Here is a 288,358-nt window from a genome sequence, read left to right on the forward strand (position 1 = left end):
GGACACTGGCGACAGTCCTCCTATCCGACACCGGCCGTACCGAGTACCAGATCGGGTACGCACCTGCATCCAAGAAGAAGTCTCCAAGATGCTCGCACTCGGAGTCATCGAACCCTCGGATAGCCCCTGGGCCAGCCCGGTTGTACTGGTCCCCAAGGCTGCGGCCCCGGGCACCACACCCGAGCTCCGGTTCTGCGTCGACTATCGGGGTCTGAACGCTGTCACCCGAACCGACGCTCACCCCATCCCCCGAGCCGACGAACTAGTTGACCGCATGGGGGCGGCCCGCTACCTAAGCATCTTCGACCTAACGGCGGGCTACTGGCAGACCGGCCTCACCCCCAAGGCACAAGAACGATCCGCTTTCTCCACCCCGGATGGACACTACCATTTCAGAGTGATGCCATTCGGCATGAAAAACGCTCCAGCCACGTTTCAACGACTTGTGAACCAGGTATTGGCGGGCCTCGAAGAGTTCAGCGCCGCATACCTGGAGGACAGCCGCCACTGGTCAGACCACCTCCGCCACCTCCGAGGGGTCCTGCAGGCCCTCCAACAGGCCGGCCTCACAATCAAGGCCAGCAAGTGCCAAATCGGCCAAGGGTCCGTGACCTACCTCGGACACCAAGTGGGGAGTGGTCTGGTGGCCCCCCTCCAGCTCAAGATCGCTGTCATCCAGTCCTGGCGCCCCCCCGTAACCCAAACCGAGGTCCGAGCCTTCTTGGGGCTCACCGGATACTATCGGCGGTTCGTAAAGGACTATGGCAGCATTGTGGGGCCCCTCACGGAACTCACATCCAAGACCGACCCAAAAACAGTCAACTGGACTCCCGACTGTCAAGCGGCCTTCGAGAAGCTGAAGGCCGCCATGTGCACCGCTCCTGTGCTCCAGGCCCCCGACTACAGCAGTGAGTTCATCGTCCAGACTGATGCCTCAGACCATGGCATTGGGGCCGTCCTCTCCCAACTGAACCCCGAGGGAGTCGACCAACCAGTGGCCTTCATCAGCAGACGCCTCCTGGCCCGAGAACAGCGCTGGAGCACCATTGAGCGAGAGGCCTTCGCAGTAGTATGGGCCCTCAAGAAGCTCTGGCCTTACCTCTTCGGAACCCACTTCCGGGTACAAACAGATCATCGGCCCCTGCAATGGCTAATGCAAATGCGGGGGGAGAACCCCAAACTATTGCGATGGTCCATCTCCCTGCAGGGGATGGACTTCACTGTGGAGCATCGCCCTGGCCAAGACCACGCCAACGCGGATGGCCTGTCCCGCTTTTTCCGCCTCGACGAGGAGAGTCCCCAAGAGGATGGGTGACTCTCCCCGCCTTCAGCTGGGGGGGACGCATGTTGGACAGGCCCCACGAAGGGCTCGCTTCCTCCCCGCATGACAGGGACCAGACACCGGCTCTCCGGGGGCTACCCGCAGAAGCAACCCGCAACCCGTCCCCTCCGGGACGCCTGCTCCCGGATATCTCTGTGTCACGGGCCCGGGCCCCCGTCAGCCCCATTGCCCGGCCCAGCCGCCATCTTGGACACTGCACCACGCGGCCGCGTGGCCTCAGCTCGACCCCAACCCTGGGCCTGGCCAGGCCCCGCCACCCCGGCACCACCATCCATCCAGGAGGTGAACGGACCACTTGGCAGGCTAATGGGAGAAAGAAGTGTCGATGGCTCTCCCCCGCCAGGTGCCGATCGCCCCCAGCCTCCCCGGGTGCTGGCTCCACCCCCTGCTGGGTGTCTGGACTCCCTCATCCCGGACCTCCCGACCTCCCAGTGCAAGGGTCCGGACATCAAAGGGCGCCAGACCTATAACTGAGGCAGCCCCAGAGCAGGAAGGCAGTTGTATCCTGGAGTCGAGAGACACCGAGAAGAACTCATCCTTGACGGACTGCTGGCGCTGCCGCAGCCCTGCCTTGTGAACCATCGTCCTGCCTGCTGGCGCTGCCGCGGCCTTCTGCAACCTTCATCCTCGTGGGACCTGCTGGCGCTGCCGCGGCCCGTTGTAACTTCCATCCTCGTGGGACCTGCTGGCGCTGCCGCGGCCCGGTGTAACCGTCATCCTCGTTGGGACCTGCTGGCGCTGCCGCGGCCCGTTGCCACCTACGACCTCTTCGGGACCTGCTGGCGCTGCCGCGGTCCGACCCGTCCGACCACCGAGCTCGAGGATTGTGAGCTACCGCCGTTTCACCTCAGTACCCGTAGGTACCAAGACTGTCCCGCTACCCCCTTTCCCTACTAGAGACTAGAATTGAGAGGATCATCGTGTCCTGATCTCCTTGTATCGTACTACCTTACTTCAAGAACTGCCTATAAAAGGTGTTAATCTGATCTTCGTGTGGTGTCCATCTGTGGGGGGGAAGTTACTTGTCTGTACGATCGCTGGAGACGGCCCTCACCGGAGGCCTCTCCCCTTGTGCTCGGCCGACCCTCCAGGTCCCCGTCTAACAGTACTGTTAGTGAAAACACCTTGTATCTTTCAGCAATAGTCTTCCTCCGACAGTCCTGTGAATAATCTCTTCACAGGGGTTGAGGAATGCTGCACAAGAACCTCCCAGACACAAGAAGCAGAAATGTGCCCCTGAAGCGCACTAACCACAAGAAAACAAAACGTTAGCAGTTTAGATAGCGCAGCCGCGCTATCTCCACAATAATCAATGATAATCCTACCACCACAGCGGGAAAGAAAGCGTCCGCGCTACCAGCTTCCCCATCCGGCATCCGCGATGACGAGCTGCGAACGAGAAGCCGGAATCCAAAAAGCGGGAAAGAAAGCGTCCGCGCTGTTGGTGTACTGCAGGGAGAGAGAGGCGAAGGTAGTCTGGTTCAACAAGGTGCGGAGGAAACAGGCGTCCAAATGCGGGAAGGAAAGCGTCCGCGCTGTCCTGAGGAAATGCACTCAAAGGGTAGGCAAGGCTTCTTCGGATCCGGAAACGTCCAGGAACGATTGACAAGCACCTTCCTATTCAAAGGGAGGTGCTTATATCGGAGTTACGGGAGGCCATTTTCTTTTGCCGGACCACCGAATCCCATGGCATTATGGGAGTTGTAGTGCGGTAGTTCCCGGTTTTCATACAACAATGTCCATGCACACAGGAGTTTCTATAGGGGCATGTACTCTTCCTCAGAATCGCTACAATTCAGGGGTGCAACAGGGTGTCAAAGTGACACCCTGGCACCCTTGAATGTTTCCCCCATTTTACCGAATCGGTATTTACCGATTCAGTAATTGCCGATAATTACTATGGGCCTCCAGGTACCGATTCGGTCATTTTTACCGAACATTTATCTACATCCCATTTACGTATTCCTAAATACCGAATCGGTAAAATTCGGTATTTAAGAATAGGTGAATTGGGATTACCTACATCTGGCCCCAAATCTGAAGTCTAACAATTTCAGAGTCATCTTGGCGATGCAGGGTGTAGCCCTTGCATGACCACAGGGCGTGAGTACTTTGACCAGGGGCTTGTGGTCTGTCTTAAGCTGGAACCTTGTGCCCCATATGAATTGGCGGAATTTCCTCATGGCCCATACCACTGCCAGCATCTCTTTTTCTATCACACTGAATTTCTGTTCTGTTGCTAATAGAGACCTGGACGCAAAGCTGATGGCCGCCATCTCTCCATTCTTCCTTTCTTGCATGAGGACTGCCCATAGTCCTTTTTCGCTCGCATCAGTGGTCAATATGGACTGTCCCTGTGGATCATATCCTTGAAGGGGGGTGGCTTTGCTGATGTCTTCCTTGATTCTCTGGAATTCTCCTTGTGCCTCTTCTGTCCATTCAAAGGCTATTTTGTCTTGTATGAGCAGCCGCAGGTGGTGTGTCTTGGTGGCAAAATGCTGCACGAACTTACTGTAGTATTTGGCCATCCCTAAGCATGACCTCACTTCCTCCTTGTTCTTCGGTGCGGGTGCTTCACATATCACTTTGACGTTGGCTTGGTTAGGTGTAATGCCTTGCTCACTGATCTCATGATCTAGGTAGGTGACTGACGCCATTCCAAATCGCCAATTTTCCCATTCCGCCGTCAGGCCATTTCTTTTCAAGACACGCAACACCATTGCCAGCTTTTTGTCATGGTCGGTTTGATCCTTGCCATTCACCAAGATGTCATCTTGGAAGTATTGTACTCCCTCTATGTCTTTGAACAGTTTGTTCATCAGTTTTTGGAACACCGCCACTGCTGACACCAGGCCGAATGGCATCAGGCGGAACTGGTAGCATCCGAAGGGTGTTATGAAGGATGTCAGTTTTCGGCTCGTGTGGTGCAGGGCTATCTGGTGGGAGGCTGAAGTGAGATCAATGGTGGAAAACCATCTTATCCCCTTTGTTTTCGCCAGCATTTCCTCTATCCTTGGTAATGGGAATTTCTCCACTATTATGCACTTGTTCAGTTCACGTAAGTCCACGCATAAACGGACCTTGCCATTGGGTTTCATCGCCACCACCAATGGGGCCAGCCATTCTGAACAGTTTATCGGTTCCATAATCCCGTTGTCTTCCAATCTCTGCAGCTCCTGTTGTACTGCCTCTCTGACTGCTATAGGTATATACCTCACCTTGTGGGACACTGGTGTGGCGTTCTCATTGAGATCAATTCTGTGCGTGAATTTCGTTAGTTTTCCCACGCTTCCTCCAAATACTGTGGCGAATTCGCCTTCCATTTTTTTGAAGGTTGGCTGATGCTCTGTGCTGGTCATCAGGACTTACGTGTCCCCTCCTGGGTTCAATTGTATGCCCAAGTCACCTTGATCCATCCATCCTAGAACAGAGGGACCCTTTTCAGCCATATATAGTTTGCACTCTGCACTGAGATCCTTGAACTCGAACTTCAGGACTCGATACCCGACCATTGGAATGGGTTCTCCCGTAAACGTGACAGGACTTATGTCAGGGGGTTCAAGGTGCGATCCCAGGCTGGGTTTGAAGCTTTCGCTCAACACTGTCCATTGTACGATGGTGTGCGGAGAGCCAGAGTCCGCTACCATCTTGACCGGTACACCTCCTATAACCATGTCACATTGTGGTTTCTTGGAGCGTCTGTAGTCAATGCCCAGTACTTGTTCTTCAACGCACAGTACATTGTCTTCTTCGTCTTCTCCTCCTTCTTCTTCAACTTCCGTGTCTTTTGTTACGTACTTCACTGTTGGCCTCTTCAACTTGTGGCGGCACACTTTTTCAAAGTGTCATACGATCCCACAATACATGCATTTCGCTCGGAATGTAGGACAACGTTTGTCGTATGCCGCATGGGATGGGCTTCCGTATCTGTAGCACGTGTTTGTGCCCTCTTTGTTCGGTTTCTTTGGCTGTGTGGGTCGTGGAGTCCATTTGGTTTGCACCTTCCCTTCCGCCGCTGTTGTTTTGCCTCTCTCTGGTGGTTCTGCTTCGGCGACTCTTCGCTGCGTCTGCACATCTTTTGGGTAGTTCGGCTTTTTTCACCATGGCTATGACTTCCTTCAGGGTAGCGTCTCCGTTCACCCATAGTTTGTCTTGGATTGCTGTGTTTGTCGGGTGCATGACTATTTGGTCTTTAATAAACTCGTCATGCAAGGCACCATATTTGCACATGGTCGCTAGTTTCTTTAACTGCGACATATTCGTCTATGGACTCACCCGTTGCTTGTTTCGTCTGCTGGAAGTTGTATCTGTCTATGGACGTGCACACTGCTGGTCTATAATGGTTGTTTAGGTCTTCTATTGCGTGCCGAAACACGTCATCATCCGCGGCCTGTCGTTGTGTGGGGACCAGATTCTGGAAGACCCTGATTCCTTCTGGGCCTAAGTTGTGAAGTAATATTCTCTTTCTCCTCTTGCTGGAAAATGCTTCTCCACTTTCATCCTCCAGGGCTTCTAAGTAGTTCATAAAGTATTCTCTCCAATCCTCCCATTTCATCAAGAGCTCACCCGGTTTGGGTAGGAATGGAATTGGAGTCGTGAGTGAAGACGCATGCGCACACATTTCGGCGCGTCTTTCTGGTGCTGCCTCCTCTCCCCTGGGGCTGCCCGGTGCGCTTGCACTTCTGTGGTGCGTTTGGTCCTGTTGGGGCTCCAAGGCACCCTCCTCTCCGTGCTGCGCTTGTTCCGCCAGGGCCCTGGATATCCAGTTGGTGCTTTAGTGGGTGACGTTGCGCCTAGTGGGACGTAGTTTCTCTCTACTTCTCTCCTTTCTCCCCGTAGTGGGTAGTCTCACTCTGTGGATTGCCTCCCTATTTGGCGCCCTTCTTTGGTACTCAGTCGTGCATGTGTTGGCCTCTTTCTTCCCTGGGGGGTTCTAATTCTGCCCTGCTGTGGGGTAGGGCTGCCACCCCTTCCTCTTTGTTATATGAGCTGTACAAGCCCCCCTTAGTCTTGGTTGCTTCCACTCTGGGTGCTTGCCTGTAGTAGGGTTGTCCTCTGCCACGCTCTCCTGCTGCTTGCACTGCCCACCCCGGGTCACTGTTCTTTCCTCGCTTTGCTCTCTGGTGGATCGTGGTGTCGCCTTTCCTTCGGATCCCACCCTCGTCGCCACTGTAAAGCTGCAGTTACCCCCCAATTGAGATAAGTACACTGTGGAGGGTAGTAAGTACTTTATTTAATTGGTGCAGGAGAGCGCCGGGAAACGTGTCCGGACTGCTCGACTATAATAATAATAATAATAATATCCACATTTGTAAAGCGCACAGTCACCCGTTAGGGTCTCTAGGCGCTGGGGGCCGTCGGGAAGATTAAGCGAGCTATTGCCCAGAGTCACATGGTGCTGGGCTAACCTGCCGCCGGAGCCGGGGATCGAACCCTGATCCGCAGATTCCGGAGTCAGTCGCCCTGGCCGCGGCGCCACACCTCTTCCTCTATCTGCGCTCAATGCGCCTCCAAAATGGCGGCTGCGCTCTACGTCATCACGCTTTCGCGTAACGACTAGAGCGCGACACTACAGTTTCCCCTGCCACAGTGTGATATCGGCTCCTGACCGGGTGACCGTGTGATGGGAGTGGATATGGTGTGTCACGCGGTGGCACCGTGTGAGATGGCAGGGAGTTCCGTGACCCTAGAGGGGTGGGGCTAAAGGGGGCTCCTCCCATTCTAGGGTCAGGGAGCTCCCACGTGACTTCATGTAGGGCTGATGGTGATAGCCCGTGTGACACACGGCAACACGTCCCGCTGCCTCTTGCTGTGTTAACATGCATGTCCATGAGATGTGTGTACATTCACATTAGGCGCCGCCGTGTGAATAAACACGTCTCCGGCATCGTTTCATTTTTGGAAACCCTGCTTTTATCAGTGTGACGTCAGTAACATTCATCCGAGGAAGCTCTGCGAGGAGCTGTAATATCCAGGGACAGTGAAGAGTGCAGAGCATCACCAGGTTTGTAATATCCAGGGACAGTGAAGAGTGCAGAGCATCACCAGGGCTGTAATATCCAGGGATGGTGAAGAGTGCAGAGAATCACCAGGTTTGTAATATCCAGGGACAGTGAAGAGTGCAGAGCATCACCAGGGCTGTAATATCCAGGGACAGTGAAGAGTGCAGAGAGCCACCAGGTTTGTAATATCCAGGGACAGTGAAGAGTGCAGAGCATCACCAGGGCTGTAATATCCAGGGACAGTGAAGAGTGCAGAGAGCCACCAGGTTTGTAATATCCAGGGACAGTGAAGAGTGCAGAGCATCAGCAGGGCTGTAATATCCAGGGACAGTGAAGAGTGCAGAGCATCACCAGGGCTGTAATATCCAGGGACAGTGAAGGGTGCAGAGCATCACCAGGGCTGTAATATCCAGGGACAGTGAAGAGTGCAGAGAAGCACCAGGGCTGTAATATCCAGGGACAGTGAAGAGTGCAGAGAGTCACCAGGTTTGTAATATCCAGGGACAGTTAAGAGTGCAGAGCATCAGCAGGGCTGTAATATCCAGGGACAGTGAAGAGTGCAGAGAGTCACCAGGTTTGTAATATCCAGGGACAGTTAAGAGTGCAGAGCATCAGCAGGGCTGTAATATCCAGGGACAGTGAAGAGTGCAGAGCATCACCAGGGCTGTAATATCCAGGGACAGTGAAGAGTGCAGAGCATCACCAGGGCTGTAATATCCAGGGACAGTGAAGAGTGCAGAGAGCCACCAGGTTTGTAATATCCAGGGACAGTGAAGAGTGCAGAGCATCACCAGGGCTGTAATATCCAGGGACAGTGAAGAGTGCAGAGAGCCACCAGGTTTGTAATATCCAGGGACAGTGAAGAGTGCAGAGCATCAGCAGGGCTGTAATATCCAGGGACAGTGAAGAGTGCAGAGCATCACCAGGGCTGTAATATCCAGGGACAGTGAAGGGTGCAGAGCATCACCAGGGCTGTAATATCCAGGGACAGTGAAGAGTGCAGAGAAGCACCAGGGCTGTAATATCCAGGGACAGTGAAGAGTGCAGAGAGTCACCAGGTTTGTAATATCCAGGGACAGTTAAGAGTGCAGAGCATCAGCAGGGCTGTAATATCCAGGGACAGTGAAGAGTGCAGAGAGTCACCAGGTTTGTAATATCCAGGGACAGTTAAGAGTGCAGAGCATCAGCAGGGCTGTAATATCCAGGGACAGTGAAGAGTGCAGAGCATCACCAGGGCTGTAATATCCAGGGACAGTGAAGAGTGCAGAGCATCACCAGGGCTGTAATATCCAGGGACAGTGAAGAGTGCAGAGAGTCACCAGGTTTGTAATATCCAGGGACAGTTAAGAGTGCAGAGCATCAGCAGGGCTGTAATATCCAGGGACAGTGAAGAGTGCAGAGAGTCACCAGGTTTGTAATATCCAGGGACAGTCATGAGTGCAGAGAAGCACCAGAGCTGTAATATCCAGGGATGGTGAAGAGTGCAGAGAAGCACCAGGGCTGTAATATCCAGGGACAGTGAAGAGTGCAGAAAAGCACCAGAGCTGTAATATCCAGGGATGGTGAAGAGTGCAGAGAAGCACCAGAGCTGTAATATCCAGGGACAGTGAAGGGTGCAGAGCATCACCAGGGCTGTAATATCCAGGGACAGTGAAGAGTGCAGAGAAGCACCAGGGCTGTAATATCCAGGGACAGTGAAGAGTGCAGAGAGTCACCAGGTTTGTAATATCCAGGGACAGTTAAGAGTGCAGAGCATCAGCAGGGCTGTAATATCCAGGGACAGTGAAGAGTGCAGAGAGTCACCAGGTTTGTAATATCCAGGGACAGTTAAGAGTGCAGAGCATCAGCAGGGCTGTAATATCCAGGGACAGTGAAGAGTGCAGAGCATCACCAGGGCTGTAATATCCAGGGACAGTGAAGAGTGCAGAGCATCACCAGGGCTGTAATATCCAGGGACAGTGAAGAGTGCAGAGAGTCACCAGGTTTGTAATATCCAGGGACAGTTAAGAGTGCAGAGCATCAGCAGGGCTGTAATATCCAGGGACAGTGAAGAGTGCAGAGAGTCACCAGGTTTGTAATATCCAGGGACAGTCATGAGTGCAGAGAAGCACCAGAGCTGTAATATCCAGGGATGGTGAAGAGTGCAGAGAAGCACCAGGGCTGTAATATCCAGGGACAGTGAAGAGTGCAGAAAAGCACCAGAGCTGTAATATCCAGGGATGGTGAAGAGTGCAGAGAAGCACCAGGGCTGTAATATCCAGGGACAGTGAAGAGTGCAGAGAATCACCAGAGCTGTAATATCCAGGGACAGTGAAGAGTGCAGAGAAGCACCAGAGCTGTAATATCCAGGGACAGTGAAGAGTGCAGAGAAGCACCAGAGCCGTAATATCCAGGGACAGTGAAGAGTGCAGAGAGTCACCAGGTTTGTAATATCCAGGGACAGTTAAGAGTGCAGAGCATCAGCAGGGCTGTAATATCCAGGGACAGTGAAGAGTGCAGAGCATCACCAGGGCTGTAATATCCAGGGACAGTGAAGGGTGCAGAGCATCACCAGGGCTGTAATATCCATGGACAGTGAAGAGTGCAGAGAAGCACCAGGGCTGTAATATCCAGGGACAGTGAAGAGTGCAGAGAGTCACCAGGTTTGTAATATCCAGGGACAGTTAAGAGTGCAGAGCATCAGCAGGGCTGTAATATCCAGGGACAGTGAAGAGTGCAGAGAGTCACCAGGTTTGTAATATCCAGGGACAGTTAAGAGTGCAGAGCATCAGCAGGGCTGTAATATCCAGGGACAGTGAAGAGTGCAGAGCATCACCAGGGCTGTAATATCCAGGGACAGTGAAGAGTGCAGAGCATCACCAGGGCTGTAATATCCAGGGACAGTGAAGAGTGCAGAGAGTCACCAGGTTTGTAATATCCAGGGACAGTTAAGAGTGCAGAGCATCAGCAGGGCTGTAATATCCAGGGACAGTGAAGAGTGCAGAGAGTCACCAGGTTTGTAATATCCAGGGACAGTCATGAGTGCAGAGAAGCACCAGAGCTGTAATATCCAGGGATGGTGAAGAGTGCAGAGAAGCACCAGGGCTGTAATATCCAGGGACAGTGAAGAGTGCAGAAAAGCACCAGAGCTGTAATATCCAGGGATGGTGAAGAGTGCAGAGAAGCACCAGGGCTGTAATATCCAGGGACAGTGAAGAGTGCAGAGAATCACCAGAGCTGTAATATCCAGGGACAGTGAAGAGTGCAGAGAGTCACCAGGTTTGTAATATCCAGGGACAGTCATGAGTGCAGAGAAGCACCAGAGCTGTAATATCCAGGGATGGTGAAGAGTGCAGAGAAGCACCAGGGCTGTAATATCCAGGGACAGTGAAGAGTGCAGAAAAGCACCAGAGCTGTAATATCCAGGGATGGTGAAGAGTGCAGAGAAGCACCAGGGCTGTAATATCCAGGGACAGTGAAGAGTGCAGAGAATCACCAGAGCTGTAATATCCAGGGACAGTGAAGAGTGCAGAGAAGCACCAGAGCTGTAATATCCAGGGACAGTGAAGAGTGCAGAGAAGCACCAGAGCTGTAATATCCAGGGACAGTGAAGAGTGCAGAGAGTCACCAGGTTTGTAATATCCAGGGACAGTTAAGAGTGCAGAGCATCAGCAGGGCTGTAATATCCAGGGACAGTGAAGAGTGCAGAGCATCACCAGGGCTGTAATATCCAGGGACAGTGAAGGGTGCAGAGCATCACCAGGGCTGTAATATCCAGGGACAGTGAAGAGTGCAGAGAAGCACCAGGGCTGTAATATCCAGGGACAGTGAAGAGTGCAGAGAGTCACCAGGTTTGTAATATCCAGGGACAGTTAAGAGTGCAGAGCATCAGCAGGGCTGTAATATCCAGGGACAGTGAAGAGTGCAGAGAGTCACCAGGTTTGTAATATCCAGGGACAGTTAAGAGTGCAGAGCATCAGCAGGGCTGTAATATCCAGGGACAGTGAAGAGTGCAGAGCATCACCAGGGCTGTAATATCCAGGGACAGTGAAGAGTGCAGAGCATCACCAGGGCTGTAATATCCAGGGACAGTGAAGAGTGCAGAGAGTCACCAGGTTTGTAATATCCAGGGACAGTTAAGAGTGCAGAGCATCAGCAGGGCTGTAATATCCAGGGACAGTGAAGAGTGCAGAGAGTCACCAGGTTTGTAATATCCAGGGACAGTCATGAGTGCAGAGAAGCACCAGAGCTGTAATATCCAGGGATGGTGAAGAGTGCAGAGAAGCACCAGGGCTGTAATATCCAGGGACAGTGAAGAGTGCAGAAAAGCACCAGAGCTGTAATATCCAGGGATGGTGAAGAGTGCAGAGAAGCACCAGGGCTGTAATATCCAGGGACAGTGAAGAGTGCAGAGAATCACCAGAGCTGTAATATCCAGGGACAGTGAAGAGTGCAGAGAAGCACCAGAGCTGTAATATCCAGGGACAGTGAAGAGTGCAGAGAAGCACCAGAGCTGTAATATCTAAGGACAGTGAAGAGTGCAGAGAATCACCAGGTTTGTAATATCCAGGGACAGTGAAGAGTGCAGAGCATCAGCAGGGCTGTAATATCCAGGGACAGTGAAGAGTGCAGAGCATCACCAGGTTTGTAATATCCAGGGACAGTGAAGAGTGCAGAGCATCAGCAGGGCTGTAATATCCAGGGACAGTGAAGAGTGCAGAGAAGCACCAGGGCTGTAATATCCAGGGACAGTGAAGAGTGCAGAGAAGCACCAGAGCTGTTATATCCAGGGACAGTGAAGAGTGCAGAGCATCACCAGGGCTGTAATATCCAGGGACAGTGAAGAGTGCAGAGCATCACCAGGGCTGTAATATCCAGGGACAGTGAAGAGTGCAGAGCATCAGCAGGGCTGTAATATCCAGGGACAGTGAAGAGTGCAGAGCATCACCAGGTTTGTAATATCCAGGGACAGTGAAGAGTGCAGAGCATCACCAGGGCTGTAATATCCAGGGACAGTTAAGAGTGCAGAGCATCAGCAGGGCTGTAATATCCAGGGATGGTGAAGAGTGCAGAGAGTCACCAGGGCTGTAATATCCAGGGACAGTTAAGAGTGCAGAGCATCAGCAGGGCTGTAATATCCAGGGATGGTGAAGAGTGCAGAGAGTCACCAGGGCTGTAATATCCAGGGACAGTGAAGAGTGCAGAGCATCACCAGGGCTGTAATATCCAGGGACAGTTAAGAGTGCAGAGCATCAGCAGGGCTGTAATATCCAGGGACAGTGAAGAGTGCAGAGCATCAGCAGGGCTGTAATATCCAAGGATGGTGAAGAGTGCAGAGAGTCACCAGGGCTGTAATATCCAGGGACAGTGAAGAGTGCAGAGAATCACCGGAGCTGTAATATCCAGGGAGAGTGAAGAGTGCAGAGAAGCACCAGAGCTGTTATATCCAGGGACAGTGAAGAGTGCAGAGAATCACCAGAGCTGTAATATCCAGGGACAGTGAAGAGTGCAGAGAGTCACCAGGGCTGTAATATCCAGGGACAGTGAAGAGTGCAGAGAGTCACCAGGGCTGTAATATCCAGGGACAGTGAAGAGTGCAGAGCATCACCAGGGCTGTAATATCCAGGGACAGTTAAGAGTGCAGAGCATCAGCAGGGCTGTAATATCCAGGGACAGTGAAGAGTGCAGAGCATCAGCAGGGCTGTAATATCCAGGGATGGTGAAGAGTGCAGAGAGTCACCAGGGCTGTAATATCCAGGGACAGTGAAGAGTGCAGAGAATCACCGGAGCTGTAATATCCAGGGAGAGTGAAGAGTGCAGAGAAGCACCAGAGCTGTTATATCCAGGGACAGTGAAGAGTGCAGAGAATCACCAGAGCTGTAATATCCAGGGACAGTGAAGAGTGCAGAGAGTCACCAGGGCTGTAATATCCAGGGACAGTGAAGAGTGCAGAGAGTCACCAGGGCTGTAATATCCAGGGACAGTGAAGAGTGCAGAGCATCACCAGGGCTGTAATATCCAGGGACAGTTAAGAGTGCAGAGCATCACCAGGGCTGTAATATCTAGGGACAGTGAAGAGTGCAGAGCATCAGCAGGGCTGTAATATCTAGGGACAGTGAAGAGTGCAGAGCATCACCAGGGCTGTAATATCTAGGGACAGTGAAGAGTGCAGAGCATCACCTGGGCTGTAATATCTAGGGACAGGGAAGAGTGCAGAGAGTCACCAGGTTTGTAATATCCAGGGACAGTGAAGAGTGCAGAGAGTCACCAGAGCTGTAATATCCAGGGACAGTGAAGAGTGCAGAGAGTCACCAGAACTGTAATATCCAGGGACAGTGAAGAGTGCAGAGAGTCACCAGGTTTGTAATATCCAGGGACAGTCATGAGTGCAGAGAAGCACCAGAGCTGTAATATCCAGGGATGGTGAAGAGTGCAGAGAAGCACCAGGGCTGTAATATCCAGGGACAGTGAAGAGTGCAGAAAAGCACCAGAGCTGTAATATCCAGGGATGGTGAAGAGTGCAGAGAAGCACCAGGGCTGTAATATCCAGGGACAGTGAAGAGTGCAGAGAATCACCAGAGCTGTAATATCCAGGGACAGTGAAGAGTGCAGAGAAGCACCAGAGCTGTAATATCCAGGGACAGTGAAGAGTGCAGAGAAGCACCAGAGCTGTAATATCCAGGGACAGTGAAGAGTGCAGAGAGTCACCAGGTTTGTAATATCCAGGGACAGTTAAGAGTGCAGAGCATCAGCAGGGCTGTAATATCCAGGGACAGTGAAGAGTGCAGAGCATCACCAGGGCTGTAATATCCAGGGACAGTGAAGGGTGCAGAGCATCACCAGGGCTGTAATATCCAGGGACAGTGAAGAGTGCAGAGAAGCACCAGGGCTGTAATATCCAGGGACAGTGAAGAGTGCAGAGAGTCACCAGGTTTGTAATATCCAGGGACAGTTAAGAGTGCAGAGCATCAGCAGGGCTGTAATATCCAGGGACAGTGAAGAGTGCAGAGAGTCACCAGGTTTGTAATATCCAGGGACAGTTAAGAGTGCAGAGCATCAGCAGGGCTGTAATATCCAGGGACAGTGAAGAGTGCAGAGCATCACCAGGGCTGTAATATCCAGGGACAGTGAAGAGTGCAGAGCATCACCAGGGCTGTAATATCCAGGGACAGTGAAGAGTGCAGAGAGTCACCAGGTTTGTAATATCCAGGGACAGTTAAGAGTGCAGAGCATCAGCAGGGCTGTAATATCCAGGGACAGTGAAGAGTGCAGAGAGTCACCAGGTTTGTAATATCCAGGGACAGTCATGAGTGCAGAGAAGCACCAGAGCTGTAATATCCAGGGATGGTGAAGAGTGCAGAGAAGCACCAGGGCTGTAATATCCAGGGACAGTGAAGAGTGCAGAAAAGCACCAGAGCTGTAATATCCAGGGATGGTGAAGAGTGCAGAGAAGCACCAGGGCTGTAATATCCAGGGACAGTGAAGAGTGCAGAGAATCACCAGAGCTGTAATATCCAGGGACAGTGAAGAGTGCAGAGAAGCACCAGAGCTGTAATATCCAGGGACAGTGAAGAGTGCAGAGAAGCACCAGAGCTGTAATATCTAAGGACAGTGAAGAGTGCAGAGAATCACCAGGTTTGTAATATCCAGGGACAGTGAAGAGTGCAGAGCATCAGCAGGGCTGTAATATCCAGGGACAGTGAAGAGTGCAGAGCATCACCAGGTTTGTAATATCCAGGGACAGTGAAGAGTGCAGAGCATCAGCAGGGCTGTAATATCCAGGGACAGTGAAGAGTGCAGAGAAGCACCAGGGCTGTAATATCCAGGGACAGTGAAGAGTGCAGAGAAGCACCAGAGCTGTTATATCAAGGGACAGTGAAGAGTGCAGAGCATCACCAGGGCTGTAATATCCAGGGACAGTGAAGAGTGCAGAGCATCACCAGGGCTGTAATATCCAGGGACAGTGAAGAGTGCAGAGCATCAGCAGGGCTGTAATATCCAGGGACAGTGAAGAGTGCAGAGCATCACCAGGTTTGTAATATCCAGGGACAGTGAAGAGTGCAGAGCATCACCAGGGCTGTAATATCCAGGGACAGTTAAGAGTGCAGAGCATCAGCAGGGCTGTAATATCCAGGGATGGTGAAGAGTGCAGAGAGTCACCAGGGCTGTAATATCCAGGGACAGTTAAGAGTGCAGAGCATCAGCAGGGCTGTAATATCCAGGGATGGTGAAGAGTGCAGAGAGTCACCAGGGCTGTAATATCCAGGGACAGTGAAGAGTGCAGAGCATCACCAGGGCTGTAATATCCAGGGACAGTTAAGAGTGCAGAGCATCAGCAGGGCTGTAATATCCAGGGACAGTGAAGAGTGCAGAGCATCAGCAGGGCTGTAATATCCAGGGATGGTGAAGAGTGCAGAGAGTCACCAGGGCTGTAATATCCAGGGACAGTGAAGAGTGCAGAGAATCACCGGAGCTGTAATATCCAGGGAGAGTGAAGAGTGCAGAGAAGCACCAGAGCTGTTATATCCAGGGACAGTGAAGAGTGCAGAGAATCACCAGAGCTGTAATATCCAGGGACAGTGAAGAGTGCAGAGAGTCACCAGGGCTGTAATATCCAGGGACAGTGAAGAGTGCAGAGAGTCACCAGGGCTGTAATATCCAGGGACAGTGAAGAGTGCAGAGCATCACCAGGGCTGTAATATCCAGGGACAGTTAAGAGTGCAGAGCATCAGCAGGGCTGTAATATCCAGGGACAGTGAAGAGTGCAGAGCATCAGCAGGGCTGTAATATCCAGGGATGGTGAAGAGTGCAGAGAGTCACCAGGGCTGTAATATCCAGGGACAGTGAAGAGTGCAGAGAATCACCGGAGCTGTAATATCCAGGGAGAGTGAAGAGTGCAGAGAAGCACCAGAGCTGTTATATCCAGGGACAGTGAAGAGTGCAGAGAATCACCAGAGCTGTAATATCCAGGGACAGTGAAGAGTGCAGAGAGTCACCAGGGCTGTAATATCCAGGGACAGTGAAGAGTGCAGAGAGTCACCAGGGCTGTAATATCCAGGGACAGTGAAGAGTGCAGAGCATCACCAGGGCTGTAATATCCAGGGACAGTTAAGAGTGCAGAGCATCACCAGGGCTGTAATATCTAGGGACAGTGAAGAGTGCAGAGCATCAGCAGGGCTGTAATATCTAGGGACAGTGAAGAGTGCAGAGCATCACCAGGGCTGTAATATCTAGGGACAGTGAAGAGTGCAGAGCATCACCTGGGCTGTAATATCTAGGGACAGGGAAGAGTGCAGAGAGTCACCAGGTTTGTAATATCCAGGGACAGTGAAGAGTGCAGAGAGTCACCAGAGCTGTAATATCCAGGGACAGTGAAGAGTGCAGAGAGTCACCAGAACTGTAATATCCAGGGACAGTGAAGAGTGCAGAGAGTCACCAGAGCTGTAATATCCAGGGACAGTGAAGCGTGCAGAGAATCACCAGAGCTGTAATATCCAAGGACAGTGAAGAGTGCAGAGAATCACCAGGTTTGTAATATCCAGGGACAGTGAAGAGTGCAGAGCATCACCAGGTTTGTAATATCCAGGGACAGTGAAGAGTGCAGAGAGTCACCAGGGCTGTAATATCCAGGGACAGTGAAGAGTGCAGAGAGTCAGCAGGGCTGTAATATCCAGGGACAGTGAAGAGTGCAGAGAGTCACCAGAGCTGTAATATCCAGGGACAGTGAAGAGTGCAGAGAAGCACCAGTGCTGTAATATCCAGGGACAGTGAAGAGTGCAGAGCATCAGCAGGGCTGTAATATCCAGGGATGGTGAAGAGTGCAGAGAGTCACCAGGTTTGTAATATCCAGGGACAGTGAAGAGTGCAGAGCATCAGCAGGGCTGTAATATCCAGGGACAGTGAAGAGTGCAGAGAAGCACCATGGCTGTAATATCCAGGGACAGTGAAGAGTGCAGAGAAGCACCAGGTTTGTAATATCCAGGGACAGGGAAGAGTGCAGAGAGTCACCGGGTTTGTAATATCCAGGGACAGTGAAGAGTGCAGAGAAGCACCAGGGCTGTAATATCCAGGGACAGTGAAGAGTGCAGAGAAGCACCAGGGCTGTAATATCCAGGGACAGGGAAGAGTGCAGAGAGTCACCAGAGCTGTAATATCCAGGGACAGTGAAGAGTGCAGAGAATCACCAGAGCTGTAATATCCAGGGACAGTGAAGAGTGCAGAGCATCAGCAGGGCTGTAATATCCAGGGACAGTGAAGAGTGTAGAGAAGCACCAGGGCTGTAATATCCAGGGACAGTGAAGAGTGCAGAGAAGCACCAGGGCTGTAATATCCAGGGACAGTGAAGAGTGCAGAGAAGCACCAGGGCTGTAATATCCAGGGACAGTGAAGAGTGCAGAGAAGCACCAGAGCTGTAATATCCAGGGACAGTGAAGAGTGCAGAGAGTCACCAGGTTTGTAATATCCAGGGACAGTGAAGAGTGCAGAGAAGCACCAGGGCTGTAATATCCAGGGACAGTGAAGAGTGCAGAGAGTCACCAGGTTTGTAATATCCAGGGACAGTTAAGAGTGCAGAGCATCAGCAGGGCTGTAATATCCAGGGATGGTGAAGAGTGCAGAGAAGCACCAGAGCTGTAATATCCAGGGACAGCGAAGAGTGCAGAGAGTCACCAGGGCTGTAATATCCAGGGACAGTGAAGAGTGCAGAGAATCAGCAGAGCTGTAATATCCAGGGACAGTGAAGAGTGCAGAGCATCACCAGGGCTGTAATATCCAGGGACAGTGAAGAGTGCAGAGCATCACCAGGGCTGTAATATCTAGGGACAGTGAAGAGTGCAGAGCATCACCAGGGCTGTAATATCCAGGGACAGTGAAGAGTGCAGAGAGTCACCAGGTTTGTAATATCCAGGGACAGTTAAGAGTGCAGAGCATCAGCAGGGCTGTAATATCCAGGGATGGTGAAGAGTGCAGAGAGTCACCAGGGCTGTAATATCCAGGGACAGTGAAGAGTGCAGAGAATCAGCAGAGCTGTAATATCCAGGGACAGTGAAGCGTGCAGAGAATCACCAGAGCTGTAATATCCAAGGACAGTGAAGAGTGCAGAGAATCACCAGGTTTGTAATATCCAGGGACAGTGAAGAGTGCAGAGCATCAGCAGGGCTGTAATATCCAGGGACAGTGAAGAGTGCAGAGAGTCACCAGGGTTGTAATATCCAGGGACAGTGAAGAGTGCAGAGCATCACCAGGTTTGTAATATCCAGGGACAGTTAAGAGTGCAGAGCATCAGCAGGGCTGTAATATCCAGGGACAGTGAAGAGTGCAGAGCATCACCAGGGCTGTAATATCCAGGGACAGTGAAGGGTGCAGAGCATCACCAGGGCTGTAATATCCAGGGACAGTGAAGAGTGCAGAGAAGCACCAGGGCTGTAATATCCAGGGACAGTGAAGAGTGCAGAGAGTCACCAGGTTTGTAATATCCAGGGACAGTTAAGAGTGCAGAGCATCAGCAGGGCTGTAATATCCAGGGATGGTGAAGAGTGCAGAGAAGCACCAGAGCTGTAATATCCAGGGACAGTGAAGAGTGCAGAGAATCACCAGAGCTGTAATATCCAGGGACAGTGAAGAGTGCAGAGAATCACCAGAGCTGTAATATCCAGGGACAGCGAAGAGTGCAGAGAGTCACCAGGGCTGTAATATCCAGGGACAGTGAAGAGTGCAGAGAATCAGCAGAGCTGTAATATCCAGGGACAGTGAAGAGTGCAGAGCATCACCAGGGCTGTAATATCCAGGGACAGTGAAGAGTGCAGAGCATCACCAGGGCTGTAATATCTAGGGACAGTGAAGAGTGCAGAGCATCACCAGGGCTGTAATATCCAGGGACAGTGAAGAGTGCAGAGCATCACCAGGGCTGTAATATCCAGGGACAGTTAAGAGTGCAGAGCATCAGCAGGGCTGTAATATCCAGGGACAGTGAAGAGTGCAGAGCATCAGCAGGGCTGTAATATCCAGGGATGGTGAAGAGTGCAGAGAGTCACCAGGGCTGTAATATCCAGGGACAGTGAAGAGTGCAGAGAATCACCGGAGCTGTAATATCCAGGGAGAGTGAAGAGTGCAGAGAAGCACCAGAGCTGTTATATCCAGGGACAGTGAAGAGTGCAGAGAATCACCAGAGCTGTAATATCCAGGGACAGTGAAGAGTGCAGAGAGTCACCAGGGCTGTAATATCCAGGGACAGTGAAGAGTGCAGAGAGTCACCAGGGCTGTAATATCCAGGGACAGTGAAGAGTGCAGAGCATCACCAGGGCTGTAATATCCAGGGACAGTTAAGAGTGCAGAGCATCACCAGGGCTGTAATATCTAGGGACAGTGAAGAGTGCAGAGCATCAGCAGGGCTGTAATATCTAGGGACAGTGAAGAGTGCAGAGCATCACCAGGGCTGTAATATCTAGGGACAGTGAAGAGTGCAGAGCATCACCTGGGCTGTAATATCTAGGGACAGGGAAGAGTGCAGAGAGTCACCAGGTTTGTAATATCCAGGGACAGTGAAGAGTGCAGAGAGTCACCAGAGCTGTAATATCCAGGGACAGTGAAGAGTGCAGAGAGTCACCAGAACTGTAATATCCAGGGACAGTGAAGAGTGCAGAGAGTCACCAGAGCTGTAATATCCAGGGACAGTGAAGCGTGCAGAGAATCACCAGAGCTGTAATATCCAAGGACAGTGAAGAGTGCAGAGAATCACCAGGTTTGTAATATCCAGGGACAGTGAAGAGTGCAGAGCATCACCAGGTTTGTAATATCCAGGGACAGTGAAGAGTGCAGAGAGTCACCAGGGCTGTAATATCCAGGGACAGTGAAGAGTGCAGAGAGTCACCAGGGCTGTAATATCCAGGGACAGTGAAGAGTGCAGAGAGTCACCAGAGCTGTAATATCCAGGGACAGTGAAGAGTGCAGAGAAGCACCAGGGCTGTAATATCCAGGGACAGTGAAGAGTGCAGAGCATCAGCAGGGCTGTAATATCCAGGGATGGTGAAGAGTGCAGAGAGTCACCAGGTTTGTAATATCCAGGGACAGTGAAGAGTGCAGAGCATCAGCAGGGCTGTAATATCCAGGGACAGTGAAGAGTGCAGAGAAGCACCATGGCTGTAATATCCAGGGACAGTGAAGAGTGCAGAGAAGCACCAGGTTTGTAATATCCAGGGACAGGGAAGAGTGCAGAGAGTCACCGGGTTTGTAATATCCAGGGACAGTGAAGAGTGCAGAGAAGCACCAGGGCTGTAATATCCAGGGACAGTGAAGAGTGCAGAGAAGCACCAGGGCTGTAATATCCAGGTACAGGGAAGAGTGCAGAGAGTCACCAGAGCTGTAATATCCAGGGACAGTGAAGAGTGCAGAGAATCACCAGAGCTGTAATATCCAGGGACAGTGAAGAGTGCAGAGCATCAGCAGGGCTGTAATATCCAGGGACAGTGAAGAGTGTAGAGAAGCACCAGGGCTGTAATATCCAGGGACAGTGAAGAGTGCAGAGAAGCACCAGGGCTGTAATATCCAGGGACAGTGAAGAGTGCAGAGAAGCACCAGGGCTGTAATATCCAGGGACAGTGAAGAGTGCAGAGAAGCACCAGAGCTGTAATATCCAGGGACAGTGAAGAGTGCAGAGAGTCACCAGGTTTGTAATATCCAGGGACAGTGAAGAGTGCAGAGAAGCACCAGGGCTGTAATATCCAGGGACAGTGAAGAGTGCAGAGAGTCACCAGGTTTGTAATATCCAGGGACAGTTAAGAGTGCAGAGCATCAGCAGGGCTGTAATATCCAGGGATGGTGAAGAGTGCAGAGAAGCACCAGAGCTGTAATATCCAGGGACAGCGAAGAGTGCAGAGAGTCACCAGGGCTGTAATATCCAGGGACAGTGAAGAGTGCAGAGAATCAGCAGAGCTGTAATATCCAGGGACAGTGAAGAGTGCAGAGCATCACCAGGGCTGTAATATCCAGGGACAGTGAAGAGTGCAGAGCATCACCAGGGCTGTAATATCCAGGGACAGTGAAGAGTGCAGAGAGTCACCAGGTTTGTAATATCCAGGGACAGTTAAGAGTGCAGAGCATCAGCAGGGCTGTAATATCCAGGGATGGTGAAGAGTGCAGAGAGTCACCAGGGCTGTAATATCCAGGGACAGTGAAGAGTGCAGAGAATCAGCAGAGCTGTAATATCCAGGGACAGTGAAGCGTGCAGAGAATCACCAGAGCTGTAATATCCAAGGACAGTGAAGAGTGCAGAGAATCACCAGGTTTGTAATATCCAGGGACAGTGAAGAGTGCAGAGCATCAGCAGGGCTGTAATATCCAGGGACAGTGAAGAGTGCAGAGAGTCACCAGGGTTGTAATATCCAGGGACAGTGAAGAGTGCAGAGCATCACCAGGTTTGTAATATCCAGGGACAGTTAAGAGTGCAGAGCATCAGCAGGGCTGTAATATCCAGGGACAGTGAAGAGTGCAGAGCATCACCAGGGCTGTAATATCCAGGGACAGTGAAGGGTGCAGAGCATCACCAGGGCTGTAATATCCAGGGACAGTGAAGAGTGCAGAGAAGCACCAGGGCTGTAATATCCAGGGACAGTGAAGAGTGCAGAGAGTCACCAGGTTTGTAATATCCAGGGACAGTTAAGAGTGCAGAGCATCAGCAGGGCTGTAATATCCAGGGATGGTGAAGAGTGCAGAGAAGCACCAGAGCTGTAATATCCAGGGACAGTGAAGAGTGCAGAGAATCACCAGAGCTGTAATATCCAGGGACAGTGAAGAGTGCAGAGAATCACCAGAGCTGTAATATCCAGGGACAGCGAAGAGTGCAGAGAGTCACCAGGGCTGTAATATCCAGGGACAGTGAAGAGTGCAGAGAATCAGCAGAGCTGTAATATCCAGGGACAGTGAAGAGTGCAGAGCATCACCAGGGCTGTAATATCCAGGGACAGTGAAGAGTGCAGAGCATCACCAGGGCTGTAATATCTAGGGACAGTGAAGAGTGCAGAGCATCACCAGGGCTGTAATATCCAGGGACAGTGAAGAGTGCAGAGAGTCACCAGGTTTGTAATATCCAGGGACAGTTAAGAGTGCAGAGCATCAGCAGGGCTGTAATATCCAGGGATGGTGAAGAGTGCAGAGAGTCACCAGGGCTGTAATATCCAGGGACAGTGAAGAGTGCAGAGAATCAGCAGAGCTGTAATATCCAGGGACAGTGAAGCGTGCAGAGAATCACCAGAGCTGTAATATCCAGGGACAGTCATGAGTGCAGAGAAGCACCAGAGCTGTAATATCCAGGGATGGTGAAGAGTGCAGAGAAGCATCAGGTTTGTAATATCCAGGGATGGTGAAGAGTGCAGAGAAGCACCAGGTTTGTAATATCCAGGGACAGTGAAGAGTGCAGAGAAGCACCAGAGCTGTAATATCCAGGGACAGTTAAGAGTGCAGAGCATCAGCAGGGCTGTAATATCCAGGGACAGTGAAGCGTGCAGAGAATCACCAGAGCTGTAATATCCAGGGACAGTCATGAGTGCAGAGAAGCACCAGAGCTGTAATATCCAGGGATGGTGAAGAGTGCAGAGAAGCACCAGGTTTGTAATATCCAGGGATGGTGAAGAGTGCAGAGAAGCACCAGGTTTGTAATATCCAGGGACAGTGAAGAGTGCAGAGAAGCACCAGAGCTGTAATATCCAGGGACAGTTAAGAGTGCAGAGCATCAGCAGGGCTGTAATATCCAGGGACAGTGAAGCGTGCAGAGAATCACCAGAGCTGTAATATCCAGGGACAGTCATGAGTGCAGAGAAGCACCAGAGCTGTAATATCCAGGGATGGTGAAGAGTGCAGAGAAGCACCAGGTTTGTAATATCCAGGGATGGTGAAGAGTGCAGAGAAGCACCAGGTTTGTAATATCCAGGGACAGTGAAGAGTGCAGAGAAGCACCAGAGCTGTAATATCCAGGGACAGTTAAGAGTGCAGAGCATCAGCAGGGCTGTAATATCCAGGGACAGTGAAGCGTGCAGAGAATCACCAGAGCTGTAATATCCAGGGACAGTCATGAGTGCAGAGAAGCACCAGAGCTGTAATATCCAGGGATGGTGAAGAGTGCAGAGAAGCACCAGGTTTGTAATATCCAGGGATGGTGAAGAGTGCAGAGAAGCACCAGGTTTGTAATATCCAGGGACAGTGAAGAGTGCAGAGAAGCACCAGAGCTGTAATATCCAGGGACAGTTAAGAGTGCAGAGCATCAGCAGGGCTGTAATGCTGCGCCGCCTGCTGGCACGGTGACGTCACAACTCAAATGTAACCAGCTAGTAATGCCAAGAGCGCAGTCACTGTTGTATTACAAATGACGTCACAGCCAGACTGTAACAGGCTGTTCCAGTCGCTATCGCATTACAGGTGACGTCACAGCCAGTCTGACAAGGACGGATCGCGGGTCCACGTAGATGACCCCCCCCCCCCCCGCGCTGTAATGACTCCATTACAGGCGGTAGTGCAGCGCCCACGGGGGTGAGGGGGGGGGGGGGGTGCTCTGGGCGCCTCCAGGCCCGCAGTGGGCGGGGGGGCGTGGGCGGGGCTTGCAGTGCAGGCCCCTCCCTCGGGGGGGCGGGGGCTGAACAAGGAAGTGCAGAGCAGGGAGGGGACGGACCGGGAGCAGCGAGCTCGAGGCACCGACCCCCCCGGACCGAAGCTGCCCCCCCTCCCGGCTCACCCCCCCGACGCCCCCGTGACCCTCGGCAGACGGCAGCGGATCCGCAGCCCCCCCCGGAGCAGGTGAGGCCTACAGGAGGAGGGGGGCCACAGTAGCCGGTGTGGGGTGTCTGCATGGTGCTGGGGGACTACAGGAGCCGGTGTGGGGGTGTCAGCATAGTGCTGGGGGCCACAGGAGCCGGTGTGGGGGTGTCAGCATGGAGCTGGGGGCCTACAGGAGCCGGTGTGGGGGTGTCAGCATGGTGCTCGTGGGGGGCCTACAGGAGCCGGTGTGGGGGTGTCAGCATGGAGCTCATGGGGGGCCTACAGGAGCTGGTGTGGGGGTGTCAGCAGGGTGCTGGGGGGCGACAGGAGCCGGTGTTGGGGTGTCAGCATGGAGCTGGGGGCCTACAGGAGCCGGTGTGGGGTGTCAGCATGGTGCTGGGGGGCTACAGGGGCCGGTGTGGGGGTGTCAGCATGGTGCTGGGGGGGCCTACAGGAGCCAGTGTGGGGTGTCAGCATGGAGCTCATGGGGGGCCTACAGGAGCCGGTGTGGGGATGTCAGCATAGTGCTGGGGGCCACAGGAGCCGGTGTGGGGGTGTCAGCATGGAGCTGGGGGCCTACAGGAGCCGGTGTGGGGGTGTCAGCATGGAGCTGGGGGCCTACAGGAGCCGGTGTGGGGGTGTCAGCATGGAGCTGGGGGCCTACAGGAGCCGGTGTGGGGGTGTCAGCATGGTGCTGGGGGGCCTACAGGAGCCGGTGTGGGGGTGTCAGCATGGTGCTGGGGGGCCTACAGGAGCCGGTGTGGGGGTGTCAGCATGGTGCTCGTGGGGGGCCTACAGGAGCCGGTGTGGGGGTGTCAGCATGGAGCTCATGGGGGGCCACAGGAGCCGGTGTGGGGGTGTCAGCATGGTGCTCTTGGGTCTACAGGAGCCGGTATGGGGGTGTCAGCATGGTGCAGGGGGGGCCTACAGGAGCCGGTATGGGGGTGTCAGCATGGTGCTCTTGGGAGGCTACAGGAGCCGGTGTGGGGGTGTCAGCATGGTGCTGGGGGGCCTACAGGAGCCGGTGTGGGGGTGTCAGCATGGTGCTGGGGGGCCTACAGGAGCTGGTGTAGGGGTGTCAGCATGGTGCTGGGGGGCCTACAGGAGCCGGTGTGGGGGTTTCAGCATGGTGCTGGGGGGCCTACAGGAGCTGGTGTGGGGGTGTCAGCAGGGTGCTGGGGGGCGACAGGAGCTGGTGTTGGGGTGTCAGCATGGTGCTGGGGGGCCTACAGGAGCCGGTGTGGGGGTGTCAGCATGGTGCTCTTGGGGGGCCTACAGGAGCCGGTGTGGGGGTGTCAGCATAGTGCTGGGGGCCACAGGAGCCGGTGTGGGGGTGTCAGCATAGTGCTGGGGGGGCCACAGGAGCCGGTGTGGGGGTGTCAGCATGGTGCTCTTGGGGCTACAGGAGCCGGTGTGGGGTGTCAGCATGGTGCTCTTGGGTCTACAGGAGCCGGTGTGGGGGTGTCAGCATGGTGCTCTTGGGTCTACAGGAGCCGGTGTGGGGGTGTCAGCATGGTGCTCATGGGGGGCCTACAGGAGCCGGTGTGGGGGTGTCAGCATAGTGCTGGGGGCCACAGGAGCCGGTGTGGGGGTGTCAGCATGGAGCTGGGGGCCTACAGGAGCCGGTGTGGAGGTGTCAGCATGGTGCTGGGGGGGCCTACAGGAGCCGGTGTGGGGGTGTCAGCATGGTGCTGGGGGGCCTACAGGAGCTGGTGTGGGGGTGTCAGCATGGTGCTCTTGGGTCTACAGGAGCCGGTGTGGAGGTGTCAGCATGGAGCTGGGGAGGCCTACAGGAGCTGGTGTGGGGGTGTCAGCATGGAGCTGGGGGCCTACAGGAGCCAGTGTTGGGGTGTCAGCATAGTGCTGGGGGCCACAGGAGCCGGTGTGGGGTGTCCGCATGGTGCTGGGGGCCTACAAAAGCCGGTGTGGGGGTGTCAGCATGGTGCTGGGGGGCCTACAGGAGCCGGTGTGGGGGTGTCAGCATGGTGCCGGGGGCCACAGGAGCCGGTGTAGGGGTGTCAGCATGGTGCTGGGGGACTACAGGAGCCGGTGTGGGGGTGTCAGCATGGTGCTGGGGGCCACAGGAGCCGGTGTGGGGGTGTCAGCATGGTGCTGGGGGACTACAGGAGCCGGTGTGGGGGTGTCAGCATGGTGCTGGGGGGCCTACAGGAGCCAGTGTGGGGGTGTCAGCATGGTGCAGGGGGGCCTACAGGAGCCGGTGTGGTGGTGTCAGCAGGGGGGCCTACAGGAGCTGGTGTGGGGGTGTCAGCATGGTGCTCATGGGGGGCTACAGGAGCCGGTGTGGGGGTGTCAGCATGGTGCTGGGGGGGGCCTACAGGAGCCGGTGTGGGGGTGTCAGCATGGTGCTCTTGGGTCTACAGGAGCCGGTGTGGGGGTGTCAGCATGGTGCTGGGGGAGTCTACAGGAGCGGGGAGGGGTTGTCAGCATGGTGCTCTTGGGGGGCCTACAGGAGCCGGTGTGGGGGTGTCAGCATGGTGCTGGGGGCCACAGGAGCCGGTGTGGGGGTGTCAGCATGGTGCTGGGGGACTACAGGAGCCGGTGTGGGGGCTGTTATTGTTCTTCAAATTAATGTCTCTTCATTTTGCTTTTATGGATTGGTCAGCTGAGTTGTTTTTTTCCTCATGTTAAATTGATGCATTTGCAATAAACGAGCCATTGTACGAAGCTCAGAAATAAGGAACAGTATTAATCCAGAGCATTAATGGTTTATTCGAAGAGAACCAGGATAAATTGGTTACTATGGGGGACAAATCCCACTTTTCGCAGTGCGACAGTGAGGAACGTGAGAAGTGCCCTGTTTTGAACACTTTCTAAAAGTGGCATTACTAAAACTGTAATGCAAAATCTAACTACAGCAGTAAGCAGGATTTATCACCACTATTCCAAACATAACAAACATGGCAACGCTACTCCTTTCTGATCAGGAATTACAACTTAAAGGTATATAAGGGAATCCCCAATGCTAGCCTATGAGAAGAGTAGGCCTCCCAGCAGTGAAAACAAAATGGGCTGTTTATCATTACCAGGACATGCCACACATGTAAAGTCACATGTCCTACCTTTTATTTACACAGCACCCTTCCTCTAGGGAAGCCTAGGGCTTACCTTAGGGGTGATCTATGTGTGTAATGAAAGGGTTTTTTAAGGCTTAGCTAATAGTTTTAAATTCGAAGTGAAAGTGGCAGTGAACTGAGCAGACAGGCCCTGCGGTGGCAGTAAACTGAGCAGACAGGCCCTGCGGTGGCAGTAAACTGAGCACACAGGCCCTGCGGTGGCAGTAAACTGAGCACACAGGCCCTGCGGTGGCAGTAAACTGAGCACACAGGCCCTGCGGTGGCAGTAAACTGAGCACACAGGCCCTGCGGTGGCAGTAAACTGAGCACACAGGCCCTGCGGTGGCAGTAAACTGAGCACACAGGACCTGCGGTGGCAGTACACTGAGCACACAGGACCTGCGGTGGCAGTACACTGAGCACACAGGCCCTGCGGTGGCAGTACACTGAGCACACAGGCCCTGCGGTGGCAGTACACTGAGCACACAGGCCCTGCGGTGGCAGTACACTGAGCACACAGGCCCTGCGGTGGCAGTACACTGAGCACACAGGCCCTGCGGTGGCAGTAAACTGAGCACACAGGACCTGCGGTGGCAGTACACTGAGCACACAGGCCCTGCGGTGGCAGTACACTGAGCACACAGGCCCTGCGGTGGCAGTAAACTGAGCACACAGGCCCTGCGGTGGCAGTAAACGGAGCACACAGGCCCTGCGGTGGCAGTAAACGGAGCACACCGGCCCTGCGGTGGCAGTAAACGGAGCACACCGGCCCTGCGGTGGCAGTAAACGGAGCACACAGACCCTGCGGTGGCAGTACACTGAGCACACAGGCCCTGCGGTGGCAGTACACTGAGCACACAGGACCTGCGGTGGCAGTACACTGAGCACACAGGACCTGCGGTGGCAGTACACTGAGCACACAGGCCCTGCGGTGGCAGTACACTGAGCACACAGGCCTGCGGTGGCAGTAAACTGAGCACACAGGCCTGCGGTGGCAGTAAACGGAGCACACAGGCCCTGCGGTGGCAGTAAACGGAGCACACAGACCCTGCGGTGGCAGTAAACTGAGCACACAGGCCCTGCGGTGGCAGTAAACTGAGCACACAGACCCTGCGGTGGCAGTAAACTGAGCACACAGGCCCTGCGGTGGCAGTAAACTGAGCACACAGGCCCTGCGGTGGCAGTAAACGGAGCACACAGACCCTGCGGTGGCAGGCCTGTCTGAGGGTGGCACAAGCAGTGCTGTAGTCCCACTAGTCGCATTTAATAAACATGCCCTGGCTCTATGGGATACCACTGTAGAGGGGACTTGCAGATAAATTAAATAGGCCAAACGGGTGTAACCCAATCCTACCATGTTTAGAGGAGAGAGCACGTGTACCTTAGCTCTGGTTAGGGGTTTGCAGAGGTTAATGACCCATAGTCCTAAAGCAATATAAATGTCCGAAGAAAAGGCGTAGGAAGGCAAACTGTTTGGGATAACCCTGCAACAAAGGGCAGGTGCAACAGACTTTACAGAGGGAGCTGCGTTTAGGTGTCCGTTGCTTTGTCTCTATGGAGCTGTATTTAGGCCCACCATGGCTGTGTCTACAGGGAGCTGTCTTCAGGTGTCTGCCGGTTGTGGCTGTATAGAGCTGTCTAGGTGTCATTTTGATGTGTCTGTTTGGAGTTGTGTTTAGGCGTCTGCTGGCTGCGTCTATAGGGCACTGTCTTTACTTGTCTGCTGGCTGTGTCTGTTTGGAGCTGTGTGTAGGTGTCTGCTGGCTGTGTCTGTATGGAGCTGTGTTTAGGCGTCTGCTGGCTGTGTCTGTATGGAGCTGTGTTTAGGCGTCTGCTGGCTGTGTCTGTATGGAGCTGTGTGTAGGTGTCTGCTGGCTGTGTCTGTATGGAGCTGTGTTTAGGCGTCTGCTGGCTGTGTCTGTATGGAGCTGTGTGTAGGTGTCTGCTGGCTGTGTCTGTATGGAGCTGTGTTTAGGCGTCTGCTGGCTGTGTCTGTATGGAGCTGTGTTTAGGCGTCTGCTGGCTGTGTCTGTATGGAGCTGTGTGTAGGTGTCTGCTGGCTGTGTCTGTATGGAGCTGTGTGTAGGTGTCTGCTGGCTGTGTCTGTATGGAGCTGTGTTTAGGTGTCTGTTGGCTGTGTCTGTATGGAGCTGTGTGTAGGTGTCTGTTGGCTGTGTCTGTATGGAGCTGTGTGTAGGTGTCTGCTGGCTGTGTCTGTATGGAGCTGTGTGTAGGTGTCTGTTGGCTGTGTCTGTATGGAGCTGTGTGTAGGTGTCTGCTGGCTGTGTCTGTATGGAGCTGTGTTTAGGTGTCTGCTGGCTGTGTCTGTATGGAGCTGTGTTTAGGTGTCTGCTGGCTGTGTCTGTTTGGAGCTGTGTGTAGGTGTCTGCTGGCTGTGTCTGTATGGAGCTGTGTGTAGGTGTCTGCTGGCTGTGTCTGTATGGAGCTGTGTTTAGGCGTCTGCTGGCTGTGTCTGTATGGAGCTGTGTTTAGGCGTCTGCTGGCTGTGTCTGTATGGAGCTGTGTTTAGGCGTCTGTTGGCTGTGTCTGTAAGGAGCTGTGTTTAGGTGTCTGCTGGCTGAGTCTGTATGGAGCTGTGTTTAGGTGTCTGCTGGCTGAGTCTGTATGGAGCTGTGTTTAGGTGTCTGCTGGCTGTGTCTGTATGGAGCTGTGTTTAGGCGTCTGCTGGCTGTGTCTGTTTGGAGCTGTGTTTAGGCGTCTGCTGGCTGTGTCTGTATGGAGCTGTGTTTAGGCGTCTGCTGGCTGTGTCTGTATGGAGCTGTGTTTAGGTGTCTGCTGGCTGTGTCTGTATGGAGCTGTGTTTAGGCGTCTGCTGGCTGTGTCTGTATGGAGCTGTGTGTAGGTGTCTGCTGGCTGTGTCTGTATGGAGCTGTGTGTAGGTGTCTGTTGGCTGTGTCTGTATGGAGCTGTGTTTAGGTGTCTGCTGGCTGTGTCTGTTTGGAGCTGTGTGTAGGTGTCTGCTGGCTGTGTCTGTATGGAGCTGTGTTTAGGTGTCTGCTGGCTGTGTCTGTATGGAGCTGTGTGTAGGTGTCTGCTGGCTGTGTCTGTATGGAGCTGTGTGTAGGTGTCTGCTGGCTGTGTCTGTATGGAGCTGTGTTTAGGTGTCTGTTGGCTGTGTCTGTATGGAGCTGTGTTTAGGTGTCTGCTGGCTGAGTCTGTATGGAGCTGTGTTTAGGTGTCTGCGGGCTGTGTCTGTATGGAGCTGTCTTTAGGTGTCTTTTTGATGTGTCTATATCCAGGTGTGTGGAATTTCACAATAAATCTACTTGTCCTGTAACAAAATCCACTTGTCCCTTTGGTGCCCTGTAGAGGAGCCACAAATTTCGGCAGCAGTCTCATTATATACGAGCTCTGAAGTAGCCTCTCTGATTATGCCAGGGCTCCTTCCATAGTAGTGTTTGAATGCTTGCAATCACCTTATATTGACACGTTTCCACAGATCTACAGACTGGGACTGAAGATGGTGGTAAGCAGTAGTTCCAGGGGTAGATTGCCATTTTGAGTCTGTGCAAACCTACTAACTTGCACGTTTTAAGGGTTTTCACCAACTGTTCTCTAATCTTTTTCCATACTGGGGAATGTTGGAAATTTACTCCTGACCGTGGCAGACGTAAACCTTCTTTCTGAGTTGTGGAAAAAGTGCTTGGGGGGAAGTGAACTTGCAAACACTCAGATTTTCGCATGAGCAAATCTACACCTGCAGATTTGCTCATGCGAAAATGCAGTTCCAAATATTTTCTAGGAGTACAATTTCTTGGCCTACTTCTGTAAATTCTTGGGAATTCACAATAGCTATATAGCTGCAATGACGTGCACACAGGTGGTAGTGAGGCACAACTGCCGTGGCTGTGCACCACACCTGTCCTTTGAGGCTCCACTTAAGTGCACACAAGTGTCAGTCAGTCAAAATACTTTATTTCGATAAACCAATATAAAAAAAAAGGCGCGGTACAATATATATACAGTATCAATAATTCATACAATACAAAACACACATTCAAGATTTAAAATATACTTCAGTAGTTTTTTTTTAAAAAAGACAACCATGTTAAAAGCAAGCAAAGGAGTCAAATTTTAAAAATACATCACTAATTTCATAAAATCAACATTTATCACAATATAAATTGATCTCTCCTCCGTTGTCCTCACTTCCAATACACGGTATCCTTTGTATAACAAGATGCAAACGTCATAGGGATATAGTCAATCTCGCGTTTCCCATGAGCCTGTTCTTTGAACGCATGGAAGATGACACTAGGGTTGTTTAGTAGCTGCAGGTAAAGGAGTGCTGGCCTAACTTGCAAGAACCCTGCCTTTTTAAGAACAGGCACAAGAAACTTTCTCCTCTCCTCTACGAAATGACCACAAAACATCATGAAGTGCATAGTGTCCTGCGAAGAAAAATTACCGCAGGAACAAGGTAGTGATTGTTCAGACTTACACCATGTTGGATATTGACCTAATATCAAATGTATAATGTTTAAACGGAAGCGAGTTAAAAGGAACCTATGAAAGTGGTGGAGACGGATGCCAGCTCTGTGCACCACACCAGTCCAGGATGTCTGACCGGTGTGGTGCTCAGCCAGCCCAGAAGTGGTTGCTGTGCCAGTGTGGGCAGCGGTGCCCTGCTCTGTTTCTTCTCAGGTGCTTCTTGTCAGAGCTGACTGCTGTTCCTTCTCCCGCAGGAGTATGCTGCGCCTGGCTTGCTGCACCGCCCTCCTGGTGCTCCTGCGGCTCATCCTCGGTCTGCCCTGGCTGCAGGTGGTCCCGGCCCTCCTCATCTTCTACCTGGGCTCTGGAGGATGGAGGTTCCTGAGGATTGTCTACAGAACGCTTGGCAGAGACCTCAGGTGAGTGCGCCTTGGAGATCTCCCACCCAGACACAGCTCTTTTGCGTACCATAAACCACTGTGTGTTAAACCACGCGTACCATAACCCACTGGGCCTTAAACCTTGCATACCATAAACCACTGGGCCTTAAACCTTGCATACCATAAACCACTGGGCCTTAAACCATGCGTACCATAAACCACTGGGCCTTAAACCATGCGTACCATAAACCACTGGGCCTTAAACCATGCGTACCATAAACCACTGGGCCTTAAACCATGCGTACCATAAACCACTGGGCCTTAAACCATGCGTACCATAAACCACTGGGCCTTAAACCATGCGTACCATAAACCACTGGGCCTTAAACCATGCGTACCATAAACCACTGGGCCTTAAGCCTTACGTACCATAAACCACTGGGCCTTAAACCTTGCATACCATAACCCACTGGGCCTTAAACCTTACGTACCATAAACCACTGGGCCTTAAACCTTGCGTACCATAAACCACTGGGCCTTAAACTATGGGTGCCATAAACCACTGGGCCTTAAACCATGCGTACCATAAACCACTGGACCTTAAACCATGCGTACCATAAACCACTGGGCCTCAAACCATGCGTACCATAAACCACTGGGCCTTAAACCATGCGTACCATAAACCACTGGGCCTTAAACCTTACGTACCATAAACCACTGGGCCTTAAACCTTGCATACCATAACCCACTGGGCCTTAAACCGTGCATACCATAAACCACTGGGCCTTAAACCTTGCATACCATAAACCACTGGGCCTTAAACCAGGCGTACCATAAACCACTAGGCCTTAAACCATGCGTACCATAAACCACTGGGCCTTAAACCTTACGTACCATAAACGACTGGGCCTTAAACCTTATGTACCATAAACCACTGGGCCTTAAACCATGCATGTCATAAACCACTGGGCCTTAAACCTTACGTACCATAAACCACTGGGCCTTAAACCATGCGTACCATAACCCACTGGGCCTTAAACCATGCATGTCATAAACCACTGGGCCTTAAACCATGCGTACCATAAACCACTGGGCCTTAAACCTTGCGTACCATAAACCATTGGGCCTTAAACCTTGCGTACCATAAACCATTGGGCCTTAAACCATGCGTACCATAAACCACTGGGCCTTAAACCATGCGTACCATAAACCACTGGGCCTTAAACCTTACGTACCATAAACCACTGGGCCTTAAACCATGCGTACCATAAACCACTGGGCCTTAAACCATGCATGTCATAAACCACTGGGCCTTAAACCTTGCGTACCATAAACCATTGGGCCTTAAACCTTGCGTACCATAAACCATTGGGCCTTAAACCTTGCGTACCATAAACCATTGGGCCTTAAACCTTGCGTACCATAAACCATTGGGCCTTAAACCATGCATGTCATAAACCACTGGGCCTTAAACCTTGCGTACCATAAACCATTGGGCCTTAAACCTTGCGTACCATAAACCATTGGGCCTTAAACCATGCGTACCATAAACCACTGGGCCTTAAACCATGCGTACCATAAACCACTGGGCCTTAAACCTTACGTACCATAAACCACTGGGCCTTAAACCTTGCGTACCATAAACCACTGGGCCTTAAACCATGCGTACCATAAACCATTGGGCCTTAAACCTTGCGTACCATAAACCATTGGGCCTTAAACCATGCGTACCATAAACCACTGGGCCTTAAACCATGCGTACCATAAACCACTGGGCCTTAAACCTTACGTACCATAAACCACTGGGCCTTAAACCTTGCGTACCATAAACCACTGGGCCTTAAACCATGCGTACCATAAACCACTGGGCCTTAAACCATGCGTACCATAAACCACTGGGCCGTAAACCTTATGTACCATAAACCACTGGGCCTTAAACCATGCGTACCATAAACCACTGGGCCTTAAACCATGCGTACCATAAACCACTGGGCCTTAAACCATGCGTACCATAAACCACTGGGCCTTAAACCATGCGTACCATAAACCACTGGGCCTTAAACCTTACGTACCATAAACCACTGGGCCTTAAACCTTGCATACCATAACCCACTGGGCCTTAAACCTTGCATACCATAAACCACTGGGCCTTAAACCTTGCATACCATAAACCACTGGGCCTTAAACCATGCGTACCATAAACCACTAGGCCTTAAACCATGCGTACCATAAACCACTGGGCCTTAAACCTTACGTACCATAAACGACTGGGCCTTAAACCTTACGTACCATAAACCACTGGGCCTTAAACCATGCATGTCATAAACCACTGGGCCTTAAACCTTACGTACCATAAACCACTGGGCCTTAAACCATGCGTACCATAACCCACTGGGCCTTAAACCATGCATGTCATAAACCACTGGGCCTTAAACCTTGCGTACCATAAACCATTGGGCCTTAAACCTTGCGTACCATAAACCACTGGGCCTTAAACCTTGCGTACTATAAACCATTGGGCATTAAACCTTACGTACCATAAACCACTGGGCCTTAAACCTTGCGTACCATAAACCATTTGGCCTTAAACCTTGCGTACCATAAACCGCTGGGCCTTAAACCATGCGTACCATAAACCACTGGGCCTTAAACCATGCATGTCATAAACCACTGGGCCTTAAACCTTGCGTACCATAAACCATTGGGCCTTAAACCTTGCGTACCATAAACCATTGGGCCTTAAACCATGCATGTCATAAACCAATGGGCCTTAAACCTTACGTACCATAAACCACTGGGCCTTAAACCATGCGTACCATAACCCACTGGGCCTTAAACCATGCATGTCATAAACCACTGGGCCTTAAACCTTGCGTACCATAAACCATTGGGCCTTAAACCTTGCGTACCATAAACCACTGGGCCTTAAACCTTGCGTACTATAAACCATTGGGCATTAAACCTTGTGTACCATAAACCACTGGGCCTTAAACCTTGCGTACCATAAACCATTTGGCCTTAAACCTTGCGTACCATAAACCACTGGGCCTTAAACCATGCGTACCATAAACCACTGGGCCTTAAACCATGCATGTCATAAACCACTGGGCCTTAAACCTTGCGTACCATAAACCATTGGGCCTTAAACCTTGCGTACCATAAACCACTGGGCCTTAAACCATGCATGTCATAAACCACTGGGCCTTAAACCTTACGTACCATAAACCACTGGGCCTTAAACCATGCGTACCATAACCCACTGGGCCTTAAACCATGCATGTCATAAACCACTGGGCCTTAAACCTTGCGTACCATAAACCATTGGGCATTAAACCTTGCGTACCATAAACCACTGGGCCTTAAACCTTGCGTACTATAAACCATTGGGCATTAAACCTTGCGTACCATAAACCACTGGGCCTTAAACCTTGCGTACCATAAACCATTTGGCCTTAAACCTTGCGTACCATAAACCATTGGGCCTTAAACCATGCGTACCATAAACCACTGGGCCTTAAACCATGCGTACCATAAACCACTGGGCCTTAAACCTTACGTACCATAAACCACTGGGCCTTAAACCATGCGTACCATAAACCACTGGGCCTTAAACCATGCATGTCATAAACCACTGGGCCTTAAACCTTGCGTACCATAAACCATTGGGCCTTAAACCTTGCGTACCATAAACCATTGGGCCTTAAACCTTGCGTACCATAAACCACTGGGCCTTAAACCATGCGTACCATAAACCACTGGGCCTTAAACCATGCGTACCATAAACCACTGGGCCTTAAACCTTACGTACCATAAACCACTGGGCCTTAAACCATGCGTACCATAAACCACTGGGCCTTAAACCATGCGTACCATAAACCACTGGGCCTTAAACCATGCGTACCATAAACCACTGGGCCTTAAACCATGCGTACCATAAACCACTGGGCCTTAAACCATGCGTACCATAAACCACTGGGCCTTAAACCTTACGTACCATAAACCACTGGGCCTTAAACCATGCGTACCATAAACCACTGGGCCGTAAACCTTACGTACCATAAACCACTGGGCCTTAAACCATGCGAACCATAAACCACTGGGCCCTAAACCATGCATGTCATAAACCACTGGGCCTTAAACCTTACGTACCATAAACCACTGGGCCTTAAACCATGCGTACCATAACCCACTGGGCCTTAAACCATGCATGTCATAAACCACTGGGCCTTAAACCATGCATGTCATAAACCACTGGGCCTTATACCTTGCGTACCATAAACCATTGGGCCTTATACCTTGCGTACCATAAACCATTGGGCCTTAAACCTTGCGTACCATAAACCATTGGGCCTTAAACCTTGCGTACCATAAACCATTGGGCCTTAAACCTTGCGTACCATAAACCACTGGGCCTTAAACTTTGTGTACCATAAACCATTGGGCCTTAAACCTTGCGTACCATAAACCATTGGGCCTTAAACCATGCGTACCATAAACCACTGGGCCTTAAACCATGCGTACCATAAACCACTGGGCCTTAAACCTTACGTACCATAAACCACTGGGCCTTAAACCTTACGTACCATAAACCACTGGGCCTTAAACCATGCGTACCATAAACCACTGGGCCTTAAACCATGCATGTCATAAACCACTGGGCCTTAAACCTTGCGTACCATAAACCATTGGGCCTTAAACCTTGCGTACCATAAACCACTGGGCCTTAAACCATGCATGTCATAAACCACTTGTAGGAAGGGGGAGTCTCTGGTTGGCGCAGTGCAACACTGGCGACAAGCAGGGCCTCTCTCTTCCTCGTCAGGGCTGAGGGTTACCTTCAAGACAACCTCTGCTTACCCTCTAGGTAGTGTGGCTTAAGCAGTCTTAGGCTAATCTCTGGGGCATGTAGGGTTAAACATTTGCAATATTACACCATCACAACCAACCCACCACACAATGACACCAAACTGTATTTGTGAAAATATATCTCTTTATATAAATCTCAAGCAGGCTTGTAAATACAGTCTTGGTTACTTTTTAAAAGCAGGTTCCAGTTACTCTTTTATCAATGTCACAGTTCTTTCTCATTCAGGAAAGGGGTTCAGGCTCTTCAATGTACTTTCTCTGTCCGTGGGCCTCTCTGCGCCCCTGGGCTCCTCCGCGTAGGAAAAGCGGGCCCGGTCTGCCCACTCTCACGCTTCTGGCGGGAGCGGCGGCCGGGGAGTCAGCGTCCGCCTCTCTCTGCTAGCTGCACGGCTGTGTGCGGCTGGCGGGGGAGAGAGCGGGGGCTCAGGGAGCGCTCTCCACGCGGCTCCGAGGGCTGGGCGAGGCAGAGGGCGGTGCGAGCGAGGATGGCAAGGACTCGCACCGCGGGGCAGGAAACAGTACCTTTTCGTTGAAGCAGCTGGGCGTCTGTCAGCGCGGCGATCCGCGTCGCGGTGTCTTCCTTCCGACGGTAGAGCGAGCGGCGGCTCGGCTCTGGCTCGGGGGTTGGCGTTGCGGCGCGGGCCGGGTCAGGCTGATGAAAACGCCTCGGGGTTTCCTCACAGAAGGGGGGGCACACGCAGAGGGCAGTGATCCTCAGCGCAAGCCTCTGTCAATCCAGGCGACGCTCAGGCACCCCACGCAGCAGCTGTTTCTCAGACAGCGGCGGCGCGTTTAGGGGCACAAGACACGAAGGGGGGCAAGCAGGCACCGGGCACGGCCTCCTCTTCACGATGCGAGCTGCAGCTCGGGGCCAGTCACGGTGTTAGGATCAGCTGGGCTGGTCGTCACGTTGCTTCTGGGCCAGGCAGGCGGCAGTCACTTTGTTTAGAGCGAGGGCAGCTCCCAGAGTGGTGCTAGAAAGCGCGATTGTCAGAGCGCGCTCTGCTTTTCCTGGAGAGGCTCGCAAAAGGAAATCAGCGTCTTGCAGTGGTTCCTCTGTCAGGGGGTAGCGCTCACTGTTCCTGGAGCGCTGGTCAGGGGGCAAGTTCACAGGCAAGCCCTTGGAGATCTTTCAGCAGAGTTTGGCACAAAGTTCAAATAAGCAAAAGTCTTTGGTAGTCTTTTCTTTCCTCTCCTTTGGCAGCAAGGCACCAGACACAGGCCAGAGACAGCACTCCTCCTTGTCCTTCCAGGTCCTTCTCTTCGGGCAGAGTTTCTTCTGTAGCACAAACAGGATCTAATTTACAAGGAGCAGGGCTCCTACTTTTATACCCAGTTTCTTTTGTTCTAGCAAGCCAGGGGGGCCTCTGCATAACTGCTCCAGTCTCTGAGTACTTGTTGTGGGTACTTATGACTTCTGCATTCAGTGTGAGGGCAGGCACATCAGCCGCTCCCCAGGGGGGCGGAGCCGGCATTGAGAGGGCAGGAGTGGCCTGAGCACTTTGTTTACAAGCTTCGGTCCTTCCTGGGCCAGGTGCAGGCTGAGTCATCAGTCGCTCCCCAGGAGGGCGGAGCCAGCATTGTGGTGGCAGGGGCACAGCCTGATGCATCATTCAGGGGAAACTCCCACCACCCATTAAGGGGTCCTCCTGCTAATCACTACCTGTCAACTCCCAGCCCTGTCACTCACACACACCAGACAGTCAGATCCACATCCAAGCAGAGGCGGGCTGAAATGGTTAGGCCAGCAAATGCTAACTTTCTAAAAGTAGCATTTGCAAACACAGGATATTAAAATAAACTTTACTAAAAGAAGTATTTTATTATTCTGAGTTCAGGCATACTAAACATTAATTTCTACCATGTTCCCTGAGCCTGCTGGGATTATAGAGTGTAATAATTCCAGCAGCCCATCTGGCCTAAAGGGAACTGGTAGCCTTACAATAGTGAAAAACGAATTTGGCAGTAATTCACTATTAGAACATGCCACACACATCAGGGCATGTTCTACCTTACACTTACAATGCACCCTGCCCTCTGGCCTACCATAGGGGTGACTAACATGAAGGTTAAGGGAAGGTTTAGGGGCTGGCAAGTGTGTGCACTTGCCCAGCCAGGGTGACAGTACCAGACTGCACGCAGGTTCTGCAATGGCAGACCCTAGACACATTTTAAGGCTGCTTCTGTGGGTGGCGCAACCAGCGCTGCAGGCCCACTAGCAGTATTGGCATTCACAAGCCCTGGCACTCCTGGTGCACTTTACTAGGGACTAACAGTAAATCCAATGAACCAATCATGGACATCAATCATATGTACACTTTACAGTAGGGAGCACTTGCACTGCGGCACGGGTTGGCCGTGGCGCAGTGCCCTGAGTAGCAGACACCATCAAAACATTGGAGGCACAACAGCAAAAAGTGGAAGGGAAACTCACGCCAAGGTGCCAGGTCTAACACGTGTCCCCTCCAGCTGAAATGTGGGGAGAACTACCCTTCCCCAGGGAGTTCCTCATCACTAAGGCGGAAAAATCTGGACAGACCATCAGCGTTGGCGTGATCTGTGCCAGGGCGGTGTTCCACCGTGAAGTCCATACCCTGTAGGGAGATGGACCACCTCAACAGTTTTGGGTTCTCACCCCTCATTTGCATCAACCATCTGAGGGGCCTGTGGTCCGTCTGAACCCGGAAGTGAGACCCAAACAAGTAGGGTCTTAGCTTCTTCAGCGCCCAGACCACAGCAAATGCTTCTCGCTCTATTGCACTCCACCTACTTTCCCGTGGAAGTAACCTCCTACTGATGAAGGCTACGGGTTGGTCCCAGCCCTCCTCAGTCATCTGTGAGAGAACAGCCCCTACACCATGCTCTGAAGCGTCTGTTTGCACTATGAATTCCTTGGAGAAATCAGGAGCCAGGAGCACGGGCGCCGTGCACATGGCAGTCTTCAGGGTGTCAAAAGCCTTCTGACAGGTGTCAGTCCAAATCACATTCCTGGGCTGCTTCTTAGAAGTCAGTTCTGTCAAGGGGGTCACAATAGTGCCATAGCCCTTGACAAACCTCCTGTAATACCCAGTGAGCCCCAGGAAGGCTCTCACTGCAGTCTGGGTCTTGGGGGGTTCCCAAGCCAGGATGGTCTCAATTTTGGGTTGCAAGGGTGCCACCTTGCCGCTCCCCACTTGGTGTCCCAAGTACACCACTGAACCCTGCCCAATCTGGCACTTGCTTGCCTTGATTGTGAGGCCTGCCTTGCGCAGCGCCATCAACACTTCCCAGAGGTGCCGCAGGTGTTCTGGCCAGGTGCCACTGAACACTGCGATGTCATCCAGGTAGGCGGCACTGAACTCATCCAGCCCGACCAACACCTGGTTGACCAACCTCTGAAAGGTGGCAGGGGCATTCTTCATCCCAAATGGCATAACCCGGAACTGGAAATGCCCATCTGGTGTGGAGAATGCTGACCTCTCCTTTGCCCCATCGGTCAAGGCGATCTGCCAGTACCCAGACGTTAAATCAAACGTGCTGAGGAACCGGGCAGCCCCTAGCCGATCAATGAGCTCATCAGCTCTGGGGATAGGGTGCGCGTCAGTCTTGGTGACTGAATTGAGTCCTCTGTAGTCCACACAGAACCGGAGTTCAGGTGTGGCTCCCGGCGCAGCAGCCTTTGGGACCAAGACCACGGGGCTGGACCAAGGACTGCTGGAAGACTCAACCACCCTAAGAGCAAGCATCTTGGAGACCTCCTCCTTGATGCAGGCCCGGACCCTGTCAGTTACCCTGTAAGCCTTATGCTTCACAGGTAAGCTGTCTCCTGTGTCCACATCATGGACGCACCAATCTGTGACACTAGGAACCAGGGAGAACAGGTCTGGAAACTGCCCCAGCAACTGGCGGCAGTCTTCCTGTTGCTCAGGGGTCAGGGTGGGTGAGAGGTTAACTCCATCCACTGACCCATCTTTCTCACAGGCCACTAAGAGGTCAGGAAGAGGCTCAGACTCCTCTTCCATTCCATCATCAGTGGCCAACAGCATGCCCACTTCGGACCTTTTCAAGTGGGGCTTGAGGCGGTTGACATGTAAGACCCTTAAAGGATTCCTGGGCGTCTTCATGTCCACCAAGTATGTCACTGAGCTCTTGCGCTCCACAACCTCAAATGGGCCTGTCCACTTATCCTGAAGTGCACAGGGTTCCACTGGGGCCAAGACATACACCTCCTGTCCAGGCTGAAGCTCTACCAGAGTGGCATTCTGGTCGTACCACCGCTTCATCTCCTCCTGGCTTGCTTCCAGATTTGCCTCAGCAAGTTGTCTGAAGCGCCTGGTTTGGTTTCTGAAGGCCAGCATGTAGCTATATACATTCTGGGGAGGTTTCCTGGGAGATTGCTCCCAGCCTTCCTTTACCAAACTCAGTGGTCCTCTCACGGGGTGGCCATACAGCAGCTCAAAGGGGCTGAACCCTAGAGACTTCTGTGGCACCTCGCGGTATGCAAAGAGCAGGCATGGTAAGAGGACGTCCCACTTACGCCTCATTGGACCTTCCAGGCCCATGATCATGCCCTTCAGGGTTCGGTTGAATCTTTCAACCAACCCATTTCCTTGGGGATGGTAAGGTGTGGTGAACTTGTAGGTTACACCACACTCTTGCCAAAGGGACTTCATATACTTGGATATAAAGTTGGTCCCCCTGTCGCTCACCACCTCTAGAGGGAACCCCACTCTGGAGAAAATTCCCATTAGTGCACGCCCCACCACGGGGGCCGTCACTGTCCTCAGAGGGATGGCTTCAGGGTACCGGGTGGCATGATCCACCAAGACCAGGATGAACCTGTTGCCCATGGCTGTCTTGGGGTCCAGAGGCCCAACAATATCAATACCCACTCGTTGGAATGGCGTACTGACCACAGGGAAGGGTTGGAGGGGAGCCTTGTTCTTCCCTCCGCTCTTCCCACTTGCCTGGCAAGTTGGACAGGTCCTACAATGAGCATCTGAGCTCTTGTGCATTTGGGGCCAGTAGAAGTGGGTGACAAGCCTGTCATAGGTCTTGTCCATCCCCAAATGTCCTGCTAAAGGCACATCATGAGCCAGTCCCAGTAGGAAGGCTCTGAACTTCTGGGGTACCACCAGCACACGGGCTGACCCAGGTTCAGCAGCCTTAGGCTCTGAGTACAGGAGGTCATTCTCCCAGTACACATAATGTGTTTTGGCCTGAACACCATTGGCCTGGTCTGCAGCCTGCTGCCGCATACCCACGAGAGAAGGGCATTCTTTCTGCTCCCTGCAGAATTCCTCCCTGGAGGGGCCTCCTTCTTGCTGCCAATGGGTCAGCTCAGGCAGGTCCCCCAGTTCGGCAATCTGTTCCCCAGTAGGCTCCAGGGCATCCCCCTCAAGGTCTGCTTCCTCCTGGACCGTGGGAACTTCAGGGGCCGGTTTCCCGCGCGCCCTGCGCCTTCTCCCTAAGGCCGGTTCCTGGGCCTCTCCGTCAGGCCCCAGGACCTCTTGATCACCCCTACTGGCTGCCATTGACCGGGTGGTCACGCACGCCCAGTCAGGTAGACCCACCATCTTCAGGTGAGTCGTTTTCTCCACCTTTTCCCAAGGGGAGTCCTCCAAGTCATTCCCTAGCAAACAGTCAACAGGCATGGCTTTCCTCACACAGACCTGTAGAGTACCAGAGACCCCCCCCCACTCGAAGGGAACTTGAGCCATCGGACACTGACTCTCTGAATTGTCAGCGTTGACAACCCTACAGTAGGCATGGGGTACAACCTGCTCCTGAGACACCAGGTGATGCCTCACTGCAGTCACACTGGCTCCTGTGTCTCGAAGAGCCTCAGCTTTCTTACCATTGATGGTAACCACCTGCCCATATTTTTTAGTGTTAGAGGGCAGGTAGCTTGTAGGGACCATCTCACTGTCTCCTAGTGAGACTAGGGTCATCTGAACAGGATCTCCACCCCCCGGGACCATCACTTCTTCTCCTAAGTGAACACTGGTCACTTGTCGGGGCGGAGCACCAGTGGGTGCTGGTTTTCCAAACAGGCGACACTTGGGGTCACTGGCTATGTGCCCCGGGTCACCACATTTGTAACAATTGAAGGGCCCCTTTGGAACAGGTCGACCTGTCGGGGCCCCATTCTGCTTAGGGGGTGGGGGAGGCTGAGAACCTTTCTGCTGGTCCCCTTGGGGATTACTTTGGGGGCCTTTTTGGAACCCTTTCTGTTTTCCCTTGTCCCCCCCACTCTTCTGCTGGGGACCCTGCCCACCCTTGGCGGAGTCTCCCACTGGACCCTTGTGGACCCTGGTGCTGAGCCAGCGGTCCGCCTCCTCAGCAAGTTTCCTCGGGTTGGACAACTTGCTATCAATCAGGTGCTGGCGTAACTCAGGAAAACATTGATCAGACAAGTGCTCCCATGCAATTAAATCAAAGAGACCTTGAAAATCATTCACTTTGTTACCCTTCACCCAACCATCCAGTGCTCTGCAAAAAAAAGTCACAAACTCCACATACGTATTCCCAGGCCGCTTATTACACCCCCTAAACTTCTGCCTATACATTTCAGGGGTAAGCCCATACCTGGTCATTAAAGCTTCTTTCATATGGGGATAGGATCTCTGGTCTTCAGTGGGCAAATCTAGCAGGGTGTCCCTTCCTTCGCTAAGGAACCTTCCCCATAACCCCGCTCCCCAATCCTTCTCAGGGACCCGGTGGGAAAGCATGGCTACCTCATATGCCCTAAACCATTGTCCTATGTCATCCCCCTTAAAGAACTCTTTAACTACATCTTTGGGGATGTGCACTCTTGACTCTACCTGCACCGGCGTTGTGCTGCCACCAGAGGGAGGATGATCCAAGGCTTTCTCTTTTAGACTCATCTCCCTCATTTTCATATCATACTCAAACTGGAGTTTTCTTTCTTCCAGAGCCATTTTTTTGCTTTCAAGCTCCATTTGGCCCTTCAAATTCAATTCTGCCATCTTGATCTCATGATCCCTGGTTGCCTGTCTGTCTGCCAGCTCCTCTGGCGACAGGCCTCTGCCAAAGCTAAGAACGCTGTCTGGTTTTTCCAGACCCACAGGATCCACAGGTGCATTCTGATCCTCAGGTGCCTTCCTAGATTCAATCCAGGCTCTCATGGCCTTGTAGAACTCAGGTTTGTTTCTGCATCCTGCGTGTGGAACCTTGAGTTTCCTGCAAAAATAACTCAACTGCTTCTTTGTGTAGTCATCCAGCTTTGATGCGTCCCATTCTAGCCCCTGCGCACTAGAGGCTATGGACTCTCCTCCATCAATGCTGTTTGTGCCAGGCATGTTTGCAACACTAGGGATCTTCTTCTTTAGCAAAATTAAAAAATCAAAAAGTCTGTGGCTAAGTTACTGGACTGTAATCACTATGCAATGGTCAGTAGCTAAGGTAAAACACTGCAAATGTAAATTCGCGAATCCCACCGCTGCCACCAATGTAGGAAGGGGGAGTCTCTGGTTGGCGCAGTGCAACACTGGCGACAAGCAGGGCCTCTCTCTTCCTCGTCAGGGCTGAGGGTTACCTTCAAGACAACCTCTGCTTACCCTCTAGGTAGTGTGGCTTAAGCAGTCTTAGGCTAATCTCTGGGGCATGTAGGGTTAAACATTTGCAATATTACACCATCACAACCAACCCACCACACAATGACACCAAACTGTATTTGTGAAAATATATCTCTTTATATAAATCTCAAGCAGGCTTGTAAATACAGTCTTGGTTACTTTTTAAAAGCAGGTTCCAGTTACTCTTTTATCAATGTCACAGTTCTTTCTCATTCAGGAAAGGGGTTCAGGCTCTTCAATGTACTTTCTCTGTCCGTGGGCCTCTCTGCGCCCCTGGGCTCCTCCGCGTAGGAAAAGCGGGCCCGGTCTGCCCACTCTCACGCTTCTGGCGGGAGCGGCGGCCGGGGAGTCAGCGTCCGCCTCTCTCTGCTAGCTGCACGGCTGTGTGCGGCTGGCGGGGGAGAGAGCGGGGGCTCAGGGAGCGCTCTCCACGCGGCTCCGAGGGCTGGGCGAGGCAGAGGGCGGTGCGAGCGAGGATGGCAAGGACTCGCACCGCGGGGCAGGAAACAGTACCTTTTCGTTGAAGCAGCTGGGCGTCTGTCAGCGCGGCGATCCGCGTCGCGGTGTCTTCCTTCCGACGGTAGAGCGAGCGGCGGCTCGGCTCTGGCTCGGGGGTTGGCGTTGCGGCGCGGGCCGGGTCAGGCTGATGAAAACGCCTCGGGGTTTCCTCACAGAAGGGGGGGCACACGCAGAGGGCAGTGATCCTCAGCGCAAGCCTCTGTCAATCCAGGCGACGCTCAGGCACCCCACGCAGCAGCTGTTTCTCAGACAGCGGCGGCGCGTTTAGGGGCACAAGACACGAAGGGGGGCAAGCAGGCACCGGGCACGGCCTCCTCTTCACGATGCGAGCTGCAGCTCGGGGCCAGTCACGGTGTTAGGATCAGCTGGGCTGGTCGTCACGTTGCTTCTGGGCCAGGCAGGCGGCAGTCACTTTGTTTAGAGCGAGGGCAGCTCCCAGAGTGGTGCTAGAAAGCGCGATTGTCAGAGCGCGCTCTGCTTTTCCTGGAGAGGCTCGCAAAAGGAAATCAGCGTCTTGCAGTGGTTCCTCTGTCAGGGGGTAGCGCTCACTGTTCCTGGAGCGCTGGTCAGGGGGCAAGTTCACAGGCAAGCCCTTGGAGATCTTTCAGCAGAGTTTGGCACAAAGTTCAAATAAGCAAAAGTCTTTGGTAGTCTTTTCTTTCCTCTCCTTTGGCAGCAAGGCACCAGACACAGGCCAGAGACAGCACTCCTCCTTGTCCTTCCAGGTCCTTCTCTTCGGGCAGAGTTTCTTCTGTAGCACAAACAGGATCTAATTTACAAGGAGCAGGGCTCCTACTTTTATACCCAGTTTCTTTTGTTCTAGCAAGCCAGGGGGGCCTCTGCATAACTGCTCCAGTCTCTGAGTACTTGTTGTGGGTACTTATGACTTCTGCATTCAGTGTGAGGGCAGGCACATCAGCCGCTCCCCAGGGGGGCGGAGCCGGCATTGAGAGGGCAGGAGTGGCCTGAGCACTTTGTTTACAAGCTTCGGTCCTTCCTGGGCCAGGTGCAGGCTGAGTCATCAGTCGCTCCCCAGGAGGGCGGAGCCAGCATTGTGGTGGCAGGGGCACAGCCTGATGCATCATTCAGGGGAAACTCCCACCACCCATTAAGGGGTCCTCCTGCTAATCACTACCTGTCAACTCCCAGCCCTGTCACTCACACACACCAGACAGTCAGATCCACATCCAAGCAGAGGCGGGCTGAAATGGTTAGGCCAGCAAATGCTAACTTTCTAAAAGTAGCATTTGCAAACACAGGATATTAAAATAAACTTTACTAAAAGAAGTATTTTATTATTCTGAGTTCAGGCATACTAAACATTAATTTCTACCATGTTCCCTGAGCCTGCTGGGATTATAGAGTGTAATAATTCCAGCAGCCCATCTGGCCTAAAGGGAACTGGTAGCCTTACAATAGTGAAAAACGAATTTGGCAGTAATTCACTATTAGAACATGCCACACACATCAGGGCATGTTCTACCTTACACTTACAATGCACCCTGCCCTCTGGCCTACCATAGGGGTGACTAACATGAAGGTTAAGGGAAGGTTTAGGGGCTGGCAAGTGTGTGCACTTGCCCAGCCAGGGTGACAGTACCAGACTGCACGCAGGTTCTGCAATGGCAGACCCTAGACACATTTTAAGGCTGCTTCTGTGGGTGGCGCAACCAGCGCTGCAGGCCCACTAGCAGTATTGGCATTCACAAGCCCTGGCACTCCTGGTGCACTTTACTAGGGACTAACAGTAAATCCAATGAACCAATCATGGACATCAATCATATGTACACTTTACAGTAGGGAGCACTTGCACTGCGGCACGGGTTGGCCGTGGCGCAGTGCCCTGAGTAGCAGACACCATCAAAACATTGGAGGCACAACAGCAAAAAGTGGAAGGGAAACTCACGCCAAGGTGCCAGGTCTAACACCACTGGGCCTTAAACCTTGCGTACCATAAACCATTGGGCCTTAAACTGTCCTTGGACGCTGGTGCTTCATGTGGCACCGGTGGGGCCCTCCCTCTATAATGTACAGCGCGCTCTTGGGTCCAGGTGGCACCGGTGGGACCCTCCTCTATAATGTACAGCGCGGTCTTGGGTCCAGGTGGCACCGGAGGGGCCCTCCCTCTATAATGTACAGCGCGCTCTTGGGTCCAGGTGGCACCGGTCCGTGGACGCTGGCTCTTTAGGTGGCACCGGTGGGGCCCTCCCTCTATAATGTACAGCGCGCTCTTGGGTTCAGGTGGCACCGGTGGGGCCCTCCCTCTATCATGTACAGCGCGCTCTTGGGTCCAGGTGGCACCGGTCCTTGGACGCTGGCTCTTCAGGGGGCACCGGTGGGGCCCTCCCTCTATAATGTACAGCGCGCTCTTGGGTCCAGGTGGCACCGGAGGGGCCCTCCTCTATAATGTACAGCGCGCTCTTGGGTCCAGGTGGCACCGGTGGGGCCCTCCTCTATAATGTACAGCGCGCTCTTGGGTCCAGGTGGCACCGGTGGGGCCCTCCCTCTATAATGTACAGCGCGCTCTTGGGTCCAGGTGGCACCGGTGGGGCCCTCCCTCTATAATGTACAGCGCGCTCTCGGGTCCAGGTGGCACCGGTGGGGCCCCTCCCTCTATAATGTACAGCGCGCTCTTGGGTCCAGGTGGCACCGGTGCTTGGACGCTGGCTCTTCAGGGGGCACCGGTGGGGCCCTCCCTCTATAATGTACAGCGCGCTCTTGCGTCCAGGTGGCACCGGTGGGACCCTCCTCTATAATGTACAGCGCGCTCTTGGGTCCAGGTGGCACCTGTCCTTGGACTTTGGCGCTTCAGGTGGCACCGGTGGGGCCCTCCCTCTATAATGTACAGCGCGCTCTTGGGTCCAGGTGGCACCGGTGGGGCCCTCCCTCTATAATGTACAGCGCGCTCTTGGGTCCAGGTGGCACCGGTGGGGCCCTCCTCTATAATGTACAGCGCGCTCTTGCGTCCAGGTGGCACCGGTGGGACCCTCCTCTATAATGTACAGCGCGCTCTTGGGTCCAGGTGGCACCGGTGCTTGGACGCTGGCTCATCAGGGGGCACCGGTGGGGCCCTCCCTCTATAATGTACAGCGCGCTCTTGGGTCCAGGTGACGCACCTGTCCTTGGACTCTGGCTCTCAGGTGGCACCGGTCCGTGGACACTGGCTCTTCAAGTGGCACAGGTGGGGTCATGCCTCTATAATGTACAGCGCGCTCTTGGGTCCAGGTGACGCACCTGCCCGTGGACGATGGCTCTTCAGGTGGGGCCGTCCCTCTAGGCCTCGCTAATGTACAGCGCGCTCTTGGGTCCAGGTGACGCACCTGTCCTTGGACTCTGGCTCTCAGGTGGCACCGGTGGGTTCATCCCTCTGGGCCTTGGGCAGCTGCCTAGAGATAAGCGGGGACGTCTCCTCGGCACTATGACCTTTAGTCGCGTCAGGGCGTGGAGCTTTCCCCGCCCTTTGACAGTGCTTGAGATTATACACGGTTTCCTCTCCTACCCCTTGGTGAACTCTCCCTTTACTGGTGTCCATGTTTTCTGTGGCACTTGGGGTGGGGCGCTGGTTCTAGTTAGAGGACCAGTGTGGGTGGCCCCCCGTACCTGCGGGGCTGCTGGTTGTGGCAGGAAGGCGTGCTCCACCTTGCTCCACTTACCTCGTGGCCTCTAGAGGTCCGACATGTCCTTCCCACCAATCTACGGCACCTTGGCAGGTTTGGGGGGTGCGCTGAATGCCCGCGCCCTTGAGTTCACCTCTCTCTGTCTTCTAAAGAAAGTCAAACCGTTTCTTCCAGAAAGCAACTTCAGAACCGCTGTTCAAGCCCTCGTACTCTGGCATTGAAATTGAAATTGAATAGTATTTATATAGCGCATGGCTACCCGGAGGCCTCCCAGCGCTTATGAGAGAAACCGAGGCAGATGATCAGAACACGTTAAGGGAACAGCAGAGCTTTGAGGGATCTACGAAAGGAAAAATGGTTGGGTTCGGCGCGAAGGTAGGACGGGAGGGTATTCCAGAGTTTAGCGGCGAGCAGGGAAAACTGACGAGCACCACTTCTGTTTCTTTTGACTTTGGGAATGGACGCCAGATGAAGGGATTTGGAACGGAGGGCTCGGTGGGGCTGCTAGTGCTGGGTGACGTTTCTGAGGATGGGGGGGGGGGTCCAAGGTTGTAAAATGCTTTATGAGCAATGCAGAGTGATTTAAATGTAATTCTCTCCTCAACAGGGAGCCTGTGAAGGGATTTCAGCGCTGGTCTTGCGGACTGCGTCTTGGGTGTATCAAGCAGTAATCTCGCAGCCCGATTCTGGACAATCTGGAGCCTCGAGATAGCAGCCGTAGGGGTACCCAGATAGAGCGCGTTTGCGTAGTCCAATCTGGACAAGACAAGGGCCTGTACCATGATGTTTTTGCCCCAAATGGCAGTAGGAGTAGGATTTTACGGGAGAATTGGAGGAGACCATAGCAGGTGGCGGCATCTGGACGGTTGTAATGCCCTTCTCCATGGCGGCCCCCCTTGAGGGCACGTACATCCCTCAGTACGTCACCTCTATCCTGATGGAAGTCCATTGGCTGCGGTGCCTTCCCGCCATCATGACCAGCAGCACAGTTCATGCTGCAGACAAGCCCCCCAACTCTGGTGGTCTCCGCCAGGACACCATCAGACTGCGGGCTAAGAAGTGATATCAACAAGCATTTACAATGCAATCGGTCTCACAACTGCTAGTTTTGGAACTATTGGCGTTGTAAATGGCAATGCTTTAAAAAAATGAAAAGAAACATTAAAAGGCTTTGTCATTTACAATACCAAAAGCAACACCTATTGCATTGTGGAGCGCGGTGTCCGTGAAGACGGCGCCGCGCTCATTAAAGGAAAAATCAAAAAAGAAAGGGGAGAAAAGTGTGGTGGCCCTGAAGCTAGCGCTGTGCTCATGACTAAAGTTGATTAAAAAAGCATATTTCAAGTGCTTCAATGCCTTGTGAGGGTAGGAGTGTGTATATGTATGTGTGTGTATATATATATATGTGTGTATGTATGTGTGTGTATATATATATATATAATACATGGCGAATTGGACCTGAGGTCAGGATTGCAGCAGCGCTTTGCTGCAGCCCACGCGCGCTCTATCAGCGCTACTCTGGATTTTAAACATCCCGTTTTTTATTTTCTTTAATTTTACTTTTTTATTCCCCTGGTTTTAATATCAGGGTCTCTGGCCACTCACCCGCACTCTAATCGTTTGGATACCCACCGCTGTTTGGCGGGTCCGGTTCCGGGGAGGCAGAGGGCGGGGAGCGCCATCTTGTAGTGGTGTGTTTCTCTGAGCGCCATCTTTGAGCGTCCTCACGCTCGTGGACTGGGGGAGCTGCCTATTTAAAGCTCGCCTGATGGCGCGCAGCGGTGACGCGCAGCGGGCGTGCCTTCTCTGTGCCTGAGTCGTGCCAGAGTCCTGCCCGTCTGCGCTCGTCAGCGTCTCGGAGGGCGGCGAGGCGGCGTGGTAGGCTTTTTAGCTTTTTAGCTTGTTCGGTGTTTTTAGATATTGTGAGTTATGTTGTGTTATTCAGCTAGCGAGTTATCTGCACTAAGGCATTCTGCGCCTGCATGCCATCATGTCTTCCCGGGCGGGCGGTCGCTGAGGAAGGGCTGTTCGGGGTGTGGTTGGAATCTTTTCCCTAAGGAGGATGGTGCTGCCGGATGTAACTCACCCCAGTACCCCTGTTATCTGCTCAACACCAGATCACTCAGCAAGCATTCCACAGACATCTGGAATTTGCTAACAGACTCTAAAATCATGTGTCTGTTTCTCACCGAGACATGGCTGAGTGATAGCTCCGCCCCCGATGTTGCCGCTGCTATACCTCCAAATTATACCATCTTTAGGAGAGATAGAGATAACGGCAGAGGTGGTGGAGTAGCGATTATAGTGGATAACAGCATCCCCTGCCGGACTTTCGCGGTGGAGACCATTGCTGGCTGCGAGGCCCTTGGTTTCACCCTTAAATTGTCCCCTTGTCAAACCTGTTCTGGGATCATTATCTACAGGGCTCCTGGTCCGCTGGGCACCTTCTTCGATGACCTGCAGGCCGCTCTTTCTGTGCCGTGTCTCAGATCTGAGCACTGTATCCTTCTGGGAGATTTTAATCTACACATGGATAAACCCTTAGACGCTGATACCATCAAGCTTTCTGACATGGTGTGTCCATTTGGGATGTCCCCTTATGTGGTCAGTCCTACGCATGTTAAAGGCCATGTGTTGGATCAGATCTTTTCCACCAGGACTATAGAGGCGTCTTCTCCTATGCCAGTCCTGTGGACCGACCATTATCTGATCAGATTCTGCATCTTAGCTACAGTCTCATCTGGTTTTAGAGGGGTGACTGACGCAACAAGACGGTCCCGACCTTTCCACCGAGTCACGGCGGACATGCTAGCCGACGCTCTTGTTCGTTATCCCTGTCAGCTTACAGGTTTCCTGGAACAGGACCTGGAACTGTTTCAGAAATGGCTGTCCTTGAGATTGGAGGAGTTCGCCCCAGGCAGGCCGAGTAAGGCTGCGGGTCAACAGATATCGGCCCCTTGGTTTACTCCACTCTTGGCCTCAATGCGTCAAGACTGTAAGAGGGCAGAAAGGGCTTGGAGACGAAGATATGATCCCGAAGATAAGAGCAAATATAAGGAGCTTATCTATGTCTATCATAAGCACATCTTTGAGGCAAAAAAGGTGTACTTAGAGCGTAGAATTGATGCCGCCGAATGCATGAGCAAGGAAATTTTTAAAGTTGTACGGGAATTTGTGTCACCTGTATCCGGCACACCTACTCATGCTCATAGCGCAGTCTGGATCAGCCAACTTGGTGAATTTTTTACCAATAAAATTAAACTCATTCAGGGCTCTTTTCCGGCACCTTTTCCCCTGGCTGACCCCCCAGTATCTGGGCTTTCTGCCGCAGTGGCGGCGGGTCCTCTGCTCTGGATTTTTCCGTCTATCTCCCTTGCTTCCTCTCTGAATCTGCTCTCGCGGCTCAAATCGGGCTCGCCGCTTGACCCCTGCCCTGCTAAGTGCTTGGGGAAAATTGCACCGGCAGTCAACACTCTGATCAATCCTATGCTCAATGCCTCCCTGTCTTCCGGAGAGGTACCTGATTCTTGGAAGCATGCCCTTATCCTCCCGCTGCTGAAGAAACCATCTTTAGACCCTCTTGCACATGCGAACTATAGACCAATCTCCCTCCTCCCCTCGCTGGCTAAAGTGATCGAGAAGCACGTGCACCTCTCTATTTCCACCTTTTTAGAGAGTAATAACATTCTGCACGACTCTGTCGGGCTTCCGTGCTAATTTTAGCACGGAGACGGCTCTTCTTGAGATCACTGATGCTATCCGCGAGATATTGGATGGAGGGGGAAAAGCCATCTTGGTCATGCTGGACTTGTCGGCGGCTTTCGACACCGTGCCCCACGCCGGTCTCCTATTAAGACTCTGGGAGATAGGCTTTCGTGGGACGGTGTTGGATTGGTTTAAGTCGTTCCTGACCAACCGCCGGCAAGTGGTCTGGGCACCGCCGTTCTCCGCCGAAATGCCGCCGCTCGAGGTGGGGGTTCCTCAGGGGTCCATCCTGAGCCCCACCCTTTTTAATATCTATATGGCCCCTCTTGCGGCGGTGGCGGAGTCTTTTGGTGCCCAGATCATCTCCTACGCGGATGATACGCAGCTTCTTTTTTCATGTGGCAAGGGGGAGGATTTCGACGGCGGGCGGATTCGGGAATGCCTGGAAGACGTTTTTGAGTGGTTTCAGGGACATAGTCTGAAGTGCAACTCAGACAAATCCGAGTTGCTCTTCTTTGGCTGCTCCCCCGACCCGGCTTGGAAGTCATGGTGGCCGTGTGATATGTCCCCTCCTTCCACGGTTGCAGTAAAGGCGAAGAATCTTGGCTTCTTGTGCGATGTCGACCTTTCCCTGAGACCTCAGATCATTGGGCTGACGGGGAAATGTTTCGGCATCCTCAGGATGCTACGAAAATTTCTCCCTTTGCTGTCCTTTCACCATAAAAGAATAACGGTGCAGGCCTTGATAGGATCACGCCTCGACTATGTGAACGCGCTTTACTTGGGCCTTCCTAAATATTTGATGGCCCGTCTGCAGGTGGTGCAGAACTCAGCGGCCAGAGCCATCTTTGGACTTCCCCGGAGGGCGCGGGCCTCGGAGCTTTTGGAGCAACTCCATTGGCTTCCGATGGCCAAGAGAGTCACGTTTAAAACCTTGACTCTGGCTTTTAAGGCGCTCCACGGAATTGGTCCTCACTATCTCCGTAAGCGGATAGCCTTCTATGCCCCCAGAAGAGCTCTCAGGTCTGCCTTTGAGGCCAAAGCGGTGGTTCCTTCCATCAGGCGCTCTCGAATCGGAGGTCGCTCTTTTCGGTACCTTGCGCCTCGGTGCTGGAACGATCTCCCTCGATTCTTAAGACTGATGACCAATCTGTTAGCCTTCAGAAAGGAGCTAAAGACCTGGCTTTTCACTCTGTAATCTGTGTCTTTTCTGGATCACTGTTATGCTGTACCTAACCTTGTTTCACTCTTCGCCAAAGCGCCGGGACACTCCTCCGAGTAGCCGTGCGCTATAGAAGAGCTAATTTAACATAACATAACATAACATACACACACACATGTCACCCCAAAAATATTATGTGTACATTAAGGGAACAGATGCATAAAACAAGGACGAGATGTGCTCTAGGGCTCAGCTTGATCTCAAAGAATAAATACTCTGCAGAAATAATGTACTATTCCGCCTCGACACGCCTAGATATTTGGTCATTTGGCGCGCGGTGTTAAGCGATGCCAATGATTTCACTAATATTCACAGGCATAGAAATGAAGGTGTTAACAAGTAGCATTGCTACAGAAGTGCCAGCGGCATTTTCAAATATTCCGTTCAGTTACATGAACGTGGAAAGTGCTTTGAAGCAACTATTACATGCAACTATAACATCTGTTTAACACAGTAAACTGTAAGGCATCTATTTTTCTATGATTATAAGAAAGGTCCTACGATAGTAAAATAAGTATTTTTTCATGTTCTATGTCTCAGTGCGCTTTAAAAAATATGAACCTGGTACTAATATCACTTGTTTATGTATGTTAATCACCCTCTTATCTAAGGGCATTAAACCATATTCCGGAAATCCTATGCAACGCAGAAAAGTGACATTCTGGTTTCAGTTGGGCTTGAAGTTCGTGCTCCCAGCTGCTGCAGGACACATGTTCTGTTGTTTTGTTTAGCGCACTATTCACCCGTGTGGGTATGCAGGCGCTTGCTGGACATACACAGGTTAACACAGTCATGTGTGAAATTGAGATTTGACCCTGGTCTGTGCCACCTTCACTGTGTAGCATGTGTGGACGTGCTGTTTACACGGACAAACCTTCACTGTGTATGAATGCATGTGTGGACGTGCTGTTTACACGGACAAACCTTCAGTGTGCATGAATGCATGTGTGGACGTGCTGTTTACACGGACAAACCTTCACTGTGTATGAATGCATGTGTGGACGTGCTGTTTACACGGACAAACCTTCAGTGTGTATGAATGCATGTGTGGACGTGCTGTTTACACGGACAAACCTTCAGTGTGTACGAATGCATGTGTGGACGTGCTGTTTACACGGACAAACCTTCAGTGTGTATGAATGCATGTGTGGACGTGCTGTTTACATGGACAAACCTTCATTGTGCATGAATGCATGTGTGGATGTGCTGTTTACACGGACAAACCTTCACTGTGTATGAATGCATGTGTGGACGTGCTGTTTACACGGACAAACCTTCAGTGTGTATAAATGCATGTGTGGACCTGCTGTTTAAACGGACAAACCTTCACTGTGTATGAATGCATGTGTGGACGTGCTGTTTACACGGACAAACCTTCAGTGTGTATGAATGCATGTGTGGACGTGCTGTGTACACGGACAATCCTTCACTGTGTATAAATGCATGTGTGGACGTGCTGTTTACACGGACAAACCTTCACTGTGTATGAATGCATGTGTGGACGTGCTGTTTACACGGTCAAACCTTCACTGTGTATGAATGCATGTGTGGACTTGCTGTTTACATGGACAAACCTTCACTGTGTATAAATGCATGTGTGGACGTGCTGTTTACACGGACAAACCTTCACTGTGTATGAATGCATGTGTGGACGTGCTGTTTACACGGACAAACCTTTAGTGTGTATAAATGCATGTGTGGACGTGCTCTTTACAAGGACAAACCTTCACTGTGTATGAATGCATGTGTGGACGTGCTGTTTACACGGACAAACCTTCACTGTGTATGAATGCATGTGTGGACATGCTGTTTACACGGACAAACCTTCAGTGTGTATAAATGCATGTGTGGACGTGCTGTTTACATGGACAAACCTTCAGTGTGTATAAATGCATGTGTGGACGTGCTGTTTACACGGACAAACCTTCACTGTGTATAAATGCATGTGTGGACGTGCTGTTTACACGGACAAACCTTCAGTGTGTATAAATGCATGTGTGGACGTGCTGTTTACACGGACAAACCTTCACTGTGTATGAATGCATGTGTGGACGTGCTGTTTACACGGACAAACCTTCACTGTGTATGAATGCATGTGTGGACGTGCTGTTTACACGGACAAACCTTCAGTGTGTATGAATGCATGTGTGGACGTGCTGTTTACACGGACAAACCTTCACTGTGTATGAATGCATGTGTGGACATGCTCTTTACAAGGACAAACCTTCACTGTGTATGAATGCATGTGTGGACGTGCTGTTTACACGGACAAACCTTCATTGTGTATGAATGCATGTGTGGACGTGCTGTTTACACGGACAAACCTTCAGTGTGTATGAATGCATGTGTGGACGTGCTCTTTACACGGACAAACCTTCAGTGTGTATGAGTGCATGTGTGGACGTGCTGTTTACACGGACAAACCTTCAGTGTGTATGAATGCATGTGTGGACGTGCTGTTTACAAGCACAAACCTTCAGTGTGTATGAATGCATGTGTGGACGTGCTGTTTACACGGACAAACCTTCACTGTGTATGAATGCATGTGTGGACATGCCCTTTACAAGGACAAACCTTCACTGTGTATGAATGCATGTGTGGACGTGCTGTTTACACGGACAAACCTTTAGTGTGTATAAATGCATGTGTGGACGTGCTGTTTACACGGACAAACCTTCAGTGTGTATAAATGCATGTGTGGACCTGCTGTTTACACGGACAAACCTTCACTGTGTATGAATGCATGTGTGGACGTGCTGTTTACACAGACAAACCTTCAGTGTGTATGAATGCATGTGTGGACGTGCTGTTTACACGGTCAAACCTTCACTGTGTATGAATGCATGTGTGGACGTGCTGTTTACACGGACAAACCTTCACTGTGTATGAATGCATGTGTGGACGTGCTGTTTACACAGACAAACCTTCAGTGTGTATAAATGCATGTGTGGACGTGCTGTTTACACGGGCAAACCTTCACTGTGTATGAATGCATGTGTGGACGTGCTGTTTACATGTGCGAACCTTCACTGTGTATGAATACATGTGTGGAGCGTACTGACGTTTGGTGGTTGTTGACGTTTAGTTCTTATGCGACTGACACTTGTGTAATGCTTTGTAACATTATTAGGGCTCTATGGCACATTTTGAATATCCCATCACAATTTAGGCAATGAAGGGAAAGAGCCCTCTCCCTATGCCGTAAAGGCCATTTTGAAGATCAACACATCTGGCCCCCTTTCCCTTACTCTGATAACATCTGTAAGTGGTTTAGGTACATCGACAACATCTTGGTCATTTGGAAGGGAGACAAGTCCTCTTTGAAAAACTTTCTCATTTGGATAAATCCTCTAAACTTTACCATGACCGCCAACAGTGAGATGGTCTCCTTCCTAGATGTGAATCTGATCGCCAGTGGTGGTGCCCTGATCAGTTCATTATACACCAAGCCCACAGACAGAAATAATCTGTTGCACTTTGATAGTGCCTATCTCCGTGCCTTGAGGTAGAACTTACCAGCGGGCCAGTTCCTCCGGGTCCGAAGAAATTACAAAAACTAACAAGACTATAAGAAGGAAGCAGCCTCCTTACCACTAAATTACAACTGAAGGCCTACCTACAAAAAATCATTAAAAGAATCAATAAAAGATATTGTAACACCCTGAGCGGGGTCCTACTGGAAACCCATAAGAGACCGGTAAAGGAAATGTCAATATGTGTCACTACCTATAACTCCTCGTCTAATGACATTAAACAAATCATAAAGAAGAAATGGCCGTATTAACATCAAACAAGCTTACGTTTCAAAAAACAATGTTCTTGTTTAAGAGGAAAAAAAGTCTAAGAGACACACTGATACATACCAACATACACAAACCCAAGACGCAGAATCAGCTGACACTTTGGAACAATCCACAAGTTTCAAGTCACTACCCCTGCGGGTCATGTGTGGTGTGCCCCCTCATAGAACACACCAAACAAATCGATCTTGGTATGGCGTTTCCGTGGGAACAGCGCTCGCATACTAATTGCAATAGCGACACCGTTATATATATCATCAGGTGCCCATGCCAACATCTATATGTAAAGCGGTACAAAAGGGGATGATGGACGGAGCGTTTGAGCAAATCTAACACTCCCTCCCACCCCTCCCACCCCCAGTCAACTGATCTGGGTTTAATCCATCACCATTCTTTAGCCCACTCTGCCACCCCAGTTCAGACATGGCTATATGCAAATCAGTCTGACCCTGTGCCTCATGGGAACAGTCCAGCCCGAACTGCCAAGCCATGTCTTCCCTGGACCGGAAACAAGCTTCCGAGGACCGGTTTCTGGCATTACAGCCGTCTTCAGCCCGGCTTGCTTGAATCCAGTGGCAAAGTGAGCAAGGGACTCGCGTCTGAGCATACCCTGCCACACTTATGGCGGCCAAAAGCGGTACAAAAGGGGGTGGTGATGGACGGAGCATCTGAATCAATCAAACACTCACACCCAGTCAAAAGATCTGGGTTTAATCCATCACCGTTCTTTAGCCCACTCTGCCACCCCAGTTCAGACATGGCTATATGCAAATCAGTCTGACCCTGTGCCTCATGGGAACAGTCCAGCCCGAACTGCCAAGCCATGCCTTTCCTGGACCGGAAACAAGCTTCCCAGGACCGGTTTCTGGCATTTCAGCCGTCATCAGCCTGAGCATACCTTGCCATAAGTGTGGCAGGGTATGCTCAGACGTGAGTCCCTTGCTCACTTTGCCACTGGATTCAAGCAAGCCGGGCTGAAGACGGCTGTAATGCCAGAAACCGGTCCTCGGAAGCTTGTTTCCGGTCCAGGGAAGGCATGGCTTGGCAGTTCGGGCTGGACTGTTCCCATGAGGCACAGGGTCAGACTGATTTGCATATGGCCATGTCTGAACTGGGGTGGCAGAGTGGGCTAAAGAACGGTGATGGATTAAACCCAGATCTTTTGACTGGGTGTGAGTGTTTGATTTGTTCAGATGCTCCGTCCATCACCACCCCTTTTTGTACAACATCTATATGTAGGCATGACTAGCAGAAAAATAAAAACGCGAATAGGTGAGCACAGAAGCACGATTAGGAGGGCAATCACAGCTACCAGGCTTACTGCTCACTATCTCAAGCACAGTGACACGGATATAAAATGGGCAGTTATTGAGAAAGTAAGTGGCGAAGGCAACCTTAACAATAGACGGCTGGAACGTGAACAACGATGGGTTTATCGTTTGAAAGCCCATTTGTTTGGCCTTATTGATTCTATTCCGTGGAACCAAACGCATAGAAGGTGACACTAGAGTATCCTTGGTCATGTAGATTGAGCATCCTCCCAATACCAAAATGGTTTCCACTTAGAATATAGGGCGTTTCTTACTTGTCCTTTCAACAGCAGTAACTCACTGGGACTAGCAACAGGAGTGTTATCTCAATAAATTTTTTGTTGTTAAAAATTGGGCTAACGTATAACATTGTATGCAACTTGCACCTCTGCTGATAACAAAGTTAGCAGAGATCTTTAACATGTCACTAGATCAAGCGATGGCGCCCAAAAGGTGGAAAGCAGCCCAAGTTAGGCCTATCTTGAAAAAGCCATCTTTAGATCTTAGTGAGCCAGGTAATTACCGTCCCATCTCGCTACTGCCTTATTTTGGGAAGGTGCTCAGGATTTCGGGCAGCACACCGTACCGTAACGGCAGTAGTAGAGATAGTGGATAACATCCGGTTAGCTCTAGATAAAAGAGAATCGGCTATGCTGGTTCTTCTGGACCTGTCCGCTGCTTTCGACACCGTCTCCCATGACATTTTATAACAACGGCTCTGGGAGATGGGAGTCCGAGGGAAAGCTCTAGGCTGGTTTAAAAATTATTTAAAAGACCGATCCAATACTGTACATATAGATAGCATGGTAGCTTGTAGCAGACCAGTAAGCATCGGAGTTCCTCAGGGTTCCATCCTGCGCCCAATGCCTTTTAATCTTTTTATAACTCCCCTGGCCAGGATAATCCGGTCACACGGGTTTGAGGCCGTGTCATATGCCGATGACACTCAGCTGCTGATCACTTTTGGTCCCGACCCTGCCGACACAATGGTCCGGCTTAAAAACTGCCTGACTCATATCAATAACTGGATGGGCTCAAACAAACTGCAGCTGAATAGCAGTAAAACTGAGATCATTCTGTTTGACAGGGCCGAGGAGTATTGGTCTAGCAGCTGTTGGCCTCTGGCCTTAGGCCCCTGCCCGTTCCTTAATGAAGTAGTCTGCAATTTAGGAATAATAATTGATAACAAGTTATCGATGAAAAATCATGTTAATATTGTGCTGGGCACTTGTTACGGGTTTTTGAGGAAGCTGCATAAAATTTTTAAATGACTACCTATCGAAGCTAGGAAGCCACTGATCCAAGGCTTAATTGTGAGCCGTATGGATTATGGGAATGCCTTATTGGCTTCCCTAGACGAAGACCTCTTCTCCAAATTGCAAATTTTGCAAAATACGGCGGCTAGATTGATTTTAAATCTTCCATCTAGATCTCCCTCTGCTCCAAGTCTGTGGTCTCTTCACTGGCTTCCAGTTAGGAAGAGAGGTCATTTTAAAATCTTGTGCCTCACCCATAAAAGTATATATGGTACTGGTCCCGGCTATCTAGTGACAAAACTTTAAAAGTATCAGCCGAACAGAACACTAAGATCTAGTGCAAAATCTTTGCTCCCGCCCTTTCGTGCCCGTACGTCACGTAGTGGAGGTCGATCGTTTTCCTTCCTTGCTCCCAACCTTTGGAACAAGCTACCATCCCACCTCCGTTCTATGGCGGACCACCAGGGTTTTCGTAAAGAACTGAAGGCCGGGCTGTTTGACCAATAATTATGTAATCAGGACCTGGTCTCGGCTGCCGGAGCCTCTGCAAGCGCCATGAGACCTAGCGGTGATTTGTGCGTTATACAAGAGTCTCGGACTTGACTTGGACAGGACTCGTCCCCTAAAAAATACCCTGGCTAAGAATATATGGTTTAATATTCTCCTTAGGTGTCTCTCCCTATGTTTTTTTAATATTCCTACAATAATTGCCGGGTACTATAATACGCAGTTTGTTAACAATACGGCTTTTGCATTCTTAAACCATATTTTTGGGCAAAAAATACAATTTCCAGAATTCCATCTCAAGGTATGAAGCTGCATGACGGTGTCTGATCTATGATGCGCGTACATGGTCACCCCCCCAAAAATATGACTCTCTACGTTCCTCAAAGATAATTTGGCAACAAAAAAAAAACACCATTCCCAGCATCCCTTCCCACGGTATGCGCGACGGCGTCTGACCTATGACGCGCACACATGATCATACGAGCGTTTTCAGTACTCGTATCCATTGCTCACAGGCTCTGTTGCTTTCATTTGTTTGGGTGCTCGACTGCTTGCAACACGCAGTGTTTGACTACAGGGCTACCCCTTATATGGCAGGGTCCCCGGAGAAGAGTTCCCTCGCCCATGACTGGGTAAGGGTATAAGTGTGAGTGTTGTGTATGAGAGACTAAAAACACGGCGATTGATAGCAGCCTAGCGCCGTACAGTGAGAGTAACACGGGTGGATACACTTAGAGAGCACAAGCACGTGGATACTGGTAGAATGCGACAAGGATCGCCACTACACCACATTTTGCCACCTATGTGAGCGTTATTTACAACAAGGGGTGGTGATGGACAGAGTCTCTGAATTAAGCAGAATACTCTCACCCAGTCAAGAGATCAGGGCTAGACCCAACACCGTTTTTTAGCTCATTGCACCATCCCAGTTTCAGAACCTGGCTGTATGCAAATTAGTCTGTCCCTGGCCCAGTGCATCATGGGAACAGGGCAGACCAGACTACAAAAGCCAATTCTTACACTGGGAAGGAAACAAGCTTCCGGGGACCGGTTTCTGCCATTTCAGGCGTCTTCGGCCCGGCTTGCTTGAATCCTGATGGTGCAATGAGCAAGGGACTCACATCTGAGTATACCCTTCCACGCTTAGGGTGGACAAAATTATTTACAACAAGGGGTGGTGATGGACAGAGTCTCTGAATTAAGCAGAGTACTCTCACCCAGTCAAGAGATCAGGGCTAGATCCAACACCGTTTTTTAGCTCATTGCACCATCCCAGTTTCAGAACCTGGCTGTATGCAAATTAGTCTGTCCCTGGCCCAGTGCATCATGGGAACAGGGCAGACCAGACTACAAAAGCCAATTCTTACACTGGGAAGGAAACAAGCTTCCGGGGACCGGTTTCTGCCATTTCAGGCGTCTTCGGCCCGGCTTGCTTGAATCCTGATGGTGCAATGAGCAAGGGACTCACATCTGAGTATACCCTTCCACGCTTAGGGTGGACAAAATTATTTACAACAAGGGGTGGTGATGGACAGAGTCTCTGAATTAAGCAGAGTACTCTCACCCAGTCAAGAGATCAGGGCTAGATCCAACACCGTTTTTTCGCTCATTGCACCATCCCAGTTTCAGAACCTGGCTGTATGCAAATTAGTCTGTCCCTGGCCCAGTGCATCATGGGAACAGGGCAGACCAGACTACAAAAGCCAATTCTTACACTGGGAAGGAAACAAGCTTCCGGGGACCGGTTTCTGCCATTTCAGGCGTCTTCGGCCCGGCTTGCTTGAATCCTGATGGTGCAATGAGCAAGGGACTCACATCTGAGTATACCCTTCCACGCTTAGGGTGGACAAAATTATTTACAACAAGGGGTGGTGATGGACAGAGTCTCTGAATTAAGCAGAGTACTCTCACCCAGTCAAGAGATCAGGGCTAGATCCAACACCGTTTTTTAGCTCATTGCACCATCCCAGTTTCAGAACCTGGCTGTATGCAAATTAGTCTGTCCCTGGCCCAGTGCATCATGGGAACAGGGCAGACCAGACTACAAAAGCCAATTCTTACACTGGGAAGGAAACAAGCTTCCGGGGACCGGTTTCTGCCATTTCAGGCGTCTTCGGCCCGGCTTGCTTGAATCCTGATGGTGCAATGAGCAAGGGACTCACATCTGAGTATACCCTTCCACGCTTAGGGTGGACAAAATTATTTACAACAGGGGTGGTGATGGACCTATGTGAGCGTGGTAAAAATAAAAGTTTGTCATAACCACATATCAATGTGGTTATAAGAGATAATGTGTTTGACACCATGTTAACTACACAGGTGTACTGGCCAGCACATCACAATTGGGAAGCATTTTAATGTACTCTATGAGTAATACACGTTGTTGTCTTTGTTTGTTTTTACAGATGGTGCGATAACAGGATCAAGGAGATAAATTATCTTCTATTTAACTAAGGAGCAGCTATCTTTCCTTAGATAAATGGCAGTGTAGGGAATTTTCCTTCTGCGTTTTCCAGGGAGGTTGTGTTGTTGCCCTGAAGAAAGTCCGGGACCTTTATGGCCCTAGCAGGACTGAAACATGTTGGCATTAGGGTCATAGGACCATTAACACTCCTATTCTGACCTGTATTTACACCTTTTATTAACCCTAACAAATCCAAGATCAAAGGGATACTGGGATTTCCTAGAGTTTTTTTAATCTTTAATTCCCCCCGGTCATATTATCACTAAGAGCGCCCTGAAAAATGGTCGAGCCTACCCTGACTTTTAGACGTCCGGGTGACCCGATGATGAAGCATGACCCCACTAGGGTGTGTTAGGGTAATTAAAACAAAAGGAATTGCTTCCTTCCCCACTCCTTACTGGGCCCCTTCATCCTAGGACTTCCTATCTGTACCCTACCAGGGTCTATTATAGAAAAGACGTGGGTATCACCCATGCATCGAAGGAGTACTTATTGTGATACAGACATCTAGGAGTGCAGGCTGTGAATGTCAACTTGTTGTTGTTTGGTTGTGTGAGGTGATTAGCCAGTGTTTTCATGCTTTATGTTAGATGTGAGCCCTAACATGTATGCGGAGAGCCTTACAGTAAACCAATGTAATGAGCTAAACACTGCTTTTACTCTATGGAGCAGACCCTGCCTTGGGTCGTACCTGTGCCCTCTGTCTCTGCTCACAAGTGCTTGACCCGGTGTATGCTTGCTCCTCAGGGCTGCGAGAACTCTCCTGACCGTGAAGATGAGCGTCAACCACCACGTGAGGGAGCGAAACACCATCCCGAAGATCTTCAGCCAGTGCGTGCAGAAGCACCCGGACAAGCCAGCTCTGGTCTTCCAAGGCACAGACACCATCTGGACCTTCCGCCAGCTGGACGAGTTCTCCAACGCGGTGGCCAACTATCTGTATGAGCAGGGCTTCCGGGAGGGCGACGTGGTGTCCCTCTTCATGGAAAATCGTAATGAGTATGTCGGCTTCTGGCTGGGGATGGCCAAGATTGGCGTAGAGGCGGCGCTGATCAACTTCAACCTGAGGCTGGAGGCCTTGCAGCATTGCTTCAGCATCTCCAACTCCAAGGCGGTGGTGTTCGGGGCAGAGATGGCGCAAGGTGGGTACTTCCTGTCTCAGATCTTTTTAGTATGCCCAAGTGAAGGCACTGCTGTGTGGGGCAGAGATGGCACAATGTGGGTCCTCTCTGTCTCAGGCCCCTTCAGCATCTCCAGGTTCAAGGTGGTGGTGTTTGGGGCAGGGATGGCACAAGGTAGGTATTCCCTGTCTAAGGCCTTTTCAGTATTCCCAATTCAAGGCACTGCTGTGTGTGGCCGAGGTGGGTCCTCCCTGTCTAAGGCCTCCTTAAGCATCCCCAGGTTCAAGATGGTGGTGTTTGGGTGTCATATCCAGTGTGTCATCCTTTGCTTTGTTGCGTCCAGTGTGACATCCTTTGCTTTGTCACGTCCAGTGTGTAATCCTTTGCTTCGTCACGCACAGTGTGTAATCCTTTGCTTCATCACGCAGTGTGTAATCCTTTGCTTCGTCATGTCCAGTGTGTAATCCTTTGCTTCGTCTCGTCCAGTGTGTAATCCTTTGCTTCATCTTGTCCAGTGTCCAATCCTTTGCTTTGTTGCATCCAGTGTGTCATCCTTTGCTTTGTTGCGTCCAGTGTGTAATCCTTTGCTTCGTCATGTCCAGTGTGTAATCCTTTGCTTCATCTTGTCCAGTGTGTAATCCTTTGCTTCGTCTCATCCAGTGTGTAATCCTTTGCTTCGTCTCGTCCAGTGTGTCATCCTTTGCTTTCTCGCGTCCAATCCTTTGCTTTGTCGCGTCCAGTGTGTCATCCTTTGCTTTGTCGCACCCAGTGTGTAATCCTTTGCTTCATCTTGTCCAGTGTGTAATCATTGCTTTGTCACGACCAGTGTGTAATCCTTTGCTTTGTCGTGTCCAGTGTGTAACCCTTTGCTTCGTCACGTCCAGTGTGTCATCCTTTGCTTTGTCGCATCCAGTGTGTCATCCTTTGCTTTGTCATGTCCAGTGTGTAATCCTTTGCTTCGTCTCGTCCAGTGTGTCATCCTTTGCCTCGTCCAATCCTTTGCTTTGTTGCGTCCAGTGTGTCATCCTTTGCTTTGTCGCATCCAGTGTGTAATCCTTTGCCTCATCTTGTCCAGTGTGTAATCATTGCTTTGTCACGTCCAGTGCGTAATCCTTTGCTTTGTCACGTCCAGTGCGTAATCCTTTGCTTCGTCACGTCCAGTGTGTCATCCTTTGCTTTGTCGCATCCAGTGTGTCATCCTTTGCTTTGTCATGTCCAGTGTGTCATCCTTTGCTTCGTCTCGTCCAGTGTGTCATCCTTTGCCTCGTCCAATCCTTTGCTTTGTCGCGTCCAGTGTGTCATCCTTTGCTTTGTCGCATCCAGTGTGTAATCCTTTGCCTCATCTTGTCCAGTGTGTAATCATTGCTTTGTCACGTCCAGTGCGTAATCCTTTGCTTTGTCGCGTCCAGTGTGTAATCCTTTGCTTTGTCGCGTCCAGTGTGTAACCCTTTGCTTCGTCACGTCCAGTGTGTCATCCTTTGCTTTGTCGCATCCAGTGTGTCATCCTTTGCTTTGTCGCGTCCAGTGTGTCATCCTTGTAATCCTTTGCTTCGTCATGTCCAGTATGTAATCCTTTGCTTCGTCACGTCCAGTGTGTCATCCTTTGCTTTGTAACGTCCAGTGTGTAATCCTTTGCTTCGTCGCATTCTGTGTGTAATCCTTTGCTTCGTCTCGTCCAGTGTGTAATCCTTTGCTTCGCCATGTCCAGTGTGTCATCCTTTGCTTTGTCTCGTCCAGTGTGTCATCCTTTGCTTCGCCATGTCTAGTGTGTAATCCTTTGCTTCCTCATGTCCAGTGTGTAATCCTTTGCTTTGTCGTGTCTAGTGTGTAATCCTTTGCCTTATCATGTCCAGTGTGTCATCCTTTGCTTTGTTGCGTCCAGTGTGTAATCCTTTGCTTCGTCATGTCCAGTGTGTAATCCTTTGCTTCATCTTGTCCAGTGTGTAATCCTTTGCTTCGTCTCGTCCAGTGTGTAATCCTTTGCTTCGTCTCGTCCAGTGTGTCATCCTTTGCTTTCTCGCGTCCAATCCTTTGCTTTGTCGCGTCCAGTGTGTCATCCTTTGCTTTGTCGCACCCAGTGTGTAATCCTTGGCTTCATCTTGTCCAGTGTGTAATCATTGCTTTGTCACGTCCAGTGCGTAATCCTTTGCTTTGTCGCGCCCAGTGTGTAATCCTTTGCTTTGTCGCGCCCAGTGTGTAATCCTTTGCTTTGTCGCGTCCAGTTTGTAATCCTTTGCTTTGTCACGACCAGTGTGTAATCCTTTGCTTTGTCGTGTCCAGTGTGTAACCCTTTGCTTCGTCACGTCCAGTGTGTCATCCTTTGCTTTGTCGCATCCAGTGTGTCATCCTTTGCTTTGTCATGTCCAGTGTGTAATCCTTTGCTTCGTCTCGTCCAGTGTGTCATCCTTTGCCTCGTCCAATCCTTTGCTTTGTCGCGTCCAGTGTGTCATCCTTTGCTTTGTCGCATCCAGTGTGTCATCCTTTGCTTTTTCACATCCAGTGTGTCATCCTTTGCTTTGTCGCGTCCAGTGTGTCATCCTTGTAATCCTTTGCTTCGTCATGTCCAGTATGTAATCCTTTGCTTCGTCACGTCCAGTGTGTCATCCTTTGCTTTGTAACGTCCAGTGTGTAATCCTTTGCTTCGTCGCATCCAGTGTGTAATCCTTTGCTTCGTCTCGTCCAGTGTGTAATCCTTTGTTTCGCCATGTCCAGTGTGTCATCCTTTACTTTGTCTCGTCCAGTGTGTCATCCTTTGCTTCGCCATGTCTAGTGTGTAATCCTTTGCTTCCTCATGTCCAATGTGTCATCCTTTGCTTTGTCGTGTCTAGTGTGTAATCCTTTGCTTCGTCATGCCCAGTGTGTCATCCTCTGGTTCGTCATGTCCAGTGTGCAATGGTTTGTCTTGTCCAGTGTGGTCCAGTGTGTAATCCATTGCTTCCTCCTATCCAGTGTGTAATCCCTTGGTTTCATCATGTCCTGTGTGTAATCCTTTGCTTTGCCATGTCCAGTGTGTCATCCTTTGCTTTGTCGCATCCAGTGTGTAATCCTTTGCCTCATCTTGTCCAGTGTGTAATCCTTTGCTTTGTCACGTCCAGTGCGTAATCCTTTGCTTTGTCGCGTCCAGTGTGTAATCCTTTGCTTTGTCGCGTCCAGTGTGTAACCCTTTGCTTCGTCACGTCCAGTGTGTCATCCTTTGCTTTGTCGCGTCCAGTGTGTCATCCTTTGCTTTGTCGCGTCCAGTGTGTCATCCTTTGCTTCGTCACGTCCAGTGTGTCATCCTTTGCTTTGTCGCGTCCAGTGTGTAATCCTTTGCTTCGTCATGTCCAGTATGTAATCCTTTGCTTCGTCACGTCCAGTGTGTAATCATTGCTTTGTCACGTCCAGTGCGTAATCCTTTGCTTTGTCGCGTCCAGTGTGTCATCCTTTGCTTCCTCGTGTCCAGTATGTAATCCTTTGCTTCGTCTCGTCCAGTGTGTTTTCCTTTAGTTTGTCATGTCAAGTGTGTAATCCTTGGGGTTGTCATGTCCAGTGTGTAATCCTTTGCTTCGTCTCGTCCAGTGTGTAATCATTTGGTTTGTCATGTCCAATGTGTAATCCCTTGGTTTCATCATGTCCTGTGTGTTTTCGTTTGGTTCCTCATATCCAGTGTCTTTCTAGTGAAATTGCTGCTTGTGTAGTCTTTGAAGCTGAGCACCGACACGTTTCAGCTCTTGAGACTGCATCAGTACATGTAACGCTCACAGGTATCATCTTCATGACAGTGACTGCTCCATCATGAACACAGCTGCATTGTTAAGCGTTTAGAGTAGATGGTCATCTCCAGAAGTCTAGACAATAGGCTGTGTCAGGGACATTGAATTCCAGGCTTTGAGCAAGACGGACCTAAGGAGGATCTAGTACATTATTAACTTTGATATAAGAAATCAAGTTGGACCTTGAATTCATACTTGTAGGTGGTTCTTTATTGAAGCGTTCGAGTGCCTCATGCTGCAGCATTCTACAGACCCTCAATAAGATCTCCTCGGGTCACACGCTTACGGGGTAGGTAGAGGTGGAGTTTAAGTAAGACGTCTCACACTGTCCTCTCTCCACAGCCATGAAAGATGTTCATCCGATGATTGGGAAGTCCGTCCGGCTTTTCTGCTCTGGCGATTGTGGTCAGGCGTCCCTGCCCCCTGGCACAGAGTGTCTGAATCCATTGCTGGAGAGCGCGTCCAGGCACCCTCCTACCCCGGCCAACAAGGGATTCTCAGGTGAGAGTATGTGCGGGTCCACTCAGCCGTTCCTCCTTCTGAGGTCGATAAAATGAGTATCATTATTTGGCAGCAAGATCCTCTTGGGCGAACCTGCGCTTTACAAATACACGTTATGTTATTGTTGTAAACTAGGTAAAGTACTTGCAGCCAGGTAATCCAGGAGCCAGTAGTGTAAGTTATAAGAAGAGGTTTATTAAGACTCGGTTACTTAGTCCGTTCCAGGTAACCGGTAAGATGGTAAGTAAGCCCCATCACGAGCAGCATCTTTGTTGCTCAGCCCACTCACTCCAACTGTTTACTTATCCAAACACAACTTCTCTCCGCATTCATCCAATCACAAACACTCTCCGCACTCATCCAATCACAAACACACTCCGCATTCATCCAATCACAAACACTCCGGCATTCACCCAATCACAAACACTCTCCACATTCATCCAATCACAAACACTCCGGCATTCACCCAATCACAAACACTCTGCGCACTCATCCAATCACAAACACTTTCCGCATTCATCCAATCACAAACACTCTCCGCACTCATCCAATCACAAACCCTCTCCAAAATCATCCAATCACAAACACTCTCCGCACTCATCCAATCTCAAACCCTCTCCAAAATCATCCAATCACAAACACTCTCCACACTCATCCAATCACAAACACTCTACGCACTCATCCAATCACAAACACTCTCCGCATTCATCCAATCACAAACACTCTCCGCACTCATCCAATCACAAACACTCTCCGCATTCACCCAATCACAAACACTCTCCGCATTCACCCAATCACAAACACTCTCCGCATTCACCCAATCACAAACACTCTCCGCATTCACCCAATCACAAACACTCTCCGCATTCACCCAATCACAAACACTCTCCGCATTCACCCAATCACAAACACTCTGGCATTCACCCAATCACAAACACTCTGGCATTCACCCAATCACAAACACTCTGGCATTCACCCAATCACAAACACTCTGGCATTCACCCAATCACAAACACTCTGGCATTCACCCAATCACAAACACTCTGGCATTCACCCAATCACAAACACTCTGGCATTCACCCAATCACAAACACTCTGGCATTCACCCAATCACAAACACTCTGGCATTCACCCAATCACAAACACTCCGGCATTCACCCAATCACAAACACTCTGGCATTCACCCAATCACAAACACTCTGGCATTCACCCAATCACAAACACTCTGGCATTCACCCAATCACAAACACTCTGGCATTCACCCAATCACAAACACTCCGGCATTCACCCAATCACAAACACTCTCCGCACTCATCCAATCACAAACACTCTCCGCACTCATCCAATCACAAACACTCTCCGCACTCATCCAATCACAAACACTCTCCGCACTCATCCAATCACAAACACTCTCCGCACTCATCCAATCACAAATACTCTCCGCACTCACCCAATCACAAACACTCTCCGCACTCATCCAATCACAAATACTCTCCGCACTCATCCGATCACAAACACTCTCCGCACTCATCCAATCACAAATACTCTCCGCACTCACCCAATCACAAACACTCTCCGCACTCATCCAATCACAAATACTCTCCGCACTCATCCAATCACAAATACTCTCCGCACTCATCCGATCACAAACACTCTCCGCACTCATCCAATCACAAATACTCTCCGCACTCACCCAATCACAAACACTCTCCGCACTCATCCAATCACAAACACTCTCCGCACTCATCCAATCACAAACACTCTCCGCACTCATCCAATCACAAACACTCTCCGCACTCATCCAATCACAAATACTCTCCGCACTCATCCGATCACAAACTCTCTCAGCAGTCTAATGACCTCACACACTGGCTGAGCAGCAAGGAGCAGAGCACCAGGGAAGAATGCATTGCAGAATACACAGGATACAACATTTGTGTTTATGCTGAAGTGAAATCCACGAAAGGCAACATCAGAAGGGTCACTTGGAACACAAATGTGACACGTACAGAGCTCAAGAGGTATACAGGGTACATAAAAAGGCTCATTGAGGTACACAGGGCACATTAAAGGTTTGAGGTAGACAGGATATCTAGGGAACTGTGGTGTAAACTGGATACCCTCAAATCCATGAGGTACACAGGGCACATAAAAAGGCTTGTTGAGGTACACAGGGCACATAAGGCTTGTTGAGGTACACAGGGCACATAAAAAGTTTGAGGTACACAGGGCACATTAAGGGTTTGAGGTACACAGGATATCTAGAGCACTGTGGGGTAAATCGGGTACCCTCAGATCAATGTGGTACACAGGGCCCATAAAAGGCTCGTTGAGGTACACGGAGCACATAAAAGGCTCGTTGAGGTACACAGGGCACATAAAAGGCTCATTGAGGTGCACAGGGCACATAAAAGGCGTGTTGGGTTACACAGGGCACATAATAGACTCGCTGAAATACACAGAATGTCTAGAGCACCCTGGGGTGAACCGGGTACCCTGAGATCCATGAGGTACACAGATGTGTTTGTATTTAGTTTGCGTATTTCTCCTTCTACCAGGTGTGCTGAACATACTTTTATCACTTGGTACAAGAGTAGACGCCTCAATCAGATGATCGTGTTTGTTGTTGTGTGAATGTGGGGTGCCACGCCCAAGGCGGGGGGACACAGTGGTTTATGTCTGAACCCAGGGACACAGGGGAGAGCCTCAGAAGGCAACACATTGGACACCGTGTCAGGGGGAGGCCAGGATCTGAACGCAGTGAGACAGCATTTCCTCTAGATATACACAATATGTAGATATTTACAGTGGACTGGTGTGGCTCACTGGTTAGAGGCGGCAGACCCCGAAGCAGAGAACGGCCCGGGACCAGGGTTCAATTCCCGACGCGGCAGGGTCGTGGACCAGGGTCAGCGGACTCGATAATTCTCGCCTCGGTGCCTAATCTAACCAGGGATCACACTCGGCAACTCTGGGCATTAGCTTGCCTCATCTCCACAACGGCCCACCACATACGCCGGGGATGCCTGGTTTCACCTTAGAGATACCCAGCAGGGACCATCCCACAGGGAAAGCCAGGACGGGTTCCCCAGCGGTCTACAGCGCGGAGATACCGCATGTGGGGTGATTCAGGCGCTTTACAAGACACCATTACATTACATTACAGTGACACCATGGCCATAATTAAATGTGTGTATATCTTATATATGCACAGATTTGAAGGGTGCATTAACCTTTTTTACTATTAAGTTTGGGAGTGGCCATGACTCACAAGAGACAAAGTCTCTCGCTAGTCGTGACACCTCTTCCCCTCCGTCAACAATGGTTATAAATAGCACATTACAATGTGCGCATCTGTGTGTATGTTTTATGCATATGTTATCCAAAACCAGACTGGACGTGTTCCATCTGTGCAGTGATGTAAAATCACATCGAAGACGCCTTGTGACTATTGAGAGTTGTTTCCACATACAAAGTCATCAAGGTACTAAGGCCGTACGTCCCAAACATTTATGAACCACGACCCAACTATTAGAACGAAAATGTTTTGTGACCCACTTAGATGAAGCGGGCGATATTGAATGTAACTAAAGCGTGGTGTGGTAGCGTACTGTCATTTACAGACAACCTGCTAGATCCCTTCCGATCAGGATTCAGAGCCAACTACAATACTGAGATGCCGTGATCAGCGCTACAGATGGCATCCGCGTCGTACTCGACAAAGGTGAATCGGCCACCCTGATCCTTCTCCACTCCTCCGCAGCCTTCGATGCCGTCTCCCACCGCACTCTCATCATCCGACTGCACCAGATCGGAATCAAAGACGATGCTCTGAGAAGAATGGCATTTTTCCTTACGGCACCCAGACAATCTGTCTCCCACCCTTCACCTCACAGCCCAAAAGCACCATCTGCAGCACCCCGCAACATTCATCCCTCAGTCCCAATCTTCAACATTTACATGACAACGCTAGCAGACGTCAACGGAACCCATGACATCAACTTCATTTCCTACACCGATGACACCCAGCTCTTCCTCTCACTCTCAGCGGACCCCACCACATAGAAAATCAATTTACACAACTGCATGAAGAATGTCTCAAGCACAACATGAACAAGACCAAAGTGCTGATTTTCAACACCCATTCCTCCCTCTGGAACGACTCCTGGTGGCCAGCGGAACACGGACCTACCCCCCACTCCAAAAGACCACGCATGTAACCTCGGCACCATCTTGGACAGTGAACTCTCAATGAAACGACAGGTCAACGCCGTCTCCTCTGCCTTTCTGCGTGCTCCGCAGAATCTTTAAATCACTTCCCATCACCACCAGCAAAACAGCGACGCAGGCCCTCCTCACCAGCCGCCTGGAGTATGGCAACGCAGTCTATGTTTGCACCACCAGCGAACTCTTGAAGACTCCAGACTATCCAGAATGCATCAGCCAGACTGATCCTCAACCTGCCCAAAGGGACCCGTCCTCAGCCAGCACCGGAGACTCCCACTGACTCCCTTTCCAGAAGAGATAACATTTCAAGCTTCTGACACACACCTACAAAGCCCTCCACGACCAGGGACCAGCATACATAAACCACTGTCTGAACTTCAACAAACCATCCAGAAACCTCCGCTCCTCTCACCGGGCCCTCTCACAGACGCAGCGCATCAGCCGCTGCCCCACCAGAGGACAATCCTTCACCCTCTTCACCGCCAAAGCTTGGAATGCCCTCCACCTCTTCACATCACCCTCGTTGAGCGACTCCAGGAAGGGACTCGAGACGTGTCTCTTTGACTACGACCCAGCGCCTCGACACCCTCACGTGTAATAAGCAGCGCTGTGCAAGTAGTGATTGATAGAGTCCTTCTCCCAACTGTACCTCAGTTATTACAGGCAATTGCACACAGGCATTAATCAATTCATGTGTAAAGGTGTGCTCTGAAACATTGTAGGAGACTGTAGGCGCCGGCGTCCCTCTTGGGTCGGAGACGGATCACCCAGACACGAGGGAGCACCTTGTAGGAGACTGTAGGCAATGGCACCCCTCTTGGGTCGGAGACGGGTCACCCTGACATGGGGGAGATGAGGCACCCGGGTTTCAAAGGATACTTGAAGGACATGGCTATGTGCAGTGACCCTGGCCCTTTCTGAGGGTATGTTCAGACTCCGGGTGAGCCCCCGTCACCGTTGGCCCTTGTTGCACTTTACAGTGCTTGTTGTACAGAGCTTGTGCCCCTCATCATGACGCCCAGGTCTTATACAGTTTTATGTACTGGACGGGGAGAATGAACTCTGGGAAGCGCAGGGAGGCGGCAACGCATGATTCTACACTGCTCTCAAGAGCAATCGAACACTCTGGGGGTGAGGTGATCTGTTTGATTATAGTTGGTTGTGAGTTCTGTTTTATTACAATGAAATGTGTAAAACATTAAAAAGAAAAGAGAAAAAGAAAAGACACCTCCGCATCTCTGAATATCACTCCTGGTGAGTGACTGCTTTTCTTCCCCAGATCCTAAGATGGCTCCAGGGGCATAGCTTTGGGGGGTTGGCAGCCGCCCAATTAATGCATTCTTGGTTGTTTGCTATTTGGGTCTGGTGGCCCTGAGTTGGCTCTGGTGGCCTTGAGTTGGCTCTGGTGGCCGTGAGTTGGCTCTGGTGGCCTTGAGTTGGCTCTGGTGGCCTTGAGTTGGCTCTGGTGGCCTTGAGGTGGCTCTGGTGGCCTTGAGTTGAGTCGGGTGGCCCTGAGTTGAGTCGGGTGGCCCTGAGTTGAGTCGGGTGGCCCTGAGTTGAGTCGGGTGGCCCTGAGTTGAGTCGGGTGGCCCTGAGTTGAGTCGGGTGGCCCTGAGTTGAGTCGGGTGGCCCTGAGTTGAGTCGGGTGGCCCTGAGTTGAGTCGGGTGGCCCTGAGTTGAGTCGGGTGGCCCTGAGTTGAGTCGGGTGGCCCTGAGTTGAGTCGGGTGGCCCTGAGTTGAGTCGGGTGGCCCTGAGTTGAGTCGGGTGGCCCTGAGTTGAGTCGGGTGGCCCTGAGTTGAGTCGGGTGGCCCTGAGTTGAGTCGGGTGGCCCTGAGTTGGGTCGGGTGGCCCTGAGTTGGGTCGGGTGGCCCTGAGTTGGGTCGGGTGGCCGTGAGTTGGGTCGGGTGGCCGTGAGTTGGGTCGGGTGGCCGTGAGTTGGGTCGGGTGGCCGTGAGTTGGGTCGGGTGGCCGTGAGTTGGGTCGGGTGGCCGTGAGTTGGGTCGGGTGGCCGTGAGTTGGGTCGGGTGGCCGTGAGTTGGGTCGGGTGGCCGTGAGTTGGGTCGGGTGGCCGTGAGTTTGGTCTGGTGGCCGTGAGTTTGGTCTGGTGGCCGTGAGTTTGGTCTGGTGGCCGTGAGTTTGGTCTGGTGGCCGTGAGTTTGGTCTGGTGGCCGTGAGTTTGGTCTGGTGGCCGTGAGTTTGGTCTGGTGGCCCTGAGTTTGGTCTGGTGGCCCTGAGTTTGGTCTGGTGGCCCTGAGTTTGGTCTGGTGGCCCTGAGTTTGGTCTGGTGGCCCTGAGTTTGGTCTGGTGGCCCTGAGTTGGGTCTGGTTGCCCTGAGTTGGATCTGGTGTTGTGGCCGTGTGTTGGGTCTGGTGGCCTTGAGTTGGCTCTGGTGGCCTTGAGTTGGCTCTGGTGGCCTTGAGTTGAGTCGGGTGGCCCTGAGTTGAGTCGGGTGGCCCTGAGTTGAGTCGGGTGGCCCTGAGTTGAGTCGGGTGGCCCTGAGTTGAGTCGGGTGGCCCTGAGTTGAGTCGGGTGGCCCTGAGTTGAGTCGGGTGGCCCTGAGTTGAGTCGGGTGGCCCTGAGTTGAGTCGGGTGGCCCTGAGTTGAGTCGGGTGGCCCTGAGTTGAGTCGGGTGGCCCTGAGTTGGGTCGGGTGGCCCTGAGTTGGGTCGTGTGGAAAAGTAAATTTTGCCATGTTCTGTGTCCCTACGCCTCATCCATCATATGTTATGTGTGCATGACCAATATGCATATGTTATTCCCCATGCCTGATTAATGACGCAATTACAGTTGTGTCCACCTCTGATATGTCAGTTTCCAGTCCTCGTGAATAATACGAATATCAGGCCTATGTAAAGTTATGTTACCACGTTTCCCAGTGTGCACGTTATTCCATTATAAAGTCCCCGTTTCCAGGCCTCAACAGGGCCCGGACCACAGATTCAGCTCCTGTCTCTTGAAAGCCTCGCTGAGGAGCGATACAGCCCCCACCTGTATCCTCGACCCTTCACTTACTTCCTGCCTCGCAGTGCCCGGTGCAGCTTGGCTCTGCCTCTGAGTCTGCCAAAAGTATGTTATAGTTCCAGTTATCAGTTCAGTCCTCCTCTTCTGCATTCCTAAGCTACTGAACTGCATCAATAGTTTCCGTCATTGTCTAGCCTATTCGGCTCCACGTTAGAGAAATACTGTATTAATGGTCATTTAATATTCTTCATCACGCACTTCATGTAGAATAATGCATGGTCCAGTCTTAGAGTCAAGTTAGCTTTTCCCCTCATGACGTCTAGTTTATATCAACATGTTCCCTAAACATCAGATACCAGATAGGGTTTAGGTACATGTCGCTCCGACCCTCCAGACTCTAGTCTCTGCTCCTAGCACAGAGTTCGTAGCCCCCAGCTTCTCCTAGTAACACGTCATTGCCAGTTTTCGCGCACCATTAGGTTAGAGGTCCCGGCTCCTTAGGTAGCCCCCTCCTATGTTTCCGCCCATTCATGACATATTCTGTTACGTTTGCACCACATGTCTATGTATACGCCCAGTTACACCTCTTTTTACTGTTATCTTTCGCGACTGCTACGCGTCATGCCTTTCTGCTCCACCCACTGCTACGCCTACTGCAATGTAATGCTATGTGTTCGCGCTATGTATATATGCCTGTGTTTTGTTATTGAATGTTAGCGCGCTCATCCCCGACCTAGCCCCAGCAGCTGCTGGGCCTCTTTTCCCCTGCTGGGCCCCAGTCACCTGCTGGGCCCTAGTCACCTCTGTTCTATGCAGGTTGTCCTGATCCTGTCCTTATGCTGTAATAAACCTGCAGAAACTCCTACTACCTCGAATCTTGACTCTTATTTTATTGAGCTATCTGTTATTCATTCATTCATTAAAAAATAGATCCGGTATTATTTATTTATATACCACATAATGGCGCCCGAATAGGGACTTGCCCTTTCCCCACGCGTCGGTGAAGCCACGCCGACCCCCTGACCCTCTGCAGTCGTGACGGAACTCTTCTGCGCAGTGGCAGATATTTCTGCTCAAGTATCCCTCAGGCCCACGGAGGAGACGGAGGAGGCGGTCCAGCATCCGAACGAGACGGTGGAGGAACGCGGCGAGTCCCGACCAGAGCCCAAGCCGAGAGTCCAAGGTCCGAGGTATCCGGAGGCCCACCTGTAACTGAAGTCCGAAGTTCGTCGTCCGTCGTCCAGTCCAGTCCGAGGCCTTCCGTTCCGTGCTGCCCGGTGAGTACCATTGCTGGGGTAGTATCTAGACAGGATCAATCTAAATTGACTCCTGGTCCGTGGGTTGGTGGTGCCCAGACTCACAAACGAAGTGTTCACCTAGGTGGATACGGGTCTTGATGCGTTCCTTTATGGGACCGGTATGTTCCGTACTGTTACAGCAGTGCATCCAGTAATTCTAGTCTGTTCCGTTCTCAAGAAAATCTGTTCTATTTCTGTTCTCAGTATTCCAGGTAATGTTCTGTTCGAACTGTTATTTATAATGTTCTTCATGTAATTTACTGTTGTGGTATGAGTGCGATGTGATTTCGTGTTTTTATTGTGTATTGTATTATGTCCAGATTACAGTTCAGTCATGCCTATATTTTCCAAGTTACGTCAGTTAAAAACTAGAAAGGGTCTGTTAGAGGAAGCAGTTCCTGTCCCGCCTAGGGACAGTCCAGGTCACTTTATGTATCAGAAACATGGCATAAGCGCCATATTGTATCTAGATTTATGGGTAGAGTATACCAAACAGTTAGAAGAAAAGTATAGATGGCCCGTATCGGGTACATGGGATGCCGAATGTATCATGCGAGTAGAAGAAGCATTATGGAAAAAGAAAGCCAGACAGTCACAGAAAGATGCCATCGAGTTATGGCGTAAGGAAGCGCATAAAAGAACGGAAAAGGAGGTCAGAAAGTCAGAGTTATGTAGAGAATCCCAAGAACGAGCTCAAGAAAGAGAATTAATCGAGATAGGTGAACAAGTCAAAACCGAACAGTCAGACAGACAGAGGCATGCCCTTATTAAGGGTATGTATCCTCTCCTTGCCGAAGGTTTGCCAAAAGCGACCCCAGAGGCATCCAGTAATTTCCCGCCACCATTAATTCCGACCAAGCTACGTCACAAACCGACCGCAGCTGATATTTTTATTTCGTCCTATCTGGACGACACAGTCCCAGAATATGCAAATCCTGTTCGCGCTCCGCTAGTCCCTGTAAATCAGGCACTTCCCGCTCCTCCAGACACCGGAGTACCTGTTACGGTGCCCCCGGTCCAGCCTACAGTTCCATTTCCCACTCTGCCAGGACGTAGAGCCTCAGTAGACGACTCCAGTCTAGGGGCCGCAGGAGGAGCTACTCCTCAAACCCCGCCGCCACACAAGCGTTTATCAGCACTCGAATTACATGCTCAAGCATCACAGCGTACTCCTAAAAGTAATAAGTCTGTTACAGAAATCAGACAAGCCCTTAACGAATGTGTCTATGATCCAGTTCCAGGCGAATATACTATGGTTTTATATTCCTTACGTGTAAGGAGAGTGACCGAGTATCTAGTCACCTTGCCGAATATGAAAGAAGATCTAGACAGAATATATCGTTTCATCCGTACAGGGGATGATCCAGAAAGTATTGGCGAGATTATGTCCCAAAGGAAAGCCGAGATCCAGCTCATGATATTAAAATTCCTGATCAATTGTCTAATAAGAGAACAAGATTACCCGTCTAAAGATCCCGCCGAAATGAGAATCCTGACAAGGTGGAGTGATAATATAGCCGAGGGTAAGCACAAGACCGTCAGTGCCATGGAGAGTATGTACAAGAAAATTCGTAAAGAAATAATAAGGTTACACGACCAGCGTAAAGCAGCACAAGTAAGTGAGAAAGAAAGTATCTCTGATCCTGAAGAGGAAGAGAACGAGAATCCCGCCAGAATAGCGTATGTAGGAAAATCCAGATTTCCAGATCGCCATTTACGTCTAGAACCCAAGTCTATTTTTCATCTAGCACCAGAACAAGGTTCTCTAGAACAAGTATTTCAAGCTACCGATCACATTCTGAAATCACGAGTCGGTTACAGTGAATTAAGTACCATGCATGAACAAGAACTAGCCCGATCAGCAGTCCGATGGATTACTGATTCTACCACTTTTCCAGACGAAATAGTGGCACAAATGTTTCTGAAATTGCCCCCAGCCGAGCAACGACTGGTGGGTATGTATATGATCCAGCACCTCATTACTCTGTATGAGGGTCAACATTCTGATCCAGGTCCGTTACACGATATCCTGAACGAGTTACTCCAGTATAGATGGAGAGGTCTAGGTACCGATTTAATTAGTGTCATTCTAGAACAGCGCCACAAATATAGAACGTTCCTGAACCCGCATTTTGTTCATGTCTCACCTCCAGAAAGTAAATCGTTTTACATAGACAGACAGAATCCGTTACGAGAAGTCCACCCAGTCCAAGGGGCGGGTGGCGTAATGCAACGAGTGTTCGTATACACTCCGATTTCAAAGATGGAACTTCTTGAAATGAAGAAATTAATTCCCTGTCATGACAAAGATCCAGCAGGGTTCCATAGAGAATTAAAAGACATGCTCCGTATGGGAGAATACACTTACCCAGATATCATTAAAATGTTAAAGGTCCTGTTACCCGCAGGGGTGTATGAAAAGTTAAAGGAAAAAGAATGGGAGGTGGGAGAGAAAAAGATCGATTGGACAGCTCTAGAAGCTGAAGACAAGGCACGAGTACCAGGTACCGGTCTTGGAGATAAATGTAAAGAATTACCAGAATTACTGATTCAAGTTTTACCCAGATTATTGACAACGAGGAAAGAAGACTGGGATGCAATCTCAGCCTGTAAACAGAAACAAGATGAAGATATTAGTGATTTTTATTCTAGATTTGAAAAATGTTTCAGTATTAACAGTGGTCTCAAGACAAGTAGTGAGTCATACCCTCATCTTTTCGTCACCAAATTAGTCGAGAATTCAAGTCCGCAAATTAAAAATCGAGTTTTGAAAGTCGAAAGCACCTGGCAAGCAAATACTCCGTCCCAGATGCTCCAGATGCTCCAGTACCACCAGAATAGAATCAGAGAAGAGCAAGAACACGAAAGAAAACGTATGAAAGACACGAAAATGAAAGTGCTAGTTGCACAATCTGTTCCTCAAGACAGTCAGAAGAGGGGTCCAAATCAAGCCAATCCAGCCAGTCATCCTGCAGCTCCCGTTAGAGGGAACTGCAATTATTGTAAACAGCCAGGTCATTTTATAAACGAGTGTGCAGTTCTGAAACATAACATAGCTACCGGTAAGACTAAAGAAAGACCACGTCCGCCTAGACAAGAGCAAGTCTCACAGATTCCTCAGTCACAGAATGCACAACAGACAGTTTCCGCACCGCAGCCTATAGCTGCAACACAGCATGTCACATCACAGATGTACCAGTATGCACAGTCTGAGTATCCAGAGTACCAGCCATATTCATGAAACAGCCTAGAGAGGGAGGTAGGCTTGCCTCTCATCGAGATACCTGTAGATCAAGAAGGTCCCTATGTTCACAGTCAAGTATTAGGGAAAGACAGAAAGTTTTTGATCGATACAGGGGCAAGTAGGACCACAATTAGTCATGCCGAAGTTCCAGGGGCTCCGCTCTCAGGCTCAAGAAATGTTTCCCTTGGATTTTCAGGAAAACCCATAGTTAACGAGATATCAAAGCCAGTCACTCTAGAAGTAGGTCCATTGTCCCGTACTACTGATCTGTTACTTACTAAGTCATGTCCAGAAAATCTGTTAGGCATTAGGACACTGAAAGAATTAGGTGCAGTTATTTGCTGTTCCCCAGAGGGAATACGTCTATTCCTACGTGACTTTAAGGGTCACTATGTATTACGAGATTTTGATTCAAGATTGTCCAATGTTCCGCAGCACTTATGGGCGCAAGGTCCAACTGATGTAGGTTACATGCAAATCACACCCCATCGTGTGACTCTCAAACCAGGTGTAGTGTTACCCCGAATCAGACAGTACAGATTGCCACCTGAGGCTGTAGCAGCCTTATCCAAAATTATTGACGAGCTCATGGCTCAAGGAGTAGTTGTAGAAACTGACTCCAATGTATGCAATTCCCCGATCATTCCAGTCATGAAACGTACTGATCCGAATGCACCCCCAGTATATCGATTAGTGATTGATTTACGAGAGCTTAATAAATGTATTATTCCTCAGTACCCAGTTGTCCCAGATATTTCTTCCCTGTTAACAGCCATTGATTCCGAAGCCACGTTTTTCACTGTCATAGACCTCAAGAATGCATTTTTCAGTGTTCCTATTCATCCAGACAGCCAGTTTCTTTTCGGATTTTGTTTAAATGGAAGGAGCTATATGTTTACACGCGCTCCTCAAGGTTTCACAGAAAGTCCTAGTATTTACAGTCAAGCACTCAAGAGACAACTAGACAATATTCACATGCCAACTGACACTGCCCTGCTCCAGTATGTCGATGATCTACTGATCACAGCCCGTTCTGAACGTGCTTGCGAGCGAGCATCCCTTACAGTTTTGTATTTTCTAGCCGAGATGGGGCACAAGGTGTCACCTTCGAAGCTTCAATTCTGTGTCCAGCAAGTGGTATACTTAGGACACTTGCTGTCCAAGAGGGGTAGGCAGTTGACACCAGACCGTATCCAGTTAATAGCGAGTCTTCCCCAGCCCAGAACCCAGAAGGAGGTACGTGCTTTTATCGGCCTTACTTCTTATTGTAGACAATGGATTCCCCAGTATGCATTTCTAGCCAAGCCACTGATACAGTTAACGACACAGGAGGCAGCCGTATCGACTGTCCTCCATTGGACATCTGAACATACACTTAGTTTCAACGAGTTAAAGAAAGCCCTATGTCAAGCTCCAGTTCTAGCTACACCGAACTACAGTAAGCCTTTTACACTTTTTGTTACTGAACGCGAAGGTACAGCATTGTCTGTTCTCACACAAGATCAAGCAGGTCAATACAAGCCCTGTGCTTATTTTTCGAGCACATTAGATCCAGTAGCCCAGGCGTTGCCTGCGTGCCTCAAGTCAGTTGCAGCCACAGCTCTAGCTATCAGACAAAGTGATTCTATAGTTTTAGGACATTCCCTGACAGTACAAGTCCCACATTCAGTAGAAGTTCTTTTAAACCGAACACAAACACAGCACTTGACAATTGCACGTTTAACAGGTTATGAATTGACACTGTTCCAGCCACACATAGAAATTAGACGCTGCAACGTTCTGAATCCTGCTACACTGTTACCATCAGTTAATTCAAATCCAGACCCACATGATTGTGTGGAAGTAGTTAACATTACGACAAAGCCAAGACAAGACCTGACAGACATTCCGTTACCAGATCCTGACCTGACACTTTATGTGGATGGTTCATGTATGAGAACTAGTACAGGAGAACTAGTCGCCGCGTATGCAGTGACTACTGACACTGAAGTTATTGAAACACACCGTATTGACACCCTGTCCGCTCAAGCAGCAGAGCTAGTCGCTCTGACACAAGCCTGTATACATGCCAAGAACCTGAAAGTTAATGTTTACACAGATTCACGTTACGCATTCGGAGTTGTACACGACTTCGGAGTACTCTGGCAGGAGAGAGGTTTCATGACTTCTCATGGAACCAAGATTCAGCATGGTCTCCTTATTCAAGCCCTGTTAGATGCCATACATTTACCGACATCTATTGCTATCATGAAATGCAAAGCACATACGAAAGTTACTGACATTATTTCCCAAGGTAATGATCTAGCAGACCGCACAGCCAAGCTTACAGCACAGACTCCAGACATTCCAGTTAATCAGACACGTACTCCAGATCCGATTACATGTATGACAGTTAAGGACCCTACACAAGATGTCATAGATATACAGTTACATGCTACTCCCGATGAAATCAAGAAGTGGTCTGAACAAGGAGGGGTCCAGACAGATCAAGGATGGTTAACGAAGGGTAGAGCCACATGGTTTCTCCCCGATTCTATGGTTCAAGTCATTATCAACACCGCACATAGTCCAGCCCATTTAGGAGAAAAAGCTATGTTAGACAGTATCCAGAACATTTGGTTCAACAAGCATTTACGAGCTGCAGCCAAGCAGAAAGTCCGTACCTGTATGATATGTTGTCAGTTTAATCCAGGTAAAAGTGTCCCGGTGGAACAAGGTGGTTTCCAGCCCCCTGACCACCCTTTTGAGGTCCTCCAGATGGATTATATTCAAATGGAGCGATGTCGAGGTTTCAAGTATGTCCTTGTAGTAGTATGCGCTTTGTCCAGGTGGACAGAAGCATATCCAGTCCCAGATTACACAGCCGCGACCACTGCCAAGCAGTTGGTTCGTGAATTTTTCCCTAGATACGGACTCCCTAGAGTCGTATATTCTGATAACGGTCAGCCATTCTCCTCAGAGTTAATGAAGCACGTTTCCCTTTTGTTAGGGTACCAGTGGAAGTTCCATTGTGTACGCCATCCTGAAGCAGCCGGTCTCGTAGAGAGACATAATCAGACTCTGAAAATCCGCATTGCAAAAGTCTGTAAAGACAAAGGTGTGGACTGGTTAATAGCTCTGCCAGTCGCTTTATTTTATATGCGCATGGTCGCACATTCCAGATCAGGTCTGTCCCCGTATGAGGTCGTATTCGGCCGCCCCCCTAACATGTGGGGTACTCCTAGACCCCGAAGTATTACCGATGTTTCATGTAATATGCTGACAGATTACCTAGCTTCCTTGATGTCTGCCCTCAACTCATGTCGTTCACAGGTTGCCGCCGCATTTCCAGACAATACCGAGGTGGCACCGCACGAGATCGTTCCAGGCTCCTTGGTGATGATCAGAAATTTTGACAGATCAAGTCCGCTGGAACCACGTTGGAAGGAGCCACGTCAGGTTCTCTTGACCACCCGTACTGCCGTCAAGTTGGAAGGCAGGAAGGGGTGGGTCCATCTTTCTCATGTAAAACTTTTCAAAGGATTGAAACCAGTCTCCAAGAACATTTCCAAGGATTCCCAGGATTCGAAAGATTGCCAGAACATTGTTTTAAAGGACTGTCCCGCACAAGACATTATTACAACCCCTCCCTTGTTAGAGAAAACTCCGCAACAGAAGTATAAGCTCAAATTAAGGTCTAGTAAAATAAGTCAGTCAGTTTGATTGTATAAGTCCTCCCCTAGGTGAAACGGTTAGATTGTTTCTGACATGTATAAAATAGACCCCCATAGTGAGAGAGTCAGTCGAAGTTCACTTCAATGTATCGTTTTTCTAAGTTTCATATTATTTCTCAGCATAATGATTTCCTGCACTAGTTACGCACTTTTCCTGTATTTACCAGTTCCTCATGTAAATATGTCTACTAATGCTACAGTAGAGCACACGTTTAGTGATCTGCCTCCTCACGAATATTCTTACCGCCTCGCTATGCGCAACAACACATTTATCCGTATGTTACATTATTCACACCAGACCAGCAATGCCACTAATTGTTGGGTGTGTGGTCGACTCCCCCCTTTTCAGACACCGAAGGGAGTTCTGCCACTCTTTCCTTATCCATTCTCACACAATGGTTCGTGTGGAGCATGGTCCACGTTAACGTCATCCTCAACAGATATGTCTTTTCTTAACAGTACATGTTTTCCAGACAAGCAAGGTTTCCCCCACAGAACAGGTTTAGATCTAGAAAACGAAGTATATAATTTAGGTAATTATTCGTCGAATTTCATGGTCCTGAATGTTCAGTCTGATACTACTCCAGACTTACCTGCTATTTCAGTACTACCAGTCAAAGGCGAATTATGTGTCCGTAGTTATGGTTCTGTACATGTAGGTCATAGTGAATGTACTACTGTTATCCAGTATAGTGACAGTGGGAAATCTGTTTTCAAAGCTTCACGTCATTCTTATTTTATTTGTGGTCAGACCGCATATGTCCGTCTGCCCCTCGATTGGGAGGGAACCTGTTACATTGCCTTCCTACTGCCACCTGTTTTCCTAGCCCCATCTGATTATCACAGAAACACACATCTAGTACACATTAGACATAGAAGGGAGTCCCCAATTGTCGATTATACTGAAACCACTCTAGAACAGTATACAGATTTCAATAAAGGTTTCTTCTTCTTTGTAGGACCTGTCCAGAATAGTAAACTGATCCGTAGGTTAACAAGAACCCTTGAAGCTGTAGTTAATGAGACTGCCTCTGCTCTAGGTAACCTAACCGAGGAACAATCTGCTATGAGATTTGTCGTTTTGCAAAATCGTCTCGTCCTTGACGTCATACTGGCCGATAGGGGCGGGGCCTGTAGAGTCATCGGATCTAGTTGCTGCATTTTCATTCCAAATAACGCGCCGTCTGTCTATTCAGCTATAACCAGACTCCATAAAATTGCCCATCTGTTACATCAAGACCCAGGCACCTGGACATGGTCAGGTTGGTTCTGGAATATAATTTCCGCCTGGGGATGGAAAGTCCTGTCCTTTCTAAGTATAGCAGTAGCGATTATATTTAGCTGCTGCCTCTGTATACAATGTGGCCCTGCGATTTGCAGCATGTGTGCTACCTCTTGTATTCCTAGTCCCAAGCCCCGTTCTAAATCCCGTTCCAAGACAATTCGAGACGAGCAAATGGTACTGTATGAAATGATAGATGGTATCATGAAAATTGATGTTTCCTGATGGAAACGTAGTGACAAGGAGGGAATGTGGAAAAGTAAATTTTGCCATGTTCTGTGTCCCTACGCCTCATCCATCATATGTTATGTGTGCATGACCAATATGCATATGTTATTCCCCATGCCTGATTAATGACGCAATTACAGTTGTGTCCACCTCTGATATGTCAGTTTCCAGTCCTCGTGAATAATACGAATATCAGGCCTATGTAAAGTTATGTTACCACGTTTCCCAGTGTGCACGTTATTCCATTATAAAGTCCCCGTTTCCAGGCCTCAACAGGGCCCGGACCACAGATTCAGCTCCTGTCTCTTGAAAGCCTCGCTGAGGAGCGATACAGCCCCCACCTGTATCCTCGACCCTTCACTTACTTCCTGCCTCGCAGTGCCCGGTGCAGCTTGGCTCTGCCTCTGAGTCTGCCAAAAGTATGTTATAGTTCCAGTTATCAGTTCAGTCCTCCTCTTCTGCATTCCTAAGCTACTGAACTGCATCAATAGTTTCCGTCATTGTCTAGCCTATTCGGCTCCACGTTAGAGAAATACTGTATTAATGGTCATTTAATATTCTTCATCACGCACTTCATGTAGAATAATGCATGGTCCAGTCTTAGAGTCAAGTTAGCTTTTCCCCTCATGACGTCTAGTTTATATCAACATGTTCCCTAAACATCAGATACCAGATAGGGTTTAGGTACATGTCGCTCCGACCCTCCAGACTCTAGTCTCTGCTCCTAGCACAGAGTTCGTAGCCCCCAGCTTCTCCTAGTAACACGTCATTGCCAGTTTTCGCGCACCATTAGGTTAGAGGTCCCGGCTCCTTAGGTAGCCCCCTCCTATGTTTCCGCCCATTCATGACATATTCTGTTACGTTTGCACCACATGTCTATGTATACGCCCAGTTACACCTCTTTTTACTGTTATCTTTCGCGACTGCTACGCGTCATGCCTTTCTGCTCCACCCACTGCTACGCCTACTGCAATGTAATGCTATGTGTTCGCGCTATGTATATATGCCTGTGTTTTGTTATTGAATGTTAGCGCGCTCATCCCCGACCTAGCCCCAGCAGCTGCTGGGCCTCTTTTCCCCTGCTGGGCCCCAGTCACCTGCTGGGCCCTAGTCACCTCTGTTCTATGCAGGTTGTCCTGATCCTGTCCTTATGCTGTAATAAACCTGCAGAAACTCCTACTACCTCGAATCTTGACTCTTATTTTATTGAGCTATCTGTTATTCATTCATTCATTAAAAAATAGATCCGGTATTATTTATTTATATACCACAGTCGGGGTGGCCCTGAGTTGGGTCGGGTGGCCCTGAGTTGGGTCGGGTGGCCGTGAGTTGGGTCGGGTGGCCGTGAGTTGGGTAGGGTGGCCGTGAGTTGGGTCGGGTGGCCGTGAGTTGGGTCGGGTGGCCGTGAGTTGGGTCGGGTGGCCGTGAGTTGGGTCGGGTGGCCGTGAGTTGGGTCGGGTGGCCGTGAGTTGGGTCGGGTGGCCGTGAGTTTGGTCTGGTGGCCGTGAGTTTGGTCTGGTGGCCGTGAGTTTGGTCTGGTGGCCGTGAGTTTGGTCTGGTGGCCGTGAGTTTGGTCTGGTGGCCGTGAGTTTGGTCTGGTGGCCGTGAGTTTGGTCTGGTGGCCGTGAGTTTGGTCTGGTGGCCGTGAGTTTGGTCTGGTGGCCGTGAGTTTGGTCTGGTGGCCGTGAGTTTGGTCTGGTGGCCGTGAGTTTGGTCTGGTGGCCGTGAGTTTGGTCTGGTGGCCGTGAGTTTGGTCTGGTGGCCGTGAGTTTGGTCTGGTGGCCGTGAGTTTGGTCTGGTGGCCGTGAGTTTGGTCTGGTGGCCGTGAGTTTGGTCTGGTGGCTGTGAGTTTGGTCTGGTGGCTGTGAGTTGGGTCTGGAGGCCCTGAGTTGGGTCTGGAGGCCCTGAGTTGGGTCTGGAGGCCCTGAGTTGGGTCTGGAGGCCCTGAGTTGGGTCTGGAGGCCCGGCGTTGGGTCTGGAGGCCCGGCGTTGGGTCTGGAGGCCCGGCGTTGGGTCTGGAGGCCCGGCGTTGGGTCCGGAGGCCCGGCGTTGGGTCCGGAGGCCCGGCGTTGGGTCCGGAGGCCCGGCGTTGGGTCCGGAGGCCCGGCGTTGGGTCCGGAGGCCCGGCGTTGGGTCCGGAGGCCCGGCGTTGGGTCCGGAGGCCCGGCGTTGGGTCCGGAGGCCCGGCGTTGGGTCCGGAGGCCCGGCGTTGGGTCCGGAGGCCCGGCGTTGGGTCTGGAGGCCCGGCGTTGGGTCTGGAGGCCCGGCGTTGGGTCTGGAGGCCCGGCCGGGAGTTGGGTCTGGTGGTGTGGCCGGGAGTTGGGTCTGGTGGTGTGGCCGGGAGTTGGGTCTGGTGGTGTGGCCTGGAGTTGGGTCTGGTGGTGTGGCCGGGAGTTGCGTCTGGAGGCTGTGTGTTGGGTCTGGTGGTGTGGCCGGGAGTTGGGTCTGGTTGCCCTGAGTTGGATCTGGTGTTGTGGCCGTGTGTTGGGTCTGGTGGCCTTGAGTTGGCTCTGGTGGCCTTGAGGTGGCTCTGGTGGCCTTGAGTTGGCTCTGGTGGCCTTGAGTTGGCTCTGGTGGCCTTGAGTTGAGTCGGGTGGCCCTGAGTTGAGTCGGGTGGCCCTGAGTTGAGTCGGGTGGCCCTGAGTTGGGTCGGGTGGCCCTGAGTTGGGTCGGGTGGCCCTGAGTTGGGTCGGGTGGCCCTGAGTTGGGTCTGGTGGCTGTGAGTTGGGTCTGGTGGCTGTGAGTTGGGTCTGGTGGCTGTGAGTTGGGTCTGGTGGCTGTGAGTTGGGTCTGGTGGCTGTGAGTTGGGTCTGGTGGCTGTGAGTTGGGTCTGGTGGCTGTGAGTTGGGTCTGGTGGCTGTGAGTTGGGTCTGGGGGCTGTGAGTTGGGTCTGGGGGCTGTGAGTTGGGTCTGGGGGCTGTGAGTTTGGTCTGGAGGCCCTGAGTTGGGTCTGGAGGCCCTGAGTTGGGTCTGGAGGCCCGGCGTTGGGTCTGGAGGCCCGGCGTTGGGTCTGGAGGCCCGGCGTTGGGTCTGGAGGCCCGGCGTTGGGTCTGGAGGCCCGGCGTTGGGTCTGGAGGCCCGGCGTTGGGTCTGGAGGCCCGGCGTTGGGTCTGGAGGCCCGGCGTTGGGTCTGGAGGCCCGGCCGGGAGTTGGGTCTGGTGGTGTGGCCGGGAGTTGGGTCTGGTGGTGTGGCCGGGAGTTGGGTCTGGTGGTGTGGCCGGGAGTTGGGTCTGGTGGTGTGGCCGGGAGTTGCGTCTGGAGGCCCCGAGTTGGGTCTGCAGGCCCCGAGTTGGGTCTGGAGGCCGTGTGTTGGGTCTGGTGGTGTGGCCGGGAGTTGGGTCTGGTTGCCCTGAGTTGGATCTGGTGTTGTGGCCGTGAGTTGGGTCTGGTGGCGCCTAGTTGGATCTGTTGGCCGGGAGTTGGGTCTGGTGTTGTGGCCCCGAGTTGGGTCTGGTGGCCCCGAGTTGGGTCTGGTGGCCCCGAGTTGGGTCTGGTGGCCCCGAGTTGGGTCTGGTGGCCGTGAGTTGGGTCTGGTGGCCCCGAGTTGGGTCTGCTTTCGCTTCGTTGCTTGGAATGAAAGACAAAACAATGACATTTGATGTAAACAGGAGAGAGAGCGATAGAGACAGAGATACCCACCTGTTGGCTGAATTTCAAAATGTCAAACCAGATAACCTGAAATCAATACCAGCTTCCCGCCTTGTCCAAATTGTGTGATCCTAGACAAACATTTTATTTCATCGAGACCCTTTTCCGGGGTCGATGGCTCCGGAGTCAATGGTTACTGAGTTAATACTTCTGGAGTCATACACCAAATCACCATCTATCCATGAATAAAAGTGGGCAGAGGCTGCACAGAGCTGTGTGAGGCACACAGTACACTGTACAGAGCTCTGTAAGGTGTGCCCAAAACTAGCCTGATGTGTAGGGTACACCGGAGCCATATGAAAATGTAACAACCTAGGCAGTTTTCAAATTCTTGTCTATTAAATAAATAGAGGGGTAGGGGACCAAAGCAAGTAGGAGAACACGGTATTTTATTATCAGTACTTGTAAATGATTTAATTAAAATTCATTTATTCATAAACCAACAATTAAAAACATGTAATTTACCTGGCTCCGGAGCATGGCACACTGCAACCTAAACAGCACTGAATACTCTGAAATGGTCCCCTCCACATCACGGCCGGTCGACATCTGGGGCCCATACCGTACATATATAGCAAGCACCATTGGAGGTACTCAGGATACACCAGCTCCCGGGAGGGCCCCGGAGGGTATTGGCTGAGGGATGGGAGTCTGCCCGATGGATGACCACTGGTTGGATGCGCACTTTCCTATACGCCCCCCTTCTTGGTTGGGCCCCTCCTTGTCTGGTGAAGTGCCCTACATATGTGCACGATTGATGGCGTTGAGTGGATGTGCGGTCCTGAGTGACCACGGTAGACATTGCCCCCTGACGTGGGTTTTCATTCCTCTATTGGTCGAGCACTTGAAGTAGGACTGAGATATGATACCATTGACGAATGTGACTGCAGTGACACCTTCTGCACCATCATGCCATATTGCAATTGTTCGATTTTGTTTATTTGGTATTTCTTTTTGAAAAATGTTCCTACATTATACGCATATTTCTTCATGATTTTCTAGACACAAAAGGTTCAACTGTGCCAGCGGGCTAATTTCGTATTGCACTCGGTGCACTCTGAGACATGTACACTAATGCTGAATGCCACCAGGCCTCCGGGTTGTCGGTACCATGGCTGTGTTATCCCATCACGCACCTGATCACTGCCCATACTTACATGCTGCCGGCCCCAGGGTTGTAGGTGAAATAGCTGTGTACCGTGTGAAACTTGCAACAAACAGTTGAACACCAAAAAAAACCCATATAATTTAAACAGAAATGTGTTAAAAAAATAATAAGAAAAACATACATAGTCAGAAGAACAATTGTCACAAAATATATAATTAATGTTAACACAATAAAAAAGAGAAAAGTATTTTATCGACGCGCGTTTCGGCGAACAAGCGCCTTCTTCAGGACAAACCACTCTATTACCTAAATACAAAACAACACAGGATCCCACACAGAGCTGTGTAAAGCACACAGATCACCATACAGAGTTGTGTCAAGCACACAGGACAACATACAGAGCTGTGTCAGGCACACAGGACACGGTACAGAGCTGTGTCAGGCACACAGGACCCTGTACAGAGCTGTGTGAAGCACACAGGACCCTGTACAGAGCTGTGTCAGGCACACAGGACACCGTACATCCACATAACAGACCACAAGGGGATGGGATTTGTGTAGTGTCTGGTACTGTGAGTGAGATGTACTGAAACTTTTCTTTTGTTTGCAGACAAGCTGTTCTATATCTACACCTCCGGCACAACTGGGATGCCCAAAGCTGCCATAGTTGTGCACAGCAGGTGAGCACGTGACTGGGGGTTGTGGAGAGGAGGGGGGGCTGTGCACCGGGTGGAAGGGGTCATCGATGCATGAGCCTGGTTTAGGAGAGCATCTGTGGAGTTGTTGTGAAGGAGAGCACTGCTGGGGATTAAAAGAACTCACGTGGTGCAAGGAAGAGTGTGTGTAGGTGGTATTTAAGGGTGAGGGGTAGGTCACGCCTATAGATTCTTTTGTCTCGTTCTCAGCTGTAACTCTTTCCCACCTAATTGTGGCCTCTCTCTCTACAACTGTCTCTCTTATCTACCCTCATCGTGACAGCTCTCCATCTGTCTATGGCTGTCACTCTTATCTACCTCATCTTGGACTCTGTCTGCAGCTGTCTTTCTTATCTGCCTTATCGTGACCTCGCTCCCTCTATTTACAGCTGTCAGTCATTTCTACCTCATCTTGGACTCACTCACCTTGTCTGTCTAAGGCTGCCACGCTTTTCTACCTCATCTTGAGCGCTCTCTCCCTTTCTGTCTATAGTTGTCACTCTTCCCTACCTCATCTTGGCCTCTCTGACCTTCTCTATCTAAGGCTACCACCCTGGTCTATCTCTTGCGGGTCCACTCATTTTACCTTCCCAGGCTCTTTGTCTATCTCCTTGTTGTCTCTCTCGCTCTTTCTTACAGAAGCACTTTTCTCTCTTTGGTCTCTGTCCTTCACTCTTCTCCCTACAGCACATTATTACTTCTGTCACCCTCCGCTTGCTGACTCCTTCTCCTCCCTTCGGCTGCAGGTATTATCGCATGGCTGCTTTGGTGTACTATGGATTTGGGATGAGGTCTGATGACGTGGTGTACGACTGCCTCCCTCTCTATCACTCAGCAGGTAAGTGCAGCCTAACATCAGAGGTGCTTTTGCCGTTCTATCGCTTGGGTAGGTAGGCAGGCTCCTTTCCAAATTGGCAGGTAGTGTGGTTTTGTGGTGAGTGATGGCGAGACCCCGGAAAGTGATGTTGTGCCCCGAAACCGCCTGCTTGAGGTTGTCATGTGTGCCTTGGGGTGTGAGACTCTGGCTCACCCAGTTAGCTTGGATAACTAAATGGAAAGCCAGTGATTTTATGGTGGGTGTTTTCTAAAATAAATTATTTTCCACTGTCTATTCTAAAGGATAATAGTTGACAGCTCCAATTTAAGTGGATGGAGTAGCTCTTTAATAGAAATAGCTTTGAGCATTGAGTACCATCATTGTATCACCCTGAAAAAAATGGCCTGGTCGAAAGGCTTAATTGTACCATAATGGACGTCTTGAGGGTGGTTTGTTTCTCCTGGATGTGTCTGGAACAAGCAGTGAAAGAGGCTGGTGATGCATACGCAGTTTCCTAGTGCTATGACAGGTTTGGTATCTTTGGAAACACTGCGTAGAAAGAATGATGCCACTACGCCGTGTCAAGTTTGGCTTGTTCATTCTCAACCGGTTGGGACTGATGATTGTGCTTTGAGTGTTTGGTTTACAGACTTGCTGCGTAACAGCAACAACAAAAGACATTATCCACTAAAATGATGGTGCTTGGGTATGTGGTGAACTGGTGGGATGGATCACTAAAAGGCCTTCACTTTTTTCTGTTACTGTGAGGGTCACAGGATGTCTCTGCTCTACTACTCTTGTAGCAGATGCAAATCTGTCTGTATTTCTGCTCAAGTCTGCCTGCTTTGTGCTATTTGTTTCAATCCAGTTGAGCAAGAGTTGAAATGTAGTGTCTGGAATGTTGACTTGTTTCCTGGGTGTATGTGTGGGGAAGATTTTATGTGTTGCTATTCAAAATGAGCAGTTGGTAACGCTGTCTATGTCTATGTCAGACCCAGTTTGGGGTCCACAGGGCAAGCAGGGGTTACTGGGCCGCATCTGTGGGAATGTAGGGGGCTGGGTGGGGAGGGCACCTGTTACCGCTGATGTCCCAGGGTTTTACCTAATATAGCACTGCAAACTCAGTGTTAAGTATACCCTTTCCGCAAATGACTGTCAGAGTAGTGAGGGTGCGCTGTCCAAGGCTTCTCGGAGGTGTATGAGGCGTAGCATCTAGAACTGAGACAATTATGCAACAGACAATAAATAAGGGCCAGCCCACTGCCTTTCTTTCTAGCAAAAGAGAAGTACTTTAATCCCACACCAAAATGTAATGCTTCACAAAGTAAGGTAGTCACGGGATTATGATCACAGAGAATAACTAGGCAAGATTATGGAACCGGTGCAAGCTCACTGTGGTGGGTGCTGGGTGTGGAGACACTCCCACGGCGTGGGTGCTGGGTGTGGAGACACTCCCACGGCGTGGGTGCTGGGTGTGGGGACACTCCCACGGAGTGGGTGCTGGGTGTGGAGACATTCCCACGGCATGGGTGCTGGGTGTGGTGACACTCCCACGGAGTGGGTGCTGGGTGTGGAGACACTCCCACGGCGTGGGTGCTGGGTGTGGGACACTCCCACGGAGTGGGTGCTGGGTGTGGAGACATTCCCACGGCATGGGTGCTGGGTGTGGTGACACTCCCACGGAGTGGGTGCTGGGTGTGGAGACACTCCCACGGCGTGGGTGCTGGGTGTGGAGACACTCCCACGGCGTGGGTGCTGGGTGTGGAGACACTCCCACGGCGTGGGTGCTGGGTGTGGAGACATTCCCATGGTATGGGTGCTGGGTGTGGTGACACTCCCACGGCGTGGGTGCTGGGTGTGGAGACATTCCCACGGCGTGGGTGCTGGGTGTGGTGACACTCCCACGGAGTGGGTGCTGGGTGTGGAAACACTCCCACGGAGTGGGTGCTGGGTGTGGAAACACTCCCCACGGCGTGAGTGCTGGGTGTGGAAACACGCCCCACGGCGTGGGTGCTGGGTGTGGAAACACTCCCCACGGCGTGGGTGCTGGGTGTGGAAACACTCCCACGGTGTGGGTGCTGGGTGTGGCGACACTCCCACGGTGTGCGTGCTGGGTCTGTCTCATGTTACTGTGGCACCATGAGAGACATCCACAGTTCGCATCCTGGGTGTGTCTCATGTTACTGTGGCACCATGAGACACACCCACGATGTGGTTGCTGTGTGACGGTCCGAGTATTGTTTTGCACTCTTACATTTCATTGCTCAGTGAGCTAGCCATATTCTCTCTCTTTACGCTGCTAGGATAGTGCTTGGTTTTGTAGTAATCACATCTGGGAGCTCTAAGCTGTTAGCTCCTTAACCGCGGCGCAAATTCCGCCGCGGTGCGTGAGTTCTATTGAGTGGGCGGGGCTGCGTCGGCCAACGGATGTGCACAGCACTACCCAGGTAGTGCTTGCGACGGCCGTTGCCCGACGCGCGCACGCAACTGGTTAAGCTCTCTTATCTGGACATGTCTGTTTATTGGCGAGTGTGCCTCCTCCCCGGCCTTGACCTACTCTCGTCTCTGCCCTCAGGTAACATTGTGGGCATTGGGCAGTGCCTCCTGAACGGACTCACGGTGGTCATTAGAAGGAAGTTCTCTGCCTCCGGCTTCTGGGATGACTGTGTCAAGTACAACTGTACGGTAAGTGTGGGGCACAATTTGGGGTTCAGTGAGTGAGGGGCGACTCCGATAATAACGAGTGAGGAGCAACTCTGGCACACTGAGTAAGGAATGACTAGGGGGTCGTGATTGGGGTGTTATTAAGGGAACGGTAAGTGAGCAAATCCAGACATGGTGAGTGAGGAGTGACTTGGTGCACGGTAAGTGAGGAGCGACCTGGGGCTCTGTGAGTGAGGAGTGACTTGGGAGCTCGGTGAGGGAGGAGTGACTTGGGAGCTCGGTGAGGGAGGAATGACTTGGGAGCTCGGTGAGGGAGGAGTAAATTGGGGGCTTGGTGAGCGAGGAGCGACCTGGGGCTCGGTGAGCGAGGAGCGACCTGGGGCTCGGTGAGCGAGGAGCGACCCGGGGCTCAGTGAGGGAGTTGCGGCCTGGGGCTAGGAGCGACCTGGGGCTCGGTGAGGGTGGAGCGACACTGGGCTCGGTGAGGGAGGAGCGACCCTGGGCTCGGTGAGGGAGGAGCGACCCGGGCTCGGTGAGCGAGGAGCGACCCGGGGCTCAGTGAGGGAGGAGCGACCCGGGGCTCGGTGAGCGAGGAGCGACCCGGGGTCAGTGAGGGCGGAGCGACCCGGGGCACGGTGAGCGAGGAGCGACCCGGGGCTCAGTGAGGGAGTTGCGGCCTGGGGCTAGGAGCGACCTGGGGCTCGGTGAGGGAGGATCGACACGGGCTCGGTGAGCGAGGAGCGACCCGGGGCTCGGTGAGCGAGGAGCGACCCGGGGCTCGGTGAGCGAGGAGCGACCCGGGGCTCGGTGAGCGAGGAGCGAACCGGGGCTCGGTGAGCGAGGAGCGACCCGGGGCTCAGTGAGGGCGGAGCGACCCGGGGCTCGGTGAGCGAGGAGCGACCCGGGGCTCGGTGAGCGAGGAGCGACCCGGGGCTCGGTGAGCGAGGAGCGACCCGGGGCTCAGTGAGGGCGAGCAACCCGGGGCTCAGTGAGGGCGAGCAACCCGGGGCTCGGTGAGCGAGGAGGGACCCGGGGCTCAGTGAGGGCGGAGCGACCCGGGGCTCAGTGAGGGCGGAGCGACCCGGGGCTCAGTGAGGGCGGAGCGACCCGGGGCTCAGTGAGGGCGGAGCGACCCGGGGCTCAGTGAGGGCGGAGCGACCCGGGGCTCAGTGAGGGCGGAGCGACCCGGGGCTCAGTGAGCGAGGAGCGACCCGGGGCTCAGTGAGGGAGTTGCGGCCTGGGGCTAGGAGCGACCTGGGGCTCGAGGAGCGACCCGGGGCTCGGTGAGCGAGGAGCGACCCGGGGCTCGGTGAGGGCGGAGCGACCCGGGGCTCGGTGAGGGCGGAGCGACCCGGGGCTCGGTGAGGGCGGAGCGACCCGGGGCTTGGTGAGGGCGGAGCGACCCGGGGCTCGGTGAGGGCGGAGCGACCCGGGGCTCGGTGAGGGCGGAGCGACCCGGGGCTCGGTGAGGGCGGAGCGACCCGGGGCTCGGTGAGGGCGGAGCGACCCGGGGCTCGGTGAGGGCGGAGCGACCCGGGGCTCGGTGAGGGCGGAGCGACCCGGGGCTCGGTGAGGGCGGAGCGACCCGGGGCTCGGTGAGGGCGGAGCGACCCGGGGCTCGGTGAGGGCGGAGCGACCCGGGGCTCGGTGAGGGCGGAGCGACCCGGGGCTCGGTGAGGGAGGAGCGACCCGGGGCTCGGTGAGGGAGGAGCGACCCGGGGCTCGGTGAGCGAGGAGCGACCCGGGGCTCGGTGAGGGAGTCACGACCCGGGGCTCGGTGAGGGCGGAGCGACCCGGGGCTCGGTGAGGGCGGAGCGACCCGGGGCTCGGTGAGGGCGGAGCGACCCGGGGCTCGGTGAGGGCGGAGCGACCCGGGGCTCGGTGAGGGCGGAGCGACCCGGGGCTCGGTGAGGGCGGAGCGACCCGGGGCTCGGTGAGGGCGGAGCGACCCGGGGCTCGGTGAGGGCGGAGCGACCCGGGGCTCGGTGAGGGCGGAGCGACCCGGGGCTCGGTGAGGGCGGAGCGACCCGGGGCTCGGTGAGGGAGTCTCGTCCTGGGGCTCGGTGAGGGAGGAGCGACCCGGGGCTCGGTGAGGGAGGAGCGACCCGGGGCTCGGTGAGGGCGGAGCGGCCCGGGGCTCGGTGAGGGAGTCGCGACCCGGGGCTCGGTGAGGGAGTTGCGGCCTGGGGCTAGGAGCGACTTGGGAGCTCGGTGAGGGAGTCGCGACCTGGGGCTCGGTGAGTGAGGGGTTACTCGGGGCACGGTGAGTGACGGGCGACTTGGGGTGAGATGAATGATGGCCTTCCAGATTGGGGGGCACGCAGTGTGATGAGCTGCACCTGGTTTGGGGTGCACACTCTTGGGGCTCGCACTGCATCCGGCTTCTGGGATGACTGTGTCAAGTACAACTGTACGGTAAGTGTGGGGCACAATTTGGGGTTCAGTGAGTGAGGGGCGACTCCGATAATAACGAGTGAGGAGCAACTCTGGCACACTGAGTAAGGAATGACTAGGGGGTCGTGATTGGGGTGTTAATAAGGGAACGGTAAGTGAGCAAATCCAGACATGGTGAGTGAGGAGTGACTTGGTGCACGGTGAGTGAGGAGCGACCTGGGGCTCTGTGAGAGAGGAGTGACTTGGGAGCTCGGTGAGGGAGGAGTGACTTGGGAGCTCGGTGAGGGAGGAGTGAATTGGGGGCTTGGTGAGCGAGGAGCGACATGGGGCTCGGTGAGCGAGGAGCGACCCGGGGCTCAGTGAGGGAGTTGCGGCCTGGGGCTAGGAGCGACCTGGGGCTCGGTGAGGGAGGAGCGACACTGGGCTCGGTGAGGGAGGAGCGACCCTGGGCTCGGTGAGGGAGGAGCGACCCGGGCTCGGTGAGCGAGTAGCGACCCGGGGCTCAGTGAGGGCGGAGCGACCCGGGGCACGGTGAGCGAGGAGCGACCCGGGGCTCAGTGAGGGAGTTGCGGCCTGGGGCTAGGAGCGACCTGGGGCTCGGTGAGGGAGGATCGACACGGGCTCGGTGAGCGAGGAGCGACCCGGGGCTCGGTGAGCGAGGAGCGACCCGGGGCTCGGTGAGCGAGGAGCGACCCGGGGCTCGGTGAGCGAGGAGCGACCCGGGGCTCAGTGAGGGCGGAGCGACCCGGGGCTCGGTGAGCGAGGAGCGACTCGGGGCTCAGTGAGGGCGAGCAACCCGGGGCTCGGTGAGCGAGGAGGGACCCGGGGCTCAGTGAGGGCGGAGCGACCCGGGGCTCAGTGAGGGCGGAGCGACCCGGGGCTCAGTGAGGGCGGAGCGACCCGGGGCTCGGTGAGGGCGGAGCGACCCGGGGCTCGGTGAGGGCGGAGCGACCCGGGGCTCGGTGAGGGCGGAGCGACCCGGGGCTTGGTGAGGGCGGAGCGACCCGGGGCTCGGTGAGGGAGGAGCGACCCGGGGCTCGGTGAGGGAGGAGCGACCCGGGGCTCGGTGAGGGAGGAGCGACCCGGGGCTCGGTGAGCGAGGAGCGACCCGGGGCTCGGTGAGGGAGTCACGACCCGGGGCTCGGTGAGGGCGAAGCGACCCGGGGCTCGGTGAGGGCGGAGCGACCCGGGGCTCGGTGAGGGCGGAGCGACCCGGGGCTCGGTGAGGGCGGAGCGACCCGGGGCTCGGTGAGGGCGGAGCGACCCGGGGCTCGGTGAGGGCGGAGCGACCCGGGGCTCGGTGAGGGCGGAGCGACCCGGGGCTCGGTGAGGGCGGAGCGACCCGGGGCTCGGTGAGGGCGGAGCGACCCGGGGCTCGGTGAGGGCGGAGCGACCCGGGGCTCGGTGAGGGCGGAGCGACCCGGGGCTCGGTGATGGCGGAGCGACCCGGGGCTCGGTGAGGGCGGAGCGACCCAGGGCTCGGTGAGGGAGTCTCGTCCTGGGGCTCGGTGAGGGAGGAGCGACCCGGGGCTCGGTGAGGGAGGAGCGACCCGGGGCTCGGTGAGGGAGGAGCGACCCGGGGCTCGGTGAGGGCGGAGCGGCCCGGGGCTCGGTGAGGGAGTCGCGACCCGGGGCTCGGTGAGGGAGTTGCGGCCTGGGGCTAGGAGCGACTTGGGAGCTCGGTGAGGGAGTCGCGACCTGGGGCTCGGTGAGTGAGGGGTTACTCGGGGCACGGTGAGTGACGGGCGACTTGGGGTGAGATGAATGATGGCCTTCCAGATTGGGGGGCACGCAGTGTGATGAGCTGCACCTGGTTTGGGGTGCACACTCTTGGGGCTCGCACTGCATCCGGCTTCTGGGATGACTGTGTCAAGTACAACTGTACGGTAAGTGTGGGGCACAATTTGGGGTTCAGTGAGTGAGGGGCGACTCCGATAATAACGAGTGAGGAGCAACTCTGGCACACTGAGTAAGGAATGACTAGGGGGTCGTGATTGGGGTGTTAATAAGGGAACGGTAAGTGAGCAAATCCAGACATGGTGAGTGAGGAGTGACTTGGTGCACGGTGAGTGAGGAGCGACCTGGGGCTCTGTGAGAGAGGAGTGACTTGGGAGCTCGGTGAGGGAGGAGTGACTTGGGAGCTCGGTGAGGGAGGAGTGAATTGGGGGCTTGGTGAGCGAGGAGCGACCTGGGGCTCGGTGAGCGAGGAGCGACCCGGGGCTCAGTGAGGGAGTTGCGGCCTGGGGCTAGGAGCGACCTGGGGCTCGGTGAGGGAGGAGCGACACTGGGCTCGGTGAGGGAGGAGCGACCCTGGGCTCGGTGAGGGAGGAGCGACCCGGGCTCGGTGAGCGAGTAGCGACCCGGGGCTCAGTGAGGGCGGAGCGACCCGGGGCACGGTGAGCGAGGAGCGACCCGGGGCTCAGTGAGGGAGTTGCGGCCTGGGGCTAGGAGCGACCTGGGGCTCGGTGAGGGAGGATCGACACGGGCTCGGTGAGCGAGGAGCGACCCGGGGCTCGGTGAGCGAGGAGCGAACCGGGGCTCGGTGAGCGAGGAGCGACCCGGGGCTCGGTGAGCGAGGAGCGACCCGGGGCTCAGTGAGGGCGGAGCGACCCGGGGCTCGGTGAGCGAGGAGCGACTCGGGGCTCAGTGAGGGCGAGCAACCCGGGGCTCGGTGAGCGAGGAGGGACCCGGGGCTCAGTGAGGGCGGAGCGACCCGGGGCTCAGTGAGGGCGGAGCGACCCGGGGCTCAGTGAGGGCGGAGCGACCCGGGGCTCAGTGAGGGCGGAGCGACCCGGGGCTCAGTGAGGGCGGAGCGACCCGGGGCTCAGTGAGGGCGGAGCGACCCGGGGCTCAGTGAGGGCGGAGCGACCCGGGGCTCAGTGAGGTCGGAGCGACCCGGGGCTCGGTGAGGTCGGAGCGACCCGGGGCTCGGTGAGGTCGGAGCGAACCGGGGCTCGGTGAGGTCGGAGCGACCCGGGGCTCGGTGAGGGCGGAGCGACCCGGGGCTCGGTGAGGGGGGAGCGACCCGGGGCTCGGTGAGGGTGGAGCGACCCGGGGCTCGGTGAGGGCGGAGCGACCCGGGGCTCGGTGAGGGCGGAGCGACCCGGGGCTCGGTGAGGGCACGGTGAGTGACGGGCGACTTGGGGTGAGATGAATGATGGCCTTCCAGATTGGGGGGCACGCAGTGTGATGAGCCGTGCCTGGTTTGGGATGCACACTCTTGTGGCTCGCACTGCATGGATTAGGGGAGCCGCAGGCGCAGCGGGTGTCATGAATCACCAGGTTACCAGTCACACCGCGCTTGAGATCTTGTGGGGTCGCACCTGGTCCAGAAGACACCCCTTGGTGTTACATTGGGTTAGGATGTCTTACTAGGTTAAAGGTCACAACACGGTAGGGGGTCATAACAAGTTAGAGGTTGAGGGTGGAGGGCATAGCCAGGTTAGGGGGGTCGCACCAAAGAGAGGCCACATTGTCAGGACCACACTCTTCCAGGTAGGTTGTGGGGGGCACGAGGTGGAGGCTCTCTCTTCCTGTGGATTCTGCACTTGGTCAGGGGTCCTACACTCTCCCTGTGGGGGCTGCACTAGGTCAGGGGTCCTACACTCTCCCTGTGGGGGCTGCACTGGGTTAGGAGTCGTACACTCTTCCTGTGGGGGCGGTACTGGGTCCCTCCTTGTAGCCCTCTGGTCCTCTCTTTGTGTTCCTCCCGCCTCATGTCCCTCCTTGAAGGCCTCGAGTCCTCCTTCGTTCGGTCCCTTCCAGCTGCCTTCACTGTGGGTGCCTCTTAGGTCAGAGGGGGCTCCAGGTTAGGCGCTACATCCGGATAAGGGATTCTCTTCCTGTGTAGGGCGCCCCCAGTTAGGAATAAAATAAGCCTGCCCTCACAGTAATCCGGTGTTTTTCTTCCCCAGATTGTCCAGTACATCGGTGAGATTTGTCGGTACCTCTTGAACCAGCAGCACCGGGACGTGGAGCGGCGGCACCGGGTGCGCATGGCACTCGGCAACGGGCTGCGCCCATCCATCTGGAGGGAGTTTATGGCACGCTTCTGTGTGCCCCAGGTGGCTGAGTTCTACGGGGCCACTGAGTGCAACTGTAGCCTGGGCAACTTCGACAACAATGTGAGTGTGGGAGAGTGGGTGCTGGGTGGGACTGTGGGGGAGTAGAACCATGGGGGACAGACTAGTCCTGTCGTGGGACTGCGGGGTGAGCAGGTGACTGGGGACAGACTAGTCCAGTCGTTGGACTGCAGGGCGAGCAGACCCTTGGGGGACAGACTAGTCCAGTCGTGGGACTGTGGGGCCGGGGCGAGCAGGTCCTTGGGGTCCGACTAGCCCTGTTTTTGGACTGCAGGTGAGCAGGTCCCTGGGGGGTAGACTAGTCCAGTCGTGTGCAGGCTCCTGGGGGACAGACTAGTCCAGTTGTTGCTTTCTGAGGTTGGAGGCCGAGGATTCTTTCACCTCAAGTGGTAAGAACACGTGTTTAGATTGAATCTTCGAAGTCTTCGGTTCGAGGTATGATGCATGTATGGAATCAGGGGCTGCCAATTTCCATGACCCATCTTCGTCTTCGTCTGGAACTGCTGGGGATAGGGACATCTTAAAAGTTTTGGGGGCCCCGGGGCCAAACGTATTTTGGGGACCCCTGTTTTGAAAAGCTTTGATTTTTTTTATGTACCAGTTTCAGCTCTTTCATGTCATCTTTGGCTAGTTCACTGACCGTGCACAGGTACACTGGTCCAAATTCTAAATGTGTATTCAGGGATAGTGACGTGTGTTTTAAATATTGTAACGATGCAGCAGCTCACTAATATCACTACAAATAATCTCTGTGACACCCTCCCATTTCTCATCTGTGAGGTCCTGTTTTTAGCTAAAAACATTTGTTCGAGGCATATGAGCTGCAGATTACACACTGTGCATAGATCGCCACCTAGTGTTGGGCCCAGATGTTTGCAGCTTGTTTTTGTCCTGAAACTTTCTTTGGAAGTCACGAGATAGGTGACTCCTCCTTTGGACCACATTGCGCATGGGCATCGGTTCCATCCCCAGATTGTTTTTTCCGCCACCGGGCTCGGATGTGTTTCCTGCGCTCCAGTCTGGAATCTGTTTCCTTCAGCGTTTCGACGGTATTGTTTCAATCGCGTCCCCCATCGGCGCGATCCTTCACCACTTCGAAGTCTTCGATTCCGGTCGTCGACAAAGGCCTTCGGGCCTAACTAGGCCTCACTTTCTGGCTCATGGAAAGGACGCCATTTAAGAAGTGTCATCAATGTGGATCGAAGTTTCTCCACACCGATCTACATGAGGTGTGCAATCTTTGCCTCTCACCGGAACACTAGGCCAGAGACTGTTCCGCTTGTGCCTCTTTCCACTCCAAGACGACGATTCGGGACCGACGAGCTCGAAGAACAATGGTCGCTCGTCAGCTCCGATCCGGGACGACATCTTCGAAGAGGGAGTCGACCTGCCAGAACACCAGTAGGCCGAAGAAGGTGCCAGCTCCTCTGATGCCGAAGACTCCGTTGTCGAAGACATCACTCCAGCGCAACGAGCCGTAAGTAAGAACGTCGACCCCGACCCTTCCTCGACACCCTCAAAAACGGCTTCGGTCACACCCTCACCTTCGGGCCCGGGTGCACACCGAGAAACTGCTTCACAAGCCCTGTCTGCGGGCTCGGCAAAGCAGCCTATTAAGCCTCAAGGCGGCTCGGGCTTGAATCAGCCTATTCCCGGCGTCGATCCTATACCGACACCAAAAAAAAAGCCCTCTTCCTAATCCACGCCGACTGCACCCACACCCAAGCACCCGACGCCGAAGACTGGCACCGGCTCAACGACGTCGAAACCGCACTCGGAGCCGAGAAAAAAACTGCCTAAAGATTCCGACCCACATCCTTCGGCACCGAAAAAATAACCAGAACTGAAAAAACACGTTCCAGTTAAAGACATTCCAAATGCTCATGGCTCCAAGCCGAAAGACCCTAAACCAGCTGCAGAGTCAGTGCCGAAAAAGCCTTCGGAACTGAAACCTTCGACACCGAGAGATCTATCTCCCTCAGAAGAGATTTTTACACCAGATCCCATTCAAAAGACTTTTGTAAGGGATCCTAAGACTGGCCAACTAACTCTTCAATCAATCAATCATTGGATTTGTAAAGTGCACTACTTACCCATGAGTGTCTCATGGCGCTGTGGGGAGGGGAGCTGCTACTGCTCGAAGAGCCAGGTCATGAGGAGCTTCCTGAAAGTGAACAGGTCTTGGGTCTGCCGCAGGTGGGTTGGGAGAGTGTTCCAGGTCTTGGCGGCGAGGAAGGAGAAGGATCTGCCGCCGGATGTTGTTCGTAGGATGCGCGGGACGGTGGCGAGGGCGAGGCTGGCGGAGCAGAGCTGGCGGGCAGGGGTGCAGAAGTTGAGTCTATTGTTAAGGTAGGCTGGTCCGGTGTTGTGAAGTGCTTTGTGTGCGTGGGTGAGGAGCTTGAAGGTGATCCTCTTGTTGACTGGGAGCCAGTGCAGGTCTCTTAGGTGGGAGGTGATGTGGTTACATCGAGAGATATTGAGGATCAGTCGTCCTGAGGCTTTCTGGATTCGTTGCAGCCGTTGTAGGTTTTTGGTCGGGATTCCTGCGTAGTGTGTTGCCGTAGTCCAGCCTGCTGCTGATGAGGGTTTGGGTCACCGTTCTTCTGGTATCGGTCGGGATCCTCTTGTAGATCCTGCGGAGCATACTTCGGGTGTTGTAGCAGGAGGAGGAGACGGCGTTGACCTGCTTCGACATGGAGAGGGAGGAGTCGAGGATGAATCCTAGGTTGCGTGCGTGGTCGGTGGGTGTGGGTGCTGCTCCTAGTGAGGTCGGCCACCAGGAGTCGTCCCAGGCAGAGGGGGTGGGGCCGAGGATGAGGACTTCCGTCTTGTCCGAGTTCAGTTTCAGACGGCTGTTCCTCATCCACTCAGCGACGGCCTTCATTCCCTCGTGGAGGTTGGTTTTGGCAGTGTGCGGGTCCTTGGTGAGTGAGAGGATGATTTGGGTGTCGTCGGCGTAGGAGATGTTCAGGTCATGCTGGCGGGCTACTTGTGCAAGGGGGCCATCTTAGCTCTAAGAAGAGACCACGAGAGAAGCCTGCGACTCCTCCTCCTCCTCCTCCTAAGAAGAAGAGAGACATTGCAACTTCTCCATTAAGAGTCCCTTCTCCACCTCCTCCCCAGAATATACCTCCTCCTAAAACTCCTCCACCAGATCATTCACCTGCACCATCCACTGACCCAGATGATATATCAGATACAGACTCTGATCACACGGGTGGGGGTGCACATACCCCAGCAGGGACAGATAGTCCCCCCCCCCCCCGTCACCTAACCCATGGGACGATTATAACACCCCTGATGTTTCTTACGCCCCGCAAGACGATGTGTATCCCTCCAGGCCCTCCCCACCAGAAGACACTATATATAGGTTTCAACCTATTAGTCCAGAGAGCGGCACAATACCATGGGGTTGATTTGCACACAGATGCTGTGGAGGAAGATTTCTTATTGGACACTTTTGATGATACGCAAAGGTCCACCGCCATTTTACTGATGTTTAAAGGAGTCATTAAGCACGCAACAGAGGTGTTTAAAGATCCTGTCAGGGCTCGAGTCTTCAACCCACGCTTTGAGAAAAAATACAAAGCTGCCCCTGCTGACCCAGTTTACATTCGAGGCCCAGCACCACTAGATTCCTTAGTCGTATCCAATGCACGTAAACGTGCCAATTCACAAACATCAGGTGACTAACCACCATCAGATAAGGAATCTAAGCCCCTTGATGCCTCTGGTAAGCGCACAGCTTCACAAGCAGCTAACATGTGGCGCATCGCCAATACTCAAGCGCTATTGACGAGATACGGCCGGGTACACTACGATGAGCTAGAATCCATCCTGAAGCATCTCCCTGATAAATATAAAACCAGGGCCAATGAACTCATACAGGAAGGTAAAAACATCACCAACACTTCCATTCGCTGTGCCCTAGATGCCGCAGATACAGTCTCGAGGGCAATTAACACCAGTGTCCTTCTCCGTAGGCATGCCTGGATACGTATTTCAGGGTTTAAACCCGAAGTGCAAAATTCCAGCCTCAATCAGCCATTTGATGAGCAACACCTCTTTGGCCCTATTGTAGATGTATCTTTAGAAAAAATGAAGAAAGATACCGACACAGCTAAATCTATGTGAGCCCTGCAATCACAGGCTCCTGGACGTTCTTTTCATCACTCATCGTATAGAGGTAACACATGAGTCTACTCCTCCGACAGCCCTTCCACGTCCTATTAAGCCCCTGGCCAATCTACATTCACTAAAGTCTACCAAAGAGGGGGTTATAGGGGTAACAATAACAAAGGCAGAGGCAAAACCAACAACTCCCGCTCTGCCTCCACCACTGCCCAATGACTTTCCTCCACTTCCCCCCCACCATTCCACTCCTGTGGGGGGGGGGGAAGACTGCAACAATTCCTTCCTGCCTGGATCAACATCACATCAGACAGGTGGGTGCGACAAATTATTCAATCAGGTTACTGTCCAGAACTAACATCTACCCCCCAAACATACCACCCAAACAGCGCCCAATGTCACAAGAGCATCTATCACTGCTAAAGCAAGAAGTGATATCTCTGCTAGAACAAGCATTGGAAATGCAATAGGTCTCGCATTAGAAAAGTTGGAGCTATTGGTCTTGTAAATGACAAATATTTTATTTATTTGTTGGTTTTTAAAATAGCTAAATTGATAGCTTTGTCATTTACAATGCCAATAGTTATAACTTTCGCGAATGTGACACCTATAGCATTTGGAATGCAACATGTTTTGTATTTACGTGACTTAGATGGCAGCTCTGGTCGTTAGGCCACATCTCTAGAGAGCAGGAGAGTGCAGCAGGGGAGAGAAGCACAGCAAGGCGTGCCAGTGAAATCATTTAATAAAATACACTGTGAGATTATTTTAAAATTCAGGTCATATATGTATAAACAGCCACGTATCTGCAGTGTACAAAAAGTAATAAAACAAACGTTGCAAAAAGCAATTATAGCGCAGGCTCAAATAAGACAATTGTCCGATGCATGGAGGAGACTAAAATCTGTTTGGAAATGCCTAAGAATATATACTGTTGGAAGGAAAACAAGTTAAATAAGGAGACAGGCCGTGAAACTGAAAGCACGGCCGGCCGGCCGTGAAAGCCTTTGATCTGGCATGAAACTGAAAGCACGGCCGGCCGGCTGTGAAAGCCTTTGATCCGGCAGGGGGTGGAGCGGCACCAAGCTGGGCAACAGATGGCTAAGGATTTGATGCTGTGCACGCGCATTTTAGGTCAATGCGCATGGGCACAGCATCTAATCGCCAGTCTAGGTACGGTCTGTTTAAGCCCCTATAGGCTCGCTCCACTCAATGCGCATGCGCATTGAGAGGCGAGACCTAAAAAAGTGCAATAGAACCAGTTCCTCTGCAACAACAAAACAAGGGAGTCTACTCCCTATACTTTCTCATCCCAAAGAAGGACGGCTCTCTAAGGCCTATTCTAGACCTCAGACCTCTAAACATATACATACAGTCAGACCATTTTCACATGGTCGCACTCCAGCAAGTCCTTCCCCTTTTGTTACAAAACGACTTCCTGGCTACTCTAGACCTCAAAGACTCATACTTCCACATTCCCATTCACAAAGCTCACAGGAAGTATCTCAGATTTGTGATAGACGGACAACACTTCCAATTCAAAGTACTCCCATTCAGAGTCATAACAGCACCACGAGTATTCACCAAGTGCCTAGCAGTAGTGGCAGCGCATCTACGAAGACAGCACATCCATGTCTTCCCGTACCTCGACGACTGGCTCATAAAGGCCAGCTCATACAATCAATGTGTGGAACACACTCATGCCGCAATCCAACTGCTCCACAACTTGAGATTCACAATAAACCTCACCAAGTCTCATTTGCAACCATCCAAAGTACAACAGTACCTCGGTGCCACAATAAATACCTCAACAGCGCTAGCTTATCCCACTCCAGTAAGAATAGCCACCATGCAAGCTCTTCTCACAAAGTTTCAGCCACAACACTCCCTCCCAGCACGAGTGTTCATTCAACTCATATGGATGATGTCGTCTTGCATCTTCATAGTACCCCATGCAAGACTTCAAATGCGTCCGCTACAAGAATGCTTATCACCTCAGTGGAACCGGGCTCAAGGTCACTTAACAGACCTAGTGTTGGTAGACGGTCGGACTCATCGCTCTCTGCATTGGTGGAACACCAAAAACCTTTCCAAAGGGCGACCGTTCCTAGAGCCAGTTCCTCAGATAGTCTTGACAGTGGACGCATCGCTCTCCGGCTGGGGAGCTCACCTGCTGCAACACACCATGCAAGGCAGGTCGACACCGCAACAAAAATTACTCCACATCGATCATCTGGAGTTACTAGCAATATTCCTAGCACTAAAAGCTTTTCAAAAGCAAATTTCAAACAAAGCTGTGTTAGTCCGCACGGACAACATGACAACCGTGTATTACATACAGATGCAGGGTGGAACACACTCCCTGCAACTCTCTCAACTAGCACAGGACATATGGCGGTGGGCTGTACCTCAAAACATATTCCTACTAGCCCAGCATGTTCCAGGAGTACAAAATACCATTGCAGATCTGTTAAGTCATCAAACACAACAGACCCACGAGTGGGAACTTCATATGCAAGTTCTTCAGTCATTCTTTCAAATGTGGGGGACAGCCTGAGATAGACCTCTTTGCCACCCACGAAAACACCAAATGCCCAAGCTTCGCTGCCAGATATCCACACCCACTGTCCAAAGGCAATGCGATATGGATGAACTGGTCAAACAGATTTGCGTACGCTTTTTCACCTCTACCACTCATGCCACTAGTAGTACTCAAACTACAGCAGCATTCTCTGACCCTCATCCTAGTTGCTCCAACGTGGGCCAGACAGCCGTGGTACACCACACTGCTACAACTGTCTGTGGTACCACACCAAAAACTACACCTGTCTCCACACCTCTTAACACAGAACCGTGGAGAGATCAGGCACCCGGACCCAGCTCAGCTCAACCAAGCGATCTGGCTCCTGAAGTCATAGAGTTTGGATACCTTAACTTTCCTCCAGACTGCATGAATGTCATAAACGAAACTAGACGTCAACCACTAGAGCATGCTATGCAGCTAAGTGGAAACATTTTGTAATATATTGTCACAATAACAATATTAATCCTCTAGACGTGTCAATTCAACACATCACTTCTAAGAATCAATAAAAGGAAAAGATGACATAGAATATGAACTTTATCCGTTCTTTTGTCCTGTATATCATAATTATTTGTGGACTTCATTTAAATTCAATTGTTGCTTAGACTTTTCATTGCATTAGTCTTTCACACACTGGCATCATAGGATTGTGCTCTCTAGACCATTTTTTGCTCATATGTTTATTTGTCAATTCTTTGGCTTGATACATTGTGTTCCTTCCTGGTAGTGGGGGATATTGGTCCATGTAGCACTCCGTCTTTGATATTTTGAAAGATTCTACTGACTATCCGAATATTATCTCTGACTATACTGTTACTAGTGTATGTGCGGTTCCTTCCAATCTTTTGGAAACACCACTACCATTCTTTCTATGTAACATCATAGGATACTTACTGCACCTCCAAAGGTGTAACTTAGCCTACACGTCTATTAGACTGCATCTTGCTGCCATAGCAGCATATCTTCAAAACAGGCAGCTTCTATCTCTGTTCAGAGTGCCTGCCATTAAAGCCTTTATGGAAGGCTTAAAAAGAATCATTCCTCCCAGAGTACCACCCTCACCAGTGTGGAACTTAAACATCGTTCTCACATGACTAACGGGACCTCCCTTCAAACCGTTACATAAATGTGCACTACAGTTTTTAACATGGAAGGTTGCGTTCCTAGTGGTTATTACTTTGTTACGAAGAGTTAGTGAATTACAAGCTCTAACCATTCAAGAACCCTTTTTGCAAATGCATCACAATAAGGTTGTTCTTCGTACCAATTCAAAATTCCTTCCCAAAGTCATATCTCCCTTCCATCTCAATCAATCTGTGGAACTGCCCTTTTTCTTCTCGCAGCCACAAACAGTCGCAGAAAGAGCTCTACACACTTTAGATGTCAAAAGAGCATTGCTATACTACATTGAGAGAACACTACCTTTTCGTAACACCAAACAACTTTTTGTGTCTTTCTCACCATCACAAAAAGGCAACCCCATCTCAAAATCTGGGTTAGCCAGATGGATTGTCAAATGCATACAGATTTGCTACCACGAAGCTAAACGTACGTTATCTGTTCCTCCTAAAGCCCACTCTACAAGGAAGATCGGGGCTTCAATGGCATTTTTAGGGAACGTTCCCCTAGATGAGATCTGCAGAGCAGCTACATGGTCTACAACACACACATTCACAAAACACTATTGTGTAGATGTGCAAACCAAACAACAAGCTAATGTGGGCCAGGCTGTTCTCAAAACATTATTCCAAACTAATACAACAGATACGGGTGGTCGCCGCTAGAGAGGAGTACTGCTATACAATCTATGCACAGTGTGCAATCTGCAGCTCATCTGCCTCGAACGGAAAATGCTACTTGCCAGTATGCATCTGTTCTTGGCATTGAACTGGCAGTCCCTAGAGGTTTCAAGATTGCTAGAGTAGACAGACCTGTAGGTAGAGGGGGGGGTCTAGCAGTAATTTTTAAAGAAGAGTGGCATTTTGCCTCAGAGCAATTAGCGGTGGGGGTGGAGGGTGAAGTTCTCCATTTTTCCCTTATTATTTGTCCCCATTTTACGCTGGGGGGTCCCTGATTTATAGGCCCCCAGGCCCTGCCATCCACTTTATTGAAACTTTGGAGGATTGTATAGTGCCCCGGGCCCTGAGCTATCCCAAATTCCTTCTGGTTGGCGATTTCAACATTCATGTAGACAGCATTGGGTCGCTGGAAACGCGCAGACTGGAGGAAGTTTTAGATCTGTCACAGCTCAAACAATGGGTGATGTCCCCGACTCATACCAGAGGTCATCTTTTAGACTTGGTGTGTTCTAACTTTCCCATTAGGATGATGGGCCCAGAAAAGGTTACTTGGTCGGACCATGACCTTGTCAGGTTCTCATGGGAAGTAGACAACGTAGGTAGATCAGCTTTGACACCTCCCGTCAGCCACCCCCAGGAATTACTAAAAACTCACCTGATACTCACCCCCGAGCTGGACAAGGCGGTTGATGATTTTAATGGGTGGGTGCTGCGGGCGGCGAATCCGTCCACCAAATGTGCTACCGCACCCAGGCTTCGACGCAGCCCCTCTCAGCCCTGGTTTTCGCCTGAGTTGAGGGACTTAAAACTGGGTTGTAAAAAATTGGAGTGAGTCTGGAGGCGGGAGTATAGGTTGGACGCAAAGGCCGCTCTGCGCACAGCCCAAAAAAACTATTATGCCACTATTAAAACTGCTAAAGGGCTTTATTATGCAGGGAGAATCGCCAAAGCGGAAAATAACAGTAGAGACATTTTCTCTATTGTTAAAAGCTTCGTGTCCCCTGTGGCAGAAACCACCACTCTTCCATCCTCTGGGGAATGGTGCAAAGTTCTGTCTAATTTCTTTGTAAACAAAATAGCAAAGATTCAGCAGGACTTCACCTCTGTGTCACTGGCTGAGAGCCTAGGGATGGACCTTTCTACTAGGTCACATCTCTCTGATATCCAACAGCTCACTGACTTCGCGCTGGTGTCAGAGTGTGATGTCTTGCCTCTTCTTGAGTCTATCAAATCAGGCTCTCCCTCCGATCTGTGCCCTGCCCGGGTACTATCAGAGGTGGCCAGTACTGTTTGTAGGGATGTCACCCAGATCGTGAACCTCTCTCTTTCCTCGGCAGTGGTTCCTGCTGAATGGAAACAGGCTAAGCTTTTGCCGCTTCTGAAGAAACCAGGCCTTGATGCCACTGTTCCCGGAAACTACCGGCCTATTTCTCTTTTGCCTGCACTGACTAAAATCTGTGAGAAAATAGTCTTTCGACAATTAGAAAGTTTTGTTGAGACTTCTAATGTTTTACATCCAGCTCAATCAGGCTTCAGGGCAGCATATAGTACGGAGACGGCATTGGTAGAGGTGACGGAGTCGATTAGGGAGTGTTTGGACAGAGGCGGTAGAGCGGTCCTGATTTTATTGGATCTCTCTGCCGCCTTCGATACCGTTCCCCATACGCTCCTCACTGCCAGGCTCTCTGCTATTGGCGTGAGTGGCAATGCCCTGGCCTGGCTGTCCTCATTTCTCTCGGGTAGGACACATCAGGTCCGGATGCCACCTCATGCCTCAGAACCAAAACCACTCCTCACGGGGGTTCCACAGGGATCTACTCTTAGCCCCCTGCTGTTCAACATTTACATTACCCCCCTGGTGTGTCTTGCGGAACAGTATGGGGCTAAGATTATAGGGTATGCTGATGACACGCAGCTGGGCCTGATGATCATCTGGACACTGCAAAGGTCCACCTCTGCCTATCCTTAGTGTTTCAATGGCTAACCATGGCCCAGTTAAAATGTAATGAGGATAAATCGGAGGTCCTCTTCTATGGCTCCTTCCCTCCTAGTTTTAAAAACTCACTGTGGCCCCCGGATATCCCATGTCCCAAGGAGATGGGTGGCCCGGCAAAAAATCTTGGGATTTGGTTTGGGGAGGATTTAAGATTTGAGGACCATATAAAAAAACTAACCGGGACCTGTTTTGCCACCCTGAGAATGCTCAGGAAATTTTTCCCATTGCTCCCTAGGGAGGCTAGGGAGACTGTTGCCCGAGCACTCATTTTAGCAAGGCTGGACTATGCGAACTCTCTGTTCAGCGGCATTCCGGCCTATCTGATCAAACGTCTGCTGGTCATTCAGAATGCCGCTGTCCGTCTTCTTTTTAACGTTCCTAGATGGAAAAGCGTTCGGTCTCATATGTCCAGCCTTCATTGGCTCCCAGTACCTCAACGTATTCTCTTCAAGGCTCTAGTACTTGCGTTCAGAGCCACCCATGACCAAGGCCCGGTCTATTTAAAGAAGAGATTTACTCTCTATGCCCCCACAAGAGCTCTTAGGTCATCCTCGCTATTCAAAATGACCCTTCCTAGGTTCAAGCGAACCAGATTGGGTGGACAGTCCATTGTAGTGATAGCGGCTCGAGCCTGGAACGCTCTTCCCTTCCATCTGCGTTCCAGCCAATCGGTAGCCCAATTTAAGAAAAATCTAAAAACCCACCTGTTCAGCATCAGCAGCAGGACATAAGACGATCCTTGTTCGTTCAGCTTTGCCTTTCCATCGCGCCAGGATACTCCCAAGTAACAGTGCGCGTTACAAAACAATTTATACATACATACAAACATACATGTAGAGCTGCAGAGTTACACACGCCCACCCACCTCCTCTGCTACCCTTGTCTCTTCCAGTATTATCTTAATTAGATTCAGCTTATATGGACATCCTACTTTTCTTGCAAAGCTCCATCATTTCCCTAATGGCGAAAAACCATCTGGGGATGGAGCCGATGCCCATGCGCAAGGTGGTCCAAGGGAGGAGTCCCCTATCTCGTGACTTCCAAAGAACTTTTCAGGACAAAAACAAGCTGCAAACATCCGGGCCCAACACTAGGTGGCGATCTATGCACAGTGTGCAACTCTGCAGCTCTACATGCAAAGAACAGATGCATACTGGTAAGCAGCATTTTCCTTATGGATGTTGCATGAAATACAAACGCTACGGTTCTCTGCAAATGCTCTGTAATAACCTCTCACTCATCACCCACAATAAAAATACATTTTAAGGAAAAACGGTATTTAAAACAATATGTTTAAGAATTAATCAAGGCCATCAGGGCGAGGCTCCGCAGACCAGAACTGACCCCATCGGGACGCTCCCTGAAAGCCTGGTGCCCTGGGCCCATTTTTCCATGCCTTCAAATGTCCCTGGGTAGGGGACGCTGTACTCGGAAGGTTGCAGGGTAATCATCGATGAAAGACTCTGCCATGGGTCTCGCTTCGATGGAGGCGGCTGCATCCCGGTCTGTCTTGTCTGAGCAATGTTGGTGGCCTTCTAACTTAGAAAACTGGAAGCCATGTTTTGTCTAACAGATTTATACCCAAGCAAACTAGAATTACTTATTAATATTCAATTTATTTAATGCTTTCCCCCTGCCTTTGTGGAAAAGATTAAAATGGCTAAGAGGTTTGCGCACCTTGCAGAGTGAGGGGTAAAAGAAGCCAGGACACAAGACAACAGTTTGAGATGTAAACATAGTAAAAGATGGAGGCCGTTCAATGTACCTGTAAGGACTCGGGATCTGATGGAGAACACAACTGGATCTCATATTGTCCCTCAAGGTGTTCAAAGCAACACCAAACATTTCAAATGAAAGAAAGGTTGTGTGTATCACACAGAGTAGGTAGGCGAGAGGGTGAAACTACTCACTGTAGGAACTGGTGATTCGAAGTGTATCAAAGTCAAACCAATTGATCCATTTTCAAAATCATCTCAATCGCGCGGGCGACGAGTAAAATTGTAAAATCTCTCATTATTCACCCAAGTCTCTGCGGTACTTGGACACAGCGGTGTTCAGTTCAGCAGCTGCACTCGCGGTCTAAGCAGGACCGTGCCTTATATATTCCACTCATCGACAATATCATAAGGTAGAGCTCCCTCTTTTCATCCAGGATTCTCCTAGGTAAGCCGTAACTCTTTCTATAGCATCTTTCCTTCTTGATCTCATTCCAGCGTTCTCCTATGTAAGCCGTAGTTCTTTCTATAGCATCTTTCCTTGATCTCCATCCACCATTCTCCTAGGTAAGCCGTAACTCTGTTCGAGGCATGCGTGCTATAGATTCACATGCTTTGCATACTCCTGCCATCTAGTGTTGGATCCGGATGTTTGAAAGTTGTTTTTCTTCGAAGAAGTCTTTCTCAGTCACAAGGTAAGGTGACTCCTCCTTTCGGTGATAGTGCGCATGGACATCGACTCCATTGTCACATTGTTTTCTTTCCGCCATCTGGTTTCGACGTGGTTTCCGGCACTCCAGTTCTAAACCATCCTTCAGGTTCCCCTTGGTGTGCAATCCACTGTACCCTTGACGGTATTATTCACATACGCGTTTCACTATTCTCTGTGTATCATTTAGATTTGAAAACTCTCCATCTTTAGTCGAGAAAACATTTTGCACAGCCTTTGGGCCTAGCTGCATCGGTTGACTTCTACTCCGTTCCTTACTAGACAGTCTCCTGCCAATGGAACGGACTCCGTTTCAATTCAGTCCTCGGTGCTACTCCAAGTACTCGTGCGCCGACCTGCATAGAGTCTGCAACGTGTGCCTCTCACAAGCACCCAAGTCTCCACATCCGCATTCGACCTGGTCAATAGATGTAAATTGTGGTCTATTTTATGAGAACTCGGAATTGACCCATGCCTGGTTCACTTTTTAACTGAACTACACAGGGATCTTTCAGCAGCTGTCAGAGTTACCCAGGAGGGCAAATGCACGAGTCATTTTAAGTCGGGGTGAGGTGTTCGGCAGGGGTGCATATTGGCACCCCTACTTTTTACACTTTATATAAATGACATAGAAAAAGACCTGGTTAAGGCTAGTCCGGATACGCCACGTGTAGGGAGCAGGATTATTCCTGTCCTCCTTTACGCGGACGATGCCGTGCTTCTTTCCCGTACGGCTATAGGCCTCCAGAGACTGTTAGATGCTTTTGGAGCGCATATGAAATCTCTGGACTTGGTAGTAAATATGCCCAAATCTCATGTTATGACAGCTGGTTGCCATAACAGAAAAGTTAAGACCTTTTTCTGTAATGGGGCTTCGGTATCTAAAGTGTCCTCATTTACATACCTGGGGGTGTTATTTGATGATAAGGGGTCCTGGGTTCCCCAATTTAGAGCAAAGAAAAATGCGGTGTTTAGATCGTCATCAGCCTTAGTGGGGTTCTCACAGAGGTTGGGAGTACGGCCTTTTGATGCAATTCTTGCGATTTATAGATCCAAGTGTCTGGCTATCGCCACATATGGCGCTGCCGTTTGGGGCTATAAGTATTTACGAGGAGTACAATTGTCTGAAAAAACGTTTTTACTCACCCTTTTGTCGGTACCTCAATCCACCCCGACTTTTTCCATTCATCAGGAATTAGGCCAGGGGTACGTGACTGACCAGCTGAGATTGGCCCCTCGAGTATGTTGGATTAAAACTTGGCTTAATCCTGAGATAACATTGAATCATTACATTTTAAGGGACTATTGCTCTAGATGAGGCCAGGAGAATTCCTTGGCTGTCGTACATTAAATCTACGTTTAACAAACTGGGGCGGGTTGACATCTACAACAACCCAGACGGGATTGTAAAGGAAGATGTAAAATGGGTAAGATCACAGTTTTTGAATTTATAAATGTTAGAGCGGGAGGACTTGGAGTTACAAAAACCCTCGGTTAGGGCTCATTTTTTATTAAATACTTCCCCCTTGATTGAACCATACCTAAGAATTGTGACCAAACCTTATCACCGATGGCTGTTTACGAGGATTCGTTTTAACTTAATTCACTTTTCATTGGGGAACCTGTCTGGATGGTGTGAACCAGAAGAGTTAGCTTTGTGTCGTTGGGATGATTGTTCTATTCAAGACACACTGCATTTCATCATGTTTTGTGGTTTTTATGATTCCATCCGACGGCGGTTTTTAGTTCCTCTTTTGAGAGGAAAGGGATTTCAACAAGTTGAACCAGCTTTATTATATCTCCAATTGCGAAATGATTTATGGTCCATTTTTTTTTTTTTTTTTTTTAAAAACCTTTATTGTACAAAAGGCGCTCACAGATACGGGCCTACAACCCACCGGGCCGGCCACCACAATAAAGAGACATACGAGGCAATACAGGATTGACAACAGGATTTCTAAATACACATATGAAGGCAAGGGTCACAAGACTTCGAGCCGCCATCGCGGACAGGATAAGAGTAGGTTAATTTTATAATGAAATAAAGGGGTTCGCAGGATAAAAACAATCTGTAAAGTCCAGAGGGCCGCGGTGGGCCGTGAGCAAGCCGAAGTTTCGAATCCAGGAAAAGACCAGAAGAACAATCACATTTTGGCAAAGGCAGAACGTGAGTCCCATATCAATAACAATCACAATCGATGCTCAACGCCCTCCCACCACTACCATAGCACATAATAATAAAACAGCGAAAAGTACGCTTACACAACTAAAGCCCTCTGTTACAAACAACCCAGAAAAGGAAAAGAAAAATGGGGGGGGGGAAAAGGGGGAAATAGGGGAGGAAAGGGACATCGGAAAAAGGAGGGAGAAAAAGTGAGGGCGCAGCATCAGTGCACGCTCCCCACGGCTAACAAAGCACCCAATACTAATTCGGCACAAGGAACTGGTGGCAACCGGAGAAATGAATGCGTAATGCGTAATAGACCGTGACAGCAGACGCACCAAAAGGGCCATGCCAGCACAAACACCCCGGGGGGCGACGTGCCGACACCGCGCCACGAAATAAGGGGATACATAAGAGCCTTAGAACCAAAAAAGGAACAAGGGAAGATACAAGAAAACAGACCCCTCCCCCACCCCGCACAGCCCACCCTGCACCCCTGCAGAAGGCTATGGCCTACCCCCCAGCAGCAAAATAACAGTCCACAGAGGCAAGATCAGTTCAACCCTGTCCTCGTTTTTCGCAAACTGTAGTAGTCCAACGAACCAGGAACCAGACCACACGGAGCCGGAGGTGAAGAACAGGGAGTCGAATCGAAAATACACTCAAATCAAAGCGATCGCGATCCGGACGATCCAGATAAAACAGGAACCACCTCATACAAAGCAGGCACAATTTCGATGAGAACTCGGGGAAAGCCGGTCCAGCGGCACAGTCACAGGATGTTCGTTTGGCCATGTGAGGCAAAAGAGGAAAAGGAGACCCATCGAGGTCGATCCAAATGGGATCCGGCTGGCGAACCTCCGGAGCAGAAGGATGCACAGGATGAAGAAGGGCAGCACACTTCCGTACAGCCACACCAACACCAGCCTCCAGGTTCACGACCCCAAGGAAAGTTCCAGCAGCACACAACAGAGATGAAGCCGCACAAACCGGGGGGGGCCCGGCATGTCCAGCCAAGGGACCTCTCTCCCGGATAGCGACAGGCGCGGTCATGGGCGCCCCCCAGGAGCGCAGGGCGGCGAGGATGTCGCCAAGTGTAGGCTCACCTTTGCAGTATTCAGAAACCGTGCCGTGCGGCGGATCCGCATCGCCAGTCCCCACAAGGCCGAGAGTCATGGGGCCGGCCGCCATCTTAGAAGCTCGGCGGGGCCGCTGCAAACACAGATCCCCGCCCGGACACCAGCGGGGCAATCAGGATATCGGCAGCCGCCAGCGGAGGTGCCACCAGGGCAGAAAGGAGGGTCACCAGAAGAAGGCCATGCGCCGGCACCCCACACGCCGCCGGCACCGTTCTCCGAGCCCGGGCGGAGGAACTCAAAATGGCCGGGCCGGAGAACAAAGGGGGGACAAGCCCGATGTACGGTGAACCCCGTCCATGGAAGGCAGCGCCCCAACACCAGGCCGCAGGATCGCCGGACCAGGCCCAGGGGGCCGCAAGCGGTCTATTAGCACATCGGCCTCTCCGACTCCACACCACCACAAAGGGCCGGCAACCGCGCCCCGCCCAGCCCGGGCGCCGCCAAGGAGTGCCAGGTCCGGCCGCTCCGGAGGCCCCGAAGCAGACAGGGGCACAACTCAGGATCCGCAACACCCAGGAGCCACCGGAGCAAACGGTAAGTGTCCGTGAGGTATCGTCGTTCCACAGCACATCGTAGAATACTTCCCGGGGCAGGATAAAGTACAGGATAGTTGTCGTAGACAGGAGAGTGAACGGAGCCGAGCTAAAACGCGGCCATCTCGGACGCGAGCTTGGCTCCTCCCCTTATGGTCCATTTTTAATATTGTCAGTTTTTTGGTTGCTGCTGTGAGGTTAAGGAAAAAAAGATTTCCTAGTGCTATTATGATATGAATTATTTTAGAGTTGTAGCATTATGTGATCCATGTTCATTTTATTTGAGATTTGGGGGGGATTTTATAACAGTGAATGATTCTTTTTGATTTTTTAAAATATGGTGCCTCTTTGATGTAATTATTTGTAAATAATTGAGTTTTTGTGTTTTTTAAAAAATGTATGTGTTTTTTGCTTTGTATGATTTTAATTAATCGAATAAAGTGGTTTGACTGACTGACTCATCGGTCCACCTTTTGAGCCATTACACAATTGGCATTACAGTTTTTTTCATGGAAGGTTGCCTTCCTGATTGCTATCACTTCTTTAAAGAGAGTTGGTGAGCGTCACGCACTAACCATAGAAGAACCCTTCTTTCAACTTCATAAAGATAGAGTGGTTCTTCGTACAAACCCAAAATTCCTTCCGAAAGTGGTTTCTGCTTTTGATATTAACCAATCAGTTGCGTTACCTGTGGTGTTTCCTCAACCTGATTCGGTAGCAGAAAGAGCTCGTCACACGCTTGATGCCAGGAGAGTGCTAGTAGACTATGTAGAAAGGACAAAAGATTTTCGTAAAACAAAGCAACTGTTTGTTGCGTTTACTACACCTCACAAAGGCAATCCTATCGCTAAATGTGGTATTTCTAGATGGATTGTTAAATGCATTCCACCTAGAGCATATTCCACTCGCAAAATAGGTCCTACGATGGCCTTTTTAGGTAACATTCACTATAGCTGAGGTTTGTATGGCAGCTACATGGGTTTCACACCACACACATTTACTAAACACTATTGTGTGGATGTGTTGGCACGTCAACAAGCTAGTGTAGGGCAAGCAGTTTTCAAACAACTGCAACACCCACTGGTTATCCACCGATTTGGGAGTATACTGCTATAAAGTCTATGCAAAACATGCGATCTACAGCTCACAGGCCTCGAATGGATCATGTTACTTACCCAATAAACATCTGCTTTTGGCATGTAGGGCTGTAGATTCACATGCGCCCTCCCACCTCCCCAGGCACCTGTAGTTGTTGCAGTTCTCATTATCTACGCATGGACATCTCTTTACTACACGCACTCACTCCATTCTCACCCTTTTAAGGGAAATCAATCTAACAATGGAGTTGATGCCCATGCGCACTATCACCGAAAGGAGGAGTCACCTACATCGTGACTGGAAAGACTTTTTCGTAGAAAAACAACTTGCAAACATCCGGACCCAACACTAGATGGCAGGAGCAAAGCGTGTGAATCTACAGCTCTACATGCCAAGACCGACGCTTACTGGGTTAGTAACATAGGGCCAGATGTATAAAATAAATGTTTTGCAATTCCCCAATTGCGAATCATTGCGATTCGCAATTAGGGAATTGCAAAACGGCATGCATGAAAGTGTGTAGTGCACTTTCTGCGATTCCTAAGGGGTCGCAAATGACCTACCTCATAAATATTAATGAGGTAGGTCGGAATTTGCGAACTCCTAGGAAGCGCAAAAATCACAGGGATGGTGGCCTGCTGTGATCAGCCGACCACCAGGTCTGTGATTGATTTTAAATATAGAAATCTTTTTTTTTTTTAAAGTAGCCAGTTTTCCTGAAAGGTAAATGAGATGCTTTAAAGAAAGAAAAATGAAAAGTTTTCTTTTAATTTTTTAAGAGCAGGTAGTGGAGCCACTTCCTGCTCTTAAATATGCTTTTACAAACATTCATAAAGGCGAATGGGTTACCACCTACTTGAAGTATGTGGCAAAATGTGAATGTTTTGCAACCGCATTCACAGTCACAAAACAATCATGCATACAGTTAGGATTCGCCATCTGGAAGGGACGCCCTAAACACGCCCTTTCCAAATAGCGAATAGCAAATCGGTTTTGTGATTCGGTAACAGGTTACTTAATCGCAAAATTGGGTCTAATGTATCGCAAAAGCATTTTTTGCGATCGAAAATTGGCCACTTCTGCGAATCGGCCAATTTGCTAGGAGAAAAATGCTTGATGCGCCTGGCCCATAAACCTTATAACTGTGGGTGCAAGCCATTATTTGTTAGTTGGTCAAATCAGAGTTAGTGTACACGTCCATCGAAAAGTAGGCAGCACCATTTAGTATTCACACTATTGTTGGTTCACGCATTCCCGAAAGAGCTTAAAAAGGAATCCATCCGAAAGCCCCCCCTGTCTCTCAATGGGACCTTAACGTTGTTCTTACAAGTCTCATGGGTTGACCTTTGGAGCCGTAACACTTGTGCTCATTACAGTTTCTTTCAACGAAGGGGTGAGTCCTAATTCCAGTCGCATCTCTTGTGGGAGTCGGTGAACTGCAAGCTGTACCAGTGGAAGAGCCATTTATTCAGGTGCAGAAAGAGCGGGTCATCCTTGTAACTAATCCTCCTTTTCTGCCTCCCAATTCCATGTCATTCAACCCATTGACCTTTCAATGTTTTTTCCAGCAGCAAAAGGCTGTAGGAAGGAGTTAACACATATTAGATGGTAAGAGCCCTTCCTTATTACATTGACAGACCTAAACCTTTTTACAAAAACTATTTGTAGTTTCTGGTAAGCCTCGCTTAGGAAACCAATTCCCAAAGCAGGCGCTGTAGATAGATCGTTAAATGAATCTGAACTTGTTACATCGTAGACTTGACCTTGTGCCCGTAAATGTAAATTGATACTTGTATAGCGCACTACTCACCCGCAAGGGTCTCAAGGCGCTTGTACGAATACCGCTGTGGAACCCATCCTGGCTTTCCCTGTGAGGTGTCCACTCCTGGGCACCCCCAAGGTGGAGGCCAGGCATCCTTAGCGTTGTGGGGGCCGTTGTGGAGATTAAGCAAGCTATTGCCCAGAGTTGCAGAGTGGGACTCCATGATTGGAATAGGCACCGAGGCGAGAATTATCAGGTCCGTGGAATTTTTGAGCCCAAGCCCGTAGCACATTCTACTCTCAAGAAGGGATCCTGGTGGCTTTTCTTGGCAGCTCTAAGTTGCCACTTTTGTAAAGCTGCAGCATGATCCAACATCCACACTTTTATCAAACACGGTTTTGTAGACCGAATCGCGTTTTGTACATTTGAAAAAGCATTTTTCGGGTTGCCGCGGTCCGTTCTGTGAATCGGGCCAGTTGTGACAGGAAAAATATTTTATACATCTGGTCCCATCGCTCTTAACACCGTCTGATGTGGTGTCTGCCATGGTGCATCATGGATTTATGGTGAGGACTCATGCGCCTCCTCAAAACCACAACCTCAAAGAAAAACCACTCGCAACGTCCTTGCCCAAAACTAGATGGCAGAGTGTGCAGAGCATGTGAATCTACAGCAATTGGAACAGGTGAGTAATGTTTTACGTCCTCCAATAGCTACCTATCTTGTACCCTGTATTCTATTGTTGATGATTGGTGTTCTCATTTTTTTTTTTAAACAGATTTTATTGGTTATTTTCATCAAACATGTCGTACATTCTTCATAACCCACAAACCTATCTCTATGATTGTTCCCAACTCCTCCCAGACGTGCCCCCCCCCCCCAACTACAGTGGTGTGGGTATATTCATTGCTCCATAATATCTAGAACTCTCAGCGTGCCCGATAGTAATGTACAATTTCCCCTATAGATGATCACATGTATGTAATTGCTCATTCATCCCCTTCGTCCGATTGTATTGGTGTTCTCATCTTGTTCTTTTTCATCCCAGTAGTTGACCTGTGCTTTATTTTACTTTGTGATTGATTTCCTGTTTTATTTATAGATACTGTTTTTAGTTCTGATGTTTGATACAATCTTGGGGTTACATTTTGACTGGTTGTTTCTTATAGTCTTATTTTCCCAACCTGTGGTCTAGCGTGTTTCGGTATTTTGGTGTGGTCTTGTTTTAGGTCGTTATTGTCGTTTTTTTTGGTGTGGTCTTGTTTTTCATTCTTTGAATTGTATGAGTATCACATTTTCTACTTCTTAATTTCTTTCTGTTTTGTTTTTGTTTCAGAGTGTAATGTTTTCTCAATTTGATTTTTGTTTTGATTTTTTTCCTTCATTTAACGTTTGGTTTCTTTATTTTTGCTCTTGAAGGTTTCATATTTAGATTTTACCGTGTAAGATAATGTTGTTTTTAAATTTTTATTTACCATTTGGTGGATTCGTTTTTAGGTGGAGCCTAGGCAGCGCGCATGCGCGGTCTGGAAGACCTGTAGTATGCAGTAAAAGGAGGTAGCTCCCGCCTGCTGCTCGCCATTTGTTCAGCGCAGGGTCTGTCTTCTTTGCTCGCTTGTGACTGGCTTAGGCAGCCAATGTCACTTCTGTTTTTTTTCAAGCGCAGCACCGACTTAGTACAGTTTTCTTACGCTCACGCGGTTTATCTGTTATTCGGGGAGCTCTTTTCTTTGTTAATTGAATTGCTTTATGCTTGTGTCAGTGCAGTTCTGTGTCGTTCCCCCACCCCCCCACCCGCACCCCCACCCGCACCCGCCCGTCGCTCCTTGTTTGTCATACAAGTGCTTGTTACCTTTATAGCGGATGATGCAGTGTAAGTAAAATATACTTCTGTTTTTCTTACACAACGAGATTTAGCTTTAATACGCGCACTCGCGCCCTTTCTTTTGTTGTGCACTCTGCACCTAAACATTGTTTTAAAAAATGTTTCAATCAACATGACGTGCACACAACAATGGTGCCTGCTGCCCGCAGCCCCCTCCTGCTCTCAGGAATGCTTTCAGTCTTAATCAGCCTGTTTCGTTATCCAGTTAAAGTTGTAAACGTGATTACTTTTTCTCGTGAATTTCTATTTTTAGTCATAAAGTGAAAAACTTGCGCGTGTTGCCTGTTAGTAGCGTGACTCCCTTGGCAACAGCTTTACTAATGCCATGATTCACGCTGTTGCTATAATGCTATAATACGTGTGTGACTTGGAGATTTTATTTTTATTTCGGTTGCTGCTATTTAAAGAGATGGCTGGTTTAATGGACCGAATTTGTAGAAAGCACATGTTGTTTCGAACCCCCACCTACTCCCCCTGTACACCAACCACAACCAACCCCTCCCATCTTCTGTGCATCTTGCTGGTACCAATGCGTTTTGCACCAGTAAAGGTAGGTAATGGGTCTCGCATTTACGTACGTTTGGGCTCTTGGCATTGTAAATAACAATGCCTTTTATTTATTTTTTGTTTTTTAAAACCTAAATAAAAGGCATTGTTAGTTACAATGCCGATAGCTTAAACTCGCGTAAATGCGAGACCTATTGCATTGCAAATACTTGTTGCTTTTGAGTATTGTCATTTGTTATTCCTTTTGTAACTTGTTTTGCAGTTTTTTCTTTAAGACTCTAGTCAAGAGCCCCCGGTGATTGCTGTCTCATGGTGTGATCTTGTTGCTCGTGTAGGTGGGCTCCTGCGGCTTCAACAGCCGGATCCTCCCCTTCGTGTATCCAATACGGTTAATGAGAGTGGACGAGGAGACGATGGAACTGATCCGAGGGCCTGATGGGGTCTGCATCCCCTGCAAGCCAGGTGAGACGAGGGGGGGCTGCAGGAACACCACCCAGGGAGGGGGCAGGGGTCACAAGGATGACGCGGCGGTGTGCAGGGACCTGGTGGCGGTGGAGGGTTGGAGAGAGATTGTCATGGATGTGATGGAAGAGGGAGTCCTTGGGGAGAGGTAAGGTGCAGGGGGAGGAAACTCACCCTCTGAGTGCTGAGGTCATGGAATGCTGAAAGGAAAGGCCAAGGAGTGATGGAAGAGAGGAAGCTGGTGATGAAAGAGGTAGACAAAAGGGAACATGGAAGCAATAGGGCAGAGACTGATAGACATTCGTGAATGAATGAATGAATTAAGGAATGAATTGTAATTCTCAAAGGCTGACATAAGTGTGCATTGGCGGAGGGTTTCAGCCACCCGGAGCCTTACACTGAAATGGTAAACAGTCCTAGTTAACGCATTTTGAAGAATAGGAACTAGTTCTTCCCCTAACTGAAAGAATTCCAGTGTTTACGATCAACAAGGACAACGTTTTTCCTCCAAGACATGCTTTAGGAATTTTGGGAAAGGTAAGTAGGCAGCAAAAGACAAGGAGATGATGGACGGAGCGCTGAAACTTTTCAGATACTCACCCCCAGTCACAGATCTGGGTTGAATCCATCATTGTTCTTGAGCCCACTCTGCCACCCCAGTTCAGACACAGCTATATGCAAATCAGTCTTGACCCTTTGCCTCATGGGAACAGTCCAGCTCGAACTGCCAAGCCAGGCCTTCCCTGGACCGGACACAAGCATCCTGGGACCGGTTTCAGGGTAACACCCCTCATCAGCAAGGCTAGCTTGAATCCAGTGGCAAAGTGAGCAAGGGACCCACGTCTGGGCATACCCTGCCAACGTAGGGTGATCAAAGCAAACACAAGGAGATGATGGACGGAGCGCTGAAACTTTTCAGACACTCACCCCCAGTCACAGATCTTGGTTGAATCCATCATCATTCTTTAGCCCACTCCACCACCCCAATTCAGACCTAGCCATATGCAAATAAGTCTTGCCCCTATTCCTTATGGGAACAGTCCAGTCCGAACTGCCGGGCCAGGTCTTCCCTGAACCGGAAACAAGGGACCGGTTTCGGGGTAACACCCCTCATCAGCCAGGCTCGCTTGAATCCAGTGACAAAGTGAGCAAGGGACCCTCGTCTGGGCATACCCTGCCAACTTAGGGCAAACAAAGCAAACACAAGGAAATGATGGACGGAGCGCTGAAACTTTTCAGACACTCACCCCCAGTCACAGATTTTGTCATTCTTCTCCACTCTGCTGTCTCACTTCTCCTTCCTCATTGCTCTCCTCACTCAATCCACTTTGTTACTGTCCTCCCATTAATGTTCCATCTTCCCATTGTCATTTTGGCCCATAATTAACATTTTTCACAGTAATGTTTAAAAAAATAAAACCTCTGTTCTGTGTTGTCTAAAACATTTTTGCTTTTGCTCATTTTGTTATTTGTGTTGTTTTTTATTTTCGTTTAAAGGTGAACAGGAGTCCCCTCCCAGTTTTTAAGCTGTCCCGGTGGCAGCGGGCACCTGTGGCTCGTCTGTCTGCCGCTGGAGACATCTCAGCCTCTTAGATGGCTCCACTCATGATCTGTCTCCCTGCCCAGCCCCTTTCATGCCACCCCCAGGTAACATTACTGCTCGCTGTGACGCTCAAAGAGAGCCCAGGGGCCTCACTCATTCTCAAGCAGGGAGACTCGGCGCCTTGATGAACGTGTGACTACAGGCGTCCCTTCCCCCCATACGGTCTCATGATGACGATTGGAGGCAATTCATATTTTTTTCAACAGATTATCCTGATACAAACATCATTTGGTGCTGTATGTATAAATGAAATTATTTATTTTTCATCACAAAATGTTCTTGACTAAGAGAAGATATATGAGTGGTATCAGGGAGTATTAACTCCTGGTCCTGAAGAATACCCTTGGGCTAGGGCTAGAAACATGTCGACCAGCGGAACTGAGGTACATTGCTCCCTTTAGGTTCCCTAATCTTTCCCCATATTTTCATCTTATCGGATAGAGACAGGAATAAAAAATCCTTTCCTACTAGCCAGGTATTTTACATTTTCTCTCCCCCACCCTCATCTTTTACATCATCTAACACATGATCCTACCAATTAAAAGTGCTCCCTCTCAACACGTAGGTTGCAGCACGCCCGTTCTGCAGCGGAATGGTAAGAATCCAATGATGAAACATGCCACCAAGGGGGAACCCTGGTGGGTGAGGGTTATCTAAGGAAAACCTACAGTTTTCCAAAGAAACACCCTAGTGGGAAGAAAAACCCTTTAATTGACAGAAGGGCTCCACTTTGAATACAGGATTTGTACCTGGAGGCCGAGCCCCTTTGTTGTGCCCTTTCCTCCATCCCCCAGTTTTTTCTGAAACCCTGTAGGACCTCCTCCGCCCCCTCCTCCTTGGTCAGTTCTGCTCAGCCCTCTGATGCCTCTCGTCACTTCACACCAGTCCCAGGTGCAGTCATGTGGTATTCGCTGACCCTCATCACTGGTCTGTGGCGCTTGTCCCTGTCACGAGTTCTGCTCATTGTCACCCGTCTGCATCTTGTAGTGTTTCCTGTCCCTCCTCGCCAGTGCTCGTCCCAGTGACGCTTCTTGCCTAAGGTCCTTGTGTCTGTCTGTCCTCCTTCACTGCTCCTGCTGCCTAAAGCCTCAGAGATGTTTCTTCTTCTCCCTCCAAACTGTGCCCCTGAGAATGCCTCAGTCAGTGTCGTTTTTGCCAAACTTTCAGGATGTTTTTGTCTCTCCCTGCAGGTGAACCAGGCCAGCTTGTTGGACGTATTGTTCAGTCAGACCCACTACGGCGCTTCGACGGATACGTGAATGGAGACGCAACGAGCAAGAAGGTTGGAAGAGATGTCTTCAAACGAGGAGACACGGCCTACCTCAGTGGTACGTAGAGTGTTTCTGTCAGGGCAGGGCCTGGTTTTTGGCAAAGTACCCAAACCCTGCTCTGCCAGCAGCAGCACTACCGGCAGGCTGTAGTGCTGCTGCTACTGCCCGAAACTGCATCTTCTATGCTGGCCAAGAAGTCTTTTGCTGCTGATGATCAGAAGGTGGCTGCTGCTAGAGTGGTGTTTGTAGCGATAGAGATAGAGTGTTGGTGGAACAGTGTAAGAATTTTTGAAGCATAGCATGTGGATACTGTCAGGGGGTTGTGCGTATGGGTGGGTGCTTGTGTGTGGGTGTGTGTGTGTGTGTGTGGGTGCGTGTGTGTTTATACGTACACCAGCAGCTCTGTTTAGATGCTGGTAGAGCAGTGCGAATGCTCATGAGCAGCAGACGCTAGGTTAGAAGTGTTAGGGTGCCTCTAGAGTACTGTGTGGTGGTGTGTGTATGTGTGTGGTTGCATGCGTGTATGGCGTGTGCATGTGTGGTGTGTGTGCGTGTAAAGTAGTGCCGATGCTCACGTGCAGTGGATGCGAAGTTAAATGTCTTAGGGTGCCTATAGATCACTGTGGGGTGGTGTGTGGTTGCATGCATGGTGTATGCATGTGTGGTGTGTGTGCGTGTAAAGCAGTGCCGATGCTCACGTGCAGTGGATGCGAAGTTAAATGTGTTAGTGTGCCTCTAGATCACTGTGGGGTGGTGCATAGCTTCTGGCAGAGGTTTGGGGCAGCTGGAGGAACAATACATGTTTGTTGGCTTTGTAGTGTTTGTGGAGGAGGTTATGGGTGTTAGCATGAAGTTGTGTGGGTGCTGATAGACTGTATGTGCTTGTGGCTGCTGTTTGTGAATTGTGTTGGTGTAAACCCTCATCTCTGGGACTGCGCCAGGTTTGCACTCGTTCATCCAGGGCTCAGAACTGCTATAGTCCGTGCAGACTGCGGCAGGCTTGCACTCTTTAATCCAGGGCTCAAAACTGCTGTAGTCGGTGCAGACTGCGCCAGGTCTGCACTCTTTAATCCAGGGCTCAAAACTGCTGTCGTCGGTGCAGACTGCACCAGGTCTGCACTCTACATCCAGGCTCAGAACTGCTGTAGCCAGTGCTGACTGCGGCAGGTCTGCACTCGTTCATCCAGGGCTCAGAACTGCTGTAGTCAGTGCAGACTGCGCCAGGTCTGCACTCTACATCCAGGCTCAGAACTGCTGTAGTCAGTGCAGACTGCAGCAGGTCTGCACTCTACATCCAGGCTCAGAACTGCTGTAGTCAGTGCAGACTGCGGCAGGTTTGCACTCGTTCCTCCAGAGCTAAGAACTGCTGTAGTCTGTGCAGACTGCGCCAGGTCTGCACTCGTTCATCCAGGGCTCAGAACTGCTGTAGTCTGTGCAGACTGCGCCAGGTTTGCACTCTTTCAACCAGGGCTCAGAACTGCTGTAGTCTGTGCAGACTGCGCCAGGTCTGCACTTGTTCATCCAGGGCTCAGAACTGCTGTAGTCTGTGCAGACTGCGCCAGGTTTGCACTCTTTCAACCAGGGCCCAGAACTGCTGTAGTCTGTGCAGACTGCGCCAGGTCTGCACTCGTTCAACCAGGGCTCAGAACTGCTGTAGTCAGTGCAGACTGTGCCAGGTCCGCACTTGTTCATCCAGGGTTCAGAACTGCTGTAGTCAGTGCAGACTGTGCCAGGTCTGCACTCGTTCATCCAGGCTCAGAACTGCTAGCAGTCTGCACTCGTTCATCCAGGCTCAGAACTGCTAGCAGTCTGCACTCGTTCAACCAGGGCTCAGAACTGCTGTAGTCCATGCAGACTGCGCCAGGTCTGCACTCGTTCATCCAGATCTCAGAACTGCTGTAGTCAGTGCAGACTGTGCCAGGTCTACACTCGTTATTCCAGGGCTCAGAACTGCTGTAGTCCATGCAGACTGCGCCAGGTCTGCACTCGTTCATCCAGGGCTCAGAACTGCTGTAGTGTGTGCAGACTGCGCCAGGTCTGCACTCGTTATTCCAGGGCTCAGAACTGCTGTAGTCGGTGCAGACTGCGCCAGGTCGGCACTCGTTCATCCAGGGTCAGAACTGCTGTAGTCGGTGCAGACTGCGGCAGGTCTGCACTCTACATCCAGGCTCAGAACTGCTGTAGCCAGTGCTGACTGCGGCAGGTCTGCACTCGTTCATCCAGGGCTCAGAACTGCTGTAGTCAGTGCAGACTGCGCCAGGTCTGCACTCTACATCCAGGCTCAGAACTGCTGTAGTCAGTGCAGACTGCAGCAGGTCTGCACTCTACATCCAGGCTCAGAACTGCTGTAGTCAGTGCAGACTGCGGCAGGTTTGCACTCGTTCCTCCAGAGCTAAGAACTGCTGTAGTCTGTGCAGACTGCGCCAGGTCTGCACTCGTTCATCCAGGGCTCAGAACTGCTGTAGTCTGTGCAGACTGCGCCAGGTTTGCACTCTTTCAACCAGGGCTCAGAACTGCTGTAGTCTGTGCAGACTGCGCCAGGTCTGCACTTGTTCATCCAGGGCTCAGAACTGCTGTAGTCTGTGCAGACTGCGCCAGGTTTGCACTCTTTCAACCAGGGCCCAGAACTGCTGTAGTCTGTGCAGACTGCGCCAGGTCTGCACTCGTTCAACCAGGGCTCAGAACTGCTGTAGTCAGTGCAGACTGTGCCAGGTCCGCACTTGTTCATCCAGGGTTCAGAACTGCTGTAGTCAGTGCAGACTGTGCCAGGTCTGCACTCGTTCATCCAGGCTCAGAACTGCTAGCAGTCTGCACTCGTTCATCCAGGCTCAGATCTGCTAGCAGTCTGCACTCGTTCAACCAGGGCTCAGAACTGCTGTAGTCCATGCAGACTGCGCCAGGTCTGCACTCGTTCATCCAGATCTCAGAACTGCTGTAGTCAGTGCAGACTGTGCCAGGTCTACACTCGTTATTCCAGGGCTCAGAACTGCTGTAGTCCATGCAGACTGCGCCAGGTCTGCACTCGTTCATCCAGGGCTCAGAACTGCTGTAGTGTGTGCAGACTGCGCCAGGTCTGCACTCGTTATTCCAGGGCTCAGAACTGCTGTAGTCGGTGCAGACTGCGCCAGGTCGGCACTCGTTCATCCAGGGTCAGAACTGCTGTAGTCGGTGCAGACTGCGGCAGGTCTGCACTCGTTCCTCCAGGGCTAAGAACTGGTGTAGTCAGTGCAGACTGCGCCAGGTCTGCACTCGTTCCTCCAGGGCTAAGAACTGCTGTAGTCGGTGCAGACTGCGCCAGGTCTGCACTCGTTCATCCAGAGCTAAGAACTGCTATAGTTGGTCCATCTGTCATTAAGCCACACTCGCCCACCCTCTGCTGTAGTCCTTGCAGATTGTGGAAGCCCTTCACTCTTTCATCGATGGCTCTGAGCTGTAGTCGGTACAGATTTTGGCAGACCTGCACTCATTCATCCAGGGCTCAGAACTGCTGTAGGGTGTGCAGACTGCACCAGGTCTGCACTCGTTCATCCAGGGCTCAGAACTGCTGTAGTCAGTGCAGACTGCGCCAGGTCTGCACTCGTTATTCCAGGGCTCAGAACTGCTGTAGTCGGTGCAGACTGCGCCAGGTCGGCACTCATTCATCCAGGGCTCAGAACTGCTGTAGTCAGTGCAGACTGCGCCAGGTCTGCACTCGTTATTCCAGGGCTCAGAACTGCTGTAGTCGGTGCAGACTGCGCCAGGTCGGCACTCATTCATCCAGGGCTCAGAACTGCTGTAGTCGGTGCAGACTGCGGCAGGTCTGCACTCGTTCATCCAGGGCTCAGAACTGCTGTAGTCGGTGCAGACTGCGCCAGGTCTGCACTCGTTCATCCAGGGCTCAGAACTGCTGTAGTTGGTGCAGACTGCGCCAGGTCTGCACTCGTTCATCCAGGGCTCAGAACTGTTGTAGTCGGTGCAGACTGCGCCAGGTCTGCACTCGTTCATCCAGGGCTCAGAACTGCTGTAGTTGGTGCAGACTGCGCCAGGTCTGCACTCGTTCATCCAGGGCTCAGAACTGCTGTAGTCGGTGCAGACTGCGCCAGGTCTACACTCGATCAACCAGGGCTCAGAACTGCTGTAGTCTGTGCAGACTGTGCCAGGTCAGCACTCGTTCATCCAGAGCTCAGAACTGTGTTAGTCAGTGCAGACTGCTCCAGGTCTGCACTAGTTCATCCAGAGCTCAGAACTGCTGTAATCTGTGCAGACTGCGCTAGGTCGGCACTCTTTCATCCAGGGCTCAGAACTGCTGTAGTCAGTGCAGACTGCGCAGGTCTACACTCGTTCATCCAGGGCTCAGAACTGTTGTAGTCTGTGCAGACTGCGCCAGGTCTGCACTCTTTCAACCAGGGCTCAGAACTGCTGTAGTCGGTGCAGACTGTGCCAGGTCCGCACTTGTTCATCCAGGGTTCAGAACTGCTGTAGTCAGTGCAGACTGTGCCAGGTCTGCACTCGTTCATCCAGGCTCAGAACTGCTAGCAGTCTGCACTCGTTCATCCAGGCTCAGATCTGCTAGCAGTCTGCACTCGTTCAACCAGGGCTCAGAACTGCTGTAGTCGGTGCAGACTGCGCCAGGTCTGCACTCGTTCCTCCAGGGCTAAGAACTGCTGTAGTCAGTGCAGACTGCGCCAGGTCTGCACTCGTTCCTCCAGGGCTAAGAACTGCTGTAGTCGGTGCAGACTGCGCCAGGTCTGCACTCGTTCCTCCAGGGCTAAGAACTGCTGTAGTCAGTGCAGACTGCGCCAGGTCTGCACTCGGTATTCCAGGGCTCAGAACTGCTGTAGTCCGTACAGACTGCGGCAGGTCGGCACTCATTCATCCAGGGCTCAGAACTTCTGTAGTCGGTGCAGACTGCGCCAGGTCGGCACTCATTCATCCAGGGCTCAGAACTGCTGTAGTCAGTGCAGACTGCGCCAGGTCTGCACTCGTTATTCCAGGGCTCAGAACTGCTGTAGTCGGTGCAGACTGTGCCAGGTCGCCACTCATTCATCCAGGGCTCAGAACTTCTGTAGTCGGTGCAGACTGCGCCAGGTCGGCACTCATTCATCCAGGGCTCAGAACTGCTGTAGTCAGTGCAGACTGCGCCAGGTCGGCACTCGTTCATCCAGGGCTCAGAACTACTGTAGTCGGTGCAGACTGCGCCAGGTCTGCACTCGTTCATCCAGGGCTCAGAACTGCTGTAGTGTGTGCAGACTGCGCCAGGTCTGCACTCGTTATTCCAGGGCTCAGAACTGCTGTAGTCGGTGCAGACTGCGCCAGGTCGGCACTCGTTCATCCAGGGTCAGAACTGCTGTAGTCGGTGCAGACTGCGCCAGGTCTGCACTCGTTCCTCCAGGGCTAAGAACTGGTGTAGTCAGTGCAGACTGCGCCAGGTCTGCACTCGTTATTCCAGGGCTCAGAACTGCTGTAGTCGGTGCAGACTGCGCCAGGTCTGCACTCGTTCCTCCAGGGCTAAGAACTGCTGTAGTCAGTGCAGAATGTGCCAGGTCGGCACTCATTCTTCCAGGGCTCAGAACTTCTGTAGTCGGTGCAGACTGCGCCAGGTCGGCACTCATTCATCCAGGGCTCAGAACTGCTGTAGTCAGTGCAGACTGCGCCAGGTCGGCACTCGTTCATCCAGGGCTCAGAACTACTGTAGTTGGTGCAGACTGCGCCAGGTCTGCACTCGTTCATCCAGGGCTCAGAACTGCTGTAGTCCGTGCAGACTGCGCCAGGTCTGCACTCGTTCATCCAGGGCTCAGAACTGCTGTAGTTGGTGCAGACTGCGCCAGGTCTGCACTCGTTCATCCAGGGCTCAGAACTGCTGTAGTCGGTGCAGACTGCGCCAGGTCTGCACTCGTTCCTCCAGGGCTCAGAAATGCTGTAGTCGGTGCAGACTGCGCCAGGTTTGCACTTGTTCATCCAGGGCTCAGAACTACTGTAGTCAGAGCAGACTGCGCCAGGTCTACACTCGATCAACCAGGGCTCAGAACTGCTGTAGTCTGTGCAGACTGTGCCAGGTCAGCACTCGTTCATCCAGAGCTCAGAACTGTGTTAGTCAGTGCAGACTGCTCCAGGTCTGCACTAGTTCATCCAGGGCTCAGAACTGCTGTATTCGGTGCAGACTGCGCCAGGTCTGCACTCGTTCCTCCAGGGCTAAGAACTGCTGTAGTCAGTGCAGACTGCGCCAGGTCTGCACTCGTTATTCCAGGGCTCAGAACTGCTATAGTCAGTGCAGACTGCGGCAGGTCGGCACTCATTCATCCAGGGCTCAGAACTTCTGTAGTCGGTGCAGACTGCGCCAGGTCGGCACTCATTCATCCAGGGCTCAGAACTGCTGTAGTCAGTGCAGACTGCACCAGGTCTGCACTCGTTATTCCAGGGCTCAGAACTGCTGTAGTCGGTGCAGACTGTGCCAGGTCGGCACTCATTCATCCAGGGCTCAGAACTTCTGTAGTCGGTGCAGACTGCGCCAGGTCGGCACTCATTCATCCAGGGCTCAGAACTGCTGTAGTCAGTGCAGACTGCGCCAGGTCGGCACTCGTTCATCCAGGGCTCAGAACTACTGTAGTCGGTGCAGACTGCGCCAGGTCTGCACTCGTTCATCCAGGGCTCAGAACTGCTGTAGTGTGTGCAGACTGCGCCAGGTCAGCACTCGTTATTCCAGGGCTCAGAACTGCTGTAGTCGGTGCAGACTGCGCCAGGTCGGCACTCGTTCATCCAGGGTCAGAACTGCTGTAGTCGGTGCAGACTGCGCCAGGTCTGCACTCGTTATTCCAGGGCTCAGAACTGCTGTAGTCGGTGCAGACTGCGCCAGGTCTGCAATCGTTCAACCAGGGCTCAGAACTGCTGTAGTCAGTGCAGACTGCGCCAGGTCTGCACTCGTTCATCCAGGGCTCAGAACTGCTGTAGTCAGTGCAGACTGCGCCAGGTCGGCACTCATTCATCCAGGGCTCAGAACTGCTGTAGTCAGTGCAGACTGCGCCAGGTCGGCACTCATTCATCCAGGGCTCAGAACTGCTGTAGTCAGTGCAGACTGAGCCAGGTCTGCACTCTTTCAACAAGGGCTCAGAACTGCTGTAGTCGGTGCAGACTGCGCCAGGTCTGCACTCGTTCCTCCAGGGCTAAGAACTGCTGTAGTCAGTGCAGACTGCGCCTGGTCTGCACTCGTTCCTCCAGGGCTAAGAACTGCTGTAGTCAGTGCAGACTGCGCCAGGTCTGCACTCGTTATTCCAGGGCTCAGAACTGCTGTAGTCCGTGCAGACTGCGCCAGGTCGGCACTCATTCATCCAGGGCTCAGAACTTCTGTAGTCGGTGCAGACTGCGCCAGGTCGGCACTCGTTATTCCAGGGCTCAGAACTGCTGTAGTCGGTGCAGACTGTGCCAGGTCGGCACTCATTCATCCAGGGCTCAGAACTTCTGTAGTCGGTGCAGACTGCGCCAGGTCGGCACTCATTCATCCAGGGCTCAGAACTGCTGTAGTCAGTGCAGACTGCGCCAGGTCTGCACTCGTTATTCCAGGGCTCAGAACTGCTGTAGTCGGTGCAGACTGCGCCAGGTCGGCACTCATTCATCCAGGGCTCAGAACTGCTGTAGTCAGTGCAGACTGCGCCAGGTCTGCACTCGTTATTCCAGGGCTCAGAACTGCTGTAGTCGGTGCAGACTGCGCCAGGTCGGCACTCATTCATCCAGGGCTCAGAACTGCTGTAGTCAGTGCAGACTGCGCCAGGTCGGCACTCGTTCATCCAGGGCTCAAAACTACTGTAGTCAGTGCAGACTGCGGCAGGTCTGCACTCGTTCATCCAGGGCTCAGAACTGCTGTAGTCGGTGCAGACTGCGCCAGGTCTGCACTCGTTCATCCAGGGCTCAGAACTGCTGTAGTTGGTGCAGACTGCGCCAGGTCTGCACTCGTTCATCCAGGGCTCAGAACTGTTGTAGTCGGTGCAGACTGCGCCAGGTCTGCACTCGTTCATCCAGGGCTCAGAACTGCTGTAGTTGGTGCAGACTGCGCCAGGTCTGCACTCGTTCATCCAGGGCTCAGAACTGCTGTAGTCGGTGCAGACTGCGCCAGGTCTGCACTTGTTCCTCCAGGGCTCAGAAATGCTGTAGTCAGTGCAGACTGCGCCAGGTTTGCACTTGTTCATCCAGGGCTCAGAACTACTGTAGTCAGAGCAGACTGCGCCAGGTCGGCACTCATTCATCCAGGGCTCAGAACTTCTGTAGTCGGTGCAGACTGCGCCAGGTCGGCACTCGTTATTCCAGGGCTCAGAACTGCTGTAGTCTGTGCAGACTGTGCCAGGTCAGCACTCGTTCATCCAGAGCTCAGAACTGTGTTAGTCAGTGCAGACTGCTCCAGGTCTGCACTAGTTCATCCAGGGCTCAGAACTGCTGTAGCCAGTGCTGACTGCGGCAGGTCTGCACTCGTTCATCCAGGGCTCAGAACTGCTGTAGTCTGTGCAGACTGCGGCAAGTTTGCACTCGTTCATCCAGGGCTCAGAACTGCTATAGTCAGTGCAGACTGCGCCAGGTCTGCACTCGTTCATCCAAGGCTAAGAACTGGTGTAGTCGGTGCAGACTGCGCCAGGTCTGCACTCGTTCATCCAGGGCTCAGAACTGCTGTAGTCGGTGCAGACTGCGCCAGGTCTGTACTCGTTCATCCAGGGCTCAGAACTGGTGTAGTCGGTGCAGACTGCGCCAGGTCAGCACTCGTTCATCCAGGGCTCAGAACTGCTGTAGTCGGTGCAGACTGCGCCAGGTCGGCACTCATTCATCCAGGGCTCAGAACTGCTGTAGTCAGTGCAGACTGCGCCAGGTGTGCACTCGTTATTCCAGGGCTCAGAACTGCTGTAGTCGGTGCAGACTGCGCCAGGTCTGCACTCGTTCATCCAGGGCTCAGAACTGCTGTAGTTGGTGCAGACTGCGCCAGGTCTGCACTCGTTCATCCAGGGCTCAGAACTGTTGTAGTCGGTGCAGACTGCGCCAGGTCTGCACTCGTTCATCCAGGGCTCAGAACTGCTGTAGTTGGTGCAGACTGCGCCAGGTCTGCACTCGTTCATCCAGGGCTCAGAAATGCTGTCGTCGGTGCAGACTGCGCCAGGTCTGCACTTGTTCCTCCAGGGCTCAGAAATGCTGTAGTCAGTGCAGACTGCGCCAGGTTTGCACTTGTTCATCCAGGGCTCAGAACTACTGTAGTCAGAGCAGACTGCGCCAGGTCGGCACTCATTCATCCAGGGCTCAGAACTTCTGTAGTCGGTGCAGACTGCGCCAGGTCTACACTCGATCAACCAGGGCTCAGAACTGCTGTAGTCTGTGCAGACTGTGCCAGGTCAGCACTCGTTCATCCAGAGCTCAGAACTGTGTTAGTCAGTGCAGACTGCTCCAGGTCTGCACTAGTTCATCCAGGGCTCAGAACTGCTGTAGCCAGTGCTGACTGCGGCAGGTCTGCACTCGTTCATCCAGGGCTCAGAACTGCTGTAGTCTGTGCAGACTGCGGCAAGTTTGCACTCGTTCATCCAGGGCTCAGAACTGCTATAGTCAGTGCAGACTGCGCCAGGTCTGCACTCGTTCATCCAAGGCTAAGAACTGGTGTAGTCGGTGCAGACTGCGCCAGGTCTGCACTCGTTCATCCAGGGCTCAGAACTGCTGTAGTCGGTGCAGACTGCGCCAGGTCTGTACTCGTTCATCCAGGGCTCAGAACTGGTGTAGTCGGTGCAGACTGCGCCAGGTCAGCACTCGTTCATCCAGGGCTCAGAACTGCTGTAGTCGGTGCAGACTGCGCCAGGTCGGCACTCATTCATCCAGGGCTCAGAACTGCTGTAGTCAGTGCAGACTGCGCCAGGTGTGCACTCGTTATTCCAGGGCTCAGAACTGCTGTAGTCGGTGCAGACTGCGCCAGGTCGGCACTCGTTCATCCAGGGCTCAGAACTGCTGTAGTCTGTGCAGACTGCGGCAGGTTTGCACTCGTTCATCCAGGGCTCAGAACTGCTGTAGTCTGTGCAGACTGCGGCAAGTTTGCACTCATTCATCCAGGGCTCAGAACTGCTGTAGTCTGTGCAGACTGCGCCAGGTCTACACTCGTTATTCCAGGGCTCAGAACTGCTGTAGTCTGTGCAGACTGCGCCAGGTCTACACTCGTTATTCCAGGGCTCAGAACTGCTGTAGTCGGTGCAGACTGTGGCAGGTTTGCACTCGTTCATCCAGGGCTCAGAACTGCTGTAGTCTGAGCCGACTGCGTCAGGTTTGCACTCGTTCATCCAGGGCTCAGAACTGCTGTAGTCTGTGCAGACTGCGGCAAGTTTGCACTCGTTCATCCAGGGCTCAGAACTGCTGTAGTCTGAGCAGACTGCGTCAGGTTTGCACTCGTTCATCCAGGGCTCAGAACTGCTGTAGTCAGTGCAGACTGCACCAGGTCTGCACTCGTTCATCCAGGGCTCAGAACTGCTGTAGTCCATGCAGACTGCGGAAGGTCTGCACTCGTTCCTCCAGAGCAAAGAACTGCTGTAGTCTGTGCAGACTGCGCCAGGTCTTCACCCGTTCATTCAGGGCTCAGAACTGCTGTAGTCGGTGCAGACTGCGCCAGGTCTGCACTCACTCATCTATGGCTCAGAACGGCTGTAGTCAGTGCAGACTGCGGCAGGTTTGCACTCGTTCATCCAGGGCTCAGAACTGCTGTAGTCTGTGCAGACTGCGCCAGGTCTACACTCGTTATTCCAGGGCTCAGAACTGCTGTAGTCGGTGCAGACTGCGGCAGGTTTGCACTCGTTCATCCAGGGCTCAGAACTGCTGTAGTCAGTGCAGACTGCACCAGGTCTGCACTCGTTCATCCAGGGCTCAGAACTACTGTAGTCTGTGCAGACTGCGGAAGGTCTGCACTCGTTCCTCCAGAGCTAAGAACTGCTGTAGTCTGTGCAGACTGCGCCAGGTCTGCACCCGTTCATCCAGGGCTCAGAACTGGTGTAGTCGGTGCAGACTGCGCCAGGTCTGCACTCTTTCAACCAGGGCTCAGAACTGCTGTAGTCTGTGCAGACTGCGGCAGGTTTGCTCTCGTTCATCCAGAGCTCAGAACTGTGTTAGTCAGTGCAGACTGCTCCAGGTCTGCACTTGTTCATCCAGGGCTCAGAACTGCTGTAGCCAGTGCTGACTGCGGCAGGTTTGCACTCGTTCATCCAGGGCTCAGAACTGGTGTAGTCGGTGCAGACTGCGCCAGGTCTGCACTCTTTCAACCAGGGCTCAGAACTGCTGTAGTCGGTGCAGACTGTGCCAGGTCTGCACTCGTTCATCCAGGGCTCAGAGCTGCTGTAGTCGGTGCAGACCACGGCAGGTCTGCACTTGTTCCTCCAGGGCTAAGAATTGCTGTAGTCAGTGCAGACTGCGCCAGGTCTGCACTCGTTACCCCAGGGCTCAGAACTGCTGTAGTCGGTTCAGGCTGCGCCAGGTCAGCACTCGTTCATCCAGGGCTCAGAACTGCTCTAGTCAGTGCAGACTGCGCCAGGTCTGCACTCGTTCATCCAGGGCTCAGAACTGCTGTAGTCAGTGCAGACTGCGCCAGGTCTGCACTCGTTCATCCAGGGCTCAGAACTGCTGTAGTCAGTGCAGACTGCGGCAGGTTTGCACTCGTTCATCCAGGGCTCAGAACTGCTGTAGTCTGTGCAGACTGCGGCAAGTTTGCACTCGTTCATCCAGGGCTCAGAACTGCTGTAGTCTGAGCAGACTGCGTCAGGTTTGCACTCGTTCATCCAAGGCTCAGAACTGCTGTAGTCTGTGCAGACTGCGGCAAGTTTGCACTCGTTCATCCAGGGCTCAGAACTGCTGTAGTCTGTGCAGACTGCGGCAAGTTTGCACTCGTTCATCCGTGGCTCAGAACTGCTGTAGTCAGTGCAGACTGCGGCAGGTTTGCGCTCGTTCATCCAGGGCTCAGAACTGCTGTAGTCAGTGCAGACTGCGGCAGGTTTGCACTCGTTCACCCAGGGCTCAGAACTGCTGTAGTCTGTGCAGACTGCGGCAAGTTTGCACTCGTTCATCCAGGGCTCAGAACTGCTTCTGAGCAGACTGCGCCAGGTCTGCACTCGTTCATCCAGGGCTCAGAACTGCTGTAGTCCATGTAGACTGCGTCAGGTTTGCACTCGTTCATCCAGGGTTCAGAACTACTGTAGTCTGTGCAGACTGCGGAAGGTCTGCACTCGTTCCTCCAGAGCTAAGAACTGCTGTAGTCTGTGCAGACTGCGGAAGGTCTGCACTCGTTCCTCCAGAGCTAAGAACTGCTGTAGTCAGTGCAGACTGCTGCAGGTCTGCACTCGTTCATCCAGGGCTCAGAACTGCTGTAGTCAGTGCAGGCTGTGCCAGGTCTGCACTCGTTCATCCAGGGCTCAGAGCTTCTGTAGTCGGTGCAGACTGCGGCAGGTTTGCACTCGTTATTCCAGGGCTCAAAACTGCTGTAGTCGGTGCAGACTGCGGCAGGTTTGTACTCGTTCATCCAGGGCTCAGAACTGCTGTAGTCAGTGCAGGCTGTGCCAGGTCTGCACTCGTTCATCCAGGGCTCAGAGCTTCCGTAGTCAGTGCAGACTGCGGCAGGTTTGTACTCGTTCATCCAGGGCTCAGAACTGCTGTAGTCAACCTGCACTCGTTCATCCAGGGCTCAGAACTGCTGTAGTCAGTGCAGGCTGTGCCAGGTCTGCACTCGTTCATCCAGGGCTCAGAGCTTCTGTAGTCAGTGCAGACTGCGGCAGGTTTGCACTCGTTATTCCAGGGCTCAGAACTGCTGTAGTCAGTGCAGACTGCTGCAGGTCTGCACTCGTTCATCCAGGGCTCAGAACTGCTGTAGTCAGTGCAGGCTGTGCCAGGTCTGCACACGTTCATCCAGGGCTCAGAGCTTCTGTAGTCAGTGCAGACTGCGGCAGGTTTGCACTCGTTATTCCAGGGCTCAGAACTGCTGTAGTCTGTGCAGACTGCGCCAGGTCTGCACTCGTTCATCCAGGGCTCAGAACTGTTGTAGTCAGTGCAGACTGCGGCAGGCTTGCACTCATTCATCCAGGGCTCAGAACTGCTGTAGTCAGTGCAGACTCTGCCAGGTCGGCACTCGTTATTCCAGGGCTCAGAACTGCTGTAGTCCGTGCAGACTGCGCCAGGTCTGCACTCGTTCATCCAGGGCTCAGAACTGCTGTAGTCCATGCAGACTGCGCCAGGTTTGCACTCGTTATTCCAGGGCTCAGAACTGCTGTAGTCGGTGCCGACTGCGCCAGGTCTGCACTCGTTCATCCAGGGCTCAGAACTGCTGTAGTCAGTGCAGACTGCGCCAGGTCTGCACTCGTTCATCCAGGGCTTAGACCTGCTGTAGTCGGTGCAGACTGTGCCAGGTCGGCATTCGTTCAACCAGGGCTCAGAACTGCTGTAGTCGGTGCAGACTGCGCCAGGTCTGCACTCGTTCATCCAGGGCGCAGAACTGCTGTAGTCAGTGCAGACTTTTCCAGGTCTGCACTCGTTCATCCAGGGCTTAGACCTGCTGTAGTCGGTGCAGACTGTGCCAGGTCTGCACTCGTTCAACCAGGGCTCAGAACTGCTGTAGTTGGTGCAGACTGTGGCAGGTTTGCACTCGTTCATCCAGGCTCAGAACTGCTGGCAGTCCGCACTCGATCAACAAGGGCTCATAACTGCTGTAGTCAGTGCATACTGCGCCAGGTCTGCACTCGTTCCTCCAGGGCTCAGAACTGCTGTAGTCCATGCAGACTGCCCCAGGTTTGCACTCCTTCATCCAGGGCTCAGAACTGTTGTAGTTATGGCAGACCGCGGCAGGTCTGCACTCGTTCATCCAGGGCTCAGAGCTGCTGTAGTCGGTGCAGACTGTGGCAGGTTTGCACTCATTCCTCCAGGGCTAAGAACTGCTGTAGTCTGTGCAGACTGCGCCAGGTCCGCACTCGTTCAACCAGGACTTAGAACTGCTGTAGTCTGTGCAGACTGCGCCAGGTCTGCACTCGTTCTGCCAGGGCTTAGAACTGCTGTAGTCAGTGCAGACTGCGCCAGGTCTGCACTCGTTCATCCAGGGCTCAGAGCTTCTGTAGTCAGTGCAGACTGCGCCAGGTCTGCACTCGTTCATCCAGGACTCAGAGCTTCTGTAGTCCGTGCAGACTGCGCCAGGTCTGCACTCGTTCATCCAGGGCTCAGAACTGCTGTAGTCAGTGCAGGCTGTGCCAGGTCTGCACTCGTTCATCCAGGGCTCAGAGCTTCTGTAGTCAGTGCAGACTGCGGCAGGTTTGCACTCGTTATTCCAGGGCTCAAAACTGCTGTAGTCGGTGCAGACTGCGGCAGGTTTTTACTCGTTCATCCAGGGCTCAGAACTGCTGTAGTCAGTGCAGGCTGTGCCAGGTCTGCACTCATTCATCCAGGGCTCAGAGCTTCTGTAGTCAGTGCAGACTGCGGCAGGTTTGTACTCGTTCATCCAGGGCTCAGAACTGCTGTAGTCGGTGCAGACTGCGGCAGGTTTGTACTCGTTCATCCAGGGCTCAGAACTGCTGTAGTCAACCTGCACTCGTTCATCCAGGGCTCAGAACTGCTGTAGTCAGTGCAGGCTGTGCCAGGTCTGCACTCGTTCATCCAGGGCTCAGAGCTTCTGTAGTCAGTGCAGACTGCGGCAGGTTTGCACTCGTTATTCCAGGGCTCAGAACTGCTGTAGTCAGTGCAGACTGCTGCAGGTCTGCACTCGTTCATCCAGGGCTCAGAACTGCTGTAGTCAGTGCAGACTGCGGCAGGTCTGCACTCGTTCATCCAGGGCTCAGAACTGCTGTAGTCAGTGCAGGCTGTGCCAGGTCTGCACACGTTCATCCAGGGCACAGAGCTTCTGTAGTCAGTGCAGACTGCGGCAGGTTTGCACTCGTTATTCCAGGGCTCAGAACTGCTGTAGTCTGTGCAGACTGCGCCAGGTCTGCACTCGTTCATCCAGGGCTCAGAACTGTTGTAGTCAGTGCAGACTGCGGCAGGCTTGCACTCATTCATCCAGGGCTCAGAACTGCTGTAGTCAGTGCAGACTCTGCCACGTCGGCACTCGTTATTCCAGGGCTCAGAACTGCTGTAGTCCGTGCAGACTGCGCCAGGTCTGCACTCGTTCATCCAGGGCTCAGAACTGCTGTAGTCCATGCAGACTGCGCCAGGTTTGCACTCGTTATTCCAGGGCTCAGAACTGCTGTAGTCGGTGCCGACTGCGCCAGGTCTGCACTCGTTCATCCAGGGCTCAGAACTGCTGTAGTCAGTGCAGACTGCGCCAGGTCTGCACTCGTTCATCCAGGGCTTAGACCTGCTGTAGTCGGTGCAGACTGTGCCAGGTTGGCATTCGTTCAACCAGGGCTCAGAACTGCTGTAGTCGGTGCAGACTGCGCCAGGTCTGCACTCGTTCATCCAGGGCGCAGAACTGCTGTAGTCAGTGCAGACTTTTCCAGGTCTGCACTCGTTCATCCAGGGCTTAGACCTGCTGTAGTCGGTGCAGACTGTGCCAGGTCTGCACTCGTTCAACCAGGGCTCAGAACTGCTGTAGTTGGTGCAGACTGTGGCAGGTTTGCACTCGTTCATCCAGGCTCAGAACTGCTGGCAGTCCGCACTCGATCAACAAGGGCTCATAACTGCTGTAGTCAGTGCATACTGCGCCAGGTCTGCACTCGTTCCTCCAGGGCTCAGAACTGCTGTAGTCCATGCAGACTGCCCCAGGTTTGCACTCCTTCATCCAGGGCTCAGAACTGTTGTAGTTATGGCAGACCGCGGCAGGTCTGCACTCGTTCATCCAGGGCTCAGAGCTGCTGTAGTCGGTGTAGACTGTGGCAGGTTTGCACTCATTCCTCCAGGGCTAAGAACTGCTGTAGTCTGTGCAGACTGCGCCAGGTCCGCACTCGTTCAACCAGGACTTAGAACTGCTGTAGTCTGTGCAGACTGCGCCAGGTCTGCACTCGTTCTGCCAGGGCTTAGAACTGCTGTAGTCAGTGCAGACTGCGCCAGGTCTGCACTCGTTCATCCAGGGCTCAGAGCTTCTGTAGTCAGTGCAGACTGCGCCAGGTCTGCACTCGTTCATCCAGGACTCAGAGCTTCTGTAGTCCGTGCAGACTGCGCCAGGTCTGCACTCGTTCATCCAGGGCTCAGAACTGCTGTAGTCAGTGCAGGCTGTGCCAGGTCTGCACTCGTTCATCCAGGGCTCAGAGCTTCTGTAGTCAGTGCAGACTGCGGCAGGTTTGCACTCGTTATTCCAGGGCTCAAAACTGCTGTAGTCGGTGCAGACTGCGGCAGGTTTGTACTCGTTCATCCAGGGCTCAGAACTGCTGTAGTCAGTGCAGGCTGTGCCAGGTCTGCACTCGTTCATCCAGGGCTCAGAGCTTCTGTAGTCAGTGCAGACTGCGGCAGGTTTGTACTCGTTCATCCAGGGCTCAGAACTGCTGTAGTCGGTGCAGACTGCGGCAGGTTTGTACTCGTTCATCCAGGGCTCAGAACTGCTGTAGTCAACCTGCACTCGTTCATCCAGGGCTCAGAACTGCTGTAGTCAGTGCAGGCTGTGCCAGGTCTGCACTCGTTCATCCAGGGCTCAGAGCTTCTGTAGTCAGTGCAGACTGCGGCAGGTTTGCACTCGTTATTCCAGGGCTCAGAACTGCTGTAGTCAGTGCAGACTGCTGCAGGTCTGCACTCGTTCATCCAGGGCTCAGAACTGCTGTAGTCAGTGCAGACTGCGGCAGGTCTGCACTCGTTCATCCAGGGCTCAGAACTGCTGTAGTCAGTGCAGGCTGTGCCAGGTCTGCACACGTTCATTCAGGGCACAGAGCTTCTGTAGTCAGTGCAGACTGCGGCAGGTTTGCACTCGTTATTCCAGGGCTCAGAACTGCTGTAGTCTGTGCAGACTGCGCCAGGTCTGCACTCGTTCATCCAGGGCTCAGAACTGTTGTAGTCAGTGCAGACTGCGGCAGGCTTGCACTCATTCATCCAGGGCTCAGAACTGCTGTAGTCAGTGCAGACTCTGCCACGTCGGCACTTGTTATTCCAGGGCTCAGAACTGCTGTAGTCCGTGCAGACTGTGCCAGGTCTGCACTCGTTCATCCAGGGCTCAGAACTGCTGTAGTCCATGCAGACTGCGCCAGGTTTGCACTCGTTATTCCAGGGCTCAGAACTGCTGTAGTCGGTGCCGACTGCGCCAGGTCTGCACTCGTTCATCCAGGGCTCAGAACTGCTGTAGTCAGTGCAGACTGCGCCAGGTCTGCACTCGTTCATCCAGGGCTTAGACCTGCTGTAGTCGGTGCAGACTGTGCCAGGTTGGCATTCGTTCAACCAGGGCTCAGAACTGCTGTAGTCGGTGCAGACTGCGCCAGGTCTGCACTCGTTCATCCAGGGCGCAGAACTGCTGTAGTCAGTGCAGACTTTTCCAGGTCTGCACTCGTTCATCCAGGGCTTAGACCTGCTGTAGTCGGTGCAGACTGTGCCAGGTCTGCACTCGTTCAACCAGGGCTCAGAACTGCTGTAGTTGGTGCAGACTGTGGCAGGTTTGCACTCGTTCATCCAGGCTCAGAACTGCTGGCAGTCCGCACTCGATCAACAAGGGCTCATAACTGCTGTAGTCAGTGCATACTGCGCCAGGTCTGCACTCGTTCCTCCAGGGCTCAGAACTGCTGTAGTCCATGCAGACTGCCCCAGGTTTGCAGTCCTTCATCCAGGGCTCAGAACTGTTGTAGTTAGGGCAGACCGCGGCAGGTTTGCACTCGTTCATCCAGGGCTCAGAACTTTTGTAGTTATGGCAGACCGCGGCAGGTCTGCACTCGTTCATCCAGGGCTCAGAGCTGCTGTAGTCGGTGCAGACTGTGGCAGGTTTGCACTCATTCCTCCAGGGCTAAGAACTGCTGTAGTCTGTGCAGACTGCGCCAGGTCCGCACTCGTTCAACCAGGGCTTAGAACTGCTGTAGTCTGTGCAGACTGCGCCAGGTCTGCACTCGTTCTGCCAGGGCTTAGAACTGCTGTAGTCAGTGCAGACTGCGCCAGGTCTGCACTCGTTCATCCAGGGCACAGAGCTTCTGTAGTCAGTGCAGACTGCGCCAGGTCTGCACTCGTTCATCCAGGACTCAGAGCTTCTGTAGTCCGTGCAGACTGCGCCAGGTCTGCACTCGTTATTCCAGGGCTCAGAACTGCTGTAGTCGGTGCAGACTGCGCCAGGTCTGCACTCGTTCATCCAGGGCTCAAAACTGCTGTATTCAGTGCAGACTGCGCCAGGTCTGCACTCGTTCATCCAGGGCTCAGAATCGCTGTAGTCGGTGCAGACTGTTTCAGGTCTGCACTCGTTAATCAAGGGCTCAGCACTGCGTTAGTCAGTGCAGACTGCGGCAGGTTTGCACTCGTTATTCCAGAGCTCAGAACTGCTGTAGTCGGTGCAGACTGCGCCAGGTCTGCACTTGTTCATCCAGGGCTCAGAACTGCTGTAGTCGGTGCAGACTGCGCCAGGTCAGCACTCGTTCATCCAGGGCTCAGAACTGCTCTAGTCAGTGCAGACTGCGCCAGGTCTGCACTCGTTCATCCAGGGCTCAGAACTGCTGTAGTCAGTGCAGACCACGGCAGGTCTGCACTCGTTCCTCCAGGGCTAAGAACTGCTGTAGTCAGTGCAGACTGCGCCAGGTCTGCACTCGTTATTCCAGGGCTCAGAACTGCTGTAGTCGGTGCAGACTGCGCCAGGTCAGCACTCGTTCATCCAGGGCTCAGAACTGCTGTAGTCTGTGCAGACTGCGGCAAGTTTGCACTCGTTCATCCAGGGCTCAGAACTGCTGTAGTCTGAGCAGACTGCGGCAGGTCTGCACTCGTTCATCCAGGGCTCAGAACTGCTGTAGTCCATGTAGACTGCGTCAGGTTTGCACTCGTTCATCCAGGGCTCAGAACTACTGTAGTCTGTGCAGACTGCGGATGGTCTGCACTCGTTCCTCCAGAGCTAAGAACTGCTGTAGTTGGTGCAGACTGCGGCAGGTTTGCACTCGTTATTCCAGAGCTCAGAACTGCTGTAGTCCGTGTAGACTACACCAGGTCTGCACTCATTCATCCATGGCTCAGAACTGCTGTAGTCAGTGCAGACTGCGGAAGGTCTGCACTCGTTCCTCCAGAGCTAAGAACTGCTGTAGTCTGTGCAGACTGCGCCAGGTCTGCACTCGTTCATTCAGGGCTCAGAACTGCTGTAGTCGGTGCAGACTGCGGCAGGTCTGCACTCGTTCATCCAGGGCTCAGAACTGCTGTAGTCAGTGCAGGCTGTGCCAGGTCTGCACTCGTTCATCCAGGGCTCAGAGCTTCTGTAGTCAGTGCAGACTGTGGCTGGTTTGCACTCGTTATTCCAGGGCTCAGAATTGCTGTAGTCGGTGCAGACTGTGGCAGGTTTGTACTCGTTCATCCAGGGCTCAGAACTGCTGTAGTCAGTGCAGGCTGTGCCAGGTCTGCACTCGTTCATCCAGGGCTCAGAGCTTCTGTAGTCAGTGCAGACTGCGGCAGGTTTGTACTCGTTCATCCAAGGCTCAGAACTGCTGTAGTCGGTGCAGACTGCGGCAGGTTTGTACTCGTTCATCCAGGGCTCAGAACTGCTGTAGTCAGTGCAGACTGCTGCAGGTCTGCACTCGTTTATCCAGGGCTCAGAACTGCTGTAGTCAGTGCAGACTGCGCCAGGTCTGCACTCGTTCATCCAGGGCTCAGAGCTTCTGTAGTCAGTGCAGACTGCGGCAGGTTTGCACTCGTTATTCCAGGGCTCAGAACTGCTGTAGTCAGTGCAGACTGCTGCAGGTCTGCACTCGTTCATCCAGGGCTCAGAACTGCTGTAGTCAGTGCAGGCTGTGCCAGGTCTGCACTCGTTCATCCAGGGCTCAGACCTTCTGTAGTCAGTGCAGACTGTGGCTGGTTTGCACTCGTTATTCCAGGGCTCAGAACTGCTGTAGTCGGTGCAGACTGCGGCAGGTTTGCACTCGTTATTCCAGGGCTCAGAACTGCTGTAGTCTGTGCAGACTGCGCCAGGTCTGCACTCGTTCATCCAGGGCTCAGAACTGTTGTAGTCCGTGCAGACTGCGGCAGGCTTGCACTCATTCATCCAGGGCTCAGAACTGCTGTAGTCAGTGCAGACTCTGCCAGGTCGGCACTCGTTATTCCAGGTGCTCAGAACTGCTGTAGTCCGTGCAGACTGCGCCAGGTCTGCACTCGTTCATCCAGGGCTCAGAACTGCTGTAGTCCATGCAGACTGCACCAGGTTTGCACTCGTTATTCCAGGGCTCAGAACTGCTGTAGTCAGTGCCGACTGCGCCAGGTCTGCACTCGTTCATCCAGGGCTCAGAACTGCTGTAGTCAGTGCAGACTGCACCAGGTCTGCACTTGTTATTCCAGGGCTCAGAACTTCTGTATTCAGTGCAGACTGCGCCAGGTCTGTACTCGTTCATCCAGGGCTCAGAACCGCTGTAGTCGGTGCAGACTGTGCCAGGTCTGCACTCGTTCATCAAGGGCTCAGCACTGCGTTAGTCGGTGCAGACTGCGGCAGGTTTGCACTCGTTATTCCAGAGCTCAGAACTGCTGTAGTCGGTGCAGACTGCGCCAGGTCTGCACTCGTTCATCCAGGGCGCAGAACTGCTGTAGTCAGTGCAGATTGCGGAAGGTCTGCACTCGTTCATCCAGGTCTTAGACCTGCTGTAGTCGGTGTAGACTGTGCCAGGTCGGCATTCGTTCAACTAGGGCTCAGAACTGCTGTAGTCGGTGCAGACTGCGCCAGGTCTGCACTCGTTCATCCAGGGCTTAGACCTGCTGTAGTCGGTGCAGACTGTGGCAGGTCTGCACTCGATCATCCAGGGCTCATAACTGCTGTAGTCAGTGCATACTGCGCCAGGTCTGCACTCGTTCCTCCAGGGCTCAGAACTGCTGTAGTCCATGCAGACTGCCCCAGGTTTGCACTCCTTCATCCAGGGCTCAGAACTGTTGTAGTTAGGGCAGACCGCCGCAGGTTTGCACTCGTTCATCCAGGGCTTAGACCTGCTGTAGTCGGTGCAGACTGTGCCAGGTCGGCATTCGTTCAACTAGGGCTCAGAACTGCTGTAGTCGGTGCAGACTGCGCCAGGTCTGCACTCGTTCATCCAGGGCGCAGAACTGCTGTAGTCAGTGCAGACTTTTCCAGGTCTGCACTCGTTCAACCAGGGCTCAGAACTGCTGTAGTTGGTGCAGACTGTGGCAGGTTTGCACTCGTTCATCCAGGCTCAGAACTGCTGGCAGTCTGCACTCGATCATCCAGGGCTCATAACTGCTGTAGTCCATGCAGACTGCCCCAGGTTTGCACTCCTTCATCCAGGGCTCAGAACTGTTGTAGTTAGGGCAGACCGCGGCAGGTTTGCACTCGTTCATCCAGGGCTCAGAACTGTTGTAGTTATGGCAGACCGCGGCAGGTCTGCACTCGTTCATCCAGGGCTCAGAGCTGCTGTAGTCGGTGCAGACTGTGGCAGGTTTGCACTCATTCCTCCAGGGCTAAGAACTGCTGTAGTCTGTGCAGACTGCGCCAGGTCCGCACTCTTTCAACCAGGGCTTAGAACTGCTGTAGTCTGTGCAGACTGCGCCAGGTCTGCACTCGTTCTGCCAGGGCTTAGAACTGCTGTAGTCAGTGCAGACTGCGCCAGGTCTGCACTCGTTTATCCAGGGCTCAGAGCTTCTGTAGTCAGTGCAGACTGCGCCAGGTCTGCACTCATTATTCCAGGGCTCAGAACTACTGTAGTCAGTGCAGACTGCGGCAGGTTTGCACTCGTTATTCCAGAGCTCATAACTGCTGTAGTCGGTGCAGACTGCGCCAGGTCTGCACTCGTTCATCCAGGGCTCAGAACTGCTGTAGTCCGTGCAGACTGCGCCAGGTCTGCACTCGTTCATCCAGGGCTTAGACCTGTTTAGTCAGTGCAGACTGTGCCAGGTCGGCATTCGTTCAACCAGGGCTCAGAACTGCTGTAGTCCATGCAGACTGCGCCAGGTTTGCACTCGTTCAACCAGGGCTCAGAACTGCTGTAGTCAGTGCAGACTGCGCCAGGTCTGCACTCGTTCATCCAGGGCTCAGAACTGCTGTAGTAGGTGCAGACTGCGCCAGGTCTGCACTCGTTCGTCCAGGGCTCCGAACTGCTGTAGTCGGTGCAGACTGCGCCAGGTCTGCACTCATTTATCCAGGGCTCAGAACTGCTGTAGTCAGTGCAGATTGCGGCAGGTCTGCACTCATTTATCCAGGGCTCAGAACTGCTGTAGTCAGTGCAGATTGCGGCAGGTCTGCACTTGTTCATCCAGGGCTCAGAACTACTGTAGTCTGTGCAGACTGCGGATGGTCTGCACTCGTTCCTCCAGAGCTAAGAACTGCTGTAGTCCGTGTAGACTACACCAGGTCTGCACTCATTCATCCATGGCTCAGAACTGCTGTAGTCAGTGCAGACTGCGGAAGGTCTGCACTCGTTCCTCCAGAGCTAAGAACTGCTGTAGTCTGTGCAGACTGCGCCAGGTCTGCACTCGTTCATTCAGGGCTCAGAACTGCTGTAGTCGGTGCAGACTGCGGCAGGTTTGCACTCGTTCATCCGGGGCTCAGAACTACTGTAGTCAGTGCAGACTGCTGCAGGTCTGCACTCGTTCATCCAGGGCTCAGAACTGCTGTAGTCAGTGCAGGCTGTGCCAGGTCTGCACTCGTTCATCCAGGGCTCAGAGCTTCTGTAGTCAGTGCAGACTGTGGCTGGTTTGCACTCGTTATTCCAGGGCTCAGAACTTCTGTAGTCGGTGCAGACTGCGGCAGGTTTGTACTCGTTCATCCAGGTCTCAGACCTGCTGTAGTCAGTGCAGGCTGTGCCAGGTCTGCACTCGTTCATCCAGGGCTCAGAGCTTCTGTAGTCAGTGCAGACTGCGGCAGGTTTGTACTCGTTCATCCAGGGCTCAGAACTGCTGTAGTCAGTGCAGACTCCTGCAGGTCTGCACTCGTTCATCCAGGGCTCAGAACTGCTGTAGTCAGTGCAGGCTGTGCCAGGTCTGCACTCGTTCATCCAGGGCTCAGAGCTTCTGTAGTCAGTGCAGACTGCGGCAGGTTTGCACTCGTTATTCCAGGGCTCAGAACTGCTGTAGTCAGTGCAGACTGCTGCAGGTCTGCACTCGTTCATCCAGGGCTCAGAACTGCTGTAGTCAGTGCAGGCTGTGCCAGGTCTGCACTCGTTCATCCAGGGCTCAGAGCTTCTGTAGTCAGTGCAGACTGCGGCAGGTCTGCACTCGTTATTCCAGGGCTCAGAACTGCTGTAGTCTGTGCAGACTGCGCCAGGTCTGCACTCGTTCATCCAGGGCTCAGAACTGTTGTAGTCAGTGCAGACTGCGGCAGGCTTGCACTCATTCATCCAGGGCTCACAACTGCTGTAGTCAGTGCAGACTCTGCCAGGTCGGCACTCGTTATTCCAGGGCTCAGAACTGCTGTAGTCAGTGCAGACTGCACCAGGTCTGCACTTGTTATTCCAGGGCTCAGAACTTCTGTATTCAGTGCAGACTGCGCCAGGTCTGCACTCGTTCATCCAGGGCTCAGAACCGCTGTAGTCGGTGCAGACTGTGCCAGGTCTGCACTCGTTCATCAAGGGCTCAGCACTGCGTTAGTCGGTGCAGACTGCGGCAGGTTTGCACTCGTTATTCCAGAGCTCAGAACTGCTGTAGTCGGTGCAGACTGCGCCAGGTCTGCACTCGTTCATCCAGGGCGCAGAACTGCTGTAGTCAGTGCAGACTGCGCCAGGTCTGCACTCGTTCATCCAGGGCTTAGACCTGCTGTAGTCGGTGCAGACTGTGCCAGGTCGGCATTCGTTCAACTAGGGCTCAGAACTGCTGTAGTCGGTGCAGACTGCGCCAGGTCTGCACTCGTTCATCCAGGGCGCAGAACTGCTGTAGTCAGTGCAGACTTTTCCAGATCTGCACTCGTTCATCCAGGGCTTAGACCTGCTGTAGTCGGTGCAGGCTGTGCCAGGTCTGCACTCGTTCAACCAGGGCTCAGAACTGCTGTAGTTGGTGCAGACTGTGCCAGGTTTGCACTCGTTCATCCAGGCTCAGAACTGCTGGCAGTCCGCACTCGATCATCCAGGGCTCATAACTGCTGTAGTCAGTGCATACTGCGCCAGGTCTGCACTCGTTCCTCCAGGGCTCAGAACTGCTGTAGTCCATGCAGACTGCCCCAGGTTTGCACTCCTTCATCCAGGGCTCAGAACTGTTGTAGTTAGGGCAGACCGCGGCAGGTTTGCACTCGTTCATCCAGGGCTCAGAACTGTTGTAGTTATGGCAGACCGCGGCAGGTCTGCACTCGTTCATCCAGGGCTCAGAGCTGCTGTAGTCGGTGCAGACTGTGGCAGGTTTGCACTCATTCCTCCAGGGCTAAGAACTGCTGTAGTCTGTGCAGACTGCGCCAGGTCCGCACTCTTTCAACCAGGGCTTAGAACTGCTGTAGTCTGTGCAGACTGCGCCAGGTCTGCACTCGTTCTGCCAGGGCTTAGAACTGCTGTAGTCAGTGCAGACTGCGCCAGGTCTGCACTCGTTCATCCAGGGCTCAGAGCTTCTGTAGTCAGTGCAGACTGCGCCAGGTCTGCACTCATTATTCCAGGGCTCAGAACTGCTGTAGTCGGTGCAGACTGCGCCAGGTCTGCACTCGTTCATCCAGGGCTCAAAACTGCTGTATTCAGTGCAGACTGCGCCAGGTCTGCACTCGTTCATCCAGGGCTCAGAATCGCTGTAGTCGGTGCAGACTGTGCCAGGTCTGCACTCGTTAATCAAGGGCTCAGCACTGCGTTAGTCAGTGCAGACTGCGGCAGGTTTGCACTCGTTATTCCAAAGCTCAGAACTGCTGTAGTCGGTGCAGACTGCGCCAGGTCTGCACTCGTTCATCCAGGGCTCAGAGCTGCTGCAGTTGGTGCAGACTGCGGCAGGTTTGCACTCATTATTCCAGGGCTCAGAACTGCTGTAGTCCGTGCAGACTGCGCCAGGTCTGCACTCGTTCATCCAGGGCTCAGAACTGCTGTAGTCCGTGCAGACTGCGCCAGGTCTGCACTCGTTCATCCAGGGCTCAGAGCTGCTGTAGTTGGTGCAGACTGCGGCAGGTTTGCACTCATTCATCCAGGGCTCAGAACTGCTGTAGTCGGTGCAGACTGCGCCAGGTCTGCACTCATTATTCCAGGGCTCAGAACTGCTGTAGTCCGTGCAGACTGCGCCAGGTCTGCACTCGTTCATCCAGGGCTTAGACCTGCTGTAGTCAGTGCAGACTGTGCCAGGTCGGCATTCGTTCAACCAGGGCTCAGAACTGCTGTAGTCCATGCAGACTGCGCCAGGTTTGCACACGTTTAACCAGGGCTCAGAACTGCTGTAGTCAGTGCAGACTGCGCCAGGTCTGCACTCGTTCATCCAGGGCTCAGAGCTGCTGTAGTTGGTGCAGACTGCGGCAGGTTTGCACTCATTCATCCAGGGCTCAGAACTGCTGTAGTCGGTGCAGACTGCGCCAGGTCTGCACTCATTCATCCAGGGCTCAGAACTGCTGTAGTCAGTGCAGATTGCGGCAGGTTTGCACTCGTTCAACCAGGGCTCAGAACTGCTGTAGTCAGTGCAGACTGCGCCAGGTCTGCACTCGTTCATCCAGGGCTCAGAACTGTTGAAGTCAGTGCAGACTGCGCCAGGTCTGCACTCGTTCATCCAGCGCTTAGAACTGCTGTAGTCGGTGCAGACTGCGGCAGACCTTCACTCATTCATCCGTTGGTCAGAGCTCTTCTAGTCAGTGCAGATTGTGGCAGACCTGCACTCGTTCATCCAAGCACAGAACGTCTGTAGTTAGTGCAGATTGTGGCAGACCTCTATTGATTTCATGGGCTTCGAGCACCTGTAGTCAGTTCAGACTGGAGCAGAAGCATACTCACCCTTTTTTTCTCTTCCTTAGGGGATGTCTTGACAATGGACGAGTATGGATACATGTATTTTCGAGACCGCACTGGGGACACATTTCGATGGAAAGGCGAGAACGTTTCGACAACGGAGGTGGAGGGAACGCTGAGCCGCATCCTAAACATGGCCGATGTGGTGGTGTATGGCGTGGAAGTACCAGGTAGATTATTTATTTATTTATTTATTGAGTTTTATATAGCGCTGGCTAGACCGGGAGGTATTAGAGCGCTTTACATGAGGTGAGTTGCATAGGTTCACCGTTACACATTGTTACAGAAGGTACATCAATTACAAGTTACATACGTTGGTTCATGGCGTGTAGAAGGGTAGGGGGGTGATGTCAAAGGGCGACGGGGAGGGAGATTAAGCAGAGAATAGGCACAAGGAAGAACAAAGCAGGAAGGGGGAGAGAGATTCATGGGAGAGAGAAAGGAAAAAGTACACAGAAGAATGAATGAAAGGAGGGAAGAGGTGGGGAAGGGGGTAGGAGGCACGTAGAGGAGATGAGGAGGTAACTGTGTCCGATGTCTGGCTGGGTGGGAGACGGCTCCCTGCATACTGTTCTGTCGCAATCAGAGGGCCTGGCAGTGAGTCTTGTTTCTGGGGCCCTTGGTGATCACGTGGCAGTATCTTTTGTTTCATCGGAGTCCCAGGGCCTCTTGTACTCTTCCTTTTCTGTCAGACACCCAGGTTACTTCTAGTTGCCCTGAGAACAGGCTGGGACTCTTTTCAAGGGCAGTCACTCCTCCTGCAGGGCTAGGCACTGAGGCAGACCTTCATCTCCTCCCGCAGGTTGTAGACGTCAGATGATGTCCTCACCTCTGGGAGTCTGGCTGTGAGGCAGACCCTCGTCTTCAGCGGGTTGTAGACCTCAGGTGATGTCCGCTCACCTCTGGAGACTGGCTGTGAGACAGACGCCAGCTCTGGTCACACGAGTCCTCAGATCTGAGGTGCACTCCTTACTTGGTCAAGAAGGACTTGAAACTATAACCAAGTGCGGTGGTTTATATCCCACTTTTCTAGCACATTTTCTGTACAGGGAAGTTTGATCCACTGTTGGATACTTCAGAACCGGTTTGGGGTGGTTCTCCTTCAAATGAAATTTCTGGGCTACTCTGACTTTTTGCAATGTGCTGTCTCACAGCAGGTGGCAGTGGGGCTGGCTCCAAACCAGAGTAGCCAAAACATTAGTACAATAAAATGTGTGTTCTCTGCACCTGTCTGACGCAATATTCAGAAACAGGCAAAAGGGTGGGCCCTGCCTAGGAACTTCCTCGACTTGAATACCCGGAACTTCAGCCCCAACCCCATCCGGAACACCCACCTCTCATGGCATGAGTGAAGGTGCCCCGTCTGCATCCTCCTCATTTCAGGGTCTGGGTCTCCAGCTGCAGCAATGCAGGCGTGTTAGAAATGGGATCCCCGGCTGGCCAGGGCTCGTGCCAAAGTCAGTCAGAGACCACCACTCCTAAGTCAGGGCAAGGGAGTTACACGCCAAGATAACCCCTGCTCACCCTCTAGGTAACGTGGCGCGAGCAGCAAGGCTAAACCTGGAGGCGATGTGAGTTAAGTATTTGCGCACGCACCCCAGCAACAACCCCCAAGGCCCACCACAAAGGAAACTCCACACCAGGTTATATAAAAATAGCCTTTGTATTATAATAAAAACACATTAGATAAAACACATACTGTTACAGTGTGCCAACAGGCACGGGCAGAATTTACAAGGGATATGTACAAGACAGGGCCACGTGGACCACTGTCAGGAATCAGCACTTTTAGAAGTAACACTTTTAGAAATAGCACTTAAATCACTGTAGCACACAACCAGTAACTACTGGTAACCAGGACCACACTAGCACCACCTGCACTAGGAGATAAACAACCACCTAAGTATCACAATACCTGTAGGGGTGTAAGAACATGGCACATGACGCATTAAAACACATTCAGAGGTGCAGGGGAGGAAAACACATGATGCCTAAAAACATTCAGAGGTGTAGCAATAACAATTGCGCAGAACTCACATTGGCACATCAATCATAAATGCGCCAGAATCACATTAGCCACAACCTGTGGCAGTCCCTAGGCCAACTGGCCTCTCTAGGGCTGGGACGCCCTGTGTCCCAAAGTCAGGCAGGCTGCGCCGGCAGCCAAGAACATAATCCTAAACGTGGCAGTAGCCCACAAAGTGCTGGGCAACTGGTGCAGACAATGATAGGGCAACATTGGAGCCTCGTGGGCTCAAGAACCACAACTTTGGCACTGCTGAGCCTCTCTGGGCTCTAGAACAAGGACTGGCCCTCCTGAGCCTCTCTCAGGCTCTTCAACACGAATTGGCACTCGAGCCTCTTAGGGCTCGCAAAATCACTGTGGCGCCGTGAGCCCCTCTCAGGGCTCGAAGAACAAATCTGGGCTGTGAGCCTCTCGTGGCTCAATAAACAACTGCGGGGCCCTGGAGCCTCGTGGGCTCTAAATAGACAAGGAATGCCCCGCGCAATGTAGGAGCCCCGCTCGGGGGCTCGAACGCAAAGATATGCCCCTGAGCCTCTCGGGCTCTCAATCGACAAAGGTGCGGCTTTCTGGGGCGGTGGGGCCCCTCACGGGCGACCCTCGAACACGTGGGGCGCCTCTGTTGGGAGTCCCCCCCCCCCCCCCTCTGGGGGACTCGAGATGCCGGTAATGCCCCCTTGAAGCCCTTGTGGCTTCACTCTAGCAATGAGCGCGAGATCGCGCTACCGGGGGGGGGGGGGGCGGACACCGACAATGTGTCCCGGCGCCCCTCCGTTCCCTTCTGCCCCACTCACCGGGTCTGGCGGCGGCTTGGCGTCTTCCCCCGGGGCTCTCCCTTCGCTGGGGAGCCTCTGCAGGCACGGCAGGCTGCTTCCTGCTTCTTCGGTACTCCCCCGATGATGCGGCGGGAGGCTCGGCCGGCTGGGCCTATCCCAGCGCGGCCTGGCGGTGACGCGGCAGCTCCTTCTTCTCGGCCCGGTGCTGCGGCGGTGATTTTCGAGGGGCAACGCCGGGTGGGCACCGGCTGGGTTAAATCACTTAAGGAATCGAGGTGGGCACTCGAAAATAAATCACGAGCACAGCAAGGCCAGCAAAAGCCGGGTGGGCACCGGCCAAAGGACACAAAGCGCTAGCAGCGAGGATAAAGCGCTCTCAAGCGCTAGAGGACAAAATAAAGCGCTCACAGCTGTATGGGCCAAATAAAGCGCTCTCAAGCGCTAGGCAAGGGATCTAAGCGCTCCCCAGCGCTGAAGGACAAGAGAGCAGCGCTCTCAGCGCTATAGGCACAGCAAAAGCTCCAGCAGGGTCTGGAGGCAGGCAGGGGGCAAAGCTGGGCCCAGAGCCAGCTCACTGGGTCTCCAGGCAGGGAGACAGTCCAAGTGGCGGTCCTCTGGCCCAGCAACAGCAGCAGCCCCCTCTGGCAGGATCCTGGAAGAGAACAGTTTCTGTGGGGACACAGCCCCATTTTTATACTAAAAATTCCTTTGTCTGTAGGTGCAGGGTGGGGGGGGAAACCAGTCGCAGCTGGTTTTGGAGCACCCTTGATGGCCCAACCACCCCTTTCATTCACTGGCAGGGCTAGGGTCATCAGTTGCACCACAGGGGGCGGAGCCAGCATTGTGTGGGGAAAGCCCAGCCCCATCAAGGAACCAGGTGCAGCCCTCCCCTCACATCACTCATGCTAATCTCACACTCACCACCGGGCAGACCCATCCAGACTTCCTGGAGCCAGGCTCACCAGCCAGCTCCAGCCAATCACTCTCCAGCACCCTCACTGCACACGTACAGCCATGTCTAGGAATGACACTTCCCCACTAGACACATACAAGCCGCACATACCGTTGCACAGCATTCATTCCCACGAGTTCACACATACCAAACTCGAGCCTGTACGCCCCACGCATCAGGAACTACCAGGGACACATACATTCCCCATGCATTCCTATGGGAGGGCAGGCCAGCCATACTACACGCACGCACTTTACACTGGGACACAGGGAAAAAGTGCGCAGAGACCCAAAAATCACTAACACAGGGTCACAAATAAAAGCAAAAAGTTTAGGGGTGAACCTGCCATAAGGGCCAAGTCCAACAAGGCGTTCCAGGTCCACTGTAGGGGGAAGCTGCCCTCACCCTCCATGTGTGTCATGTTAAACCAGGGGCTTCCAGTGTGTATCACACAGCCCCAGCACTCACTCACACAGCACACAGAGCCCTACTGCCAGACATGAACTGCACACTCAATGCACAGTCACACATGCAGCGTGCACAGACCCACGCAGCGTGCACAGACCCACGCAGCGTGCACAGACCCACGCAGCGTGCACAGACACACACTCATGCACATAGACACACTTTCAGCGTGCATATGGTATGTCAGCACAAGGTTCTGGGTTTCACATAACAGATTAACTTTACATGAGAGGGACCAGTCGACTGCTCTCACGACACCAAGAAAGAGGTCTGACTGCACTGTAGATTCAGAGGACAGGGTATTCTGATGTGCCCTTGGCAAGGACAGCAGGCCGTTGCCTCGTGTGACTGCATGTTTGGCGTGTCCCTCCAGGTCACAGGGCAGGTGGTGTCATGTATTCCTATAGGTTCTGAATCGATCCCCCTATTCCTGACCCTATTCTGGTTAAACTAACTATCAAGTTAACTAACAGTCAGCCCATGAGGCAAGAAAAGCCCCCATGATGCAGATACCGTTATCTGACGCAGCCACACTACGGCACAGGAACGTGTTATCTGATTAGGTCATAACGCTTGAGATCTAATTAGACAAGCGACATTCCTCCAGCCCCTGATAAGGCATACGACGTTCTCATAACAAATCAAACCTATGACAACCTGGAAAATCCGTGCGGCCATTGTTTTGATTTCACAGAGAACTTCAGTAAAAGAATGTGCTAACGAGCAAGTCGTATGACATCTTTATTGACGCATCTATGTCCATCCTTACGTCAATCCCGGCACCTTTAAGGTATAAATATTGCCGATCTTGCCCTATGCAAACACACGCGTGGTGACGAGACGGAGCAGCCATACTTGCCGAAGCCCAGAAGCAGAGCAGACCCCGCTGGCAGCAGCCCCGCCTTCCTGACGCGCTGAGAGACGCGCTGCTATCTCCTACCGAGAGACCCAGCACCGGCGCTTTCGGGCAGCCCTCGCAGGCAGCCTGGAATATCGAGACCAGAGAAAGAGATACCATTCCTCATTCATCCTAACTTCCAGGTACAGAACTGAATAACCCCTCACAGAGAATTCTTTAGTTATTCACTTGGCAAAAACAAACTTAACTTAAACTGTAACTTTCTATTCCCGCCCACGCATTAGGCTTAGGTCCGGTACACGGGGTAGGCGTATTTAGAAACACCAGTTGAGTACGTTTAGTCAAATGTATATGTGTATGTAAATATATTTTAATCATTTTAAACATCATATGGCTCAGAAACCATATAAATGTTTTTACAGTATTATTTTATACTATTGCTTTTAATGTATGCACTTTACTTAACTATAAGTATTGCAATAATATCGATCCATTTCTCTTGTACGAGAAAAGAGACTGATCAATAAATAACACCTTTTTATTGAACACACCCGTCTCTTCCTTTTCTCTACAATCTGATGAGACTAAGAATGCACGTACTGACTGAGTAAAATAATTGCCTTGTGCTCACACGACTCTGGAGATACACTCTTGATTAGGGGAGAGCAAAGTTGTCATGTTCTATGGTTGTCAGAAACTAAATCCCTTCTTGTCTAATCAGGGGAGTTAATTCTTTCCTGAACATTCGAGAAAGTTTCTAGCGAACTCTGAGCTACGCTGGCAAACCCGAAACTTAAGTCTAGTATCGACAGTAGTAGACCTAGTTAACGTCTGGCCTAGGCCTTTACTGCTGTAGGTATTATTCCAATGCGCAGAGCCTATTGGGAAGATAGGAACTACACTACAGTGGTGGACCACGCATTGTCAGGGACCGGCTTAGGCTTCTGGGCCCACGCTGGGTAAGCGTGGTGCTAGGGCCTAAATAAAAGGATGCCCCTATCGCATGCAGTCGGGACTCTGGGCAGGGGTACGTGCCCGCCCAGCATGCAGGGCACATGCCTAGCCCAACACCAGGTCACTTCCTTTGGATATTTCACTCCTCTGATGGGGCCGGTTTCACAGTTTGCCTCCTGTGTACAGAATGTCCCTGACCAGTGAGCGATGGATGGGTGACAACTGATTGAAGCCCAGTTTCCTGAAGAGCAAAGTTATGTGGCAGGTGCACAGGAGAGGGGTCAGCCCTGGCAGACCTGGTCTACAGATATTGGTAAGGAGCCCCTGGTAAAGGATATAGGTTTATGGATGGATAAGAAGTGTCTTCTTTTAAAGTCCACACAGAAAGTCCATGTCTTGTGGTTTATTTTGGAACAAAGTATGAATGCCACTAACCAAAGAAAGGTTGTGGCCCCAGCAGCGACCATCAATGCCCATCGAGTCCCCGGACACGCTCATTTGAATTTAGAAGTGAATACTGGGATTTAACCCAGCTGGGCTGCATCAAGATAAGGAAGACATCAAGGAAACCTAACTATAAGAGGGTGCTGTGAAATGCAGCCTCGTCCATCTGAGAACTATAGCAACTCTTTCCCCACCTACATTGTCTTCCTAGTGTCCCGGCTGTACTCGTCCGCGCCTGTGACCTGCATTACTACAGGCACCAGCTGCAGCTGGTAAAGAAAGTAGCAGCCTGGTTCCTCTCGCAGTTTCTGTGCTGGGACCAAGTTATGTTATGTTATAGGTAGTTTTATAGCGCGCTCAAATACTCAGGAAAAGAGGACGTACTTCCTCTTTTTTGACTCTGCCTGCCACTATCTAAACTCAGCAGCCATCTTGACTTGTCTAAACTGCGCAGCACAACATCACTCCATCATATTGGCGTGTCTAAAGCGCGTAGCACAAAATAAAATTTCACCATATTTGACAATCTCAAATTTGATCTATATCATCCTGAGGTCCAAATTCTATTATAGGACCTGTTTGTATATATCCTATATAATCGAAATATTGACGTCATAATTACCCAATCCACAGTCATTGTAGAATGCAGAAATGATGCATTTAATCGAAATGCCACATAAATGTAATAGTATTTGTGGATTCACTGTTCTGGATATTTTATGTACTTTGAGTTCATGATTCTGAAAGGAGTAAAGTAGTAGGCTAGGCAAAATGTCCCCAGAGATGGAGGGGGCATACCTAGTTGCGTCTGCACACAATACCTTCTCTATTGTGCCATCTCCTTTGGATTTATCGTATTGGTCATTATGTCGACATCTATAATTAACTAATCAAAATTCATTGTTAAAGTATAACATTGGCTTGATTAATTCAAACGCCACGTGTCTAATACTTGGTGTAGGTTCAAAATTTCCAACATACTGAGAAAAATATTGTTGCGTCCGAATGACTCTGCATTGCTTCTCTTCCAGGTACTGAGGGGAAGGCCGGGATGGCGGCCGTCGCTGACCCTCACGGCACTTGTGACTTGGAGAGGTTTGCCCGTGAGTTGCGCAAGTCCCTGCCAGTGTACGCCCACCCAGTGTTTTTGCGGCTGCTGCCAGAAGTCAACAAGACAGGTGAGTCCACACACCTTTCCTAGGACGGCCCCAAAACAAGAGTCTGGTGATCTGCTTGTCCTGCTGCTGTTTGGGTTTTATTCTAACCCCCTATAGCGTATACCCCGATAGTCTCAGCAGTGGCAGAAATGACTGAGCTCAGAATAGGCTGCTCCACTCCTCTGTAGTAGCATACGTCCATGAGCAGATCAAAAAAGGTGATGGGTGGAATGCCTAAATTAATCTCCAGCTGCTGTTTTTCTTCTACTGTTGCCACACCAGACATAGGGCCTGATTTAGATGTCGACAGACGGGTTACACTGTCACTGCTGTGACGGATATCCCGTCCGCTGAAGTATAAATGCTATTGTATCCTAGGGCCTCGTTTAGATCTCGGCGGACGGGTTACTCCATCACAACGGTGACGCATATCCCGTCCTCTGAAATATGAATGCTATTGTATCCTAGGGCCTGATTTAGATCTCGACGGACGGGTTACTCCATCACAATGGTGACGGATATCCCGTCCTCTGAAATATAAATGCTATTGTATCCTAGGGCCTGATTTAGATCTCGGCGGACGGGTTACTCAATCACAACGGCGACGGATATCTCGTCCTCTGAAATATAAATGCTATTGTATCCTATGGCCTGATTTAGATCTCGGCGGACGGGTTACTCCATCACAGCGGTGACAGATATCCCGTCCTCTGAAATATAAATGCTATTGTATCCTAGGGCCTGATTTAGGTCTCGGCGGACGGGTTACTCCATCACAACGGTGACGGATATCCCGTCCTCTGAAGTATAAGTGCTATTGTATCCTAGGGCCTGATTTAGATCTCGGCGGACGGGTTACTCCATCACAACGGCGACGGATATCTCGTCCTCTGAAATATAAATGCTATTGTATCCTGGGGCCTCATTTAGATCTCGACAGACAGGTTACTCCATCACAACGGTGACGGATATCCCGTCCTCTGAAATATAAATGCTATTGTATCCTTGGACGTGATTTAGATCTCGGCGGATGGGTTACTCCATCACAACGGTGATGGATATCCCGTCCTCTGAAGTATAAATGCCATTGTATCCAAGGGCCTGATTTAGATCTCGGCGGGCGGGTTACTCCATCACAACGGTGACGGATATCCCATCCTCTGAAATATAAATGCTATTGTATCCTGGGGCCTCATTTAGATCTCGACAGACAGGTTACTCCATCACAACGGTGACGGATATCCCGTCCTCTGAAATATAAATGCTATTGTATCCTTGGACGTGATTTAGATCTCGGCGGATGGGTTACTCCATCACAACGGTGACGGATATCCCGTCCTCTGAAGTATAAATGCTATTGTATCCTAGTGTTAGGAGAAGGACCAACTTCCACGGGAGCGAAGACAAATCCCTCCACCTCCAGGACACAGAAGCAAGAATGTGATAGATGATGACACACTCCTGTCTACTGTCCCCTAAAAGTATGAGGGAATTTACCCAAGGAGTGTCCACCACTCTCCTCATACGAGGGGTAACGAAAAACAGAAGGCGTCTCAGGGGATGGTCCAGGCTAGGAAATAAAACCAAGGTATAAACAATAACAATCCCCACAGTTACTCTGACTATTACGAACAAAACATTGACATGTGTGATTAACTCGATTGATCTTACCCCAAGTGTAGGTCAGGCGAGCTTCAACGATGAGTTCAGGATATAATGGACTGTAGATAATCCCTGTCTTGGCAAGGATAGTTGAACTCACGAAGGACTCACCACACCTCAGACGCAAACTCAAAAAGGGAGAAAAGGGAGTGAAGTGCACCACCCGGCTGCAAGGGGCAAACACAGCGGAGCAGTACAACCACACACATACACAACTCAAAAGATAAGAAGGGAGTGAGGTGCACCACCCGGCTGCAAGGGGCAAACACAGCGGAGCAGTACACTCTCAGGAGGAGAGACACCCGGCCCTTGAGGAAACAGGGCGGAGCGCTCACTCTCATAGGAGTACTCACAAACAGAATGCCCAAACAAAAAGGAATGAATTCAGCCCCCAGGAGAGAAGGGAATGAAGGCAACGAGCTGAATACGCCCGCGAAATGCGTGAGCGTTGGTAGGGCCGCCGCGTTCAGGGACACGCGGACAACGAGGAAATGCCGAGTGCCGGCTGGAGTTCAGGCACAACGCACCGGGGCGAAATATACACGGAACAAGGTGGCAGCACCAGGAAAAGAGCGAAGGGAACCTCTCCGAATCACCAGAGGTCCAACACACACACGAGCAGGAACCAGGAAGTGGAGAGGGGGCGTGGTCACGATGAAGTAAGCCAAGCAAAGGCTTCCTTCTGCCGCTCCTCCTTATTCACTATAGGGAGCGTCTACAAATGATCGCGCTCTCACAACCAGGGGTAGGTAAAAACTATCAAATCATAGGAAATCACACAAGTCAAGGCTGCTAAACCCTAACACCTAGGGCCTGATTTAGATCTCGGCGGACGGGTTACTCCATCTCAACGGTGACGGATATCCCGTCCTCTGAAATATAAATCCAACAGGAAATATGGGATTCATAGTTTGGCAGACAGGATATTGGTCACTGTTTTTCTTTGGGGGTGGGGGGGGTTTATATAGCGCAAAGTTACCCCGAAAGGTATCCTAGTGCTTTACATGAGCACCAGTAGCATTACAGACCAACACATTCATTTTGTTCGGCACGGGGGAGTTTTAAGTGATTTGCCCAGAATCACATGATGAGCGTCACCAGCTTTAAGGTCGACCGTCCAGCCGTTGTGATGGAGTAACCCGACCGCCGAGATCTAAATCTGGCCGAGCAACTTCAATCATATAGAAATCAGCCCTGGTTTTGCTGCAAAAGGAACAGTCCAGCTCGAAATGCCAGGGTTTGTCCTCTCTCGGATGAGAAGGCTCGCAACACCAGACTGGTGCAAGCCTTTGCCGTCCTTGTCAGTAATGAGATCTACCTTGATTCCTGTGGCAAAGCCCTTGAGTGCAAACCAGTGGGAGCCCGAGAGGCGTCTAGCCAATAATATGTTTAAGTGCAGTTTCGAACCGTTTGTGAACATTTCTTCTAAAAGATCATTTACGCAAACGCTTGAGAATTTCTCTATTTATGGATTATTCAAAACACAAGTTCAATACCAGTCCACCACTTGTTAGGTTGCGTCTGAAGATTTAATTTCAAGGATTCACAGTTGGTCCATTCTGAAACAGCAATGACTAATGTAAACTGTTTGCATTTTTTAACCCTCTTTGTAACGTTCGAGGCATGTGGGCTGCTGAATTCATATCTATAGCATAGATCGCCGCCTAGTGTTGGGTCCGGATGATTGCACATTGTTGTCCTGGAAGAGTCTTCGAAGTATCACGAGATAGGTGGCTCCTCCCCTGGACTACAGTGCGCATGGGCATCGACTCCATCCCCAGATTGTTTTTTTCCGCCATTGGGTTCGGATGTATATTCGACATCTCCAGTTCGGAATCGATATAGACTTTTCTTAAGGCCCGAAGGCCTTTTTCCTATACCGTCGGTATTGTTTCGCGTTCGGTCCCAGCTCTGTTCCGGCTCAGTTCCTGAGTCGGACGTCCAGAGGAGTTTCGTGGCTCTTCGGTGCTAGAGGCCCAGTCGACGCAGCAAGACTTTCAACGACACATCATGGAACGGAGCCCATTCAAGAAATGTCCCGTGTGCGGATCTAAGTACCCCCACATCGACGTCCACCCGGTGTGCAACAAGTGCCTGTCGCCGGACCACGATGAAGCCAACTGTATGGCTTGTTCCAGGTTTCGATCGAAGAAGACGATTCGACTTCGGCGCGTGGCGCGCCAGGAGGCCCGGCAGTCGGCCCCGGCACCGGTGGACATCTTCGACAGGGAAGAAGCAGATGAGCACGAAGTTCATCTGCAAGTTTCCCCTCCGGCGGAGGAGATCGACTACGCATACGACGCGGACGTCGAGGTGGTCAATGCAGAAGAAGTCGTCGACGAGTTAGGAGACGACAATGAGGCCTATGGGGCCACGGAAGATAGCTCATGTGAAGAGCTAAGCCCCGATCGGAAAATCACTAAGGCTCAGGTCGAGGGATCGCCACACGGCCTTACCCAAGACCTTCCACCCAGATCCACGGCCTCGCCTACGGGCCCGGCTACGGACACTTCTGCGGAGCCGACGTTGGTCAAAACGAAACCGAAACTGAAACCTTCTGTGTAGACGAAAACGAAACTAACAGAGACGCCTTCGAAACAGAAGACGTCTGTCCCTCCGGCCGCCTCCTCCGCTCCTGATACGTCGGGGCAGCCAAAGCCGAAGAAGGCTGTCGACCTGGGGAAGTCGACCAAGGGCGCCGAGCCGAAGTCGGTCAAGGGCGCCGAGTCAAAGTCAATCAAGGGCGTCGATCCAAAATCGGCCAAGGGTGTCGGTCCGAAGACTGGGGCCCCACACGCAGTGGTCAAGGCCCCCGACACGAAAACGTCGGCGCCGAAGGCCGTCGGCACGGAAGGAGGGCACAGTGCGCCGAAAAGGGCTGATCCTCTACCTCGGCCGGATAAAACCAGGCATCGACGCTCGAGTCTTCCCTCGCTGGTGGACCGAAGACGTCTGTCGGGTCGACGAAACCGTACGCTTCCTTTACGAAGCAGGTGTTGGACTCCCTAAAACGCATCAGGAACAAGGCTTCCGCGGCCGCTCCGAAGGATGCTTCCACCACGAAGCCAGCTGCCACAACGCCAAAATCTTCGACGCCACTCCTGTTTACGTTGCCGCCGAAGGTAGCACCGAAGGCCTTCGTACCACGGCCGGTCGCAGAAGCGCCCGTGCAAGTGTCTGCGGCGTCGAAGCCTTCTCTGCCGCTTGGTAGCTTAAAGCATCGACAACCCTTGGTGGAGAAGCAGTCGGAACACTTTATCGACGCCGACACCGGGAAACTTACCCTCTACAAGAGGAAGATCACGGCAACCCAGCCTTTGGAGTCCTACACGATTCCTTTGAAGCGCAAGAAGCCTGCTGCGGACTCCCCAGTTCTGGTGGAGCCGCTTGCTCCACGGACTCCAAGAGTGGCTACACCCTCACCCACTTATTCAGATGTGGAGGGTGGAGAAGGTGATGACGAGGAGTATAACTTTCCTGCCAACACTGATCCTGAGGATCAGTAAGACTCATGGGAAGTTGCTGGTGACCTAGGGGATCAGCAAACTGCCCAGGACCCTCAGGTGTACAATGTCAAGACCTCTCCTACTGAGGATTCAACGGCATTTAATGCTCTAATTGAGAGGGCGGCTAAAAACCACGACGTCCAGCTACATGCTGACCCTATCGAAGTGGACTTCCTTTTTGATACCTTTTCCACAGCAGAAAAGACTGTCAAGACTCTTCCCATGCTGAAAGGGGTTCTAAAACATGCTGCAGACATTTTTAAGGAACCCACACGGGCCAGGGTGATCAACCCTAGGATTGAAAAGAAATATAAGCCGGCACCTGGCGACCCCACCTACATCAAGGGCCAGTTGCCATTGGACTCTATGGTTGTTTCTAATGCCCGGAAGAGGGCGAACTCGCAGACCACTGGTGATGCTCCTCCCCCTGACAAGGAATCTAAAGTGCTGGAGGCATCAGGGAAGAGGGTGGCGGCTCAAGCGGCCAATATCTGGCGTATCTCAAACACTCATGCTCTCCTGGCCAGATATGACAGGGCGCACAATGACACGCTAGAGACCCTGTTACAACATCTTCCAGACCAGTATAAAGAGGCAGCTGAGATGCTTATTCAGGAAGGGAAGCTCATCTCCAACGCTTCTATTAAATGAGCACTGGACGTGGCGGACACCGCGGCCAGGGCCATTAACACCAGTGTGATGTTGAGACGTCAGGCATGGCTCAGAATCTCCGGGTTCAAGCCGGAGATACAAACCACCATCCTCAATCAGCCAGTAAACCCAGATAGGGTATTTGGTCCTGAGGTGGATACAACCTTGGAAAAGATAAAGAAGGATACCGAGACTGCGAAGTCCATGGGGGCTCTCCAGTCCCAACAGTTTAGGGGGAGCACTTTTCGTCGCTCAGGCAATAGAGGTGTTTCCAGAGGCCAGATGTCCCAGCAAACGCAATACAATAAAGGTGGGGCGCAGTCCTCTTACACCAAGCAGAGTAGAGGCGGCTATCGGGGCAACTGCACCAAGGGCAGAGGTCGTGGAAACCACAACTCCCGCTCCTCCGCCCCCAACAAACAATGACGCCCTGTCACTGCCCCCGGACCATACTACACCTGTCAGGGGGAGACTCCAGCAGTTCCTGCCGGTCTGGAAATCCATCACCACAGACAGGTGGGTCAGGAAACTTATCCAGTTCGGGTATTGTCTGGAGTTGACATCCACTCCACCCAACATGCCACCAAAACACCGTCCTATGTCCGCGGAGCATTTGCACTTATTGCAGCAGGAGGTACTCGTCATGCTGCAAAAAGGGGCAATCGAGCTCGTGCCGGTGGAGGAAGAAGGTACGGGAGTGTACTCCCTGTACTTCTTAATCCCAAAGAAGGACGGGTCCCTCAGACCCATACTGGACCTCAGACCCCTGAATCAGTACATTCTATCAGAACACTTCCACATGCTGACGCTGCAGCAGCTTCTTCCGTTGCTCAATCAGGGAGATTTCCTCGCAACCTTGGATCTCAAGGATGCCTATTTCCACATTCCACTGCATCCGTCACACAGAAAATACCTCAGATTCGCCATTCAGAATCAGCATTATCAATTCAAGGTCCTCCCTTTCGGGGTGACCACTGCGCCCAGGGTGTTCACAAAATGTCTGGCGACAGTGGCTGCGCACCTCAGGAGGCAGAACGTTCACGTTTACCCTTATCTGGACGACTGGCTTGTCCAAGCAAAGTCGGCCCAGCAGTGCGCCGCCAACATGTCCCACACCATTCACCTTCTTCACGATCTGGGGTTCTCACTGAATTATCCCAAGTCGCACCTTCAGCCAGCCCATGTGCGGCAATATCTGGGTGCGACGATCGATACTCTGGCAGCCACGGCTCAGCCAACTTCTGTGAGGATCGACAGCATTCAGTCGCTGATCCAGAAGTTCAGACCGCAACACCCGCTTCCAGCAAGAGTGTTCATGCAGTTGATAGGCATGATGGCCTCCTGCATCTTCATAGTCCCGCACGCATGATTGCATATGCGTCCGCTCCAAGAATGCTTGGCACATCAGTGGACTCAGGCTCAAGGACAGTTGAAAGACCTAGTGTTGGTGACCGGTCGGGCATACAACTCTCTGCATTGGTGGAATCCACACAACCTTTGCAAGGGCCGACCGTTCCAGGAGCCTGTGCCACAGATTATCCTGACGACGGACGCATCTCTCCAGGGTTGGGGAGCTCATGTACTCCACTACATGGTGCAGGGACTATGGACTACGCAGCAAAAGAAGATGCACATCAACCAACTAGAGCTGATGGCAATCTTCATGGCACTGAAGGCATTCAAAGTACATCTGTGCAACAAAGTCGTGTTGATCCGGACGGACAACATGACGGCCATGTACTACATTCAAAAACAGGGAGGTACACACTCTCCACAGTTGTCTCATCTAGCTCAGAGCATGTGGAAGTGGGCCATTCAGAGGAACATCTTCCTCATGGCGGAACACCTCCCGGGCAAGGACAATCAGATGGCGGATCTGCTCAGCAGGTACAGCCATCAAATGCACGAGTGGGAGATACATCCATCAGTACTCCGCCCGTACTTCCAGCAGTGGGGTCATCCACAGATAGACCTGTTTGCCACAAGGGAAAACGCCAAATGCCAAAGCTTTGCCGCCAGGTTCCCGCACCCACAGTCGCAGGGCAATGCGATCTGGATGAACTGGTCAGGCAGATTTGCGTACGCTTTTCTCCCAGCACCTCTCATACCGCTGGTGGCACGAAAGCTAAAGCAACACTCGATGACACTCATCCTGGTTGCTCCAACGTGGGCGCGCCAACCATGGTACACCACGTTTCTGGAACTCTCCGTGGTACCGCATCAAAGGCTGCATCTCACACCCAGGCTCTTGACGCAGAACCATGGCGACATTCAGCATCCAGATCCGCAACAGCTCAACCTGGCGATCTGGCTCCTGAAGTCTTAGAGTTTGGCTACCTTGACTTGCCTCCTGAATGCATGGATATCATACGGGAGGCAAGAAAGCCCACCACCAGAGCCTGCAATGCAGCAAAATGGAAGCGGTTTGTCATTTACTGTACAGAACATCACATCAACCCGCTAGATGCATCCACTCCCAACATCATCTGTTATTTGTTACATCTTTGCTAAATCTGGATTCTTTACGGAGAGAATTGGTTCTGCGGCCAACTCCTCGAAGGAATCGTTTAGGGTCATTAAAGAACTTTTGAAAACCCCCGAACCTCAGGTCACTCACGAGGACCCATGTGAGAAATGCTCAGAACTGGCCTCCTTTTTCAAAACTAAAATTGATAACATCCTTGCATCTCTTCCCCGGCTAACCGAGGATGTTCCCTCGGATGGTAGCCCAGGGCCTCAGCCCAGGGTGCGATCTGCAGTGCTGGTTTCCCTTGGTCCTGTCACTGCGGAAGAAGTTCTCACAGCTCTGACAACCATGAAAAGTGGTTCTCCGAAAGACCCTGCACCCATGAAGTATCTGAAGCAGGTAGCCCCTACCATCGGTGGGCCAGTGACGGACCTCATAAATCTGTCTCTCACCCAAGGAGTGGTACCCCCTAGTTGGAAAGGAGCGGTTGTGAAGGCTCTTTTGAAGAAGCCTAACCTGGACCCAGCCGACCCTGCCAATTTTAGGCCTATTTCCCTGCTCCCCGGCCTTAGTAAGGTGGCGGAGAAGCTGGTGAATAGTCGCCTATCTGGCTTCCTGGAGTCCAATTCCCTCCTGGGCAATTCCCAAACTGGCTTCCGCCCCGGTCAGGGGACCGACACCGCCCTGCTGGCAGTCGTGGAGAATGCAAGGAGCATTTTGGATTCAGGGGGATCGGTGGCAGTGATCCTCCTGGACCTCAGTGCTGCCTTTGACACCGTAGACCATCAGGTGCTTCTCCGACGGCTGTCGAAGGTGGGGGTCTCCGGGATGGCCCTCAAGTGGTTCGCTTCCTTTTTGGAAGGTCGGACATTTGAGGTGTGGGAAGGCCACGAGAAATCATCCTCAGTACCTCTCCAATGTGGTGTGCCACAGGGCTCATCGTTGAGCCCTACCTTATTCAACATTTATATGGCCCCCCTGGAGAGTGTGGTACTGCCTCTGGGTATCAAGATCGTCAGCTATGCTGACGATGCCCAGTTGGTGGTAGGTCTTCCCCAGTTGGTTCACCATCCCGACCGGCTGCACACGTGCTTGGATAAGATCTTCACGTGGATGTGTGGATCAGCTCTCAAGCTCAACGGCTCCAAGACGAAACTGATGTTGCTGGGGAATTCCCCTCCCTCTTTATTATCTAGCAGTTGGCCCAGCTGCCTGGGACCCGTACCCACCCCCAAGCAGGAGATCAAGAGCCTGGGGGTGTGGCTCGAGCAGGACCTGTCCTTTAAAACCCACGCAAAAAAGATCTCAGGCGTGTGTTTCGGCCTGCTCCGATCAGCCCGGAAGATTCTACCTCTCCTTCCAGTGGCCTCTAGGAGGTTACTCATTCAGGGTCTTATCATCTCGCGGCTGGACTTCAGTAACGTATTGTTCTTAGGTGCCCCAGAATCCACCCTAAATAAACTGCAGCAAGTGCAGAATGCGGCCGCCAGGCTCCTGATGGATCTTCCTAGGCGTCAGTCGGCTCGTCCTGCACTAACGGCGCTACATTGGCTTCCCGTCAGAGAGAGGGTGAAATTTAAGGCACTTTGTGTAGCCCACAAAATTCTACAGGGGAAAGGCCCACCTATCCTTGGGGATATGGTCCAGTCTTATAAAGCCTCCCGTTCTCTCCGCTCTGACCATCAACATCTGCTGCAGGTCAAGAGGGTGAGGAGGGCAAGAACCGGTGGCAGAAGATTCTCTATAAACGTGGCCATCCTGTGGAATTCTCTCCATCTGTACTTGCGCTCGGAAGCGACCTTTTTACGGTTCCGTAAACTTTTAAAAACTTTTCTGTTCCCTGCCTAATCCTTGTGCTTAGTGTGGTGGGTCTCTTACTGGATGAGCGCGGGGATGCCTAAGGGTAACCAGGCGCTATATTAAAACTCGTTAATAATAATAATAATAATAATAATATTAATAATAATCTTTACAAATGCAATCTAGCATATGCTTCCATTCGGATACACTTATCCGCCATAGCGGCTTATCTCCAAAACAGGCAGCATCTCTCTGTCTTCAGGGTGCCTGCCATTAAAGCATTCCTGGAAGGACTGAAACGGGTCATCCCTCCCATGACCCCGCCAGCTCCTGTATGGAACCTCAATGTGGTCCTCACCAGGTTGATGGGCCCACCTTTTGAGCCTCTACATTCATGTGAGATTCAGTTCTTAACATGGAAAGTGGCGTTTCTCATAGCCATTACGTCTCTGCGACGTGTTAGTGAGCTCCAGGCTCTCACGATACAAGAGCCATTCATACAGATTCACTCCAACAGGGTGGTGCTGCGCACTAACCCTAAATTTCTTCCTAAAGTGGTTTCGCAGTTCCATGTCAATCAGACCATTGAGTTGCCCGCGTTCTTTCAAAATCCAGAGACAGTTGCTGAAAGAATGCTCCACACTCTTGACGTCAAACGAGCTTTGATGTACTACATCGATAGGACAAAAGATTTTAGGAAGACACAACAACTCTTTGTTGCCTTCTCCGCCCAGCACAAAGGCAACCCCATTTCCAAAGCAGGTATAGCCAGATGGATCGTTAAGTGTATTCAGATTTGCTATCACAAGGCTAAGCGCACTTTTACGGTCCCCCCCAGAGCCCACTCCACCCGCAAGTTGGGGGCCTCCATGGCTTTCCTTGGTAATATCCCTTTGGAACACATTTGTAGAGCAGCCACATGGTCTACACCACACACATTTACTAAACACTACTGTGTAGATGTGCACTCCAAGCAGCAAGCAGCTGTAGGACAGGCTGTTCTTAGGACACTTTTTCAGACTTCTGCAGCTGGCACAGGCGGCCGCCGCTAATGGAGGGACTGCTATGTATTCTATGCTATAGATATGAATTCAGCAGCCCACATGCCTCGAACTGAATATGCTACTTACCAGTATGCATCTGTTCTTGGCATGTAGGGCTGCTGACATTCATATCGCCCGCCCTCCTCCCCAGCGCCTGTAGCGGCTGCAGAATTTACACTTACTCTTAGCATGGCCATCGCTCACACTGTTACACTCCATCTTCGCCACAATGGCTAAAAACAATCTGGGGATGGAGTCGATGCCCATGCGCACTGTAGTCCAGGGGAGGAGCCACCTATCTCGTGATACTTCGAAGACTCTTCCAGGACAACAATGTGCAATCATCCGGACCCAACACTAGGCGGCGATCTATGCTATAGATATGAATGTCAGCAGCCCTACATGCCAAGAACAGATGCATACTGGTAAGTAGCATATTCAATATATGGCATAATACCCCTTTATGAAGGACCTTCCTCATTTGAAAAGCATTGGAGTTTAAATAAATGGCTGTTTCAAAATGAACCAGTAAGTGTATCCGTAGATATAATCACGCCACAGCGGGGAAAATTAATGGGGTCCAACAGGACATGATTTAGAGCAACTCTCCGAATACGCCACAATCACACATTTATTGCTGCAGAGCAAAGGTAAAATGTGAGTTTCTTACCCCAGTGCAGGAAATAAACATGAAAAGCATTGTTAAGTGCCTAACAGATTGCATGTAACAACTACTTTACACAGTGAAATGGTTCTTCTAATAGTCGCGAGTCTGTTCAGTATGGTTTTTCCAGACTGCACAAACGGAACCACTTGCATCCTGTTGTTGCTTAAATACCTTTTTGGTAAAACTAGTCCACAGGAAAAAGTACCAAGACAGTAAACCATATATGCAGAGAGTATCAAATCTTTTCTTTCCGATACAGAAAAAAGGCTGAAAGGAATTAAACACAATTTGGAAAAAGTTAAAACCGTTTCCAGAAAGCGTGTTGTTTGTGATTTGGTGTAGATCTGTTGTGCCTTGATTTGAGAAACGAGTGTTTAACCGGGGGCTTGGGTTGGGCATGAAGGGGTTAATACTCAGAAAAAGTCAGATATATCTGGACAGAAGGTCCCACGGTGCTGAAATATATATATATTAGGTTGCCTCCGTTTACCTGCCTGCCAAATGAATTAAATTTGAAGATTGGGGAATTCTAAATCAAATCAAAGATAGCTTTATTCGATTTTACAATAAAATCATAAAAGCAGATAAAAGTGAATACATCCAGAAAAACAGTTACAATAAATGTTTAACAAGGTATGTACAAATGAACATGAGTCACAATTTCAGTTACCCCTTTCCATAGGAGAGCCACTTGATCTGTTTAGACCCTTCAAGTTTAATACAGTCCGCAATGATCACCCTATTAAAAGCAGTTTCTGTTGAAGTCCAGATCTTGTGCCACAACAATATAGGGCTAATTTTAATTAGATCTGAAATGAAGGGTAAAGCTATTTCTTTATGACAGACATAAGTGGAGGTGGAACGGGGTACAGCAAGCAAGTAACATAGGAAGCCATTTTCCTTTATTTGAATATCATGACAGTCTGCCACCCCCCATATGCCAGCTCCATACACTGCCGTCGATACACATTATGGCCTGGTAAATATCAATCAGGATGCGTACTGGCCTATCCCCTAGCTTGTTTGCAAACTGTTTCAAAACACCAATAGCCCGTGAAAAAGTTCCTAGCCATGATGGCTGATTTCCAGGTACCCCTTTTTGTTAAAAACAATCCCTAAATATGAGAAAGTATTGGTTAAGCTAATCTTTGATTTTTCCAAATGAGCATTACAGGTAATTTTTACCTTGTTCGAGGAGCACATGGTAAAAGTCTTCCCTATGTTGATCTTTAGTCCCCTATCACCCATGTATGTCGAGAAGCGGGTTAAAGCCTTCTGAAGACCTATTTGAGTTCTGACCATAATAACCGCATCGTCGGCATACAGTAGGATAGGGACACGTTCTCCATCAATTTGGGGGTAATCCACCTCCAGTTTTGTTAAATGGTCTGCCACCCCATTGATGTACAAATTAAAGAGAAATGGAGTCAGGATACATCCCTGGCGGATGCCTTTCCCAATTGGGAATTTAGACGTACATTCGCCTGTTTTCCCATAGCGGACTTTGGCCCCAGCTCCTCTGTATAACTCTTTAAGAAAGTTAAGAATGTTAAAATCAATGCCTAGATCAGCTAAGGTAGCCCACATAATGTCATGGTTCAGGCAATCGAAGGCCGAGCTAAGATCTCCAAAGGTCATAAATAGATTATTGCTGCCGTATATTTACCTATTAGCGCTGCCAGATTTAGGCCTTGTTCGACAGTACCAAGACCTGACCTAAAACCATACTGAAATTTGGAGAGGACAGCTTTGTCCTCAGCCCATATCTGGAGACGATTTAAGAGAATTCAAACAACCCGTGAGTGAGTTTTCATTGTATCTCCGATCGGGGATTTTTTTGGGAAATATTGTCGCAGAGAGAGTTCATAGGCGTTTGACCAATGACAGCCGCACAATCGTCTTCCTCCCAGTGCCACAGTTCATCATTTCTTTCTCCTGTGTCATTGAGTTTCTCACCGGGCATCACTGTTCTCTTCTCCATGTTATGGCCGTCCTTGTTTTACTCCCATTGTCGCTATTCTTCCCTTCCTTTCCCTTGTGTCACTGTTCATCTCTTTCTTTCCTGCTCAGTATCAATCTTCTGCTTCTCCTCCTGATTTCATTTCTCTCTTGCCTTTCTCTCTTCTTCCTTCTCCAGTGACTGTTCTTCTCTACTTCCTCCTGATGTCATTGCTGTCTTCTTTTTTCTCCCGATGACCCTCTTCTCCTCCTCCTCTGCAGGTACCTACAAGTTCCAGAAGACCGAAATGCGACGGGAAGGCTATGACCCGGTGCTGGTGAAGGATCGGTTGTTCCTCCTGGATTCCCACCTCGGGAAGTACCTCCCTCTGGATGAAGAGACGTTCCGGAGGATCCAGTCTGGGAAGCAGAAGCTGTGACCGTGGAAGGTCCCATCTTCTCCCGGAGAGCACTAGACGTACACGATGCATGGGTTGCAGGTGACGCGAGGGCTTCCCAAGGTTACGAACCGATACCAAGCTCTTCCTATACGGGAAGTGGCTGACCAAAGTATGCTGAGCCCAGGGGTGCAAAGCCTGAGACACTGGCCCCCTCCTCACCTCTGACCTCCTCCATTATGTCATCTATTACGTATTCTGGAGAGGGTGGCAGATTATTTTTTTACTTTTACCGTTGATTTTTGTAAAATTAATTTATTGCAGTTACGGGACTGCTTTTCTCTGGCTGTAATCGGGGAAGCTAGAGAGGAATTTTCTGGACTTGTTTGAAGTTATGACACGCACATGTGGGCACTGGACGCATCAACCGCGGATCCGCTTTACCTACGACCCTCCGGTGGGGAGCACTGAAGCATTAAGCACACCGCCACATGTATTCAAGAAGGGAATAATATTTATTATGTGTGGATTTGAAGTCCAACCGATGAAAAACTGTTAATCGAAAGGGAAATTGCATTTTATGCTCTTTATAATGTGCATGAATGTGAAGTGTGTCGATGGGTGGGTGCGAGTGTGTGTTTGCATGTGGGAGTAAGCACACGTCTACCTGTGTGCAGCTGATGGTCTGAAAGGAGTATGTGCATGCTTGAACATATGTCAGAGAGCACTTGTCTGAGTGCCACTGTGGTGTGTTATAGGTTTTTAGCTGAATGAATGACTGCGGTGATTTGTACCCCGTGTCCCAGCAGCACACTGACGTTCACAAACTCATCTAGAGCACACTGTATAGAGTACACCTGCTTTCGCCCGCACACACATGTATGTTACTGCTCTGTGTGCAAACATGCATGAGCGAGCATGTCCATGGAATACTGGTGGATTGTGTGTGTACATGCACTCACCACTTTCTGTGTGCTGCTGCTGAATCTGATCATGTATGTACACGCTTGGTCATGCGGCTTATAATCGTGGATGTATGAGCTCACGTCTGTCTGTCTGCTGATGCACACTTGTTGCATACGAACGTCCATTTAGGTCGAGCGTACAAGACAGTCCAGCTGTCTCACTGTGAAAGACATATCGTGACCTTACCAAGAGCATACAGAGGCTGGGGGCCCGTCCATGGCTTACCAATGGTTGGCTTTACTGTCACTCTCATTTGCCTGCTTCGTATTCGTGTCCGAGCTTGTCAATCTAGTGTTTGCTCCTCCCATGGAGCATAGCCATTTTACCATGTCTTTCGAGTGAGTTACTTCTTGGCCTCCGCTTGCTTTACAAGCACTATTTTTTTCTTTCTGATTAAGCACGACACAAGAGTGCATGTCTTTCCCAGAGATCTCCCTCGTGTACGTCTCTTCTCTGCACACCATGTTGCTCAGTCACCCGTGTGCTTCTCCCTACCACCCATCATGTTGCATTCGCTCCTGTGCCCTCCCCCCCTTTTCTTTCCCACCTGTGTACTTCTCCCCCACCCTCCCCATGCTGCTCTTACCCGTTGCTTCACCCCACCCATGCCCTCTACGTTGCTCCACTCACCCGCCACCCATCATTCAAAAAAAGGCTTTCGCACATCACGGAAGCTAAAAATCATGGACAAAGTTAATAGGTCTCAAAGGCGAAACCTGTTGGTTTTTGGCAATGCTTGTTTTCACTTACTTCTGGATTCTGATGTGAGAGTGAATAGCTGCTGTGGGGCTGAAGGGTGTGAAGATATTCTTACACCTGCTTGTGTGCTGCTGATTTGGGGGACTGTGTGAGTGCGCTCCATTTTTGTAGCGCTTGTGGGTGTGGATGTGTGTGTGTGTAGCAGTGTTTGTTGCTCATTACAGCTCTCACCCATACTCCGGACACACTCTTGCGCTCTCGGGAGGGCACTGGGAGAGCAGAGAGGGAAGCGATGCACTTCAGTGGAGCCTACGCACATCCGGTGACCCACTTGTCCACAGACACACAGACGAACCAGATGCTCCTCGAAGACGTCTTGGCTCTGCCTTCTCATAGCACCTGAGCCCAAAAGCGTAATTTCACCAGAGGTGCAAGTGAAGCAGTGGTCAACCAGCACAGGGCAACATGTTGCTAAGATAAAGAACCCATGTCCCAGGCAAAAGGTCTTGTAAAAAAGAAAATACAGCTCATGGTTGGTGGCATAGCAGTGATGTGGATATCATTTCATAAGTGATCCAAATTTGTTAAAAAATCATTAGCATAAAAAGTCCAGTAAAGACCAAAGCCCTTAAATAAAAAAAATCTATATGGTAAAAGTCCAGCAAAACAAGCGAAACTATAGATCCATGTCACCCGTCCACTTGTTTTGCAGAATTATGGAGGAAGGCAAGCAGCACCATCTAGGAGATGGACTGGAGCGCTGTAGACCGTATAGGAGACGCGCTGTCCTCCTCTCTGGTCCTACCGCTCCGCACTAACCAGTGGTTTTTGAAAACTCCACAGACCCACCTGGAGAGATGGAGCAGCATCCCTGGTGTGGTCCTCCAGTGCCGCTGAGCTCTCCTGGTGACTTCGGCCACCAAAGGACCATTGACCCCTCCTCCTTTTCAGCCTTGAACCCCAGTCCAGCAGGGTTGAAAAGGGTTCCTTCCCCGTCGGTTCTTTACTTGAGATGGGTGGCCCAGGTGACATCTTGGTACCACCAACAATTCCCAGTGTGTAGCCAGACTGTGTCCAGCTCCGCGCTCTTCTGGGCAGCCTCAAAGACCAGCACAACCGGCCTGAACAGTGTCCCTGGCCAGCGGTGGGGTGCGACCTCCCTCTGCCCCGCACGAAGGGCAGATCCTCAGGGTGGGGGCCACGTGGGAGAGAGCTTGGCATTCAGTCGGCTTCTGGAAATAGGAGCCACCTTGACCCGAAGACAGACACTAAAGAGTATCCCGAGCGCTACAAAGCTGCTTGCTGCCGTAAGACCCATTAAAAGTGAAATAAAAGGTCTATTCAGAAAAGACCATAGTGCCTTGAAGCCCTCATGCAGGCCAGTTCTGGATCTGTGGGGGAAGAGCCTTCTTTTTAGGTCTTACCTAGGCAGCGCTTGCACTGTCTCTCCGAGACATGCTGTGTTCAGGATATGGACATTAACCAACACCCATCTTTCTAATTGGCTCCTTTTACTATCCTTTGTAAATGGCTTCTTTTCATTGGTTAATATGCTCACTAGTCCCTCCTTTTTTTTACTTTTGTAACCTCTGATGGGGAATGCCCCTCTTACAAGGGGTATTACTCCTCCGGTTATTTATTACTTTGGAAGCACTCTTTCTTTATTGTTACTTGTTCAGGATCAAGAACTCGCTGGCGCCCACACTGGCTCCCTCTCTTCGGGCTGCAGCTGCCTTCTCCGCCTCCCTCCTGCTTGTAAATGTTTACTTCCTGCTTGCTCTTTGTTGTGGTTTACCTTTGGCTCCAATCCACCCCCCCCAACCTCCCGCCTGTCGAGTGTTTCGAGCCTTTTTTTAATTATGTGCGAGGGCTGCTTTCTATCCGGGCCACGTTCACAAGGTTCGCTTATTTAAATTCTGTTCTGCTGACGTGCATAATATAAAAGAAACTAAACGTCCTGAAACATACAATACAGCCCCTCTCCTTGGGCTGTCATCCTCTACAGCAGCTTCAGAGGGTCGGCGCTTTTCATGCTCGCCATAAACTTACAAGGGTGCCGCGCTTCAGTTTTCAGCACAGCGCCCGCTTTCATCGAATGCGGGGCCCATCTCCCCTATCGTTGCCATGTGGCTTGTTGTAAGTAATAAAATGTATTTCGGTTTGGTGCAGTCACCAACCTCTTAAAAGTAACATGTGGCCTTCCAAATAACCGTATCTCATATGGGTGACTTCCGATTTGATGCATGTTAATTACTGTGGTGTTATTTGGCGGCGCTGTGAATGCAATAAAACATGTCGCTGCAGGCGCCGTCCCACCAGTAACCTGTACATTGGATTCTTGCTGACAACGAAGGTTCGGCTGTTTCTTTCCTCTCTGCTATAAACTTCAGAAAGCGCCTTTTGGCTTCTAGTCGGAGACTGTAGCAAGCAAGGGGTGGGACGTCTGCCAAGCCGCGACGGATGTCCTGTCTGCTCCATTATAGCTCACAGAGGGCCAGTCGCTGCAGCTTGGCACATGTCCCGCTTCCATCAAACTCTGAATCAGGCTGCGAGTCTCTAGTGCTGCGAGGACCCAGTCTGAGCGCACTGGTCAACTCTTGCTGTGTGTGAGGATGTATCCATCGTGTCTTAGGGTTTAAAGAGCATGGGATGACCTTTGGAAAGAAGCAGAGTGGATAATGTGCCGGGGCAGCAGCATGTGCACAAAGGCGACAGAGAGCGCTGTGCTGACATCAGTGACCGTCATGTAGAGTATGGCAGGCAGCCTTCGTAGCACCCTCACACAGGCCCCATGGTATGGACAGTGCCTTGCAATAATGGCAGCTACACTCTCTGTGCTGCACAAAGCGTCACTACCACAGTGTGCAGTGGAAGCCGCAACACTCACTAGACAGTGCCTAGAGGCAATTATCAAGTGCACTGTGCAGCGGCAGCTACTCGGTCACAGTGTCCCCTGCCAGCTTACAAACACACCGCCGCCATCAAGGAGCGCGCCTGTCACCAAGCACTGCGCTGCTGCTGACTTCGAGGCACCTAGGCATGTGCACATGACGTCACTCAGTCACACTCTTCCTCTCATCCCATTCTCTGCCCAATTGTCTTCTCTTCTTCTCCATTTCAACCTCTTCTCTCTCTATTCCTCCTGTCTCGTGTGGTCCTCCTGGGTTCGTGTGTTTTCTCGTTCGATTTTTTTCCCCTCTCGCCACAGTGCTTGTATCCGTGTTCCACCTTTCTGCTCCTTCAGTGTTCTCCCTTTTCTGTTCTAGTGTCCCCTCACCCAACCCTCTCTTCGCCCCCTAACCTTCTCTTCGCCCCCTAACCCTCTCTTCGCCCCTAAACCTCTCTTCGCCCCTAACCCTCTCTTCGCCCCCTCTCTTCGCCCCTAACCCTCTCTTCGCCCCCTGTCCCCCCCACCTAACCCTCTCTTCGCCCCCTCTCTTCGCCCCTAACCCTCTCTTCGCCCCCTCTCTTCGCCTCTAACCCTCTCTTCGCCCCCTCTCTTCGCCCCTAACCCTCTCTTCGCCCCTAACCCTCTCTTCTCCCCTAACCCTCTCTTCGCCCCTAACCCTCTCTTCGCCCCTAACCCTCTCTTCTCCCCTGTCCCGAGCTGGAGACAGTAAAGGGGGGTTCTCCTTCCTCACCAGGCAGAGGTCTGTGACTGACTGGCACAACAGTAGCCCCCACAGCCCCCCGGCAACCTAGAGGGAATGTCTCCATTGCATTCATCTATGCGATACCAAAGAATGCCCCATCAGGCCACAAAATTCAACAGCACCCCACAGAATCAAACTCCACTACATACCACTCCACAACACAACAATCCACATCATTACAGTCCAATCTCAATGCCAGATAATTACTATCCACATAATTCCACTGCACAAATCCACTCCACACCACAATTCCACAGCTAACAGCTCCAATATACACCATATGCATCCCCTCCATATCACATGGGTAAAAGACATTGTCATTTACAACACCAATAGCAACTACTCTCGCAAAAGCAAGAACTGTTGGCTTTGCCAATGCTTATATGGTGTTTGCAAGAAAACACAGGGAAAGGCAAATGCATATTTTATTGCTTTATGGCCTCTACAGCCGGTGAGGGTGCCCTAGGAGACACATTTCAGTTAAATATCACAGCTTCTCATTGGACGTAGAGACGGTGATGCGGTTACATGTATTTTGAGACTGCGATGCAACGCAGTGACCGCTGGCTGTCATGAGCGCCAATAGACAGGTTCAAGCCCCGCTCAGACACTTGTGCTTCTAAATTCAGTGCATCGTTTACCGCGTGAGGTGTGTTACATTTGTCATTTTATTGTGTTAAATCTGCCCCTAACGCTCATTCTTCAGGCTGTTCACTACTCTAGTGATGCTGTCGCACACAAATAGTCCTTGTCACTTCCGTCGAGGCACTTGCCATTCTGTTTAAGTCTTAAAAAGCCTTGGACTGGGCCCATAAATGTTTCCAGGGGCAGAATCAGACGGCATGACCCACTACGTAGTAATTGTATGGCTTTTCAGTCCCTAGCAGCACAGCACCCGGGATAATATATGGCACTGCAAAACACTTATAAAGTCTCTAAGACAACTGCACTCCAAACCAAAACACACAGGTAAAAGACACTGTAATATACAGCGCCAACAGCTCAAACTCTTGCAAATGCAAGACCTATTGCATTGCAAATGCTTGTTGACAGTGCTCTCCAAGGCCTATAGTCGAAGATGCCGGTTGGGCTGGGACCACGTCAGCAGCGTTAGAGGATCCTTCACTTGGATAATATGTGGCATCGCAAAACACTTCTAAGGTCCCTAAGACCACTGCACTCCAAACCAAAACACACAGGTAAAAGACACAGTCGTTTACAGCGCCATAGCTCAAACTCTTGGAAATGCGAGACCTATTGCATTGCAAATGCTTGTTTCTTCTTGACAGTGCTCTCCAAGGGCTATATTCAAAGACGCCGGGTGGAGCAGAGTTAGAGGATCCTTCACTTGGGGGTCTTCAGTGCCTGTGTCCCTGGGGTCCCACGCGGGGCAGAGGGGCTTGCAGCTAGAGCTGTGATGTTCCCAGGCTGGTCTTGCGGGGTTTCCTCCGGGCCACTGGCAACGCCCCGTGGGCAGCTAGGGCTTCTCACTCACCAGATGGAGGGGAAAGCGTTGCCCAGAGCCTGGTGCTCCTCTGGGCAGACTTCACTGCACCTGTGGTGCTTCTAGGAGGGGGTCTTCCAGTGCCCTGGCATTGCACATGGTCCCAGATCTTACAGGGTTGGAACAGGTCCTGGGTCTTACAGGATAGTAACGGGTCCCGCGTCTTGCATGATAGGAACTGGTCCTGGGTCTTACAGGATAGGAACAGGTCCCGCGTCTTGCATGATAGGAACTGGTCCTGGGTCTTACAGGATAGGAACTGGTCCTGGGTCTTACAGGATAGGAACAGGTCCTGGATCCTACAGGATAGGAACAGGTCCTGGGTCTTACGGGATAGGAACAGATCCCGGGTCTTATAGTATAGGAACAGGTCTTGAGTCTTGCAGGATAGGAACTGGTCCCGGGTCTTATGGGATAGGAACAGGTCTTGAGTCTTGCAGGATAACGACAGGTCCTGGGTCTTACAGGATAGTAACAGGTCGTGGGTCTTACAGGATAGGAACAGGTCCTGGTCTTGCAGGGTTGGAACAGGTCAATCAATCAATCAATCAGGGGCTTGTAAAGCGCGGCTACCCACCTGTGAGGGTCTCCTGGCACTGGGGGTGGGGGTCTGCTGGTTTGACTTGGTGGAGGGTCATTCGAAGAGCCGGGTCTTGAGGTTCTGCCTGAATTGGGTCAGTGTCGCTGATTGCCTGAGGTGGAGAGGCAGGGTGTTCTAGGTCTTGGCGGAGAGGTAGGAGAACGATCTTCCTCCGGGTCTGGTCTTGTGGATCCTGGGGACGGAGACTAGGGTGAGCTGGGTGGAGCGGAGTCGTCTGGTGGGTACGTGGAATGTGAGGCGGTGGATCTGGTACGCTGGTCCTTCGTCATGTAGGGCTTTGTAGGCGTGAGTGAGGCGCATGAAGGTGACTTTCTTGTTGACTCTGAACCAGTGGAGTTGTCGGAGGTGTTGCGTAAATTGGCTGCGGTGTGGAATGTTGGACCAGTCTGGCTTTTGCGTTTTGGACATTCTGTCGTTTCTTGAGCTGTTTCTGGGTAATGCTGTCCTAGAGTGCGTTGCCGTAGTCGAGTCTGCTGGTGATGACCACGTAGTTGACCGTCCATCTGGACTCTGTGGGGATCCATCTGAAAGTCTTTCGGAGCAGGCGGAGCATGTGAAGTAGGCTGGGGAGACTGTATTGATTTGGCGGTTCATTGTAAGCTAAGAGTCCAGTATAATGCCATGGTTGTGTGCGTGGTCCGTAAAAAGAAAGAGTCCCCAATGTCACCACTGTGTTGTGTTGTTATTACGTAACCCTAATGTGGGACTAAAAACGCTATATCTCTGAGTACACTTAGTTATTGTCCAAAGTGGATCAGACAGGGAGATAACTATATAAATATTTAAAAACACATTATAGTACACAAAATACATCAAAAGGAGCTCTGTCTTAAGTTTAACCACACATATAATTGATTAAAAATACATCACATTTTATTAAACCTTGAGGGAATCGCCCTCTGTCATTGGAATAAACACAATATACAGTATTACAATTTAAAAAAATCACAATTCATATTATAGAAAAACAAAAAAAGTCGACGCGGCGTTTCGGTGCTGTTTACTGATGTGACACCTTCTTCAGGACGGTTTATCTATAGAAAAAATTACATACATTTAATACACAGGCTCCTTTGCTAATGACGTACATATTAACACAATTGTGGTCTGTCAGGGTAGGTGGAGCCCCCAGAGCGGCTGGCCACCAGGAGTTGCCCCAGGCTGACTGGTTGGGTACCAGGAAGAGGACTTTGATCTTGTCTGACTTGAGCTTGAGACAGCTGTCTTTTATCCATGTAGCAACGGCCTCCATTCCACTGTGGAAGTTTGTTCTGGTGGTTAAGGATTCGTTGGTGAGGGAGAGGATCGGCTGGGTGTTGTCGGCGAAGATGTTGAGTCCGGGCCTCTGACGATGGCTTCGAGGGGGCCATGTAGACGTTGAAGAGGGTGGGACCCCGGGAGGAACCCTGGGGGACTCCACAGCTGATCTCTGTGGGCTCTGAGAGGAACAGTGGTGGTCTGAATTGCTGGGTCGGGCCTGTGAGGAAGGAGTGGATCCAGTCCAGCGTCTTGTCTTGGATGCTGGTGTTGTGGAATCTGGTGATTAGGGTGCGGTGGGAGATGGTGTCGAAGGCGGCCGAGAGGTCTAGCAGGATGAGGGCTGCGGTTTTGCCCCGGTCAAGGAGGGAGCGATTCGTTGGGGCTCCTGGGTGGATGCTCCTCATTGTCTTGAGCGTGTTCTCTGTAGTGAGTGGGGTCCAGCAGTGCACATCTGTTGAGGGGTGGCTTGGTTGTGTGCAATGTTGGCAGGTGGTCCTGGATGTTACGGGATAGGAACAGGTCCTGGGTCTTACAGGATAGGAACAGGTCCGGGTCTTGGAAGGTAGGAGCAGGTCCCGGGTCATGCAGGATCAGAACAGGTCCTGGGTATTACAGGATAGGAACAGGTCCTGGGTCTTGCAGGATACGAACAGGTCCTGGGTCTTGCAGCATAGGAGCAGGTCCTGGGTCTTCCAGGGTTGGAACAGGTTCCGTCTTGCATGATAGGAAGAGATCCTGGGTCCTGTAACATATGAAGAGGTCTTGGATAGTGCAGGATAGGAACAGGTCCTGGATCTTACAGGATAGGAACAGGTCCTGGATCTTACAGGATAGGAACAGGTCCTGGATCGTACAGGATAGGAACAGGTCCTGGATCGTACAGGATAGGAACAGGTCCTGGGTCTTACAGGATAGGAACAGGTCCTGGTTCTTACAGGATAGGAACAGGTCCTGGTTCTTACAGGATAGGAACAGGTCCTGGTTCTTACAGGATAGGAACAGGTCCTGGTTCTTACAGGATAGGAACAGGTCCTGGTTCTTACAGGATGGGAACAGGTCCTGGTTCTTACAGGATAGGAACAGGTCCTGGTTCTTACAGGATAGGAACAGGTCCTGGTTCTGGTTCTTACAGGATAGGAACAGGTCCTGGTTCTGGTTCTTACAGGATAGGAACAGGTCCTGGTTCTGGTTCTTACAGGATAGGAACAGGTCCTGGGACTTACAGGATAGGAACAGGTCCTGGGACTTACAGGATAGGAACAGGTCCTGGGACTTACAGGATAGGAACAGGTCTGGGTCTTACAGGATAGAAACAGGTCCTGAGTCTTGCAGAATAGGAACATGTTCAGCCTTGCATGATAGGAAGAGATCCTGTGTTTTGTAACATAGGAACAGGTCCTGACTCCTGCAGGTTGCATCAGTCAGGCTATCACCTACACCTTCTGTAAATGTCCACCCAAAGTGCTGGTATGAGTGCAATGACCAGTGGCAGTGCACAGGGTGAGAATGGATGCCTCAGGGTTCTTGCTGAAGGCCAAGAGGTGGTGTCCGTGTCTAAGGGGTGTTTGCTGGTTTGCAAGGAGAGGAGCTGTCTTCACTGTGCCACGTGCATTGTCCAGCTAGAGTTCTGTTGTGGCCGAGCAGGGACTGGCTGCAGCTGCCATGTCTACAAGCCGGATTGAATGCGCGTGCTGCACGTGAAAGGGCTCACGCGGGCCACCAGTGCAGCTGCACCAGGGGCGTGTTTCACCATTATAAACGGAACTGCATGCATGTAACGTAAAGAAACACTCAGGGCTGAATTATGAGCTGCGGTCTCAGTGCCTTGAGACCCTCACGGGTGAGTAGCGCGCTTACAATTCCCTGATTGATTGATTGATTGAGGTACCCAAAGGAGTGAAACCACTGGGAGCCTCCTTCACCTTCACGTGGCATCCTCTGAGCCCAGAACAGCTCTTTTTCACCCCTCGGAGCAGATGTAAGGCCATGTCCTTTGTGCTCGCGACACCTGCTGCCGCCACACCTGACCACAGTCACATTCATCCTTTCTGTGCACCAAGTGCATTAAAACACCAACACATGAAAGTGTCTCCCTCACTTACCCTAGTAATAAAACTGACCCTTTCCGCCTTGAGGTGGCCCTTCTAAGGCAGACATGCTTTACAAATGACCTTGTCTGCTGCTGCCTCAGGCTCTGAACCTCTGCTGTGGCACTGCTGCTGTGTGTGGAGGTGTGAGTGCACACCAGAGTGTGTACACCCACCGGGACAGCTGTTGCGTGTGAATGCCACTCGCGGTATGAATGTTCACCAGGAGGTGTCGCTGCTGCTGGGTGCGGGGGTCTATCTGAAAACGGTGCTGTTCTTAGATGTGCATCTGTAGTGGTGTTCGATGTGAATGTGCGTGCACACCTACCTGTGCCGGTTGGTGTGAATGCACGTGGGTCTGTCGGATGTGAGTGCACACCTGCCTGTGCCGTTTGGTGTGAATGCACGTGGGTCTGTCGGATGTGAGTGTGTACCTGCCTCTGCTGGTTGGAGTGAGTGCACGTGGGTCTGTTGAATGTGAGTGTACATCTGCCTGTGCCGGTTGGTGTGAGTGCACGTGGGTCTGTCGGATGTGAGTGCACACCTGCTTGTGCCGGTTGGTGTGAATGCACGTGGGTCTGTTGGATGTGAGTGCACACCTGCCTGTGCCAGTTGGTGTGAATGAACGTGGGTCTGTTGGATGTGAGTGCACACCTGCCTGTGCCGGTTGGAGTGAATGAACGTGGGTCTGTTGGATATGAGTGCGCACCTGCCTGTGCTGGTTGGTGTGAATGCACGTGGGTCTGTCGGATGTGAGTGCACACCTGCCTGTGCCGGTTGGTGTGAATGCACGTGGGTCTGTTGGATGTGAGTGCACACCTGCCTGTGCCTGTTGGTGTGAATGCACGTGGGTCTGTCGGATGTGAGTGCACACCTGCCTGTGCCGTTTGGTGTGAATGCACGTGGGTCTGTCGGATGTGAGTGTGCACCTGCCTCTGCTGGTTGGAGTGAGTGCACGTGGGTCTGTTGAATGTGAGTGTACATCTGCCTGTGCCGGTTGGTGTGAATGCACGTGGGTCTGTCGGATGTGAGTGCACACCTGCCTGTGCCGTTTGGTGTGAATGCACGTGGGTCTGTTGGATGTGAGTGCACACCTGCCTGTGCCAGTTGGTGTGAGTGCAGAGGTCTGTTGGGTGTGAGTGCACGTGGGTCTGTTGGGTGTGAGTGCACGTGGGTCTGTTGGTGTGAGTGCACGAGGGTCTGTTTGATGTGAGTGCACGTGGGTCTGTTGGATGTGAGTGCACGTGGGTCTGTTGTATGTGAGTGTACACCTGCCTGTGCTGGTGGGTGTGAGTGCATGAGGGTCTGTTGGATGTGAGTGCATGTGGGTCTGTTGTATGTGAGTGTACACCTGCCTGTGCTGGTTGGTGTGAGTGCACATGGGTCTGTTGGTGTGAGTGCACGTGGGTCTGTTGGTGTGAGTGCACGTGGGTCTGTTGGTGTGAGTGCACGTGGGTCTGTTGGTGTGAGTGCACGTGGGTCTGTTGGGTGTGAGTTCACGTGGGTCTGTTGGGTATGAGTGCACGTGGGTATGTTGGGTGTGAGTTCACGTGGGTAAGTTGGGTGTGAGTGCACGTGGGTCTGTTGGTGTGAGTGCACGTGGGTATGTTGGGTGTGAGTTCACGTGGGTCTGTTGGTGTGAGTTCACGTGGGTCTGTTGGGTGTGAGTGCACGTGGGTATGTTGGTTGTGAGTGCACGTGGGTCTGTTGGTTGTGAGTGCACATGGGTCTGTTGGTGTGAGTGCACGTGGGTCTGTTGTGTGTGAGTGCACGTGGGCCTGTTGTGTGTGAGTGCACGTGGGTCTGTTGGGTGTGAGTGCACGTGGGTCTGTTGGGTGTGAGTGCACGTGGGTCTGTTGGGTGTGAGTGCATGTGGGTCTGTTGGGTGTGAGTGCACGTGGGTCTGTTGGGTGTGAGTGCACGTGGGTCTGTTGGGTGTGAGTGCACGTGGGTATGTTGGTTGTGAGTGCACGTGGGTCTGTTGGGTATGAGTGCACGTGGGTATGTTGGGTATGAGTGCACGTGGGTATGTTGGGTGTGAGTTCACGTGGGTCTGTTGGTGTGAGTGCACGTGGGTATGTTGGGTGTGAGTTCACGTGGGTCTGTTGGTGTGAGTGCACGTGGGTCTGTTGGGTGTGAGTGCACGTGGGTATGTTGGTTGTGAGTGCACGTGGGTCTGTTGGTTGTGAGTGCACATGGGTCTGGTGTGAGTGCACGTGGGTCTGTTGGGTGTGAGTGCACGTGGGTCTGTTGGGTGTGAGTGCACGTGGGTCTGTTGGGTGTGAGTGCACGTGGGTCTGTTGGGTGTGAGTGCACGTGGGTCTGTTGGGCGTGAGTGCACGTGGGTCTGTTGGGTGTGAGTGCACGTGGGTCTGTTGGGTGTGAGTGCACGTGGGTATGTTGGGTGTGAGTTCACGTGGGTCTGTTGGTGTGAGTTCACGTGGGTCTGTTGGGTGTGAGTGCACGTGGGTCTGTTGGGTGTGAGTGCACGTGGGTATGTTGGTTGTGAGTGCACGTGGGTCTGTTGGTTGTGAGTGCACGTGGGTCTGTTGGTGTGAGTGCACGTGGGTCTGTTGGGTGTGAGTGCACGTGGGTCTGTTGGGTGTGAGTGCACGTGGGTCTGTTGGGTGTGAGTGCACGTGGGTCTGTTGGGCGTGAGTGCACGTGGGTCTGTTGGGTGTGAGTGCACGTGGGTCTGTTGGGTGTGAGTGCACGTGGGTCTGTTGGGCGTGAGTGCACGTGGGTCTGGGCGTGAGTGCACGTGGGTCTGTTGGGCGTGAGTGCACGTGGGTCTGTTGGGTGTGAGTGCACGTGGGTCTGTTGGGTGTGAGCGCACGTGGGTCTGTTGGGTGTGAGCGCACGTGGGTCTGTTGGGTGTGAGCGCACGTGGGTCTGTGGGTTGTGAGCGCACGTGGGTCTGTTGGGTGTGAGCGCACGTGGGTCTGTTGGGTGTGAGCGCACGTGGGTCTGTTGGGTGTGAGCGCACGTGGGTCTGTTGGGTGTGAGCGCACGTGGGTCTGTTGGGTGTGAGCGCACGTGGGTCTGTTGGGTGTGAGTGCACGTGGGTCTGTTGGGTGTGAGTGCACGTGGGTATGTTGGGTGTGAGTGCACGTGGGTCTGTTGGGTGTGAGCGCACGTGGGTCTGTTGGGTGTGAGCGCACGTGGGTCTGTTGGGTGTGAGCGCACGTGGGTCTGTTGGGTGTGAGCGCACGTGGGTCTGTTGGGTGTGAGTGCACGAGGGTCTGTTGGGTGTGAGTGCACGTGGGTCTGTTGGGTGTGAGTGCACGAGGGTCTGTTGGGTGTGAGTGCACGTGGGTCTGTTGGGTGTGAGTGCACGTGGGTCTGTTGGGTGTGAGTGCACATGGGTCTGTTGGTGTGAGTGCACGTGGGTCTGTTGGGTGTGAGTGCACGTGGGTCTGTTGGTGTGAGTGCACGTGGGTCTGTTGGGTGTGAGTTCACGTGGGTCTGTTGGGTATGAGTGCACGTGGGTATGTTGGGTGTGAGTTCACGTGGGTAAGTTGGGTGTGAGTGCACGTGGGTCTGTTGGTGTGAGTGCACGTGGGTATGTTGGGTGTGAGTTCACGTGGGTATGTTGGGTGTGAGTTCACGTGGGTCTGTTGGTGTGAGTTCACGTGGGTCTGTTGGGTGTGAGTGCACGTGGGTATGTTGGTTGTGAGTGCACGTGGGTCTGTTGGTTGTGAGTGCACATGGGTCTGTTGGTGTGAGTGCACGTGGGTCTGTTGTGTGTGAGTGCACGTGGGCCTGTTGGGTGTGAGTGCACGTGGGTCTGTTGGGTGTGAGTGCACGTGGGTCTGTTGGGTGTGAGTGCACGTGGGTCTGTTGGGTGTGAGTGCACGTGGGTCTGTTGGGTGTGAGTGCACGTGGGTCTGTTGGGTGTGAGTGCACGTGGGTCTGTTGGGTGTGAGTGCACGTGGGTATGTTGGTTGTGAGTGCACGTGGGTCTGTTGGGTATGAGTGCACGTGGGTATGTTGGGTATGAGTGCACGTGGGTATGTTGGGTGTGAGTTCACGTGGGTCTGTTGGTGTGAGTGCACGTGGGTATGTTGGGTGTGAGTTCACGTGGGTCTGTTGGTGTGAGTGCACGTGGGTCTGTTGGGTGTGAGTGCACGTGGGTATGTTGGTTGTGAGTGCACGTGGGTCTGTTGGTTGTGAGTGCACATGGGTCTGTTGGTGTGAGTGCACGTGGGTCTGTTGGGTGTGAGTGCACGTGGGTCTGTTGGGTGTGAGTGCACGTGGGTCTGTTGGGTGTGAGTGCACGTGGGTCTGTTGGGTGTGAGTGCACGTGGGTCTGTTGGGCGTGAGTGCACGTGGGTCTGTTGGGCGTGAGTGCACGTGGGTCTGTTGGGTGTGAGTGCACGTGGGTCTGTTGGGTGTGAGTGCACGTGGGTATGTTGGGTGTGAGTTCACGTGGGTCTGTTGGTGTGAGTTCACGTGGGTCTGTTGGGTGTGAGTGCACGTGGGTCTGTTGGGTGTGAGTGCACGTGGGTATGTTGGTTGTGAGTGCACGTGGGTCTGTTGGTTGTGAGTGCACGTGGGTCTGTTGGTGTGAGTGCACGTGGGTCTGTTGGGTGTGAGTGCACGTGGGTCTGTTGGGTGTGAGTGCACGTGGGTCTGTTGGGTGTGAGTGCACGTGGGTCTGTTGGGTGTGAGTGCACGTGGGTCTGTTGGGTGTGAGTGCACGTGGGTCTGTTGGGTGTGAGTGCACGTGGGTCTGTTGGGCGTGAGTGCACGTGGGTCTGTTGGGCGTGAGTGCACGTGGGTCTGTTGGGCGTGAGTGCACGTGGGTCTGTTGGGTGTGAGCGCACGTGGGTCTGTTGGGTGTGAGCGCACGTGGGTCTGTTGGGTGTGAGCGCACGTGGGTCTGTTGGGTGTGAGCGCACGTGGGTCTGTGGGTTGTGAGCGCACGTGGGTCTGTTGGGTGTGAGCGCACGTGGGTCTGTTGGGTGTGAGCGCACGTGGGTCTGTTGGGTGTGAGCGCACGTGGGTCTGTTGGGTGTGAGTGCACGTGGGTCTGTTGGGTGTGAGTGCACGTGGGTCTGTTGGGTGTGAGTGCACGTGGGTCTGTTGGGTGTGAGCGCACGTGGGTCTGTTGGGTGTGAGCGCACGTGGGTCTGTTGGGTGTGAGCGCACGTGGGTCTGTTGGGTGTGAGCGCACGTGGGTCTGTTGGGTGTGAGTGCACGAGGGTCTGTTGGGTGTGAGTGCACGTGGGTCTGTTGGGCGTGAGTGCACGTGGGTCTGTTGGGTGTGAGTGCACGAGGGTCTGTTGGGTGTGAGTGCACGTGGGTCTGTTGGGTGTGAGTGCACGTGGGTATGTTGGGTGTGAGTTCACGTGGGTCTGTTGGTGTGAGTGCAGAGGTCTGTTGGTGTGAGTGCACGTGGGTCTGTTGGGTGTGAGTGCACGTGGGTCTGTTGGGTGTGAGTGCACGTGGGTCTGTTGGGTGTGAGCGCACGTGGGTCTGTTGGGTGTGAGCGCACGTGGGTCTGTTGGGTGTGAGCGCACGTGGGTCTGTGGGTTGTGAGCGCACGTGGGTCTGTTGGGTGTGAGCGCACGTGGGTCTGTTGGGTGTGAGCGCACGTGGGTCTGTTGGGTGTGAGCGCACGTGGGTCTGTTGGGTGTGAGTGCACGTGGGTCTGTTGGGTGTGAGTGCACGTGGGTCTGTTGGGTGTGAGTGCACGTGGGTCTGTTGGGTGTGAGCGCACGTGGGTCTGTTGGGTGTGAGTGCACGTGGGTCTGTTGGGTGTGAGCGCACGTGGGTCTGTTGGGTGTGAGCGCACGTGGGTCTGTTGGGTGTGAGTGCACGAGGGTCTGTTGGGTGTGAGTGCACGTGGGTCTGTTGGGCGTGAGTGCACGTGGGTCTGTTGGGTGTGAGTGCACGAGGGTCTGTTGGGTGTGAGTGCACGTGGGTCTGTTGGGTGTGAGTGCACCCCTGCTCGTACATCTGATGGAAAGGTGTGTGCATTCATCTGTCTGTAGAGCAGAAGTGTATGCGTGCAGGTTTGTGTTCTGCGGTTGGGTTTTAATGTGTGTGTGAGTGCACACCTCCCTGTGCGTGTGATGACCCGCGCACACTTCTTGGGCGTACATTCAGGGGGTGGTGAGCCCCGAGTGTGGCAGTTGTCTTTGTGGCACCAGTAACTCTCCACCCTCGTGACCGGTGACACACTCCTGTGTGTTTGTTATTCCCTTATAATACTCCCATTGGGTGAGTGCGAGAGGCGACCCTGCTGTGTGAACCTCTCTTTGTGCATGCGATGGACAGGCCCCCTGCTGCTCTGGAGGGGTCATGGCCCCCAAGACTGTCTCTGTCCCTGCAGCCTTCATAACTTTTCTTGGGTTTTGGGTACCAGAAATCCCATTCCATTGTGTCTGACTCCCAGTTCAGAGGGGGGGTCCACCATCAGTCTCGACTCATTCTGCTAAGCCTGTGCAGGGGAGAGCTTCAGCTGCTGTCCTGCAGTGCATAATGTGTAAATGATGTGCTTAGAAGCCCGTGGCCAGTGCTTTTACACATCAGTGCACTGATTCCCAAGGCTGCTCAGTCTTCGGTCCACCTCAGGACTCTTGAATCCACTCCCTGCCCCTTGCTCACTCTAGTGGGTTCCTGCTTTCTCCCTTTGCAACGTTTTCCCACCTTTCTTTTCCTTGTGTTTGCTCTTCCCTCTCTTGCTCTCATGAAATGTCAGATGAGGACAAATAAGTGCTGGCAACCAAGCCTCCTGATAACCGTGCTGTGTCACTTCCTGTACTGCTGGTGCAGTCTCTGATGTCACTTCCTGTACTGCTGGTGCAGTCTCTGATGTCACTTCCTGTGCTGCTGGTGCAGTCTCTGATGTCAATTCCTATGCTGCTGGTGCAGTCTCTGATGTCACTTCCTGTGCTGCTGGTACAGTCTCTGATGTCACTTCCTGTGCTGCTGGTGCAGTCTCTGATGTCACTTCCTGTGCTGCTGGTGCAGTCTCTGATGTCACTTCCTGTGCTGCTGGTGCAGTCTCTGATGTCACTTCCTGTACTGCTGGTGCAGTCTCTGATGTCACTTCCTGTGCTGCTGGTGCAGTCTCTGATGTCAATTCCTATGCTGCTGGTGCAGTCTCTGATGTCACTTCCTGTGCTGCTGGTTCAGCTTCCTTTGGTGCCTCTGACTCCGCCCCCCATGTTTGCTCTCTGTGCTGGCCACTCTCTCCAACACCAGCTCATCTGCTTTTAGGATGTCTGCTGTCCATCTGCCTCACACTCAGGAATGTGTCATATTCGTGTCATTGCTGATAATGTCCTGCGCTTGGCTCCGCCCTCTGCTGTGCAATGCTTTGTGATTGGCCGCAGAATATTCTGTGCAATAAAGGAAACTTTCACATTGACTGTCTCTCCTGTCGGTGTCTGCATGCAGCTGTTCGCCTGCTGGTGTGGATGTTTCTACCCTTAGTCCAGATGTTCAAGTCCTGCAGGCCAGCCATGTGATTGGAAAGGGTGGAGCTTGGCAGCCATGTGACGGGCTGCCCGCTGAATGTGAGCTTTGCTGACAACGCAAAGAGTGTGAGGAAAGGCATGAATGATGGCGGCCGTAGAATTGATGTGACTGCCACAGCTTGAACCTCTGAGCATGACATCCAGACCAGCGTCAGGGGATTTTTGCCTGCGATATGGCACAAGAGTGGGGTGGCGGAGATAATCTCTCCTGCTGTTGGGGCGCTTGTTAATGATTCACTGCAATCGGGTAGAGTGCCGCAGCAATGGAAGCATGCCAAACTCCTCCCTCTCCTTAAGAAGCCCTCCGCAGATCCCTCCCATCTGTCCAACTACCGCCCCATCTCTCTTCTCCCGGCCTTAGCGAAGGTGTGCGAAAAGGTGGCCTTTAAACAGCTGGAGAACTTCGTCGAATCTTCCGGTGCTCTGCGCCCGTCTCAATCCGGGTTTAGGACATCCTTTAGCGCCGAGACAGCGCTGGTGGAGATCACGGAGGCTATTAGAGAGTGCCTGGACGCGGACGGCAGGGTGGCGCTGATTTTGTTGGACCTCTCTGCCGCGTTCGACTCAGTACCCCATCTCCAGCTTCTCTCCAGGCTGTCTGACATCGGCATTACTGATGTGGCCTTGTCCTGGGTCAGGTCCTTTTTGGACAACCGCTCCCAACAGGTGTGGATGCCGCCTTTTTTCTCGTCCTCCAGTCTGGTAGCCACTGGGGTACCACAGGGGTCAACGCTGAGCCCCCTGCTCTTCAACATATACCTTACCCCTTTGATCTACCTGGCAGAGAAGCTGGGTGCCAAAATTATGGCATATGCCGATGACACCGAGCTTCTCTTCACCTGGAAGGGCGATGATCTGCAAACTGATGTGGCCCAGCGTAGTCTGTCTTCTGTATTTGCTTGGTTGGCTCAGGCAAGCCTCAAATGCAATGAGGACAAATCTGAGATACTCCTCTATGGCCAATTCCCTCCTGCTTTTAGAGAATCTCTCTGGCCCGCGGGGTTCCCATGCCCTAGTGGCGATTGTTGTGGCGCCAAGAACCTGGGAATCTGGGTCGGAGCCGACTTAAGCTTCCATGATCAGATTAAGCGTCTCTCAGGGACGTGCTTTGGCACGCTCAAAGCCCTAAGGAGGTTTTTTCCCCTGCTCCCCCGTGCCGCCAGGGAGACTGTGGCCAGGGCACTTATTCTGTCGCGCCTGGAATATGCTAATGCCCTATACATCGGCATCCCTGGGTACCACCTGGGGAAGTTGCAGGTTATCCAGAATGCAGCTGTCAGGCTCATGTTTAACATCTCTAGGAGAATGAGCGTTCGCAAGCAGCTCAATAACTTGCACTGGCTTCCGGTGGCGCAGCGAGTGCGCTTTAACACCCTGACCCTGACTCACAAAGCTCTCCACGGTCCTTGCCCATCTTATATGAGCTCTAGGTTTGCGTTCTACGTTCCCAGTCGCTCTCTCCGCTCTGCCTCCCAAAGACGGCTGGTAATTCCCAGGTTTCGTCGAGCCCGACTTGGGGGACAATCTTTTGTGGTCAAGGCCACCACCATGTGGAATGCTCTGCCAGATTTTCTTGGACACACTAAAGAATTAGCCACCTTCAAAAAACTCCTCAAAACACATCTGTTCAAGCAATCTGTGTAAACTTTCTGTCCTTTCTGTCACTGACCTCACTCCGCGCCAGGATACTCCTGAGTAACAGTGCGCGCTACAAATCCCTGTATAACTTATAACATAACAAGAGACCATCGCACGCTGACCACACAAGGCCATGCCATGCTGACGACAAGAGGCCATCACTCACGCTGACTGCAAGAGACATCCCACGCTGACTACAAGAGACATCCCACGCTGACTGCAAGAGTCCATCACACGCTGACTGCAAGAGCCCATCGCGCGCTAACTGCAAGAGGCCATCGCGCGCTGACTGCAAGAGACCAACGCGCGCTAACTGCAAGAGACCATCACACGCGGACTGCAAGAGGCCATCGCGCGCTGACTGCAAGAGGCCATCGCACGCTGACTGCAAGAGGCCATCGCACGCCGACTGCAAGAGACCATCCCACGCTGCCTGCAAGAGGCCATCCCACGCTGCCTGCAAGAGGCCATCCCACGCTGCCTGCAAGAGGCCATCCCACGCTGACTGCAAGAGCCCATCCCACGCTGACTGCAAGAGCCCATCCCACGCTGACTGCAAGAGCCCATCCCACGCTGACTGCAAGAGCCCATCCCACGCTGACTGCAAGAGGCCATCGCACGCTGACTGCAAGAGCCCATCGCACGCTGACTGCAAGAGACAACATACGCTAACTGCAAGAGGCCATCGCACGCTGACTACAAGAGGCCAACGCACGCTGACTGCAAGAGGCCAACGCACGCTGACTGCAAGAGGCCAACGCACGCTGACTGCAAGAAGCCAATGCACGCTGACTGCAAGAGGCCAATGCACGCTGACTGCAAGAAGCCAATGCACGCTGACTGCAAGAGGCCAATGCACGCTGACTGCAAGAGGCCAATGCACGCTGACTGCAAGAGGCCAATGCACGCTGACTGCAAGAGGCCATCGCACGCTGACTGCAAGAGGCCATCGCACGCTGACTGCAAGAGGCCATCGCACGCTGACTGCAAGAGGCCATCGCACGCTGACTGCAAGAGGCCATCGCACGCTGACTGCAAGAGACATCCCACGCTGACTGCAAGAGACATCCCACGCTGACTGCAAGAGACATCCCACGCTGACTGCAAGAGACATCCCACGCTGACTGCAAGAGACATCCCGAGGCCATCACACGCCGACTGCAAGAGGCCATCACACGCCGACTGCAAGAGGCCATCACACGCCGACTGCAAGAGGCCATCACACGCCGACTGCAAGAGGCCATCACACGCCGACTGCAAGAGGCCATCACACGCCGACTGCAAGAGGCCATCACACGCCGACTGCAAGAGGCCATCACACGCCGACTGCAAGAGGCCATCACACGCCGACTGCAAGAGGCCATCACACGCCGACTGCAAGAGGGCATCACACGCCGACTGCAAGAGGGCATCACACGCCGACTGCAAGAGGCCATCACACGCCGACTGCAAGAGGCCATCACACGCCGACTGCAAGAGGGCATCACACGCCGACTGCAAGAGGGCATCACACGCCGACTGCAAGAGGGCATCACACGCCGACTGCAAGAGGGCATCACACGCCGACTGCAAGAGCCCATCACACGCCGTCTGCAAGAGCCCATCCCACGCCGACTGCAAGAGCCCATCGCGTGCTAACTGCAAGAGGCCATCGCGCGCTGACTGCAAGAGACCAACGCGCGCTAACTGCAAGAGACCATCACACGCGGACTGCAAGAGGACATCGCGCGCTGACTGCAAGAGGCCATCGCGCGCTGACTGCAAGAGGCCATCGCGCGCTGACTGCAAGAGGCCATCGCACGCTGACTGCAAGAGGCCATCGCACGCTGACTGCAAGAGGCCATCCCACGCTGTAGGAGAGTAGGGTCTGCTATCCTATGGTCACCCCAAATTTTTGCTTTTTGCTTCACTGGTTTTCGACTACTGAGGCTGTGGGCCTGCTGATCAGACCCCCAGCCTGCTGTTCTCTCACTAAATTAATGACACATGTGCTATAGGCACATACCAATTGGAAATGGACTCCTTGTCAGCCCCTGTAGAATGCACTATAGGTGCACAGGGCACAGGAGCCACTAAGGCCTACCAGGGGCTGCAGCATATCTTTTGCCACCCCTGGCTGGTTCTTAAATTGACACAACTGGCTGATCACTCAGCTGGGGTAAGGTGGTGTACACACCCCTTGCTTAGATATAGTACACCTATGCCTAAACCTATATCTGGACACATGTAAACCTGTGAGCCACTCCTATAGACAGGCCTCACCAATCCTGGAGGCTGGGTGCATGGTTTTTATGTGAGATGGAGCTCTAGCATGAGCTGAGCCTGTCTGCAGCCGTCGGGAACAAATCCCTAAGCTGTTTCAGGATAATGCCATACCATATACTATTAAGTGCCTTATAATCCTCGCGGTTATTTAGCAACTCTGGTTTGGCTTTATCAAAACATGTCGTGTAAGGTGTCATACGCTTTGGAATACCATCCCCTCGCCAGTTCTGGCGACGGGGATGGCATTCCACCCCTCTAGAGGGGTAAGACATGTTACTTCACTTTAATGCGGTTGATTTCTCCAAAGGCCTTAAGATCCACAAAATGGATGCCTCTGCCACAGACAAATGTCTGGACCCCTGGAGCTGACCGAAACCCAGTCAAGGGGGTCCTGGACAAAGGGTTTCCTGTCACAGGAGGGTGTCACCGCCCTCCAGACAGGAGATAGTGTATTGTAGCAGGGAGGTTTGAAAGAAACCAGACACTGCCTGGGGCGCACAAGGCTGCCCCTTGCATAATCCGGCCAAACCGGTTCTGGGGCACTCCAGCCCTCGTGCCAGGGCGGCCTGGATCAAAGGAAGGGGGTGTATCCACCCACTTCCTGGGTCCCACCCATAGGAGGGGACCTAGCAGGTAATCACGCCCGCCAGATTCGAATAAGAGTGGGAGCAGTGCCAATGCACATCAGATTTCCTGGAAGAAACATTTGAAACGATATTCTGGACCCTTCGCCCTCCATCTCAACGTGGAAGCCCGAAGAATCTCCCTTGTGGTCAAGGAGTGACCACCCTGCAGCAGCAGGCACCATCCAGCCCTCGACGTCTACTTGGTTGCAGTTCCCGCCGGAACTCGAGCGACTGAGATCGACGAGATCAAGCCTGCCCAGCTTCTAACAGCCCGATCCACAGTCCCTGCAAAGCTGAGACCCGTGGAGGCGACCGGAAGCGTGGGGCACGCCATCTTGAAGTGACCACGAGACGCTGACCGTGCAGCCCACGAGTGACCCTCGAAGCTGTACACCGGGGTTTGAGAAGCCCCCACCCTGAGCTACTCCTGAGCCGAAGTTCAGCCCTCCACACTCGACGAGTGCTGCGTGGGGCCCTTTGGCACGATTTGGCTCAACGCGTTGGCCCGGTCACTTGCCAGCTGGCTTGTGGTCCCTGTGCCGACGAACTACCGAAGAAGACTCGTGAATCTGGTTGCTCCAGATCCACACCAGCTCCCCTGAAAAGGAGCCCCGACTCTGACCTTCCTGGTCCGAGTGAGAAGCAATCTTCCGATCCTGCGTGGATTGCTCTTACCAAGGCTTGTTTGCTCCAAACCTGAAGCCGACTGCACCGACGGTGAGAGCCTGCGTGGGACAGATCGTGACCTGCTCCTGGACGTCGCAGATGCCCCAGAGCCCACGTGACAGCGGAGAGAAGCTCCTCGACGACCACCTGATTGCGCCCGACATTGCCTGGTTCCGTCCTGGTTCCACCCTGGTCACTGCTGAGTGACCCAGACTCTGTCCCCTCTGCTTTCAGGTACTCTACAACTTGAGTCCACCCTTGGACTCCACCGGACACTTCGTCTTCACCCTGCCTGCAGCCCTTTCAGCTCCAAGCACCAAGAGCCTGCGTGTCAAAACCCGACGCCACTTCGACCCTGTGCACCCACTTCCTGTGGGTGAGGTAACTTTGCTCCGCCGGTGTTCCCACACTGGTGCACACCTCTAGGGTCTGTGTGTTAAGTTTTGTTCCTCTAGGTTCAGCGGAAGTGTCCTTAAACCTTAACTATTTGACTTTTACGCACCATTGGTTAACATTGGTGCATGCGTGCGCTTTCCGCACGAATATATGATTATACCACGATTTCAATTACCACGCATGGCTTTACCACGCGAATTTTACATCGCAAGTGGCTTTACCACGCTGGTATTTACAACGTAGGATTTTACTACGCCTAGAAACGTCTTACCTGCACGTCTTTCTCTACGAGCCCTTACTTCCATCCTCCATTGAAACAAGCGTCAAAACACGTATACCAAAATAAAAAAAAGACTGTTTTTTTTACGTACACGGCACGTCTTTGGGGGAGGCTCTTTCCTTTTTCTTTTAAAATTATGTTCGTTTTTTTTTTTTAAGTAAACTGCTTGTTATTTTTTGGGGGGGAGACCCCCCCCAGCCCCCCTCTGCCCCCGCTTGTTATTTTTGGGGGGGGAGACCCCCCCCAGCCCCCCTCTGCCCCCCAAGCCCACGCAGAACGACTCGAAGGAATACCACATCTCCCCCCCAGCCCGTGGTAAAGACGTCGTGGAAGGCACCCTGCGTGGAAGGCACCCTGCGTGGTAAGTGTCACGTGGTAAATGTTAGTAGTGGTAATGCCTTCGTGGTAAATGATGTTTCCCCTTTCCGCACATCTCCCGAATCCCGAGGGCCATTCCCGACTTCAGCATTGCTTGTCCTGACTGCTCCCAGCGATTCCCTAGGCCCTAGGCCTAACCACTGTTCGAGTGGCCTCTCTTATACCACTTGTTTAGTATATGGTTTGAGTGGCCCCCTGCCCTCATCCATAATTGTGCAACTTGTATGTTTAAACAGTGCTTTTTGATTTAACGCTTGTGCCCCTTTATTCATAAAGAATACTGGGGATTGTTTTTAGTAATAAACACATATATTTTTATAATATATACTTGTGTGGTGTCCTTTCATTTGGTATTACAGGATTGTATGTGGTAAAACAGCTCGCTTAACACGACCTCTTAAGTTAAGCCTTTAGGCTGCTTAGTCCATGCTACCCCTAGGATAGCTTGTCTAATAAGGTTGACTTACAACCAGACACCATAAGGGATTGTTTGGTCAGGTAGTAGGTGGTTCCAGAATTGGAAACATCCCCTACCAGGCCAACTTCTCACATTGGTGAGCAGCGGTGCGGATTTGAGCTTGCTGTTGTTTTACCATTGCAATCTTTATATCAAATTGAAAGATCACATCAAGTACCTCTAGGTACATATAAAATCAAAAGCTTAGCATATTAAGTTCTACTGAACTTAGTAGTTGTAGGTTGAAGGGAGTAGCACACCCCTGACTACAACTCACTAGCAAGGTCCAGTAGGAAAACACTTAGTGTAGGTAAGTGCACCACTTACACCTCACTAGTAACCATGTCTGACACAGGAAAGGCCTCAGGGTCTAGTCCTGTGACCGTTGACCCTACCCAGGCAACTTTTGGATATGACAAACTAACCCGCAGAGACTTGATTGCCTTGTGCAAAGCAAGAGGGTTAAAAAGGGGCAGAAGCCCCACCTGCCTAATCCTGGTAGAAATCCTAGAACAGGATGACTTAGAGAAGGCAAAAGCAGCTTCCCTAGACACAGGAACTGGAGGGAACCCCCCTGCAGTTGATCCCCCTGAAGAGGAGGATGATGATGACTTGGATGAGGACTCAGATGTTGAGGACTTAGAAGTACAGGATCAGGGTAGCCAGGTTCCAGTTGGTAGGCTTAGCCAGGCCAACTTGGACCTACTGGGGAATGGAGAGGGCCAGCACCTCCCCAGAACCCAACATGTGATTCTCCCAGGCAACAGAAGAGTGAGATCTCCCTCAGGGGACTCTCATCTTTCTAGTGCCTCCAGAGAATCAGAGAGAGGCATGAGTGCTTCTCAGAAAGCTGAGCATAGGGCTAGAATGAGGGCTGTCAGACTCCAGATAGAGAGAGAGGAGGTAGCCCTGAGTCAAGCTAAGCTTACCTTAGCTCAAGCTAAACTTGCCTTGGCAAGAGAGCAGAAATTAAGTGGCTTAGATGTCACTGGTGGCAGCAATTTTCCAAGAGAAAAAGACAGGGCCTATGACAATAGAAACCTGACCAAGATTGTGCCCCCCTTTAAAGAAGGGGATGACATCCACAAATGGATGACTGCTCTTGAGAGAGCCTGCATGGTACAGCAGGTTCCTGAGAATCAGTGGGCTGCAATTTTGTGGTACTCCTTTTCTGAGAAAGGGAGGGACAGGCTCCTCACAGTTAGACCTGAGGATGCCAAAAACTACTCTGTTTTGAAGAGTGCTCTCATTGAAGGGTATGGCCTAACCACTGAGCAATACAGGTTGTTGTTCAGAGACACCCAGAAAGCACAGACTCAAGACTGGACTGATTTTGTGGAGTGTGCCACTAAGGCTTTGGAGGGTTGGTTACAGGGAAGTAAAGTTTCAGACTATACAGGATTGTACAATCTTATGATGAGAGAACAGATCCTTAATAACTGTACAAACCAGCTGTTGCATCAATACCTTATTGACTCTGATCTGACCTCTCCCCAAGAATTGGGAAAGAAGGCAGACAAATGGGTCAGAACAAGGATTAAGCAGAAACCCCAGAACCAAGGTGGTGACCAGAAGAAAACAGACCAGAAGGGTGGTAATCAGAATCAGAAAGATAAAGAAAAAGACCAGAAGTCTTCAGGCCCCCAAACTAATAGTAAGGAGGGTGGTTCCCAAAATGGTAACAAGAAGAAGAAGAACAAAGGTCCAAAGACACCTTGGTGTAATACCTGCAAATCAGTTTCACACTGGGGCAGTGAGTGCACCAAGGCAAATCCAGTTCCCACCACTACAGCTCCTAAAGCAACTGCAACCCCAAGTACAGTAAGCAGTGGTGGAACACAGTCCAAGGGTGTAGCTGGGTTGACCCTGGGTATTGAAGTAGGATCTGGCCTAGTCAGAGTCCCTACACAGGCAGTTCTCCTGTATGATGTGGACATTGAGTTGCCCACTGCAGTAAGCCCCACTAACCTGGGCAAATACAGGCAGACTCCCTTAATAAATGAGAAACTGGCTCAAGCTTACAGGGACACATGTGCTAGTGTCACCATGGTGACCCCTGGCTTTGTGGACCCTGGACAGATTGTACTAGGAGAGAGCTACCTAGTAACCAATGCAAGCAACTCCACTACCTCCCATAGTGTGGCAGTTGTGAACTTCTCCTGGGGAGGGGTTGATGGCCTAAAGAAAGTTGTGGTGAGTGCAGACCTACCAGTAGACTGTCTGTTAGGCAATGACCTTGAAAGCTCAGCATGGTCAGAAGTGGAGTACAGGACTCATGCAGAAATGCTAGGGATTTCAGAGCATGTCCTTGCCATGACAAGGGCTCAGGCTAAGAAGTGCCTTCCTGAACCAGTGGTGGATCTTGAGACAATAGACCAGCCACAACCCAAGAGAAGGAGCAAGAGAGGAAAGGCCTCGCCTTCCACCTTGCCCCAGGTTGAGGATCAGGTTTCAGAGGAAACTGATTCTGCAGTCCAAGAGGAGACTGTCTCTGAGGAGCTTGAACCTGACCAGGTTGAGTTTCTGGGGACAGGGGGACCCTCAAGGGCAGACCTGAGGCAGGCTCAATTAGATTGCCCTTCCCTTGAACCCCTCAGACAGCAGGCTGCTGCTGAGGCTGCTGGGGATGCCCAAGGTACCCATACTGTGTATTGGGATGAGGGACTCCTTTACTCAGAGGCTAGAGCCCCCAAGCCTGGCATGACCAGGAGGTTGGTGATACCTCTGCAGTTTAGGGGATTCCTCCTTACCTTGGCCCATGATATTCCCCTTGCAGGACACTTAGGCCAGAACAAGACGTGGGACAGGCTTGTTCCACACTTTCACTGGCCTCACATGTCAGAGGATGTCAAGGAGTTTTGTCGCTCCTGTGTCACTTGCCAAGCCAGTGGTAAGTCAGGTGGCACAACAAAGGCCCCCCTAATACCACTACCTGTGGTGGGGGTCCCCTTTGAGAGAGTTGGAATTGATATTGTGGGTCCAATGGACCCCCAAACAGCATCTGGGAACAGATTCATACTGGTGGTAGTGGATCATGCCACCAGGTACCCAGAGGCTATTCCCCTAAGGACCACCACAGCACCTGTGGTGGCAAAAGCCCTCATTGCAGTTTTCTCAAGAGTGGGCTTTCCTAAGGAGGTACTATCAGATAGAGGGACAAATTTTATGTCCAGCTATCTAAAAGCAATGTGGAAGGAATGTGGAGTAAACTATAAGTTTACCACCCCATATCATCCACAATGCAATGGGCTTGTGGAGAGATTTAACAAGACCCTTAAAGGCATGATAAAGGGATTACCAGAGAAGCTCAGGCGGAAATGGGACATTCTTTTACCCTGCCTGCTCTTTGCTTACAGAGAGGTCCCACAGAAGGGGGTTGGCTACAGCCCTTTTGAACTTTTGTTTGGCCACCCGGTGAGAGGTCCATTGTGTTTGGTGAAGGAAGGATGGGAGTTACCTCTCAAAAAGCCCAAACTAGACATAGTGGACTATGTACTTGGTCTCCGCTCCAGGATGGCTGAGTACATGGAAAGAGCATCCAAAAACCTGGAGGCCAGCCAAGAATTGCAGAAAGCTTGGCATGACCAAAAGGCTGTGCTGGTAGAGTTCCAACCAGGACAGAAGGTATGGGTACTGGAGCCAGTGGCTCCAGCAGCACTCCAAGACAAATGGAGTGGACCCTATCCTATTATTGAGAAGAAAGGGGAAGTCACCTACTTGGTAGACTTTGGAACACCCAGGAGCCCTCACAGGGTAATCCATGTGAATCGCTTGAAAGCATTTGTAGACAGGGAGGACATGAGCTTGCTCATGGCCACAGATGGGGAACAGGAGGAAGAGAGTGACCCTCTCCCAGACCTACTTTCCCAGAACCCTGATGATGGTTCAGTTGATGGAGTAGCCTTGGCAGGCAGCCTCACTGACCAGCAACAGAGGGACTGCAGACAAGTTTTGCAGGCTCACAGGCAAATGTTTTCACTCACACCCAGCCAAACTGACTGGTGTACCCATGTTGTGGACACTGGTGACAGTCTGCCTGTCAAGAATAAGATCTACAGGCAACCTGATCATGTCAGGGATTGCATCAAGGCTGAGGTGCAAAAGATGTTGGAGCTTGGAGTGATTGAGCCATCAGAGAGCCCATGGGCCAGCCCAGTAGTCCTGGTGCCAAAACCTCATACCCAAGATGGTAAGAGAGAAATGAGGTTTTGCGTGGATTACAGGGGTCTCAATGCTGTCACTAGGACAGATGCTCACCCCATTCCAAGAGCAGATGAGCTCATTGACAGATTGGCTTCTGCCAAGTTTCTGAGCACAATTGATCTGACAGCTGGCTACTGGCAAATCAGACTAGCTGAGGAGTCAAAGGCCAAGACAGCATTCTCTACCCCTAGTGGGCATTATCAGTTTGTGGTAATGCCCTTTGGTTTGAAGAATGCACCTGCCACTTTCCAAAGGTTGGTGAACCAAGTCCTTACTGGGTTGGATGACTTTTGTGCAGCTTATCTGGATGATATTGCTGTCTTTAGCTCCACCTGGGAGGATCACCTGATCCACCTGAAGAAAGTTTTGGAGGCCCTGCAAAAGGCAGGCCTAACTATCAAGGCCACAAAGTGCCAGATAGGGCAGAGTAAGGTTGTATACCTGGGCCACCTAGTAGGTGGAGGCCAGGTTCAGCCACTGGAAAGCAAAATCCAGGCCATACAGGACTGGGCTCCTCCAGTTACCCAGACACAAGTCAGAGCCTTCTTGGGCCTGACTGGGTATTACAGAAAGTTTGTGAAAAACTATGGGTCTATAGTGACACCATTAAATGACTTGACATCCAAGAAGATGCCAAAAAAGGTTCAGTGGACAGTTAGCTGTCAGAAGGCATTTGAAGACCTGAAGAAGGCCATGTGCTCTGCACCTATCCTAAAGAGTCCTGACTACTCCAAACAGTTCATTGTTCAGACAGATGCTTCTGAGTTGGGGGTGGGAGCTGTACTCTCACAACTTAATCAAGATGGTCAAGACCAGCCAATTGCTTTCATTAGCAGGAGGCTAACCCCAAGAGAAAAACGTTGGTCAGCCATTGAGAGGGAGGCCTTTGCTGTGGTTTGGGCATTAAAGAAGTTGAGGTCCTACTTGTTTGGAACTCACTTCCTGGTGCAAACAGACCATAAGCCCCTCTTATGGCTTAATCAGATGAAGGGTGAAAATCCCAAACTGCTCAGGTGGTCCATTTCCCTACAGGGGATGGACTTTACAGTGGAGCACCGCCCAGGGACTGACCATGGTAATGCAGATGGTCTCTCCAGGTACTTCCACTTAGAACATGAAGACTTATCTGGTCAAGGTTAGTTTAATGTCCCTGCGTTTGGGGGGGGGTTGTGTAGGAGAGTAGGGTCTGCTATCCTATGGTCACCCCAAATTTTTGCTTTTTGCTTCACTGGTTTTCGACTACTGAGGCTGTGGGCCTGCTGATCAGACCCCCAGCCTGCTGTTCTCTCACTAAATTAATGACACATGTGCTATAGGCACATACCAATTGGAAATGGACTCCTTGTCAGCCCCTGTAGAATGCACTATAGGTGCACAGGGCACAGGAGCCACTAAGGCCTACCAGGGGCTGCAGCATATCTTTTGCCACCCCTGGCTGGTTCTTAAATTGACACAACTGGCTGATCACTCAGCTGGGGTAAGGTGGTGTACACACCCCTTGCTTAGATATAGTATACCTATGTCTAAACCTATATCTGGACACATGTAAACCTGTGAGCCACTCCTATAGACAGGCCTCACCAATCCTGGAGGCTGGGTGCATGGTTTTTATGTGAGATGGAGCTCTAGCATGAGCTGAGCCTGTCTGCAGCCGTCGGGAACAAATCCCTAAGCTGTTTCAGGATAATGCCATACCATATACTATTAAGTGCCTTATAATCCTCGCGGTTATTTAGCAACTCTGGTTTGGCTTTATCAAAACATGTCGTGTAAGGTGTCATACGCTTTGGAATACCATCCCCTCGCCAGTTCTGGCGACGGGGATGGCATTCCACCCCTCTAGAGGGGTAAGACATGTTACTTCACTTTAATGCGGTTGATTTCTCCAAAGGCCTTAAGATCCACAAAATGGATGCCTCTGCCACAGACAAATGTCTGGACCCCTGGAGCTGACCGAAACCCAGTCAAGGGGGTCCTGGACAAAGGGTTTCCTGTCACAGGAGGGTGTCACCGCCCTCCAGACAGGAGATAGTGTATTGTAGCAGGGAGGTTTGAAAGAAACCAGACACTGCCTGGGGCGCACAAGGCTGCCCCTTGCATAATCCGGCCAAACCGGTTCTGGGGCACTCCAGCCCTCGTGCCAGGGCGGCCTGGATCAAAGGAAGGGGGTGTATCCACCCACTTCCTGGGTCCCACCCATAGGAGGGGACCTAGCAGGTAATCACGCCCACCAGATTCGAATAAGAGTGGGAGCAGTGCCAATGCACATCAGATTTCCTGGAAGAAACATTTGAAACGATATTCTGGACCCTTCGCCCTCCATCTCAACGTGGAAGCCCGAAGAATCTCCCTTGTGGTCAAGGAGTGACCACCCTGCAGCAGCAGGCACCATCCAGCCCTCGACGTCTACTTGGTTGCAGTTCCCGCCGGAACTCGAGCGACTGAGATCGACGAGATCAAGCCTGCCCAGCTTCTAACAGCCCGATCCACAGTCCCTGCAAAGCTGAGACCCGTGGAGGCGACCGGAAGCGTGGGGCACGCCATCTTGAAGTGACCACGAGACGCTGACCGTGCAGCCCACGAGTGACCCTCGAAGCTGTACACCGGGGTTTGAGAAGCCCCCACCCTGAGCTACTCCTGAGCCGAAGTTCAGCCCTCCACACTCGACGAGTGCTGCGTGGGGCCCTTTGGCACGATTTGGCTCAACGCGTTGGCCCGGTCACTTGCCAGCTGGCTTGTGGTCCCTGTGCCGACGAACTACCGAAGAAGACTCGTGAATCTGGTTGCTCCAGATCCACACCAGCTCCCCTGAAAAGGAGCCCCGACTCTGACCTTCCTGGTCCGAGTGAGAAGCAATCTTCCGATCCTGCGTGGATTGCTCTTACCAAGGCTTGTTTGCTCCAAACCTGAAGCCGACTGCACCGACGGTGAGAGCCTGCGTGGGACAGATCGTGACCTGCTCCTGGACGTCGCAGATGCCCCAGAGCCCACGTGACAGCGGAGAGAAGCTCCTCGACGACCACCTGATTGCGCCCGACATTGCCTGGTTCCGTCCTGGTTCCACCCTGGTCACTGCTGAGTGACCCAGACTCTGTCCCCTCTGCTTTCAGGTACTCTACAACTTGAGTCCACCCTTGGACTCCACCGGACACTTCGTCTTCACCCTGCCTGCAGCCCTTTCAGCTCCAAGCACCAAGAGCCTGCGTGTCAAAACCCGACGCCACTTCGACCCTGTGCACCCACTTCCTGTGGGTGAGGTAACTTTGCTCCGCCGGTGTTCCCACACTGGTGCACACCTCTAGGGTCTGTGTGTTAAGTTTTGTTCCTCTAGGTTCAGCGGAAGTGTCCTTAAACCTTAACTATTTGACTTTTACGCACCATTGGTTAACATTGGTGCATGCGTGCGCTTTCCGCACATCTCCCGAATCCCGAGGGCCATTCCCGACTTCAGCATTGCTTGTCCTGACTGCTCCCAGCGATTCCCTAGGCCCTAGGCCTAACCACTGTTCGAGTGGCCTCTCTTATACCACTTGTTTAGTATATGGTTTGAGTGGCCCCCTGCCCTCATCCATAATTGTGCAACTTGTATGTTTAAACAGTGCTTTTTGATTTAACGCTTGTGCCCCTTTATTCATAAAGAATACTGGGGATTGTTTTTAGTAATAAACACATATATTTTTATAATATATACTTGTGTGGTGTCCTTTCATTTGGTATTACAGGATTGTATGTGGTAAAACAGCTCGCTTAACACGACCTCTTAAGTTAAGCCTTTAGGCTGCTTAGTCCATGCTACCCCTAGGATAGCTTGTCTAATAAGGTTGACTTACAACCAGACACCATAAGGGATTGTTTGGTCAGGTAGTAGGTGGTTCCAGAATTGGAAACATCCCCTACCAGGCCAACTTCTCACACACGCTGACTGCAAGAGGCCATCCCACGCTGCCTGCAAGGGGCCATCGCACGCTGCCTGCAAGGGGCCATCGCACGCTGTCTGCAAGAGGCCATCGCGCGCTGACTGCAAGAGGCCATCCCACGCTGACTGCAAGAGGCCATCCCACGCTGCCTGCAAGAGGCCATCCCACGCTGCCTGCAAGGGGCCATCACACAATGCCTGCAAGGGGCCATCGCACGCTGCCTGCAAGGGGCCATCGCGCGCTGCCTGCAAGAGGCCATCGCGCGCTGACTGCAAGAGGCCATCGCGCGCTGACTGCAAGAGGCCATCGCACGCTGACTGCAAGAGGCCATCGCACGCTGACTGCAAGAGGCCATCGCACGCTGACTGCAAGAGGCCATCGCACGCTGACTGCAAGAGGCCATCGCACGCTGACTGCAAGAGGCCATCCCACGCTGACTGCAAGAGGCCATCCCACGCTGACTGCAAGAGGCCATCCCACGCTGCCTGCAAGAGGCCATCCCACGCTGCCTGCAAGGGGCCATCACACGATGCCTGCAAGGGGCCATCACACGATGCCTGCAAGGGGCCATCACACGCTGCCTGCAAGAGGCCATCACACGCTGCCTGCAAGAGGCCATCACACGCTGACTGCAAGAGGCCATCACACGCCGACTGCAAGAGGCCATCACACGCCGACTGCAAGAGGCCATCACACGCCGACTGCAAGAGGCCATCACACGCCGACTGCAAGAGGCCATCACACGCCGACTGCAAGAGGCCATCACACGCCGACTGCAAGAGGCCATCACACGCCGACTGCAAGAGGCCATCACACGCCGACTGCAAGAGGCCATCACACGCCGACTGCAAGAGGCCATCACACGCCGACTGCAAGAGGCCATCACACGCCGACTGCAAGAGGCCATCACACGCCGACTGCAAGAGGCCATCACACGCCGACTGCAAGAGGCCATCACACGCCGACTGCAAGAGGCCATCCCACGCCGTCTGCAAGAGGCCATCCCACGCCGTCTGCAAGAGACCATCGCACGCGGACTGCAAGAGACCATCGCACGCGGACTGCAAGAGACCATCGCACGCGGACTGCAAGAGACCATCGCACGCTGACTGCAAGAGGCCATCGCACGCTGTCTGCAAGAGGCCATCCCACGCTGACTGCAAGGGGCCATCCCACGCTGCCTGCAAGGGGCCATCCCACGCTGCCTGCAAGGGGCCATCCCACGCTGCCTGCAAGGGGCCATCCCACGCTGCCTGCAAGGGGCCATCCCACGCTGCCTGCAAGGGGCCATCCCACGCTGCCTGCAAGGGGCCATCCCACGCTGCCTGCAAGGGGCCATCCCACGCTGCCTGCAAGGGGCCATCCCACGCTGCCTGCAAGGGGCCATCCCACGCTGCCTGCAAGAGGCCATCGCACGCTGCCTGCAAGAGGCCATCGCACGCTGCCTGCAAGAGGCCATCGCACGCTGCCTGCAAGAGGCCATCGCACGCTGCCTGCAAGAGGCCATCGCACGCTGTCTGCAAGAGGCCATCGCACGCTGTCTGCAAGGGGCCATCGCACGCTGACTGCAAGGGGCCATCCCACGCTGCCTGCAAGGGGCCATCCCACGCTGCCTGCAAGGGGCCATCCCACGCTGCCTGCAAGGGGCCATCTCACGCTGCCTGCAAGGGGCCATCCCACGCTGCCTGCAAGAGGCCATCCCACGCTGCCTGCAAGAGGCCATCCCACGCTGCCTGCAAGAGGCCATCCCACGCTGCCTGCAAGGGATGAAGCCATGTAAAGGGAGCATCACAGCATCGGATGGCATGCAGCTTCTCCTATTCGATCTGGGGGGTCTGAGAGGAAATTCAGGGTTCTACATCTTGGGGTGTGAAGTGAGCCCTCTGACTTCTGATTCTGAACTGCCTCGCACTTACTCAGGCAGACACACATTTCAAATTGTCACACCGTCCATGTTATTCACAACTCATACAATCTGCCTTCTGCTACCCAGGCACTCGCAGGTCACCTCTCTGTGCTCTACACCCTGGTTCTAGTGCAGATAACCATCTTCCCCACTCCAGGATGGCTTGAGTCAACCGTCTTCCAATATATGACTCAATGGGGCGGGCAGAACTCCATCCCTTCCTATGAACTGTATGTGGTCTCGCAGAACATGCAGAGTACATTCAAAGATGACACATGATCACCACAATGGAGGACATGTGCATACAATGCTGTCAGGGTGTATGCATGTATACCAATGAAATGGGCGCTGCCTCCTTGCGTGGGTGGATATTATGAGTGTATCTGATACGTCCATGACTTCTGCATGTTGAAGGGTGTAGATTCTTTCAATGTATTACTTCATATCCTGGAATCACCTGATGAAGCAGGCCGGAGTGCACCGAAACATATAAACCGGAGGCTGAGCCTGAAAGCATGAGGAAGCGGGTGTGGATCGGTGTACCGTCAGTTCAAGGTGTCCTGGCCAGAGGGATGCCTTTCTCATGGGCTGGCAGACGCTGAGCCAGGGCTACCAAGAAGCTAGTCCTCTCTCGGGTGCAAAGGGATTTCCTGAGGTGGATGTCTGTGAGTGTTGCAGCTTGGAATCTCTTCTGGATTCAAGTGCTGTGCATAATTTTGACATCTAGTGATTGATTTCAGCAGTATTTAAGGTTTCATTTTGTGCTCATGATCGTTGCCTTAGGGGAGATATGAGTCACTATGACTCCAACCTTACTTAAGCTCACAAGATCCTCTACATGAATCCCATGTTCTATTATTTTTTCCACCACTGGATTCTTAGGAGAGCTCCCAAGAAAACAGTTGTTCATCAAACATGTGATGTTGACTTGCAGGGCAAAGGACAGCTGGAGGCCAAGAGCATGGCATGAACCGGGAGACGTGCTGCTTTTAATGAACAGACTTTGAGTGGGCCAGGGAGGGGTGTTATCTCCAAAGGTCCCAGACACCTTTCTCTATTGTCAACATGTTTTTCAAGTTTTGCCCTAACTGTAGCTGGGAGTTCGCCGTGAACAGCAAGCACCCAGGCTGTGTACTATTCCTCCCAAGAGAACAAAGGTCTGAGGGCTGTCCTGCCTGCTCAACCTTCAAGTCAAACACTTACATCCAAAGAGAAAACGCCAAGATTGAAATGGGCTGGTGTGAATCAGAAGGAACAAACCAGCTCCATCCATGCAAGAAAAACGGTCTTCAGATGACGAAAGAGTCTTGGAGCGACCCTCACTCAGACTCTGACTTCAAGCAGCTGATCCATGGGAGACATGCCCGCTCTAGAAGCAGCTGAGACATGCACGCTCTAGAAGCAGCTGAGACATGCCCGCTCTAGAAGCAGCTGAGACATGCCCGCTCTAGAAGCAGCTGAGACATGCCCGCTCTAGAAGCAGCTGACCCACGGGAGACATGCCCGCTCTAGAAGCAGCTGAGACATGCCCGCTCTAGAAGCAGCGGACCCATGGGAGACATGCCCGCTCTAGAAGCAGCTGACCCACGGGAGACATGCCCGCTCTAGAAGCAGCTGAGACATGCCCGCTCTAGAAGCAGCTGAGACATGCCCGCTCTAGAAGCAGCTGAGACATGCCCGCTCTAGAAGCAGCTGACCCACGGGAGACATGCCCGCTCTAGAAGCAGCTGACCCACGGGAGACATGTCCGCTCTAGAAGCAGCTGAGACATGCCTGCTCTAGAACAGCTGAGACATGCCCGCTCTAGAAGCAGCTGAGACATGCCCGCTCTAGAAGCAGCTGAGACATGCCCGCTCTAGAAGCAGCTGAGACATGCCTGCTCTAGAAGCAGCTGAGACATGCCTGCTCTAGAAGCAGCTGAGACATGCCTGCTCTAGAAGCAGCTGAGACATGCCCGCTCTAGAAGCAGCTGAGACATGGGAGACATGCCCGCTCTAGAAGCAGCTGACCCACGGGAGACATGCCCGCTCTAGAAGCAGTAATCAGGGGTCCCAGGTTTGCCCGGATGGTTCTGGTTTTTCACCAGTTGTCCCAGCAGATTTCATGAAATTTAGCTCCTGTCCCGGTTTTTAGAGAGGGTCGACAGAAGTGGGCTGGAGGTGCTTTTTTTTTTTGTAAATGTTTTACAAAGCACAGATTATGAGCAGTTGTTTCTAGAAAGCAATTTAATTAACATGCAAGCTTCTGGGTTTAAAAATTGCATTTTATGTATGTTCTAACTGCCTGTGTTGTGTAATTGTGGTCCCCCTGTCCATGGGGTACCTGCCTGCTAGAAGATATGCCAGCTTTGGTAGCAGAGATGGGTGTGGCAGGCTGCCAGCTCTAGGAGGAGGATGTGCAGATGAATACAAGCTCTGTGGGTCTGTTCAATGCCCTGAAAGAATGACGTCAGCAGCTCTTGGGAATCTTCGATGTTTATCCGCTCGCCGTCCTCCAGTGGGCGGGTCCCGTTTCGGTCTCTTTCCTGAGGCGGTTGGGCGTGTACCAGGTGCTGCTCCCGCGCGCTGTCACACTGGCGTCTCCTTGACTAGATTGCTGGGCGCCCTCATTCGCCGTCTTCATGTAGGCGTGGCCTGTTTCCGCACCTTGTCGAAGGCGGGTGGGGCACTCCAGGATCTGCTCCCGAGAGCTGTCGCACTGACTAGGCTGCAGCTACTTTTTTTTTATCCGCTCGCCGGTCTTAGTGGGCGGGTCCTGTTTCGGCCTCTTTCCCGGAGGCGGTTGAGCGTGTACCAGGAGCTGCTCCCGAGAGCTGCCGCACTGTGGCCTCGTTGACGAGGGGGCGGGGCCCTTTTTTTTATCCGCTCGCCGGTCTTTAGTGGGTGGGTCCTGTTTCGGTCTCTTTCGGACAGAAGTTGGGCGTGTTCCGGCCGCGTGCTTCCGGTGTGCACAGGATGGCGGCCCCGGTGTCCCTGCTGCTGGAGTTCGGGTGAGAGCAGGAGCCGCGCGCGAGGGTTCCGGGGGTCAGGGGATCCCAGTCTATCAGCCTCCTAGTTTTATGGAAAGCCCAGCATGCCTGGAGGGTTCATGGCACAGCTGGCCTGCTGCAGGGTCAGGCAGGGTCAGGCAGGGCCAGGCAGGGGCTCCTGGGCTGCTTTTATTTATTTCATGCATTTTTAGACCCAGAGCTGTCAGAGCGCTTCACAGTAGAACCAAGACCGTCACATTTTTTGTTGTTGCATATTTTATATAGCGCAAACTCGACCCGAAGGTATTGGAGCGCTTTACACGAGCACTGTATTTACGTTACACATTCAGGCACGGGGTGATTAAGTGATTTGCCCAGAATCACAGGAAGTGGACGCAACCTTGAGGCTCGAACCCTGGTTTCCGGCTCCAGCGTTCTGTTATTTTTCATGGGATGGAGAACACGGGGTATTGATTGTCCGGGCACGTCAACGTTTTGACCCAGAAGCGTGCGTGATTACGAGGGAGTCACGGCGGGTCTTCTTCAGGACAAATGGGAGGGCAGCCAGTGGGCTTGTCCGGAGTGCCACTTGAAGTCCTATCTGATGATGGACGTAATCTACCGTCCGGATGGCTTCCACCTAGAGCTACGAGACTCATTCCCGCAATTGCTCCTAAATAATCCAACCTGACAGTGGATTACGCCCACAATCAGATAGGACTTGAAGTGGTACTACGGACCACTGACACTGGCTGCCCTCCCGTTTGTCCTGCAGAAGACCCGCTGTGACTCCTCCTTTAAGATTCATATGTCGAGAGACGGATGTCCATTGATCTCATCATTTTATACACTTGTATAGCACTGTAAATATTGTCTTCACTCAAACATTTTGTCACTTTTAGATCACCTATTCACATAAATCACTCATGTCCATATCCATACATGAATGCTTTCCTGTGACAACCATATTATTTTGTGACAAAAAAACAAAAAGAAAAAGAAATTACAATATGTTAATTTGGATTAATTCAATTGATGTGTGTTTGCTTCTCTATTTATTTGTATACATTTATTGATGGAACTGTAAAACAATTGTGCACCCGACAGAACCAATTGTAATATATTTTCTAGAGTGCACTTGAAGCGCATCATCTTGTGCAAAATATAAGAAGCCCTGTGAGAGACATTTTCAATAAGAAAAAACCTTGTATGTCGAATGCTCGCAAAAATGGGATGTATAGTGACTGTAGAAGAGAGATGCTTACCAATGTAAAAATAAACTGCTGTGCGAGACATATGAGAAGCTAACATAAGATATGTATATTGTGATATGCTGAATGAGGTGTGTGGGCAAAGCTCAGATAGGAGCGACCCTTGACCCCAACAGGTAGGTCGCTCCCCCTCCGCACAGCACCGCCTGTGTGTCTCTGCCCCAGCTGCCGCTGCTGAGGAAGTTCGAGGCCCTCCACCACCTGCACCTCATCCCTGGTGGCCAGTGGTAGGCCTTAGGTTTGTTCATCTTCCGCTTTATTGTTTTATTGTATTGCCTGTATTTCACTGTTGTGTCTGTGACTGCTGTTGTTCTGTCTTTCCCCGCTGCCTGTTCGTAGTCCATGCCCGTTTTCCTCCCTCTGTTCCCCTGGCTGTCCCTGTGTCTTTCAGCCCGGTTTTTCCTTCTGTACCCCTCGCTGCCCCCGTGTGTCTCAGCCCGGTTTTCCCTTCTGTGCCACTTGTTTTTTTTCCCTGTATTTCTGTGCCCTTTGCCTTCTGTGACACTTTGTTTTTCCTGTATTTCTGTGCCCTTTTTGCCTTCTGTGCCACTCATTTTTAGGTCTCAACTATTCTATCCCGCAGTGTTAAATAGACAAGAGTAATGTAGTTGAAACAAACTCTCTGACCAAGCAGATTCCATGCGGATTTCTCACAATGCATGTTAACTCTTGAAGCGTGACGCTTCTCCAGCGCGCGGTTGGACTCGCACACCACCATCAAAGGCTTCTGCTCCCTCTCACTCACACCCCATCGCCAGATGCTCCTTTCCTCCCTCCCACTCACTGGCTCCCCCGCCACCCCCACCAGGCTCTTGAAGCGCGACGCTTCACCAGCGCTTCCCTCCCTCCCACTCGCTCACTCCCCTTCTCCCCCGCCCCCCACCCCCATCTGACTTGTTTTTGGGATTCGAACACTGTTTTCTACACCCAAAGTCGGCAGCTCGCTTTTGCCCTTCTCTGCTCTTCAAGCCCAGCTTGTTTTGGTTGACTCTTCACTTTTGGAGCTCACACACAGCATTTGCATTTCTAGGTTTCCTGCTAATCCGACTCAGTCAGAGGGCATTTCTAATCTAACGTGGTTCCAATGCTTTTTTCCATGCATCCCTGCACTTCCCCCTCCCGCTTTGGCTTTCAAGCAGCATTTGAATGTCTTTGATCAGGGCGGTTTGAGGGCGCCTGCTCCGTGCATTGCCCCCAACCCTTGTTTTATTTTCCTCTAGAATGTTTGTTTACCGGATCCTGGATGCCTTTAAATTTAATTATTACGTCTGCATTTTTAAAATAGAGCCGGCGGGACTCGAACACTGTTTCCTACGCCCTAAGTCGGCAGCTCGAGCCACATCCCTATACATGTATACTTGCAGCCAATCACAATATGGCCACTATTGACGGCCGATCCTTTCAACTCCTCTTTCCATGTCAATCATGTTGGTATTTATATGACGTCTGAGGTTTAAACAATTGGCCTCGGAGTTATCTACATTGCGTGTTTACTCTCGTACATGCCTTCAGTTTCTTACACTTCTGACGGGCCTCAGACAGGCGTTTCTCAAAGGTTGAAAGAACTAGATCAGTAATGCGCTGCTCACTTGGGTTAACTCTAAGGATCACATGTTAACTCTTGAAGCGTGACGCTTCTCCAGCGCGCGCTTGGCCTCGCACACCACATCAAAGGCTTCTGCTCTCCCTCACTCACACCCCTTCCCCATATGCTCCTTCCCTCCCTCCCACTCGCTGGCTCCCCCTTCCCCCCCACCAGGCTCTTGAAGCGCGACGCCTCACTAACTAGATTATGTTGTATCCTGAAAAAATGATTGACACTGGCTGACCCTCCCACCCATCTAACTTGGAAAACCAGATATATACGCACTTTCTGTGACTGCTGCCCAAAGGCCAAATCATTTCTCATTGCCGTGTGTCTCTTTAACTCGCTCCTATATTCCGCACCCAGTGCTTTCCCCTCCGGTGCTGGCATCTGAGCTCCCCTTTAAATAAGAGAATCTAATTTCTCTTCCTGTCAGACACGTATCTAGATGTCAATTACATGCAGCCTACCGACTTTCATTAGCTTCTCATCGAACGGCCTATCTAGAGGGACGTGATGTAAACAATGTTATTTCTGCCTCAAGCTCCTGCGGCCCATTTCCAAAGACTAAAAGCATATTTACAGCCAACATGATAACTTTCCACAATTTCCCACTACGGATCTTAAGCACTCCCAATAACAGCGGCACAGGCATGCTTTCAAGACTCGTTTTTTATTTGGTTCGGAGCCTCTTGTTTTATATTGTCACATGACTATTGCAATTCAGGAAAGTTGACATTTTCCAGCAAAATAACATTTGTGGCATGCTTTGAGGGGGAGCAGGCAGTGACTACTTTCAACACATTTTTAAGCATTCTAAGATATACAAAACATTATTTTTTACATTTAAGTTGCAGCGTCACAAAAAAATGGGAAAACGATCTAATTAATCTATAGGTGTCCACATTCCGCTCCTGCGCAATTAAACCACTGGATATTTTCTCCAATAGAACACCTCCAGATCTGTTTCCCACATGAACATATCTTGTTTTTTTATGTGTTCAGGCGCCACCCAAGATCCCCTCTCCGCACTGCTGCATCTGTAAATTCAACCCCCCCCCATTCCCTGCCAGGTTCTTCTATCCTTTCACTTCTGCCCGCTTTTAATTATTTATTTAGTTGCACGCATTGCTTGTTTAGTGGAGCCAGCTTTAAAAAAAATTGTTTGTGTTTGAGCGGCACCCAAGAGCACCTCGCCGAACTGCTGCATCTGTAAATTTAAACCACCCTTCCCTGCCAGGTTCTCCTCCCCTCGTGCTTCCCGTGACTGCTCATAGTCCCCACAGCTATTAGCACTCCTACAATACGGCCACACAAGGCAAAACCTTCTTCAAACAAGCATTTACAATGCAATAGGTCTCACATTTATGCAAGTTTAAGCTATTGCCATTGTAAATGACAATGCCTTTTATTTATATTTTACGAACAAAAACAAATAAAAGGCATTGCCATTTACAATGCAATAGCTCAATGCAATAGCTCAAACCTGCATAATTGCGACACCTACTGCATTGCACCACTTAACGCCACAGCATCCCTCAACGCCACAGCATCCCTCAACGCCACAGCATCCCTCAACGCCACAGCATCACTCAATGCCACAGCACCACTCAACTCATGGATTCTGGCCTAGTCAGGATACCAACTCAGGCTGTTCTTGTCTGTAATGTGGACATGGCTATGACCACTACTGTGAGTCCCAGTACTCTGGGCAAGTACAGGCAAACGCCTTTAATCAATGACAAAGTGGCTCAGGCCTACAGGGACACATGTGCCAGTGTCACTATGGTGACACCTAACTTTGTGGACCCTGGACAGATTGTACTGGGTAATAATTACCTGGTGACCAATGCTAGCAATGTCACTACTACACATAGTGTGGCAGTTAACTTCTCCTGGGGAGGGGTAACTGGCCTCAAAAGAGTTGTGGTAAGTGCAGACCTCCCAGTTGAATGTCTTTTGGGCAATGATCTTGAATCCTCAGTATGGTCAGAAGTGGAGTATAGTACTCATGCAGAGATGTTCGGTATATCAGCACATGTCCTTGCTGTGACCAGGTCACAGGCCAAAAAGTGCCAAACTGAACAGGTCTTGGATCCTGTAACTATGGACCAAGTACCACCCAAGAGACAGAGCAGTAGGGTTAAGGCAGTGCCTTCCCCCCTGCCCTCAAATGAAGATCAGCCTTCTCAGGAAGCTGATTGTGAGACCCCTGAAGGAACTGTCCTAGAAGAACTTGAGCCTGATCAGGTTGAGTTTCTTGGGACAGGGGGACCTTCAAGGGCAGACTTGAGGCAGGCACAGTTAGACTGCCCCTCTCTTGAACCCCCTCAGACAGCAAGCTGCTTCTGAGGCTGCTGGGAATGCTACAGGTACCCACAAAGTTTACTGGGATAAAGGACTCCTTTATTCTGAGGGTAGAAACCCCAAGCCTGGTGCTTCCAGGAGGTTGGTCATACCTCAGGCCTTTAGGGGTTTCCTTCTAACCTTAGCCCATGATATTCCCTAACCAGGACATCTAGGCCAGAACAAGACTTGGGACAGGCTAGTCCCTCCCTTTCACTGGCCCCATATGTCAGAAGATGCCAGAGAGTTTTGTCGCTCCTGTGTAACCTGCCAAACCAGTGGCAAGTCAGGTGGCACAACAAAGGCCCCCTTATACCACTACCTGTGGTGGGGGTTCCCTTTGAAAGAGTAGGGATTGACATTGTTGGACCAATGGATCCCCAAACAGCATCTGGGCACAGATTTATACTGGTGGTAGTGGATCATGCCACCAGGTATCTAGAAGCTATTCCCCTAAGGACCACAACAGCACCTGTTGTGGCAAGAGCCCTCCTGGGAGTTTTCTCAAGAGTGGGCTTTCCAAAGGAGGTTCTCTCAGACAGAGGTGCAAACTTCATGTCTGGGTATTTGACTGCAATGTGGAAGGAGTGTGGTGTTAATTACAAATTCACTACACCCTACCATCCACAGTGCAATGGGCTTGTTGAAAGATTTAACAAGACCGTGAAGGGTATGATCAAGGGTTTACCTGAAAAGCTTAGGCGAAGATGGGACATCCTTCTTCCCTGCCTTCTGTTTGCTTACAGAGAGGTCCCACAAAAGGGGGTTGGCTACAGCCCTTTTGAGCTTTTGTTTGGGCATCCTGTAAGAGGACCCCTATGTTTGGTAAAGGAAGGATGGGAGTTACCTCTCAGAAAGCCTAAGCTAGACATTGTGGACTATGTACTTGGTCTCCGCTCCCGGATGGCTGAGTACATGAAGAAGGCATCCAAAAACCTCGAGGCTAGCCAAGAACTTCAAAAAGCTTGGCATGACCAAAAGGCTGTGCTGACTGAGTACCAGCCAGGACAGAAGGTGTGGGTGTTGGAGCCAATGGCCCCAGCAGCACTCCAAGACAAATGGTCTGGACCCCACACAATTGTTGAGAAAAAGGGAGAGGTCACCTACTTGGTAGACCTTGGAACCCCTAGGAGCCCCCACAGGGTGCTCCATGTCAACAGACTCAAAGCATATGTTGACAGGGCAGACATGGGCTTGCTCATGGCTACAGATGAGGGACAGGAGGAATAGAGTGACCCTCTCCCAGACCTGTTGACTCAGAACCCTGATGATGGTTCAGTTGATGGTGTGACCTTAGCTGACAGCCCCACTGACCATCAGCAACAGGACTGTAGACCAGTTCTGCAGTCCTACAGACATATGTTTTCCTTAACACTTAGTCCGACTAACTGGTGCACCCATGAGGTGGACACTGGTGACAGTCTGCCTGTGAAGAGTAAGATCTACAGGCAACCTGACCATGTCAGGGACTGTATAAAGACTGAGGTACAGAAAATGCTGGAGTTGGGAGTAATTGAGCCATCAGAGAGTCCCTGGGCCAGCCCAATAGTCATTGTACCAAAACCTCACACCCAAGATAGTAAGAGAGAGATGAGGTTCTGTGTGGACTATAGAGGTCTCAATGCTGTCACTAGGACAGATGCTCACCCAATTCCAAGAGCAGATGAGCTCATTGATAGATTGGCTTCTGCCAAGTTTCTGAGCACATTTGATTTGACAGCTGGCTATTGGCAGATCAGGTTAGCTGAGGATGCCAGGCCAAACCTGCTTTCTCAACCCCAGGAGGTCATTACCAATTTGTGGTGATGCCCTTTGGCTTGAAGAATGCACCTGCCACTTTCCAAAGGTTGGTGAACCAAGTCCTCACTGGGTTGGATGACTTTTGTGCAGCTTATTTTGATGATATTGCTGTCCTCAGCTCCACCTGGGAGGATCACCTGATCCACCTGAAGAAGGTTGTGGAGGCCCTGCAAAAGGCAGGCCTCACTATCAAGGCCACTAAGTGCCAGATAGGGCAGAGTAAGGTTGTGTACCTGGGCCTCCATGTAGGTGGGGGTCAGGTTTAACCACTGAGAGTAAGATCCAGACCATAAAGGACTGGTCTCCTCCAAACACCCACACACAGGTCAGAGCTTTCTTGGGCCTGTCTGGGTACTACAGAAAATGTGTCAAGAATTATGGGTCCGTTGTGACACCACTTAATGACCTCAAAGAAGATGCTAAAAAAGGTTCAGTGGACAGTAAGCTATCAAAAGGCATTTGATGACCTGAAGAAGGCCATGTGCTCTGCACCTATCTTAAAGAGTCCTGACTACTCCAAAGAGTTTATTGTCCAAACAGATGCTTCTGAGTTGGGGATGGGAGCTGTGCTTTCACAACTTAATGTAGATGGTCAAGACCAGCCCATTGCTTTTATTAGCAGAAGGCTGACCCCTAGAGAGAAACGTTGGTCAGCTATTGAGAGGGAGGCCTTTGCTGTGGTTTGGGCCCTGAAGAAGCTGAGGCCATACTTGTTTGGCACTCACTTCAAAATTCAGACAGACCATAAGCCCCTCTTGTGGCTAAATCAGATGAAGGGTGAAATCCCAAACTACTCAGGTGGTCCATTCCCTACAGGGGATGGACTTTACAGTGGAGCACAGACCAGGGACTGACCGTGGTAATGCAGATGGTCTCTCCAGGTACTTCCACTTAGAACATGAAGACACAACTGGTCAAAGTTAGTCTAATGTCCCAGAGTTTGGGGGGGGGGTTATGTAGGAGAGTAGGGTCTGCTTTCCTATGGTCACCCCACTTTTTGCTTTTTGCTTCACTGGTTTTCGACTTAATGTGGCTGTGGGCCTGCTAATCAAACCCACAGCCCTACTGTTCTCTCTCTAAATTTCACACCATGCACTGTAGGTACATCACCAATTGGGATTTGGGTCACACTTCTGTGAGTCCTTGTACAGTGTACCATAGGTACCCAAGGCATAGGTGCACCCAGGGCCTACCAGGGGCTGCAGCATATCTTATGCCACTCCTGGCTGGCCATCCAAACTGACACAACTGGCTGATCACTCAACTGGGGCAAGGTGGTGTAATCACCCCTTGCTTAGGTATAGTATTCCTATACCTATCATTATAAAAAGACACATATGCACCTATAAGTCACTCCTATGGCAGGCCTTAACAATCCTGAAGGCAGAGTGATTGGTTTTATGTGAGATTGTATTGTATTGTATTGTAATTGCATTTATATAGCGCTTACTACCCCTGACGAGGCGTCAAAGCCCTTTTTCGGCGGGTAGCACGCTACTCCGCGACCCACAGAGGATTAGTGTTGAATTAGTATAGTGAAACATGCAAGTACATTTTAAGTGGTGGGTAGGTTAATCAGTTATTTGGATTTGGAATGATAGCAGAAGGATAGAGTAGGACAAAGGTTTGTATTTATTTATCGCTCGCTTGTTGACGCATGCTATTCAGGGAGCCTATAGAGGATTAGTGGTGAATTAATATGGTGAAATATGAGGTAATTTCAGTGGTGGATATTAGTCTGTTACTTGGAGTGAGAAGGATAGCGGATGGATAAAAGGGGAAGAAAGATTTGCATTCATATAGCACTTGTTACCCCTGATGGGCGTTGAAGGGCTTTTTTGGAACCCATAAAGGATTAGTGTTGAAAATTAGTATAGTATAAATATGAAGTAATTTGAGTAGTAGATATGTTATTCAGTTATTTGGGCAGTATATTAGTATATTTGAATTTGGAATATGGAATTTGAGAAGTGAAACAGGTTAGTCTGTTAATTTTGATTGAAAAAGGATAGTGTAGGGATAAAAGAGTGAAGGATTTTTTTTAAGTCTTAGCAGTAGGAAGAGGCTTTTGGATGAGTAAAAAGGAGTTTGAGGGAAGGAGTCAGAGGGGGAGTTTAGAAATGTTTGTTTTAGGGGACCGGTGTAGTAAAAAGAGGTGTCAGATGATGCAAGAAGGGGTAGAGCAAGAGAGAGTCTAGAAAAGGTTATTTTGGCGATCATAGTAGTGGTATGGGGTTTGGGATAAATCAGAGAGTGGATGTAGAGGATATATTGATAGATCTATAGGATGAGAGATAGGGTAGTGCATTAGAAGGAGTAGTAGAAAGAAGTTTGAGATAAGTCAGAAGGTTGGGCTAGAAGATATATTGAGCGAAGTATAGGCTGAGAAATAGGCTAGTGCATTGGAAATGCTAAATTAGAAGAAAGTGATAAATATATAGATCCATAAGTACATTAAAAGTATATAGATACATAAAAGAAGTAAGTATATTTAGATTAAATATATTGATAGAGGCACAGGATGAGAAATAGGGTAGTGCATTGGATATGCTTTTTCAGGAGAAAAGTAACAGACACACAGATCCAAGTACATGGAAGGTAAATAGATGTACAATGGAAGTATGTACATGTAGACCAAAATGATTTTTATTTATTGATGATTATTATTATTTTTTTTTTCTTCTCTTAACAACATAATTGTATTACATGTTTTATAAAGTAATACACAAAGATAGGTACATATCTATAGTGAAAACAAATGCTTATATACAGAGGGATATGCTGTAAAATTCTATTTCCGTATGGTGCTTATGTGGGGAAGAGCCAGATCTTGAGTAGTTTTCTGAAGATAAGGTGGTTGTCGGTGGATCTTATGTTGGGGGGTAAAGAGTTCCATAGTTTGGCTGCTTGAACAGAGAAGGATGTGCCACCCATTGTTTTTTAGGTTTTGGCTACCGTCGCACTGCGTAAGCAGTGGGCGGAGCCGAAATCTTATGTGTGTAGTATGGGGGCCTGAACACGCCCCTCTTCTCCATTTTCTGGCCTAGTAAATGCTGGCCAGCCATTGGAGGAGAGGAGCGTCACTCAGTTCAGGGCCCGCCTTGACGCGATTCGGGGGCGTTTCTGGGTCTTTTTTTAAGTCCCGCCCTCTCCTCTTCCCATTGGCTGGAATTTTACCTTCCAGCCAATGGGAAGGGGAGAGGGCGAAAAACACGCCCGAATCTCAAATTGACCTTGTTTCTAACTTCTCTCGAATCTGATGACCGCAGCGCTTCTTGCGTTAACGTTCAGGTAGGTTTGCAAGTGGCCCCTGCTGCAGTCTATGCTTATCAGCTCATCTTGTGCCCCGAGTGAGTTCATTCGTGGTGTGCAGTTTTAGTTACTGCGTCTGTTCTGTTATATGCCGTACATTCTGGGTCACTGAGTGGCATCTGCTGCTGTAAATGGCTCATCTGCGAAGGACTGCGATTAAAGGGGCAGGTTTGATGCGATCCAATCAGCAGACAGCCGCACGCACACCACGATAAAGACCGAACCTATGACTGAAAAGTCATGTTACTTGTCATTGTCATTTACAACACAAATAACTCTCTCCTCTCCCTCTGTCACACTGCCCCCAAACACTGTCCTGGAAGCAAGTTAAGACAACTATTTATATTTATTCCCCTTTGTTTTTTATTTCGAACATCATAACATTTCCCTACTCTATTATAAATGAACAAGGAAATGAAATTCTCACTTACATTTCCTTTCTGTGCTTTCCCAAGTGTTACGTCCTGGTAACGTTTTTGAAATTCTCGCTTACATTAATTTCCTTATTTGTGCTTTCCCAAATGTAGACATGCACGTCCTGGTGACTTATTTTTTAATGAATTTCAAACTCGGACTTTAAAAGAACCTCTGTGGTTACAGTTACTTTCGTTTCTTTCTGCAGTAGTAGTACATCCAGCCGCTCTTCCGGGCTGGCTAACGTCACTAGCTTGTCATTGTCAGCTGCTCCCTATACCAGTGACGATAGGCGCGCTCTCGTGATCCGCCTGCTCCGATGGGTAGCATAGGTAGAGGGAACCGGGCAAGTGACGCGCTTCCGGTTTCCATTTTACTTTCGGCAGTAGTCTTTGCGCAACAAATGAAAACAAAATTAACTAAGGACTGTTGTGGCCTGACAATGTCCCATCATATGCTGACAGCTGAAACGCATGTAAGTGCTCTGGACGGGTAACTTGAACTGACCCAGTCAGGGTGGCTCGTGTTTTTGATTTCAGCAAGTGATGTGTTTGCCATAAGCCACACTTTCTCCTTCCATAATCTTATTTGTCAGGTTAGTCGATGTCCAAGTTATTTTAAATACCCATTGTTTACTTTCTTAATTATATTTAGCGAGATCCCCCATTGTCCAAGTATGTTTAATCCTTCTTAAAATTAGGTGAAGTTACTTTTTTGTGCTTCTGCTGTGGACCGCCTCATGAGCTCCCTATGCACCAGAAAACGCGGATCTGTTTTCCCATACAATACCAGAGGAAGTCTTCGCTGTTCCTCTCACGTTCAGAACAATTCTAGGTTGATCCCTTTGATTCTATTTTACAAGCGAGTCCTGGTATCCAATTCTGGAGATTAACCAGTTTACGAAAGCACTTATACATTTTTGTTTCTTTATCCAATAACATTAGCTATTTTTGATTCTAATGATACCTTGCTTTTTATTTCGCTACGGCATGTTTGCAATTTCTTAAGCTCCCGTAAAATAACGTGTTCATATTTCGCAAGTTATAGGTATTCAGGTTATCGACTGTGGAGTGATTGAAGTCTGAGATACTCTTGCTAAACTCACATCTGTGATGTGCGCAGCAGACCAATTCCCTTGGAGTTTTATATTTGTCAAAGGGAGGTGGTGATTCAGAAGTCTACTATTCTTTTAAAATATTTTTTATTGTTGTTTTTTAGAACATATACAGCATATACCAAGCCACTTGTAGTATTGCTTCCGATTAATATCTCCCTCTCGAATTTCGGCTCCACCAGGTTCAAGTCCTGACGTCTGCTCAACATCACATGATTTTGGGCAAATCACTTAATCTATCCACTATTTATGTAGTGTGGGGCCACACTCCTTCCTACATGTACACCTGGGAGACATTATACCAAGCCATTTGTGTAAAAGCCTTACATTATCATATAACTTTTAGTACGTGCATGTGCTGTGAAGTTATTGTCTTCTTGAAGTATACATGTATTTCATCTCAAAGTGGTGCTTCACCACCATTTTTCTTTTCCGAATGTCAGGCAGCGAAATGAAATGCAATAGGTCTCACATTTGCGAGAGATTAAGCTAATGGCAATGTAAATGACAATGCCATTTATTTATCTGTTTTCAAAACCAACACACAAATACAAATTTTGTCATTTACAATGCCAATAGCTCAAACTTTTCCAAAGGCGAAACCATTGCATTGTAAATCCTTGTTTCTTGTATGGTGGGATTTTGAGGCGAGATGCTCCTTTAGAGCGTAGGTTCCTTTGTTGAATGTGTTTGGTGATTTTATTCCTGATGGAGAGTAAATTGTAAATTGTAAATTGTAAATTGATACTTGTATAGCGCACTACTCACCCGCAAGGGTCTCAAGGCGCTTGCACGAATACCGCTGTGGAACCCATCCTGGCTTTCCCTGTGAGGTGTCCACTCCTGGGCACCCCCAAGGTGGAGGCCAGGCATCCTTAGCGTTGTGGGGGCCGTTGTGGAGATTAAGCAAGCTATTGCCCAGAGTTGCAGAGTGGGACTCCATGATTGGAATAGGCACCGAGGCGAGAATTATCAGGTCCGTGGAATTTTTGAGCCCAAGACCCGCCGAGGCGGGGAATTGAACCCTGGTCCCGGGCTAGACCTCTGCATCAGGGTCTGCCGCTCTAACCATTGAGCCAATAGTGGTCCTATTCCATGTTTTGCTTTGTGGGTAATACAAAGCAGCTTGTACGTGGATCTTCTGGCAACCGGTAACCAACGCAGGGCTTTCAAGGCAGGGGAGATGTGGTCTCGTGGTTTGATATGCAAGAGTAGTCTGGCAGCCGAGTTCTGAATCCGCTGTAGTCTTTTCATGGTCGTTAAAGGTGATCCGTGGTAGGGGCTATTGGCGTAATCGAGTTTGGATAGAACAAGGGAGATGGTAGCTTGGACCTTGTGTGGAAATCCCAAATAAGGGAAAATTCGTCGCAGCGTTTTTATAGTAGCAAAGCTTGATCTTGCTAGTTTATTTACTTGGACATTCATCGACAGCTTGGAGTCCATGGTCATTCCGAGTTTCTTACTTCCTTCGATACTTTAGGCAGTGATTCCAGTTCATCAGGCCATGCGGCAAGGGGGTTGTAATTTTTCCAATCGCCACACGTGAGTATTTCAGTTTTTGAAGCATCTCAATGTGAGACAGCTGAAAATTGGTGATTTACCAATGTCTTTGGGGCATTCCAGTTGAAGGAGTATTTGCGTGTCATCTGCATAGTTGTAGCACGTGAGGTGAAATTTATTGATCTGTACTGGTAAAGACTTCATGTAGATGTTGAAAAGCATGGGCGAGATGATAGAACCTTGAGGGACCCCTGCTTTTGTGGAGTACGGTTTGGACGAGAAAGGTGGGGTGTGGATGACATTAGTTCTGTTTCGAAGGTAGGACGCGATCCAGTCTAGAGCAGTTCCCTCTATGCCGGCTTCATGGAGTCTTTGTATAAGAGTGTCATGGTCAACCGTGTCAAAGGCAGCTGAGAGGTCCAAGAGGAGTAGCGCAGCAACCCCGTTGCGGTCAACTGTATTCTTCAGGTCATCCCAGATGGCAAGGAGGGCAGATTCAGTGCCTCTTCCCGGACGGAATCCTGTTTGGAAATCTGAAAGTATGTCATTCTCTTCAATGAATTGTGACATCTGGGCGAACGCTGCTCTTTCTATCAGTTTGCCCAGGAAAGGTCCATTTGTAATGGGTCTGTAGTTGTCGGGGTTCAGCGGGTCCAAGTTTGTTTTCTTCAGTAAACGGCGTATGTATGACTTTTGAGTTCTTCTGGAAATATTCCAGTAGTTAAGAATTGTTGATGATTCTTCTTACTGGAATGGCAGCAGAGGATGTTAAAAGAATTGTCTTGAAAGTTTGTGGCGGACAGGGGTCAGAAGGGCTGCCGGCAGGCCTGCTTGCTTTGACCAGGTCCATAAATTTACCCTGTGAGATGTATTGGAAGGAATGGAGAGGCTTGATTAGAGCATTCTATCTTTTGTCTGGACCCCCCGTGATTTGCCACAACTCTCTACAAAATCTAAAAAACTGGGTCGGACCTGGTCTAAACTTTCAGTGGAGGAATGGGCAATCAATCTTAATAATTCCATCCCCTTACCTTGCCCTAACCCCGTTAAGGCCAACGATGACTTCAACAGTTGGCTGGAATCCTCTTTGGATCTTATCCTTCCTAAGAAAGAGTTCTGTCATCGAGCTGGGCTCAACAAGAAAGCTTGGTATACTCTTGAACTCAGAATGCTCAAACAATCTTGCAAGCAGTCCAAACGGAAATGGAGGAAGGATTTCTCTGATTCCAGTAGGGCGGACGATAGAGCTGCACTTAGGTTGTACAAAAGCAAAATAAAGGCGGCTCCATCCAGCTACTACCAGGAAAAGATTGGGTCGGCCTCTAACTCCCCGAGGGAAATTTTCAAAATCTTTAAATCCCTTATTACCCCTCCTAGACCCAGCGAACGCACAAAAGCGCTGTGATGAGATCGCTAATTTTTTTGCTACTAAGGTCTCTAATATTTATTCGCTATTTCTACAATTGGAGGTTGATGTACAACCATCTCCTCCCCTCCTATATGCCAGGCTGGAGGTTTTCGCCCCCCTCTCTCTATCTGACGCACTGCGTCTCCTAGAAAATCTTAAGTCCGGATCTCCGACCGATGTCGCGCCCCCTTCCACTCTTAAATCTGTCCCAGAGATTGTCACCCCAGTTATCCGGGATGTAATTAACTCCTCTCTTGCGGGCGGAGTGGTTCCTCCGCTTTGGAAGCAAGCAAGAATCAAAGCACTTTTAAAAAAAGCCAAATTTAGATCCGGGGGACTGGGCTAGCTATCGCCCAATCTCTTTATTACCAGGCATTAGCAAATTGGCCGAAAAACATGTAAACTCTATACTGGCTGCCTATGTTGAGAATAATAATGCTCTACACCCCACTCAGACTGGATTTCGTAGTAAGCAGGGCACGGAGATGACCCTCCTTGTTGTGGTGGAAGAGGCGATGGAAAATTGTGGACACCGGAGGCTGCGCTGCTATTATTTTGTTAGATCTCAGCGCAACCTTCGATACAGTAAATCACTGCATCTTGATTCAAAGACTGAGGGATGTGGGAGTGGCGGGGACTGCCCTTAAGTGGTTGTAGCCCTTTCTCACCGATAGAAAAAATACAACAATGAAAGATGATCTGGGCTTCATGGTCCCGCCATGGCCGATCTGGACTCTTTCTTATTTTCTTAATAGACATTTTCTCCCCATTTTTTGGGAAAATGCACTTTATTAGTTTGACCACGTGACTGTTATACTTAGTTAAATACACCTCCTAAGTACATTGCATCCTCTGCCACAGTAATCATTTGTTGGTCCAGATGTTTCAAAGAGACAGCAACTCCTTCACAGAGACATACCTGTGTGTTTTGTTGCATATTCGTGCAACGTAGTTAATGATCCGAGTCATTCTACTGTGCCATTTTATGTTGTTTTACGGTGATTCAAAGATGTTGATGTTCATTGCATGGTGGTATGATCCACCCATTTAAGATTTTTACAAATCAAATAAAGTAATATTTATCACCGATCGATCTTTCATGGTCTTTGAAGAGGAGGCTCTTTCACAACAGACCCCCCTACAGTACAGTATTTAGCACGGTTGGTGCTAAATATACCCAAACATGAGCCCATAGCCCACGGATTGAGAGCTCTGCATTGGCTACCCGTGAAAAACAGAATAAAATTTAAATCCTTATGTCTGGCCTATAAAGCCCTCCACGGGGTAGGCTCACATTTTCTAAAAACCCACCTGGTAAGGTACCAGCCTACTAGGTCCTTGAGATCCAGTAATCTAAAACTGATCCAGGTCCCAAGATATAAACAACTCAGATGGGGAGGTAGAAGCTTCTTGTGGTACGCAGCAAAGGCCTGGAACCAGCTTACATTTTCAATTAAGAATAGCCCCTCTCTACTCTCCTTTCGGAAAGAGATAAAAACATGGTTTTTCAGCCTGGGCTAGTCGTGCTTATGTTGTGCAGTTCGGTCATGTACTCTGATTAGCGCCAAGACGCCCATGGGCATTCGCTGCGCTTTACAAATCCACAAATCAAATCAAATCAAATCAGTATGGTGTCCCCCAGGGATCTTCTTTAAGCCCCACAATGTTCAACATCTACATGCGGCCCCTGGCAGACATTGTGCTTTCTTGGGGGGTCCAGCTGGACACGTGTGCTGACGATACCCAGCTAGTAGGTGTCGCTCAGCCAAAGTGACACGAGTGATAAAAATCTGACCTCGTGTATGACCAAAGTAGCTGAGTGGATGGATCTGTCCTTCCTTAAATTGAATGGATCCAAGACTGAAGTTATGATACTTGGACATGCAACTCCCCCTAACTTAGACCCTTGGTGGCCTAGTTGTCTCGGCCCACCCCCTTTGCCCAAGAAACAAATCAAGAGTTTGGGTGTTTGGTTGGACTCCAATCTGGGTCTCTCTGTACAATCACGCAAAGTGGCCGCTACCTGCTACGGCCTGATCAGATTGATGAGGAAGATTCTGCCACTCCTTCCCTTTGATGCTAGACGGCTGCTGGTGCGGGCCCTTATTCTGTCACGGCTTGATTATGCCAATGCGGTCTACTTGGGTACACCACAGGGGACTATCAATGTCTTACAAGTGGTCCAGAATTGTGCTGCCCGACTTCTTATGAATGTCCAGAGGTGCGCTTCAGCTAGGTCTGCACTCTGTCAGTTGCACTGGCTTTCAGTGCAACAAAGAATTTGGTTTAAGGCTATGTGTACCGTGCATAAGTCCATCACCGGCAATGGACCCTCGGTGATCTTGCCTATGTTGCAACCTTATCAGGCTCCTAGGACACTTAGATCCAACGACAAAAAACGTCTGACGGTCCCCAGGATTCGTCGGGCACGTATGGGTGGCCAACGTTTTTGCCTCCATGCTGCAAAATTATGGAACCGGCTTCCCGATCCTGTTCGCCTTGAACCGAACTATCTCCTCTTAAGGAAACTGCTGAAGACCTTTCTCTTTCCTTGAGTAGTGGAAATGTTCTAGCTGTCCTAAATGCGCTGGGATGCCCTAGGGTAGCCAGGCGCTATAGAAATGCGTATTCATTCATTCATTCATTCACTCCGCCGGCCACACGCTCGACCCCGTCTTCTCCTCAAGCCCGCCTGTCTCCGTCGACCACACCACCGAACTCCTCTGGACCGACCACCGCTGCATCCGAAACCCACCACACACCACCACACCCAACAGATCCCCCGCCGCTACTGGAGCAAAATCACCGAAGACCAACTACATGCAAACCTCGCTCTCAGCCCACCCACCGAACCCTCCAACACCGATGATGCTGCCCACAGCCTCAGGCGCTGGATCGAGGACTGCGCCAGCAACCTCGCCCCGCTGAAGAAACTCCCCCCACAGAGACACCAGCAAGAGGGCCAGCTGGTTCACCCCAGACTTCCGTGCCTCCAAGCAAGCCTGCTGTAAACTAGACAAGGAATGGCACAGAGAACAATCTCCGGACAGCCACACAGCACACGAGGACGCCATACGCAACCACCACCACCTCATCAGGGCAGCCAAGAGGACCTCCTACAAAGACTGTCTCGACAACAACGCACACAATACCATGGAGCTCTTCAACATCGTGAAGGAACTCTCCAACCCCAGCTCCAACACCAACAATATCCCGCCGCCACAAGCCCTTTGCGACTCCCTCGCCACCTTCTTCCACCTCAAGATAGCAGACATCCACGACAGCTTCAACACACAGACAGCCCCAACAGACAAGTACACAACAGACCCTCCGCACACCATCGGCCACGACCACCTGCTAGCCTGGGCCAGCATGAGCGTCGATGACACCATCAAGACCATGAGCACAATCCACTCCGGCTCTCCGTCAGACCCATTCCCGCACCACGTCTTCAACAAAGCAAGCAGCTCCATCGCATCCCACCTGCACAATGTCATCAATCTCTCCCTCGAGACTGCGACCTTCCCAGAGAGCTGGAAACACGCTGAGATCAACACCCTACTCAAAAAACCTAACCCAAGAGACCTCAAGAACTTCAGGCCCATCTCTCTGCTCCCGTTCCCAGCCAAGGTCCTCGAGAAAATCGTCAACAGACAGCTAACCCGATACCTCGAAGAAAACAGAATCCTGGACCCTTCCCAGTCAGGGTTCCGCAGCAACCACAGCACTGAGACTGCCCTCATCGCCGCCACCGACGACATCAGGACCCTGCTGGACAACGGTGAGGCCGCAGCACTCATCCTCCTAGACCTCTCTGCCGCCTTCGAAACCGTCTGCCACAACACACTCCGCGCACGTCTCCATGCCGTAGGGATCTGAGACAAGGCTCTGGAATGGACCACCTCCTTCCTCTCCGGCAGAACCCAGAGCGTCCGCCTCCCCCCATTCCGTTCCAAAGCCTCCGAGATCATCTGCGGCGTACTCCAGGGATCCTCTCGCAGCCCGACACTGTTCAACATTTACATGGCCCCGCTCGCACACGTCGCCCGACAGCACAACCTCAACATAATCTCCCACGCCGACGACAATCAACTGATCCTCTCCCTCACAAGGACCCCATCACCGCTGTGAGAAGTTGGCCTGATGTGCAGTGCTCACTATTCTAGTGATCACTATATATCAGTCCAAACAACCCTTATTGATGATTGGTTGTAAGTCAACCTTATAGACCAGCTATCCTAGTAGCATGGATACGAGCAGTCTAAGGCTAAGACTCTAGAGGGCGTGTTAAGCCAGCTGTTTTACCATCACATTACCCCTTGAACACCCAGTGAAAGGACACCACACAAGTTGTTATGAAAATAAACAGTGTATTTATTTATAACAAGACTACCCTGGCTCTTTATGAGACAGGGAGCTAAGCACACAACAAAACTCTTACGAAAATACTTTAAGTTAGCACGTTATACACAAATGCCCGAGGGGCACGGAAAACCATATACTTTAAAAGTGGAATGCGAATTACTAGCAGGTAAGTAACAGTTCTAATAGGCTTTGGAATCGCTAGGACTGGACTAGGGAATCGTTAGATTACTACTAGGAGGCCCAGGGGACTCGGGTGCAGAGTGTGCACTCTCACGCGGGATGCGGGACAAAGTCTATGGAAGCTAGAATTCACAAAGTTAGTGTTCACGGGCGAACCCGACCTGGTAGGGAGAAAACGACAGTGGATCCTGACCCTTGGATAGTGAGGCTATGCTGGGACACCGGAGTGCCGAAGTTACCTAGCCCAGGGGCTGCAGCTGCATAGGTCTGAAAAGACGTCGGGGATCTCGTTGCCGGACCAGGAGCCTGGAAGGAAGAAGTTGCTGGCAGGCGACCAGTGAAGAAAAGTTCGATGGATCCAAGCCTGGATCAAGGAAGAAGAAAACCTGAAAGCAGAGGGGACCAAGTTCTTGAATCACTAGTCAGTGATTAAGTGGGCACCAGGATGGCACCGGGCGAAGTCACCGCAGTCAGGTGAGTGGGCGCTGCTGGGCTCTGCAGTCTCTCGGACCAGGAGGCGTTGTCGGCGACCAGGATGGAGGTGCGAGCTGTCCCACGAAGGTTGAAGTCGTTGGCGTCGAAGTTACCCAGGATTGGGCAACAAGCCTTGGCTAATTCAAGCCCACGCGGTGGACTCAAAATGGCGTCTTGAGGGGACCAGGAGGGTCCGGGGTGCTCCTCTTCTGGAAGGGAGCAAGGGCCAGTCTGGAGCAACCAGACCAGCAGCAGAAATGTCGTCGGGCGTCGTCTGGAAGGCCACAAGCCAACGGGCTAGTAGCCAAACAACGCGGTGAGCAGCGGAAAGCAGAAGGGCCCCACGCAGATCGTGGAGATGCTGGGGGGCTGCACTTCGGAGCTGGAGCTGCTCAGAGTCGGGGCTTCTCGGACCCCAAAGCACTCACCAGTAGATTACTCGGCGGGCTTGCTGGAAAGAAGTCGTGCAGTCTTGCAGATGGCCGGTCCCTTGAGGTCTCGTCGCACCCACGGTTCTCAGCTGGGCTGTAGAGGTGGGTAGAGGTCAGAGGTGCCAGGGAAGCCGGTTCTCGTCGAGCTGGGCAGTCGGATTCCGGAGGAAGGACTTACAGCAGACCGCAGTGTTCTTTAGATGGTGCCTGCGGATGCAGGGTGACTACTCCTTAGTCACAAGGGAGAAATCTTAGGAAGAAGTCTTGAGTTCCTTTCGGGGAAAGTAGTTTCAGGATTCAAAGATGATCTGATTTGGAAGGGGGCCAGTCTCTACCTTTATCCTGTAAAAAGGGGCTGGCACGCGACTAAGTCCTGCCCTATGGGTGGGACTAGGAGGGGGGTGGTTACACCCACTTCCTTGGCGGGCTTTTCCCCAGCACAGGGTCTGGAGTGACCCTGGAACTGGTTCCAGCCAGCCTATGCACAGTGAGCACCGGGGTGCCACGTGCAGTCACCTTCCTCTAAAGCCCTGCCTACCTACAATACACAAAACCCTGTCTGGGACGGTGCTGGCACCGCCCCTGGCAGGAAACCCTTTGTCCTTATCTCCTGCTCTGGGAGGACTCCCAGCAGCAGGAGGGCAGACTTGTGTCTCGGTGGCAGCATCCATTTTGTGGATGCTAAGGCTCTGTCTGACTTTAACCGGGGTTAGGGGTTACATACATGTCGTGTCCCTCTAGAAGGGTGGAATGCTAACCCCGTCGCCAGAATTGGCGAGGGGTTAGTATTCCAATTCGTATGACACCTTACTCGACATGTTTTGATAAAGCGATACCAGAGTTGGCATTTAACCGCGAGGATTATAATGCACTTAAGAGTATATGGTATGCGATATCATGGAAACGGCTAAGGGATGGATCCCGAAAGCCGCAGACAGGCTCAGCTCATGCTAGAGCACCATCTCACACGATTCCAAGCACTCTGCCTTCAGGATTGTTAAGGCCTGCCATAGGAGTGACTGATAGGAGAGCTGTGTGTCCATTTTAGGGTTAGATATAGGTATACTATATCTAAAGCAAAGGGTGATTACACCACCTTGCCCCAGCTGTCAAGCAGCCAGTTGTGTCAGATTTGGATGGCCAGCCAGGGGTGGCATAATACATGCTGCAGCCCCTGGTAGGCCCTGGGTACCTATGCCCTGGGTACCTAAGGTACACTGTACAGGGACTGATAAGGTGGCTCAGTATCCAATTTAGATATGTACCTAAGGTACATGGAATCCATTTTACAGAGAGAGCAGTGGGCCTGAGGTCCTGAACAGCAGGGCCTCAGGTCAACTAAGTCAGAAAACCAGCAAAACACCAGGCAAAAAGTTGGGGGCAACCATAGTCAGGGATCAACCTTCCTACATAACCCCCCCCCAAACGAAAGGAGATAAGGCTATCCTTGTCCAGGTAAGCCTATATTGCCTAAGTGGCCATTTAAGGAAGTACCAGCACTGGCATGGTTACCCCCTATGTCATGGTCCACTAAGCAATCCCTCACCCTAAGGGTGTCTGAGGGTCTCCACCATAGGGAATCTCTACCTGTGGTGTGTTTTGTCAAAGAAAAAGGCTGGTGCTGAAATGGAGTACTGAAGTGAGGCTCCACTAATTTTGGGCTCAGCTTCCTCCAATCATTTTCCACCCTAGAGGCCTTTCTTTCAAAGACTGAGTTGTTTTGGGCTCTCAGGGTCAACCTCTGGCTACCTACAGCTGGAGGTTGGGTCCCTCTGTTTGGCTTACTGGAGGGACAGGTCAGGTCTGGGGCCCTCAGGTCCCAAGTTTGGCTGTGCCCAACAGTGTCCATCTGTGGGAGGTCCCTAACTAATTTTAAGGGGTATCCCTCAGGAGTGTGTCTTATCTTCACTTGGCTAGGTCTACTAGCTTCAGTGGCCTTAATCTGCTGATTGGGGAATTCCTTTGGACAGGGGGCCCTTTGGGGTCCAACACTGGCCTCCCTGACCTCTACAGCCCTGGGCTGACTGAGGCAGGGTAGAGAGGGGCAGGTTACCTGCTCCAGACTGGGTCCCACCTTGGAAGGGTCCACTGACATCAGGGGTTCTGCCAGGCTAGGCCTGACTACCTCTGTGGCAGTTTCTTCACAAGGGGTCAGATCAGTTCCCTGAGGAGGCTGATCCTTTCCTAAAGTCTGGTGGGAGGGAGATTTCTCTTCCTCCTCAATACTCTCTGTCTGAGTGGAGTGATCCATAGTTTCAGGCTTCACAACACTGTCATCTGTCTGAGTTTGAGCTGTGGCCATCACAACTCTCCCAACCTTTTCAGGAGGGGGCTCAGTTTGGGTGTGGGCTGTGACCATCACAGCCTTGACAACCTGTTCTGGGAAGGAAGTTGTCTGAGATTGGGTTGTGACTGGCACAACCCTCCTGACCTGTTCAGGGAGGATATCTGGGACTGGGGCTGTGGCTACCACTGCCCCACTACCCTTACCATGGATGTTCACCATTCTAGAATGGGTCTCTTGCTCTACTTCAGCCCAGGCTGAGAGCTCTAAATCATTCCCCAGTAGGCAATCTACAGGCAAGTTTGGTGACACTGCCACTCTCTTGTGGCCAGTGACACCTCCCCAGCTGAGATTGACCACTGCCATGGGATGATCTCTCTGCACTCCATCAATATTGGTCACCTGGTATGTGGCACCAGGTAAAAGTTGCCTTGAGGGGACTAGACTCTCAGTCACCATAGTGATGCTAGCCCCTGTATCTCTATAGGCCTCAACTTTTATACCATTGATGAGGGGCTCCTGTCTGTACTTGCCCAAAGTGTTGGGACAAGTTGTGAAGTTGGCAAACCCCATGCCAGTCTCACAGACAAGAGTATCTAAGTTTGGGGACCTGGTTAGGCCAGAGTCCCCAGGAACTCCCAAAGTAAATGCACCCAAATTCTTGGGGGCACTCCCACCACCTGGGGGATTACTACTAGTAGTAACAGGAGGTTTGGGAATGTTACTTGGGGGTATGTTTTCCTTATTGTTATTCTTGGGGCAACTGCTGTCAGTTTTTAAGTGACCCACCTGTTTACAGGGATAACAATAAGGTTTCTTCTGGTTGTTGGAAGGATTCTGGGACCCACCCCCCTCAGAGGATTTTTGGGGCCCTGATGTGGTTTGATCTGTAGATTTATTCCCACCCTTCTCTTGAGGCTTGGTTGATTCCTTTTTCTGGTCACCACCTTGGTTCTTGGGCCTAATCCTGGTTCTGACCCATTTGTCTGCCCTCTTACCCAATTCTTCTGGAGAGGTCAGATCAGAGTCTACCAGGTGCTGGTGTAATAACTGGTTCTGACAATTATTTAAGACTTGCTCTCTCATAATTAGATTATACAATCCCTTGAAATCAGTAACCTTACTACCCAGTAGCCAGCCTTCCAAAGCCTTAGTGGCACAATCAACAAAGTCAGACCAGTCCTGAGACTGAGTTTTCTGGGTGTCTCTGAACAGCAACCTGTACTGCTCAGTGGTTAAGCCAAACCCATCAACCAGTGCATTTTTCAGGACCTGGTAATCATTAGCATCCTCCACTCTTGTAGTGAGGAGCTTATCTCTACCTTTACCATCAAAGGAGAGCCACAGTATAGCTGCCCACTGACTCTGGGGAATGCCCTGCACAGTGCAGGCCCTCTCCAGAGCAGCCATCCATTTCTGGATATCATCCCCTTGCTTAAAGGGGGGCACTATTTTAGTCAGGTGTTTAGTATCTAAACCCTTCTCTCTATCTCTTGGGAGATTGCTGCCACCAGTGGGAGCTAGCCCACTCATCTGCTGCTCTCTTGCCAGGGCAAGCTTCTCTTTGGCCAGGGCAATTTCTTCCCTTTCAATCCTCAGTTCAGCTTGTCTCATCCTAGCTTCATGCTCTTTTCTCTGAGGGGAAGTAAATCTCCTCTGTGGAGGATTCCTTCTCCCCTGAGAAGAGGCATTAGAGTGCAGAGATCTATTGGAGTCCCTAGAAAGAGATCTATCTCTCCTAACTCCAAGGTTAGGCCCACTTCGGGTTAGTACTGGGGGGCCCCCAGATCCTAGCCCAAGTAAGTCTAAGTTGGTCCTAGTTAGCCTTCTGACTACCTCAAGACCCTTGTCTACCTCATCCCCAGAGAGTACCTCCTGATCCTCCTCCTCAACTGCTGAATCAGTGTTGTGGAGATCTGGATCCCCAGAGGTTCCCTCTAAGGCTGGCATGTTCTCATGTAACTGAGAAAGCTTTCTGGCATCATATGTCTCTAAGAGACCTATCAGAAAGGAAGTGGTGGGGTTAGACCCCTGCTTCAGTTTTCTGGAGACACAGATCTGTCTCATCTCATGAAAGCTGAGAGCTGCATATCTTGAAGTGACCTGTGGAGGGTCAACACTGACCAGGGGAGTCTCAGTAGAGTCCTCCTGAGTCGACATGCTTTTCTAGTGAGGTGTAAGTGGTGCACTTACCTACACTATATGTTTGCCTACTGATCCCTTGCTAGAGTTGTAGTTTAGGGTGTGCTAGGCCCTAGGAGCTACAACAGCTGGTTCAGTAGAACTCAGAGTATTCTAAGCTAAGTTATATGTACCTTTAGTACTTATGTGATCTTTCACAAGATATTCTTAGGGCATGTGTGGTAAAACAACAGCAAGCTCAAATCCCAACCGCTGCTCACCAATGTGAGAAGTTGGCCTGATGTGCAGTGCTCACTATTCTAGTGATCACTATATATCAGTCCAAACAACCCTTATTGATGATTGGTTGTAAGTCAACCTTATAGACCAGCTATCCTAGTAGCATGGATACGAGCAGTCTAAGGCTAAGACTCTAGAGGGCGTGTTAAGCCAGCTGTTTTACCATCACATTACCCCTTGAACACCCAGTGAAAGGACACCACACAAGTTGTTATGAAAATAAACAGTGTATTTATTTATAACAAGACTACCCTGGCTCTTTATGAGACAGGGAGCTAAGCACACAACAAAACTCTTACGAAAATACTTTAAGTTAGCACGTTATACACAAATGCCCGAGGGGCACGGAAAACCATATACTTTAAAAGTGGAATGCGAATTACTAGCAGGTAAGTAACAGTTCTAATAGGCTTTGGAATCGCTAGGACTGGACTAGGGAATCGTTAGATTACTACTAGGAGGCCCAGGGGACTCGGGTGCAGAGTGTGCACTCTCACGCGGGATGCGGGACAAAGTCTATGGAAGCTAGAATTCACAAAGTTAGTGTTCACGGGCGAACCCGACCTGGTAGGGAGAAAACGACAGTGGATCCTGACCCTTGGATAGTGAGGCTATGCTGGGACACCGGAGTGCCGAAGTTACCTAGCCCAGGGGCTGCAGCTGCATAGGTCTGAAAAGACGTCGGGGATCTCGTTGCCGGACCAGGAGCCTGGAAGGAAGAAGTTGCTGGCAGGCGACCAGTGAAGAAAAGTTCGATGGATCCAAGCCTGGATCAAGGAAGAAGAAAACCTGAAAGCAGAGGGGACCAAGTTCTTGAATCACTAGCCAGTGATTAAGTGGGCACCAGGATGGCACCGGGCGAAGTCACCGCAGTCAGGTGAGTGGGCGCTGCTGGGCTCTGCAGTCTCTCGGACCAGGAGGCGTTGTCGGCGACCAGGATGGAGGTGCGAGCTGTCCCACGAAGGTTGAAGTCGTTGGCGTCGAAGTTACCCAGGATTGGGCAACAAGCCTTGGCTAATTCAAGCCCACGCGGTGGACTCAAAATGGCGTCTTGAGGGGACCAGGAGGGTCCGGGGTGCTCCTCTTCTGGAAGGGAGCAAGGGCCAGTCTGGAGCAACCAGACCAGCAGCAGAAATGTCGTCGGGCGTCGTCTGGAAGGCCACAAGCCAACGGGCTAGTAGCCAAACAACGCGGTGAGCAGCGGAAAGCAGAAGGGCCCCACGCAGATCGTGGAGATGCTGGGGGGCTGCACTTCGGAGCTGGAGCTGCTCAGAGTCGGGGCTTCTCGGACCCCAAAGCACTCACCAGTAGATTACTCGGCGGGCTTGCTGGAAAGAAGTCGTGCAGTCTTGCAGATGGCCGGTCCCTTGAGGTCTCGTCGCACCCACGGTTCTCAGCTGGGCTGTAGAGGTGGGTAGAGGTCAGAGGTGCCAGGGAAGCCGGTTCTCGTCGAGCTGGGCAGTCGAATTCCGGAGGAAGGACTTACAGCAGACCGCAGTGTTCTTTAGATGGTGCCTGCGGATGCAGGGTGACTACTCCTTAGTCACAAGGGAGAAATCTTAGGAAGAAGTCTTGAGTTCCTTTCGGGGAAAGTAGTTTCAGGATTCAAAGATGATCTGATTTGGAAGGGGGCCAGTCTCTACCTTTATCCTGTAAAAAGGGGCTGGCACGCGACTAAGTCCTGCCCTATGGGTGGGACTAGGAGGGGGGTGGTTACACCCACTTCCTTGGCGGGCTTTTCCCCAGCACAGGGTCTGGAGTGACCCTGGAACTGGTTCCAGCCAGCCTATGCACAGTGAGCACCGGGGTGCCACGTGCAGTCACCTTCCTCTAAAGCCCTGCCTACCTACAATACACAAAACCCTGTCTGGGACGGTGCTGGCACCGCCCCTGGCAGGAAACCCTTTGTCCTTATCTCCTGCTCTGGGAGGACTCCCAGCAGCAGGAGGGCAGACTTGTGTCTCGGTGGCAGCATCCATTTTGTGGATGCTAAGGCTCTGTCTGACTTTAACCGGGGTTAGGGGTTACATACATGTCGTGTCCCTCTAGAAGGGTGGAATGCTAACCCCGTCGCCAGAATTGGCGAGGGGTTAGTATTCCAATTCGTATGACACCTTACTCGACATGTTTTGATAAAGCGATACCAGAGTTGGCATTTAACCGCGAGGATTATAATGCACTTAAGAGTATATGGTATGCGATATCATGGAAACGGCTAAGGGATGGATCCCGAAAGCCGCAGACAGGCTCAGCTCATGCTAGAGCACCATCTCACACGATTCCAAGCACTCTGCCTTCAGGATTGTTAAGGCCTGCCATAGGAGTGACTGATAGGAGAGCTGTGTGTCCATTTTAGGGTTAGATATAGGTATACTATATCTAAAGCAAAGGGTGATTACACCACCTTGCCCCAGCTGTCAAGCAGCCAGTTGTGTCAGATTTGGATGGCCAGCCAGGGGTGGCATAATACATGCTGCAGCCCCTGGTAGGCCCTGGGTACCTATGCCCTGGGTACCTAAGGTACACTGTACAGGGACTGATAAGGTGGCTCAGTATCCAATTTAGATATGTACCTAAGGTACATGGAATCCATTTTACAGAGAGAGCAGTGGGCCTGAGGTCCTGAACAGCAGGGCCTCAGGTCAACTAAGTCAGAAAACCAGCAAAACACCAGGCAAAAAGTTGGGGGCAACCATAGTCAGGGATCAACCTTCCTACAACCGCCAAAGCCAATCTCCACGAAGGAATGAAGGCCTTCCCCGACTGGATGAAGATCAGCCGTCTGAAGCTGAACTCGGACAAGACGCAGGTCCTCATCCTCGGCTCCAACCCTTCAGTCTGGGACGACTCCTGGTGGCCAACGGCACTGGGGACAGCCCCGAACACCACCGACCATGCACGCAACCTGGGAATCATCCTCGACTAACCGCTCCCAAAGTCCAATCAAGTCAACGCCGTCTCCTCCTCCTGCTTCATCACCCTCCTCCTGCTTCGCAAGATCTACAGATAGATCCCGACAGATACAAGAAAGACAGTCACCCAGGCCCTCGCCAGCAGCAGACTCGACTATGGAAACGCCTTCTACCCAGGAGCCCCGACCATGCTCATCAAACGACTACAACGCATCCAAAATGCCACGCACGACTTATCCTCGATGTACCATAACACGGCCACTTCACCCCCCCCCACTTGAGAAACCTGCACTGGCTCCCCATCAACAAAAGGATATCCTTCAAGCTCCTCACACACGCACACAAAGCACTCCACAAGACCGGCCCAGCCTACCTCAACAGACGGCTCTCCTTCTACATCCCGAACCGCCAGCTCCGCTCTGCCGACCTCTCACTCGCCACCGTCCTGCGCATCCAAAGAACAACCACCGGCGGGAGATCCCTCTCCCAACCCGCCGCCAAGACATGGAACACCCTCCCACTGAGCCTACGACAGATCCAAGACCTGCTGACCTTCAGGAGGATACTCAAGACCTGGCTGTTCGATCAGAAGCATCCCCCCACCCTCCCCAGAGCCTTGAGACCCTCACGGGTATGTAGTGCGCTTTACAAATGATTGATTGATTGATATGAGGTGTTAGTGATGAACACCAGAAACATAGCGTGTGTGTGTGAGTGAAGCTTACAAATGAATACAGTGGGTGGAAGGTCACACATGAGTAGTGCCTGGGATGCACAAAACCATAAAACCTTTTTTATATGGGAGGCTCACAAAAACTAACAGCATGTTATTTAAAATGGTCAAACCAGTAAATATGCCTCTTGCTAGGATTTTTTGAGCCTAAATATTGAGCATTTAATTGAAACAATGATTGATGGTGTGGAAGCCCTGCTCATGACTATTACGATGATTTATGTGACATTTGGAGAATTGCATATTAACAGTGAAGTAATCTTTGGGTAATTGTTATAAGAAAAGGAGTGACCTGGTTTGGTTGTTCTGGTATGGACATTACTTTCTCGAAGCGTATGTATGGTTGGTGTGTTTAAATTTATGTTAGGAAGCTCGGAGGGAAAACACACCCCTTGTGTGATAACATAGGCAATATTGGGACGTGAGGGTGAGGATTATTGGTGCCCTGGCCTCTTTGAGGACAACATTGGCCAAAGATTACAGAATTTAGAGATGCATGTTATTATTGCTTGGAGAAGCTTGAGTGAAGATGCACTTGATGTGATAGAATGGAAAACATTGAGCCGTGGAGGGGTTACTGATTCACTGTGCCTTTATGAAACACTATTTCCAATATTTTAAATAATAGTGCATTAAAGATACAACCAATTACCTTCTCATTTGTAGTTGCGGTATTTTATGGCCTCGTATATTTAATCACCCTTTGTAGAACTGTGTGTGTTGCACTTAGACTGGTGGTTTGTGTTTTGTGCGCGGAATAATTTACATTGAGTTCATTATGAGTAAATATCACATACATATAAACTTGCAACTTTTAGGAAGTGGGAGAGAACTGTATTTGCCTTTTGACAAGGTTCGCAGTAGAGAAAATAGTTTTGTAGGTGGAGCTGGGATAAGAAGACATTGATAACAGGTCTTAGGCCATGCTCCAGGGAAGAAAACAAAAACATGGAGACAAAGTGGAGCCGGCATGCGTAGAGATGTGCTCACCAATGAAAAGGAAGAAAGTAAGAGTGACAGTGAAGCCAACCAATGGTAAGTTAGGGTGACTAAAAGGCACTTTCTATGTCCCTCTTAGTATCCACTTTGAGTTTAGCAGTGTATGAAGCTAAGTTAGAGTTAACAACATGTCCAGGGTCACACTACGTCGAGTGGAGAAGGAGGGGTAGCCAGAATTCGAATAAAAAGATTAGCCCTTACACTGGCTGTAGTGATGACCTTGTCTTCTCCTCTTATTAAACACACGTTTGTGTGCGGCTTGTCAGAGACACGAACGTGGCGGTATCCCCCTGATTGAAACGCCAGCATACCGCACACAACTGTGGCGGTGACACATTCACTGCAGCCAGAGCCTCCAACTATTAATGTTACTTTTTTTAACGATCTGGCCCCGGGAGATGGGATCCCCAAGACCAGAATCAGTCCGGGAAGGGGGGCTGTGCAGCCCACCTCCCTGGTTTTAAACAAAAACAGATAAAGAAGTGGCCAGGCCCTGGAGGATGGGGTCCCCTGGGGCCCAAATCAGCCGGGGGGGGGGCGCACTACCCCTACCCTCATTCGAAATAGCCTGGTCCTGGGGGATGGGGTCCCTGGGGCCAAAGTTGGCCCAGGGCAGGGATGCCACACAGCCCCCTCTTGTTATAAAGCCCCAAAAAATAAATGGACCCTTGTCTCCAGAGTGTCTCTGGCGCCTAACAAGCCCTCCTGTTACATCCAGTAAGTCCCACACAGCAGGATTGCTGAGAGGTCTTTAGAGGCCAGCCCCCCTTTCTTCCCCACTCTACAATCGTACCTCCTGATGTCTCCTTGGATGCTGAGGGTCCTCGGAGGTCAGGAACCCCTTCTGTTACCTCCAATAAGTCCCAGACAGCGGGATTACTGAGAGCTGGTCAGATGTCCGCCCCCTTTCTCCACCACACTGCAAACACGACAGTTAACTAAACTCGGACAAGACGGAGGTCCTCATCCTCGGCTCCACCCCCTCAGCCTGGGACGACTCCTGGTGGCCGACCGCCCTGGGAGCAGCACCGACACCCACCGACCAGTGACCACACTCGCAACCGGGGATTCATCCTTGATTCAACACTCTCCATGACCAAGCAAGTCAACGCAATCTCATCCTCCTGCTTCAACGCTCTCCGCAAGATCTACAGGTGGATCTCCACGACACAAGAAGCACGGTCACCCAGGCCCTCGACAGCAGCAGGCTGGACTACGGGAACGCCCTCTACGCGGGAGCCCCGGCCAAACTGCTGAAACGACTGCAACTCATACAGAACGTCTCTGCACGCCTCATCCTCGACATCCCTCGCCACAGTCGCATCTCACCCCACCTGAAAGACCTGCACTGGCTTCCCATCAATAAGAGGATCGCCTTCAAGCTCCTCACCCACGCACACAAGGCACTCCACGACACCGGACCCACATACCTCAACACCTTCTACACCCCGAACCGCCAGCTCTGCTCCGCCGACCTCGCCGCTGCCCCCCCCGCATTCGAAGAGCGACCGGCGGCGGCAGATCCTTCTTCTACCTCTCTGCCAAGTCCTGGAACCCCCCCCCCCCCACCGTCCTACAGCAGACCGAAGGCCTACTGACCAACAGGCCTTCAGGAGGCTACTCAAGACCTGGCTGTTCGAGGAGTATCAGCAACCCCCATAGCCCCCCCCCCCACACGCCCCCAGCGCCTTGAGACCCTCACGGGTGAGTAGAGCGCTCTACAAATGTCTTGATTGATTGATGGCTAGTCGGGGTTGAGCTGAGGGTTAGACAAACGAAACCTAAGGGTCCTAAAGGGTGGTAAATGCATTACACAATGAGGTCGCATGACCACTCCATTTATTACACCCCACTTCCTCACAGTCCTAAAATCATTTTGATAAACAGCAGCAGGTTACTGTCTGCAGCCCTGACATTTAAATCGGCTAAGAATACTTTTGGATAACCATTTGCTTCAACATCAAGAAGGGTGCTTATCCTGCAGCTAACTGTTGCGCTAAAGGAGAACGGAGACAGGGAGGTTTAAAATGCAGCAGGAGACGAGTGATGATAAATCCTGCACTTCGAGGCTGAGCGTTGCTTGAATACTGCAGATGGGAGGCCACGTGGCCCGGGTCCACATCCTCTTGCTTGGAGGACTTGAGGGTCTTAGCAAGGTTGTCAGAGGTTGAGGATCATTGGCTGCAGATTCGTCATTGGTTGAAATACACAATAGACTCACTGCAGCCTCTACTTAAAGCCTGGCCTTATCACTCTCACAAACAGCCAGAAACACCGTGCAAAGGCTGCTGGGATCTCTCTGGGCTGTTAATGCATCCATAAACTCCCAGGACCTTCCAGAGTCTTTCATCGTAGAGATGCTATGTATGTTCACCCATCAGGAACCGTGTGTTTGTCTGGCTGCCCAACTTGCGGCTTCGTGTTCTTTTCTTGGCATCTTGATTCTCGTGGTAGCAAGTTGTTTGAGGGAACAGTGAGGCCCTCTTTGAAGCTGTCTTATATGCTGAAGGGGTTTAGAATACCAGATCGCTTGTGAATGTGCAGGGCTGACACCAACATTAGAATGACTCCTTGTTCACCTAAAGATGTCACAAAAGGGGCTTGCAAGGATGACCAGGCGTTGAGTGGTGGGGACCCAGCTAGTTTGAAAGCAGTGCCCTACGCCAGCAGGTCGGAATTCCAAGTCAAGCACCACTGGCTATGATGCAGCGACCTATGCCTCGCTTCGCTGCTGAAACCCTAACTCTGCACCTGGATGTGCCCAGAGTCCTTTTCAAATCTTTGAACGTTGATGAAATCGTTGATGTTGTATAACAATGCCACAGATGCAGCCGCGCAGTCGAAATCTCCCTCACGTGAGTTGTTTTATTTGAATGCGATTAGTAGATCGTCGCTCACAGCTCTCACACTTGGGTTATTTATGGAATTACCAGGTCTATACCTTTCCGATTCTTCTGTATCTGACGCGCGAGGCCCGTTGGAAGGGTCAGATATGCGTTTGGACACCAGTTATCATCCAGATTGGAAGAGTCCACTTTGGAACCCCCTGTAAAGATGGGTAAAGCCCTGTAGTATCTGACATTGGACTGAGAGATGATTTCAAGGTGGCACGAGGTGTAGCCTTGGCAGCCGGAGAGCCACCAGGACAGCTAGAGATGGTAGACGCCGCCGACCTAGACTTCTCTCCCCAAAAATAGTTATTATTATTATTAACAGATTTGCACAGCGCATAGCTGCCCAGCAACGGGGCGTCTCAGCGCTACCCGATACAAAATACCCGTAAGTGGTGACCGCCCGGTAGGAGGAAAAGAGAGTTACGCTGGGAAAAGCCAGGTCTTTATGGCTTTCCAAAAGGCTGGGTGATCTTGGAGCCCTCTAATACCAGTGGGAACGGAGTTCCAGAGTTTGGCAGCCAGAACTTTAAAAGAACGACCACCCGCTCAGTTGGCATGTGTGAAAAACAGTTGTTTGGGAAGAAAGAAACTTCGGTTAATTGGAGCTGTTTGTATTGAGTGAGGTGTGAAAGATATTTTCTCATGTAACGTTTTCCTCCAGATCGCTGGGACCCTCTTACCCAAGGGTACCAGTGACATGATGGTGTTCTTGTAACTTTCAACTGTCCTGATCCATCCATTTTCCTTAATGTTGCAGGGGTGGAGCTGAGCTCTTGTTTGATGGAATCAAGAAACATCATGTGACCCTGCCAAGCCAATCCAAACCCTGTAAGTACTCTGCTGCTAACTCGATGTATGGTGGAGCCGTGCCCGAGACGCACAGATGTTCAATCAGTCAATCAGGGGGTGTAAAGCGCGCTACTCAACCGTGAGGGTCTCAAGGTGCTGGGGGGGTGGGGGCCATGGGTGCAGCTGCAGGTTAGTCAAAAAGCCAGGTCTTGGTTCTCTACCTGAAGGTGTGCATAGTAGGGTAGCATCTGACGTTGACCGGGAGCTCTTTCCAGGCTTTGGCTGTGATGTAGGAGAATGCCCTTCCACCCGCTCTGTTCTTGCGGGTGGAAGGGACATGGACAGGACTCCATTTATTTTCAATTCTGTGGGCGAGGTCGCTTATGGTGGGGATAGTGGATCTGAAATATGTATTCTGAGCTTCCTGCTCACCGAGGTCTTTTGAAGTGTTGAGACCCTCCATTGCATTGATTACATACCTCTTTGTCACACTGACCCAGCGCTTTGCACCCCTCTCTATCTTCACCCTCAGAAAGCCTCCTAGTGAGGCCGTGCACTGCTGCTCTGCAATTGACTCACTTTGGGATTATAAACCAGATACCTAAAAGAAACCCATTCCTCTTCATTGCATGAGCCGAGAAGTGCCCTTCCTCAGTGGCTGGCTTCATCACAGCACCGCCCTACAAAGACTTTGGCAGTGTGGCTATTGTCCGAGCCTCGTCCTAAAGAGGCCTGGCATCGCCCTACAAGCCCTTTGGCTGCGGTTCAGTATGACCCTTCTAAGACTTTGACTGCACTGTCCCTGAAGGGTTTGGGCATGTATAGTAATATAGATTAAACAGCTGGGGGAACAGCGTTTATTATGCAACTTTTACAACGCAGTGCCTTTACCATGCAACTTTTACAACGCAAGTCGTTACAACGACTTGCGCTGGGGGGCGCTCTAGGATAGGGAATAGTTAATTTACTATCCAAAACCTTCCCTAATATCCACGGGGACTGGAGTTGGAATAGTAAATTAAACTATTCACTATCCAGCGCCCCCAACGCAAGTCGTTGTAACGACTTGCGTTGTGAAAGTTGCGTAGTAAAGGCATGCGTTGTAAAAGTATGCGTGGTAATGACATACATCCAACAGCTGGAAGTGTGGGGATCGCCTGTCAAAGGGTTGCCTCTCAAAGGGCCTGGTTGCCTGTATTGGCTGTGTGACTGATTCCAAATGAAGGCTTTCCAAGCACGAGTATTTTGCCCCTTCCAGGCTTTCGCTGTGTGTGCTCATCACTCATCAGCAGGTTTGGATGGTTTTGGGAGACCTTAGACAAGAACAGATCCCCTTTGGGTACACTTAATTCAAGAACTGATGCATATGGTTTTGGGAGACTTCAGGTGGGTGCTCGAAAGCCTTGGCTGCCACTTGAAGTCTTTAGATTTCTGTAGAAAGCGTCCCATGGCAGTTTTGCTTTTCATGTCTTTACTTGGGCGATGATTGTTTCTTAGCAGCTTTGTTTGGTTGGATTGTTCCGGTCTCTGGGATGCTACGTCTTGATCAGCCTTTTTTACTGTTCTTTTGTACTCTCGTGGTGACATTGGACCGCCGTCCTCGGCACATGGACCAAGTGGACTTGGCTGCTCGGCTAAAGTTCCCACATTGCGTACGGTAGCTCTGTTACATTTTGCTGTTCCCTGCCTAGTTTGTCTTACTTGTCTGCTGTTTTTAGTCAATAGGCCTATGGTTTTACTGTGAAAGATCTTACTAGCAGTGCCTTGTGGTTCCATCCAAGGTGTTGTCTTATTTTTGAGCTAGATCTTAAAAGTAGCGCCTCCTGTTTTCCCAAGGTCTGCAAACAGGGCGACAGAACGGTTTGGGTCCTATCTCTGACTGGCTTAGACCACTCCAATATAATAAACAGAACAAATAGCCGGACAGGTTTACTTTTTAACATTGAATCACACCCAGCCAATCAGTTCTGGGGGATCGACTATTTTATTTTAGTCTTTTTATCTATTTTTTAGAAAAACATTTTTTCATTAATTTTTTGTATGTCATCAAAAGAAACAGTTATCAAACAATAGAGAATACATACAAACAAAAAATGTGCAAAAAATATACAAGTGTTCGATATGTACAAAATCAATACTGCGAGTTTGAAAAACACCAAAAACACATAAATACGATGCCTAACATTTGATTTTTTCACTAGGAACCAGTCCTTTATATTAAGTACAAGAAGCCAGGCGGACAACACAGTTCATAGGTACTGCCTGCCTGTCTTACTGAGCCAGGGATTAGGTAATTGATTCTGGGGTTGCACTCCTAGGGATGGAAAGTGTGGTATTGTTTGATAGCCTTAGTTGCACCCTTCTTCTTTGGCCCGGGCTCGGGGTCAACGCGTTTCGAACCACAATGTAGTTATGGGTTCTCCTCAGGACACGGACTGGAGGGAGCCAATACTGTAAACAATAATAATAGTGGAATTTGGTGTCAGTATTGTGTTCACATTTAAAATAAACTCTCAGACTCTGTGGGTGGTGTGTATAAATACCTGTACGTAGCACTTGTAAGCCACTTCAGTTGGAGAATTGCCTCGCAAGTATACAGGTTCTGCAAGATGACATGGATGTAAATAAAAACCCATTACTGTGGCTCTTACTATAACGTGCTTCAATTATGGCTGTGAGTAACCACTATCGGCGAGCATACCTTAAACCTGGGCGGCGTGGCATCTGGAGTGAGGAGAGCCGGCCGTTCATCGGTCCGGGGTTCTTGCGAACGGGTTTTGTTTTTGTTCAATTTTGACCTAACACTCTTCAGGGTCACCACACTCAGGGTTTTGGAGGCATAGTCCAGATGACCTGTATGACCTGCAGCCACAGGATGTGTCCTGGGATCTTTATGATGTGGATGCTCCAGGGGACACGAACCCCGGCCTTTATCCCGCCCACCCCTCCCCCCAAATGACACATCCAACTCCTTGCATGAGGTCCTTGGCAGGGCGGCCTCTTTGCATGAAGTGGAAATGCACACGGATGCCATTGAGGAGGACCCGTTGCAGCCCTTTCTTCCTCCCAGCGTCCCATGCACTACTGACCAATGCTGAAGGGGCGGCTCAAACCAGCTTCTGATATCCTCAAAGAGCCAGTTCAAGCCCGGGTGGACACAAAATAGAAGGCCTACCTGTCAGACCCGGTATATATTAAAAGTTGACGCCCCTCTCCCCCCAGCCCATCTCATTGGTGGTCCACACTGCTGCAACAAAAGAGCCAATGCGTAGGGCACCGGCGATGTACCCCCGCTGGACAAAGAAAGTAAAACGATTGATGCTGCTGGTAAGTGCATCGCTGCACAATCCGCCAACCACTGGGGCATTGTTAATTCAATCGGTTTACTTTCCCGGTATGACCGCGCTTACTTGGATGAAACGGAAGAGCTCCTCCAACATCGTCCAGGTGCGTACGGCGAAAGCGGCCAAGAGTTCGTGTCTGAATGCAAACTCATTTCCAATATCAACATACCATATGCTTTTGATGCTGCAGCTTCTGGCATCAATTGCAGCATACTCCACCGCAGGCACGCCTGGGTCTGTGTGTCTGGCTCCAAGCCAGACGTTCAACACCATCTCCTCAACCTGTCCTTCAACAGGGAACACCTCTTCGGGCATCAGATTGATGAGATACTGGAGACGATCAAGAAAGACTCGGAGACTCCCGAGGTCATTGGCACCCTCCAAACGCCCTCCTCTCGGAGATCCTTTCGGTGGGCTGCCTGCCAGGGCGCATCTAAGGTCATTTCCCCTGACACCTCCACCGTTTACCACAATCAGCCTCAACAACCCTCCACGGCGGGTTATTTTCGAGGTTCCTACAGAGTCAATGATTCCAAGGGAAGAGGCATGGGGGACTCCCCCAAGGGAGCTGCCCCTCCAAGCCGTGACCTGCCCATCCATTTTTTCCAATCACTCGACACTTATCGGGGGTCGACTCCAAGGGTTCTTCCCCACCTGGCAGCAGATCACCTCTGATCAGTGAGTGTTAGACATCATACGTCATGGTTACAGTTTGAAACACTTTTCCACCTCTCCCAGCATCCCACCCGCAGACACATCCTCTCACCCATAACACCAATGCCTACTTTGGGAAGAAGTAGGCGCCCTCCTGCTCAAGGGTGCCATAAAGCCATCGCTCCTGCACCTACAGCCCATGAACGAGTACATCCGGGTGGAACATTTCCACATGGTTATTCTACAGGATATCTATCATTCCTCTTCTAGAATAAGGCCAACTTCAACACTGCCCTGGACCTCAAACACGCCTACTGCCACATCGCGATTCATCGAGCTCACCAGTGCTACTTCCGCTTTGTGGTAAATGGGTGATATTATCAGTTGAAGGCGCTGCAGTTTAGGGTCACCAGTGCCCCCAGGGTGCTTACAACATGTTTAGCAGCTGGTTTGAGCAGCACCTGTGGTGCAAGGGCACCCAGCTGTTCCCTTACCTGGGCGACTGGCTGATTAAAATCACAACTCAGCAACAGTGCCTCACACATACGCATGCAGCCATAAACCTCTTACCCACCTGGGGTTCAACGTCAACCCCACCAAGTCCCACCTTCATCCCCTTCAAATGCAGTCCTGTCTAGGTGCGGTCCTCAACTCAGCGGTCGGCAAGGCCCATCCCTGTCCCGTAAGGGTGCAGGCCTTCCTGAGGTTTCTCCCTTTTTTTGACCAGATCACCAAGTTACCGTTAGAACAGGGAAGCGCCTTCTGGGAATGACGGCCTCCTACATTGTCATAGTCCCCCATACCAGGTTACCCATGTGCCCGTTGCAAGAGTGCTTAGCTTAACAGGGGTCTCAGGCTGGGGGGGGGGTGTCACTGGGAAGATCTATTGTTGATTTTGGGCTGCACGTCTCATTCTCTGCAGTGGTGGAACACCAACAACCAGATCAGGGGCGACCCTTTTGAGACCCTACCCTGCAGATCACCATCACAACGGACGCTTCCCTTATGGGGTGGACGGGGGCTTATTTACAGGACCTTACTATACAAGGCCAGTGGCCACCGCATCACCAGAGTCGTCACATAAATTATCTAGAGCTGTTGGCCATTCAGCTACATCTGAAAGTCTTCCATTGTCGCATCATGAACAAGGTGGTCCTCATTTGCACGGACATGACCGCCATGTGCTATATACAGAAGCAAGGCGCCTCTCATTCTCGTCACCTGTCGGAGTAAGCCCAGAGCATTTAGCGTTGTGTAATCCACCAGAGAGTCCATCTGCTAGTGGAGTACCTGCTGTGAGTGGACAACAACTTTACAGACCTCTTCAGCAGCAGTAGGCAACAAGTTCCCTACTGGGAACTCCACCCGCAAGTCCTCCTTCCGTACTTTTGGCAGTGGGGTTTCCCCGACATAGACCACCAAAAATGCAAAATGCCCAAACTTCATCTCCAGCTCCTCACACCCACAGTCCATGGGCAACAGACTAAAGATGAAGTAGTCAGGGGTATTGGCCTACTTTTTTCCGCCTCTCCCACTTCTTCTGTTCGTGGGTCCGAGGCACGATGCATACTTCACTCATCCTGATCCTTGTAGCTCCTACTTCTGCTGGACAGCCTTGATTTACCACCCACTGGCAGCCAGACTCTCAGAGTATGGCAGAAGCGGTGCTCGTGAGATTGGGTACAGGAGTCCCTCTGGCAGCCAGACACTCGGAGTCTGGAAGAAGCGGTGCTCGTGAGATTCTGTACACGAGTCCCTCTGGCAGCCAGACACTCGGTGTATGGAAGAAGCGGTGCTCGTGATATTCTGTACAGGAGTCCCTGTGGCGGCAAGACACTCGGGGTATGGAAGACGCGGTGCTCGTGAGATTCTGTGCAAGTTCCCTCTGGCGGCCAGACACTCGGAGTCTGGAAGAAGCGGTGCTCGTGAGATTCTGTGCAAGTTCCCTCTGGCGGCCAGACACTCGGGGTATGGAAGAAGCGGTGCTCGTGAGATTCTGTTTGTTGCAACGTTGACACAGCAGAAATCATTTAATGTACATAATTAAACTACTCCAAGCCAATGTCTCACAGGACCCTGACCCACAACCCTCAGTTGTTTAGTGGTTATGAATGAACCACATCTTTCGGAAACATTTCATTTAGTGTCAGAGTAAGGGCAGTAGATGGGTTCATAGATGGTGGGTGAAGATGATTATTGGTAGATGGTAAGATGCTGTGACATTTCATGGCATGTGGTGGTACCTCTATATGGGGTTTAAAGGGGAGAGGCGGGAGGCAGTGGTTGGAATCCACCATGCAGCTCCTCGCGACTGGTGAGGTGATCCTAAAGAACAGAGCAGAAAACTGGACTAGAGGATTCCGCAGAGAGGTGCTGCGAAGACCCGATAGTGGCATGTGCTTGTTGTTTGACAGCCGTAACCTTCAAAAAGCAAAGGCTGACTTCGAGAAGTGAGTTGGGAGTGAAAAGTTCAGCATCTACCATGGGTTTTAGCCAGAAGCAGCTTTGGGAGAGGCGAGGTGGTGATGTACCGTGTACTGCCTGGAATACGAGGACGAGTTTAAAAAGGTCCCTTTGGTGGTTTGCAGCCGCCATGGTGGTGTGGTGGTAAGGAGAGAGTGTTTGCCTGGGACGGTAGAGAGTGTGAGGGTAGCAATGTTGTTGAATTCGTCAAGGATGGACAGAAGAGTTCTGTAGAGACTGAATAGGAGGCTGTTGCTGGTGTCGAGCCTGTGCATAGACACAGGGGGTACGTGTCCGTGTGGGAGGAGAGCTGTGGACAATCCTCTGGATGTTCACCCTGTGGAACCTTGGGACAGCATTCCTTGACATCTGCTTGAGGAAGAGGGTAAGAGCAGCTCAGACCATCCTGGCCTTGGAGATCGACGTAGATGTGATATTGAAGCGGTGGGCGATGGAAAGTAGATTACTTTTAGTCTACATTCTTAATAGCTTGAAGTATAAGAATGCAGAGGGCCATCCAGTAGAGGATGAGTGTCCGGCAGTCTGTGATTTGATATAGAAGGTGAGAGGTTCGGAAGCAGATTTGTCGACCATCCAAGAACCTGAAGTACGAGATGATGCCGTCGAGGGAGATGGGTCCAAGACTGAGCCCTTGTAGACACCTTCCAGCAAGGCATGGGTTACTGGTGCACCAAGCGCCACATGCTGTAAAGTAACAACCCCTGAGATCTGAGAAGAACCCAGTTGCTGTTCTGCTGGTCCTTGGGCAGGCGAGGATGGCCAGCGTGGGGGACTCTATCAAGTGCTGCTAACAGCGAGTGCAAGATTGGGATTGGGGAGAGATGCCTGCGACGTGTGCTGGTGAGAAAGTTGTGCATTTGTGTAAGAGCACTGTTGGTGGAATGGAGTTGGAAGAATCCAACTCTGTGGCGAGAGTAAGAGTGGAAGACAGCCAGCCTGGCATATTCGAAAACTTTACAGAAGACGATAATTTGGGTAAAAGGCTGATAGTTGGAAGGCGGTTTCTTAAATGCGGACATTATGCAGCAGATTCAAAGCTTTGTGAATATGTGGTTATGGGAAGAGATTGGTTGAAGGGTTTGGAGAGGTAGAGCTGTACACAGTGGAGGGTCTAGGACCTCCGTGCAGCTGGACACAGTCCAGTGAGGTGATCCGTAGACCTTCAACTAAATCTGCGTTTGATTTCCTTCCTCAGGGGATGTCCGTCACCTGCTGACGTGGATCCGGGAGAACCTGCTGAAGGAAAGGCCGGAGCTCTTCATTCAAGGCGAGTCCGTGTAAGTGGAGCTGCTTTACTCACAGCTACAGGTAGAAAGCACAAAGAATCTTCTTGCCTGAAAACAAATATTCAATTTATTTATTTATAATATTTATAAAGCGCTCTGCAACCCTACGGGCATCCTGGCGCTGTGTACATATAGCTGAAACACTGTGCATCAGGGGCAGAAGGGATATCATTTGATTCTGGATAGTTAGATTTTAGGGAAGAGCCATGTTTTCACCTTTTTTCGAAAGGCCATCAGTTCATCTGTTTTCCTGATGTCAATAGGTAATCTATTCCACAGATGAGCTGCAGCTATGCTGAAGGCTCTGCCACCATAGGTGACCATTAGTCACACTTGGACCATCGCAGAAGCCCTGTGCGAGTGCTGAGGGGAGGGGAGGGGAGGGGAAGGCCATCCTTATGGAAGAGGAGGCCTCACACACAATATTGTGTCATTGCTTCATCATCAGCTTCCTCTCCCCACTCTGGAAGGACAGCACCTCCAGGGTGGACTCTACCTCCTGTTGGACTCTGAGCAGGAGGGCTCTTAGATAAAAGCTACTCGACAGTGAAGGGATCCAGGCCAGAGAATTAAAAATACCTTCATGTATCCCAGCTATTTGCCTTTATTAGTGGGTACATTAGGTAAGGTTAAAAAAGGTTGTGAGGCGGTAATGCGAGAGCAATGACTCACACCGCCAGCAAAAGAAGGCCAATATGTTTCTGCCCATCCTCAAAGCCCATCCGGGTCTGGGGCATTCCTCAGGGCCCGGGATCCCTAACACACTCTGGGGGCCTAGTCACCTGCTGTATAAGGTGAGGAGGAAAATATTGAAAGGATACAAAAAGTACTGAATTTGCTCAGGTGAGTCCTACCTGAAAGCGCGTGTGAAGAAAGACTTAATCGTGAGAAACAAAATATATGGTGTCCGTTTGTTTCAAAAGAAACAACTGGAAAGTGGCATCACGTGACTCTTCACAGCAAAACCACACCACTCACAGCACACGTGAGAGGGGAATAGACCACGCATAAAAGTAGCGCATGATACATGCTAAGCTACTGGCACTAGCTTGCTATCGTACCCTAGATTATAGCCGATACTGGCTTCTTAAACCGAGATTGGGGTGGTGTCCTCTGTAGTCCTCCCAGCTGCTCCTCCCTCCCACCTCCCCTTATATGGCGCCCGCTGCGCGGTGAGGAGAGCGACCCTTGACCCTGCTTGCAGGTTAGGCCGCTCCCCGCGCCACACAGCACCACCTGTGTGTTTGTGCCTCCACCCGCTGCTGCTGTGAGTTCGCCGCTGCTGTCTCTCAGCTGCCCCCCCTTCTCAATCTTATTTTGTTTTGTGCCTCTTGTATTTTGTTTTTCATTCTGGTTATCTGTTCAGCTGTTTTGTTTTTCATTCTGGTTATCTGTTCAGCTGTCCTATTCTGTTTTCGTGCAATTTTTCAGTTTCACCGCTAGCTTCCACTCATTTCCCGCTGCTGCCTCCCCTGCGGCCCTGCCCCCCCTGCGCGCCCATTCGCTCCACCCTCCCAGCTGCTCCTCCCTCCCACCTCCCCTTATATGGCGGCCGTGCCTAAGGCAAGCCCGCCTGCGCCTGGACCGCACCCAGCGCCAGACCCCTGGTCCCAGCGAATGCCACGACACCCGACGCCGCTACGACGCCAGCACCCTCCACGTACTCAATATCCGATGATCACACACCTGCTTCCTGGCCGCCCCGAAACGCACGCAAGGACCCTTCTCCTGGCGCAACTGCAGCTTCACCAGCATCCGTCCCACTAATCCACTAACCAGGAAAGAACCCAACTACCTCTGATTCATTCTTCTCAACACCCGCTCCACCCGCAAACACGCCGTTGAACTCTGAGACCTACTCGACTCAACCTCCCCTGACGTCGCCTTCCTGACGGAGACCTGGCTGAACCCCTCCTCGGCTCCCGACTTCGCCATAGCCATCCTGGACGGCTACAAGATCACTCGCAGGGACTGCACTAACGGAACAGGAGGAGGAATCGCCATCGTCCACAGGAACACCCTCAGAGTCTCGACCAACACTGACGACACCCTCAGCACCGCCGAACACCTGCACTTCCAGATTCACACCGATCCCAACACCACCCTCCGAGGAACCCTCGTCTACAGAACACCCGGGCCCCGACCACAGTTCAGCACTCCATCGCCGACTTCGTCAGCACACATGCCCTCGCCTCCACAGACTACATCCTTCTCGGGGACCTTAACTTCCACCTCTAGAACAACAACCGCAACTCCACAAACCGGATCGCCAACCTCACCAACCTCTGACTCCGACAACTTGTCACATCTCCCACCCACTCCGCCGGCCACACGCTTGACCCCATCTTCTCCTTCAACCGCACCACTGAACTCCACTGGACCGACCATCGCTGCATCCACTTCACCTTCTGGAAACCCACCACGCATCACCGCACCCAACAGATCCCACAACGCTGGTGGAGCAAAGTCACTGAAGAGCAGCTAACCACCACCCTCACCCGGAGCCCACCCGCCGACCCCACCGACCGGACACCTCCGCCCGCAACCTCAGACAATGGATCTACGACCGCGCCAACACCCTCGCCCGATCAAGAACCCCTCCAACAGACTCGCCAATAAGAAAGCCAGCTGGTTCACTGATGACCTCCAGGCCTCCAAGCAAACCTGCTGAAATCTAGAGAAGAAATGGCACCGTAAACAGACACCAGACAGCTACGCAGCCCACAAGAATGCCACCCGCAGGCACCACCACCTCATCAGATCTGCCAAGAGGGCCTCCTTCAAGGACCCCTTAGACAACAACGCACACAACAGCAAAGAGCTCTTCAACATCGTGAAGGAACTCTCCAACCCCAGCTCCAACACCAACGACATCCCACCTTCGCAAGACCTGTGCGAATCCCTTGCCACCTTCTTGCACCGCAAGATCGCTGACATCCATGACAGCTTCAACGTCACGACCGCCCCGGCAATCACCGAGACCTCCATCCCCACGGCTACCATCTGCACCAACCCCCTGCTCGCCTGAACCAACAAAAACGACAAAGACACCTTCAAAGTCATGAACACCATCCACTCTGGATCTCCGTCAGACCTATGCCCACACGACATTTTCAACAAAGCCAGCACCACCATCTCACCCCATCTCTGGAAAGCCATCAACACCTCCTTCGAGACAGCGACCTTCCCGGAGAGACGAAAGCACCCCGAGATTAACGCCTTACTCAAGAAACCCAAGGCTGACCCCAAGGAGCTCAAGAACTTCCGGCCCATCTCCCTGCTCCCGTTTCCGGCGAAGGTCATCGAGAAGACCGTCAACAGGCAACTGACCCGCTACCTCGAGGAGAACAGCATCCTGGACCCATCCCAGTCCGGGTTCCGCAGCAACCACAGCACCGAAACTGCCTTCATCGCCGCCACCGATGACATCATGGCCCTGCTGTACAACTGAGAAACCACGGCCCTCATCCTCCTGAACCTATCAGCTGCCTTCAACACCGTCTGCCACCGCACCCTACGCACACACCTCCATGACGCTGGAATCCAAGACAAGGCTCTGGACTGGACCACCTCCTTCCTCTCTGTCGGAACCCAGAACATTCACCTCCCCCTTTCCGCTCTGAGGCCACCGAGATCATCTGCGGGGTACCCCAGGGCTCATCCCTCAGCCCAACATTGTTCAACATCTACATGGCACTGCTAGCCCATGTCGCCCGACTGCATGACCTCAACATCATCTCCTACGCCGACGACACCCAGCTGATCCTCTCCCTCACCAAGAAACCCCTCACTACCAAAACCAACCTCCACGGAGGAATGAAAGCCGTCGCTGAGTGGATGAAGAACATCGGACAAGACAGAAGTCCTCATCCTCGGCTCCACCCCCTCGGCCTGGGAAGACTCCTGGTGGCCGACCGCACTGGCAACAGCTCCAACACCAACCGACCATGCACACAACCTAGGGTTCATCCTCAACTCCACTCTCTCTACGAAGCAGGTCAACGCCGTCTCATCCTCCTGCTTCAACACTCTCCGCAAGCTCTGCAAGATCTACAGGTGGATCCCCACCGAAACAAGAAGAACAGTCACCCAGGCCCTCGTCACCAGCAGACTGTACTACGGAAACAGCCTCTATGCAGGAGCCTCGGCCAAACTCCTAAAACGACATTCAAAATGCCTCTGCTCGCCTGATCTGCAACATCCCTCGGTGCAGTCACATCACACCCCACCTGAGAGACCTGCACTGGCTCCCCGTCAACAAGAGGATCACCTATAAGCTCCTCACTCACGCACACAAGGCACTCCACAACACAGGACCAGCACACCTCAACAGAAGACTCAGCTTCTACGCCACCAACCGCCAGCTCCGCTCTGCCGACCTCGCCCTCGCCACAGTCCGGCAGCAGATCATTCTCCCGCCTCGCCGCCAAGACCTGGAACACCCTCCCCATCCTCCTACGGCAGATCCAGGACCTGCTAACCTTCAGAAAGCTCCTCAAGACCTGGCTATTCGAGCACTAGCAGCATCCTCCCCGCCCCCCCAACCCCGCCCAGGGCCATGGGACCCTCAGGGGTAAGTAGTGCGCTTTACAAATGTCCTGATTGAATGATTGATTGATTTATTGATTGTGGCCTCTCTTCTCTGGTGACTCTTGTTCTCTCGCTCTTTGATGCTCTGGCCTCTCTTCTCGTGTGACTCTAGTTCTCTTGCTCTTTGATGCTATGTCCTCTCTTCTCTGGTGACTCTTGTTCTCTCGCTCTTTGATGCTATGTCCTCTCTTCTCTGGTGACTCTTGTTCTCTCGCTCTTTGATCCCGTGGCTCCAGTTCCTTCGCTGTTATGTTCCTCTGGTCTCACCACCCTGTGGCTCCTCATTTATTTGTACATCATCTGGTTCTTATTCTGCCTCTTTCCTGCTGTGGTCTCGTCTCTGTGGTCTTGTGACGTCTGCGCTCACAATCCTTCTCTCTTTCTGTTTTGTTCTCAGGCGGCCGGGGATCCTGGTGCTCATCAATGACGCAGACTGGGAGTTGATGGTGAGTGATCTGAGCAACATCTGTGTGAGTAATGATGGTTTTGCCCAAAGGGGTAAGGTAGGGGGCTATTAACGGGAGAGTAGAGATGAGGTTCCTAACAGGAAACTAAAGAGAGAACATGCAGACGTGAATTGACCTCAAACTTCCTGAAATGTCGGCTCTCTCACGGAAAATATAGATCTATAGATTTCTTTTCTATCTGGCTATTTTTGCATAGTTACACCCTTTTTCTGATTTTTCTCCCTGCACTTTGTAACGGACTCTTGGACCAAGGGAGTCTGTAATGTTTAACTCCTAACCGACCCCATCCCCTTGACTTGTTGAGGGGTCGCTCTTTTTTCTTTATTGGTCGCTTTTGGTATGGAACAGAACCTTCCCCACTGCTCAGCCAGTGGAGCGAGATGTTTGAATCCAGGATAAATACTGCAGCATCCCACAGACCCATGCAGAACCTGATTGTAGGAAAGTATGATCTGCTTTTATGGTTACCTCCACTTCTTGCCTGGTGCTAAGCTGGTACTGCCTAGTCTGACTGGTATCCTGCTAATCAGGACCCCAGTCTCTGTGCTTTCTCCCTTAAATTGGGATGGTAAGTGCTTGGGTACATCCCAGATTGTACACTGGTGTACCGTTTTAAGTCCCTAGTATATGGTACTGAGGTACTCGGGGCATAGGTACACCAGGGGTCCCCCATGGGCTTAGGCATGTATTATGTCACCCATGAGGGACCACTCAAACTGTAAGTACAGGCCTGCCATTGCAGTCTGTATAAGCTGGTGCAAGCACCACTTACGAAAGAGTCCGAGCGGGGTGTTTATTGCCATACTTACTACTGTCTGATACAGAGTGGGGCCTTCAATTTTAATTTTGTTCTTAAACGGGGGGTTGTTTTTAAATTGTACTTTGCCGAATTGCACTGCACTGATTTGCACAAAATACTTTTGCTGCTGTCTACATCCTGAGCTAGAATGCTAACGTGGTGCCTGGAATGTTCCTCCAACCCGCTAGCAGATTAGCGCTCTAGTCTTCAGAATTGTTTCTGTTTCCCGGCTCCCCCCCCTCCACTTCCGGTTTCGTATTTAAACTGGGAGGTTGCGACCGTGCACCGGGTGCGCCAAAGGCAAGCCCGTCTGCGCCCGTCCGCACCAAGACCGCGACAGGCACAGGATATGCTGGTAAAAACACCTCCCACCTGGTATATCAGGCAAATACACTTAGGGAGCTAAATAACAACTTTAAATGTAGCGGCCATGTATCGATGGACAATTTATGGGGTCCTGCTTCCTGTAGAACCTGTGCATGGACTATGCCTGGACCGGCATCCGAGGCACAGGCAAACCCCCTCACTACACAAAATAGTCTTAAAGGAGGGCTTATTAATGCACGCTCCATGTGCAGACACAATCAGGATATCAAGGATTTGATCCTGAATCACCACCTTGACTTTCTTTTTATAACGGAGACATGGCTTAAGGACTGGAGCAGCCCGACCTGTCGGTGGCCCTGCCTCCTGATTATGTTATATTCAGAGCAGATAGGCTAAAAGACAGGGGAGGCGGAGTTGCCATAATAGTCAGAAACTCCTTTAAGTGTCATACGTTTAATCTTGATCACATTAAAGGCGCCGAAAGTATGGGTTTCTCCATCGCCCTCCATGCCTCACTGTCCTTTACAGGAGGCTTAATATATCGTCCCCCAGGAAGCTCACCGGGATTTCTGGAATCCCTGAGCGAATCTTTAGGCCAGGTGGCACTCCGCTATCCTCATTTTACCCTCCTAGGGGATTTTAATTTACACCTGGAATCTAAAACTGAACCTCAGGTAAACAGTTTTCACAACACCTTAGAAATCTTTGGACTTTCGCAAAAAATAGGAGATGCAACGCACCTAGCAGGACATACCCTGGATGGGATCTGCTCCAACTTCCCAGCACTAGAGACTCATACTCCGATACCCCAAATTTGGACGGACCACTGCTTTATGCCATTTAGTATAAAGTTATATTGCCCTCACAAAATGGAGAAAAAATCCCGACAACCTATCACTACCTTACAAAACTGGACAGACTTAAGCAATCAGTCCAGTCACAGGTTCCCAAGTTGTCGGGAGATGTTGAGCTTGACTCAAACATTTTCCACTCCTGGATACAGTCTGCAACGCCTGATCTGGTCCCTCCAAAGCGCTTGAACAAAAATGATAAACTTAAGAAGATAAGTGCCCCATGGTACACACAGGCTCTGGTGGAAGTCCACCTCCAGTGCAAAAAGAGTGAAAGGAAATGGAGGAAAGACTACCACCCCACAACAAAAGATGTTTTTATAAAAAAAAGGAAGGATTACTTTGCACTTACAAAAATAGCCAAAAAAGATTATTACACTCAAGTGATTTCGGAAGCCCAACAAAGACAAAAGACTGTCTTTGCTATAGTGAAATCCGTTACTCACCCAAAAGCCCTTCAATTAGAAATTCCACCCTCACAAGGCCTCTGTGACCAGATTGCGGATTACTTTGAGGATAAAATAAAATTGATCTAGGAAGACTTCTCACAAACAGCGCCGCCAAACCCACAGGAAATAAAAAGCACCCCGGCGGAGGCTCTTAATTCCCTTAGTTTGTTCAAACCAGTTACTCTTGCTCAAACTAGGGATGCAATAATCTCATGTAAATCAGGATCACCTGCTGACGCGTGTCCTCCGTTTATTCTTCCCCAGATAGTTGATATAGTGAATCCGATCATTAACAGAATAGTTAATGATTCACTCAGTTCAGGAATTGTGCCTCGAGACTGGAAAAAAGCCACAGTCAAACCTTTAATGAAAACACAAAACAAAGACCCTACGGAACTTTCCAACCATATCCCATATCCCTCCTACCAGTACTTGGGAAAATAACGGAATCCATGGTCCACCAAGAACTTTCAAACTTTGTTGAAACACATAACATCTTGTACCAGCAACAATCAGGCTTCCGCCCCAAGCATTCTACGGAAACTGCCCTCATGGAAGTAACGGATTCCATTAAATTTATCAAGATGAAGGAAAAAACGCCGTCCCGATTTTGCTTGACTTATCGGCGGCATTCGATACCATTTCTCATAGCATACTCATCGAGAGACTGAGAGCAGATGGTATTACGGACAGAGCTCTTGACTGGATATCTTCTTTCCTTTCGGAGAGAACTCAAATAATATCTTTAGGTCTTTTTTCCTCAAATGAAAAAATATTAACCGCTGGAGCACCTCAGGGATCTATATTGAGTCCCCTACTCTTTAATATATACATGGCGCCCCTCGTCACCCTCATTGAATCGTATGGCATATGCGTTACTTCATATGCCGACGATACGCAATTGATCGTATCCCTGGAAAAAAATGCCATTAGAGCGGAACAAAATTTCCAAAACTGCTTAACGGAAAATTTTCAGTGGATGAAACATAACCACCTCAGATGTAATTCAAACAAAACTGAGATTCTGCCCAGGGGGAAAAATACCAACTTTTGCCCCAGTAAATGGTGGCCTGAAGGCACCATTCCGCCTCCTGCCTCGGTAGAGTTAGCAAGAAATCTTGGAATTCTTTACGATTCCTCTTTATCTTTGATTACCATGTAAGAAACATGGCAGGCAGCTGTTTTAATATAATAAAATCTCTGAAAAAATTATTTGATTTTCTTCCTATTGAGACAAGAAAGTCCGTTGCAGTCTCCCTTATACTTTCCGGTTTAGATTACTGTAACGGGCTGATGGCTGGGGTTTAGAAAGAATCATTAAAGAAGTTACAAAGTGTCCAACATGCAGCAGCCCGGCTGGTCCTAAAACTCCCTAGAAAATCCTCAGCATCTGCAGCCCTCAGGACGTTGCATTGGCTACCGATTCACAAAAGGATTCTGTTTAAGATTTTGTTGACTACGTTTAGAGCCTTAAATGATATCGGCCCAAAGTATTTGTCGAATAGATTTACCCGCTATAACCCAATTAGGGTCTTGAGATCAGCGGGGTGTAATCTGGCCAACTCCACGAAATTTCATCTTAAAACAAAAGGAGGCAAAACACTCGGGGTCTTGGCCTCTAAGGCCTGGAATGCTATGCCAAACGATCTGAGAATGCAACCCACTGAAGCCGCCTTCAGAAAAAAACTTAAAACCTGGCTATACAATCTGACAGATACGTATGTATACACAGTGTATCATAAGGTCCCATGATGTCTATTCCAAGCTTCAACCAAGGTCCCTGCGGGCGCTCGATGGGCGTCAGGGGAGGAACTGACACTTTGAAACTTTTGTCAGCTGCACCACAGACCTAACATTTCGAAACAGCATCCTTAATTCCATAGTCCATTCTTGGCCACCAGTAGGTGTATCTTATACGACGCTTCATGAGGGTGCAGCCAAGGTGACCTTCATGAGCTCTCTGTAATATTTCAATGCGAAAAACATTGGGAGCAACACATTTATCACCCCTAAGGAGTAAACCATCTTCCAGAGTAAGTTCATCTTGAACCTTCCAGAACGGTTGAACAAGAGAATTAACTATCTTCTTCCTAGGCCACCCTTCAAACACCTGAGAGCACGCTTCTTGAAGCATGCAATCAGACTCCATGGCTTCCAACCATTCATTCTCTAAGCATAGATTCAAACAAGATGCCTCCAATGCTGCTACTAAACAATCTTCACAGTCCTCATTTGAAAAATCATATAAATTGACATTTTCAAGTTCTTCAGACTTAACCAGAAATCTAGACAAGAAATCAGCTCGTCCATTCCTTCCCCCAGATATATGTTGGACATCAAACTGATACTGGAGGAGTTTTGAGACCATGCGAAGGATCCTGTGGGAAGAACATTTGCTCATTCCCCCTCCAAGGATATTAAATAAAGGCTTGTGATCAGTCTGCAACAAAAACCTTTTTTCCCAAATGTATGAATAAAGCTTCTCAATATCCCAGGTGCAGGCTAACAACTCCCTCTCTATGACAGAGTACTGAAGCTCAGCAGATCTCAGGACTCTTGAAGCAAAACATATAGTGTTCTCAACTCCTCTGTCAGTCTGAGTCAACATGGCACCTAGACCCACTTGGCTGGCATCCACAGTGACACAGCAAGGAAGATTAGGATCAAACGGCTTAAGTACAGAATCATCCCTTAAGGAAGATTTAATGGTATTGAGAGCATCTTCACAATCACTGCAACATTCAAACTTCACCCCTTTTTTGAGTAGATTGCTGATGGGTCTGACGTTTGAAGCAAAATTAGGGCCAAATCTCGAGTAATACTCGCACAGACCCAACAGAGATTTGACACCTGTCTTGCCTACAGGAGCCAGGCGTCTATGATTGCTGTTAACAACCCAGACTTGGGACTGACACCATCCTCAGAAATGACATGACCCAAATATTCCACTTTAGAACGGAGAAACTCACACTTCTCTTGCTTGGGTACTACACCATTCTTCTTGAAGAGAGTGAGAACATTGTCAAGATTAGAGTTATGAGAGGCCAGATCACTCACAAAGACCAGTACATCATCTTGAAAGACTAAGACACCCTCAACCCTTTTAAGGATGTTGACCATGATCCTCCGAAAAACAAAGGCTGCTGACGCCAGCCCAAAAGGCATACGACAATATCGGAAAGTACCTAAAGGGGAAATTAAAGCAGTCAAATGACGAGATCCAGGGTCTAATTCTACCTGGCGGTATGCACTGGCTAAATCCAACTTGGTAAAGTAACGAGCACCCTTAGTGGAAGCAAGAAGATCACTTATTCTAGGTAAAGGAAGGGAGTCTATCCAGATCTCCTTGTTCACGGACCTTAAGTCAACACAAATACGGAGATCTCCCCCTCTCTTTCTGGCCACGACAAAAGGTGGCAACCACAAAGAGGATTCTGCGGGCTCAATGATCCCTTTAGAACAAAGACTTTTGAGTTATTTATCTAAATCATCTCTTACACTAAATGGAACCCCCCTAAGCTTGTGTTTAACTGGTATAGATCCACCCTTTACAACTATTTTATGTTTGTAGCCTTTAATTTTTCCTAATGCGTTCCCAAAAACCTCTGTAAACGTATCCTTCCAATACTGACTCTCTTCTTCGTTCCCAACAACTAAGACCTGTTCTTTGGTACCTGGCTTAAGTATCATGCCAAAAAGTCCCTGGTGAAACCATCCCAAAATGTTGAGCCCTTTGACAGCAACATATATTTTTCCCTTGATCCTTCTGTCTTTGAAAACCAACTCCTCTTTGAAAAATCCCAAAAGCTCAATTTTATGTCCTTCATAGGACACTGGTGACCTGTTGGGAGGAGAAAGACTTTGAGACCTATGCCAAACGTCATCAAATAGTTTTGGTGTTATCATTGTTAATTTATTTATCACCCATAAGGAGTTGGTTTACCCATTTCATTGAAAATAACAGGGCGTCCGATGCCAAAACAGCACTCTGCACCCGGCCGCCCTAGTGACGCTGAGGGAGCCCCTTTGGTGCTGTCTTGAACCCCCATTCGCCCTGACCTTAAGTCCAGGAGGTTTGCTGATACAACCTTGTGGCCTGCACGTAAGCAGGCCCCAAACGGAGGCACCCTATTCCCCGTTGGATAACATTGGGCTTCTGCACCCGGCCGCCCTAGTGCTGCTGAGGGTGTAACAAGAGTCCATCCTTGACCTGGGAGACCCCTGAGTCTAATTTTAGAAACCCAACTCCCACAACAAAGTACTTTCCTCTGAGCCGATAACACTATTTTCTCCAATAGGATACCATTGACTGTTTTTCTATGAAAAGTTTCTAAGTGTGGAGTTGGAAAATCTATAAAAGTCTTTAAAACTGTAACAAAATAACAAACGCTTTTACTTATTTGTTTACAGGAATTGTCCCAGTGCAGTATCCAGGTATACTACACTGTGTAAGAAAAATAATCTGTAAAGTAATCTACTTGACATTCTATTGAAAAGCCAATACAAAGTATATGTCCAATATTTCAAAGCATTGCATTACTAGTAGCTCTACTGTAATCAAACCAAAGTATATACACAACTGAAAGTCCAAACTGTATTATTACTGCAAAGTATAAATCACTTACATGTGCCAGGCTTGCTTGGTTCTAAAATAAAACAACTGTATATTTTTTTCTACAAAAACAATTGGCCTAGAATTCAGTTGAGTGTGTGAGACCATTTGCTGACTGAGTGTGTACAACAAATGCTTAACACTGTCCTCTGATACTGCTTTACTGCTCGACCACACTACCGCAAATAGAGAGTAAGGTACTATCTACTTTTACCCCTGCCTCCCTTTGGTGTTCCACTGGACTATGTGCACACTATACCTTACTTTGGTATAGTATATACGAGGCAGCTTCCAACAGGGTCACCTCACGGAATCATTGTGGCTACTTGTACATGTGGTGCTTCCAAGTTCTGTGAATAAAGTGAAGGTCCCGAAACCCAAAGGTTCCCCAGCTGCCCTAGTTTTTTTGAGCTGCTGCCTATGACCCTCTGACTGCCAGCTACATTGATCTGCTGCTCCTTCCCGCATGTGCTACCAAAGACACCATAGGTGCCTGCCGCTGAACCAGTACTTCACAGGCCCACTCTTTCAGGAGAAGACCCTTATCTCCTTCCCGCTCTCGGCCTCCTCAGGCTAATATCCAGCGACTCCCTTCTTTTATATGTGACCCAGGCAGGTCCGGTACAACGCATGCGCTCCTCCTCTCATGCCATGAAGAGGATTGTCAGCCTCACTGCTGGTCAGTTTCTGCAAAACCTTGCTCCATACCTCACTACTGGTTCGGTTCTGCGCACCCTCGTTCTGTACCTTACTACTGGTCAGGTTCTGCGAACCCCACTGTCCTGTACATTAATGCTGGTCAGTTTCTGTGAACCCTGCTGTTCTGTACCTCACTATGGGTCATGTTCTGTGAACTCCGCTGGTCCATACCTCACTGCCGGTCAGTTTCTGCGATCCCCACTGTTCCATACCTCACTACTGTTCACGTTCTGCAAACACCGCTATCCGGTAGCTGACTACTGGTCAGGTTCTGCGAACCCCGCTGTCCCGTACTTCACTACTGGTCAGTTTCTGCAAACCCCACTGTTCCATACCTCACTACTGTTCACGTTCTGCAAACACCGCTATCCGGTAGCTGACTACTGGTCAGGTTCTGCGGACCCCGCAGTGCCGTACCTCACTACTAGTTAGTTTCTGCAAACCCTTGTTCGGTAGTTCGCTGCTGGCCATTTACCGAGAACCCCATGTTCCATACCTCACTGCTGGTAACTTTTTGCATACCTTTGTTTCGTACTTCACTACTGGCCAGTTTCTATGAACCCTTGTTCCGTACCTCACTACTGGTCAGTTTCTGCGAACCCTTGTTCCGTACCTCACTACTGGTCCATTTATGCAAACCCCGTGTTCCGTACCTCACTGCTAGTCAGTTTCTGCGAACTCCACTGTTCCGTACCTCGCTACTGGTCAGGTTCTGCGGACCCAGCTGTCCTGTACCTCACTACTCACTACTGGTCTGGTTCTGTGAATCCCGCTGTCCCGTACCTCACTACTGGTCAGTTTCTGCAAACCCTTGTTCCGTACCTCACTAATAGTCAGGTAATGCAAGCCCTTGTTGTGGAGAAGCGTGGCTCAGTGGTTAGAGGCGGCAGACCCGGAAGCTGAGATCGACTGTGGACCAGGGTTCGATTCCCCGCCTCGGCGGGTCTCGGGCTCAAAATTCCACGGACTCGACAATTCTCGCTCTGGTGCCTACTCAACTCACGGGGTCACACTCTGCGACTCTGGGCAATAGCTTGCTTAATCTCCACTACGGCCCCTCGCGGTGGGATGCCTGGCTTTCACCTTGTGGACACCCTGCTGGGGTTTCTCACAGGGGAATACCAGGACGGGTTCCCTAAGCAAGCGCCGGGACGCTCACGGGCAGCTGTGCGCTTTACAAATCCAGCACATTTACATTTACATTTACATTTTGTTCCGTACCTCACTACTGGTCAGTTTATGCAAACCCTTGTTCTGCACCTCACTACTGGTCAGGTTCTGCGAGCCCCGCTGTCCTGTAGCGCACTACTGGTCAGGTTCTGTGAAACCTGCTGTCTCGTACCTCACTACTGGTCAGGTTCTGCGAACCCCGCTGTTCTGTACCTCCCTACAGGTCAGGTTCTGCAAACCCTGCTGTTCCATACCTCGCTGCTGGTGAGTTTCTGCAATCACCGCTGTCCATACTTCACTACTGGTCAGGTTCTGCGAACCCTACTGTCCCGTAGCTCACCACTAATCAGATTCTGTGAACCCCGCTTTCCCGTACGTCAGGTTCTGCTAACCCAGCTGTTCCATACCTCACTGCTGGTCAGTTTCTGCGACCCCCACTGTTCCATACCTCAGTACTGGTCCGTTTCTGCGAGCCCTCGTTCCATACCTCACTACTGGTCAGTTTCTGTGAACCCTTGTTCCGTACCTCACTACTGGTCAGGTTCTGCGAACCCTTGTTCCGTACCTCGCTACTGCTCAGTTTCTGCGAACCCCACTGTTCCGTATCTCACTACTGGTCAGGTTCTGCAAACCCCGCTGCCCCGTACCTCACTACTGGTCAATTTCTGCGAACCCCACTGCCCCGTACCTCACTACTGGTCAGGTTCTGCAAACTCCGCTGTCCTGTACCTCACTACTGGTCAGTTTCTGTGAACCCTTGGTCCGTACCTCACTACTGGTCAGTTTCTGGGAACCCTTGTTCCGTGCCTCACTACTGGTCAGGCTCTGCGAACCCTTGTTCCGTAATACAGCTCAACCACTGCTGCACTTGCCATGGAGTACCATAGGGTGGCCGTCACAGGACGGAATTGCGCGGCTTGACTGGCCACATAGTAAGGTACGGTGTCCGTCACAGGACGAACTAGCGTGGCTTGACTGGCCACAGAGTACCGTAGGGTGGCCATTACAGGACGGCCTAGCGCCGCTTTACTGGCCACAGAGTCCAGTAGGGTGGGCGTCACAGGACGGACAAGCGCAGCTTGACTGGCCACAGAGTCCAGTAGGGTGGCCGTCACAGGACGGACTAGTGCAGCTTGACTGGCCACAGAGTCCAGTAGGGTGGCCGTCACAGGACGGACTAGCGCAGCTTGACTGGCCACAGAGTACCGTAGGGTGGCTGTCACAGGACGGACTAGCGCTGCTTGACGGGCCACAGAGTACCGTAGGGTGGCCGTCACAGGACGGACTAGCGCAGCTTGACTGGTCGCAGAGTACAGTAGGGTGGCCGTCACAGGACGGACTAGCGCAGCTTGACTGGTCACAGAGTACTGTAGGGTGGCCGTCACAGGACGGACTAGCGCAGCTGGACTGGCCACAGAGTACCGTAGGGTGGCCGTCACAGGATGGACTAGTGCAGCTTGACTGGCCACAGAGTCCAGTAGGGTGGCCGTCACAGGACGGACTAGCGCAGCTTGACTGGCCACAGAGTACCGTAGGGTGGCCGTCACAGGACGGGCTAGCGCAGCTTGACTGGTCGCAGAGTACAGTAGGGTGGCCGTCACAGGACGGACTAGCGCAGCTTGACTGGTCGCAGAGTACAGTAGGGTGGCCGTCACAGGACGGACTAGCGCAGCTGGACTGGCCACAGAGTACCGTAGGGTGGCCGTCACAGGATGGACAAGCGGAGCTTGACTGGCCACAGAGTACCGTAGGGTGGCCGTCAAAGGACGGACTAGCGCAGCTTGACTGGCCACAGAGTCCAGTAGGGTGGCCATCACAGGACGGACTAGTGCAGCTTTACTGGCCACAGAGTACAGTAGGGTGGGCGTCACAGGACGGACAAGCGCAGCTTTACTGGCCACAGAGTACAGTAGGGTGGGCGTCACAGGACGGACAAGCGCAGCTTGACTGGCCACAGAGTACCGTAGGGTGGCCGTCAAAGGATGGACTAGCGCAGCTTGACTGGCCACAGAGTACTGTAGGGTGGCCGTCACATGATGGACTAGCGCAGCTTGACTGGCCACAGAGCACCGTAGGGTGGCCGTCACAGGACAGACCTGCGCAGCTTGGGCAGGTGATGACTGGCGCTCTCCCTAGAGTGCTACAAGAACCCTTGTTCCGCACCTCACTACTGGTCCGTTTATGCAAACCCCGTGTTCCGTACATCACTGCTAGTCAGTTTCTGCGAACCCCACTGTTCCGTACCTCGCTACTGGTCAGGTTCTGCGGACCCAGCTGTCCTGTACCTCACTACTCACTACTGGTCTGGTTCTGCGAACCCTTGTTCCGTACCTCACTACTGGTCAGTTTCTGCAAACCCTTGTTCCGTACCTCACTACTAGTCAGGTAATGCAAGCCCTTGTTCCGTACCTCACTACTGGTCAGTTTATGCAAACCCTTGTTCTGCACCTCACTACTGGTCAGGTTCTGCGAGCCCCGCTGTCCTGTAGCGCACTACTGGTCAGGTTCTGTGAACCCTGCTGTCTCGTACCTCACTACTGGTCAGGTTCTGCGAACCCTGCTGTTCTGTACCTCCCTACAGGTCAGGTTCTGCAAACCCTGCTGTTCCATACCTCGCTGCTGGTGAGTTTCTGCAATCACCGCTGTCCATACTTCACTACTGGTCAGGTTCTGCGAACCCTACTGTCCCGTAGCTCACCACTAATCAGATTCTGTGAACCCCGCTTTCCCGTACGTCAGGTTCTGCTAACCCAGCTGTTCCATACCTCACTGCTGGTCAGTTTCTGCGACCCCCACTGTTCCATACCTCAGTACTGGTCCGTTTCTGCGAGCCCTCGTTCCATACCTCACTACTGGTCAGTTTCTGTGAACCCTTGTTCCGTACCTCACTACTGGTCAGGTTCTGCGAACCCTTGTTCCGTACCTCGCTACTGCTCAGTTTCTGCGAACCCCACTGTTCCGTATCTCACTACTGGTCAGGTTCTGCAAACCCCGCTGCCCCGTACCTCACTACTGGTCAATTTCTGCGAACCCCACTGCCCCGTACCTCACTACTGGTCAGGTTCTGCAAACTCCGCTGTCCTGTACCTCACTACTGGTCAGTTTCTGTGAACCCTTGGTCCGTACCTCACTACTGGTCAGTTTCTGTGAACCCTTGGTCCGTACCTCACTACTGGTCAGGTTCTGCAAACCCTTGTTCCGTAAGTACAGTAGGGTGGCCGTCACATGATGGACAAGCGCAGCTTGACTGGCCGCAGAGCACCGTACACAGGACGGACAAGCGCAGCTTGGGCAGGTGATGACTGGCGCTCTCCCTAGAGTGCTACAAGAATCATATTAGGCCTGGGTAAGCCTTCCCTCCTTTCGAAATTAAATGATTTAAATCTCACTCAACGACGTCCAAATCACTTTCTGTGGCTGCAACATTTCTGTGGAATTCACTCCTTGAAAAACCTGAGAAGCAAAAAAAGCATTATTTCATTTAGAAAAATTGTGAAAATTGTACTTTTCAGTCTCCACCTAAACATTGACATCACTTTTCCCCCACTTGAAGAGATGGTCAGTCTGTACATCCTTTGACTGCCCCCCCTCACCTTCTCCCGACAGGCCTTTCATCTAAGCTCTCTCCTCACCACTTCATTTCCCTGTCCTACAGTATCTGGTCTCCGCTCCCTCCTTTAAGGCTTCTTTCCCCATCACGCTTGGTTCCTGAGGTTCATGCTCACCTGCCTCCCTGCCTCTCCGTTACCCGCCCACCCCTTCTTTCGCCTTGTTGTTGTAACCTCTCTGACGGTTATATTCTTATTACTGCTCTTTGTATCCTTCGTGGAATTGTGAGAATAAAGTTATTGTTCATTGCAAAGTGCACTGATCCCCTTTGGTCAGTAAATACATACATAAATAATTGATTGACGGGACATTATTTCCTTGGGATGTCATTGGTGGCTTCTTTTGTTCTTGTTTGCTGTTTGTGGGTCTGTTCTTGTTTGATAGGATGTTACTGGTTGTGCCATTGTTACCTTTGCCTGTCATTGCTTGTGGTATGTACTGACTGCTCGCTTCTTCCCATGGCCCAGTCATGTGTTGAGCACTGGCTTCTCTGGGCTGTTCTTAGCTGGGTGTCAGTTTATTTCTTCTGGTTTTTTGTGGTTGTTTATTTCAAGAATAACGGTGTTCCTGTCTTGTCTTCTTTCCTCCCAGGGAGAGTTGGACTACACACTGCAGAACCAGGACAATGTTGTCTTCATTTCCACTTTACATGGAGGTTAATCGCCGAGAGACACTTTTGACTCAAATCCAAAAACATATAAATGTGAAGATGGCCGATGGTGTGCCAAGCCTGCCTTCCTCGAGTCGCCTCTACTCCAGACACGCTTTCTTCCTCCAGGTGCCTCTCTTTGTTTTGAAGACCACCCTTCATCTTAAGACTCGTCCTATCAGGGGCACTTTTTGCGTCAAGACCCGTATGCCTCCGATGCAAACTTTTACTCTGTTTCGTCCTTCCACGCCCCACGCAAGGCTCACCCTAAGGTGAAACTCCTGCATCACAAGGTGTTCCTGACCTGATATCTGTCCATGAGACATACCCCTTGCCCACCCAAGGTTCATTTTGTTTGTCTGAGATCAGTCTTTCTCCCAAGTTAGTTGTGCCCGGAGTGCTTCCTGTTTCTGGTCTATCCTGGCCACAAGATTGGTCTTGCCTTGATGCCTGTTTTCCAGAGCCTCTCTTTCTTTTTTATAAGCCAACTTTGGCCCCTAAAGTAAGGCGGGGGGTCATGTGGGACTTCTAAGACCTCTATCATTACGAGAGTGCAGTGGTGTGATTGAATCGCTGGAAGCCTTGTGACCGTGGAATGAAGTATGCGTGTTTTTCATTGTTTCCGGGTTATGTTCTTACCTGGGGAGGGAAGTGCGGGACTGCATGAACCTCCCATACTTTGTCCAGAGAACGCCCCCCAGTGCAAAGCGATGGGGCAGGAGAGTTCTCGATTGGCAATAAAGTTTGACCTCATATGCTGTGCTGCAAGGAAGCATTTTCATGTCTTGGAACGTGCTTGCAAGTTTATCCCTTGATCTGAGTTGAAGACGTTGACTTTGCCTTCGAGGGCCCGTGGGCCAGTTTGGTCTGATGAGAGTTCAGCACCGAAGATTCTCGCGAGAAAGAGGAGTCCGCCTCAGTGTTTGCTTCTTCGAGGGCATTGGTAGTGTCAAAGACCTGTAGAAGCGCCTGCGGAGAGAAAGGAACCAGAAAGGAACCTCGCCTTCTCAGTTAGTCTGCCTTCACCAAACATTTGTTTTCAACTATTCTTTGATTTTCCCAGTCATACTGTTTCTAAAGACTATTCTTACACTTATTTTATTCAGCCATAAAAAGAAACATCATCAATGGTCTTTGTTGAATAATAATAAACATTGATTTCTTTAGAAGTAAAGCAATTAACAATACTATGACTCCTCACCTAATATAACTATTCCGAGGTCTTACTAGTAACTTCTTGTACTGTTCGCTACATTAATTGTACATGGGGACGCCTCTTTGCTGGGGCCGCTGCGCGCTTTTTAAGTCAGCCTAATATAATATAACATAACATGCATTTCAATTACTGTGAGAAATGGCGTTATTGGTTGAGGGGGTTGGGACCCCCATTCAGGCAACATCCAGAATCCTTCTCAGGGTGAACCAGAGAAGTCACTAAAGGAGCCGGTGCTCATCCTTCTTGTCGCTTGACACAAAAGCAGGCCGGCTTAACTTAGAGGCACTATGTTAAGCATCTATGCAGCATACAACCTGTAATAAAGTAGAACAACATAAGAAAACTCCCACACCAAACTGGAAATCTAGAGTAAACTTTAATAAATAAAATGAGACCAGAATGACAAAAATCCAATCAGTATAAATGGAGATATGCATTTTCAAAGGTTTAAGTAAAAGCACTATGGTTGTGCTAGACCAGGACAAAGCCATAGGTTCTGGCCGACCGCTATGGAGTGTGGGCCCGATACAGGGACCAGGTTAGTCCCGCCGAAGAAGTTGCCTTCTCAAAGTCCAGCACTTAGAGTACAAAACTTCAGCGTTTCACAGGAGGAGCTTAACTGATGGGTCCGAGGTCTAGAGAGGCACTTTCTAGGGTTCAGAAACTTGCTCTCGCAGAGGCCATCAGGGCTCAGGCAGGTCCAGGAAGGGCCAGTTGCAGCGGGTCAGCTGGGCAGTTGCAGGGAGGTGTTCAGAGCTTGTTAAGAGAACAGGAGGTCAGCCATCTTCCCCCTTGTAGTCATTCTGGTAGTCCTGGGTTCAAGGAGATGGTCCTCTCCCTTTCAAACAACAGGACAATCCCCTGGTAGCAGCATAACAGTCCTCTGAAAAACAAGGTAGGCCTCAAGCAGCAGGGCAGTCCTCTGAGAAACAAGGCAGGCCACAAGCAGCAGGGCAGTCCTCTGAGAAACAAGGCAGGCCACAAGCAGCAGGGCAGTCCTCTGAAAAACAAGGTAGGCCTCAAGCAGCAGGACAGTCCTCTGAGAAACAAGGCAGGCCACAAGCAGCAGGGCAGTCCTCTGAGAAACAAGGCAGGCCACAAGCAGCAGGGCAGTCCTCTGAGAAACAAGGCAGGCCACAAGCAGCAGGGCAGTCCTCTGAGAAACAAGGCAGGCTTCAAGCTGCAGGGCAGTCCTCTGGAGTATAAGGCAGGCCACAAGCAGCAGGGCAGTCCTCTGAGAAACAAGGAAGGCCTCAAGCAGCAGGGCAGTCCACTGGAGTACAAGGCGGGCCTCAAGCAGCAGGGCAGTCCACTGGAGTACAAGGCAGGCCTCAAGCAGCAGGGCAGTCCTCTGGAGTACAAGGCAGGCCTCAAGCAGCAGGGCAGTCCTCTGAGAAACAAGGCAGGCCACAAGCAGCAGGGCAGTCCTCTGAGAAACAAGGCAGGCCACAAGCAGCAGGGCAGTCCTCTGAGAAACAAGGCAGGCTTCAAGCTGCAGGGCAGTCCTCTGGAGTATAAGGCAGGCCACAAGCAGCAGGGCAGTCCTCTGAGAAACAAGGAAGGCCTCAAGCAGCAGGGCAGTCCACTGGAGTACAAGGCAGGCTTCAAGCAGCAGGACAGTCCTCTGAGAAGCAAGGCAGGCCTCAAGCAGCAGGGCAGACCTCTGGAGCACAAGGAAGGCCTCAAGCAGCAGGGCAGTCCTCTGAGAAACAAGGCAGGCCACAAGCAGCAGGGCAGTCCTCTGAGAAACAAGGCAGGCCACAAGCAGCAGGGCAGTCCTCTGAGAAACAAGGCAGGCCTTAAGCAACAGGGCAGTCCTCTGGAGTATAAGGCAGGCTTCAAGCAGCAGGACAGTCCTCTGAGAAGCAAGGCAGGCCTCAAGCAGCATGGGAGACCTCTGAGAAACAAGGCAGGCCTTAAGCATCAGGGCAGTCCTGTGAAGAACAAGGCAGGCCTCAAGCAGCAGGGCAGTCCTCTCAGAAACAAGGCAGGCCTCAAGCAGCAGGACAGTCCTCCGAGAAGCAAGGCAGGCCTCGAGCAGCAGGACAGTCCTCTGAGAAACAAGGCGGGCCTCAAGCAGCAGGACAATCCTCTGAGAAACAAGACAGGTCTCAAGCAGCAGGACAGTCCTCTGGAGTACAAGGCAGGCCTCAAGCAGCAGGGCAGTCCTCTGGAGTACAAGGCAGGCCTCAGCAGCAGGGCAGTCCTCTGGAGTACAAGGCAGGCCTCCAGCTGCAGGGCAGTCCTCTGAGAAGCAAGGCAGGCCTCGAGCAGCAGGACAGTCCTCTGAGAAGCAAGGCAGGCCTCATGCAGCAGGACAGTCCTCTGAGAAACAAGGCGGGCCTCAAGCAGCAGGACAATCCTCTGAGAAACAAGACAGGTCTCAAGCAGCAGGACAGTCCTCTGGAGTACAAGGCAGGCCTCAAGCAGCAGGGCAGTCCTCTGGATACAAGGCAGGTCTCAGCAGCAGGGCAGTCCTCTGAGAAACAAGGCAGGCCTCAAGCAGCAGGGCAGTCCTCTGAAGAACAAGGCAGGCCTCAAGCAGCAGGGCAGTCCTCTGAGAAGCAAGGCAGGCCTCAAGCAGCAGGGCAGTCCTCTGGAGTACAAGGCAGGCCTCAAGCAGCATGGGAGACATCTGAGAAACAAGGCAGGCCTCAAGCAGCAGGGCAGTCCTCTGGAGTACAAGGCAGGCCTCAAGCAGCAGGGCAGTCCTCTAAAGTACAAGGCAGGCCTCAAGCAGCAGGGCAGACCTCTGAGAAGCAAGGCAGGCCTCAAGCAGCAGGGCAGTCCTCTGGAGTACAAGGCAAGCTTCAAGCAGCAGACGAGTCCTCTGAGAAACCAGGCAGGCCTTAAGCAGCAGGGCAGTCCTCAGGATACAAGGCAGTCCTTCTGTAGTCTTCCGCAGGCCCAGGAGTGTACTGAAGAGTTGGTCTGAGGGTTCAGCTTTAAAGTGGAATAAACTTCTGGAGCCCCCCCAATACTTCTGGAATTCACTTCCTCCCTGCTCAGGCCTCAAGGTGCCTGGGGTGACCAAAGCTTGGTGTCATAATGTTTGTGAGTGCCGAGGCAGCACCTTTAAATGTAAATGAGGCTCAAAACAGCTCCCTCCGTCCCATGCTGGCCGGACTGCCCTCTCCTAGCTTCGCCCAGGTCCTATTGTTCACTGTCTGGGCCCAATAAACATTCCTGACGGGGGAACAATTAACAGGCAGATGCAGCTGGAATCTCACGGAAGGCCTCAAAGTTTAGGGCAAGAAAGTGTCATTTTCCTACAAGTGGCATTTTCAAAATTGTAATCTAAAATCGGCCTTTACAGTTAAAAAGGATTTTAAATTACAATTAATTTGAGTCCAAACAGGACATTTCTACCTACTTCTAATCAAACATTAGCACTTATTAAATGTAATAAGGTAATCCGGTATTAACCTATGGGAGAGGTAGGCCTTACTGTAGTGAAAAGCTAATTTAGGAGTTTTCCATTACCAGGACATGTAAGACTTAAAAGTACATGTCCAACTTCTTAAATACAGTGCCCCCTGTCCTGAGGGCTGTTTAGAACCTACCTTAGGGGGGCTTATATGTACTAAAAGGGAGGTTTAGGCCTTGCAAAGGTTTATTTTGCTAGGCCGAATTAGCAGTTTAAATCTGAACCCAGGCTGCAATGGCAGGCCGAGACATGTTTCAAATGGCTACATGAGTGGGTCGCAAAATAAGTGCTGCAGGCCCTCTAGTGGAAAAAGAACAATTGATGGACAGACTGTGAGCGCTTGCAATGTTTAACACTCTGTCCATCATCCCCTTTGGTTTTGCTTTGCAGGCCCACTCGTAGCATTTAATTTACTGCCCGAATGGCCGTGGGACCATATACGAGGGACTTGCACATACATTTAATGCACCTATCGGGTGTATGCCAATTGTACCATTTTGTAAGGAGTGAGCATACTTACTTTAGCACTGGTTAGGAGTGGTAAAGTGACCAGAGCCCTAAACCAACAAAACCAGGTTCAGAAAACAAGAGGGGTGAAGGCAAAACGTTTAGGGGTTACCCTCCTGAGAGGGCCGTGTCCAACAATTACAAACCAAAAAATATCTTAGGTTCTCGACCCCTGTATGCATCGAATAATACTTAAATAAAAACTGAAGAAACGTGCCTCTCGGGTATCTGAAATATATATTCTTTATTGCTTTATTTCTAGACTCGGTTGGAAAATCCTTCAAAAGGCAAACGGTGTCTACTCCTCCCAGGATTTACCACTATATCCCTAGCAACAGTGCAATTAATGTTATAAAGTCTTTTTCTTTTTGAATACACAATGTTGACCACACTCTCTCAAGCATATAGTTTTTTCAAATTAAAGTGGACTTAAACCTTTGAAAGATAGCTGCTCCCTAGTGCTAAACGCTCAAAGTGGCATTTCAAATTTATACATTTCTTTTAACTTATATTTGATTCAATTCAGCTTTTAGTTTGTAGATCCTATGCTGCCCAATCTGTAAGAGTTGATTGTACTTTCATCATAAACATACTGCTGTAAAGATGATTGCAAGCAGGTAAAATACATGATAAAGGTGTTCCTATTACGCATTCTACATATGCCTTTCACACCAGTAAATATATATTCTAAGCTGTATGCCCCACTTCAAAGTCCTCAATAAACATAAAAATTACAATTTAGATAATAGGAAGGGAGATATTTAAACTCCTTTTCGATAAGAGCTAAATAGGCATTTCTCAAGACTCAAGATCTCCGTGCTGGCTGGAGATATGTCTGACAAAGTGGCTGTAAAGAATTTAAGGAACTGTGAATGCCATGAAGGGGGTGGAGGGTGAACCTCACCGCTCTTGACACTGACGGAAGTGGAACAGTGGCCTTTCCGGAGCTACAAGGGCCTTTTAGAGCACGAGGTTCAGATGGAGTCCAGATCCAGTGAGAACGGGTGGATCACAGATCAGATGGAGTCCAGATCCAGTGAGAACGGGTGGATCACAGATCAGATGGAGTCCAGATCCAGTAAGAATGGATAGATCACATTGTATTTTATTTACTTATTTATTTATTTATTCATTCAGTGTTTTCGAGAGCTCGAACAAGACGCAATCTTGGGTGTCAGAGCGCTTTACAGTTCAACAACATTCAAATTCTGAAGATATCCAAGTCTTTAATGCCTACTACAAGCTATAAGAATTCATATAACAGTGTCATATTCTTAAACATACAAATAAAACACATATTGAAGCTTGCTAGAAATCAACTCGACTTACAGTAATACATGTCATGTCGTATATAAATTTAAAAATAAAACAACTACTGGTGATTACTAGGAATCCACACTGGTTACAGTATTGCATGTCTAGTCAAATACGCATGTGGCTTGAGGTACCAGTCTTTAGACAACTTCCCTGTTAACAGGAGAAGGGACTTAATGTATCAAACCGCGCTGATTATAGGCTTTAGAGCCAAATCAATGACACCAAACTGGCTTGCGCAATCCCCAGTTTCATAGTTCTGCGATTAGCAGGACTATAACCCTGCTTACAGTAGCCTACTCGAACAGCTGAATGTAGAAGATCGAAGGATTGACTTTGGGTCTCGGAAAGAGACCCAGCATTGTCCACTGTTTGTTATGGGAGGAATTTACTCATCAGAAAGGACTTTATCTCCTTTTTTTGAATCGTGGAGCGGAGATGATTCTTCTAATATTCGGTGGGAGCGAATTCCAAATTCTCCGTGCAGCTTCCGTGAACGCTCCATCATAAGTTCTCTTCTTACGGAAGAATGCTGGTTTCAGTAAAAAGTCTGCGGATGCCCTAGAAGATCTACTGCCTCCAGACAGCGTAATTTTATGGGCCAGGTAATGTGGAGTTTTGTGGTGTATAGCCTTGTGTGTAGTGCATGCAATCTTTAGCTGTATTCTTGCCTTGTACAGTACCCAATCGAGCGCTTTTAGATGTGGAGGGATGTGGCCACATTTTCTAGAGCCCGTTATAAGTCTAGCTGCTGCATTGAGACAGGCTTTTAGTGAGGCTGTAGAAAGCTTAGGCAGACCTGATAGAGTTGCGCATCCATAATCAACAATTGATATGACCAACGCCTGGATTGCCGTTTTAAGGTCAGCTGTATCGATGAACAGCTTCAATTTTCTAAGGTAGCTCAGATGGAAGCGGGCGTTTTTTGCCATTGTGTTGATGTGGGTTTGCATGTTTGATTCCTTACCCACCGTGATTCCTCTGGACTTAGTTGAATCCACTCGAATCAGGGTACCGTTTAGCGCAGTGATCATCTTGGTCCATTCCTGAATCCTTGTGGAGCTTTTAGGGAGGGCAACCAGAAGGAATTCTGTTTTCTGCGAGTTAAGCTTAAGATGATTCCTAGATAGCCATTGAACGGTCCTCTGTAGTGTTTGGTTCATTATGTTGATCTCTTTCAACGATGTAATCATCGTATACAGCTGGGTGTCGTCTGCATACATGTGGAAGGAAATGTTAGCCTGTTGTAGTATTTCTGTTAATGGTTCGATGTCCAGATTGAATAGTGAAGGGGATAGGGTTGATCCTTGTGGCGCTCCCGTTTGACTCGGCATAGCTTGTGGTTCACCAGGAATCTCTGCGATCTGTTCTCGAAGAGGGAATAAAACCATTTTAGGACTCTTCCCGATAGACCCATCCTATTCTCCAGTCGGTCTAATAATTTGTCATGGTTCACGGTGTTAAATGCTTATGATAGGTCAAGAAGGACTAGGAGACAGGTTTCGCTGTGGTCTAGAGCAAGAAGAGCGTCATCTACTATGTGCAGAATTGCTGTTTCCGTGCTGTGATCTGGTCTGAACCCGATTGGCAGTTGTTTAGTAGTTTAAATTCAGTAATATTTTGGCCCAGTTGTTATTGAGCACATTTTTCTAGTGCTTTGGCTAGTAAGGGAATGTTTATTACCGGCCAAAAGTTGTTTGGGTCCGAGAGGTTCTCAGTAGGTTTTTTCAAGAGAGGGATGACCTGGCCAGTTTTTAGACAGTCAGGAAAGGATCCTTGGGCTGGGGGAGCATTCATTATCTAAGTCCAAATGGGGATAACCATGTGGTTGATTGTAGGCCAACATTTTGCGGGAAGAGGATCATTGTAATGGTTGTCCGGTTTTAAAGTCAGTAAGGTTTGGCAATGTTATCCTGATCATATAGTTTGGAGGTTGACCAACAGGCATTATTTTTGGGCACTGTTTGGCCAGGTTGGGCTGGATTCTCCACTTGTTTACTCTTTAGATTCAAGGCTTTGCCAGCAGTATTTTTGAGTTTTCTCTCCAGGGAGCTAGCTTTAGTTGTTAAGAATGATAAAAAAACTTCACAGTTCAATTCCAATTTAGTTGTTAAGAGGGAGGATTTGGCCAATTTTAGATTGATCTTTTAGCAGTACGAAGAGTTTTCTCTGTCTGTTCTTTGCGTTATCAAGTTCCCTTCTAAAAAATTCTTTTTTTAGATTTAAGTATGCTTTAACGCGCACATTCACCACTTCAGGTATCTTGGCGCTGAATAGCGGATGTTTGTTGGTACCCAGCTCAAGAGGTACTCATTTTATCGACCTCAGATGGATGAAAGGCTAAGTGGACCCACACGGATTAGAACCTGTGACCATGAGGTCGAACACAGGCCCCTACAGTGGAGGCATTAGTCCACTGAGCCACAAGACATGCCACGCCTCCAACTGTTTTGTTTAGCCTGTCTAGACTCACAATGTTGTAGTTTGGTGGAACAAGTAGGTCTAGGCATGGGGAAGAGGATTCAGAGAGCCACGAATCTGTTAGAATAGACACGTCAATGTCGTGGTTCAGGGTTAGGTTGGCAATGTTAGTGGCACGTTTAATTGCTGAGTGGCAATTGAGAAGTAGGCATTGAATCGGTTTTGGAGGGTTATCTAGGTTAGTGTCATGCCCCACAGGGATTAGCGTTATTTCCCATATTGGGAAATTCTTTTTGAAAGAAAAAAAATTTAAAGTTTGGCTAACGGCTCCATCATGTTGACAGAGGCGTCTGTCAAACGTACAGTGCATTTACAGGAACCAGCATGATGGCGGTTCCTGTACATGCCAGAGATATCTGCGGGTCTGGCAGACATCTCAAAATTTAGGAGGCAAGGACTCGTGCCAGGTGACAAAGTAAACACCCATCTGCCAAACTCTAAATTCAGCTCCAAGTCTTAAATGTGAAACAAAATCAGTAAGAAATCAGACAGCATTCCTAGTAGCAAATGAGAGTTCGACGGCCTTCGAGGCCGCCGGTCGGGCATTCAGGGTCTTGGTTTTGGCATGGATAGGACACTGTCTTAGGCAATTCTTCCTAGAGATTTCCGTGCCAGGCCTCCAAAAATGGCTCTTTAATAAATCCTGCATCTTCCTCTGTCCATGATGTCCTCAACCCAGAAGATCATTGTATCAATTCATAATCTGAAGTTGTAGATACTTGGGTGGCACACAAAGCCCCCTTTCTGTGTGTAATACTGCACCTAACTGCTTTAACTTCTGTTTTGGAATTCTTTTCTTTTCGTTGATTTGTTTTTCTCTGTAAGTAACCTATCAAGATTGTTATTCATTGAATGCTATGAACTGGTGGTAAAAGACAGACCTGTGGGAGCAGAAGAGGACCCTTCTATCACATTCATAAATACTTTATTTCGGTATACATGCCATAAAAGTTTTCGATTCTTCAATTTTCAGACAATGGTAAAACACACAACATTTAAAATACAGGAACATGTATCATAATTAGATTTAGGAAAAACACAAATTTAAAAGCATGTCCTAAAGATTAAAAAAGGCAGGGGGGTGTGGCCGGCTTCCTAGTGCGGCTCTGTAACCCAGCCACCCCATCCCCTAGTATCCATTCCAGAATCCGACCTCTAGCCATGACCTGAACGATAACCGGGTTGACTGGTGCTTGGGGTTGCCATTGACCAGTGTGATAGAGCAGGCGGACATCGACATAAGCGACAATTTCAGGAAGGCCTGTACAGAGGGGCGGAACCCCAGCATCTGCTACAGAGCGACGGAGGTGGCGTGCAGATGATTTGTTCCCGGGGTTGAGCGGTGCCGGGAGCTGCTGCCCATGACGACGATCGCCGTGCCCCCGACACCTGAAGTGTGTCCTCTCCTCGGGGAGGGGCGAAGAAGTACTGGCCCGCCTCTCTGCCCTAGCGGCTAGCCCCTCAAAAGACCGCGTGGCGCCTCTGAAGCGGTGTCCGCGTGCATCGAACTGGCTACAGGGGAAGGAGGCCAGAGCAAAGTGAGGCATGTGTAGAGACCATTTGTGTGCGTCTCCCCTCGCGGAGATGAACTGCCTGACCTGGGCGGCGGCGGTGGTGAACGAGGGGAGTAGACAGATGAAGTGTGGAGAAAGGTAGAGGCAGCATCGTGAACAAGAACTACCGCCGCCGGACGCCATCTTGATGAACGGCATCGCCCACTGGGCCGCACCATGCCAGGAGTGAGGCAGTGAGCAGGGCCCAGCCACGAGCAACCAGAGTGCACATCACCTCCAGGCCAGCAGAGGTATGTGGGAGAGTCTGTGCAAATCTCCCGAACTGTGCTCAGGTTTCTTGGGATTCCCACTGCACCCCACTGACCATATGCCACCCCCTTTTCTGAATCAACATTTCAGAAGAGCAAAGAGGGAGAAAAAAAAATAGAGAGAGGATGTTGCACGTGTTGTGCACTGGCCTGGCAGGTTGCTGGCAATGCATGCTACCCCCTCCCTCCCCCCCACCCTGTGTAACAGGCTGACAGCCCGGCCTGAAACAGCTTCCTGTGCACACACACAGCTGTCCCCCACCCCCCAGTACTGCACAGGTCTTTCTTTAAGAGACCATTCCCTTGTTAATGACGCTTTGTTGGTTTTCCACCCCTTCTAGAGCCCCTGCATGGCCACTCTGACTATTGCTGAAAGAATTGACACTTTACACAATACCAAGCCCTGTCAGCTGAAACCACGAGGAATCGGGTTTTTGATTGCAGGAATCGGGAGGCGGGAGACTAGCCTTCAAATCGGTCGTCTCACGCCTGAATCGGAAGGGTTGGCGTGTCTGCCCACTGACTACAGCGGTATTGTTAGAGTCTACTTTGTGGGACTGGATTCCTTCCCCCCTCCCATCCCTTCTACGGCCCTGGTGTGAGACAGGCCCCGATCCCGGTCCAGCCTTATCGTCGCCTTGTCCCTTCATGATATTATGGCAGCCATAAAAAGGGGTTCGCACTGCACTGGAAACACACATAGACTCTGTCCCGACAGAGATCTTACTGATGCGGGCAGACCTTCAGAATATGGGGGTAAGAGTCAAAGAGCTGGAATGCTCGGCAGCGACTTTGCTGCAGGACACTGAGGCCCAGATGTAGGTCGGCCGTTACCGACCGGTATTTGGGAATTGGCATGTAGGGGGCATTTTATTTACAGAATCGGTATATTTACCGATTTGGTAAATTTACAGAATCTGTAAAATACCAAATCGGTTGTTAGAAGGGGCAATCTCCGAGGGCCAGGTTGTGCTCACCCGACACCCCAAGATCCACCTCTCCCACAGAACTTGCCGAGTCTTGATTGTGAGGTCCTCAACGGGGAGGACTTTGGGTCTGGGATCGTACACACGGAGCTCACACCACACTACGAACAGACACTACACCGTTGGATTTTAGGAACAAGTTCTTTATATAAGCAAATAACGAAGGAAGCACTCTTATATACACAGTGGCCACAGGATCACAAAGTCTCTGAGGATTCGGGAAGAGGGAAGCGGGACAGTCTTTTAGTCTCTGGGTCAGTACGAGGCGTACCCTACGCACAGCTCTCAATCCTCGAGCCGGGGGGTACGGGATAGTGGTCGTACTGGTTGCCTCACCTTCGTCGAGTCGGCTCGGTCGTGATGGTGGTCTCGCTGGTCCAGCCGGACCAGAGTACTCCTCGAGCCGCGACGAGGTCAGCAGGGCTCAATCGGGAGGGGTTCGTGAGCCGCGACAGCGTCAGCAGGGCTCGGATGGTCTTAGAGGTCGAGCCGCGACAGCGTCAGCAGGGCTCGGATGGTCTTAGAGGTCGAGCCGCGACAGCGTCAGCAGGGCCCCGATGGTCTTAGAGGTCGAGCCGCGACAGCGTCAGCAGGGCTCCGGTGGTCTTAGAGATCGAGCCGCGACAGCGTCAGCAGGGCTCCGGTGGTCTTAGAGATCGAGCCGCGACAGCGTCAGCAGGGCTCCGATGGTTCAGTTCCTTAAGGTGGAGAAGGAGCCGCGACAGCGTCAGCAGGGCTCAGAGGTTCCAGAGGAGTCTTCTTAGGGTCAGCCGCGATCAGATCAGCAGGCTTCAGGTCCAAGATACAACTGCCCGCTAGTTATCAGGCATATTTACAACAAGGGGTGGTGATGGACAGAGTCTCTGAATTAAGCAGAGTACTCTCACCCAGTCAAGAGATCAGGGCTAGATCCAACACCGTTTTTTAGCTCATTGCACCATCCCAGTTTCAGAACCTGGCTGTATGCAAATTAGTCTGTCCCTGGCCCAGTGCATCATGGGAACAGGGCAGACCAGACTACAAAAGCCAATTCTTACACTGGGAAGGAAACAAGCTTCCGCTAGTTATCAGGCGGGCCCAGTTATAGTCCTTTCGCTCTTTGATCTCCGGACCCTCGCAGGCGGAGGTCTCCGGCCCTGGGGGCTGGTCGTTGGCAAGGTCCGGCGGTCGGCTCTTTGATCCCCTTGAAAGATGGGTCCGGGAATTCCCAGACGCCCAGCGGGTCTGGAGCCAGCCCTCGGGGAGGCCAGAGGGGTGATTGAACCTGGCCCACAGGGGAGGGCCAAAGGTGTGACAGAAACCAGCCCCTCAGGGGAGGCCGGAGGTGCCATCGAAACTCCCTGGCTTATCTCACTCGGGAGCCCTTTACCCCCCAGCCGGGACTGGCGCGCCTTTGGAGTCTGGGCTTCGCTGGGGCCGGGGTCACGCTAGGCCTAGGGAGACAGGGATGTCGGGAAGGGAAGATGGCATCCGGGCCTTGTGGGGCAGGTATGGTTAGGCGCTCGGAGCCGGGCGAGGAGCGGGAAAGGCAGGCCTGGTCAAGGTTCTCGGGGGATCTAGGCGTCACTGGGTAGGACGACCAGGCTCGGGTTGCAGGCTACACTAACGGGGTGGCCGCGCAGGGGACTCGGGGTACAGGCCTACGCTCACAGGGTGTGGAGGGACAGAGGTGAACCACGCCACGAGGCCGGGTCCAACACGCGTCCCCCCCAGCTGAAGGCGGGGAGAACTACCCATCCTCTTGGGGGTTCTCTTCGCTGAGGCGGAAGAATCGGGACAGGCCGTCAGCGTTGGCGTGGTCAGAGCCCGGCCGGTGTTCGACAGTGAAGTCCATCCCCTGGAGGGAGATGGACCAGCGCAGCAATTTGGGATTCTCCCCTCTCATCTGCATTAGCCACCGGAGAGGTCGGTGGTCGGTCTGGACCCGGAAGTGAGTACCGAACAGGTAGGGCCTCAGCTTCTTCAGGGCCCAAACTACCGCGAAGGCCTCCCGCTCGATGGTGCTCCACCTTTGTTCTCGAGGGAGTAGCCTCCGGCTAATGAATGCCACTGGGTGGTCTAGGCCGTTCTCATTCACCTGGGACAGGACGGCTCCGATGCCATGCTTGGACGCGTCCGTCTGGACTACAAACTCTCGTGAGTAGTCGGGGGCCTGTAGGATGGGGGCAGTGCACATGGCGTCTTTTAAAGTTTCGAACGCCTCTTGGCAGGCGGAGGTCCAGCTGACTTTCTTCGGCTGGTTTTTGGAGGTTAACTCCGTGAGGGGGGCTACGATGCTGCCGTAACTCTTGATGAACCGGCGGTAGTATCCCGTGAGCCCTAGAAACGCCCGCACTTCTGTCTGGGTCGTGGGGGCCTCCCAGGCCACGATGGCATCGATCTTGGGCTGGAGGGGGGCTACGAGGCCGCTTCCGACCTGGTGCCCGAGGTAGATTACGGACCCTTGTCCGATCTGGCACTTGCTTGCCTTAATGGTGAGACCGGCCCTTCTCAGGGCCGTCAGCACCGCCCAGAGGTGCTGGAGGTGCTCGGGCCAGTGGGAACTGTACACTGCGATATCGTCCAGATACGCAGCGCTGAACTCTTCCAATCCCGCCAGTACCTGGTTCACCAGCCTCTGGAAGGTGGCGGGGGCGTTCTTCATCCCGAAGGGCATCACCCGGAAATGGTAGTGACCATCCGGGGTGGAAAAAGCGGTCCTTTCCTTAGCTCCCTCGGTGAGGGCGAGCTGCCAGTATCCACTGGTCAGGTCGAACGTGCTAAGGAAGCGAGCAGCCCCGAGGCGATCGATAAGCTCGTCGGCTCGGGGGATGGGATGAGCATCGGTTCTGGTGACTGCGTTGAGCCCGCGGTAGTCAACGCAGAACCTCAGCTCGGAAACAGCACCGGGGGCGGCTGCCTTCGGAACCAGGACCACGGGACTAGCCCATGGGCTGTCAGAGGCTTCGACCACCCCGAGAGCTAGCATCTTTGATACCTCGGCCTTGATACAGGCCCGGACTCGGTCAGGGACGCGGTAGGCTCTGTGCCGGACCGGTGGGCTGTCCCCGGTGTCCACGTCGTGGACGCACCAGTTGGTGACGCCGGGGGTGAGGGAGAAGAGGTCCGAGAACTGTCCCAACAACTGGCGACAATCCTCGCGCTGCTCGGGAGAGAGGGAGGAGGAGAGACTCACCCCCTCTACGGAGCCATCTTTTTCTTTCACGCACAGGAGATCGGGGAGAGGCTCCGTTTCTTCTTCTTCCCCATCGTCCGTGGCTAGGAGCAAGCTCAACTCGGACCGGGCGAAGTGGGGCTTGAGGCGGTTCACGTGAAGGACCCGCAAGGGGTTCCTGGGGGACTCTACATCGATGAGGTAGGTCACCTGACTCTTGCGCTCTACCACCTTGAAGGGCACTGTCCACTTGTCTTGCAGGGCACAGGGCTCTACGGGGGCCATAACCCAGACCTGCTGTCCGGGCTGAAACTCGACCAGAGTGGCATTTTGATCATACCACCGTTTCATTTCTTCTTGGCTGGCTTCGAGGTTTGCCTCGGCCAGCTCCCGGAACTTCCTCGTCTGGTTCCGGAGGGCCAAGATGTATCGAAACACATCGGGAGGGGGCTCTGGGGCCGCCGTCTCCCACCCTTCCTTGACCAGGGTGAGGGGTCCCCGGACGGGGTGCCCGTAGAGCAGCTCGAAGGGGCTGAACCCCAGGGATTTCTGGGGGACCTCGCGGTACGCGAAGAGAAGACAGGGAAGGAGGACGTCCCACTTACGCCTCAGGGGCTCTTCGAGTCCCATGATCATTCCTTTGAGGGTCCGGTTGAAGCGTTCCACCAGACCGTTACCCTGGGGGTGGTATGGGGTGGTGAACTTGTACGTCACCCCACATTGCTGCCAAAGGGACTTCATGTATTTCGAGATAAAGTTGGTCCCTCGGTCACTGACGACTTCTCGAGGGAATCCGACCCGGGAGAAGATGGCCATGAGGGCCCGCCCCACTACGGGGGCGGTCACCGTTCGGAGGGGAACGGCTTCGGGGTATCGGGTGGCATGATCAACCAGGACGAGGATGAACCGGTGGCCTAAGGAGGTCCGGGGGTCGAGTGGGCCCACAATGTCGATTCCCACCCTCTCAAAGGGGGTACTGACCACGGGGAAGGGTTGGAGAGGAGCCTTGCGCTTCCCTCCGCTCTTTCCGCTGGACTGACAAGTGGGGCAGGACTTACAGTGGGCCTCCACATCGGAGCCCATGCCCGGCCAGTAGAAGTGGGTGACCAGGCGCTGGTACGTCATGTCTTGTCCCAAGTGTCTCGCCAGGGGCACGTCATGGGCCAGGTTCAGGAGGAAGCCGCGGAAGCGTAGGGGGACCACCAGCACTCGGCCGGACCCTAGCTCGGCAGACTTTTGCTCGCTGTATAATAGGCCGTTTTCCCAATAGATAAAGTGGGAGCCGGACTGGTCACCGGCGGCCCGGGCGGCGGCCTGCTGCCGCGGCCCCACCAGGGATGGACAGGATGTCTGCTCTAGGCAGAACTCCTCTCGGGACGGTCCCCCTTCCTGGCGCCATTGGGCCAGCTCAGGAAGGTCGTCCAAGCTCGGGGTCGGTTCGACGTCGGGGCCGCGGGGCCCTGCGTCGGGGGGGGAAGCTCTCCCCGGGGAATAGCTCAGGGGTCTCAAAGGGTTCAGGGACCTCGGGGTCCTCGGGGGTCACCGGGGCTGCCTCTAAGGTCGCCTCTTCGGGGGTGGCCCTTCGGGCGGTCATCGACCGGGTACTCACACAGGCCCACTCGGGTAGGCCCACCATCTCTAAGTGGGTCCTTTTCTCAACCCGCTGCCATGGGGAGCTCTCTAGATCGTTGCCGAGCAGGCAGTCCACCGGCATGTCGGAGCGGACCGCCACTCGTAACTCTCCAGAGACGCCCCCCCACTCGAACGGGACTTGAGCTATCCGGCAGGTGCGGACGGAGTTATCGGCTGCGATCACCCTGCAGGAGATGTGGGGAACAATCTGGGCTTCGGTTACTAGGTGCCGTTTGACGGCGGTGATACTGGCCCCAGTGTCTCGGAGCGCCCCTATGTGATGGCCATTGACAGTCACCTGCTGCCGGTACTTCTCTGTGTTGTCGGGTAGGGGAGCTCCGGGGACCATCTCCCTATCACCCAGGGAGACTAACATCATAGCTGCGGGTTCAGCTCCCTCGAACTCTTCCTCCCCCTCCTCTTCTAGGGCTACTGAGGTGATGTGGCGCACTGGGGGTCCTGCAGCGGCAGGCTTCTGAAACAAGGGGCAGCGGGGGTCATTGGCATAGTGCCCGGGTTTGTGGCAATGGTAGCAGGCTTGGCTGACCCGGGGCCCTGGCCTAGCTGGGGGAAACCCTGCGCGCGCTGTGGGAGGTGAGGTACCTGGCTGGTTTCTGGGGGGACTGCGCGGGAACCCTACCTGGGAACCCCTCTGTGTATTCTGACCCCCTCCTCCCCTCGGGCGGGATGGTTCTTGTTCGTTTCGGCCAGTGTCCCCCCCGGGCCCCCGGGTTACTCTGGTGCTCACCCAGCGATCGGCCTCGACGGCCAGCTTCCGGGGGTCGGCCAACTTGCTGTCCAGGAGGTGCTGTCGGAGTTCCACAAAGCAATTCAGGGACAAGTGCTCATACGCAATGAGGTCGATGAGCCCCTCGAAGGTGGATACTTTGCTGCCCTTGATCCACCCTTCCAGGGCCCGGCTGTAGAAATTGACATATTCTACCCACGTGGTGCCGGGGATCTTCTTGCATTCTCGGAAGCGTTGGCGGTACATTTCTGGAGTGAGCCCGTACCTTGTGAGGAGGGCCTCTTTCATGTGGCTGTAGGAGGTCTGTTC

The 288,358-nt window shown here is 51.5% G+C and overlaps 2 protein-coding genes across 2 annotated transcripts; both read left to right on the forward strand.

Moving 5' to 3' along the window:
• Positions 1 to 23,781: 23,781 nt before the first annotated feature.
• SLC27A4 (solute carrier family 27 member 4) lies at positions 23,782 to 177,566 on the forward strand. The gene is made up of 13 exons (XM_078646644.1): positions 23,782 to 24,105; positions 31,847 to 32,011; positions 63,563 to 63,957; positions 68,031 to 68,189; positions 90,509 to 90,578; positions 91,340 to 91,431; positions 93,986 to 94,095; positions 100,383 to 100,592; positions 122,908 to 123,034; positions 125,828 to 125,965; positions 151,827 to 151,991; positions 159,326 to 159,472; positions 173,468 to 177,566. Exons 2-13 carry the CDS (start codon positions 31,851 to 31,853, stop codon positions 173,623 to 173,625), a joined length of 1,932 nt encoding a protein of 643 aa, XP_078502770.1. The 5' UTR covers positions 23,782 to 24,105; positions 31,847 to 31,850; the 3' UTR covers positions 173,626 to 177,566.
• Positions 177,567 to 211,431: 33,865 nt separating this feature from the next.
• URM1 (ubiquitin related modifier 1) lies at positions 211,432 to 271,949 on the forward strand. The gene is made up of 5 exons (XM_078646645.1): positions 211,432 to 211,561; positions 244,741 to 244,811; positions 252,450 to 252,531; positions 257,528 to 257,576; positions 270,705 to 271,949. The coding sequence occupies exons 1-5, from the start codon at positions 211,527 to 211,529 to the stop codon at positions 270,771 to 270,773; spliced, it is 306 nt and encodes a 101-aa protein (XP_078502771.1). The 5' UTR covers positions 211,432 to 211,526; the 3' UTR covers positions 270,774 to 271,949.
• Positions 271,950 to 288,358: the final 16,409 nt, after the last annotated feature.

The sequence above is a fragment of the Lissotriton helveticus genome, chromosome 5_2 (assembly GCF_964261635.1).
Source record: "Lissotriton helveticus chromosome 5_2, aLisHel1.1, whole genome shotgun sequence".
NCBI classification, from domain to species: Eukaryota; Metazoa; Chordata; class Amphibia; order Caudata; family Salamandridae; genus Lissotriton; species Lissotriton helveticus.

Coding starts and splice junctions, on each gene's coding strand:
- SLC27A4 (XM_078646644.1), top strand. CDS start 31,851: ATGCTGCGCCTGGCTTGCTGCACCGCCCTCCTGGTGCTCCTGCGGCTC. Junction 91,432..93,985: donor CCCTCTCTATCACTCAGCAG/GTAAGTGCAGCC, acceptor CTCTGCCCTCAG/GTAACATTGTGGGCATTGGG. Junction 151,992..159,325: donor GTATGGCGTGGAAGTACCAG/GTAGATTATTTA, acceptor CTTCTCTTCCAG/GTACTGAGGGGAAGGCCGGG.
- URM1 (XM_078646645.1), top strand. CDS start 211,527: ATGGCGGCCCCGGTGTCCCTGCTGCTGGAGTTCGG. Junction 211,562..244,740: donor TCCCTGCTGCTGGAGTTCGG/GTGAGAGCAGGA, acceptor TTAATGTTGCAG/GGGTGGAGCTGAGCTCTTGT. Junction 252,532..257,527: donor TTCATTCAAGGCGAGTCCGT/GTAAGTGGAGCT, acceptor TTTTGTTCTCAG/GCGGCCGGGGATCCTGGTGC.